General features: G+C 54.2%; 11 protein-coding genes across 12 annotated transcripts in view; 1 reads left to right on the top strand and 10 right to left on the bottom strand.

Annotated features, from left to right (window-relative positions):
• Positions 1-4,221: 4,221 nt before the first annotated feature.
• On the bottom strand, positions 4,222-29,215 carry LOC149520989 (Fc receptor-like protein 5). Its single transcript, XM_089774167.1, has 5 exons — positions 29,203-29,215; positions 28,489-28,830; positions 24,255-24,548; positions 6,713-7,003; positions 4,222-4,532 (listed from the first exon to the last, which is right to left on the bottom strand). Exons 1-5 carry the CDS (start codon positions 29,213-29,215, stop codon positions 4,222-4,224), a joined length of 1,251 nt encoding a protein of 416 aa, XP_089630293.1.
• Positions 23,865-39,208, bottom strand: LOC149520988 (uncharacterized). The gene is made up of 3 exons (XM_089774166.1): positions 39,093-39,208; positions 33,735-34,252; positions 23,865-29,799 (listed from the first exon to the last, which is right to left on the bottom strand). Exons 1-3 carry the CDS (start codon positions 39,206-39,208, stop codon positions 29,297-29,299), a joined length of 1,137 nt encoding a protein of 378 aa, XP_089630292.1. The 3' UTR covers positions 23,865-29,296.
• Positions 39,209-47,876: 8,668 nt separating this feature from the next.
• LOC142821204 (alpha-1B-glycoprotein-like) lies at positions 47,877-65,097 on the bottom strand. Its single transcript, XM_075912045.2, has 6 exons — positions 64,394-65,097; positions 64,225-64,263; positions 61,675-61,971; positions 58,867-59,172; positions 50,063-50,368; positions 47,877-48,816 (listed from the first exon to the last, which is right to left on the bottom strand). Exons 1-6 carry the CDS (start codon positions 64,422-64,424, stop codon positions 48,722-48,724), a joined length of 1,074 nt encoding a protein of 357 aa, XP_075768160.2. The 5' UTR covers positions 64,425-65,097; the 3' UTR covers positions 47,877-48,721.
• Positions 65,098-71,496: 6,399 nt separating this feature from the next.
• On the bottom strand, positions 71,497-75,475 carry LOC149520987 (uncharacterized). Its single transcript, XM_089774275.1, has 3 exons — positions 75,174-75,475; positions 73,207-73,533; positions 71,497-73,103 (listed from the first exon to the last, which is right to left on the bottom strand). Exons 1-3 carry the CDS (start codon positions 75,286-75,288, stop codon positions 73,009-73,011), a joined length of 537 nt encoding a protein of 178 aa, XP_089630401.1. The 5' UTR covers positions 75,289-75,475; the 3' UTR covers positions 71,497-73,008.
• Positions 75,476-86,404: 10,929 nt separating this feature from the next.
• LOC149520986 (Fc receptor-like protein 5) lies at positions 86,405-103,389 on the bottom strand. The gene is made up of 7 exons (XM_089774274.1): positions 102,720-103,389; positions 102,541-102,579; positions 100,407-100,709; positions 98,679-98,981; positions 90,533-90,823; positions 89,079-89,420; positions 86,405-88,739 (listed from the first exon to the last, which is right to left on the bottom strand). The coding sequence occupies exons 1-7, from the start codon at positions 102,748-102,750 to the stop codon at positions 88,645-88,647; spliced, it is 1,404 nt and encodes a 467-aa protein (XP_089630400.1). The 5' UTR covers positions 102,751-103,389; the 3' UTR covers positions 86,405-88,644.
• Positions 103,390-103,458: 69 nt separating this feature from the next.
• LOC142821383 (Fc receptor-like protein 5) lies at positions 103,459-117,580 on the bottom strand. 2 transcript variants are annotated; one of them, XM_089774273.1, is made up of 9 exons: positions 117,399-117,566; positions 117,252-117,290; positions 115,124-115,420; positions 112,945-113,247; positions 110,868-111,167; positions 108,805-109,134; positions 107,256-107,357; positions 106,383-106,504; positions 103,459-105,640 (listed from the first exon to the last, which is right to left on the bottom strand). In XM_089774273.1, the coding sequence occupies exons 1-9, from the start codon at positions 117,427-117,429 to the stop codon at positions 105,494-105,496; spliced, it is 1,671 nt and encodes a 556-aa protein (XP_089630399.1). In that variant the 5' UTR covers positions 117,430-117,566; the 3' UTR covers positions 103,459-105,493. The 2 variants fall into 2 exon arrangements, 1 of the variants encoding a protein (XP_089630399.1); XR_016348078.1 differs by lacking the exon at positions 103,459-105,640 and having other exon boundaries at positions 107,173-107,357; positions 117,399-117,580.
• A 4,177-nt stretch (positions 117,581-121,757) lies between these two features.
• LOC142821384 (Fc receptor-like protein 5) lies at positions 121,758-129,378 on the bottom strand. The gene is made up of 6 exons (XM_089774165.1): positions 129,312-129,378; positions 128,127-128,432; positions 126,509-126,838; positions 123,231-123,572; positions 122,202-122,543; positions 121,758-121,852 (listed from the first exon to the last, which is right to left on the bottom strand). Exons 1-6 carry the CDS (start codon positions 129,376-129,378, stop codon positions 121,758-121,760), a joined length of 1,482 nt encoding a protein of 493 aa, XP_089630291.1.
• A 13,298-nt stretch (positions 129,379-142,676) lies between these two features.
• Positions 142,677-166,028, bottom strand: LOC142821203 (Fc receptor-like protein 5). The gene is made up of 15 exons (XM_089774320.1): positions 165,691-166,028; positions 165,092-165,190; positions 164,331-164,352; positions 162,478-162,895; positions 154,326-161,997; positions 153,867-153,905; positions 152,580-152,876; positions 149,485-149,748; positions 147,333-147,644; positions 146,406-146,699; positions 145,129-145,425; positions 144,614-144,967; positions 144,253-144,354; positions 143,440-143,582; positions 142,677-143,274 (listed from the first exon to the last, which is right to left on the bottom strand). The coding sequence occupies exons 5-15, from the start codon at positions 154,420-154,422 to the stop codon at positions 143,197-143,199; spliced, it is 2,277 nt and encodes a 758-aa protein (XP_089630446.1). The 5' UTR covers positions 154,423-161,997; positions 162,478-162,895; positions 164,331-164,352; positions 165,092-165,190; positions 165,691-166,028; the 3' UTR covers positions 142,677-143,196.
• On the bottom strand, positions 161,893-177,237 carry LOC142821195 (Fc receptor-like protein 5). Its single transcript, XM_089774164.1, has 10 exons — positions 176,806-177,237; positions 175,546-175,584; positions 174,346-174,642; positions 172,989-173,276; positions 169,759-170,046; positions 167,215-167,793; positions 165,783-166,029; positions 165,092-165,190; positions 164,331-164,352; positions 161,893-161,997 (listed from the first exon to the last, which is right to left on the bottom strand). The coding sequence occupies exons 1-10, from the start codon at positions 176,834-176,836 to the stop codon at positions 161,893-161,895; spliced, it is 1,995 nt and encodes a 664-aa protein (XP_089630290.1). The 5' UTR covers positions 176,837-177,237.
• A 3,731-nt stretch (positions 177,238-180,968) lies between these two features.
• On the bottom strand, positions 180,969-190,072 carry LOC149520985 (leukocyte immunoglobulin-like receptor subfamily A member 3). The gene is made up of 8 exons (XM_089774163.1): positions 190,042-190,072; positions 189,834-189,872; positions 189,146-189,442; positions 187,073-187,351; positions 185,240-185,527; positions 182,628-182,924; positions 181,590-181,895; positions 180,969-181,069 (listed from the first exon to the last, which is right to left on the bottom strand). The coding sequence occupies exons 1-8, from the start codon at positions 190,070-190,072 to the stop codon at positions 180,969-180,971; spliced, it is 1,638 nt and encodes a 545-aa protein (XP_089630289.1).
• An 8,027-nt stretch (positions 190,073-198,099) lies between these two features.
• LOC142821081 (alpha-1B-glycoprotein-like) overlaps positions 198,100-213,898 on the top strand; it is a 17,194-nt gene continuing 1,395 nt past the window's right edge. Inside the window, exons 1-8 of the mRNA XM_089774162.1 lie at positions 198,100-198,582; positions 199,001-199,039; positions 199,778-200,071; positions 201,184-201,537; positions 207,283-207,570; positions 209,400-209,699; positions 210,869-211,225; positions 212,256-212,277. Of these exons, the coding sequence (XP_089630288.1) occupies positions 198,555-198,582; positions 199,001-199,039; positions 199,778-200,071; positions 201,184-201,537; positions 207,283-207,570; positions 209,400-209,699; positions 210,869-211,225; positions 212,256-212,277 (1,682 nt within the window). The 5' untranslated portion in view covers positions 198,100-198,554. The remainder of the gene's footprint in view (positions 198,583-199,000; positions 199,040-199,777; positions 200,072-201,183; positions 201,538-207,282; positions 207,571-209,399; positions 209,700-210,868; positions 211,226-212,255; positions 212,278-213,898) is intronic.

Below are 213,898 nucleotides of genomic sequence, written 5' to 3'. Positions count from 1 at the left end.
ACAGGCTGGGGGGAGGTGGACGTGCTGGGAGGGAGAGAAGTGGGGAGGGGAGATAGATGAGCCAAGTCCCTGACTCCCTCACACAAACTTCTCCAGTGTCCCTGCCCAGAACTGCCTGCCCCAGGCTGAGAGACCCAGGCTGGTTTTCCCCGCTTGGCTCTCCCAGATGGACAGGTGAATACAGCAGGGACACATGCATGACCCAGAGCGCACCCAGAGATCTGCCAGGCCCTGCGAGGGGAGGGGAAGACGATACCAGGTCAGTCAGTTTGCAAATGTCATTGTGGGCAGCAGAGATCTCCCTGCGGGAATCCAGTGGGACCAGCCTCCCCTGCTGGGTACGTGAGGAGGCAGCTCCTGCCCAGGGCAGCTCAGCCAGCATGGTCTGGGAGGTGGTTGTGCAGGTGAGGCTGGGGGTGTCAGGGGCTGCCCCCAGCAGGCACAGACCAGGCTGCCCTGCACTGAGGGCACATGCTAGTGACATGCCTCATAGCCCTCGGTCCCCAGGGAACTTCACACTTGCCAACGGTGCCATGGCCCCATGAACAGCAGCTTAGTTTCTGGCACCATTGGCTGAATGGCGCTACAGCCCACTAGCATCGCAGCGGCTGTGCCTACAGACACCGCTGTGTGGGGTCCACTGGCTGGGCTGGGCTTCCCAGGGCTCAGCCGGGAGGAGGGATGGGGGGTGCCTGTCTCAGCTGTGAGCACCAGGGGTATGTCGAGACTGGATCCCTCTGCCGGCAGAGGGATGCAGCTTAGGCTGGGTGAAATTGCTAATGAAGCCGGGATTTAAATATCCCGTGTTTCATTAGCATAAACACGGCCTGTGCTTTTTTCGCCACGGAGGTTAGGCAGCGAAAAGCGACAGTCTAGACACAGATCTATCACTAAGGAAAGCCTTTGTCAACAGATCCCTTATGGCTCGTAAAACGCGGGAAGGCAGAGAACCGGACAAGATCGTGGGATATGGCCCCATCGGACCAGGGAGGAAGAGGCCCAGAGCAGGCCCGGGAGCCGCTTCTCCCGTCCTGGGAACCTAGGCGTGTTTCAGCAGGATTTCCCCTCTGAGGGAGTGACACGCTGTCCTGCCACTCACAGGGCCCGGGGCTGGGACCTGATGAAGTAGGGTGAGCCCAGGTCCCTCTCCCATGGGTGCAGCCCCGCTGTACCCCTGATCTGCCAGCACAGGTCTTGACATAAAGGGCCATACAGAGACAGAGCTTATTGACTTGGGCCAGTGGTCCTTTTTCTAGAGGGATAGTCAGTGCCTGGGTTTGTGGACTCAGGGTCCCTCGTGGTCTGCCAGATGGGGCAGGAGGGAGCACAACACCACACCTGGTGGAGAATGTGGGTACGATCTCTCCCCTAATACGAGCAGAAAAGCGAGGGGACAGACTTGCCCCCCCCCCAGAAAAATAGGGAAGAGAGAGAAGAGGGGGTATCCCTTGTGTAGTTGTTAATGATTATACCGCCAAGGACCCTGGAGATAGGGCGGCTGCAAAGGGGACGGCCCTCTCAGAATTGTAACCATGGCTGGTCAGCAGCACATGCCCAAAGGTCGCAGATATGGGAAGAAGCCAAGATACTGGTTTCCGTGCAGGTGAATGGAACCCCCACCACTGCCCTGGTGGATTCAGGCTGCAGCCAAACCTCTGTGTGGATTGGGGTGGGGGCTCCCTTTGCCCAACGGAGACCCCCCGCTACAGATGTTGTGCATTCACGGGGATTTCAGATCCCATCCCACAGCCTGGGTGAGGTTGGAAGACAGGAAGTGTGGGGCTAGTTGTAGTGGCCCCAAAGGTACCCTCTCTGGTGGTCCTCGGGTAGGACTAGCCAGGGTTTGCCAAGTTACTTCAAGAAGGAAGCGCGCTGATGGCAAACACTGTCATAGCTTGAGAATCTCGCCGATTCCTGCTAGGAACCTCACCAGTGTGTGTGTGGGGGGGGGGATGCCTAAGAACAACAGGTGGGGAGCAGAGGGAGGGCAGACAATGGTGCTGGGGGAAGGAGCCTCTGGAGGAGAGGGGTCAGTGCAGAGGATGGAGGAGAAGGCTCAGGCTCTCCTAAAATGCCTCTGGACAGACAGTCTGGGGGCACGGATGAAACGAGGCAGGGGGCACTGGGAGCTGGATCTGGGTCGGGATGGAGAAAGGTCCCCCAGCTCGTCCCCTCATGGGAACAGGGTCTCACCCATCACTGACACCAGGACAGGGGGGCTCTTTTCCGACGGGATCTCTCGCCTGCGCTCCACTCTCCAGTACAGGCAGGTGTAGGCTTGGCTGGCGGCTGCGTAACTCGTGCTGATCTGCCAGGTGCCCTGGCTGGAGACCCCACTGGAGATCTGCTCCCCTCTCTGGTTGAAGAACCTGTATCCTGCTGCTTTCTCATTCAGTTGACCGGAGCATCTGAGTATAACTTGCTCCCCTCGGATGTAGATGGGTTGAGGAGGGTCCAGAGACAGGCTGGGGGGAGGTGGACGTTCTGGGAGGGAGAGAAATGGGGAGGGGAGATAGATGAGCCAGGTCCCTGACTCCCTCACACAAACTTCTCCAGTCTCCCTGCCCAGAGCTGCCTCCCCCAGGCTCAGAGACCCAGGCCGGTTTTCCCCACTTGGCTCTCCCAGATGGACAGGTGTGAATACAGTAGGGACACATGCATGACCCAGAGCGCACCCCAAGATCTGCTGGGCACTGGGAGGGGAGGGGAAGATGATACCAGGTCAGTCAGTTTGCAAATGTCATTGTGGGCAGCAGAGATCTCCCTGAGAGAACCCAGTGGGACCAGCCTCCCCTGCTGGGTACGTGTGGAGGCAGCTCCTGCCCAGGGCAGCTCAGCCAGCATGGTCTGGGAGGTGGTTGTGCAGCTGAGGCCGGGGGTGTCAGGGAGCTGCCCCCAGCAGGCACAGACCAGGCTGCCCTGCACTGAGGGCACATGCTAGTGACATGCCTCAGAGCCCTCGGTCCCCAGGGAACTTCACACTTGCCAACGGTGCCATGGCCCCATGAACAGCAGCTTAGTTTCTGGCACCATTGGCTGAATGGCGCTACAGCCCACTAGCATCGCAGCGGCTGTGCCTACAGACACCGCTGTGTAGGGTCCACTGGCTGGGCTGGGCTGCCCAGGGCTCAGCCGGGAGGAGGGATGGGGGGTGCCTGTCTCAGCTGTGAGCAACAGGGGTATGTCGAGACTGGATCCCTCTGCCAGCAGAGGGATGCAGCTAAGGCTGGGTGAAATTGCTAATGAAGCGGGGATTTAAATATCCCATGCTTCATTAGCATAAACACGGCCTGTGCTTTTTTCGCCACAGAGGTTAGGCAGCAAAAAGCGACAGTGTAGACACAGATCTATCGCTAAGTAAAGTCTTTGTCAAGAGATCCCTTATGGCTTGTAAAACGTGGGAAGGCAGAGAACCTGACAAGATTGTGGGAAGTGGCCCCATAGGACCAGGGAGGAAGAGGCCCAGAGCAGGCGTGGGAGCCGCTTCTCCCGTCCTGGGAACCCAGGCGTGTTTCAACAGGACTTCCCCGCCGAGGGAGTGGCATGGACGGCCCTCTCAGAATTGTAACTATGACTGGCGAGCAGCACGTGCCCAAAGGTCACAGATATGGGAAGAAGCCAAGATACTGGTGCCCGTGCAGGTGAATGGAACCCCCACCACTGCCCTGGTGGATTCAGGCTGCAGCCAAACCTCTGTGTGGACTGGTGTGGGGGCTGCCTTTGCCCAACGGAGACCCCCCGCTACAGATGTTCTGCATTCACGGGGATTTCATATCCTATCCCACAGCCTGGGTGAGGTTGGAAGACAGGAAGTGTGGGGTACACTGGCTAATTGTAGTGGCCCCAAAGGTACCCTCTCTGGTGGTCCATGGGTGGGACTAGCCAGGGTTTGTCAAATTACTTCGAGAAGGAAGCGCGCTCATGGCAAATACTGTCCTAGCTTGAGAAGCGCACCGATTCCTGCTAGGAACCTCACCAGTGTGGGGGGGGGGGGGATGACTAAGAACAACAGGTGTGGGGAGCAGAGGGAGGGCAGACAATGGTGCTGGGGGAAGGAGCCTCTGGAGGAGAGGGGTCAGTGCAGAGGATGGATGAAGAGAAGCCCCAGGCTCTGCTAAAGTGTCTCTGGACAGCCAGGCTGGGGGCACAGATGGAACGAGGCAGGGGGCACTGGAAGCTGTATATGGGTCGGGATGGAGAAAGGTCCCCCAGCTCGTCCCCTCATGGGAACAGGGTCTCACCCGTCACTGACACCGAGACAGGGGGGCTCTTTTCTGACGGGATCTCTCGCCCGCGCTCCACTCTCCAGTACAGGCAGGTGTAGGCTTGGCTGGTGGCTGCGTCCCTCGTGCTGATCTGCCAGGTGACCTGGCTGGAGACCCCGCTGGAGATCTTCTCCCCGCCCTGGTTGAAGAACCTGTATCCTGCTGCTTTCTCATTCAGTGGACCAGAGCACCTGAGTATAACCCGCTCCCCTCGGATGTAGATGGGATGAGGAGGGTCCAGAGACAGGCTGGGGCGAGGTGGACGTTCTGGGAGGGAGAGAAGTGGGGAGGGGACATAGATGAGCCAAGTCCCTGACTCCCTCACACAAACTTCTCCAGTCTCCCTGCCCAGAGCTGCCTCCCCCAGGCTGAGACCCCCAGGCTGGTTCTTCTCTGCTTGGCTCTCCCAGATGGACAGGTGTGAATAGCAGGGACACATGCATGACCCAGAGCGCACCCAGAGATCTGCCAGGCCCTGGGAGGGGAGGGGAAGACGATACCAGGTCAGTCAGTTTGCAAATGTCATTGTGGGCAGCAGAGATCTCCCTGCGGGAATCCAGTGGGACCAGCCTCCCCTGCTGGGTACGTGAGGAGGCAGCTCATGCCCAGGGCAGCTCAGCCAGCATGGTCTGGGAGGTGGTTGTGCAGGTGAGGCCGGGGGTGTCAGGGAGCTGCCCCCAGCAGGCACAGACCAGGCTGCCCTGCACTGAGGGCACATAGTAGTGACGTGCCTCATAGCCCTCGGTCCCCAGGGAACTTCACACTTGCCAACGGTGCCATGGCCCCATGAACAGCAGCTTAGTTTCTGGCACCATTGGCTGAATGGTGCTACAGCCCACTAGCATCGCAGCGGCTGTGCCTACAGACACCTCTGTGCGGGGTCCACTGGCAGGGCTGGGCTGCCCAGGGCACAGCCAGGAGGAGGGATGGGGGGTGCCTGTCTTAGCTGTGAGCACCAGGGGTATGTCGAGACTGGATCCCTCTGCCAGCAGAGGGATGCAGCTTAGGCTGGGTAATATTGCTAATGAAGAGGGGATTTAAATATCCCATGCTTCATTAGCATATACACGGCCTGTGCTATTTTCACCACGGAGGTTAGGCAGCGAAAAGCGACAGTCTAGGCACAGATCTATCGCTAAGGAAAGCCTTTGTCAACAGATCCCTTATGGCTCGTAAAACGCGGGAAGGCAGAGAACCTGACAAGATTGTGGGAAGTGGCCCCATCGGACCAGGGAGGAAGAGGCCCAGAGCAGGCCCGGGAGCCGCTTCTCCCGTTCTGGGAACCTAGGCGTGTTTCAGCAGGATTTCCCCGCCGAGGGAGTGACACGCTGTCCTGCCACTCACAGGGCCCGGGGCTGGGACCTGATGAAGTAGGGTGAGCCCAGGTCCCTCTCCCACGGGTGCAGCCCCGCTGTACCCCTGATCTGCCAGCACAGGTCTTGCCATAAAGGGCCGTACAGAGACAGAGCTTATTGACTTGGGCCAGTGGTCCTTTTTCTAGAGGGATAGTCAGTGCCTGGGTTTGTGGACTCAGGGTCCCTCGTGGTCTGCCAGATGGGGCAGGAGGGAGCACCCCACCACACATGGTGGAGAATGTGGGTACGATCTCTCCCCTAATACAAGCGGAAAAGCGAGGGGACAGACTTGCCCCCCCCCAGAAAAATAGGGAAGAGAGAGAAGAGGGGTATCCCTTGTGTAGTTGTTAATGATTATACCGCCAAGAACCCTGCAGATAGGGCGGCTGCAAAGGGGACGGCCCTCTCAGAATTGTAACTATGACTGGCCAGCAGCACGTGCCCAAAGGTCGCAGATATGGGATGAAGCCAAGATACTGGTGCCCGTGCAGGCGAATGGAACCCCCACCACTGCCCTGGTGGATTCAGGCTGCAGCCAAACCTCTGTGTGAACTGGGGTGGGGGCTGCCTTTGCCCAACGGAGACCCCCGCTACAGATGTTGTGCATTCACGGGGATTTCAGATCCCATCCCACAGCCTGGGTGAGGTTGGAAGACAGGAAGTGTGGGGCACACTGGCTAATTGTAGTGGCCCCAAAGGTACCCTCTCTGGTGGTCCATGGGTGGGACTAGCCAGGGTTTGCCAAATTACTTCAAGAAGGAAGCGCGCTGATGGCAAACACTGTCCTAGCGTGAGAAGCGCGCGGATTCCTGCTAGGAACCTCACCAGTGTGTGTGGGGGGGGGGGGGATGCCTAAGAACAACAGGTGGGGAGCAGAGGGAGGGCAGACAATGGTGCTGGTGGAAGGAGCCTCTGGAAGAGAGGGGTCAGTGCAGAGGCTGGGGGAGGAGAAGCCCCAGGCTCTGCTAAAGTGTCTCTGGACAGGCAGGCTGGGGGCATGGATGGAACGAGGCAGGGGGCACTGGGAGCTGGATCTGGGTCGGGATGGAGAAAGGTCCCCCAGCTCGTCCCCTCATGGGAACAGGGTCTCACCCGTCACTGACACCGAAACAAGGGGGCTCTTTTCCGACGGGATCTCTCGCCCGCGCTCCACTCTCCAGTACAGGCAGGTGTAGGCTTGGCTGGCGGCTGCGTCCCTCGTGCTGATCTGCCAGGTGACCTGGCTGGAGACCCCGCTGGAGATCTGCTCCCCGCTCTGGTTGAAGAACCTGTATCCTGCTGCTTTCTTCTTGAGTTGACCGGAGCACCTTAGTATAACCGGCTCCCCTCGGATGTAGATGGGATGAGGAGGGTCCAGAGACAGGCTGGGGGGAGTTGGACGTTCTGGGATAGAGAGAAATGGGGCGGGGAGATAGATGAGCCAAGTCCCTGACTCCCTCACACAAACTTCTCCAGTCTCCCTGCCCAGAGCTGCCTCCCCCAGGCTGAGAGACCCAGGCTGGTTCTTCCCTGCTTGGCTCTCCTAGCTGGGTGGGTGTGTACAGCAGGGACACATGCATGACCCAGAGCACACTCAGAGATCTGCCAGGCCCTGGGAGGGGAGGGGCAGATGATACCAGGTCAGAGTCAACTCAGGAAGAAGAGCAGGATGGAGATTTCTCTGGGAGAAACACTGAGCACCCCTCTGAACCCACCGTGCCCTGTGCCCACGTTACCCCGGAGGGGTAGGAGGGGCTAGGCCTCTGTGTGTGAGATCCACTGGCTGAACTGGGCTGCCCAGGGCTCTGCAGAAGTGGGGATGGGGGGGGGTCTCTGTCTGAGCTGTGAGCACCAGTCGGTCACTGCCCTGGGTCCAAGACCCCTTTGGAGACCAGATCCCTGCTTTCAGAGTAAGACTTGTAATTGGTGGTGCCATAAACACTAGGGTAGAATTTCTCCCTCCCCTATCTAAGGGCTGTGGGGATCCTGATGTACTGGCCCCGCTAAGGAGTCAGGGGGCATCAGACCATAGTTATGAGGTGAAAAGGCCGAGGACATAAAACAGGATTCCTGGTCAAGTTACTCCACTGCCGTGCCCTGTTGTGACAAATTTACTGGGCAGCTGGACAGCTCTCCCTGCCCTTAGTGACCAGTGATCCCCACACCCAAACCCCAGCATATCAGATATCAGGGCCTGGCACTGACCAGAGATGGGGAATTGTTTAATTAAAGGTCCTCCAGTTTACAAATATTTGAGGGCTGGGGGCCCCTAGGAGGAAAGTAACATCCATGCCCCCACCTCCGAATCCCAAAGCTAGAGACCCAGGGAGTGACACTGACCAGATACCAGTAGCCCTCTCTGGCCTTGTGCAGAGCTGACTGCTGGGCTGTGTCTCTCCACAGATGTGGAGCAGACACCCCAGAAAGGGCCAGCACAGAGCAGGGGATGGAAGGATTCACCTGTCACCCTGATGGAGTGGGATTGGCTCCTCGCGGATTTGATCTCTTGGCCAGACACATTCCTCCAGGACTCACAGCTGTACTGCCCGGCACTGAGTGCAGAGACACTCAACAGAGGGAGTGACGCAGTGTGACTGTCGTTAGACACGCTCGACAGTGGCAGGGACTCAGTGTAACTGCCATGAGACGAGGGGAGCTCCTTGGGCTGAATTTCCTGACTGTCCCTGTAGAACCGGATCCTGGACACGGTGGGTGACCCAGCAGCTGAGCATGTCAGGGTCACGGCTTCTCCCATAATGTAGACAGTCTGCTCTGGGTCCACGGTGAGCTGGGGGGCTGGGAGGGGGGCTGGAACAGAGAACAGACAGGTGACAGTTCTTATGTGGGTGTCTGGTGACCAACGGGCAGAGGAGGAGCCAGGGGAGGGCAGAGCAGGGAGGGATCCTGGGCACAGACCCAGCCAGCCCCAGCTCCGTGCCCAGGAACCACGTCTCCACCAGGCCAGGCAACCGCTGAGCAGCAGAGATCTCCCTGCCGGGATCCCAGGGGACCAGACTCCTCTGCTGGGTAACTGGGGGGCAGCTCAGCCATCAGAAGTGGGGGGGGGGTTGTGTGGCTGAGGCCGTGGATGTCAGGGGGCTGCCCCGGAGACCATCACCCTTAAACCTGCCATGTACGTGCTGCTCACTGAGGTGCCCTGGCTTGGAGGGGAGGGGGTGTAGAAACTGGTCCCTCATCTGAATGTCCTGGGAGCAGCAGCCGGGCTGCATCCTTGGCATCTGTTGCTCTTGTCTGCCTGCAGGACAGGGCTGAGATCTTCCCCCCAGCAGTGCCCAGAGCTGAGAGCTTCCCCCAACCCCCAGTGGCTGGGAACTGCAGCACTCTGAGGGTACGTCTACACTAAAGCGCTAGTTCGAACTAACGCGTCTAGAACTAAAAACTAGTTCGAACTAGCGTTTTGCTAGTTCGAACTAGCAAGTCCACATTGAGTGGACTCTGAACAGGGCTTAAGGATGGCCGGAAGCAGTGCCGGCAGGGCATAAAAGGAGGACTTAGAGCATGGAGATGCTGTCTCAGGCTAGCCGAGGGCTGCGCTTAAAGGGTCCCGACCCCCACCCAGGACACACAGTTCTAAGGGGTGCCCCGCTTGCAAAGAAGTTCTGGCTTGGAGTGCCCTGAGTGCCCACACTGGGCACATCACACCACTCGGCCATCAGCCCAGCTGCACTTGCCGCAGGCTGCCATCTGGGGAGAGGGAGTAATTGGGGGGCTGCAGGAGAGCTTCCACCCCCAGAAGCCCGCAGAGCCAGCCCAGTCCTCCCCATCGGGGGCTCGTACCCCATTCCTCCCTCACCTCCTTCCACTTACCCTTCCTTAGCCCCCCTTCTTATTGATGTACAAAATAAAGATAACGTTTCTTCCAACATTGACTCTGTCTTTATTGAAAAAAACTGGGGGAGACTGGGAAAAGGAGGTGGGAGAGGGGAAGAGAAAGGCTGGGAGAGGGGAGGGCAACTAACATGATCAGGGGTTGGGAACAGGTCCCAGATGAAGAGAGGCTACAGAGACTGGGACTGTTCAGCTTAGAAAAGAGGAGACGGAGGGGGGACAGGATAGAGGTCTCTAAAAGAAGGGGTTGGGTGGAGAGGGTGCATTCATAAAAGTTCTTCCTGAGTTCCCATAAAGAAGGACTAGAGGACACCAAAGGAAAGGAATGGGTAGCAGGCTTCAAACTAGTAAGAGAAAGTTGTTCTTCTTCACAAAGCAAATAGTTAACCTGTGGAACTCCTTGCTGCAGGAGGCTGTGAAGGCTACAACTAGAACAGAGTTTAAAGGGAAGTGAGATAAAGTCATGGAGGTTGGGTCCATGGAGTCCTATTAGCCAGAGGGTAGGAGTGGTGTCCCTGCCCAAAGTTTGTGGAAGGCTGGAGAGGGATGGCACGAGACAAATGGCTTGGTCACTGTCTTCGGTCCATCCCCTCCAGGGTCCCTAGGGTTGGCTGCTGTCGGCAGACAGGCTACTGGGCTAGATGGACCTTTGGTCTGACCCAGGACGGCCATTGTAAGCTCAGGGCTCAGGGTCGGGGGTCTCAGTGGACCCCCTTGATTTTCATGCACACCTGCTCCTGGGTGGCCAGGCTGGCAGCTCTCCTGCCCTAGACGGCCACTTTCCTGTGCCTAGTGCGGAGATCGTGGACGAGGTCCACGATGTCCGCACTAGCCCAGGAAGGTGCCCGCCTCTTGCGGTCCAGGGCAAACTCCCGGGAGCCGCCAGCCTGGTCCCGGCAAGAGGGGGTGGGCTGGGGGGCATCGGGTGGGTGGCTCTGTGCCGTGCCAGGTGCAGGGTCTGCTAGCTGGGTGCTGGCAGGCTTGCACCTGGCACGGGCACCGTAGCCAGCCCGTGCCCCTTTAAGGGGTCCGGGGCCGGGAGGGGGGCAATAGAGTTTCCCTGGTGTTGGCCAGAGTGGCCACCAGGGAAACCTGGGGAGGGCTAGCCTCCCACTAGTTCGAACTAAAGGGCTACACAGCCCTTAGTTCGAACTAGCTAGTTCGAACTAGGCGTTAGTCCTCGTAAAATGAGGTTTACCTAGTTCGAACTAAGCGCTCCGCTAGTTCGATTCAAATTCGAACTAGCGGAGCGCTAGTGTAGCACCTATTAAAGTTAGTTCGAACTAACGTCCGTTAGTTCGAACTAACTTTGTAGTGTAGACATACCCTGAGTGACAAACCTCACTGATCAGCGGGGAACCCCTGGGCCCCTCCGGGCCTCACACCAGGGCCTGCCCCTCACTGGAGAAAGGGGAGTTTTGGGGCTTGTGGAATTAACCCTCTCCTAGGTTTCCAATGATCCTGCCGGCTGGGAGCCCCCAGAGCACCACCCACACCCACCCTCCAACCCCACCCGGGAGCCCGGCATACTTGAAACTGGAATACCCACCCAGAGAAGTGAAACAACAGATCGACAGAGCCAGATGAGTGCCCAGACACAAAATACCTCAGTACAGGCCAAGAAGAGAAAACAGAACTCCCCTGGTCATCATCTACAGTCCACAACCTAACCACTTCAACGCCTCATTAACAATCCACAACCTGTCCTGGGAAATGACCCCTCCCTCTCACAGCCCTTGGGGGAAAGACCAATCCTCACCTACAGACAATCCCCTGTCTTGAAACAAACTCTTTCCAGCCACCTCACAGCACCCCTCCACGATACTCACCCAGAAACACACCCCTGTGATCAGTCCCGGTGCCAACTCTGTCCACACATTTACACAAGCAGCACCATCACAGGACCTGACCACATCAGAGGCTCACACAACTGCACATCCGCTACAGTGATATCTGCCGTCAAGTGCCAGCCATGCCCCTCGACCACGAGTATCGGACAAATTGGACAGTCTCTGCGACAAAGGTTAAATTGACCCAAAAGATATCAGCAATGGCAACATGCATAATCCTGCAGGGGAATATTTTATCCTGGCCAGGCACTCAGTTAAAAGTAGCCTCTCTCCTACAAAGGCATTTCAGAAACCAACGACAGAGAGAGAGCCCAGAATTCACCTTCATCTGCACATTTGACACCTTCTCCCTTGGTTCGAACAAAGACGTGATGTGGTTAACGTGTTATAACACCAGTTCACCGAACATTCAGTACCCTATTGATATGACAAGATAAGCACAGGACACTTCCGGACCACTCAGTTAGCCTCATTAACACAGGGACTGCAATCCTCTCTCCCTTCTTATTTGCCCCCTCCTCCGTCCCCCCATTCAAATTCATCTCATCTGAAGAAGTAGGCTGTGCACATGGAAGCTCACAATTCTCGACATTTGTTTTTGTTACACTCTAAGGCACGACAGTTCTACTCTATTTTTAAGAAGTTGGCTCTTTGTTACGCTAAATAGCTCAAGCTTCCTCTACAAGGTGGACTCATCCTTCATGAGTCTGGGCACATTTCCCACCAGGGACACAGAGCGGATCTGTGGAAGGAAAGGTCCTGCCTTGGCCGGGGGAGGTTGAGCCGACCAGCCGGCCTGCCCAGCAGTAGCTAGAAGAAACTGAGCAAAAAAGAGGAAGCTCTGGCGGATGTGTGAAGGGGAGCGATGAGGGAGTTTTTCTTCCATCACGTTTCCTCGGGGGTCTCTTCAGAACCAGATGTTAATCTGCTGCTGCCTGGGGCTGTGTCCCTGAACCCCCAGTGGGAGCCCAGAGCTGGGGCAGAGAGACCCCACACACACACACACACACTGCCCCACAGCAAAGGACCCTGCCCAGGGCACACAGTGTCATGGGGAGAGGGGATCTCGGTCTCAGTGGCCCGTCCAGTCCTCTCTGTCTCTGTTGGGGCTGCCCAAGATGGGCCGAGTAGAGCCCATGGGGATGGGTGCAGCTTCCCCCCTATAGCCTTGGCTCAGACCAACCAAGCAGCCTTCAGCCAGGGTCACTGTCCCAGCTTCTGAGATGTCTCCAGCCTGGAGCCGCAGCTGTTGGGGCAGGTTCATGGGAGATGTGAATGGGGCTGCCTGGTCCAGGGGCACCCAGGGACCCCAATTTTCAATTCTATATTCCACAGAAGATCCCCAAGGGCAGCAATCCCCCACCACCATCCTCCGCCCATACCACAAGCACCAGGATAACAATGGGAGATGCTGTTACCTTGAGGGGACACCAGTCGGGGGAGCATCTGGAGCGAGGCTGGAGGAGAAGAGAAGAGAGGGGGTGAGAGATCTGGGGAGGGGAAAGAAGATGTTGAAGGAAGGGGGTTAACAGAGACTCAAGGATCTGGCGGGGAGTGGGGGGAGGTTGCTGGATGACAGAGAGCCTGGGGGTCCAGGCAGGGCACTTACCCAGCAGAGGCAGAAGGTGAGTTAGCTCCATTCTGAGATGCTGGCTCTGGGCTGGGAGCTGGGAGCTCAGCTCAGCCGCTTGACGGATGTGAGCGCAGGGAGGGGAATGGGCCCCTCTGCTCTGACAGAGGAAGTCACAGGCTCAGACGTGGTCACCGCTCAGCTTGGGGGCTGGAGAGGCAGCAGGGCCTGGTGTGCAGGGCGGGAGGAGAGGAATTCACAATTTGCACATCTCACAGCGATGGATGGGGCTGTTTCTGCTGGTGATTGACACCTCTGTTTTGGAGAGGGGACTCCATTGGTACAATGGAACCTAGAATAAGTCACAGTGTCTGTTACACCCACTGGGGATCTGGCCCGGGGGTTGGGGTCTATTGACACCCACTGGAACGTTGCTCGTTCACGCTGCAGACTTGGGAACTGTCCCCTGGTCCCTCTGGAGTCTGCAGGCATCTCTTAAACTAATGCTTGGGGTCTCTGCTATGGCACCGGGAGCCTTAGTGCATATTGGTAGTGATTGGGCTGAGGAGGGTTTCCAGTCTTTCTGCCCTGGCCCCATGGGATGGGACTGACCCCACACTGGATAAGAGGAGCTGGAAGCCAGGCCAGGCCAGACCCTCTGGTCTCCCCCAATGAAGGCACATGGGTGGGATTCACAGCCACAGCAGAGCCACACAGACACAGAGCAGATCTGTTCTGGGCAGGCTCACTCACAGGGACTGATGCAGCCTCCAAGCGCACAGCCCCAGTGGGACCAGAACCCCACACAAATCTGTCTCACTCTGTACAGTTTATGCAGCCTGAGCTCATGAGCTGGTCGCTCCTTTGTCAATGAGAGAGAGACGCGCCCTGGGTGAGCTGGTGGAGCCTGTGGCCAGAGACAGACTCACGGGCGACGTTAAAGCTGATGTGTGAAGACGGCAACCACTCTGTGAAGGGAGATCACATTTGAACATGCCCCTTCGATCTGCCAGGAACTCAGACAGCAGAGGCGAGTGCGCGGAGATTCCTAGAAGGGATGTTCTATGTGCTGCTTACAAGAGAGAAGAGCCAGAACAGCTCCAACCCAAGAAAGAACCTCTCCGCATGGAAATCCCTGCTAGCAGGGAGACTGGGTGTGAAGGTGGGATCGCAGCCTGGCCCCGAACAGCGAGCTCCCTCTGGGAAATTCCATCCTAAATGTGGGCGAAATAAAGACTTTGCTCAAGGCTGCAGATCCCGAACACAGAAAATTCAAGGGCTCTCGGTGACAGACAAGGTGAGTGAAGGGTTTCTCAGACACACCGGGATCAAGCAGGCCAGAGATGAGGGACTGGACCCTACAGGGACTGGAACATTTATCCCACGGACACTGGGCAGGTTCACGTTCTGTCTGAGTATGACTATGGGAAAGCGAAAGTAAAACCAACACCGGGGCCAAGACACAGACAGGGACGTGGTTGTGCTGGAGAAAAGCACCGGTGAAGGGGAAGTGAGTTGTTAACTCGCAGCAGGGCTGGTCACAGACTTTGCCAGGCTGTGGGTAAAGTGGAGGAGGTGGGGCCAACCCACAGAGCTGCCCTGGCTGGGAAGTACCCCAGGGCCAGCAGCCCAAATCCCTGGCCTCCTGCTCTGCCTCCCAGCTTCGGGCAGCCAAATCCCCAGACCCTCAGCCCCGCACTCCAATTCTCCCTGAGAGGCTAAGTATCTTGCGCTAAAATGACAAAAATAAATTATGCAAATGAAGCAAGACAAAATGCTAATCAGCACTTCATTTACATACTCTCTGCCAGACAAAGCCTAAAAGTAAGGTAAAAATAGAATAAGTGAGTTCTCTGCAGGTTAATGCCAGAAAGCGACACCCCAAGTAGTGACAGAGCTCCGTCAATGGGTTTTGTAGGCCGACCCACAAGGCAGTTCTGGGGATCTCTGGTTTAGTTCACACTCTTTGGTCCTGCAGAGCTCAAACAGGCAAAAACCAGTTTCTTCTTGTCACATGCTCGTCTCCAGTCTATACATCTGGGGAGCCAACGGCCAAGTGTTTTGTGCTCTTATGGGCCACACTGGTTTGTCTGATGTCTAGGGGCCTTCTCTCACTGGGCAGGAAATAGCCCCTCCTGTGGTAAACTTGTATTTCACACTTGGTCACACTTCTCTTCAGGCTGTGTGGGTGTTCACAGTTACAGAGCAAGAAGTTACACATCAGCTCATAACATGACGTGCGGCCATGATCTGCGAGATTAACGCAGGCAGCAACGACACACAAGCATTTTATAGATTCTAAACATTTAGCACATTCTTGCAAATTTAATGTTTATATTAAGAAACGTGAAACACATTCTCACAGTCTAATTCTGATATCGAACAAAATTAACTCCCTGGTGGCTTGGCCTAGTCTCCAGTTATGATGTTGTCAAATGTTAGTTAACACCTGCAGCCTAAGGAAGAGCTGGCCTCAGACCTGCAGGAGCTCTTAAGCCACATGGTGTTTGTATGCAGGCAGTTGACTTGAGATGCACAAATATTCATAGAGTCACACTGATGGATTTAAGTTTTGCTTCTCTTTCGAGTACCTTCATAAGTATTTCCAGCTATATGGGTAACTCATTCAACACAACGCATACACACATCACACAGTGATATTCATGACCAGGGGGTCACCAGTTTTTCCATAATACCAGACAAGACTCTGTTGGCTAAATATTCCGACTGCAGTGACTTGGGTCGGCCCTTTGCCACATGGTATACAAGGGCTAGAGGTATAATAAATTGTTCAGGACATGACTGCTTGAGGAAGGGGAAAAGAGGAACAGAGAGGCTAATGTAGGCATTTGAAATTGCAAATCAAGCCCAGGATTTAAATATCCCACGCTTGATTTGCATGTTCCTGGCTGGTTGCCATTTTTTGAAATTTACAAGCCCAGACTAACTGCCCGCGTCTACACACGGCAAGGAAATGGGCGTTTGAAATAAAGCCCCTAAATCAAACTACCTGTTAAACCTCATTGCAGGAGGAATTGTTTTTCAACTGGGTCGTGTGAGCCTGTAAGGACAGGAAAACTAAGAGTGCGTAGGTGACGACTGAGCCCTGTTGGGGGAGGAAAGAGACATGGTGAGAGGAGAAAGGAGCTGATGAGAAAGAGGTTACTGGCATTCCTGGATGTCTGAACAGGAAGAGACCTCAGAGGTAACTCTCCTGCTCTGCTCTGCTCTGCTCTGCTCTGCTCTGCTCTGCAATGGGGAGGCCACAGCTGGAGAGCTGTGTCCAGTTTTGTGCATCGGACGTTAAGGAACATGTGGAAAAATTCGGGAGAGTCCATGTCAGAACATGTTTGGTCTGGAGAGGACACAGCTGACGGGGGACATGGTAGCCAACTGCTAAGCCAATACTATAAATTGGAACGTTGGTCAACTGTTCTCTATGTCCACTGACGTTAAGGCTGATTGGGTGTAGTCTGTGGCAAGGGAGATTTAGATGAGACTTTACAAGAAATGTTCTACCTCTAAGGGCACTGAAGCTCTGGAAAGGGTGACCTGGGAACATTGCAAATTCTGTCACAGGCCAAACACCCTTCCGGTGGTCCAGGTTGAAGTAACACCTGGGCGAAGCTGGTAGCCATCACACTCTGGAAGCTGTCCATACCAGATAGATATCGGTCCGTGGGAAACCAGTTCAGCGTGGGAAAGTTGACTGTCATGGCCCTCCTCATGCAGGCATGGCACTCTTGGACTGCAGTCTCTGGGGGAGAGCACTGAAAAGGGGGACCCAAGAGAAAAGGGGGTGTGAGGGTGCAGGAAAAGGGCTGTGTCTGGGGAGGCGAAGTTCTATCCCCATCCCTAGAGCAGAATCTCAGATTACTCCTCAGTACATTGTGGCCCAGGAATTGTTCTTGAAGGGTGAAAAGGGGGATAACGTAGCCATCTAGCTAAAAATGTAGCTTTATGCACGGGGCATGCGTCAGTTTATCCTGCCAGCCCCCCCGAAAGCACAAAGGGCCTTTCTCATCCCATCAGTCACGGGTCACCAGCCAAGCTGAAGCTGAAGCTGAACCTGAGGCAGGGACAGAGTCTTATCAATTGAAGTTTTGCAAGGAGTCTTGAGAAATAAGTAAAAGGTTGCGATGGTTGGGGAGGTTAATTGCAATTTGATGTCCTTGTTCAAATGTGCATCTGGCTTCTCTATAACCAAGAAATCAGCCTGGTTATGCTTGAGAGAGTGAGGAACGGGGGAGAGAGACATGTGAAGGCCAAAGGTTGCAGGAAGATGCCGGATAGAGACACAAGGACACTGAAGATGCTGTACCTCTCCATTGAGGTGGAAGCAGTGGGCAAATTGAGGGCTCTGAAAGAAGACAAGCAATTATCCATCGGGGCAAAGTACTTGTGATTGAAACCAGCTTTGCCTTGCAGAACAAACACAATAAGGAGCAAGAGAAACAACTAGAAATAAAAACCCATCAGCGCTTCTTCCCCTGCTCCCCCTGCCTTCTCCCAGCACGGCGCTGTCCAAGGTACCCAACCAGCCATGTCCCTCTCCTTCCAGGGCTGGAGCAAGAGTGATCCCCTACTGGCCAGCCACCCCTTTTATACAGCCCTGCCGAGCTCTGATTGGCTGCCATAAGCCCTCTCCTAATTGGCTGCCACCCACATCCCTCTGCTAGGGATATCAATCCCTACAAAATCTGATCAGTCCTTGTACTTGAACAAAAAGGGCCACAGTCAATTTCCAACAACGTTTTCTTCCAGTTTTCACACCTTAAGCAATGATTGAGCTGGGCCAAACCAGAGCCCTCCCCCAGTGTCTCCATTTGGCTGCTTTGCTGCCAGCTTTATGGAGACATGAACCCGTTCCAGGTTCAGCCTGTGTCTCTGGCTCGTCTTGGTTCAGTCTCTTTCAATAGTCGCCCAGTTCTGCCAGTGGTGAGAACTGTCCTCCATTGGGTGATTCCATCTCTTTCCCGGTTGGTTTTAGGAGAAGCAATCCCATTCCAGGCACGCCCCATTGCGCTCTGGTCAAAAACAGTTTCCACAGGGACTCACAGAGAACATAAGAACGGCGGCACTGGGTCAGACCAAAGGTCCTTCTAGCCCAGTAGCCTGTCTGCCGACAGTGGCCAGCACCAGGTGCCCCAGAGAGGATGGACCGAAGACAATGATCAAGCGATTTGTCTCCTGCCATCTCTCTCCAGCCTCTGACAAACAGAGGCCAAGGACACCATTTTATCCCCTGGCTAATAGCCTTTTATGGACTTAACCTCCATGAAATTATCTAGCTTCTCTTTAAACTCTGTTATAGTCCTAGCCTTCACAGCCTCCTCTGGCAAGGAGTTCCACAGGTTGACTACACGCTGTGTGAAGAAGAACTTTCTTTTATTAGTTTTAAACCTGCTACCCATTAATTTCATTTGGTGTCCTCTAGTTCTTCTATTATGAGAACTAATTTGTGACAGACCGGGCCGTGTCTGGGCACAGCTGAGGGCGTCTGCTCAGGGTGAATTGCTCAACTTCGGGGCTCCTTACAGTCCCCAGACTGGTGACCTCTCCAAACAGGCCACACACCAGTCCCACAGAGCGCTTCAGCTGCCTGCCTGAAGCCTCACGAGCAAAACGTCTCCGACACCCCAGCAATATCCATGCCCCAGACGGCCCTGGGCCTCATACACAGGTGGGGGTCCTAGCACCCAATCCCACCTACCCCGAACAAGTTCTGTCCGGTTCCAAGAAACCAGCCACAGATCCCTGGTCAATTTATCCTTTGGACCTTAACAACAAATCACGTTGGGCCAATCCTTTAGCATCTAATATCTAAAGGTTTATTATTACAATAAAGAAAAGCATGAGAGTAAGGTTGTTAAAGGAATAGTACATTACATGCATCGAATCTCCCAGTTCTCGATGCAGGCTCTAGCAGAGATGTTACAGCTGCTGGCTTAAAAGTTCTTGTTGTACATCCTAGGATCAGGATGAATCCACAGGTCTTTTGCGCTCTTCAGTCCCTGCGATCCTGCCTCTGGGATGAAGTGCTGAGCTGAAGACCAAGATGGAGTTGACCACATGGCCTATTTATCCCTCCTTCCTGGTCTCTTCTTGGCTACAGCAGGTCACCTGGTCCACGGCTCATTCCTGCTTGTTCCCTGCTGGTAGCCTTAGGTATGAGTCACCACTCATTCTTTAGGTGTGTCCTTGGCCCATTGAGTGCCATTGTCCCACAGGGCCTCACTGATTAGCATGTCCATAGGTCAGGTTCTGCCCACTTCTCAACCACATGCAGAGAAATATTCAGTATCCACACAGATTACAGATTCCTAACTACACACACAGATATTATATAATCACATGACTAGCGTACACAGGATCAGCAGATCAGTAAGCTCCTATTCAACACCCCACATGGCCCCCCTTTTATGCCATTTTTTGGGGCCAGCACCCCCATCTATGGGTGCAGCAGTAATCTGGCTGCTTCCCTCAAATTCAGTAACGTGACACTAATAAATAATTTTTCTTTATCGGCCCTCTCCACACCACTCATGATTTTATAGACCTCTATCATATCCCCCCTCAGTCTCCTCTTTTCTAAACTGAAAAGTCACAGTCGCTTTAACCTCTCCTCATATGGGACCCGTTCCAAACCCCTAATCATTTTAGTTGCCCTTTTCTGATCCCTTTCCAAGGCCAAAATATCTTTTTTGAGGTGAGGAGACCACATCTGTACACAGTATTCCAGATGTGGGCATACCATAGTTTTATACAGGGGCAGTAAGATATTCTGGGTCTTATTTTCTATCCCTTTCCTAATAATTCCTAGCATCCTATTTGCCTTTTTGACCGCCGCTGCACACTGTGTGGAAGTTTTCAGAGAACTATCCACGATAACTCCAAGATCTCTTTCCTGATTTGTCATAGACAAATTAGCCCCCATCATACTGTACGTATAGTTGGGGTTATTTTTCCCGATGTGCATTACTTTACACTTATCCACATTAAATTTCATTTGCCATTTTGCTGCCCAATCACTCAGTTTGGTGAGATCTTCTTGGAGTCCCTCACAGTCTGCTTCTGTCTTAACTATCCTAAACAGTTTTGTATCTGCAAACTTTACTATCTCACTGCTTACCCCTTTCTCCAGATCCTTTATGAATAAGTTGAAAAGGATTGGTCCCAGGATTTACCCTTGGGGGACACCACTAGTTACCCCTCTCCAATCTGAAAATTTACCATTTATTCCTACCCTTTGTTTCCTGTATTTTAACCAGTTCTCAATCCAAGAAAGGACCTTCCCTCTTATCCCATGGCCATGTCATTTACACAAGAGCCTTTGGTGAGGGACCTTGTCAAAGGCTTTCTGAAAATCCAAGTATACTATATCTACTGGATCCCCCTTATCCTCATGTTTGTTAACCCCTTCAAAGAACTCTGAGGGTATGTCTACACTACCCCCTAGTTCGAACTAGGGGGGGTAATGTAGTCATACAGAGTTGCAAATGAAGCCCGGGATTTGAATTTCCCAGGCTTCATTTGCAACTCCGTATGACTACATTACCCCCCCTAGTTCGAACTAGGGTGGTAGTGTAGACATACCCTAATAGATTAGTAAGACAGGATTTCCCTTTACAGAAACCATGTTGACTTTTGTCCAACAAATTATGTTCTTCTACACACTTCACAATTTTATTCTTTACTATTGTTTCGACTGATTTGCCCGGTACTGAAGTTAGACTTACCGGTCTGTAATTGCCAGGATCGCCTCTAGAGCCCTTTTTAAATATTGGTGTCACGCTGGCTACCTTCCAGTCATTAGGTACGGAAGCCGATTTAAAGGATAGGTTACAAACCACAGATAATAGCTAAGCAATTTCCCATTTGAGTTCTTTTAGAACCCTTGGATGAATGCCATCCGGTCCCGGAGATTTGTTAACATTAAGTTTTTCTATTTGTTCCAAAACCTCCTCTAATGACACTTCAATCCAGGACAGTTCCTCAGATTCATCACCCACAAAGGATGGTGCAGATTCGGGAATCTACCCAATGTCCTCAGCCGTGAAGCAAAGAAATCATTTAGTTTCTCCACAATGGCTTTATCGTCCTTGATTGCTCCTTTCATAGCTCGATCATCTAGGGGACCCACAGGTTTTTTAGCAGGCTTCCTGCTTCAATGTACTTTAAAAACATTTTGTTATTTCTTTTTGAGTTTTTGGCTAGCTGTTCCTCAAAATCTTTTTTTGCTTTTCTTATTACATTTTTATACTTGATTTGACAGTGTTTATGTTCCTTTCTATTTATCTCACTAGGATTGGACTTCCACTTCTTAAAAGATACCTTTTTGTCCCTCACTGCTTCTTTTACATTGTGGTTAAGCCACGGTGACACTTTTTTAGGTCTCTTGCTATGTTTTTTAATTTGGGGTATACATTTAAATTGGGCCTCTATAATGGTGTCTTTAAAAAGTTTCCATGCAGCTTTCAGGGATTTGGATCAAGTCACTGTGCCTTTTAATTTCTGTTTAACTAACCTCCTCATTTTTGTGTAATTCTCCTTTTTGAAATTAAATTACAGGGTGCTGGACTGCTGAGATGTTCTTCCCACCACAGGAATGTTGAATGTTGTTATATTATGGTCACTATTCTCAAGTGGTCCTGTAACGGTTATTTCCTGGACCTGATCCTGCGCTCCACTCAGGACTAAATCGAGAATTGCCTCTCCCCTTGTGGGTTCCTGCACCAGCTGCTCCAAGAAGCAGTCATTTAAGCCATTGAGAAATTTTATCTCTGCTTCCCTTCCTGAGGTGACATGTATCCAGTCAATATGGGGGTAATTAAAATCCCCCATTATTATAGAGTTCTCTATTTTGGTAGCCTCTCTAATCTCCCTCAGCATTTCAATGTCAGTATCGCTGTCCTGGTCAGGTGGTCGGTAATATATCCCTACTGCTAATTTCTTATTATTGGAGCATGGAATTACTATCCATAGCGATTCTATGGAACATGTGGATTCACTTAATATTTTTATTTCATTTGATTCTACAGGTCCTGATGAAATGCATCCCAGGATACTCAAGGAACTGATAGAGGAGGTATCTGAGCCTTTAGCTATGATTTTTGAAAAATCATGGCAGACAGGGGAGATTCCAGAAGACTGGAAAAGGGAAAATATTGTGCCCATCTATAAAAAGGGGAATAAGAACAACCCAGGAAACTACAGACCGGTCAGTTTAACGTCTGTCCCAGGGAAGATAATGGAGCAGGTAATTAAGGAAATTATATGCAAACACTTGGAAGGTAAGAAAGTGATAGGGAATAGCCAGCATGGGTTTGTGAAGAAAAAGTCATGCCAAACTAATCTGATAGCTTTCTTTGATAGGATAACTAGCCTTGTGGATAAGCGAGAAGCGGTGGATGTCATATACCTAGACTTTAGTAAGGCATTTGATACGGTCTCGCATGATATTCTTATTGATAAACTAGGCAAATATAACTTAGATAGGGCCACGATAAGGTGGGTGCATAATTGGCTGGATAACCGTAGTCAGAGAGTTGTTGTTAACGGTTCTAAATCCTGCTGGAAAGGGATAACGAGTGGAGTTCCTCAAGGGTCTGTTTTGGGACCCGTACTGTTCAATATCTTCATCAATGATGTAGATATTGGGATAGAGAGTACGCTTATTAAGTTTGCAGATGATACCAAACTGGGTGGGGTTGCAACTTCTTTGGAGGATAGGGACATAATTCAAAATGTCCTTAGCAAGTTAGAGAAATGGTCAGAGGTAAACAGGATGAGGTTTAATAAAGAGAAATGCAAAGTGCTCCACTTAGGAAGGAACAATCAGTTCCATACATACAAGATGGGAAGCAACTGTCTAGGAAGGAGCATGGCGGAAAGGGATCTAGGGGTCATAGTGGACCACAAGTTGAATATGAGTCAACAGTGTGATGCTGTTGCAAAAAAAGCAAATATGATTCTAGGTTGTATCAACAGGTGTGTTGTAAGCAAAACTCGTGAAGTCATTCTGCCGCTCTACTCTGCACTAGTTAGGCCTCAGCTGGAGTACTGTGTCCAGTTCTGGGTGCCACATTTCAAGAAAGATGTGGAGAAATTGGAAAGGGTCCAGAGAAGAGCGACAAGAATGATTAAAGGTCTAGAGAACATGACCTATGAAGCCAGGCTTCATGAACTGGACTTGTTTAGTTTGGAAAAAAGAAGATGAAGGGGGGACATGATAGCGGTTTTCAAATATCTAAAAGGGTGTCACAAGGAGGAAGGAGAAAATTTGTTCCTCTTGGTTTCTGAGGACAGGACAAGGAGTAATGGGCTTAAAGTGCAGCAGGGGAGGTTTAGATTGGACATTAGGAAAAAATTCCTAACTGTCAGGGTGGTCAAATATTGGAATAAATTGCCAAGAGAGGTGGTGGAATCTCCCTCTCCGGAGATATTTAAGAACAGGTTAGATAGACATCTGTCAGGGATGATGTAGACAGTATTTGGTCCTGCCTTGAGGACGGGGGGCTGGACTCGATGACCTCTCGAGGTCCCTTCCAGTCCTATTATTCTATGATTCTATGATAAACTTCTCCAGTGTCCCTGCCCAGAGCTGCCTCCCCCAGGCTGCTTCTTCCCTGCTTGGCTCTCCCAGCTGGATGGGTGTGAAAAGCAGGGACACATGCATGACCCAGCGCGCACCCAGAGCTCTGCCAGGCCCTGGGAGGGGAGGGGTAGATGATACCAGATCAGAGTCATCTCAGGAACAAGAGAGGGATGGAGAGTTCTCTGGGAGAAACACCGAGCACCCCTCTGAACCCACCCTGCCCTGTGCCCACGTTACCCCGGAGGGTCTGGGCCTCTGTGTATGAGATCCACTGGCTGAACTGGGCTGCCCAGGGCTCTGCAGAAGTGGGGATGGCGGGGTCTCTTTCTGAGCTGTGAGCATCAACTGGTCAGCCCTTGACACCAGGACCACTTTGGAGACCAGATCCCTGCTTTCAGAGTAAGACTTGTAATTGGTGGCGCCATAAACACTAGGGTAGAATCTCTCCCTCCCCTATCTAAGGACTGTGGGGATCCTGATGTACTGGCCCTGCTAAGGAGTCAGGGGGCATCAGACCAAAGTTATGAGGTGAAAAGGCCGAGGACATAAAACAGGATTCCTGGTCAAATTACTCCACTGCCGTACCCTGTAGTGACAAATTTACTGGGCAGATGGACAGCTCCCCCTGCCCTTAGTGGCCAGTGCTCCCCACACCCAACCCCCGACATATCAGACAGCCCCAGGGGGTGACACTGTGGAGCTGAGGGACCAGGCTGAGTCTCACCCTGCGCATGGGGGAGAGAGGCCCCAACACAGGGCCAAAGAGCAGCAGGGAACAGGGTCACTCACCTGTCACTTCTATGTGGATCGGTTGGCTCTTCTCCGACAGGATCTCTCGCCCAGCCTCTGTCTTCCAGGTTTCACAGCTGTACGACCCAGCCTGCGACCCAGGCTCCCCTGACAGCTGAATCGAATGGGTGTGTCTGGACTCATATGAGGAGAGTTTCTGGGAATGGATTTCTTGGTTATCCCGGAAGAACCGGATCCCAGACAGAAGAGGCGTGCTTCTAGCTGAGCATGTCAGGATCATGTCTTCTCCAGCGATGTAGACAGGCTGCTGCGGGGATACGGTGAGCTGAGGAGCTGGGAGGGAGGATGGAAAAACCAAGGGGGCCAGGAAAGGAGACAGATTCTCTATAAGATGCTGGTGACCCAGAGGCAGAGAAGGAGCTAGGAAAGGGCGGAGCAGGGAGGGATCCTGGGCACAGACCCCAGCCTGTTACCTAGAAAACTGGTGTTCAATAAACCTCCCCAAGTTTGCAAATGTCATTGTGGGCAGCAGAGACCTCCCTGCGGGACCCAGTGGGACCAGCCTTCCCTCTGGGTACCTGAGGGGGCAGCTCCTGCCAGGGCAGCTCAGAAATCAGGGATTGGGGGGTGTTTGTGCAGCTGAGGCCGGGGGTGTCAGGGAGCTGCCCCCAGCAGGCACAGACCAGGCTGCCCTGCACTGAGGGCACATGCTAGTGACGTGCCTCTGAGCCCCTTGTACCTCCAGGGAGCGTCATACTTGCCCATGGGCCACGGCTCCACACACACCAGCTTGGATTCTGGCACCATTGGCTGAATGGCACTACAGCCCGCTAGCATCGCTGTGGCTGTTCCTACAGACACTGCTGTGTGAGGTCCGCTGGCTGGGCTGGGCTGCCCAGGGTGCAACAGGGAGGAGCGATAGGGGGTGCCTGTATCAGCTTTGAGTAGGAGTCGGGCACTGCCCCAGCACCAGGGAACTCCCTGACTTTGCCAAGCAGATCCCTTTGTTTTGTGAATAAAATCTCCTTTTCTAAGGCCATGATCTGATTCCTGTGTCCTGGCAGGTACAGGAGGTCTGTGTGTGTGTGTCTAAGACTGAGAGCACAGCTACCACACATGGCTGTTTGTGTTTTCAAGCTCTCTTGTGGTAGCGGTACTTGGGGTACGCTCTGGGAGAAATTATACCAGAAACCTACCGACACTACACTTACCCGCATGCCTCTAGCTTCCAGCCCAGACACGTTTCCCAATCTATTGTTTACAGCCAAGCCCCAAGATACATCCGGCTTTGCTCTCATCCCACAGACAAACAAAAATTTGTCAGGGATGATACTTGGTCCTCCTGTGAAGGCAGGGCACTGGAGTTGATCACCTTTCAAGGTCCCTTCCAGTTGTAGGAAATAGGCAATCTCCATTAATTTAATTTAGTTTGTTTAATTAGCAAAGGAGAACAGTTTTGCCTTAAGAGCAAGGGCGTCCTGCCATGACTGGAGCATCAGTTCGGACCAATACACCCCTCGCTCCTCCGCCCTGGCTCAAACAGGCTGGCCACAGACCATGGACTGGTAAGCATAACTGTGATTGGGGGATTGTGTCTGTCTGTGTATGTTAGTGTATGCTCTCTGCTTTGGCAATGTATTCTCAATACAGGTGGTGAGTTGTCTTTTGCCCCTATAAAGACCCTGTGTGCTTCGTAGAAGTGTAACACCTCAGGGGATCTGGCCCCTTTCACACTATTTGAGCTACATCTAGGTCTGACCCATTGATACCAGCTTGTGATCTTGCCCACTCATAGAATAGTCACCGAAACAAGCCCTGGTGCAGCAGTGTCTTTAGGTGTGATTTAAACTGGTGTTTGGAGGGTCTAACGTGCCACCGGGAGTCCTTGAAAGACAGAGAACTGGTCCCTACAGTCAAAAACTCAGGCCAAACCGACAGTCGCTTACCCCAGATTAATTGGCTACAGACACATTACAAAGACCCATGAAAGCCAAGTCTGTTGTAAATGCTATGAGAGTTTATTCACGAGGAAAAAGGAAGGAGAGAGCTAGCTGCAAAATTCATCCAGGAAAGAGACACAACCCAAAGAGTTCCCATCTAAATCCAAAGAGTGACAGAGCTGCAGGGACCTGTCTATTCACAGGGTCTCTCCGGGCAAACTGAGGACACATTTCACGGGGATCTCTGGTTTCAATGCAGAGTCTCTGGCCCTTCTGAGTTCAAACAGCCAAATCGATTCAGTTTCTTTTCCTTGGGGACTTTCATTCACACGTTCGTCTCCACTTCCAAGGAGCAGGGGACACAATCCACCAAAAGTTTTGCCCTCTCCTGTTCCACAGTTGATTGTCTTGAGGCCTTCTTTGGCAGGGCAGGAAATAACCCCTCCTCTGGCAAACTCATATTCCAACCATGGTCCTGGTTCTCTCCACACTGTGTGTGTTTATCGTTTTAGTTCAAACACTGAAAGATCCCCTTGAAAAATTTGGTACGGGCGTTATCAGTGAGGTGACTGCAGGCAGATACATATCAGCATTTTGTAGTAACATCAGAACACAAGAGACACGCTTAGGAGACTAATTCCTATTTTGAGCAAAATCAACAGTCAGGTGACCTGGTCTGGTCTCCACCAATGAGGTGGCCAGTTTTAGTATGTTACCCTGGATTTAAGGTGCATGTTTGGATCTCATATTGTGTTCAAATCAACTGCCACCATGTGCATTAGACACCATGGATTAAACAAAGAGAATACGACCTCGTTAATGGTTAATTGGAAAGCAGGCACTTAGCTTAGAGATCGAAACTAGCTTTTGGTTCCTGGCAGAGTGGGAGAAAGGAAAAGAAAATCAACAAGTGAGACTGAAAATCTCGGTGGATGAGGCCCCAAGTCAGGTTGCCTTGGAAACAACAAGTTTCTGGAACCATAGGAAACGTGATGATTCCACAAAGAGCTTTAAGACTTGGCTGCTCTGCAGAAGTTAGTTATGAGATAAGAGAAGACTGATGTGGCTGTGGTAGCCATGTTAGTGGAAAGAGGCTTTGAACATTGTCCATTCTCCAGGGGAGCACGTCTCTTGATGGGCTTTGCCTTTGCTCAAGAAGCAGGCTGATCTCTTGGCTAGCCCATCTCCAGCCCCATCGATAGCTGAGTCGACACCTCCTCTCCAGGGCTTTGTTGGAAGATGTACGGAGAAGCAAACCTAATCCAGGTTCATCCTATGTCTCTGGCTCCTTTTGGGTCAATCTCTTTCCACAATCACTTGGTTCTGTCAGTGGCGAGGACTGTCCTTGATTGGGTGATTCTTTCTCTTTCCTGGTTGGCTTTAGGAGACGCAATCCCATTCCAGGAACATCCCATTGCGCTGTTTTCAAACACGGATTTCACAGAGACTCAGAGAACGGCCGTATCTCCACTTGCATTGCTCTCACATATTCCCCCTGTACTATAGTTTTCCTGTTCAGTTTGGGAAGTTATTCCTCTCAATGCAGAGCACAGACCCACATTTTCACATCTGCGTGCAGGACAGGAATACTGGGGAGCAGGGTTCACACCAAAGAAGCAATCTCTGTGCACAGGAGTTATGAAGCTGTGAACAAGTGGTCATGCCCTGCAATGGACAAAGCTGAAGTTGGATTGGTGGCTGAAATGCTCATGGTGCCCAAAGCCCTTTCAGACCCTGTGGATGTTTCCAAAGTCTCACTCTTTGCTTTTCCACTAGAACTTCTCCCAGGTTGAAATTCAAGCTGAGTGACTGCAGAAAATGGAAAACTTGTGGGGAGAATCCAAGGCTTCAGATGACGGGCCCCTCAGCAGAAAAAGCCAGGTACCTGCATCTAGAAGCAGCGGTAGGAGACTTGAAAAATGAGGCCATTGATGAGGAAGAAGGAGCCACCCACGGCCACTTCCCGGACCCAGCGGAAGCCGTGAGCTGCAGAGATGGAGAATCGTGAATGGAACCAGCCGCTTAATGTCACTACTCAGCATCCTGCCCGTGGTATCAAAGATTTTTCTGCCTCTAGGCTCTGTGATGAACTCCCCTGGATCTCAGGGACCATCAAGCTGAGATGGGAAACCCACCCCCAGCCCTTCTCTGTCTCACACATGGACCCTAATCCCGATCCTTCCTGTCTGTGTGTCTGTCCCTCTCCTAGCTGCCTGTCATATAATACCGCTGTGACCTGTGCTACCCTTGCCTATCCAGCCAGAGCGGTGGGGAAGTTTGGGGGTTTGGGAAGGGAACCTTGGGGAGATGTTAGCAGGAAGCAGCCGATTCACCTGACACTGTCACGTTTCCAGTAACATTTACAGCCCAGCTCTTCTTGGACGGGATCCACCTCCCAGACATGTTCTCCTCGTACCCACAGGTGAATTCACAAGTGATGTTGGAACCGGCCTGTGGGATGCTGAGCACAGAGCCCTTCACAGAGCTGGTACCAGGTTCTATGAGGTTAATCTCAGATCCCAGATCCCCAGGATCGAGCTCAACTCCATCCCTGTAGAAGTGAAACCTCCGCTCATGGGTATCCCCGGGGGCCGTGCAGGTGATGTTCAGGGGAAACCCTTCACTCACCACTCCAGATGGGGGATCCACACTCAGCTCCGGCTGGAGAAGGGGAACTACGTGGAGCAAGAGGGGTTATTAGGGGCCTGGGAGGGGAGAAAGCGGAGCTCAGAATTTGGTTCATGCACAGCTGAATTTTGCAATGAAACCAGAGGCTCTGGAGAGATAACAGGGTCCCCAGGGGCTCCTCACAGAAACGAGCAGGAGCCGGGCCATAGTCCTTCCCACACAATGTGGGGCTGATATATGGGGGTCAAAGGTAGACATACGCAATTTGCTCGTTTTGTGTCCCCCTCCGTGGCCAATGCTTCATTGAGCCTTCAAGAGACCGGGGAAGAGGGGACGGTGGGGCAGGGAGCCATTGACTGTGGGATCCCCTCCCCTCTTGTCAGGCTGTTTGAGACCTGAGAGCCCTGTTCAGAATCTACCATCAGGGGCCATGTTGGATTGGTGTGTCCATGGCAGCCTTGTATTGAGACCACATTTGGGGGGAGGGTCAAAGGTGGACAAAGGCAACATTGCTCATTTTGTGTGCTCCCTCCACTGCCAGTGCACCAGGGAGGGCCCAGGTACGGGCAGGTGTAGGCTGATCTGCCAGGTGTCTTGGCTGGAGACCCCGCTGGAGATCAGATCCCTCCTATGATAGAAGAACCTGTATCCTGCTGCTTTCACACACATTGGAGCCAAGGGTGACCAGCTCCCCTCAGATATAGATGGGCTGAGGAGGGTCTCACCCGTCACTGACACCGGGACAGGGGGGCTCTTTTCTGACGGGATCTCTCGCCCACTCTCCACTCTCCAGTACAGGCAGGTGTAGGCTTGGCTGGCGGCTGCGTCACTTGTGTTGATCTGCCAGGTGCCCTGGCTGGATTCCCCGCTGGAGATCTGCTCCCCGCTCTGTTTGAAGAACCTGTATCCTGCTGCTGTCTCATTCAGTTGACCGGAGCACCTGAGGGTGACCTGCTCCCCTCGGATGTAGATGGGCTGAGGAGGGTCCAGAGACAGGCTGGGGGGAGGTGGACGTGCTGGGAGGGAGAGAAGTGGGGCGGGGAGATAGATGAACCAAGTCCCTGACTCCCTCACACAAACTTCTCCAGTCTCCCTGCCCAGAGCTGCCTCCCCCAGGCTGAGAGACCCAGGCTGGTTCTTCCCTGCTTGGCTCTCCCAGCTGGACAGGTGCATACAGCAGGGACACATGCATGACCCAGAGCACACCCTGAGTCCTGGCAGGTGAGGGGCAGATGACTCCAGGTCAGAGTAATCTCAGGAAAAAGAGAGGAATTCAGAAACACCCTGCATCCTTCGAGCCCCACCCTGCCCTGTGCCCACATGTTACCCCTTAGGGCAGGGCCTCTGTGTGGGGTCCACTAGCTGGGCTGGGATGCTGTAGAAGGTCACCCCCTGGAGACCAGGAGCGCTTTGGAGACCAGATCCCTGGTGCCCTACACGCCAGAGTAAGACCTCTCCCTCCCCAATGGATGGGATTTGGGGATCCTGACCTTCTGGTTCTGGGAACGAGTCAGGGGGGCTTCAGATGATAATTATGAAGTGGAAAGGCTGAGGGCATGAAACATGATTCCTGGTCAAATTACCCCACTGCCGTGTCCTGTAGCGACAAATTTACTGAGCAGAGGGATGCAGATTAGGCTGGGTGAAATTGCTAATGAAACGGGATTTAAATATCCCGTGCTTCATTAGCATAAAAATGCCCGCTGCTTTTTTCACCACGGAGGTTTGGCAGCGAAAAGCGACAGTCTAGATGCGGATCTGTCGCTAAAGAAAGCCTTTGCCGATAGATCCCTTGTGGCTCGTAAAACACGGGAAGGCAGAGAACCTGACAAGATCGTGAGAAGTGGCCCCATCGGACCAGGTAGGAAGAGGCCCAGAGCAGGCGTGGAAGAAGCTTCTCCCTCCCTGTGAACCCAGGCGTGTTTCAGCAGGACTTCCCCGCCGAGGGAGTAACACGCTGTCCTGCCACTCACAGGGCCCGGGGCTGGGACCTGGTGGAGTAGGATGGGCCCATGTCCCTCTCCCACAGGTGTGGGCCCGCTGTACATGATCTGCCTGTGCAGGCCTTGCCTTAAAGGGTCATACAGAGACAGTGTTATTGCCTTGGGCCAGTGGGCCATGTTCTAGAGGAGTAGTCAGTGCCTGGGTTTGTGGACTCGGGGTCCCTCGTGGTCTGCAAGTGGGAGTAAGGGGGAGCACCCCACCACACGTGGTGGAGGATGTGGGTATGATCCCTCCACTGATACAAGGGGAAACGGGAAGGGACAGACTTGCCCCCCCCCAGAAAAAAAAAGGAAGAGAGAGAAGAGGGGTTTCATGTTATCGGATTGTGAGGGGGACAGAAGGGTCACTACTGAACCCATGGGGGGGTGTTCGCCCCAAAATTGATACAAAGGGGGCCATGTGAGGGGTCAAACAAAAGCTACTTTCTTCTGATTATGTATCTGATCTTCATACATCTGTGTAATGTCTGTGTGTGGAGTTAGGGGTCTGTAATCTGTATGGAGACTGGACTCTCTCTGAATGGGCTTGAGTAATGGGCTAAGAATGTTTGTCTATGGACATGCTAATGAGCAAAGCTCCAGGGGACAATGGGCCTCTGAAGGCCAAAGACACACCTGGCTACTGGCCATGTGACTCTAGCCAGCCTGGAAGAAACCAGGAAGGAGGGATAAATAGGCCATGTGGGGGACTCCATGTTGGACTCCGTTCTGCTCCTGACCCTAGATGCAGCCTCGCAGGGGATCACGAGCTGGGAAGACCTGTGGACCCATCCTGACCTAGGATGTGCAGCAAGGGCTTTTAAGCCAGCAGCTGTAACATCTCTGCTAGAGCCTTCATCGAGAACTGGGAGATTCGATGCATGTAATGTAGGATACTTTAGCAACTTCACTCTCAGGCTTTTCTTTCTCATAGTAATAAACCTTTAGATGGTAGATTCTAAAGGATTGGTTCAGCGTGATTTGTGGGTAAGGTCCAGAGGGTAAATTGACCAGGGATCTGTGGCTGGTTTCTTGGAACTGGACAGAACTTGTTCGGGGAAGGTGGGATTGGGTGCTAGGACCCCTCATCTGTATATGAGGCCCAGGACCATCTGGGTCAGGGATATTGCTGGGATGTAAGAGGGGTTTTGCTCGTGAGGCTTCAGGCAGGCTGCTGAAGCGCTCTGTGGGACTGGTGCATGGCCTGTTTGGAGAGGTCTCCAGTCTGGGGGCTGTAAGAAGCCCCGGATTTGAGCAATTCGCCCTGAGCGGACGCCCTCAGCTGTGTCCAGACACGGCCTGGTCTTTCACAGAGGGGTATCCCTTGTGTAGTTGTTAACGATTATACCGCCAAGGGCCCTGGAGATGGGGTGGTTGCAAAGGAGACGGCCCTCAGAATTGTAACCATGGCTGGTCAAAGGGCACGGATATGGGATGAAGCCAAGATACTGGTTCCCGAGGTGAATGGAACCCCCACCACTGCCTTGGTGGATTCGAGCTGCAGCCAAACCTCTGTGTGGACTGGGGTGGTGGCCGAGTTTGACCAACAGAGACCCCCACTACAGATGTTGTGCATTCACGGGGACATACGGTCCTATCTCACAGCCTGGGTGTGTTTGGAAGACAGGAAGTGTGGGGCTCACTGGCTAATTGGAGTGGCCCCAAAGGCACCCTATCCGGTGGTCCTCAGGTGGGACTAGAAAGGGTTTGCCAAATTACTTCAGGAAGGAAGTGCACTGATGGCAAAACACTGTCCTAGCTCGACAGGCTCAACGATTCCTGCTAGGTAGGGATGGAGCATGGCCCCCGTGCTCATCCCCACATGTTGGGAACAGGGTCTCACCCATCACTGACACTGGGACAGAGGGGCTCTTTTCTGATGGGATCTTACTCCCACGGTCCTCTCTCCAGTACTGGCAGGAGTAGGCTTGGCTGGCGGCTGCGTCACTGGTACTGATCTGCCAGCCAAGTCCCTGACTCCCTCACACAAACTTCTCCAGTCTCCCTGCCCAGAGCTGCCTGCCCCAGGCTGAGAGACCCAGGCTGCTTCTTCCCTGCTTGGCTCTCCCAGCTGGACGGGTGTGTACACCAGGGACACAAGCATACCCAGAGCTCTGCCAGGCCCTGGAAGGGGAAGGGGCAATGATACCAGATCAAAGTCATCTCAGGAACAAGAGCGGGATGGAGAGGTCTCTGGGAGAAACACCCTGCACCCCTCTGAGCCCCACCCTGCCCTGTGCCCACATGTTACCCCGGAGGGGCTGGGCCTCTATGTGTGGGATCCGCTGGCTCAGCTGGGCTGCCCAGGGCACAGCAGGGTAGGGATAGGGGGGGTCTCTGTCTCAGCTGTGAGCCCTTGGAACCAGGACCACACTGGAGACCAGATCCATGGTTTCAGAGTAAGACTTGTAATTGGTGGTGCCATAAACACTAGGGTAGAATTTCTCCCTCCCCTATCAATGGGCTGTGGGGATCCTGATGTACTGGCTCTGCGAAGGAGTCAGGGGGCATCAGACCATAGTTATGAGGTGAAAAGGCCATGGACGTAAAGCAGGATTCCTTGTCAAGTTACCGCACTGTTGTGTCCTGTACTGACAAATTTACTGGGCAGTTGGGCAGCTCTCCCTGCCCTTAGTGACCAGTGCTCCCCACACCCAACCCCCGGCATATCAGAGACGAGGGCCTGACACTGACCAGAGATGGGGAATTATTTAATTAAAGGTCCTCAAGTTTACAAATATTTGAGGGCTGGGGGTCCCTAGAAGGAAAGTAACATCAATGCCCCCCCACTCCCAATCCCAAAGCCAAAGACCCAGGGAGTGACACTGACCGGAGCTGGGGGCTGGATCTGACCCAGTAGCCCTGGCTGGCCCTGTGCAGAGCTGAGTGCTGGGCTGTATCTCCCCCCAGGCATGGAGCAGAGACACCCCAGCAAGGGCCAGCAAAGAGCAGGGGACCGAGGGACTCACCTGTCACCCTGATGGATCTGGGTTGGATCTTCTTGGATTTGATCTCTCGGCCAGACACTGTCTTCCAGGACTCACAGCTGTACTGCCCGGCACTGACAGCAGATACATTCGACAGTGGCAGGGACTCGGTGTGACTGTTGGTAGATGAGGGGAATTCCTTAGACTGGATTTCCCCTCTGTCCGTGTAGAACCGGATCCCAGAGAGCGTGGGTGACCCGGAAGCTGAGCACGTCAGGGTCACGGTTTCCCCAGCAATGTAGACAGGCTGCGACGGGGACACGGTGAGCTGGGGGGTTGGGAGGGGTTCTGGAAAAGACAAGGAGGTGACAGTTCTTACATGGGAAGCTGGTGACAGAGGTAAAGGAGGAGCCAGGGGAGGGGAGGGCAGAGCAGGGAGGGATCCTGGGCACAGACCCCAGCCAGCCCCAGCTCCATGCCCAGGAACCACATCCCCACTGGGCCAGGCAACCCCTGAGCAGCAGAGATCTCCCTGTGGGACCCAGTGGGAGCAGCCTCCCCTGCTGGGAACCTGGGGGGCAGCTCATGCCCAGGGCCACTCAGACAGCAGTGGGGGGGGCTTGTGCGCCTGATGCCTGGGATGTCAGGGGGCTGCCCCGGAGACCATCACCCTTACACCTGCCATGTACGTGCTGCTCACTGAGGTGACCTGCTTGGAGGTGGCAGGGGAGTTAAAAACTGAGCCCTCGTCTGGACAATATCCTGGAAGCAGCAGCCGGGCTCCATCCTTAGCATCTGTTACTCTTGTCTGCTGCACTACAGGGCTGTGATCTCTCCATCCCCCTTCCCCTCTGCAGTGTCCAGAGCTGAGAGCTTCCCCCCTTAGGGGGCCACACCCTTCCCCCCAGCAGTGCCTGGGGGCTGCGCCGTTCAGTCCCCCCAGCAGTGCATTCTGATCACCTGGGAGCCCCAGGACTCCTGAGGGCCTCACAGCAGGGCCGGCCCCTCACCAGAGAGGGGGGAGATTAGGGGTCTGTGTCATTAAACCTCTCTAAGGTTTCCAATGTTCCTGCTGGCTGGGCGCCCCCAACCCCCAGAGCACAGCAGCTTGGATTCCGGCACCATTGGCTGAATGGCGCTACAGCCCACTAGCATCGCTGTGGCTGTGCCTACAGACACCGCTGTGTGTGGTCCACTGGCTGGGCTGGCCAGGGTGCACCAGGGAGGAGGGATGGAGGGGTCCCTGTCTCAGCTATGAGCAGGAGTCGGGCACTGCCCTGGCACCAGGGACCTCTCTGGAGACCAAATCCCTGACTTTGCCAAGCAGATCTCTTCGTTTTGTGAATAAAATCTCCTTTTCTAAGGGCATGATCTGATTCCTGTGTCCTGGCAGGTACAGGAGGTCTGTGTGTGTGTGTCTAAGACCAAGAGCACAGCTACCACAGATGGCAGTTTGTGTTTTCAAGCTCTCTCATGGTAGCAGCACTTGGGGTACCCTCTGGGAGAAGTTGCTAAGTGATTCCTGCCTGGGTTGCAGAAGAAAGGGAATCTTTTCTCAGTTCCTGGAGGCAGCGACCTCCCACGGCCAGGGACTCTGCGATCTCTGGGAGCTGTTCAGCAGATGCCCTTAGAGGCAGGGTATTTGTAAGGGGTCTCGCAGCCCTCCACTTTCTGCATTTGCAGTGCCAGAGTGGGGACCAGTCGTGACGACTCCTATGAGCCAGAACAATACCAGACGGCAAAAACTGGCCTCGAGGCCACTGCTCTTCTCCAAACAAATTTGATAATTCATGGAAACCCCGTGACTGGAATCCAAGTCAGCGAAAGGCCAAACCAATACACGGGACCCAGATTTAACAGTTGACCCTGTATTAATTGGTAACACGATATTCTAAAAAAGTCGTTAGGATTGGAGTTATCAGATAACTACAAATGCTACAAAAATTCTGTTGAAGAACCCTTCTCTTCCTTGCCTTCAGCCATTCACAACTCTGCACATTTTGAATATCATCACACAAATGTCATGTGCGAGGCTTATGCACAGGCTCTTGCTCCCGTGTTCATCCACCAAAACCCGGATCCTTGGAGATGGGATGTCCCTAAATGACTCACCCATCCCCTCAGACCCCTCCCATCCACTCCTTCCTTCCCCTCCTCTTCCCTACTGACAGGCTGGGGGAGGCACATTCCTCCACCCCCCGCAGGGAGCTGCTACGGCTGGGGAGAGGTGCCCCTCCCCCAGCCAGGCAGCTCCATGCGCGGCAGCCCAGAGCCATCGGGCAGGGCGCATTAAGCAGCTGCGTGGCCGCCCTGCCATTCAGCCTGGCAGGAACCCTGGGGATCGGTCGCCCCTTCTGGCCCCAGAACGGACGTTTCCGTGTCACTGACAAATGTCACAGACCTGACCTGAAATCTGACATAATGAAACACCCCAGCTGAACAAGTCCCACTATAAACTGAATCCACTACTGTTACTTGCTGGTATCCCCGCTCTATCCCCAGCTCCCCTTTCCCTGCACCCCCAAACTGCCGGGTGCTCCAGAGACCAAAGACTGACACTGACCAAAGAGGGGGGTGAGACTCTGTGTGGAGCCGAGTGAATGGGCTGTACCACCCTCTGCATGGAGCAGACACCTCCCGCCACACCCCAGCTAACAGCAAGCGATACAGGGTCTCACCAGTCACTGGTATGTGGATGGCTCGGCTCCTCTCCGATGGGAGCTGAGCACGTCAGGGTCACATATTCCCCCCATAGGAGGACTGGGTAGGGTGAGCTCAGAGTGAGTTTAGGCTGGACTGGAAGGGAGGAGGGAGGAATGTGAGAGCTCTGTAGAAGCAGTGCCCCAAAGGAAACCTCCCCACCCCTCAGCCAGTCCTGTCCAGAGCTTCTTCCAGACCCCCCTTTATCCCTTGCAGCGCAGCCCCTCTGCACAGCTCTGGGCCCTGCCAACGCTCAGCAGCTGCACCATTGGAGGCTGGATGCATTGAGCCCTGTACAGGTGAGCAGGGACCCAGCGTGAGGAGCTGAGGGTCCTTGGGGGGGCAGGGCTGGGAGGCAGGGCTGGGAGGAACCAGGGTCTCTGATGCTCCCGCCTTGCCCAACACCTGGGTCACATGACTGGTGGGGACACACTGCTGAAGCCAGGAAATGGCCCGGCTGAGCCGCTGTGACGTTCTGCTGCTACGAGGGGCCCTGCTCTGTCCCTGGCTCCTGACATCGGCATCCAATCTGTTTCTGCCCCTCCCCACAGCCTGCACCTGCCTCGTCCTCCCTTGTTCCCACGTCTGGCCCAGCTCTCACCATCAGGCCAGGCTGCCTCCATTCCACAGCCCAGCATCCAGAACAGGGCACAGGGCTGCGCCATCACTGGCAGTTTCCCACCAGCCCTGGGAGTGTTTCTAAAGGATCTGCCCTGTGCCAGGCAGGGCTCACTCAGGGCTGGTCCCTGCGCTCGGTGGGGTCAGAGCAGACGATCACTCGGCCCCTCTGGCCTCAGAGTCGATGTTTCTGTGACACTGACGCATGTTACAGGCCTGGCCCCAAATCCGGGTTCCAATTAGACATCCCAGATCAGCAACTCCTGTTAGAAACTGAAGCTGCTTCTCTTGCTTGTCTGGGACCCTCCCATCCCCGTCTCCCTGCCAGCTCCCCTTCCCCGTAACCCCACAGAACCAGGTGCACTAGGACCCAGACATTGATGCTGAGCAGAGACAGGGGTAAAACTGACCCCATGGTGACCCTGTCTGGAGCAAAGTTACTGGGCAGTGTCGATCTGTGCATGGAAAGAGACCCGGCCATGCAGCCAGCTAACAGCAGGGAACAGGGGGTCTCACCAGTCACTGTGATGTGGATTTTTTGGCTCCTCTCTGATGAGATGTTTCGCCCAGATTCTGTCATCAAGTAATCACAGCTGTACGCTCCGGCATGTGAGTCTGACACACTGGACAGCTGAAGAGATATGGCATTGGACTGATACCACTGGAGCTTGCTGGAGTCAATTTCCTTTCCATCCCTGAAGAACCGGATCCTGGACACGGTGGCAGTGCGGGGAGCTGAGCATGTCAGGGTCACAGATTCCCCACTTAAGAAGACGCGGTGTTGTGAGCTCACAGTGAGTTGGGGGGCAGACAGCTTGGCTGGAAGGGGGGAAGGAGGAAGGAGAAAACTCTTTAAAGCCAGCACCCCACTCATGTAAACAGTAACCCCACCAGCCAATCCCACCCAGAGCTTCTCCCAGCCCTCCCCCCCTTTGCCCCTTGCTGTCCTGCCCCTCTGCACAGCTCTGGGCCCTGCCAAAGTTCGGCAGCTGCACCATTGCAGGGTGCCAGGGTGGATGCACTGAGCCCTGTGCAGGTGACCGGGGACCCAGCGTGAGGAGCTAAGGACCCTTGGGGGGGCAGGGCCGGGAGGGAACCAGGGTCTCTGATGTTCCCCCTTCACCTCCAAAGCAGAGAACAAACCAGCCCCTCAGTGATCCTGGGGGGTCAGGCCCGAAGGGACACCCAGCACTTGGGTCACATGACCGGTGGGGACAGGCTGCTGAAGCCAGGAAATGATCCCAGTCTGTCCCTGTCCCATCATTCCAGCCTGTGTCTTCCCCACCCAGCCAATCCCTGTCCCACCCTGCTCTTTCTCCCAGGTCTGGCGCTGCTCTGACCATCAGGCCAGGCTGCCTCTGTCCTGGCACCCTCCGTGTCCATTTTCCAAAGAGCACTGAAAGATCTGGGTCAGTTCAGGGCTGTGGCCTGCACTCTGTGGGGGTCAGAGCAGACAAACACTTGTCCATTCTGGCTTCAGAGTGGATGTTGCTGTGACACTGACAAATGTTACACTCCTGCCCCTAATTAAACACCCCGGCTGATCAACTCCTGCTATAAACTTTGAAGAGACTCTTGAAGAATTCCACCAAGATTTCAACAACTTACGAGCAGGAGGCTGCCAGAAAACTCCCCCACACCACAGACCACAGCCCGCTGTCCTCTGATCCCACCGCAGACACCAAAAGAAACAGCCTCTTCTGCTCATGAAACTCCCTGCTACAACTTGTAACCAAATCTCTACAAACATCCCCAGACAGGAGTGTTCCATCTGCTACCCAAGAGCCGAGAACCTGGGAATCCTGGATATCCCCTCATATCAGGAATCAGCCTCCTTAAAGCAGGATTATCCAGTTACATCCCCTCTCTCCTCAGACTCTGTGCTACTTTTCAGCCACCACCGACTTCCTGAGGGAATCACAGAGCATCAGGAACCTTCCTGAGCACACCAGCCTGCCCACTATAGAGGGAGAAGCTCTTTACCTCAACATCCCACAGGAGGAGGGATTATTAGCTGCCAGAGACAATTTCACCAATGGCGCCTGCACACCTGGTTTCTAAGGGGAGGGACTTTGTTCTCACCCAAACTCATTTCCAAATGGGGGCAAGTCAGCGATCCAGCCAAGAGCACTTGCCTGGATCTGCAATGGGATCACATCTTTATGGCTGGCCTTGAACAACGTTTCCTCAGCTCCCATCTCCGAGCACCCGAACTCTACTTATACTACACTGACGACATCTTCATCATATGGCCCCACGGGAAAAAGACCCTAGAATACCACAAGGATTTAAACCACTTCCATCCCCCCATCAACCTCAGCCTGGATCAGTCCACATGAGAGATCCACTTCCTACATTTATACAATGGACACATTTCCACCACCTTATACCAGAAACCTACCGGCACTACACTTACCCGCATGCCTCTCGCTTCCGTCCCAGACACGTTTCCCAATCTACTGTTTACAGCCCAGCCCTAAGATACAACCGGCTTTGCTCCAATCCCACAGAGACAAAAACCTACAGGACCAATATAGAGCAGGGATACTCAACAAGGCCCATATATTTGCGGCCTGCGGGTTGGAGCTAAAACAACAAGAGTCAATATAATGGTGTCCTGTCAATATTCGTTTTAGTAGTTACATTCCAGGACTGTTGTTGCTCATTAAAAGAGCTGTCTTATGCGTGGAAATCGGCTAAATGCTGCATTCTATTAGTATCAGCAGAACTGACTTAAATGGGACCTCCATGTTGTGTCATCTTGCCTTAATCTTTGTATACATGCCCGTCATGGTGAAAGAAACGATTTGCATACATTTGCATACATATTTGCATCATATACTACCACACTTAAGCTGCATCCCTCAGCATGAGTGAGTGCCCAGACAGAAACTACTTCAAAACAGGGCAAAAAGAGAAAACAGAATTCCACTGCTCATCATCTACAGCCCACAACTTAAACCCCTTCAATGCCCCATTACCAATCTACAACCTATCCTGGGAAATGACCCCTCCCTCTCACAGCCCTTGGGGAAAGGCCAATCCTCACCTACGGACAACCTCCTGACTTGAAACAAATTCTTTGCAGCCACCACACAGCACCCCTCCATCAGACCCACCCAGGAACCCACCCCTGCAATCATCCCGGTGCCAACTCTGTCCACACATCTACACAAGGATCATCGTCACAGGACCTAACCACATCAGTCAGTGCATCAGAAGCCCATACAACTGCACATCCTCTACTGTGATATCTGCCCTCAAGTGCGAGCCATGCCCCTTGGCCACGTGTATTGGCCAAACGGGACAGTCTCTGAGACAAAGTTTAAATGTACCCAAATCAGACATCAGCAATGGCAACATGCAGAATCCTGCAGGGGATCATTTTATCCTGCCCGGGTACTCAGTTAAAAGTAGCTTCTCTCCTACAAAGGAATTTCAGAAACCAAGGATAGAGAGAGAGTCCAGAATTCAATTCATCTGCACATTTGACACCTTCTCCCTTGGTTTGAACAAAGACGTGACGTGGTTAACGTGTTATAACACCAGCTCACGGAACATTCAGCACCCTATTGATGTGACAAGATAAGCACGGGACACTTCCGGACCTCTCAGTTAGCCTCATTAACACGGGGACTGCAATCCTCTCTCCCTTCATATTTGCCCCCCCCCCCCCGTCCACCCATTCACATTCATCTCATCTGAAGAAGTAGGCTGTGCACATAGAAGCTCACAATTCTCAACATTTGTTTTTGTTACACTCTAAGGCACGACAGTTCTACTCTATTTTTAAGAAGTTGGCTCTTAGTTATGCTAAATAGCTCAAACTTCCGCTACGAGGTGGACTCATCCTTCACGAGGCTGGGCACATTTCCCACCAGGGACACAGAACGAATCTGTGGGGGTAAGGTCCTGCCTTGGCCGGGGGAGGTTGAGCTGACCAGCCAGCCTGCCCAGCAGTAGCTAGAAGGAACTGAGCAAAAAAGAGGAAGCTTGGGCGGATGTGTGAAGGGGAGCGATGAGGGAGTTTTTCTTCCATCACGTTTCCTCGGGGGTCTCTTCAGAACCAGATGTTAATCTGCTGCTGCCTGGGGCTGTGTCCCTGAACCCCCAGTGGGAGCGCAGAGCTGGGGCAGAGAGACCCTCCCCCCCCACACACACACACTGCCCCACAGCAAAGGACCCTGCCCAGGGCACACAGTGTCATGGGGAGAGGGGATCTCGGTCTCAGTGGCCCGTCCAGTCCTCTCTGTCTCTGTTCGGGCTGCCCAAGATGGGCCGAGTAGAGCCCATGGGGATGGGTGCAGCTTCCCCCCTATAGCCTTGACTCAGACCAACCAAGCAGCCATCAGCCAGGGTCGCTCTCCCAGCTTCTGAGATGTCTCCAGCCTGGAGCCGCTGCTGTTGGGGCAGGTTAACGGGAGATGTGAATGGGGCTGCCTGGTCATGGGGCACCCAGGGACCCCAATTTTCAATTCTATATTCCACAGAAGATCCCCAAGGGCAGCAATCCCCCACCACCATCCTCCGCCCATGCCACAAGCACCGGGATAACAATGGGAGATGCTGTTACCTGCAGGGGACACTGGTCGGGGGAGCATCTGGAGCGAGGCTGGAGGAGAAGAGAAGAGAGGGGGTGAGAGATCTGGGGAGGGGAAAGAAGATGTTGAAGAAAGGGGGTTCACAGAGACTCAAGGATCTGGCGGGGAGTGGGGGGAGGTTGCTGGATGACAGAGAGCCTGGGGGTCCAGGCAGGGCACTTACCCAGCAGAGGCAGAAGGTGAGTTAGCTCCATTCTGAGATGCTGGCTCTGGGCTGGGAGCTGGGAGCTCAGCTCAGCCGCTTGACGGATGTGAGCGAGGCGAGGGGAATGGGCCCCTCTGCTCTGACAGAGGAAGTCACAGGCTCAGACGTGGTCACCGCTCAGCTTGGGGGCTGGAGAGGCAGCAGGGCCTGGTGTGTAGGGCGGGAGGAGAGGAACTCACAATTTGCACATCTCACAGCGATGGAAGGGGCTGTTTCTGCTGGTGATTGACACCTCTGTTTTGGAGAGGGGACTCCATTGGTACAATGGAACTAGAATAAGTCACAGTGTCTGTTACACCCACTGGGGATCTGGCCCGGGGGTTGGGGTCTATTGACACCCACTGGAACTTTGCTCGTTCACGCTGCAGACTTGGGAACTGTCCCCTGGTCCCTCTGGAGTCTGCAGGCATCTCTTAAACTAATGCTTGGGGTCTCTGCTATGGCACCGGGAGCCTTAGCGCAGATTGGCAGTGATCGGGCTGAGGAGGGTTTCCAGTCTTTCTGCCCTGACCCCATGGGATGGGACTGACCCCACACTGGATAAGAGGAGCTGGAAGCCAGGCCAGGCCAGATCCTCTGGTCTCTCCCAATGAAGGCACATGGGTGGGATTCACAGCCACAGCAGAGCCACACAGACACAGAGCAGATCTGTTCTGGGCAGGCTCACTCACAGGGTCTGATGCAGCCTCCAAGCGCACGGCCCCAGTGGGACCAGAACCCCACACAAATCTGTCTCACTCTGTGCAGTTTATGCAGCCTGAGCTCATGAGCTGGTCGCTCCTTTGTCAATGACAGAGAGAGGCGCGCCCTGCGTGAGCTAGTAGAGCCTGTGGCCAGAGACAGACTCACGGGCGATGTTAAGGCTGATGCGTGAAGACGGCAACCACGCTGTGAAGACGGAGATCACATTTGAAAATGCCCCTTTGATCTGCCAGGAACTCGGACAGCAGAGGCGAGAGCGCGAAGTTTCCTAGAAGGGATGTTCTATGTGCTGCTTACAAGAGAGAAGAGCCAGAACAGCTCCAACCCAAGAGAGAACCTCTCCGCATGATAATCCCAGCTAGCAGGGAGACAGGGTGTGAAGGTGGGATCGCAGCCTGGCCCCGAACAGCGAGCTCCCTCTGGGAAATTCCATCCTAAATGTGGGGTAAATAAAGACTTTGCTCAAGGCTGCAGATCCCGAACACAGAAAATTCAAGGGCTCTCAGTGACAGACAAGGTGAGTGAGGGGTTTCTCAGACACACCAGGATCAAACAGGCCAGAGATGAGAGACTGGACCCTACAGGGACTGGAACATTTATCCCACGGACACTGGGCAGGTTCACGTTCTGTCTGAGCACGACAATGGGAAAGCGAAAGTAAAACCAACACCGGGGCCAAGACACAGACAGGGACGTGGTTGTGCTGGAGAAAAGCACCGGTGAAGGGGAAGTGAGTTGTTAACTCGCAGCAGGGCTGGTCACAGACTTTGCCAGGCTGTGGGTAAAGTGGAGGAGGTGGGGCCAACCCACAGAGCTGCCCTGGCTGGGAAGTACCCCAGGGCCAGCAGCCCAAATCCCTGGCCTCCTGCTCTGCCTCCCAGCTTCGGGCAGCCAAATCCCCAGACCCTCAGCCCCGCACTCCAATTCTCCCTGAGAGGCTAAGTATCTTGCGCTAAAATGACAAAAATAAATTATGCAAATGAAGCAAGACAAAATGCTAATCAGCACTTCATTTACATACTCTCTGCCAGACAAAGCCTAAAAGTAAGGTAAAAATAGAATAAGTGAGTTCTCTGCAGGTTAATGCCAGAAAGCGACACCCCAAGTAGTGACAGAGCTGCGTCAATGGGTTTTGTAGGCCGACCCACAAGGCAGTTCTGGGGATCTCTGGTTTAGTTCACACTCTTTGGTCCTGCAGAGCTCAAACAGGCAAAAACCAGTTTCTTCTTGTCACATGCTCGTCTCCAGTCTATACATCTGGGGAGCCAACGGCCAAGTGTTTTGTGCTCTTATGGTCCACACTGGTTTGTCTGATGTCTAGGGGCCTTCTCTCACTGGGCAGGAAATAGCCCCTCCTGTGGTAAACTTGTATTTCACACTTGGTCACCCTTCTCTTCAGGCTGTGTGGGTGTTCACAGTTACAGAGCAAGTAGTTACACATCAGCTCATAACATGACGTGCGGCCTTGATCTGCGAGATTAACGCAGGCAGCAACGACACACGAGCATTTTATAGATTCTAAACATTTAGCACACTCTTGCAAATTTAATGTTTATATTAAGAAACATGAAACACATTCTCACAGTCTAATTCTGATATCGAACAAAACTAACACCCCGGTGGCTTGGCCTCATCTCCAGTTATGAGGTTGTTGAATCTTAGGTAACTAGCCAATTAGCCCGTCATAAGACGGGATTTTTAGGTCTCTCTTCCACGTCTGTCTTCTCTCCTGAGCCTCCGGTCTCTCGCTCCGTCTCTCTCTCTCTCTCCTCCTCCTACTGCCTCCTCCTCTCTCTCTCTCAGCTCTCCTCCGCCTCCTGCCTCTCTCTTTCTCTTCTCCTCCCCCTCCTACCTCTCACCCGGGGGAGTGTGAAGCCCAAACGGCCCAGACTCCCCGTGCTACATGGGGAGTGCGGAGCCCAAACGGTCGCTTGTGCCACATGCTCCCACGCGGTGGCCCGGCTGAGCGGTGCAGAAGTCAGCCGAGTGCCATGGCGGGAGGCGAAGGGGGGTGGGACCGTGACTTTCATGGTGAGGGAGTGGGGCCTGGAGCCACTCTCATGCCGCACGTCTCCACCTCCCTTCGTCTCCCACAGTCGCACTCGGCTGACTTCTGCAGCGCTCAGCCAGGTCGCTGCAGGGGAGTAAGCAGCGCACGTGGCTGTTTGGGCCCCGCACTCCCCATGCAGCACGGGACGCCCAGAGGGAACAGCCAGCATTTCAGCAACAGCGTCACTCAGAGGGAACAGCCAGAATTTCAGGATAACAGCACCATCCAGAGGGAACAGCCAGCATTTCAGGATAACAGCGCCACCCAGAGGGAACAGCCAGCATTTCAGGCAACAGCGCCGCCCAGAGGGAACAGCCAGCATTTCAGCATTACAGACTCTCAGACATTGGGCTACTATATATATGACACTTGCAGCCTAAGGAAGAGCTGGCCTCAGACTTACTGGAGCACTTAAGCCACATGGCGTTTGTTTGCAGGCAGTTGACTTGAGATGCACAAATATTCATAGATCCACACTGCTGGAACAAGGTGTACAGCTAGTTCGGATTAGGAAGCCTAATCCGAACTAGCTAGTCCATGCCGCGTGTAGCCGCGCGGCACGGGGTCCGAACTAGCCGGCATTTAAAAATGGCGCCGGCCGGCTTTATGCAAATGAAGCCCGGGAAATTCAAACCCCGGGCTTCATTTGCAACTCCATATGACTACATTACCCCCCCAAGTCCGAACTAGGGGGGTAGTGTAGACATACCCTAATAGATTAGTAAGACAGGATTTCCCTTTACAGAAACCATGTTGACTTTTGTCCAACAAATTATGTTCTTCTACACGCTTCACAATTTTATTCTTTACTATTGTTTCGACTAATTTTCCCAGTACTGAAGTTAGACTTACCGGTCTGTAATTGCCAGGATCGCCTCTAGAGCCCTTTTAAAATATTGGTGTCACGTTGGCTACCTTCCAGTCATTAGGTACGGAAGCTGATTTAAAGGATAGGTTACAAACCACAGATAATAGCTCAGCAATTTCCCATTTGAGTTCTTTTAGAACCCTTGGATGAATGCCATCCGGTCCCGGAGATTTGTTAACATTAAGTTTTTCTATTTGTTCCAAAACCTCCTCTAATGACACTTCAATCCAGGACAGTTTCTCAGATTCATCACCCACAAAGGACGGTGCAGATTCGGGAATCTCCCCAATGTCCTCAGCCGTGAAGACTGAAGCAAAGAAATTATTTAGTTTCTCCACAATGGCTTTATCGTCCTTGATTGCTCCTTTTATAGCTCGATCATCTAGGGGACCCACAGGTTTTTTAGCAGGCTTCCTGCTTCAATGTACTTAAAAAACATTTTGTTATTTCTTTTTGACTTTTTGGCTAGCTGTTCCTCAAAATCTTTTTTTGCTTTTCTTATTACATTTTTATACTTGATTTGACAGTGTTTATGTTCCTTTCTATTTATCTCACTAGGATTGGACTTCCACATCTTAAAAGATACCTTTTTGTCCCTCACTGCTTCTTTTACATGGTGGTTAAGCCACGGTGACACTTTTTTAGGTCTCTTGCTATGTTTTTTAATTTGGGGTATACATTTAAGTTGGGCCTCTATTATGGTGTCTTTAAAAAGTTTCCATGCAGCTTTCAGGGATTTGGCTCTAGTCACTGTGCCTTTTAATTTCTGTTTAACTAACCTCCTCATTTTTGTGTAATTCCCCTTTTTGAAATTAAATGCCAGGGTGCTGGACTGCTGAGATGTTCTTCCCACCACAGGAATGTTGAATGTTGTTATATTATGGTCACTATTCCCAAGTGGTCCTGTAACGGTTATTTCCTGGACCTGATCCTGCGCTCCACTCAGGACTAAATCGAGAATTGCCTCTCCCCTTGTGGGTTCCTGCACCAGCTGTTCCAAGAAGCAGTCATTTAAGCCATTGAGAAATTTTATCTCTGCTTCTCTTCCTGAGGTGACATGTATCCAGTCAATATGTGGGTAATTAAAATCCCCTATTATTATAGAGTTCTCTATTTTGGTAGCCTCTCTAATCTCCCTCAGCATTTCAATGTCAGTATCGCTGTCCTGGTCAGGTGGTCGGTAATATATCCCTACTGCTAATTTCTTATTATTGGAGCATGGAATTACTATCCATAGCGATTCTATGGAACATGTTGATTCACTTAATATTTTTATTTCATTTGATTCTACAGGTCCTGATGAAATGCATCCCAGGATACTCAAGGAGCTGATAGAGGAGGTATCTGAGCCTTTAGCTATGATTTTTGAAAAATCATGGCAGACAGGGGAGATTCCAGAAGACTGGAAAAGGGCAAATATTGTGCCCATCTATAAAAAGGGGAATAAGAACAACCCAGGAAACTACAGACCGGTCAGTTTAACGTCTGTCCCAGGGAAGATAATGGAGCAGGTAATTAAGGAAATCCTATGCAAACACTTGGAAGGTAATAAAGTGATAGGTAATAGCCAGCATGGGTTTGTGAAGAACAAGTCATGCCAAACTAATCTGATAGCTTTCTTTGATAGGATAACGAGCCTTGTGGATAAGGGAGAAGCAGTGGATGTCATATACCTAGACTTTAGTAAGGCATTTGATACAGTCTCGCATGATATTCTTATTGATAAAGTAGGCAATATATAACTTAGATAGGGCCACGATAAGGTGGGTGCATAATTGGCTGGATAACCGTAGTCAGAGAGTTGTTGTTAACGGTGCTAAATCCTGCTGGAAAGGGATAACGAGTGGAGTTCCTCAAGAGTCTGTTTTGGGACCCATACTGTTCAATATCTTCATCAATGATGTAGATATTGGGATAGAGAGTACGCTTATTAAGTTTGCAGATGATACCAAACTGGGTGGGGTTGCAACTTCTTTGGAGGATAGGGACATAATTCAAAATGACCTTAGCAAGTTAGAGAAATGGTCAGAGGTAAACAGGATGAGGTTTAATAAAGAGAAATGCAAAGTACTCCACTTAGGAAGGAACAATCCGTTCCATACATACAAGATGGGAAGCAACTGTCTAGGAAGGAGCATGGCGGAAAGGGATCTAGGGGTCATAGTGGACCACAAGTTGAATATGAGTCAACAGTGTGATGCTGTTGCAAAAAAAGCAAATATGATTCTAGGTTGTATCAACAGGTGTGTTGTAAGCAAAACTCGTGAAGTCATTCTGCCGCTCTACTCTGCACTAGTTAGGCCTCAGCTGGAGTACTGTGTCCAGTTCTGGGCGCCACATTTCAAGAAAGAGGTGGAGAAATTGGAAAGGGTGCAGAGAAGAGCGACAAGAATGATTAAAGGTTTAGAGAACATGACCTATGAAGCCAGGCTTCATGAACTGGGCTTGTTTAGTTTGGAAAAAAGAAGATTAAGGGGGGACATGATAGCGGTTTTCAAATATCTAAAAGGGTGTCACAAGGAGGAAGGAGAAAATTTGTTCCTCTTGGTTTCTGAGGACAGGACAAGGAGTAATGGGCTTAAAGTGCAGCAGGGGAGGTTTAGATTGGACATTAGGAAAAAATTCCTAACTGTCAGGGTGGTCAAATATTGGAATAAATTGCCAAGGGAGGTGGTGGACTCTCCCTCTCTGGAGATATTTAAGAACAGGTTAGATAGACATCTGTCAGGGATGGTGTAGACGGAGCTTGGTCCTGCCTTGAGGGCGGGGGGCTGGACTCGATGACCTCTCGAGGTCCCTTCCAGTCCTATTATTCTATGATTCTATGATACATTATCTTTCACATACAGTGCCACTCCGCCACCCACCCGGCTGTATCCACCCTTATCTCCCTCTGTGGCTTTCTCTGGTACATTCCTCTGTGAAGTGGTTCGCCAGTGTGGCTTGGGAGGTTATTCCCACATTTTCGCAGGGGTGTGAATACTGGGGAGTCACATTCAGACTAAAGAAGCAATCTCGGAGCACAGGAGTAATGCAGCTCTGAACAAGGGGTCATGCCCTGCATGGACACAGCTGTAGTTCGGTTGGTGGCTGAAATGCTCATGGTGCCCAAAGCCCTTTCAGACCCTGAGGGTGTTTCCAAGGTCTCACGCTTTGATTTTCCACCAGAACTTCCCCCTCCAGGTTGAAATTCAAGTTGAGTGATTGCAGCAAATGGGTGAACTTGTGGGGAGAATCCAAGGCAGGATGAAGGGCCCCTCGGCAGAACAAGCCAGGGAACTGGATCTAGAAGTAGCAGTGGGAGAGCAGGAAGATGAGGCCATTGATGAGGAAGAAGGAACTGCCCACTGCCAGCTCCCGGACCCAGCGGAAGCCGTGACCTGCAGAGATGGAGAATCATGAATGGAACCAGCCGGTTAATGTCACTGTTGAGCATCCTGCCCGTGGAATCAAAGATTTTTCTGCCTCTCGGATTTGTGACGAACTCTCCTGGATCTCAGGGACCATCCACCCCCAGCCCTTCTCTATCTGCCATGTGGACACTGACTCCAGATCCTTCCTGTTCACATGGGACCGCATCAGAGACCAGCTCCCCTCCTTGGCTGGGGGAGTTGTGCCAGGTTGGGATGTGGCCGGGGGAGGGGTGGCTAAGAATAACAGGTCTGGGGAGCAGAGGGAGGGCAGACGATGGTGCTGAGGGAAGGAGCCTCTAGGAGAGGGGTCAGTGCAAGGCGGGGGGAAGGAGGAAGCCCCAGGCTCTGCTAAACAGAATCCGGGCAGCCAGGCTGGGAACACGGCTGGGGAACAAGAGCAGGATGGAGAGTTCTCTGGGAGAAACACCCTGCCCCCCTATGAGCCCCACCCTGCCCTGTGCCCATGTGTTACCGCGAAGGGGCAGGGCCTCGGTGTGTAGAATTTGCTGTCTGGGCTGCCCAGGGCACAGAAGGGATGAAGGGCGGGTGGTCTCTATCCCAGCACTGAGGAACACCTGGTCACTCCCTTGGCACCAGGAGCACTTTGGAAACCAGGTCCCTGCTTTCAGAGTAAGATTTGCAATTGGTGGTGCCCAATGCACAACAGCAGGATCTCGCCCTCCCCTCTCGCTGGGCTGTGGGGATCCCGGTGAAGGTGAACTGGTAAAGGGGGGACATCAGAACGGGATCCATCCTCTGATGATCGTTATGGAGTGGAAGGGCTGAGCATGTAACACAGGATTCCTGGTCAGGTTTCCGAACAGCCATGCCCTGTAGTGACAAATTTGCTGGGCACCTCTCCCTGCCCTTAGGGTCCATTTCTACCTTCTTCCCTCCCCCCAGCATATCAGACAGGGTCTGATGCTGACCAGAGACAGGGCAGGCTGGGGAAATGTTTAATTATAGGTCCCCAATGTTACACATGGCTGAGGCTGGGAGTCCCCTAGAAGGAAAGTAGCATTAATACCCCCCCCCCCAAATCCCAAAGCCAGAGACCCAGGGAGTGACACTGACCAGTTATGGGGGCTGGATCTGACCCTGTAGCCCTGGATGGCCCTGTGCAGAGCTGAGTGCTGGGGTGTGTCTCTCCCAGGGCATGGAGCAGAGACACCCCAGAAAGGGCCAGCAAAGAGCAGGAGACGGGGGGACTCACCTGTCACATTTATGGAGCTGGTCCGGCTCCTCGTGGATTTGATCTCTCGGCCAGACACTGTCTCCCAGGACTCACAGCTGTACTCCCCGGCATTGACTGCAGACACATTCGACAGTGGCAGGGACTCGGTGTGACTGGTGCGAGACGAAGGGAGTACCTTGTAGAGGATTTCCTGACTGTCCCTGTAGAACCGGATCCCGGACACGGTGGGCGCCCCGACAGCTGAACACGTCAGATTCACGGCTTCCCCAGCGACGTAGACAGGCTGCGACGGGGACACGGTGAGCTGGGGGGCTGGGAGGGGGCCTGGAAATGACAACAGGGAGACCATTCTTATTTGGGATGCTGGTGACTGAGGCAGAGGAGGAGCCAGGGAAGGGCAGAGCAGGGAGGGATCCTAGGCCCAGGTACCATAAAATCATAGAACCCTAGAACTGGAAGGGACCTCGAGGGGTCATCAAGTTCAGTCCCCTGCCCTCATGGCAGGACCCAGTACCATCTAGACCATCCCTGACAGGTGTCTGTCCAACCTGCTCTTAAATATCCAGGGATGGAGATACCACAACCCTCTTAGGCAATTTATTCCGGTGTTTAGCCATCTTGACAGTTATAAAGTTTTTCCCAATGTCCAACCTAAACCTCCCTTGCTTCAGTTTAAGCCCATTGCTTCTTGTCCTGTCCTCAGAGGTGTGACCGACTGGGCCGTGTCTGGGCACAGCTGAGGGCGTCCGCTCAGGGCGAATTGCTCGAATCCGGGGCTTCTTATAGCTCCCGACTTGTGACCTTTCCACACAGGCCACAAACCAGTCCCACAGAGCGCTTCAGCAGCCTGCCTGAAGCCTCCCGAGCAAAACCCCTCTGACACCCCAGCAATATCCGTGCCCCAGATGGCCCCGGGCCTATACACAGGTGGGGGTCCTAGCACCCAATCCCACCTACCCCGAACAAGTTCTGTCCGGTTCCAAGAAACCAGCCACAGATCCCTGGTCAATTTACCCTCTGGACCTTACCCACAAATCACGCTGGGCCAATCCTTTAGAATCTAACATCTAAAGGTTTATTATTACAAGAAAGAAAAGCATGAGAGTAAGGTTATTAAAGTACAGTACGTTACATGCACCGAATCTCCCAGTTCTCGATGCAGGCTCTAGCAGAGATGTTGCAGCTGCTGGTTTAAAAGTCCTTATTGCACATCCTAAGATCAGGATGGGTTCACAGGTCTTCCAGGCTCTTCAATCCCTGCAGTGCTGCCTCTGGGATGAAGTGCTGAGCTGAGAACCAAAATGGCCTCGACCACATGGCCTCTTTATCTCCTTCCTGGCCTCTTCTGGTCTCAGCCGGTCACCTGGTCCTCAGCCTCTCTCTGCTGGCAGCTCTTGGGTCTCCGCCCTCCTGCTTTAGGTGTGTCTTTGGGCCATCAAGGGCCATTGTTCCACAGGGCTTTGCTACTCAGCCTGTCCATAGCCATGCTTAACCACATTCACAGAAATATTCAGCTTCCACACAGATTACAGATTCCTACCTACACACACAGACATTATACACTCACACAAATAGCGTACATAAGATCAACAAACAATAATCTCCCATTCAATCCCCCCTATACCAATTTCTGGGGCCAACACCCCCACCTAGGGGTGCAGCAGCGATCTGGCTGCTTCCCTCCAATTCAGCAACGTGACACCCCCAACGCAAAATTGATGCAGGAAGTGGTGCCAATAACATCACTGAGGGCATCACATGGGTTCCCCCGCCCTGGACAAGGCGTCCGCCACAATGTTCTCCTTCCCCCTTATGTGGACAATGTCCATGTCGTATTCCTGCAGGGCCAGGCTCCAGCGCTGCAACCTGGAGTTGGTCCCCTTGGCCTTGTGCAACCAGACCAGAGGGGCATGGTCACTCAGCACAGTGAACCTCCTGTTGTACAGATAGGGTTTGAGCTGCTTGACAGCCCACACGATGGCATAACACTCTTTCTCAATTGTAGCGTAATTCTGCTCCGCGGGGGACAGCTTTTTGCTGAGGTACGCCACAGGGTGTCTCCTGTCCCCCGCCCCGTCCTGCATCAGCACTGCCCCCAACCCAATGTTAGAGGCGTCGGTGCACAACCAAAAGGGCTTGTTGAAATCCGGGCTGGCCAGCACGGGTTCCTGGGCCAAGGCATTCTTTATGCTCTGGAACCCCTCCTCACAGGCCGCTGACCACACCACCCGGTCCAGCCTCTCCTTCTTGGTGAGGTCCGTGATCGGGGCTACAACCTCACTGAACCCCTTCACAAACCTCCTGTAGTAGTTGGCCAGGCCCACAAACGCCTGGACCTGCTTCTTTGTTTGGGGAACCGGCCAATTCTTAATGGCCTCCACCTTCAGGGGCTCGGGGCGCACCGCCCCACTGCCGACCCTGTGCCCCAGATAGGTCACTTCGGCAGCCCCCATCCTGCATTTGGACACCTTGACAGTCAGGTTGGCCTCCCCGAGTTGCCGCAGCACTGCCCCTATGTGATTGAGGTGGTCCCGCCAGGAGTCACTGAAAATGGCCAGGTCGTCAATATAGGCCATGGCGAAACCCCCCTGCCCTTGCAGGATCTCGTTGATCAGCCTCATAAAGGTGGCCCCGGAATTCCGCATGCCGAAGGGCAGCACCTTGAACTCATACAGGCCAGACTCCACTATGAATGCAGATTTCTCCTGCGCATCCGCATCCAGGGGGATCTGCCAGTACCCCCTAGTCAGGTCCAGAGTACTTATAAACCTTGCCCCCCCCAGTGTATCTAACAGATCCTCTATCCTGGGGGTGGGGAAGGGGTCAGGCTGCGTGATAGCATTTAACTTCCTGTAGTCTACGCAAAACCTCATGGTCCTGTCCTTTTTAGGTACCATCACAATAGGGGATGCCCAGGGGCTCCGGGACCTGGTGATTATGCCCATGGCCAGCATGCTCTCCACCTCCTCCTGAATCTGCCTCTGCATCTCCCCCTTGGCCCTATAAGCTCTGCTGGGTGCTGGCCGGGGCCCTGTCGTGTGGATAGAATGTGATATCCTGTCTGTGAGCCCCGGCCTGTTGGAGAACGTTCGCCGGTGGTGCTTCAGTAGCGCCAGCAACTCCCCCCTCTGCAGGGAGGTCAAACCCTCCCCCATCTCTATGCTCTCGAGGGGCGTCTCTTCCTGACTCTCCGCCACCATATCCACCAAAGGGACGGACATGGCTTCCTCCTCAGCACAACAGATCATGTTCACATTCACCCCCCTCTCCATGTACGCCTTCATCCTGTTCACGTGCACCGTTTGCACCCCACCCCGGCCACTGGCCTTCCTCACTGGTCATAGGTCACTTCGTTCACCCTCTCCACTACCTCATAGGGCCCGCTCCAAACATCCTGCGTCTTATTCCTCCTCACTGGGTCCAGCACCAACACCAAGTCCCCTATTTCGAATGCCCTCTCCACGGCATCTCTGTCATACCAGGCCTTCTGGGCCCCTTGGCTGTCACTCAAGTTCTCCCGAACTAACTCCATCATTTCCTTCAGCCTGTCCTTGAACTGAGTCACAGACTCCATCGCTGGCTGTCCTGCCACTTCTACATTGCCTTCCCAGGCATCCCGGATCAAGTCCAGGGGCCCCCGGACCTGCCTCCCATAGAGCAGCTCAAAGGGAGCAAACCCCATGGAGTCCTGGGCCACACTCCTGTAGGCATACAACAGGTAAGGCAGCAGCACATCCCAGTCGTTCTGGCGCCTGTCCACATACATCTTCAGCATGGACTTCAGAGTCCCATTGACCCTCTCTACTAGCCCATTCGTCTGTGGATGATAGGGGGCAGCCTTCAGGTGCTTGACCCCACACAATTCCCACAACTGCCTGAACACCACGGACATGAAGTTCGACCCACGGTCAGACAGGACCTCCCTGGGGAAACCCACCCTGCTGAACACAGTGAACAAGGCTGTTGCCACCGTCTCTGCCTCCACGTTGGACAGAGCCACGGCCTCTGGGTACCTCGTAGCAAAGTCTACCACTACCAGAATGTACTTCTTCCCATTCCTGGAGGGCCTCGGAAGCGGGCCCACAATATCCATTGACACTCGGGCAAAGGCTTCCCCAATAATGGGCAGAGGCTGCAGGGGCGCCTTGCGGGGCCCCCTGGATCCCTTCCGCTTCTGGCACAACTCGCAGCTTCGGCAATATTCCCTCACCGACCCGAACATGCGCGGCCAGTAGAAGTTCTGCTCCAGCCTGTCACAAGTCTTGCCCACTCCCAGATGCCCTGCGAACGGACCGTCATGGGCCACCCTCAATAATTTCTCCCCGTACGCCTCCGGCACCACCAGCTGCCTGCGCGTCGCTGCCTGGGAACCCTTCTTCCTCAGGGGGGGCTCCCTGTATAGCAGCCCCTCTTGTATGAGAAATCTGCCCCTCTCCTCCGTAGCCGGGGTCTGGTTCTGGGCCTCCTCCCTGGCTCTCTCCAGGGACTCATCGCTCTGCTGGGCCTCCTGGAACTCCTGCTGTGTGCCCCTCAGCGCTGGAGCAGCATCCGCCCCCTCGGGCGCCCTCTCAACCTCCCCCGCCTGGGGCACACTCTGGGCCTGATCTCCCTCCGCCCCGCTGCTACCTGCCGGGGCATCGGCTTCACCCCCATATTCCTTCTGTGACCTGGTCACCACGTTAACCTGGCTGGGCATATCCGCTCCCCACCAAGACATCCGCGGGAATCAAGTCCCGGACAGCCACCAACACCTGCCCCCTGAAGTTCCCCCACTCAAGATGGACTCTAGCTACAGGCAGGCTCACCGAGTACTCCGACAAGGCCACTATGGTTATACTGTCCCCGGGCACCATGTCCTCCGGTCTCACCAGGTGCCCCTTGACTATTGTGATGTCCGAGCCAGTGTCTCGCCAGCCACTGCATCTAACTCCATTGACCTTCGCCTCCCCCATAAACTTCTCACTGCCCTTCCACGCCTCCGTCCTGCCATACCGGGTGAGCTCACTGCCCCCCCTCACTCCTCCGTAGATTACATTGTTAACATTAGCTACTGCATCGCTCACATCTGGACTCAGGGCGGTGTCAGGGGCCTCGCTGGGGTCCAAGAGCCCAGCCTGCGTGCACACTGGAATTGAATTGGTGCTTATAGAACGGCTGGGAGCCCCCGGCCTGGGGCCGCTCCTTAGGTCTGGACAGTCAGGCCTTATATGGCCAGATCGGCCACAGTGATAGCACTTGGCTTGCCTATCCCTGAGGGGGGCACCCCTGCTCTCGGGGCTCCTCTGCATCCCCTCGATGGATTCTGGGCCGGGTCTGCTCCTGAACCCCTCCCTCCGTTTAGACTGGGGGGATAGGAGCCGAGTCTTCCCCCCGGGTCTGTGCCCATCCCGCGCCCTGTTCTGGGTGTGGGCATCTGCAATCTCTGCAGCCCGTAGGACCGATTCGGGCTCTCGATCACACACAGCCACCCTGACCTCGTCAGGCACCACATTCAGAAACTGCTCCAGGGTGACCAAATCCAGCAGTTTCTCATAATCCCCGTTTACTTTTGCCCCCATCACCCACCTTTTAACAAAGCCCATCAGCTTATGGGCACATTCCACATAAGAACAATCATTGGACATCCTAAAACTCCTGAACTTAACCCGGTGGGATTCAGGGGTAACCCTGAACCGCCTCAGTGCATAGTCCTTGAACCGCCAGTAGTCCAATGCTTCCTCCTCCCCCATGTCATTGAATACCTCCCTGGCCTTGCCAGTCAGTCTGGTCCTCAGGACAGGCATGCGCTGCTCGTCTGGGATCTGGTTCACGTTGCAGATGCGCTCGAAGGTGGCCAAAAACTCCTCGATATCGTCATTATCGCTGTAGACGGGACAGATCCTCTCCCAGCTCTTGTTGGCAAGCGGGGCTGGGCTCGCAGGTTGCTGGACCCTTTGTTGTGCCTCCAGTATCTGGAGTTGGCGCCGCTGGGAACTCTCCTCCGCCGCCCTCTCCTCCATGCGCCGTGCGTGGGCCTCTCTCTCCACCTTTGCACGTATCTCTGCCAGGGTCCTCTCGTGTTCTAGCTCCCTTTCTCTCGCTGCCTGTTGCCTCTTGATTTCCTCTGTAACCGCATCTGTAGCCTCGGGTGGGGGCTGCCCCTTGGCACGCAGGTCGTCCTGCAGCAGCAAAATTGTCAGCTGCTGCTTAGTAGTCTTCTGTAGGAAGCCAATGCCCCTCTGTGAGCACAAATCCTTCAGAGCCTCTGTGCTCAGGCTCTCATATGGGCGCTGCTGACTCATTTCGGCTGCCCTTTAACCAACCGCACTCTCAGTACTAAAAATCAAATTTAGACAGCGTGGGGTCTTGATCCCAAAGCTCAATTGACCAAGATCTGTGGATCCTGCCGACTACGCCACTGTGACCGACCGGGCCGTGTCTGGGCACAGCTGAGGGCATCCGCTCAGGGCGAATTGCTCGAATCCGGGGCTTCTTACAGCCCCCGACTGGTGACCTTTCCACACAGGCCACAAACCAGTCTCACAGAGCGCTTCAGCAACCTGCCTGAAGCCTCCTGAGCAAAACCCCTCCGACACCCCAGCAATATCCGTGCCCCAGATGGCCCCGGGCCTCATACACAGGTGGGGGGTCCTAGCACCCAATCCCACCTACCCCGAACAAGTTCTGTCCAGTTCCAAGAAACCAGCCACAGATCCCTGGTCAATTTACCCTCTGGACCTTGCCCACAAATCACGCTGGGCCAATCCTTTAGAATCTAACATCTAAAGGTTTATTATTACAAGAAAGAAAAGCATGAGAGTGAGGTTATTAAAGTACAGTACGTTACATGCACCGAATCTCCCAGTTCTCGATGCAGGCTCTAGCAGAGATGTTGCAGCTGCTCGTTTAAAAGTCCTTATTGCACATCCTACGATCAGGATGGGTTCACAGGTTTTCCGGGCTCTTCAATCCCTGCAGTGCTGCCTCTGGGATGAAGTGCTGAGCTGAGAACCAAAATGGCCTTGACCACATGGCCTCTTTATACTCCTTCCTGGCCTCTTCTGGTCTCAGCCGGTCACCTGGTCCTCAGCCTCTCTCTGCTGGCAGCTCTTGGGTCTCCGCCCTCCTGCTTTAGGTGTGTCTTTGGGCCATCAAGGGCCATTGTTCCACAGGGCTTTGCTACTCAGCCTGTCCATAGCCATGCTTAACCACATTCACAGAAATATTCAGCTTCCACATAGATTACAGATTCCTACCTACACACATAGACATTATACATTCACATAAATAGCGTACATAAGATCAACAAACAATAATCTCCCATTCAATCCCCCCATACCAATTTCTGGGGCCAACACCCCCACCTAGGGGTGCAGCAGCGATCTGGCTGCTTCCCTCCAATTCAGCAACGTGACAAGAGGCCAAGGAGAACAATATTTGTCCTTCCTTGTAACACCCTTTTAAGTACTTGAAAACCTCCATCATGTCCCCTCTCCTTTTCTTTTCCAGTTCTTTCAGCCTTGCCTCATAGCTCATGTTGTAGACCTTTCACCAATTTTGTTGCTCTTCTCTGGAGCTTCTCCAATTTCTCTACATCTTTTCTGAAATGTGCTGCCCAGAACTGGACACAATACTCCAAATGAGGCCTAATCCACAGAGTAGAATGGAAGAATGACTTCTCTTGTCCTCTGACCTCTAGATCCCTTTCTGCAAGACTCCTTCCTAACTGGAGCACTTTGCTTTTGTCCTTATTAAACTTTATCCTATTGACCTCCAGACATTTCTCCAGCTTGTCCAGATCATTTTGAATTATGACCCTGTCCTCCAAAGCACTCCCAGTCCCAGCTTGGTATCATCTGCGAACTTAATAATTGTACTTTCTATGCCAATATCTAAATCATTGGTGAAGATATGGAACAGAACCGGTCCCGGAACAGACCCCTGTGAAACTCCACTTGCTCCACTCTTCCAGCAGGACTGTGAACCGTTAATAGCTACTCTCTGAGAACGGTTATCCAGCTGGTTCTGCATCTGCCTTACAGTAGCTCCATCTCAGTTTTATTTGCCTAGTTTATTGATGAATGAATCATGCGCAACAGTGTCACATGGCTTCCTAAAGTCTAAGTATCCCACGTTCACCGCATGCAAAATTCATGAATTAAAAGGCAGGGGAATTTTCCATGGGAAACTCGGTGCATTGAGTCCCACCCCTCCCTGTGCCCATGTGTGACCCAGCTCTGTGAGATCCCCCGGTTGGGCTGCTCAGGCTGAAGATGGGTGGTCTCTGGCATCTTCCGGTCATTCTCTTGGGAACTGACACATCTCTGGGGATGCCATGGAAGATCACTGAGGTGCCCTGGATTAGGGTGGGGGGAGGATTGGGTACTGAGCCCTCCTCTGACAATATCCTTAGCATCTGTTGCATGACAGGGCTGTGATCTTCCCCCTGAGAAGTGCCCAGAGCTGAGAGCTTCCCCTTCAGCAGTGCCCAGGGGCTCCCCTCTCCCCCCTCAGCAGTGACAAACCTCACTGATCAGCTGGGAGCCCCTGGGACCCTGCGGGCCTCACAGCAGGGCCTGCCCCTCACCAGTGAGGGGGGATTTGGGGTTTGTGACATCAACCTTCTCCAAGGTTTCCAATGTTCCTGCCACCTGGGAGCTCCCAACTCCCAGAGCACCCCTCACACCCACCCTCCAACCCAGCCCGGGAGCCAGAGACAGGGGTTGAACAGCCCCAGTGAGTGACCGTGTGTGGAGCTGAGGGACCAGGCTGAGTCTCACCCTACCCATCGGAGAGGGAGACCCCACCACAGGGCCAAGGAGCAACAGGAGTCGGGGACTCACCTGTCACTATTATGCGGAGCCTCTGGCTCCTCTTCGACGGGATCTCTCGCCCAGACTCTATCTTCCAGAATGCACAGCTGTACAACCCCGCCTGCGACCCAGGCTCCCCTGACAGGCGAATCGAATGGGTGTCATTGGACTGAGGTGAGGAGTATTTCTGGGAGTGGATTTGCTGGTCGTCCCGGACGAACTGGATCCTGGACACAGCAGGCGTGCTGGTAGTTGAGCACGTCAGGGTCACGGTTTCCCCAGTGAGATACACAGGCTCCTGGGGGGACACGGTGAGCTGGGGGGCTGGGAGAGGGCCTGGAAAAGACAAGAGGACCAGGGGAAGAAACAGTAAGGGCAGGTGGTAGAAAAAATGCCTCACAGGCAAGGCCACAGGAGACTGAGAGGTCGGTGAATCAGAGATGGCAGTTCGTTTTTTCAAGCTCTTTTTTGGTAGAGGGGCTTGGGATACCCTCTGGAAGAAGTTGTTAAGTGATATCTCCCAGCCCCCCAGACTCCTCCCAGCCTCTCCCTCCCTCCTCCTTCTGTTCCCTACCCACAGGTTGGGAGAGGCACATTCCCCTGCCCCTCACAAGGAGCTGCTACAGCTGGGAAGAAGTGCCCCTCCCCAGTCAGGCAGCTCCATGTGCAGCAGCCCAAAGCCATTGGGCAGGGCGCATTAAGCAGCTGCGTGGCCGCCCTGCCATTCAGCCTGGCAGGAACCCTGGGGATCAGTCGCCCCTTCTGACCCCAGAACGGACGTTTCTGTGTCACTGACGAATGTCACAGACCTGACCTGAAATTTGGGTTACAATGAAACACCCCAGCTGAGCCAGTCCTGCGGTCAACTGACGCTGCTGGTTGCTTGCTGGTATCCCCCCTCCATCCCCATCCCCTGACCCTGAACTGGCTACCATGTCTGGAGCTAAGTGACTGGGCTGTATCACCCTCTGCATGGAGCAGACACCCCCCACCACAGCCAGGTTAACAGCAGGTGATAGGGGGCGTCACCAGTCACTGGTATGTGGATGGCTCGGCTCTTCTCCGATGGGATCTCTCGCCCAGACTCTGTCCTCCATGATTCACAGCTGTAATCGCCGGTGTGTATCTCAGACACACTCGACAGCACGAGGGAGGTGGTGACACCATCCCAAGATCTATGGAGCTCTCCAGAGCCGATTCTCTGGCCACCCCTGAAGAACCGGATCCCGGACACGGTGGCAGTGCTGGGAGCTGAGCACGTCAGGGTCACAGATTCCCCCCGTAGGAGGATTGGGTAGGGTGATCTCAATGTGAGTTTAGAAGGACTGGACTGGAAGGGAGGAATGTGAGAGCTCCATAGAAGCAGTGCCCCAAAGTAACCCCTCACTCCTCAGCCAGTCCTGCCCAGAACTTCTCCCAGCCCTCCCAGCCCCCCCGTTCCTCTTGCAGCCCAGCCCTACCACACAGCTCTCTGTCCCTGCCAATGCTCGGCAGCTGCACTATTGGAGGGTGCCAGGGTGGATGCCCTGAGCCCTGTACAGGTGACCAGGGACCCAGCGTGAGGAGCTGAGGGCCCTTGGGAGGGGCAGGGCTGGAAGGCACGGCCAGGAGGGAACCAGGGTCTCTGATGTTCCCCATCAACCTAAAGGCAGGGGATGAACCAGCCCCTCAGTGATCCTGGGGGGCCAGGCCCATAGGACGGCCTGTGGGGCCACCCAGTGCTTGGGGTCACATGACTGGCAGGGACGCGCTCCTGAAGCCAGGAAATGGCCCGTCTGGGACACTGATACATCCTGCTGCTGTGAGGGGCTCTGCCCCATGCCTGGTTCCTGCCATAGGCATCCAGCCTGTTCCTACCCTGTCCACTTGTCCCTGACCTGCCTTGCTCTTGTTCCCAGGTCTGGCCCAGCACTAACCATCAGGCCAGGCTGCCTCTGTCCGGGCTCTTGGCACCCTGTGTGGGGCAATTTTCCAAACAGCACTGCATGTGTTTTCTGAAAGATCTGGGTCAATTCAGCTTCTGTTGTTCACCTGGGATCCTCCCATCCCCATCTTCCTGCTACTCCCCCTTCCCCTGCATCCCCACACTGCCACTGCAGAGATTGGGGGGGGGTTAACTGACATGGGTGGACCTGTCCTGAGCTCAGGGACAGACCCTGTCCACAGTGTGGCCATACCCTGCCATGGGGCCAGCAAACAGCAGGAGAGACAGGGTCTCACCCATCACTGTGATGGGGATGGATTGGCTCCTCTCTGATTCAATCCGTCTGCCCCTCCCTTCTCTTGTTCCCAAGTCCTGCCCTGCTCTCACCATCAGGCCAAGATGCCTCAGTCTTGACCCCCAGCACCCAGAGCAGGGCACAGGGCTGCACCATCACTGGCAGTTTCCCACCAGGCCTGGGGGTGTTTCTAAAGGATCTGCCCTGTGCCAGGCAGGGCTCACTCAGGGCTGGTCCCTGCGCTCAGTGGGCTCAGAGCAGATGACCACTCGGCCCCTCTGGCCTCAGAGTCGATGTTTCTGGGACACTGACGCACGTTACAGGCCTAGCCCCAAATCTGGGTTTCAGTTAAACATCCCAGTTCATCAACTCATGCTATAAACTGAAGCTGCTTCTGTTGCTTTCCTGGAATCTCCCGCCCCCAAACTCCATCCCTGTTTCCCTGCCAGCTCCCCTTCCCCATAACCTCAAAGTGCCGGGTGCTCCAGGGACACAGGGACTGACACTGACCAGAGACAGGGGTAAAACTGACCCCTGGGAACCCTGTCTGGAGCCAAGTGACCAGGCTGTATCGCCCAGTGTAGGGGGCCAGTTAACAGCAGGCAATAGGGGGTCTCACCAGTCACTGAGATGTGGATATTCTGGCTCCTCTCTGATGAGATGTTTCGCCCAGATTCTGTCTTCCAGTAACCACAGCTGTACGCTCCGGCTTGTGCGTGAGACACACTCGACAGCTGAAGAGATGTGACATTGTCCTGAGACCGCTGGAGCTCTCTGCAGTCGATTCTCTGGCCATCCCTGAAGAAGAAGATCCCGGTGGCAGTGCTGGGAGCTGAGCACGTCAGGGTGAGAGATTCTCCAGGTAGGAAAATGCTGTATTGTGGGCTCACAGTGAGTTCGGGGGCAGGCGGTGGGGCTGGAAGGGAGACGGGAGGAAGTGTAAAACTGCTCTTTTCCTAGCTCCTGCAATCAGCATTCAGTCTGTTCCTGCCCCACCCCTAGCCTGCACCAGCCCTGCCCCCCAGCCCACGTCTGTCCCACCCCTCCAGTGTTCCTAAGTAGTTTTTTATACCGTCACTCTCCTTTTATTTGGAGGGTTCCCCTGTTTTCCCCCCACTCAATCTCATCTCATGTGAAGAAGAGGGCTCACAATACTGGACTTCATTTAATGGCACCTCCACTCATATGATCTAGGCATCAAATACCAGCAATGCCCCCCTGCAATTTGTATCGGCCAAACTGGACAGTCCATAGAGGAAAGAATGAATGGACACAGATCAGATCTTCGAAAAGACAACACACAGAAACCTGGCAGACACTTTAACCTGCCTGGACACTCGTTAATGGATCTCCAAGTCGCTGTTTTGTTTCAGACCAATTCCACAAGCCAAATACACGGAGAAGGGTTGGAGCTTAACTTCATTCACAAGTTTAATTCTTATGCTAATGGTTTGAATGAGGACATGGGATGGCTCTCACATTATCAACCAAGCAAACAATGAAGGTGCTAATGGTTCTTGATGTCTGAGTAGAATCTGGTGTTGGTCATCTCCCTTTCCAAGTGCAAACTAATGGTTTTTACCAGCCCCTGTAACTATTTAGTCTTTAAGGGCATGTCTAGACTACCCACAGCTTCCAAAAGAAGATATGCTAAATAAGGGCAAATTTGCATAACATCTTCCAACCCCCTTTTTTGGAAGTGTGTTTTTGAAGAAAAAAAAGCATTCTAGATAGAGGGATTCACATCTACCATCTACATCAGGGCTACTCAACTTTGGAAGCCCTGGAGGCCAAAATGACACATACTGAGAGCCAACTTAAGCGTGGCTGTATATAAATTGAGATATATAAGTGACTATAGGCAAAGATTAAGGCAAGACGACACAACACACGGGGCCTGTTCAAGTCAGTTCTGCTGATATGAATAAAGTGCAATAGTTACCTGACGTCCACCCATATGGCAGCACTTTCCATGAGCAATGACAGTCCAGAAATTTAACTACTAAAATGCCAGAAGACCATTACATTGACTCCTTTTGTGTTTTAGCTCCCACCCACAAGCCACGTGTTGAGCCCCACGTAAACCCAAAACTCACCACGGACAGCGTGTTGAGAAGCCCTGATCTGCATGTTCTGTTAGTTGTTGAAGTGCTACTAGACTATTTGTTGTTTTTTAAGCTAGAATTTTTTATTTTTTTAGCTTCTACAGGTCCACATAACGACTTGTTGTTTACAAAGTCATTTCTCTGCTATGCTAAACAGCTCCAGTTCCCACTATAAGATGGACTAATCCCTCATGAGGCTGGGCACATTCCATTTTCCCACCCCCCTCCAGGCAACTTCACACCCCTCTCCCCACAGCCTGCTGCCCCTAGGAGCTGCCCTACTGCCCATTTCCAGCAGACCCAAACCGTGCTGAGGAGCAATTGAGGGACCAGGCCAAGAACCCAGGACACGATCTGCCTTTGCCACCAAGGACACAGAGTGGATCTGTGGGGGGAAGGGTCCTGCCTGTGCCTGGGGAGGTTGAGCCGACCAGCCGGCCTGCCCAGCAGTAGCTAGAAGGAACCGAGCAGAAATGAGGAAGCTCTGGCGGATGTGTGTGGGGGAGGGAGGGGGGAGTTTATCAACCCATCATGTTTCCTCTGGGGTATCTGCAGAACCAGCTGTTGATCTGCTGCTGCAAGAGTCGGGCTGTGGCCCTGAGCCCTTTGTGGGAGCCCTGAGCTGGGGCAGAGAGACCTCCCATTAACACACAGCCCCACAGCCATGGGCTTTGGCCAGGGGCAGTCAGTATCATGTGGAGGGCGGAGCTCAGTCTCCATGGCCTGTCCAGCCCTTGCTCTCTCTGCTTGGAGTGCCCATGAGGGGCTGGGGAGAGCCCATGGGGACACCTTAGGCTGGTACCCACTAAATAATTATCAGGTAAGGATGGGACAGCTGCCCCTCTGTGGCCTTGGTGGTGACTCACCAAACAGCCATGGTCACTCTCCCAGGTCTCGGATGTTGCTACTAGGGCAAGTTCATGGGAGATGCCCCTGAAGGGGGCAGCCTGGCCCCAGGGACCCCAAATTATCATTCCAAACACCACAGAAGATGCTAATCCCCATGGGCAGAACTCCCCCCACCTCAGCACAAGCACCCAGATAAGGACGGGAGACGCTGTTACCTGCAGGGGACACCGGCCGGAGGAGCATCTGTAGCGAGGCTGGAGGAGAAGAGAAGAGATGGGATGAGACCTCTGGGCAGGAGAAAGGAAGGGGGGCACAGAGATTCAAGGCTCTGAGGAGGGTATTGCTGGACAACAGACGGTCTGGGGGTCCAGGCAGGGCACTTACCCAGCAGAGGCAGAAGTTGGGGTAGCTGCATTCTGAGCCGGTGTCTCTGGGCTGGGAGCTCGGTTCTTGGCTCAACTTCTTGATGAATGTGAGCGCAGGGAGGGGGACGGGCCCCTCTGCTCTGACAAAGGAAGTCACGGGCTCAGGCGTGGTCACTGCTCTGCTTGGGAGTTGGAGAGATAGCAGGGCCTGGTGCACAGGATGGGAGGAGGGGAGCTCACCATTTGCATATCTTATAGTGGTGAACGGGGCTGCTCCTGCAGGTGATTGACATCTCTGTTCTGGTGCAAAGGAACCTGGAATATGTTGATACCCAATGGGGTCTATTGACACCCACTGGGCCCTCGCTCATTCATGCTGCAGACTTAGGAACTGTCCCCTGGTTTCTCTGGAGTCCTCAGGTGTCTGTTAAACTAACGCTTGGAGGCTCTGCTATGGCACCAAGAGCCTTAGCTCAGATGGTCAGTGTCGGGGGCCCCCCCCCTCGACTGGGGTTGCCGCCCTTGTCCGGGGCATAGATCAGCCCACTTGGGCCTAGCCCAAAAGGTCAATGCCCCTCTTTTAGGGGAAATACGGCCCACTGGCCTAGTCCTCCGTACGCTGCCTCTGTGGCCTACTCCTCTAGCCGAGCTCCCCACTCACCGGGGCTCAGGGCAGCAGGGGTAGGGGGGCCCGGGCCCTCCCTCTACCCTGGGCACAGACCGAGGGCTGTGAACTCACAGCAGGGCTGGTCACGGACTTTGCCAGGCCCTGGGCAAAGTGTGTGTGGGGGCTTGGCTCTGGGCCCCCTGAAAAGGTGGGACAGATGGGGCAGCCAAGCTTCAGTGGGTTGTACCACCCCACCCTGAGCCAACCCACAGAGCTGCACTGGCAGGGAATTACCCCAATCCCCAGCTTTCTGCTCTGCCTCCCAGCCTTGGGCAGCCAAACCCCCAGCCCTTCAAACCCTCTACTCCACCTCCCAGACCTGGTATACTCCAGCCTCCCCCACCTTACAACCCGGGCAACCAGTCTCCCTAACCCTCTTCCCTGTATTCTGACCCTCCCCCTCATCCCTCACCCCCTGCTCTACCTCCTGCCCCCAGCTCTGGTGGGATGCACTGCTCCCCCTTCTGCCTCTTCCCTCACCCGCCTCCCTGCCCTTTTCCTACCCCCTCAGCCCTGTGCACAACCCCGACCACCCACAGAACTGTTGTCCCCAACCCCATAGTGAGGGATGGGGGGCACAGATGCTCAGGCACCAGAAGTCATAAGGATTGGCCTGCTCTTTGTGTCCCCCCTCCATTGGAGAGACCCTGCTGGGGACTCTTGTTATGGGAGAAGACATCCCCACAGGGCCTAGCTGCAACAAGACTGTGCCAGGTCCACTCATGAGTCCTTCACTGGTGACTTCCATCTTCCCCACCCAGCCAGGCCTTTGGTCTGGGGCCAGACCTTCCTACCCAGCGCAATTTTCACATCTCTGCAGTAAAACTGGCACCTGGTGACCAGTCTGGTACCTGCTGCCTCTTTGACCTCTACTTCTGTCCACTGAACCATGGAGTTTCAGCCTTCCCACATTGCAGAGGTTTCGATTCACCCAGCAACAAGGACCATGGAAGATTCACTTCATCTCCCCTTGCACACCCCATACACACCTGTATGGATTTACCAAACATGGTGGGTGTTTCAGAGTAGGAGGCGTCGTAAGAGATAGCAGCATCCCATCCGGTGTAGAGAGAATGTGACCCCACAATAGAGCAGCTGGGTTGATTCCCATGTTTCAACGCTGTAGCGCCCAATCCCCTCCAAGAGCTTGGAGTCAAACCAAGGTATCCTGATTTCCAGAGCACTTTGCTTAAACATGGAAGGGTGTGTCTAGACTACAGGGTTTCGTCAACAGAAGTTTTGTCGACAGATAGTGTCAACAAAGCTTCTGTCAACAAAGAGCGTCTATATTACAGCCAGTTCTGTCGACAAAGCAAGCTGCTTTGTCGACATAACAGTGTGGACACAAAGGATGGTGTAGATGCAATAATGCCTTCTATCGACAGAACTCTGTCGACAAAAGGCGTTATTTCTCGTAGAATGAGGTTTACATACGTCGACAAAACTGCTGAGTTTTGTCGACATTATGTCGACATAACTCAAAGGCAGTGTGGATGCAGGTATAGTTTTGTCGACAAAAGTCCACTTTTGTCGACAAAACTAGGTAGTCTAGACACACCCTTATTTAGAGTCCATGCTACTCCCAGAACCATGAGTAAAACCCGGGCGTCCTGGTTCCCAGACCCCCCCGGTGGCTGCCTGGAGAGAAGATCCCAGAGGAGCAGAGAGAATGCTCCATTATGACCCTTCAGACACAGGAATGTCTCAGAGGGAGGGTGTCAGATTTTCATAGTTGTCCGATAGTCCTTTAGGATGTACCCTAGCGGCCACTTGCAGAACTTGGAAGACAAAAAGCGCAATGAAGAGCCATCAGTCCTCTGGGCTCCAGTTCACCCTGTGTCCTGCCTTGTCTTGAGAGAGAAGATCCCCTGTGATTTGTAAGACTCAGCAAGGATGGGTGACCATAACCAAGTTCAGTGCACTACTCTGGGGGCACCATGCTGCAGGGAGCAAGGTGAGGGTTCAGCAGGGGTGCTCTGTTCTGGCAGGCAGTGCTCGTCACCATGTCCTGCTCACTGCTAGGGGGCGCTGTGCTCCAGGAAGCAGTGCCAGGGTCATGGAAGATGGGAAGACTGGAAAGGGGCCCAGCTCCTCCTCCACTGAGCACAGACTCTCACTGTGCTGAGCTCTTCTCTGTCATACGGCAGCTCCCGTGTTTATCCCGGGGGAGATTGGATGGCCTGCTGATGCTCGCAGATGCTTCGCAAAAGGCACTATGCCCCGCTGCAGAGGGAGCTGCATGGAAGAGGTGAGGGTCCCATTTTGGGGGCTGGTCCAAAAATCACCTTCCCCAAAATCTTTAAATGCTCAGGAGCTGTAGCTGACTGGGTGGTCCCAGCCAGCAGGGAAGCATGTGCAGACAGTCTTCTTGAGTAAAAGCCCTGAGTGAGCAACAGCAACTCCAGCAACCGTCTTGGTGCATCTCCACCAGCCTTGGTTGCTGCTAACCACGGGATCCCAACCATCCTCCCCCTCAGCCCAAAGTTCTCCCAAAGCATCCACTGTGTGCTTGAGAAATGTGTGCTGGGACACACCTACCCCGCATTGCAGGACAGGGGGCTGCCCCGGGCCCAGTTAGCTAAGAAGGCCCCTCGCCCACGACACTGCCAGGCACATAGGTATAAAAACCCAGGGAGCTGCTCAGTCAGGAGAGGAGGCCTCCAAAGAGGAAGGGGTCTGGCCAGGAGCTCCTAGACAGGAGCAACCGCAAAAGCAGACCCGGGAGTGGACCTGGGAGCAGCCATCACCAGAGCCGCAGCAGCAACAGGCTGCAGACTGCTGCCACCAAAGCCCAGTGACAGCCTAGGCTGGTGGGACACCCCGCAGGACCCCATCTCATCATACCTCACCCCGAGGACCTGGGCTCATCCACGGTGATAGGAAGGAGCCCAGGGCAGGGGATTGCCCCTCAGCGCTCGGTGCATTTTGGGAGGGACCCCACTGAGCAGGCAGTGCACCTTAACACTGCCCACAAGGCCCTGGTCTGGGACCTGGTGAAGAAGGAGGGCCCAGGTTGCCCTACCACCCTTACCTGATGGCAACCTTGCTCCCAGGCCATTGATATTCGGGGTCACAGGCCTCATAAATACTCATATCGTCATAAGGTTGCACCCCTCTCCACCCTGACAAAATGGAGAAAGTACAGAGAGTGTAACAGGACAGGACAAGGAGTAATGGGCTTAAAGTGCAGCAGGGGAGGTTTAGATTGGACATTAGGAAAAAATTCCTAACTGTCAGGGTGGTCAAATATTGGAATAAATTGCCAAGGGAGGTGGTGGAATCTCCCTCTCTGGAGATATTTAAGAACAGGTTAGATAGACATCTGTCAGGGATGGTGTAGACGGAGCTTGGTCCTGCCTTGAGGGCAGGGGGCTGGACTCGATGACCTCTTGAGGTCCCTTCCAGTCCTATTATTCTATGATTCTATGATTCTATGAAAAGTGGTGAAAGGTCTAGAAACCATGAGCTAGGAGGGAAGGCTGAAAGAATTGGGCTTGTTTAGTTTGGAAAAGAAGACAGAGAGCGGACATGAGAGAGGTGTTCAAGTATCTAAAAGGCTGTCTCCTTGGCCTCTGAAAATAGGACAAGAAGCAATGGGCTTAAATTGCAGCAAGGGAGGTTTAGGTTGGACATTAGGAAAATATTCCTAACTGTCAGGGTAGTTAAACACTGGAATAAGTTGCCTAGGGAGGTTGTGGAATCTCCATCCCTGGAGATATTTAAGAGCAGGTTGGACAGACATCTATCAGGGATGATCTGGATGATGTTTGGTCCTGCCATGGGAGCAGGGGACTGGACTTGATGACCTCTTGAGGCTGCTTCCAGTTCTAGTGTTCTAACACTTACCCTTCAGCAGTATGGTATTCACCACTGTCAAGGTTAATTCCCCATTCTGGCATGATGAATGCAGAAGTGGGGGCCCACAAAAACACCATAAAACCTGACCTCCACAGGCTGTGGTATAAAACTTCCCCCAAAACCCTAACAACCTAGATTTTGGGGATAAAAAATCCGCTGCCATCACCAAGTGCTTTTGAACCCACAAACAGGGGTGGACACTTGAAACCAACCCCAGGGCACCTTAAGCTCTCTTCCCCAAAGAGCTTGAAAAAGAAAGAGAAAATACAAGCTGGAGTCTGTGGTAGCTGTCCCCTAGTCAGAGGCATTCAGATCCCACAGACAGATTTTCCAGGACACAGAAATGAACCAATACCAGGTTAATAAAAAAAAAAGAACTTTTATCATCAAAACAATACTCCTGTTGCAAGCATAATGACTAGATGGAAACAGTCACCAATTAATATACTCATGGGGGGACCCCCATGGGCTCAGGACTTCATTACAAAAGGGAGGGAAACCCATTTCTGACAGCACAGACATGAGATCCAAATTTCCCACACAGAAAACCATAAAACTTGACAGATTTATCTAGACTTTACCCTACTTACACATAATGAAGAGTTTTTTCTCGGAGAGAGACGTGTCTTCTGCCTCCCTCACTATTTAAGAGAAAACCATCTCAGAGACAAAGGAGAGAAATGTTAACAATCCCTTGTCTCAGTTTGAAATCCCTATGTGCATTTACTATTGGCTGACTGCTACCTGGTTAGGTATAGGGGACGTAGTGAACTCCTTAGTCCCCAGGCAGCTGGCCATCCCTCAAGGGGTGTGTCTAGACTACAGGGTTTTGTTGACAAAAGTGGACTTTTGTTGACAAAACTATACCTGTGTCTGCACTACTGCCGTGTTCTGTCGATAGTAAGTAGACAGAACGTGGCAGTTCTGTCAACAGCAGTAAACCTTGTTCTATGAGGAATAACACCTTTTGTCGACAGAATTCTGTCAACAAAAGGGGTATGTCTAGATTACAGACTTTTGTCGACAGACGTTTTGTCGACAGATACTGTTGACAAACCTTCTGTCAACAAAGAGCATCTAGACAACATCCAGTTCTTTCGACAAAGCAAGCCGCTTTGTCAACATGAGAGTGTGGACGCAAAGGACAGCGTACATGCAATAACGCCTTCTGTCAACAGAACTTTTTCGACAAAAGGCGTTATTCCTCGTAGAATGAGATTTACAGCCATCCACAAAACTGCCGAGTGCTGTCGAGGTTATGTTGACAGAACTCAGCGGCAGTGTAGACGCAGGTCTAGTTTTGTCGACAAAAGTCCACTTTTGTCGACAAAACTCTGTAGTCTAGACATACCCAAGGTGCTATTGCAACCACAGTGTATTTTTTCAAAACAGAGCATCTACGCTCTCTTTCGAAAAAGCAGCTTGCTTTTTCAACAGAACCAGTTGTAGTCTAGAAGCCACTGTTGACAAAAGCCTGTCGTCTAGACGTACCCATGGTTATGACAACCACAAAGCACATCAAATGGTGGTGATACATCATTGGGTCATAGTCAGGCAGGGCTCCATGGCAGAGGACAGGAAGGTCAAAACAGGAAGTCCTGGGGGCAGCTAGAGCTCCAAATCTCAAACTGGGGAGAAGGGCATGCCCCGAGTTACAGAACTCACTTTGGCCAAGGACAATATTCTGAAGGAAGATGTAAAACCCGAGAAGCAGAAAATTCCAACCACTGAGATAATGCCAGGGTCCAACTCCAAGGAAAATGCCCAGAGACCGTGGCGAATGGCCAGTTTCCTTGGAGAGTTCATATGGGATTGCCCAAAGCAGCAGCTTTCAGCAAATATATTGAAGGTAAAAATTGATGATGTTGGGGTGCAGAAGAGGCCCTTGATCAGTGTCCCTCTTAGGTTGCTCCCCCAGAGACATTTCCTCACCCTTGCCTTAGGACCTTACCATAGTCACAACATATAATCCACCTGAGCATCCCCCATGGAGCTGTCCATGGTGCTGCTGCTCCCACAGCCAGCCACCTGGTCTTCTCTGATTCAGGGCTCCAGTGACACTGAGCTAGCTCTGGTCCTGCTGCTGCTGCTTCTAGGCCTACCTGGCCCCTGATTGGCGGGTATCTTCTGTCACCGCTCTAGCCTCCTGACCCTTTTCTGAGCCTCAGGACCTGGTCCTCCCCATCAAATGGGTTTTCTAGGCAGACTCAGGAGGCAGCCTCTTTGCCTCATTTCATACCTGTGGCGTAGCTCAATTCAGTGTTTGCCCTGCTGAATAGACATGCCTATGGAATATTAGCACAGTTTTTGCAATGACAAAAAGGATCATTGTTCAGCACAGATCGATAGGAATAGATTCAATTTGTTACTAGTATGGCTCAGCCTGACTCATTAACAGGACAGATCATTGTTGAAATTTCCTCCCCAAGAGTCTGTGGAGATAGAAATACGGAAAGTGAGCCCATGCCTGAAACTGACCATGGGATCTTTTTGGCTACTTCAGGTTATTGGTATAACTTTTTTACCAGCTGCTCCCCTACCTCAAAGGGCATACTAACTATTATGTTCCACTCAGTACTGTCATGTCTCTCTTGGATGGCAATGGGTGGTTGGAAGAAGTAAATAGTGATTAAATTCCAATCACAAGCCTAGATTGCTCCTCAGTACATTGTAGCCAACTAAGAGTCTTATGAAGTAAATGAAAGGGTGTGATGGTTGGGGGGTAAATTGTAATTTGAAATCCTTGTTCAAATGTGCATCTGGCTTCCCTGTAACCAAGAAATCGACCTGATTTATTGTGAGAGAGTGAGGAAGAGGGGAGAAAGACATGCAAAGGCCAAATATTCTAGGAAGATGCCAGGAACAAATGTAACGACACCGAAGATGCTGTACTTCCCCATTGAGGTGGAAGTAGTGGGCAAATCAAGGGCTCTGAAAGAAGACAAGCATTTATCCATCAGGAGAAAGTATTTGTGATGGAAACCAGATTAGCCTGGCAGAACAAAGACAATAAGGAGCAACAGAAACAACTGGAAATAAACACCCATCAGCCCTTGTTCAGGACTGACCTCCCTGGCTCTCCCTGCCTTCCCCCAGCATGGCACTGCCAAGGTACCCAGTGAGCGGACAGCCAGGTCCCTCTCCCTACAGAGCTGGAGCAAGAGTGAGTCCCTCCTGACCAGCCATCCCTTTTACACAGCCCTGCCGGGCTCTAACTAGCCAAAATAAGCCCTCTCCTGAGCCACTACCAGGGTTGTTTTAACCCTTTACACTCCAGTGTGGAGCAGCCTCGCATATCAATCCCTACACGATCTGATCAGTCCTTGTGTTTTAATAAAAAGGGCCACAAACAATTTCCAACATTTTCTTCCAGTTTTCACATCTTAAGCAGTGATTGAGCTGGGCCAAAACAGAACCCTCTCCCATGTCTCTGTTTGACTTCTTGTGCAAGGTGTATGGAGAAGCAAACCCATTCCAAGCTCATCCTCTGTCTCTGGCTTGTCTTGCTTCAGCCTCTTTCCACAGTCACTCAGTTCTGTCAGTTGTGAGCACTGTCCTCGATTGGATGATTCTGTCTCTTTCCTGGTTGGTGTTAGGTGAAGCAATCCCATTCCAGGCATGTCCAATTACACTCTGTTCAAATACAGATTCCACAGGGACTCAGAGAGAACAGACGTATCTCCGCCTGTGGTGCTCTAATGTATACTCCCCTGTGATACTGTTTGCCAGTGTGGTTTGCGAGGTTATCCACACAAGGCAGAGTACAGACCCACATTTGCACAGCTGTGTGTGCGGGGCTCAATACTGGGGAGCCAGGTTCACACCAGAGAAGCAATCTCATTGCATAGGAATTATGCAGCTGTGCAAAAGTGGCCGTGCCCCGCCACGGACACAGCTGTAGTTCAGTTGGGGGCTGAAATGCTCATGGTGCCCGAAGTCCTGTCAGACCCTGTGGATGTTTCCAAGGTCTCACTCTTTGATTTTTCACCAGAACTTCCCCCTCCAGGTTGAAATTCAAGCTGAGCGATTGCAGCAAATCCATCACCTTTTGGGGGGAATCCAAGGTGCAGAATGAAGGCTCCTCGGCAGAACACGCTAGGTACCTGGATTTAAAAGCAGTTGTGGGAGACGAGGAAGATGAGGCCATTGATGAGGAAGAAGGAGGCACCCACCACCAGCTCCGTGACCCAGTGGAAGCCATGAGCTGCAGAGACAGAGAACCATGAATGGAACAGCAGTAGTGCAGAAGTGTGGGGCTTTAGGAAGGGGATCTTGGGGGAGAGGTTAGCAGGCAGCAGATGACTCACCTGACATCATGACGTTCCCAGTAACATTCACAGGCCGGCTCCTGGGGGATGGGATCCACCTCCCATCCATGTTCTCCTCGTACCCACAGGCAAATTCTCCAGTGATGTTGAGACCAGCCTGTGGGATGCTAAGCACAGACACATTTGCAGAGCTGGTGCCAGATTCAGAGCCCAGATCCCCAGGAGTGATCTCATGTCCGTCCTTGTAGAAGTGAAATCTCCGCTCACGGGCATCCCTCGGCACGGTGCAGGTGATGTTGAGGGAAAACCCTTCACTCACCACTCCAGACGGGGGATCCACACTCAGCTCCGGCTGGGGAGGGGGATCTGTGGGGAACAGCAAAGGGACGGGGCAGGGGACAAAGTGAAGAGGGGGCTCTGAATTCAACTCACCCAGAGCTGATCCGGGTTCTGTCTCCAGAGCCTCTTGCTTCATCTCAGGATGTTGATGGGTTCCTCACAGAAATCAGAGCGAGCCCAGGTTGGGGGTGGCTTCCTCCAGCTACAGGGTAGGGCTGGGAGGGTAGATCAGAAGCTGCCATGGCCACCAGCACATGACTTCTTTTCTGTCACCTCTTCATTACTAATGCCTCGGATATTTGCGGAGCCCTCTGCAGACAGGTGATCCTCCCCTCTCTGGTCTGTTCCACAGAGAGCTGAGAAATGTGGGAGGTGGCCATGTTCAATTCCCAGGTCTGGTGGAAAGGGGTTGACACTTCCCATCTGGGGTCTGCTGGCTGGATGGGCACTTCCCGGACAGACAGGTGCAGGGCCCAGAGCTCCTTAGCCCTCTGATACTCAAGCGGGGAGTGAAAAGGCTCATAGATGGGACGACAGCTCTGATGCTCCATCTGTCCATCATGTTGAAACAGAGCCTGGAGACCTTTTGTTACCAGCCCCAGTGTGAGAGGAATTGACTGCAGGGAGGTGCCTGGGCTGTGCAGGGAGAGGTAGGGGGCCAGTAAGGGGCTACACACCTGAGGTTAGTATGAGATGAAAAAGAAGGTCATGCTCAGCAGGGACCCCTGGAAGGATCTGGGAAGAAAGGGCAGCTGATACCAGGACAAATTCATCTCAGGAATGAGAGGGGGATGGAGACTTCTCCGTGGAGAATTCTCCAACTAAAATGATGAGGGGTGTGGAGCGTGTGCCATATGAAGAGCGATGAAAGAAACTAGGACTTTTCAGCTTAGAAAAGAGGACACAAAGGAGGGACAGGAGGCAGGTGTATAAGATCATGGCTGGTGTGGAAAAGTGAACAAGGAAAAGTTATTTACTTGTTCCCATAACATAAGAACGAGGGGTCACCCAAGGAAATGAAGGGTCGGGAGGTTTAACACAAACCAAAGGACGTTTTTCTTCATGCAACGCACAGTCTACCTGTGGAACTCCTTGCCAGAGGACGATGTGAAGGCCAGGACTATAACAGGGCTCAAAAAAGAACTAGATAAATTCATGGCGGACAGGTCCATCAATGGCTATTGGCCAGGATGGGTAGGGATGGTGTCCCTTGCCTCTCTCAGCGGCTGGAAATGGGTGACAGAGGAGGGATCTCTTGCTGATTCCCTGGTCTGTTCACTCCCTCTGGGACACCTGGCACTGGCCACTCACTGTGGGCAGACAGGACACTAGGCTGGATGAGCCTTTGGTCTGACCCAGTCTGGCCGCTCTTATGTTCTTATGGGAAACACCCTGCACCTCACTGAGTCCCAGCCCTGCCCTGTGCCCACATGTTACCCAGCAGGAGCAAGGAACTTGCTGTGTGTTGTGCTGCGGCGGGAGCCCCCAAACCCCAAAGCAGTCCCAAAATACACTCCAGCCCACACCCAGCAGAGGAGCCAGAGAAAGAGGTTGAAACTGACCCAGTGGTCGGCTGACCCTGCCCTGTCCCTGGGCTGTCTCACACTATGCATGGCAGAGAGATACACTTTCACGGCACTTGCAAAAAGCAGGAGTCAGAGACTCACCTGCCACTGTGATGGTGACGAATCGGCTTCTCTGCGATGGGATTTCTTTCCCAGACTCAGTCCTCCAGGACTCACAGCTGTACGCTCCAGCCTGCGAGCCAGAGACGTACGACATATTAAGTGAATTGGTGAATCTGGAACGAGGGTACGGGAGCTCCGTGGACTGGATTTCCCCACTGTTCCGGAAGAACCGGATCCCGGACACAGTGGGTGCCCCAGCAGCTGAGCACGTCAGGGTCACGGCTTCTCCAGTGAGGTAGAGATGATGCTGTGGGGCCACGGTGAGCTGGGGGGCTGGGAGTGGGGCTAGAAAAGACAAAGAGGTCAGGGGGAGGAGTTGGTTCCTATGTGGGTGGCTGTTGACACAGAGGCAGACAATGAGCCAGGGAAGGGCAGAGGAAGGAGAGATCCCGGACATAGACCCCAGCCAACCCCAGCTCTGTGCCCACATCCCCGCTGGGCCAGACAAACCATGAGCAGCAGAAACCTCCCTGCTGGGAACGCAGTGGGACCCGCCTCCCCTGCTCAGAATCCGAGGGTCAGCTCCCACCTGGGATGTGCCCTCCGCTTGCCTCCATTCCCTGGGTCTTAGATTGGCACCTCAGGGCTAAATCCATTCACAACTTGGAGAGGAGCGCAGATAGGGGGGCACTGAGATCATGAAAATGCCGAATCCAGAAAAGGTGTGTGGGGAGAAGGGGGAATTTCATCTCCACTTGGTTTTCTATCTGCAGGTGGCATCTGACACCTCATCCTACCTCCTCTTCCCAGGGCAGCCGCTGAGAACGGTTCCCCTCCCTTGGGAGCCAACCAGGGAGCTGAACGAAGGAATCAGGGATGTCTCACCTGTGCTGGTATTCACGGTGACTGTCACGGCCTGGCTCGGGGGGGACAGGACCCACCTCCAGCCCACGTTCTCCTCGTAGCTGCAGGTGAATTCCCCAGTGATTTGGGGACGAATGCTGACCACAGAGTCTTTCACAGAGCCGGTGCTGGGCTCCACGGTGCTGATCTCAGAGCCTAGATCCCCAAGAGTGATCTCATGTCCGTCCTTGTAGAAGTGAAACCTCCACTCACGGGCGTCCCCAGGTGCCGTGCAGGTGATGTTCAGGGAAAACCCTTCGCTCACCACTCCAGACGGGGGATCCACACTCAGCTCCGGCTGGGGAAGGGGATCTGCGGGGAGCAGCAAAGGGGCGGGGCAGGGGACAAAGTGAAGAGGGGACCCAGAATTCAACTCATTCAGTGCTGAGCCGATCTCTGTCTCCAGAGCCTCTTGCTTCACCACAGGATGTTGATGGGTTCCCCACAGAAATCAGAGCGAGCTTGGGCAGGAGGTGGGGAGTGGCTTCCTTCAGATACAGGCTGGGGGTGGGAGGGGAGGTCAGAAGCTGCTGTGGACACCAGGACGTGACTTGTTTTCTGTCACCTCTTCATTACTAATGCCTCAGATATTTGCAGAGCTCTCTCCAGACAGGGGGGCCCAGGACATCTGGGGATCCTGCCCTCTCTAGCCAGGCTGCCAGAGAGCTTGGAGATGTGGGAAGCAGCCATGTTGGATGCCCAAGTCTGGTGAAAGGGGCTGGTGCTTCCCATCTGGGACCTGCTGGCTGGATGGGCGCCCCAAAGACAGGCAGGTTCAAGGCCGAGAGCTTCCCAGCCCTGTCTTGCTCAAGCGGGGAGTGAAGATGATCCTAGATGAGTGCACAGCTCTGATGCTCCATCTGTCCACCATGTTGAAACAGAGCCTGGAAACCTTTTGATACCAGACCCCGTGTGAGTGGAATCAGCTGCAGGGAGGCGCTTGTGGTGCTCAGGGAGAGGGAGAAGCCAGGAAGGGGCTGCAAACCAGGCGTCAGTGTGAGATGGAAAAGGTCACACCCAGCAGGGACCCCTGGAAGGATCTGGGAGGGGAGGAGCAGCTCATACCAGGGCAAATTCATCTCAGAAATGAAAGGGGAGTGGAGACTTCTCCAATGAAAACGACGAGGGGCTTGGGGCAGGTGTCAAAGGAAGAGTTAAAAAACTGGGACTTTTCAGCTTGGAAAAGAGGAGACCAAGGAGGAATGGGATTGAGGTCTATAAAATCATGTCTGGTGTGGAAAAAGTGAAGAAGGGGGTGGGTGGCATCAGACACTGGGCCCAATGGCAGAACAATGTCATGGAAGAAACATCAAGGCTGAGTTCTTGGAATCCGTTGCTCCATCTGCTGTGCAACCTCTCCCTGGCAGTGACCTGGGTGGTGAGCTTCCTCCGCAACAGTGCCCAGGGCTGTGAATTTCTCCCATAGCAGTTCCCTCGGCTGTGAGTTTCCCTCACAGCTGTGCCTTCCTATTGGCCAAGTCTGTTGTTCAACAGGAGGCCTCTCCCGCATGGCGTGTCTCATGACTCTGACCAAAGTTCCGAGGAGTTTGGGGTGTCCTCCATGAAACCTCTTCAAGTTAACAAATGTGATGCTGGGCCAGGAGCCCCAAAGCGGTCCCAATACACCCCCCAACCCACACCCAGCAGAGGAGCCAGAGAAGGGGGTTGAAGCTGTCCCAGTGGTCGGCTGACCCTGCCCTGTCCCTGGGCTGTCTCACCCTACACATCGTGGAGAGATTCCCCTGCACAGACCCAGCAAAGAGCAGGAGTCAGAGACTCACCCACCACTGCGATGGCGATGACTCGGCTTCTCTGAGATGTGATTTCTTTCCCAGACTCCTTCCTCCAGGATTCACAGCTGTACCCTCCGGCCTGTGAGGCAGAGATGTTTGACAGATCAAGTGAACTGGTGAATCTGGACTGAGGGGACGGGAGCTCCACACGTTGGATTTCCCTGCTGTTCCGGAAGAACCGGATCCCCGACACGGTGGGCACCCCAGCAGCTGAGCACATCAGGATCACGGCTTCTCCAGTGAGGTAGACAAGATGCTGCGGGGACACGGTGAGCTGGGGGGCTGGGAGGAGGCCTGGAAAAGACAAGAGGGAGGTGAGAGTTCTTACATGGGAGGCTGGTAACCGAGGGGCAGAGGAGGAGCCAGGGGAGGGCAGAGCAGGGATGGATCCTGTGCACAGACCCCAGGCAGCTCCAGCTCCATGCCAAGGAACCACGTCCCTGCCAGGACAGGTAACCCCTGAGCAGCAGAGATCTCCCTGGTGGGAACCCAGTGAGACCAGCCTCTGCAATGGGTAACTGAGGGGGCAGATCGTCCCTGTGGCAGCTCAGCCTTCAGGAGCTGGTGGGAGCTTGTGTGGCTGAGGTGGGGAGTGTTGGGGAGCTACAGCCCAGTAACATTGATCTGTCTGGAGATGCTGAAGATCCGCGCAAACTTGGGATCTCCCTGATTCATGCCAAGGACCCAGAAACCAGCCCACTACTCTTGCTGAGTGTTTCAGACTTACTTGTGGAGGGGTCACCCAATGAAATAAATAGGCAGCAGGTTAAAAACAAACCAAAGGCAGTTTTTCTTCACACAGCGCATAGTCAACCTGTGGAACTCCTTGCCAGAGGATGTGGTGAAGGCTAGGACTTTCACAGGGTCCAGAAAAGAGCTGGATAGATTCATGGCGGTTAGGTCTATTAATGGCCATTAGCCAGGCTGGGTAGGAATGGTGTCCCCAGCCTCTGTTTGTCTGGAGGTGGGCGACAGGGGAGGGATCACATGAAGATTCCCTGTTCTGATCCCTCCCTCTGGATCACCTCGTATTGGCGACTGTCGGCAGACAGGACATTGGGCTGGATGGACCTTTGGTCTGACCCCGTCTGGCCACTCCGATGTTCTCATGTTCTCTGCTGCATCATAAGGATCTTAGTCCATGAAACTGAGAGCTGCTGATTATCAAATTTCCGTTCCCCCAGTAGGAGTTCCTGGGCTGGGACCCACACCCAAGCCTCCTCTCTGTAATGCAAACACCTTGTCTGTGTGTACACTGGCTCGTTCTTGCACAAGAACATCTTGTGCAAGGGTTCTTGTGCAAGAGCTCTTGTACAAACACACATCCACACAGCCATGTGCTTTTGCACAAGAGCATCTATGGTGGTGTGGATGCTGTCTTGCGCAAGAAAGCTCTGATGGCCATTTTAGCCATAGGGCTTTTTTGCACAAGAAACTCCTGCCGCACGTCCACACTGCCCTCTTGCGGAAGAGGTCTTGCACAAGAGGGTTTACACTTTTTAGGAAAGAGCGTGGCTCTTGGGCAAGACGCCTTCTCTACCCATGCTTTACTGAAAATCTTCTTGTGAAAGAGTGGGTGGGCAGCGTGGACGTCTGCGGAAGAATGGCCGTTCTTGCGCAAGAACCCGTCAGTGCAGACATAGCCCTTGAATGCCAGGAGACTCTCACTACAAGATGGAGTCACCCTCTATGGGGCTGGGCAAATACCAGCTCCCCCCATCTGGGCAACTTCTCGTCCCTCGCCCCACACTCTGCTCCTCCTGGAGCTGCCCCACTGCCTGTGCCCAGCAGACTCAGACCGAGCTGAGGAGCAATTCAGGGAGCAGGGCATGAGCCCAGAATGCTATCTGTCCTCAAGGGATGAGGGCCATCGGGAGCTATGTGCCTAGGCAGCTCCAGCATCGTCTCCCTCTGCACTCTGGGGGAGCTCACGTTGAGTGTGGGAGGAGCTTCCACCTCCCCAGGACACCCTGAGGTCCCCACCCTTGCCCTCGGTGGGAAGTGGGGTGCAAAGAGAGGGGAGATGGCTGATGCCAATGGATCAAGCCTCATGTACATGAGAGTGTTCACACCACGGTCTCCCTCCAGGGGCTGAGGCCGAAGAGAGAGGAGAACCCGTCAGCCCTTTCCTAGAAGCTGGAAAGAGCCAAGCAGAAATGAGGAAGCTCTTTCAGATGTGAGGGGTGGAGAAGTTGTTCCACCCATCACGTTTCCTCTGGGGGCTCTGCAGAACCTGATATTGATCTGCTGCTGCATGGGGCTGAGTCTGTGGTACTGGCCCTCCATGGAAGCTCACAGCTGGGGCAGGGAGACACCCCCCCCCATACACAGGCCCATACCACGGGCCCTGCACAGGAGCACTCAGTGTCATGGGGAGGTGGAAGCTCAGTTTCCATGGACCGTCCAGCCCTCGCTCCCTCTGCTGGAACTGCCTGTGAAGGGCTGGGTAACGCCCATAGGGATGGGGGCAGCTTCACCCCCATTGCCTTGGCAGCAACTCAATAGGCAGTTATCAGCCGAGGTTGCTCTCCCAGCTTCTCAGACGTGTCTCTGACCTGGCAAACTACTGCTTGGGCAGGTTCATGGGAGATGGCTGTTAAGGGGCAGCCTGGAGCAGGGCAGGCTTTGCACAGGAGTGCCCAGGGACCCCAACTTGCAACTCCAAACTCCACAGAAGATCCTAATCCCCATGGGCAGAGCTTCCCACTCCTGCACTACGAGCACCCAGATACGGATGGGGGACACAGTTACCTGCAGGGGACACTGGCCTGGGGAGCATCTGGAGAGAGGCTGGAGAAAAAGAGAAGAGAGGGGGTGAGAGTTCTGGGGAGGGGAAAAGAAGGGGGTGCACTGAGGTTGAAGGATTTGGGGAGTTGCTGGAGAACACAGAGGGGCTGGGGGTCCAGGCAGGGCACTTACCCAGAAGAGGCAGAAGGCTAGTTGGCTCCATGCTGAGCAGGTCACTCTGGGCTGGGAACTGGGTTCTCGTGTAGCTGCTGGACGAACGTGAGCGCAGGGTGGGAATGGGCATGGTAGCAGAAATGAGGAAGATCAGGTAGCAGAAATGAGGAAGCTCATGTGGTTGTGTGTGGGGAAGGGAGGGGGCAGTTTCTCCACCCATCACGTTTCCTCTGGGGGCTCTGCAGAACCTGCTTTTATTGCCCTGCTGGGCAGAGCTGGGCCTGTACCCCTGGGACTGAGCCCTTGGAGGGAGCGTAGACCTGAAGCAGAGAGACCCCCCCACACACACACACAGCCCCACACCCATGGGCCCTGCCCAGGGGCACTCAGTGTAACAGGGAGGTGGGAGCTCAGTCTCCATGGCCCGTCCAGCCCTCACTGTCTCTGCTAGGACTTCCCGTGGGGATGGGGGCAGCTTCTCCCCTGTGGGCTGGGCTGGGCTGGGACCCACCAAGCAACCAGCAGCCGGGGTGGCTCTCCCAGCTTCTAGGACCTGGCTCTGGATCAGAGAGGTTCCTGCTGGGGCAGGTTCATGGGAGATGCCTGTGAAGGGGGCAGCCTGGCCCAGGGATGGCTCGGCACAGGGGCATCCAGGGACCCCAACTTGCAGTTCCAAATTCCACAGGGAGGACTGCAGTGACCTTCACCCCCAAGGCTATCCCCACCCCACGAGCACCCGAACGAGGAAGGGAGATGCTGTTACCTGCAGGGGATACCGGCCTGGGGAGCATCTGGAACGAGGCTGGAGGAGAATATGAGAGAGGGTGTGAGAGCTCTGGGGAGGGGAAGGGATGGGGGTGCACTGAGATTGAAGGATTCAGGGGGTGTGGTTTGGACCAAAGGAGGAACTGGGGGCCGAAGGAGGAACTTACCCAGCAGAGGCAGAAGGCGAGTAGACTCTATGCTGAGCTGGAGGGTTTGGGCTGGGAGCTGGGTTCTTGGCTCCGCCTCCAGCAGCATGGAAGCACAGGGAAGGGAACAGGATCGAACCACGCAGAACAATCACACCATAGCGCGGTAGCAGGGACGTAATGATCTTCTCCTTCTCTCAGCCTCTGAGAGACGTCCTTTATCAGGAGGGGCCGTCAGTGCTTTTGGGCTCAGATCCCAGCAAAGCGTCTCCCGAAGTGCTGAGCCAGGGGGAAGAGGAGCCCTGACCCATGAGGGTGAATCCCATTGTTTTCGCAGTGGGAATGCATGTCCCGGGGCACCGTGTGACATACGATGGGTCCTCTGTCCAGGCAGGACTCCGTTCTTTTCCAGCGTCCTCCACTGCTCACAGGCTGGGGCGAACGCTCTCAGCAAAGCTCCTGTGTTGTGGATGGACACCACGTCAGGCCCTTCATCAACTGGGTGCTGAGGTTCACACGCCCAGCCACCCTGCCCCCCTGGTACGGCAGAGCTCCCTGCTGAGGCTCCACCTCCTGCTCACGTTCTCCTTGTTCCCTCAAGTGAATTCAAGAACATTGCTGGGACCAGGCCTGAGGCCACGGATCACAGAGACAGTCACAAAGCCTGTCCTGGTCTCCGTTCCATTGATCTCAGACCCAAAGGGCAGGAAGAAGATCTTCTTGGGCAAGGTCATAAACAGGGCGGTGACGGTTTCTCTGCGTGTCCAGTGATTGTAGGACTAAACGGAAAGGAGTTAATCTGGTCCCAGACAGGTTAGATTAGAGATTGAGGAATCAGTTTCTAACTAAGGATAGCCAAGCTCCAGAATGGTTGATCTTGGATGCTTCCGTTTGGGAAGGTCCAGGTTTAAGGGATCCTAGTTTCTTGAGTCCCTTCCAGCCCTACATTTCAGTCATTCAGTGCAGTTATTGGAGGGATGGGGACAAGGGTGACCGGTTCTCAGCCCTTCCTCCTGCCAGAACAAACTTCCCTTTGTGGCTGTTCTCTGCCTGCCCCGCCCCAGAAAAAGAAACACGTAGTTCTGTAGCACCTTAGCTGCCGCTGTCGATCGTCCAGGGTTCAAATTAGCAGTCTAGATAAGACAGAAAATTCAAAGAAAGATGGGTGCTCCGGTCAATGCTGGTAACCCTGCTTTCACGAGGAGTAAAGGAAGTCGGAGGGAGAGTGCTCTTCCTTCCTCTTCCTGCTGTGCAGACGGCGCCAAAGGCCAAGATAAGTTTCTTTGGCTTCAGCTATGCAATTGGCGTCACTGAAATTGGAAAGCTTAACTCCTCACTGTCCCTCAGGGTAGACACGCCCCTTTAGAAACTAACCAATATAGAGATATAGAATCATGACTTTTCATAGGCAAAACCCACTTCCACAGCTGAGCGGAGTCTGAGGAAGTGGGCTGTGCCCACAAACACTCTCAGTACTGTATCTATATATTTGTTAGTCTCCACGGTGCTACAGGACCTCTCGGTGTTTCTTTGTAGTGACAGATTAACACAGCTCCCGCTCTGAGATTACCCCAGCCAGGCTGCTGCCTCTCAGGACTGAGCACACAACTGAGGCCTGTGGACCCATTCATGTTCCCGGGTTCATCTGCTTTGCTCCAGCTTTTGATGGCTTCTTCTCACGCCTGGGATCCATGTGTCTAGTGTGTTCTCTGGGCTCAGATTCCCCAGGGCCCGCCACTTGGTTCACAACTAAAACAGACCCAGAGAAGAGGGGGGGCTGATGTGGGGAGTGTTATGAGGATGCCAAGAAAGCAGCATGAGGATGTGTATTGGGATGGATTAGAAAGTGTTGTTTATAAGGGACCAAAGCAGACTGTGAAGAACTTCAAAAAGATCTCACAAAACTAAGTGACTGGGCAACAAAATGACAAATGAAATTTAATGTGGATGGATGCAAAGTAATGCACATCAGAAAAATTAACCCCAATTATACATACAATAATATGGGGGCTAATTTAGCTACAACCAATCAGGAAAGAGATCTTGGAGTCATCATGGATAGTTCTCTGAAGACGTCCACGCAGTGTGCAGAGGCAGTCAAAAAAGCAAACAGGATGTTAGGTTGTGAGTTCAAACCTTGCAGAGGCCATTTAGGGATTTGGGGCAAAAATTTGTCAGGGATGATACTTGGTCCTGCTGTGAAGGCAGGGGACTGGACTCGATGACCTTTCAAGGTCCCTTCCAGTTCTGGGAGATAGGCATCTCCATTAATTTAAAATTTAAATATTAATAAAGGGATAGAGAATAAAATGGAGAATATCTTATTGCCCTTATATAAATCCATGGTACGCCGATAGCTTGAATAGTACATACAGATGTGGTCTCTTCATCTCAGAAATTATATACTGGCATTGGAAAAGGTTCAGAGAATGGCAACTAAAATGATGAGGGGTTTGGAACAGGCCCCCTATGAGGAGAGATTAAAGAGACTAGGACTTTTCAGCTTGGAAAAGAAGGGTATGTCTACACTACCCCGCTAGTTCGAACTAGCGGGGTAATGTATGCATACTGAACTTGCTAATGAAGCCCGGGATTTGAATTTCCCGGGCTTCATTAGCATAAAGCCGGCTCCGCCATTTTTAAAAGCCGGCTAGTGCGAACCCCGTGCCGCGCGGCTACACGCGGCACGGGCTAGATAGTTCGAACTACGTAGCCATTCTGATCTATCTGTACACCTCATTCCACGAGGCGTACAGATAGTTCGGAATAACTACGTAGTTCGAACTATCTAGCCCATGCCGCGGGCTAGATAGTTCGAACTAGCGGGGTAGTGTAGACATACCCGAAGAGACTAAGGAGGGATAGGATAGGGGTCTATAAAAATCATGATTGGTGGGGAGAAAGTGAATAAGAAAAAATGATTTACTTGTTCTCACAATATAAGAACTAGGGGCCACCCAATGAAATTAATGGGCATCGGGTTTTAAACAAGCAAAAGGAAGTTATTCATACAGTGCCTAGTCAATCTGTGGAACTCCTTGCCGGAGGAGGTTGTGAAGGCTAGGACTGTAACAGGGTTTAAAAGAGAACTAGATAAATTCATGGAGGTTAGGTCCATCAATGGCTATTAGCCAGGATGTGTAAGGAATGATGCCCCTAGTTTCTTTTTGACAGAGGGTAGAGATGGATGGCAGGAGCGGGATGGCTTGATCCTTGCCTCTTTGGTTCACTCCCTCTGGGGCACCTGGCGTTGGCCACTGTGGGCAGACAGGACACTGGGCTGAATGGGCCTTTGGTCCGACCCCGACTGGCCATTCTTATGTCCTTAGGATGCTTAGAACTGCTCGCTGCAGTTGATAAATATGAGCAGTTATCAATATTGAGAGGCAATGGTAGCTACAACAGATGCATTCTCTAATCAGTGTAGCTACACAGCACTGAGGGATGTATTGATGAATGTCAGTCATTAAATTGTGATCACAAATGAAAATAGTCACAGGTGTCATTGGAGTGAAATTGGAATCAAAGCAATAAAGAAAAGGGGTTCCTTTGTTTCACACCGGCCTGTGAGAGATGAATTTTGGGTCATGTGGTAGAAGAGAGGAAAGCTGCCGACACTTCCCCATTCTCTGGGTGCGTCTAGACTACACCTCTCTGTCGACAGAGAGATGTAGATTAGGCACATCGAAAGTGAAAATAAAACGGGGATTTAAATATCGCATGCTTCATTTGCATAAACATGGCTGCCGCTTTTTTATTAAATGCAACTTTTTTGGGGGAAAAAGGTGGTCTAGATAAATAAACCCTTTTCTGAAAGATCCCTTATAAAAATCCTTCAGTCCTTGGGCCCCACAGTGCCTTTGAGGGGTCAGCTGGGGGTTCCCTCACTGTTATTCGGAAGAGGAGAGAGCTATAGTTGGAGCAGGGAGGCGGGTGAGCGGATGGGGGTGCGGGATGGCTAACGGGGGGTGCCCCTGTTCCCCCCACAGGGCTGGTGGGGGGGCGTGTCAGAGGGGACCCGGCTCTGGCTGCCTCTGGGGCAGCGACTGGCCCTTCCCAGGCTGTTTGGCAGGAGCCCTGAGGGGAGCGGAACTCTCGGCAAGGCGGGAAAATCCGGTTGGAACCGGTTCCCCAACGGTCGCTGCGTTTCTACTGAACCAGTGGTCCCCAACCATTTGAGGTTGCCGGGCAACAGGGAGTGTGGTCGTTCGCCCACCGGGAGCCAGAGGGCGGGGACATTTGCACACCCATGGGCGGGGCTCCCCCATAGCCACGTGCCCAGGGCTGGCGCCCCCTCCAAGCGCCGCACACCCAGGGCCAGCGCTCTCCCCCCCATGGGCCTCGCGCCTGGGGCCGGCTCCCCCTCCAAGCTCCGTGCGCCCGGGGCCAGGCCAGCACCGAGCACTTGGCAGGTGCACACAAATACCCCCACAGGTGCCATGGCAGAAGAGAGGGCCTGCAAAAACACCCCAAACCCTGATCTCCACAGGCTGTGGTATAAAACTTCCCCCCAAGATCCTAATACCCGGGCTTTGGGGGATCCACTGCCTCCATCGAGTGCTTTTGAACCCACAAACAGGGATGGACACTTGAAGCCAACCACAGGGGCATCTCAAGCTCTTTTCCCCAAAGAACTTGGAAAAGAAAGAGAAAATACAACCTGCAGTGTGGGGTTGCTGTCCCCTAGTCAGAGGCATGCAGATCCCACAGACAGATTTCCCAGGACACAGAAATGAATCAATACCAGGTTGATAAAAAAAGAGAAAGAACTTTTATTATCAAAACAATATTCCTGTTGCAAGCATAATGACTAAATGAAAAAAGTCACCAATTAATAGTCTCATGGGGGACCCATTTCTAACAGCACAGACATCAGATCCAAATTCCCAAACCATAAAACAATAAAACCTGATGGATTTATCTAGACTTTACCCTACTTGCACATGATAAAGAGTCTTTTTCTTAGAAAGAGACATGTCTTCTATCTCCCTCACTAGGTAGAGAGCAAAGCGACAAAGGAGGAAAATATTAACAATCCCTTGTCTCAGTTTGAAATCCCTACCTGCATTTCTATTGGCTGACTGCTACTTGGCTAGGTTAATCCCTCAGTCCTCAGACTGCTGCTCATCCCTTGTGGTTATGACAACCACAAAGCACATCAAATAGTGGTGATACGTTAATGGGTGATAGTCATCCGGAGTGCCATGACAGAGGACAGGAAGGTAAAAAACAGGAAGTCCTGGGTGCAGCTAGAGCTCCAAACCTCAAACTGGGGAGAAACACACAACCTGAAGTTACAGAACTCACTTTGACCGGGGACAATATTCCCAAGGAAGGTGTAAAAACCCGAGAAGCAAAAGATTCCAACCACTGAGATCACACCAGGGTCCCACTCCAAGGAAAATGCCCAGAGACCCCTGGCAAATGGCTAGTTTCCTTGGAGAGTTCATATGGGATCTACCAAAGCAGCGGCTTTGAGAATATATATTGAAGGTAAAAGTGGATGGTGTTGGGGTGCAGAAGAGGTGGCGTCGTGGGAGGGTTTCGGTGTGGGGTGTCCCTCACCTCATGCGAGTGACCACTGCTGGCCTAGGTTGTCACTTTAAGATGCCTTTTTGGTTACCCAGCCCTCAGGTAGAGTCCCATTCTGTGTCAATCTCAAACCCCTTCCAGGGCCCACCTGTAACAGGGGCCCATCCCGATGCCCTCGCTCAGTGTCCCTTTTAGGCTGCTCCCCCGGAGACATTTCCTCACCTTTGCCTTGGGACCTTACCACAGTCACAACATACAATCCACCTGAGTATCACACCTGGAGCTGTCCATGGTGCTGCCGCTCCCACAGCCAGCCAGCCACCTGGTCTTCTCTGATTCAGGGCTCCAGTGACACTGAGCTAGACCTGGTCCTGCTGCTGCTTCTTATAGGCCTACCTGGCCCCTGATCGGCTGGTTTCTTCTGTCACTGCTCTAGCCTCCTGGAGGACTTGTCTATGGCCCTTTTCTGAGCCTCAGGACCTGGTTCTCCCCATCAAACGGGTTTTCTAAGCAGACTCAGGAGGCAGCCCTGGAGATCTCTGCCTCTTTGCCTCATTTCACACCTGTGGCATAGCTCAATTCAGCATTTGCCCTGCTGTGTAAAGGAGCCCATAGAGCACACCTTTTGCAATGACAAAAAAGATCATTGTTCATCACAGATCGATGGGAATGGCATCAATTTGTCACTAGTATGGCTCAGCCTGACTCATTAACGGAAGAGATCATTGTTGAAATTTGCTCTCCAAGAGTCTGTGGAGATAGAAATATGGAAAGTGAGCCCATGGCCAAAACTGACCAGGACACTGGTATAACTTTTTTTTACCAGCTGCTCCCCTACGTCTAAGGACATACTGCCTATTATGTTCTACTATTAATTGACTCAATACTCTCATGTATCTCTTGGATGGCACTGGGTGGTTGAAAGAAGTAAATGGTGATTACCCAGAAAGCAGGCAGACAGGTCCTTTGCCTTTCAGGAACTTAAGCAAGACTGAGCCCTTGTGGCCAGCCATCCCTTTACCCAGCCCTGCTGGGCTCTGATTAGCTGCCACAGGCCCTCTTGTAATTGTTATTGATATTGTTCGCCAGTGCAGTTTAGGAGGTTATTCTTCACAAGGTAGAATGAGGACCCACATTTTCACAGCTGCATGTTGGGGATGAATAATGGGGAGCCGGGTTCACACCAAAGAAGCAATCTCTGTGCACAGGAGTTATGCAGCTGTGAAAAAGGGGCCGTGCCCCGCCACAGATGCAGCTGTAGTTCGGTTAGGGGCTGAAATGTTCATTATGCCCAAACCCCTTTCATACACTGCAGATGTTTCCAAGGTCTCACTCCTTCATTTTCCACTTGAACTTCCCCCTCCAGGTTGAAATTCAAGCTGGGTGATTGCAGTAAATGGGACAACTTGTGGGGAGAATCCAAGGCATGGGATGTAGGGCCCCTCGGCAGAACAAACCAGATGCCTGGATCTAGAAGTAGCAGTGGGAGATGTGGAAGATGAGGCCATTGATGAGGAAGAAGGAGCCGCCCACAGTCAGCTCCCGGACCCAGTGGAAGCCATGAGCTGCGGAGATGGAGAATCATGAAGGGAACCAGCCGGTTAATGTCACTGCTCAGCATCCTTCCTGTGGCATCAAAGATTTTTCTGCCTCTCAGATTTCTGATAAACTCCCCAGGATCTCAGGAACAATTGTGAAACCCACCCCAAGCCCTTCCCTGTCTGACACATGGACACTGACCCCTGATCCTTCCTGTCTGTGTGTCTGTCCCTCTCCTGCCTTCCTGTCCTGTAACACCGCTCTGACCTGCCCTGTCCCTGCTTGTCCTGCCAGAGCAGTGGGGAAGTGTATGGGTTGGGGAAGGTGACCTTGGGGGAGATATTAGCAGGCAGCAGCCAACTCACCTGACATCGTGACGTTCCCAATAATGTTCCCAGCCCATCTCCTGGGGGACGGGATCCACCTCCCAGCCACATTCTCCTCGTACCCACAGGCAAAATCCCCGGTGATGTTGGGACTGGCCTGTGGGATGCTGAGCACTGAGCCCTTCACAGAGCTGGTGCTGGGCTCCATGGTGCTGATCTCAGAGCCTAGATCCCCAGGAACGAGCTCGACTCCGTCCTTGTAGAAGTGAAACCTCCGCTCGCGGGCATCCCCAGGGGCCGTGCAGGTGATGTTCAGGGGAAACCCTTTGCTCACCGTTCCAGACGGGGAATCCACACTCAGCTCTGGCTGGGGAGGGGGATCTACAGGGAGTAGGAAAGGAGAGGGGTCAGCAGGACCCCGGGAGGGAAGAAAGTGGAGGTCAGAATTCTGTTCATTTACAGTTGAACTTTGTTCTCTCTCCAGAGCCTCTGGTCTCATTGCAGGGTCCCCAGGGGCTGCTCACAAAAATGAGCAGGAGCCGGGCTAGGGACGGCTTCCTTCCTGCCAATGTGGGGCTGAGATACGGGGTCAAAGGTGGACAAGGGCAACAGGACATCACTCGATTTGTGTCCCCCCTCCACTGCCAATGCTCCATGGAGCCTTATATAGATAGGGAAGGCCTGGGACCTGTGTGTATCCCCTCCCCTTGGCCAGGCTGTTTGGGGGCACTGCTTGGAATCCACCATCCCGGTGGGGAGCAGTATATGTCCAAGGGGGGGTTCCCAGTTCTGTGTCCCTTGGGTGGCCATGTTCTCTGCTTCGTTGCATGGCTATTTGCTGTGCTGCTCTGTCTGGATTGGTGTGTCCACAGCAGTCTTGCGTTGAGACCACCTTGAGGTCCATAGAGCAGCCCTGTTGCCCATTTGGTGGCCCTGTAGGGCTGGGGGAAACCAGTTTCTCAGCTGGGCCTGAGCGTGGTGGCGGGAGGCCAATCAGGGCAAGTGGAAGGGGAGGAGGGAACGAAGGGGGCAGATGTGAATTCACAGAGCAGAGCCCAGCACAGGGGGAGGGAGGAGAATGAGCAGAACTGGAACCAGAGGAGGCAGGAGCCATGGACAGAGGGGAGTTGGGGCTGGTTCTGTTCCATGTCTCTGCCCTGTGGGTACCAGGAGCTCAGGTGAGATGGAAAGAGGGTCCTTCCTGGCCTAGAAGGTCTGTGCCAAGTTGACATGAATGGGGGGTGGCTAAGAATAACAGGTCTTGGAAGCTGAGGGAGGGCAGACGATGGTGCTGTGGGAAGGAGCCCCTGGGAGAGAGGGGTCAGTGCAGGGAGTGGGGGAGGAGAACGTCCCAGGTTCTGCTTAAGGCTGGGGAGAGGCAGGAGCACTGGGGGTGTGGCTGGGAGCTGCAGCAGCACAGTTCCCTACTGGAGATGGGCAGGGATGGAGAAAGGCCTCTCACTTGCCCTTCCCCCATTGGAAGAGGGTCTCACCCGTGACTGACACCGGGACAGGGGGGCTCTTTTCTGACGGGATCTCTCGCCCACGCTCCACTGTCCAGTACAGGCAGGTGTAGGCTTGGCTGGTGGCTGCGTCACTAGTGTTGATCTGCCAGGTGCCCTGGCTGGATTCCCCGCTGGAGATCTGCTCCCCGCTCTGGTTGAAGAACCTGTATCCTGCTGCTTTCACACGCATTGGAGCCAAGCACCTGAGGGTGACCGGCTCCCCTCGGATATAGACGGGATTAGGAGGGTCCAGAGACAGGCTGGGGGGAGGTGGACGTGCTGGGAGGGAGAGAAGTGGGGAGGGGAGATAGATGAACCAAGTCCCTGACTCCCCCACACAAACTTCTCCAGTCTCCCTGCCCAGAGCTGCCTCCCCTAGGCTGAGAGACCCAGGCTGGTTCTTCCCTGCTTGGCTCTCCCAGCTGGATGGGTGTGTACATGCATGACCCAGAGCGCACCGAGAGTGCTGGAAGGTCCTGGGAGGGGAGGGGCAGATGATACCAGGTCAGAGCCATCGCAGGAACAAGAGCGGGATGGAGAGTTCTCTGGGAGAAACACCCTGCCCCCTCTGAGCCCTACCCTGCCCTGTGCCCACAGGTAGCCCCGCAGGGACAGGGCCTTTGTGTGGGGTCCGCTGGCTGGGCTGGGCTGGGTGTTCTCTGTCTCAGATGTGAACACCAGCTGGGCATTCTCCTGGGTCCAATACCACACTGGAGATCAGATCCCGGCTTTCAGAGTAAGTTTTGTAATTGGTGGTACCCAGCACGTCAAGGTTGGATCTTTCCCTCCCCTATCGATGAGCATTGTGGATCCTGATCTACTGGTTCTGGTAAAGGGGCAGGAGGACATCAGATGCTAGTTAGGAAATGGCTGCAAATCTAAAGCAGGATTCCTGGTCAAGTTACCCCTGGTCAAGTGACAAATTTACTCATCAGCTGGGCAGCTCTCCTTGCGCTTAGCAGCCAGGGCCCCCCACCCCCAACCTCCAGCATATCAGACACCAGGGCCTGACACTGACCAGAGACAGGGCAGGTTGGGGAAATATTTAATTAAATGTCCCCAAGTTTACAAACGTTTGAGGGCAGGTTGGCCCTGTGATGGACACACGCTCCCCCTCTCTTCCCCCCCATGCTTTATGAACTAGACTCGTGGACATAAATATACATATCTCAAAAGCGTTTTGAGTGAATCATTTTGTGTAACCCATCAATCGTCATGTCACAATCCCCTGGTTCTCTTCATCTTACTCTGTTGTATGTATCATTCGTGTGTGTAAAATTAGACACAGGGGGTGTGTCTAGACTACAGGGCTTTGTCGACAAAAGTGGACTTTTGTCAACAAAACTATACCTGCATCCACACTGCCTTTGAGTTATGTCGACATAACGTCGACAAAACTGCTGAGTTTTGTCAACGTATGTAAACCTCATTCTATGAGGAATAACGCCTTTTATCGACAGAGTTCTGTGGATAGACGGCATTATTGCATCTACACTGTCCTTTGCATCCACACTGTTATGTCGACAAAGCAGCTTGCTTTGTCAACAGAACTGGATGTAGTCTAGACGCTCTTTGTCGACAGAAGCTTTGTCGACAGTATCTGTTGACAAAACTTCTGTCGACAAAACCCTGTAGTCTAGACATACCCAGGGAGTGGGCAATAATTTGTGTGTTTCAAATGTATGAATGAGAGACATGGAAGGTGCTACCCTCAACTGTTAAACTATCACTTTTGTCCTTCAGCCTGAGCAGTGGTTGGTAGGGACAGGGCTCAATCCCTTAACAAAAAGAATAAGGGTACGTCTACACTACAGCGCTAGTTCGAACTAACTTAGTTCGAATTAGTTAATTCGAACTAAGCTAGTTCGAACTAACGCATCTAGAACTAAAAACTAGTTCGAACTAGCGTTTTGCTAGTTCGAACTAGTAAGTCCACATTGAGTGGACTCTGAACAGGGCTTAAGGATGGCCGGAAGCAGTGCCGGCAGGGCATAAAAGGAGGACTTAGAGCATGGAGATACTGTCTCAGGCTAGCCGAGGGCTGCGCTTAAAGGGTCCCGACCCCCACCCCGGACACACAGTTCTAAGGGGTGCCCCGCTTGCAAAGAAGTTCTGGCTTGGAGTGCCCTGAGTGCCCACACTGGGCACATCACACCACTCGGCCATCAGCCCGGCTGCACTTGCCGCAGGCTGCCATCTGGGGAGAGGGAGTAATTGGGGGGCTGCAGGAGAGCTTCCACCCCCAGAAGCCCGCAGAGCCAGCCCAGTCCTCCCCATCGGGGGCTCGTACCCCATTCCTCCCTCACCTCCTTCCACTTACCCTTCCCTAGCCCCCCTTCTTATTGATGTACAAAATAAAGATAACGTTTCTTCCAACATTGACTCTGTCTTTATTGAAAAAAACTGGGGGAGACTGGGAAAAGGAGGTGGGAGAGGGGAAGAGAAAGGCTGGGAGAGGGGAGGGCAACTAACATGATCAGGGGTTGGGAACAGGTCCCAGATGAAGAGAGGCTACAGAGACTGGGACTGTTCAGCTTAGAAAAGAGGAGACGGAGGGGGGACAGGATAGAGGTCTCTAAAAGCAGGGGTTGGGTGGAGAGGGTGCATTCAGAAAAGTTCTTCCTGAGTTCCCATAAAGAAGGACTAGAGGACACCAAAGGAAAGGAATGGGTAGCAGGCTTGAAACTAGTAAGAGAAAGTTGTTGTTCTTCAGAAAGCAAATAGTTAACCTGTGGAACTCCTTGCTGCAGGAGGCTGTGAAGGCTACAACTAGAACAGAGTTTAAAGGGAAGTGAGATCAAGTCATGGAGGTTGGGTCCATGGAGTCCTATTAGCCAGAGGGTAGGAGTGGTGTCCCTGCTCAAAGTTTGTGGAAGGCTGGAGAGGGATGGCACGAGACAAATGGCTTGGTCATTGTCTTCGGTCCATCCCCTCCAGGGTCCCTAGGGTTGGCCGCTGTGGGCAGACAGGCTACTGGGCTAGATGGACCTTTGGTCTGACCCAGGACGGCCATTGTAAGCTCAGGGCTCAGTGTCGGGGGTCTCAGTGGACCCCCTTGATTTTCATGCACACCTGGTCCTGGGTGGCCAGGCTGGCAGCTCTCCTGCCCTAGACGGCCACTTTCCTGTGCCTAGTGCGGAGATCGTGGACGAGGTCCACGATGTCCGCACTAGCCCAGGAAGGTGCCCGCCTCTTGCGGTCCAGGGCAAGCTCCCGGGAGCCGCCAGCCTGGTCCCGGCAAGAGGGGGTGGGCTGGGGGGCATCGGGTGGGTGGCTCTGTGCCGTGCCAGGTGCAGGGTCTGCTGGCTGGGTGCTGGCAGGCTTGCACCTGGCACGGGCACCGTAGCCAGCCTGTGCCCCTTTAAGGGGTCCGGGGCCGGGAGGGGGGCATAGAGTTTCCCTGGTGTTGGCCAGAGTGGCCACCAGGGAAACCTGGGGAGGGCTAGCCTCCCACTAGTTCGAACTAAAGGGCTACACAGCCCTTAGTTCGAACTAGCTAGTTCGAACTAGGCGTTAGTCCTCGTAAAATGAGGTTTACCTAGTTCGAACTAAGCGCTCCGCTAGTTCGATTCAAATTCGAACTAGCGAAGCGCTAGTGTAGCGCATAGGAAAGTTAGTTCGAACTAACGTCCGTTAGTTCGAACTGAGGGTATGTCTACACTACAAAGTTAGTTCGAACTAACGGACGTTAGTTCGAACTAACTTTAATAGGTGCTACACTAGCGCTCCGCTAGTTCGAATTTGAATCGAACTAGGGGAGCGCTTAGTTCGAACTAGGTAAACCTCATTTTACGAGGACTAACGCCTAGTTCGAACTAGCTAGTTCGAACTAAGGGCTGTGTAGCCCTTTAGTTCGAACTAGTGGGAGGCTAGCCCTTCCCAGGTTCCCCCTGGTGGCCTCTCTGGGCACAACCAGGAAAACTCTTCTCCTCTCCCCCAGCCCCGGGCCCTTAAAGGGGTAGACTCTGGCCAGACGGCACTTGAGACAGCCAGCCCTGCCAGGAGTCTCTGCCCCGAAGCAGTGGCCCCACCATGAGCCAGGCAGCCAGTGGGAGTGACATGTCCCCTGCCCAGTCCCCCAGCACCCAGGGGCCAGCCAGGGGCCGTAGACGGCGCGCGGCCTCCTGGACTAGTGCGGAGCTCATGGACCTCATTGAGGTTTGGGGGCAGGCCCCCAACGTCCATGATCTCCGCACTAGGAGGAGGAATGCGGCCGTCTATGGCCGCATAGCAGCCGCCATGGCCACCAGGGGACACAGGCGCACCCAGGAGCAGGTGCGCATTAAAATTAAAAAGCTGCGCCAGGCGTACGCCAGGGCCACCAGGGGTGGCGCCACAGCAGGGGCTGCCACCTGCCCCTACTTCTCTGCCCTCAACCGACTCTTGGGGGGCAGGGCGGTCCGTGCCAGCCTGGGGGACAGCGAGCCGGGACTGGAGGGCCCTGACCCGGGCACACCGGAGGGGCCACCGCAGGATGTCCCAGCACCGGAGTCGGCAGGGTCGTCCAGGGAGACCGTACCGGGTAAGTAGTTTGAATTAAGTAGTTCGGGGGGGGAGGTGGGAGGGAGACCAGGGACCGCGCGCGTGGGCCATGCCTTCCACGGATCACGCAGACACCTGTACACGTGCGAGCACGTGCCATGCCACCCTTGGGCAGGTGGCTCCAGCTGCGTGACACCCAGGGGCCATTGCCCAATAGGCACATGCTTGTGCAAAGAGACGTGACATGCTCCCGACCCCGGGGCAGGACCCAGCAGGATGATTTCCCTTCACATGTCCCCTCTACACGGAGGCAGGGGACATCTCCCCTTTCCCCCCACCGCCCCGGCCACACTATACATGGCACAGGGACATGGGTGCGGTCTTGGGGCAGCTTCCAGTCCCGGGGAGAGCCAGACATCCTGACCATGGCCTCTGTACAAGCACAGCGGCTGTGACGGTGCAGGACATGGTCACCCTCACGTTGCGGAGTTGGGGAGGGGGCTGGGCATCATCCTCTGCGTCCCCAGGGAGAACTGACCCCTTCTCTTCTTTCTCTACAGCTGCACCAGCTGCTCGTGCAGGGCGCACCACCCCGCCTGGGACATGCTCCCGCACCCGCGGCCTGCTCCGGACTGCCAGCACGGAGCAGGAGTACCGGGACCAGCACCTTGGGGCCCTGCGAGCGGTGCACCGCACACTGCAGGCCTGGATGCGGGAAGACCTGCAGGTCCGCCACGAGCTGCTGTCTGAGGTCCGAGGGCTGAGCACCAACCTGCAGCTCCTGCTGCAGAGCATGGTGCCCCGTGCTGATCCTGCACCAGCTGTCCCCCCAACTGCTGTCCCTCCTCCCACTCCTGCTCCCCCTCCCACCTCTCCCTCCTCAACCCCCACAACCTCTTCCTCAATGTCCACACCCCCCACCTCAACCTCCGCACCCTCCACCCCATCGCCCCGGGGACGCCGAGGCCCCCTCCCTCGCTGTACTGGGAGGCGGTCGGCCCGGCGAGACCCCCACCCCTGATCCTTCAGTTTCCCCACCCCCTCCTTTCCCTTGCTTCCCCCTTTCAGCTCCCTCCTCCCAGTTTTCCCCCTCCCCTCTCCCAGCCTCTCTCTTCCCCTCTCCCACCTCCTTTTCCCAGTTTCCCCGAGTTTTGTTAAATAAACAGAGTTTCTATTTTTGAACACATGTGTCCTTTATTTTGTACATCAATAAGAAGGGGGGCTAGGGAAGGGTAAGTGGAAGGAGGTGAGGGAGGAATGGGGCACGAGCCCCCGATGGGGAGGACTGGGCTGGCTCTGCGGGTTCTGGGGGTGGAAGCTCTCCTGCAGCCCCCCGATTGTCCCCTCTCCCCAGATGGCAGCCTGCGGCAAGTGCAGCCGGGCTGATGGCCGAGTGGTGTGATGTGCCCAGTGTGGGTACTTCGGGCACTCCAAGCCAGGACTGGTTTGTAAGCGGGGCACCCCTGAGAACTGTCTGTCCGGGGTGGGGGTCGGGACCCTTTAAGCACAGCCCTCGGCTAGCCTGAGACAGCATCTCCACGCTCTAAGTCCTCCTCTGATGCCCTGCCGGCACTGCTTCCGGCCATCCTTAAGCCCTGTTCAGAGTCCACTCAATGTGGACTTGCTAGTTCGAATTAGCAAAACGCTAGTTCGAACTAGTTTTTAGTTCTAGATGCGTTAGTTCGAACTAGCTTAGTTCGAATTAACTAATTCGAACTAAGTTAGTTCGAACTAGCGCTGTAGTGTAGACGTACCCTAACTTTCTAGTGTAGACATACCCTAAGAGAGGTGAAGTCTTGGCTGGGCTGGACCTGAAGGAAGGGGCCAGGGACCCCAGGGTAGGGAAGACAGCTCTGGTTTGGAGGGGAGCTGGAAAAGAGGTTTTAGGGTGAGTTTGATTAAGTTTGTACTGAGGTTTCAGTGGAGAATTAGCCAAGCGGTTTTGATTTGTAACCTACTTTGCTCTGCCGACTTTCTCTTATTGCTACTTAAATCCTACAGCTTCAACTTAATAAAACCATTTTTATTTTCTATCAAACCGAGTGTAAGCGATTGTTACCTGGGGGGGGGAGCAGCCAGTGTGCACCTTCCCCTTTTCATCAATAAAGGGGGCTCACCTAATTCTTTGGGGTTTGATCCTATCTGGGGAGTGCTCTCTCAGGAGGCAGGGCCCTAAACCGCACTCTCCTTGGACCTGAAGTGGTTCAGTGTCTGTGCTGCTTCTCAGTGGGGGCAGGGACCTCAGCTCGGGGCCTTGGCTGGGGGAGACCAGCCGAGCTGGCCCAGCAGAACCGGGCAGTGAGGAGCCCCAGAGAGAAGGAAAGTGAGTTGCAGTGGCCGTGGCAGCACCCCAGGAGTTACCCCCGAGGGGTCGTCTGTGACCTCATCCCATCACAGGCCCCTAGAAGGAAAGTAGCATCAATGCCCCCACCCCCGAATCCCAAAGCCAGAGACCCAGGGAGTGACACTGAGCAGCTTCTCCCCAGGGCACCTTAGCCGGAAGCAGCTGGGGGGAGAGGCTTGTGCAGCTGACGCTGGGGGTGTCAGGGAGCTTCCCTGCAGTAAAGGCAGGTGCCAGCGATGTCCCTCCGGGGATCCTCGCACTCGTGCTCTGCAGAGTAAATGCTCCTCAGGGAGGTGCCCCTATGCCTGAGGATCCCCTTTGACTGAGGAACCTGTATCCTGCCACCTTCTCCTGCTTGGGGCTGAGCCCCTGTGGGTGACGGGCACCCTTTAGCTACAGATGGGGCACAGAGAGCCAAGACAGGACCTCTGGGGGTGGAGGGTCTGGAGTGGACGCAGAAGTGGGAGCACCACAAAGCAGCAGGGGCCAATCCACCACATCACCAATGCTCCTCCCCATTGCCAGACCCACATTTTCTAAGGCAATGGTCTGATTCTTGCATCCAAGAAGACCACAGGAGGTCTGTGTGTGCATGTCTAAGACTAAGCGGTCAGCTACCAGAGATGGTAGTTTGTGTTTTCAAGCTCTCCCGCAGTAGAGTGGCTTGGGGCACCCCGTGGAAGAACTTGCTAAGTGATTCCTTCCAGGGTTGAAGAAAAATGGGAATCTTTTCTCAGTTGCTGGTGGCCACGGCCAGGGACTCTGTGACCCTGGGGAGCTGTTAAGCAGAAGCCCCTGGAGGCAGGGTATTTGTAAGGGGTCTTGCCGGCCTCCACCTTCCGCACTCAAAGTGCCAGAGTGGGGAACAGCCATGATGACTGTTAAGAACCAGAACGATACCAGAGAGCAAAATCTGGCCTCAATGCCAGTGACCTCCCCAAAGAAATTCGACATTTAATAGAAACCCCTTGTCTGGAACCCAATTCAGCAAAAGGCCAAACCAATCCACAGGACCCTGATTGAACAGCTGACTATGTATGAATTCATTGGTCTCACAGATTTTAAAATCGTTATTAGGATTGGCGTTTTCAGATAACTACAAATGCTCCAAAAATTCTCCCCAAAGAAATCATAAAATCATACAATACTAGGACTGGAAGGGACCTCGAGTGGTGATCGAGTCTAGTCCCCTGTCCTCATGGCAGGACCCAATACTGTCTAGACCATCCCTGATAGACATTTATCTAACATGGGAACAGACACCCCCCGCTACAGCCCAGCCAACAGCAGGATCCAGGGGGGTCTCACCAGTCACTGCGATGGAGAGGGGTCGGCTCCTCTCTGATGGGATCTCTCGCCCAGACTCTGTCTGCCATGATTCACAGCTGTACTCTCCAGCCTCTGAGTCAGACACACTCCACACCTGAAGAGATCTGACATTGTCCTGAGACCACTGGAGATCTCTGGAGCCAATTCTCTGGCCATCCTTGAAGAACTGGATCCCGGACACGGTGGCCGTGCTGGGAGCTGAGCACGTCAGGGTCACAGATTCTCCACGTAGGAAGATCGAGCGCTCTGGGCTCACAGTGAGTTTGGGGGCAGACGGTCGGACTGGAACAGGGGGAAGGAGGAAGCAGAGAACACTCTTTAGAGCCACTCACGTAAACAGTCACCCCCTCACCCCTCAGCCAGTTCCACCCAGAGCTTCTCCCAGCCCCACAAATGGAGATTCCACAATCTCCCTGGGCAATTTATTCCAGTGTTTCACCACCCTGACAGTTCGGAACTTTTTCCTACTGTCCAACCTAAACCTCCCTTGCTGCCGTTTAAGCCCTTTGCTTCTTGTTCTATCCTCAGAGGCCAAGATGAACTAGTTTTCTCCCTCCTCCTCATGACACCCTTTTAGATACCTGAAACCTGCTATCATGTCCCCCCTCAATCTTTTCTTTTCCAAACTAAACAACCCCAATTTTTTCAGCCTTCCCTCATAGGTCATGCTCTCTAGACTTTTCATCATTCTTGTTGCTCTTCTCTGGACCCTCTCCAATTTCTCCACATCTTTCTTGAAATGCGGTGCCCAGAACTGGACACAATCCTCCAACTGAGGCCTAACCAGTGCAGAGTAGAGCGGAAATTCGACATCTTAACAGAAACCTCTGGTCTGGAACCCAACTCTCAGCAAAAGGCCAAACCAATACACAGGACCCAGACTGAACAGCTGACTGCATGTTAATTCATTGCTCACATGGGATTTTTAAAAAGTCGTTAGGATTGGAGTTTTCTGGTACATACAAATGCTCCAAAAATTCTGTTGAACAATCCTTTTTTTCCTTACCTTCAGCCATTAACAACTATGCACATTTTGAATGTAATCACGCAAATGTCATGCACAAGGCTTATGCACAAGCTCTTGCTCGACTGTTCATCCACCAAAACCCGAATCCTTGGAGTTAGGATGTCCCAAATGACTCTCCCAGCCCCTGAGACTCCTTCCAACCAATCCCTCCTTCCTCCTACCAACAGGCTGGGGGAGTTAATATAGCTGGGGACAGGTGCCCCCCTGTTGCCAGGTGCCAATTCCATGCGCGGCAGCCCAGAGCCATCGGGCAGGGCGCATTAAGCAGCTGTGCGGCCGCCCTGCCATTCAGCCTGGCAGGAACCTTGAGGATCAATCCCCCCTTCTGGCCACAGGATGGATGTTTCTGTGTCACTGACGAATGTCACAGACCTGACCTGAAATCTGGGCTATAATTAAACACCCCAGCTGATCAAGTCCTGCTGTAAACTGAAGCCATTGCTGCTGCTTGCTGGTATCCCCCCTCCGTCTTCATCTCCCTGCCAGCTCCCCTTCCCCTGCCCCCCCCCCAAACTGCCGGGTGCTCCAGGGACCCAGGGGCTGACACTGATAGAGACGGGGGTGAAACTGATCCCATGGTGACCATGTCTGAAGCCGAGTGACCGGGCTGTCTCCCTCTGCGTGGAGCAGACACCCCCCGCTACAGCCCAGCCAACAGCAGGATCCAGGGGGGGTCTCACCAGTCACTGTGATGGAAAGGGGTCGGCTCCTCTCTGATGGGATCTCTCGCCCAGACTCTGTCTGCCATGATTCACAGCTGTACTCTCCAGCCTCTGAGTCAGACACACTCCACACCTGAAGAGATCTGACATTGTCCTGAGACCACTGGAGATCTCTGGAGCCAATTCTCTGGCCATCCTTGAAGAACTGGATCCCGGACACGGTGGCCGTGCTGGGAGCTGAGCACGTCAGGGTCACAGATTCCCCACGTAGGAAGATCGAGCGCTCTGGGCTCACAGTGAGTTTGGGGGCAGACGGTCGGACTGGAACAGGGGGAAGGAGGAAGCAGAGAACACTCTTTAGAGCCACTCACCCCACCCCTCAGCCCCGTCACCCCACCCCACCCCTCAGCCAGTTCCACCCAGAGCTTCTCCCAGCCCCCCTCCCTTTGCCCCCTGCAGCCCAGCCCCTCTGCACAGCTGTGCCATTGGAGGGTGCCAGGGTGGATGCACTGAGCCCTGTACAGGTGACCGGGGACACAGCGCGAGGAGCTGAGGGCCCTTGTGAGGCGCAGGCTGGAAGTCAGGGCCAGGGGGGAACCAGGGTCTCTGATGTTCCCCCTTTGCCTGAAGGCAGAGGATCAACCAGCCCCTCAGTGATCCTGGGGGGCCAGGTCCATAGGACGGCCTGTTGGGACACCCAGCACTCAGGTCACCTGACAGGTGGAGACACGCTGGTGAAGCCAGGAAATGACCCAGCAGGGCCCTGACTGAGCCGCTGTGACGTCCTGCTGCTGTGAGGGGCCCTGCTTCTGCTACCAGCATCCAGCCTGTTCCTGCCCCCAGCCTATACCTGCCCCACTCTCCCAATCTCATCCTGACCCACCACTTTCCTTGCTCCTAGGTCTGGCTGCACTCTCACCATCGGGTCAGGCTGCCCCATCCTGACTCCCAGCACCCAGAGGAGAACACAAAGCTATGCCATCACTGGCAATTTTCTGCCAGCCCTGGGGGTGTTTCTAAAGGATCTGCCCTGTGCCAGGCAGGGCTCACTCAGGGCTGGTCCCTGTGCTCAGTGGGGTCAGAGCAGACAATCACTCGACCCCTCTGGCCTCAGAGTCGAGACACTGACACATGTTACAGGCCTGGCCCAAAATCTGGGTTTCAATTAAACAGCCCGGCTGATCAACTCCTGTTATAAACTGAAGCTGCTTCTGTTGCTTGCCTGGGACCCTCCCATCCGTGTTTCTCTGCCAGCTCCCCTTCTCCATAACCCCAAAGTGCTGGTTGCTCCGGGGACACAGGGACTGACTCTGACCAAAGATGGGGGTACAACTGACCCCACAGGGACCATATTTGGAGCTGAGTGACAGGGCTGTATTGCCCAGTGCATGGAGGGGAGACCAGACAACAGCAGGCAACAGGGGGTATTACTGATCAGCTGTTTGTCGGCTCAGCGTGGCAGCCAGACTGTGCAAAGGAGCAATTCAGGGACCAGGCCAAGAACCCAGGACATGATCTGCCTTCCCCCCCAGGGACATGGAGTGGATTTGTGGGGGGGAAGGGTCCTGCCTGTGCCCAGGGAGGTTGAGCCCGGCAGTAGCTAGAAGAAACCGAGCAGAAATGAGGAAGCTCTGGCGGATGTGGGGGAGGGAGGGGGGAGTTTTACAACCCATCATGTTTCCTCTGGAATCTCTGCAGAACCAGCTGTTAATCTGCTGCTCCATGGGGCTGAGGCCCTGTGTCCTCTCTGGGAGGTCAGAACTGGGGCAGAGAGACCCCACACACAGCCCCACAGTGATGGGCCCTGCCCAGGATACTCAGTGCCATGGAAAGGGGGGAGCTTGGTCTCTATGACACATCCAGTCCTCTCTCTGCTGGGATGAGGCAGCTTCTCCCCTGGGGTCTGGGCTGGGGCCCACCAACCAGCCATCAGCCAGGATCTCAGATGTGGCTCTGACCTGGTGCTGCCGTTGGGGAAGGTTCATGGGAGATGCTCATGAAGGGGGCAGCCTAGCCCCAGAAAGCCTTGGCCCCAGGGACCCCAACTTGCAATTCCAAACTCCACAGAAGATGCTAAACCCCATGGACAGAAATCCCACCCCCCAGCCCTCCACGCCATGATTACCCAGATAAGGATGAGAGATGGCATTACCTTCAGGGGACCCTGGCCTGGGGAGCATCTGGAGAGAGGCTGCAGAAGAAGAGAAGAGAGGGGGTGAGAGCTGTGGGCAAGAGAAAGGAAGGAGGTGGAAAGAGATTCAAGGATCTGAGGAGCGGGTGGCTGGACAGACAGACAGACAGAGGAGTGGGGGGTCCAGGCAGGGCACTTACCCAGCAGAGGCAGGAGGCAAGTTGGCTTCATGCTGAGTTGGTGGCTCTCGGCTGGGAGCTGGGTTCTCAGCTCAGCTGCTTTGTGAAAGTGAGCGCAGGGAGGGGGACGGGCCCCTCTGCTCTGACAGAGGAAGTCACACGCTCAGGCGTGGTCACTGCTCAGCTCAGGGGCTGAAGAGACAGAGGGGCCTGGTGCGCATGGCAGGAGGAGGGGAGTTCACCATTTGCAAGTTTCACAGTGGTGGGAGGGACTGCTCCTGCAGGTGATTGACACCTCTGGTTGGGCGAGGACTCCACTGGTGCAAACAAACCTGGAATATATTTCAGTGGCTCTTACACCTGCTGGGGATCTGGTCCAGGGGTTGGGGTCTATTGACTCCCACTGGGCCCTCACTCGGTCATGCTGCAGACTTGGGAACAGCTCCCTGGCATCTGTTACACTAATGCTCTGAGGCTTTGCTGGAGAACCGGGAGCCTTAGCGCAGACAGGGAGTGATGGGAGCGTGGGACGGTTTCCAGTCCACAAGCTCTGACCCCATGGGATGGGACTGACCCCTCTATGGGGAGCAGGAGCTGGAGGACAGGCCAATGGGACCAGAACCCCACATTAAGCTGTTCCGCTCTTGTAAACAATTTATACAGACTGAGCTCAAAAGCTGTTCGCTCCTTCGTCAATGAGAGAGAGAGATTCACCTTGGGTGAGCTGGTGGAGCCTGTGGCCAGAGATAGACTCACGGGAGGTGTTAAGGCTGATGTGTAAAGAGGGCAACCGCTCTGTGAAGGGAGCTCACATTTGAAAATGCCCTTCCGACCTGCCGGGAACTCGGAAAGCAGAACTGAGAGCACTGAGTTTCCTATAAGGGACGTTCTGTGTGCTGCTTACAAGCGAGAAGAGCCAGAACAGCTCCAAAACAAGAGAGAACCTCTCCGCTTGGAAATCCCTGCTAGCAGGGAGACTGAGTGGATGTGAAGGTGGGATCACAGCCTGGCTCTGAACAGTGAGCTTTCTCTGGGAAATTCGGTTGTCAATGGGTGGAAATAAACATTTTGCTCAAGGCTGCAGATCCCACATGAAATTCAAGGGCTCTCAGTGACAGACAAGGTGAGGGAGGAGTTTCTCAGACACACCGGGATCAAGTGGACCGGAGGTGAGGGATCAGACCCTGCAGGGACTGGAACATTTATCCCACGAACACTGGGCCCAGCAGTGCAGGTTCACGTTCTGTCTGAGCGTGACGATGGGAAAGCGAAAGTAAAACCAACACAGGGGCCAAGAGACACACGGGGACGTGGTCATGCTGGAGAAACGCACTGGTGAAGTCACAGACTTTGCCAGGCCCTGGGTTAAGTGGGGGGGGGGGGAGACTTGGCTCTCGGACCCCTGAAAAGGTGGGGTAGGAGAGACATAGCTAGTGGCAGCCAGCCCTCACTGGATCATGCCGCACTGCCCCAAGCTGTTCGAGTCCATGCTACTCCCAGGACCATGTGTAGAAGCTGGGAGTGTTGGTTCCCAGACACTACGATGGCTGCCTGGAAAGAAGACACTGGAGGAGCAGCCGCAATGCTCCATCGGGACCCTTCAGGCAAAGGAATATCTCAGAGAGGAAGGGTGTCGGACTTCCACTGTTGTCCTGTAGCTCTTTAGAACGCACCCTGGAGGCCACTTGCAGAACATGGAAGACAAAAAACAAGGTGCAATGCAGGTCCAACTGCCCTCTGGGCTCCAGTTCACCCTGTGTCCTGCCTTGTCTTGAGAGAAATGTGAGACAGACACACACTTCCCCATGGACATGAATTTATGTAACTCAAAGGTGATTTGAGGAAATTATTTCATGTAACCCATCAACCTTCAGGTCATGATCCGCTGGTTCAGTTTTTCTTACTTTGATGTCCATATCATCTTTGCATGTAAAATGACACGTATGGAGTGGGGAATGTTTTGTGGGCTTCAAATGTGTGAATAAGGGGTGTCAAGGGTGTTACCCTCAACGTCTTGATGAGCAACTGTTAAACAATCTCTTCGGTCCTTTCATCAGAGCAGTGGTTGGTTGGGAGTGTCCTCAATTCTTTCAAAAAGAACAGGAAAGCAGGGGGCTTCGTCTTTGGGCTGGGCTCCACCTCAAGGAAGGTTGCAGAAGACACCAAGGAAAGAAGACAACCTTGGTTTGAAGGAGCATCTGGAAAAGACGTTTGAGGGTGAGTTTGAAAAAGTTTCTGCTGAGGTTTCAGAGTTGAATTAGCCAAGCAATTTTCTTTCTTTTGATTTGTAACCTACTTTGCTCTGCCTGATCTCACTTCTTACCACTTCAGTCCCACTGCTTGTACTTGACAAAAACCATTTTTATTGTCTGTCAAACCCAGCGTACGTAATTGTTACCTGGGGGAGCAACCAGTGTGCTCAGTCCCTCTTTTGTTGTTAAAGGTGATGTTCTTTAGCTGCAAGTTCACTTGAGCCACATAAACTCATAAATCCACATTCGTGCGTTTGCGGTTGGCTAGTCTTTCAAATACCTTCATAACGTCTTTCCAGCTTCATGGGTAACCATTTTGACACAACCCATACACACATCATACAGTGAAATTCATTACTGGGGGTGGCCAGTTTTTTCATGATACCTGCCAAGATGCTGGTTGGCTAAATATTCCGATAGTGGTGACTTGGGTGAGTCCTTTGCTACATGCCGTCCAAGGGCTGTTGCGGTATATAGGGTTCAGGATGTAAATGCTTGAAGTGAGGGAGAGGATACGGAGAAATGGAGAGAGCGATTCCTCTCTTATTTAGCTGCTTTCTCGGTGCAAGTTCCCACCACCTCGCTGTACAGCACATGTTCATCTTCAAAAGGCTTGGATATGTTTGTTGACTGGGTCGTGTGGGACACTGAGTTGGGGAGAACTAAGAGCGTGTACGTGACTTCTGAGCCCTGTTGGGGGAGGAAAGAGAAATGGTGAAGGGTGCAGGGATGCTGCGGGTGCGAAAGAGGCTACTGACATTCTTGGTTGTACAAACAGCAAGAGACCTGCACAGGGGAGGCTGCAGCTGGAGTGGTGTGTCCAGTTCTACACATCCCATACTTAGGAACTTGGGGACAAATTGGGGAGAGTCCACAGCAGAGCATGTTTAGTATGGAGAAAACACGGCTCACGGGGGACATGATAGCCACCTGCTAAGCCAATGTTATAGAGAATGAAGATAAATTTTCTCTATGTCCGCTGAAGTTAAGTCAGAATGGGTGTAGTCTGTGGCAAGAGAGATTTAGATGAGATGTTATGAGAAATGTTCTGCCTCTAAGGGCAGTTAAGCTCTGAAACAGGCGACGTGGAGACATAGGGAAATCTCTGTCAAAGACCAAATACCCATCGGGCTGGTCCAGGTTGAAGTAACACTACTGTAGCACAGGGGGCAGAACAGATGACCTCCTGAGATCCCCTCTCAACTCTACGTGTCTGTGATTCTGTTGCGGTTTGGGGGAAGGGAAGGCCAATTTCCTGCTGTTCCTTCTGCATGAACAAACTCTGTGCAGTATCTCCTAGCAGCTATTTCCTGACAGCTAGAGCCCAGAGAGGCAGCAATATTTAAGGCCTGGGCAAAAGATTAAGGCATAGATTCATAGAGGTTGGATTCTGCTGGCTCTTTTACTTAGCCTTTCAATGCAGTCGTGTTACCTGCTCCATCTGCTTTTCTCCAGCGCCCGTGACCTTTGATCCCTTGCTGTCATGGCCTGGATCCAAGTTCCTGGTGTGTTCTCTAGGCTCAGCTCCATCAGTGCTTGTTAGAGTCTTTGGAACTAGTGCAGAACCACAGAAGAAGGGAGCTGAGGTGGGGACATACCCTGAGGAAACAACCAGCTACAGGGCATGACCTTGAGGAAACAACACAAACTCAGCTTCATGCCCACAGTCCCTCTGTTTAAATTCTGTAACAATGTCCCTTGGTAGCTGCCGGGGGTGTTCTGCTCTTCTTGGCAGTTACTTGAGCACCTTCCAAAAACTGCCGCCCTGCTGCATGGGAGGAATTCTTTGATAGCAACCCGGAGGGCTTAATTGTCAGCAGGTGCTTAATTAACCCCAGCTGCAAGCTGCCTCCTAATTAGGCCTCTATTTTCTACCCTGGCTGCTGGGCTGCATTCAGGAGAGGCTATTTTGGAAACAAGAAAGCATTAACCCACCTCCCAATATGGCTGCCTTCTATGAGAGATTTGCAGTTTGCCGGCTGTGGTCTGTCACAATTTTCTCATTCCCAGCACTACCCTTTGTTCCTGGCACAGCCACACCCTGACCTAAGCTTTCAGTTAGGAGAAGAGGCAGCTGCATGGGAAGTTTGGAGGTCCTGGTATTCTTGAACAAAGACTGACAGACAGACTGAAAGACGTTTGTGAAATACAGGGATCGATTTGGTTTCCACACTGCACTGTGGGAGGTGCCTTTGTGGTTGTGAATACTTTAAACTCTTTACCCTGATCACCACTGAATAGTTCTGACCAGACCAGATCTCAGGCACAGGTGGTAGATCCCAGCTTCTCGTCTCCTTTCACCCACCTCTCTTCTTCCTGCGGCAGTAGCAGAGCAGAGCAACGAGGGCTGCGATCAGGAGCAAGACGCCACCAATTCCTAGCAGAATATCACGGGCACTGGGTGAGGCTGTTCATGGTGCAAAGGAAAAAGGCAAATGAGAACAGCCCGGCAGCCTTCAGAAAAGGTCTGAGCCCCACAGAGGAATCCACCACGGGAACAAAGTTGCGGTGACAACCACTCTCTACGTTGACTATGGAACATTCCATCTGTACCAGCCTGATCCTCGCTCCGAAGTGAGAAAGGGAGGCCCAGTGGTTATGGGGCTGGTGTTTGACATTGGAGGCGGGGTTTTCAATTCCCGACTCACCACACGTCACTTATGGGACTTGTCTCCTCTCAGCCTCCATTCCCCAGCTCCAAAATGGGCAGTGAGGGGCTAACTCCATTCACACCTTTGTGAATGTGACAGACCCCCCCTCCCCCCATGCTTTGTGGAATGGATTTAAGAACACAAATCGGCGTAACTCGAAGATGCTTTGGACAAATCGTCCCATGTGACCGATCTATCTTCATGTTCTCATCTGCTGGGTCTCTTGATCTTCTTTTGGTGCATGTATCACCCTTGTGTGTAGCGTTAGGCATATGGAGTGTGGACTGCCTTATGGTTTTACATGTGCAAAGGAAAGCCACCAAGGGCGTTACCCTCAATGTCTAGATGATCCACTGTAAACAATCCCCTTTGTCCTCTAAGTCTTAGCAGTGGTTGGTCTGAGGGGGTCATGTGTCCACCCCACCCGGTAGGAGCTGAGCAAGCAATGGAAGGGTGGAAACAGAATTCCCGCCCAAAGTGGCATCTTTGAAACAAGGGGAAACCAGCGGGGACTAGCCAGTGTGGCACACCCGGGGAAGGAAGCATATACCCCAGGGAGAGGGAGACCCTGGTTTCAAGGATTGGCTGGAAAAGGAACCGTTTTAGGGTGAGTTTGTGAAAAGTTCGTACTGAGGTTTCCGTAGGTTCAGGGGGTAGCTGAGTTAGTCTGTACAGGATCAACTTAAAAAAGAAGAAATGGTCTGGTAGCACTTTATAGACTAACAAACCAAGTAGATGGTAGATGGCACAGCCCACTTCTTCAGATGACTGGAGTTTTGAGTTAGACTTAGTGAAGCACTTTTGGTTCTTTTCAGTTGGTAATCTACTTTGCTCAGCCTGTTCTCACTCATTACTACGTCAGTGCTACCGTTTGCACTTAATAAAATCACTTTCACTTTCTATCAAGCCCAGTTAAATAATTCGTATGCGGGGGAGCAATTGCTAAAGGGGGCTCACCCAAAGAATTCATGTGGGGTTCTGATCCCATTTGCAGAGCGGTACCCCAGGAAACTCATCCTTAAACTAGATTTTTCTTGGACTTGAAGAGGTTCAGTGTCTCTCCTGCTTCTCACGGGGGGGGGGGGGGCAGGAAAGGGATCTCAGCCTGGGGCCTTGGCTGCAGGGGACCAGGGAGCTGGCTCAGCAGGACCTGGTGATGAGAAGCCCCAAAAGAGCTGGAGTAAGACATTAGGCACGTCTCACCTGTCAAAGTCACCGTCACTGTCCGGCTCTGGGGGGACGGGATCCACCTATTGCCGACCTTCTGCTCATACCCGCAGGTGAATTCTCCGGTGTTGTTAGGACCAGCCTGTGTGATGCTGAGCACAGAGATGTTCATAGAGCTGTTGGTGGGATCCAAGATGCTGCGCTCAGACCCCATGTTCCCAGGGTCAAATTTGGTTCCATTCCTGTAGAAGTGGAACCTCCGCTCTCTCTCACTTCCCGGGGCCACGCAGGTGAGGAGCAGGGGGAGCCTTTCGCTCAGTACTCCAGACGGGGGATCCATGCTCAGCACTGGCTGGGGAGGGGGATCTGTGGGGAGCAGCAAAGGGGAGGGGTCAGAAGGGGAAGGAGGAAGTTGAGATGGTGCCAGAATTCAGTTTATTTAGAGCAGAGTTGAGTTCTCTCTATGAGCCTCTTTCTTCCATTTGTGATGCCGAGGAGCTCCCCACCAAAATGAGCAAGAGCCGAGCTAGGGGTGCGGGTTGCTGCTTTCAGGCTGGGATGCTGAGTCAGAGGGTGGCCAAGGACACCGGGATGTGACTCCTTTTCTTTCACTCCTCCACTGCTGCTGACCCAGTCCCCCCACCCCAATATCCATGGATCCCTCTGCACACAGCGGGGGCTCAGAGCATCTGGTGAGGCCCAGACGGGCTGGCAGCTGGGAAGCCAAGTTGGGTACCTAGACCTGTGTGAGGCTGGTGGAAAGGGGCTGGCTAGTCTCTGTTTGGATGTCCTGACTAGTGGGACAGGTGTAGGACACAAAGCCACCCCCTCGAGGAGGTGAGTGAATCGGATCCGGAATGAGCCCTCCTCTGGGATGCTCCCTCCATCTACCATGTTGAATTGGATCCTGCCGCATTGTGACCCCCGGAGCAGCCAACATGTGAGGGAGGAAAGCTCTGGGGAGATCAGGATGCTGGGGGTGGGAGGGAGCATCAGAGGGACTGGAAGACATAAGGTGGGTCACATCCAGCAGGGATTTCAGGATAGATGTGGTGGGGGAGGGGCAAATGTTACCAGGTTAAATTCATCTTAGGAATTAGAGGGGGATGGAGCCTTTGCCATGGGACATTCCCTGCATCCCTGCACCTCACTGAGTCCCAACCCTGACCCGTGCCCACGTTGCACAGTAGGACAGAGGGACTGTCCCTTTCTGTCATGCTGCGGGTGGCAGGGGGAACAGGGAAGATGCCCTTAACTGCTTCATCTCCTGCCCTATGTCCACATTACAGGGATATTGAGCAAAACCAGCCAGGATTGCACAAAATCCCACAGAGAGTCCACATCTCAAACGTGTTTTTGCACACCAAAAAATACAGTAAATTGACATGGCAGAGGATTTTGGCCAGTAGCGTTATTCCTCTCCCCGCTAGGAATAACGCCTTTTTGCTCAAGAGTTCTTGCACAGAAAGGCGTGTGTGGATGCTCCGCAGGGATTTCTGGTGCAAAAAGAGCCTTGCACAAAAAGCACAGATGCTCTGATGGCCATTCTGTGAATGACCATCAGAGATTACTTGTGCATTAGGGTCCATGCATTCCGGCTTTTGTGATGCACTTTTGAGGTGTGGGCGCGCTTTTGCGCAAGAAGATCTCTTCTGCAAAAAGCTTCTTGTGCAAAAACCCTGCAATGTAGACAAAGCCCCAATGATCATATATGAAGTGGCAGGGCTGGAGACAGTGAAATGATCTAATCACGGAGCTGCTCTCTCGCTGATCAGGTGGGATCCTCTCCTCACAGTTGGGGTGCTCAACCTCCCCCTCACCCTCATGACCTGAGAAAGATCAGAGATGGGGCATATTTGGGTTTGGTTTCACAGAATGTCCCCAAATTACCATATGTAGCTGCTGGATGGGAACCCTGTTGAACCCCCAAAAGGATCAATAGAAAGCAGAGACCCAGAGAGTGACACTGACCAGAGATGGGGATTGAAACTCACACTGTCCTAACCTAGACCTGAAAAACTGGGCTGTGTCACAGCTGGTCTACGAGGCAGAGAGACCCGGCCCCGGGACAGCAAAGAAGAGCAGCCAGGGGGACTCACCAGTCACTTTTATGGGGATGTTTTGGCTCCTCTCCGATGGGATCTCTCGCCCCGACTCTGTCTGCCAGTACTCACAGCTGTACACGCCGGCATGTGATTCAGACACACTGAGCAGAAGCGATCTGGTGTCGTACTGAGGCTGATGGGACTCTCCAGAGTCAATTCTCTGGTCATCCCTGAAGAACCGGATCTTGGACACGTTGGCAGTGCGGGGAGCTGAGCATGTCAGGGTCACAGAATCATCATGTAGGAAGATGTCTTGTCGTGGGGTCACATCGAGTTGAGGGGCAGGCGGCCAGGCTGGAACAGTGGGAGGGAGGAAGGAGAGAATTCTCTTTACCAGCAGTGCCCCACCCATGAAAACAGTAATGCCTCTGCTCCCATCAGTCAGTGCCATCCAGAGCCACTCCCAGCCCCCCACTTTGCTCCTTTCAGCCCAGCCGCTCTGCACAGCTCTTCCAAAGGTCAGTAGCTGCATCATTGGAGGCTGCAAGGGTGGCTGCACTGAGACCTGCTTTAGTCAATGGGATGATGGTGCCCATTCCCCTCACAGCACCTACACTCTGGGGTTCTCCCCTCCCGGGGAGCCCAATCACCCCTAAGCCCACCTGGCCTCAGCGACCCACAGCAGCTCTGCATGGAGCCCCTCCCCTCAATGCAAATGCCACTGGCCACTGATAATTAGCAGGGGGCCCTGCTGCCCATTCCTGCCGTAGATGCCCCCTTGAGCCCTAGTATCTCCTCATGGGCCTCCAGCATGGGAGTGGGTCAGCCCAGAGCCCGCCCTGCTCCCCCTGGGCTACGCCTAGCACAGCGCTGTCCAAGGTACCGCTGCTCCCCGGCTCCCGTTCCCTGCCCCCAGCATGGCGCTGTCCAAGGTACCGCTGCTCCCTGGCTCCCCCTGCCTGCCCCCAGCACAGCGCTGTCCAAGGTACCACTGCTCCCTGGCTCCCCCTGCCTGCCCCCAGCATGGCGCTGTCCTAGGTACCGTTGCTCCCTGGCCCCCCCTCCCTGCCCCCAGCATGGCACTGTCCAAGGTACCGCTGCTCCCCGGCTCCCCCTCCCTGCCCCCAGCATGGTGCTGTCCAAGGTACTGCTCCTCCCCAGCTCCCCCTCTCTGCCTCCAGAATAGTGTTGTCCAAGGTACCACTGCTCCCCGGCCCCCCTCCCTGCCCCCAGCATGGCACTGTCCAAGGTACTGCTGCTCTCTGGCTCCCCCTTCCTGCCCCCAGCACGGCGCTGTCCAAGGTACCGCTGCTCCCCGGCTCCCCCTCCCTGCCCCCAGCATGGTGCTGTCCAAGGTACCACTACCAGCAGCCAGCTTCATCCCTCCTCCTTGAGAGCCTGAAAGAGTCTGAGGCTACCTCCAGGCTGCATCCCTCTGAGAGGGGGATGCAAAACAAGCACTTCGAAAGTGCCAATGATCCTGGCATTGAAATATCCCAGGCTTCATTTGCATACTCACATTCAGGCCCTGTGCCGAACAAGCGCCCTTTTGAAAGTGAAAGTAAGGTAGCTGTGGTTCTGCAGACAGCGGGAAGCTTTTTTGAAAGATCCTGTACTCCTAATCTTTTTTATTTAAATCCTGGGGTCATTTGTACTTTCAAAGTGCTTGATTTACATCCCTCTGTCGGCAGAGGGACACAGTCAAGTGTGTCATGTCCTGCTGTCTTTTTATACTGCCCAGCAGGGCTCTGACTGTCTGACTTTAGCCTGCTTTTGATTGGCTCCCTGCCCCAGCCCTCTCCCCTTATGGGTGTGTGTGTGTGTGTGTGTGTGTGTGTGTGTGTGTGTGTGTGTGTGTGTGTGTGTGTGTGTGTGTCTTTTAACCCCTTATATGCCAAAGCAGAACAACTCATCCCATCACAGTCATAAAGCAGAGAGTTGTGTTAGTGTGTGCGTGTGTGTGTGTGTGTGTGTGTGTGTGTGTGTGTGTATGTTTGCAGAAGAGGAGGTGACCAGCCCTGTTCTTTCTGCACAAGATTCATCCCGTGAGCTGTAGGTCCTAGGTCCCCACAGGGAAAGTGTCTCCATAGCACGGACACACCAGGGAAATCTGGGGTAGCCCAGCACTCACCTATCACAGTGATGGAGACTGGGGGACTCTTTGCAGACTGGATCTCCTGTCCAGTCGTGCCTGTCCAGTACCAGCAGGTGTACGACCCAGAGCACGCTGGCTGCTGTTCTAAGTTCCTGACATCAGCGTAGCTGCTGCCGGATGGGACAGCAGGTGGGACGATGCTCCCCTCATCCTTGGAGAATTGATAGTTTGTAATTGCATCTTCATCACTGGCTGCTGAACACGTGAGCTGAACAGGCTCCTGAGAGTGGGACTTCTGGCGTGCAAGGCTCAGGGAGAGGGTGGGGACTGCTAGGGGGTCTGGAAAAGACAACGGGTGATATTTCATTGAAGGACAAGGGATTCAGGGAGCCATTACTATATGAATGGAGTAGAGCAATAAATGCATCCTGAAATCTCACTGACTGCCCCCCCCCATCTGGCCCTGCACCATAATCTCAGGTCTCACCTGGCCCCTCCATCACACAACTCTCCAATGGTAACAGGTCCCTGGGGAGGTACTGGGATGAGCCAGACTCAGGGAGAGGAACAGGGCTGCAGGAGGGTCTGGAAACCAGGGGTCAGGGTTAGATACAGAGGAAGGGGCCCCCCTGGCAGAAATCTCTGGAGTACATGGGTTAGATGTTACCAGGCCAAATTCATCTCAGGGATTACAGGGGGTGGAGTTTCCATGGCAAAGGCCCTGCACCCCTTTTCCTCACTGAGCCCCACCCTGCCCTGTCCCACATGTTACCCCCCAGGGACAGGGCCTGTGAGGGATCTGCTGGCTGGGCTGGGCTGCCCAGGGAACCACAGGGGGCAAATGGGGGTCCCTGTCTCAGCTGTGAGCAACAGCCAGTCAATACACTGGCACCAGGGACCTCTCTGGGGATTCCTTCCCTGACTGGAGAAAAGACTCTGTGTCTGCTTGGGCTTTCACCTGAGCATGCCAGGGCAGCTCCTGCCCCTCCCAACGACATGAGGAATGGGGCATCCTGACATGTTATTGGCCAGGGTAACTCGATTGAGACCTAATCCATTTTCTGATAGCCAGCATGCTCAGACTGGACCCTCATGCTGTGAGCTTCCCCGTGTGGTAAGTTGAGGGTCATTAACATGGAGTCAGCAGGCCTAAATAGAGGCCTGTAGCATGAAAACAGCAAGAACCCTGCAATCTAGTGAGCAAGACTTTGGTTCAGGGACACAGGAGCCAAGAAACAGGCTCTACTGATAATAGTAATTGGGTACAGTGACGCATGGAAGGACACAGGGAAGCACCAAGTACACACTGTAAGCCAAAAGGGAGTAACAGCACATCTGAAGGAGTGTCCTGGTACAGGAACTCCCTAGGAGTTAGGCACATACTGACCTAGGTTCAGGACCAGGTCAGAACTGACAGGATGGCAAATAGAAGGGCCCCCCTTGCATAAGGTGAGGGGTGGTAACTAGGCAACAGAGGGTGGCAACCTAGTACGTAAAGAAGTGATGTGAGATGTTTGGACCTGTCTATAAAAGGACACCGCAAAGGGTGCTCTGTGGCCGACCTTGGCAGGGGTGCTCTAGGCGCCAGAACGGCAGGTGTCATTGCCTAAACTTACAGAATGCGCAGTAGCTTAACTCTGACTGACTGCTGTTGATATCAATAGGCCTGCCCAGTGTTGGTACCTCGTCAGCGCGGGCAATAGTGCCCAGTGGTGTAACGTTGTACTGATCTCTGTTACCAACTGGTAGAGCTTCGCATTAGACACTAAACCTGCTCAATTGATTTCAAACCTTGCCTGCATCTGTCATTTCCAGGGCCTCTCAGAGATTTCCTGTGTTGACTCAAGTGCACGGCGTCTAACACACTAGATGAAGGGAGTACCGATTGTTAAACGTGCAGCTGAAAGTTTAGCATCACTGACGGAGTAGAAGGCCTTTTAAGAGCACACCAGGATGATCCGGACCAGATGACGCTGACATTGACAGTTCAGAACACTGAAGGTACCGAGGTAGAGAACGCCGAGTTACGACACCCCACAGCAGTCCCAGTCAGTGCCCAGTCTGTGCTGAAAATCTGGGAGTCCTAGTCCCACTATGGAGCATGTGAGATGCAGGGAGCGAGGCTGGGCAGACAGGGGGTGCATCTGAGGTGCTGGGGCGGGTTTTGGATTCCCAATGACACCTCCCACCCAACAGCAGGAAAACAGGGGCTCACCTCTCACTGCGATAGAGATGGAGCTGCTGTTCTCAGAGGAGATCTCTTGATTGGATTCCCGTCTCCAGTATGCACAGGTAAACTTCTCAGCACTTTCCTTCTCAGCTGTGAGCTCCAGCCGGGCTCCTGCATTAGGGAGTGGGACTGTGCTGGGCTTCTGCTGTTCATTTTGAAAGCAGAATCTGTATCCTGAAACCGATCCATTCTGAGGAGCTGCACACGTGAGGTTCACCTGCTCCCCTGGGAGATAGACCTGGTATCTTGGCTCCAGGGAGAGTGTGGGGGCCGACAGGGGACCTGGAACAGAGACAGGGAGCCAGTGGGTAGGGAGAGGCCAGGATGGGATAAGGAGAAGGGGCAAGAGATCAGCCCTGGAGAGACGTGAATACAAACCAGCCTCACCTCACTGCCCCCCACCTATCCTCATACACATCTTTCCCTCTCTCATCTTTTCCACGGCAGGGTGTGTGTGTGTGTGTGTGTGTGTATGTGTGTGTGCGCGCGCACGCATCTTTGTACCAGGGCATGTGTCCAGCCCTCCTCTGTCTGTGCAACATTCATCCCATGGGCTGCAGATCCTGGATTCCCTACAGGGAATGTGTCTCCATAGCACAGATGCACCAGCACTCCCCTGTCACAGTGATGGGGACACAGGGACTCCCTGCACACTGGGTCTCCCATCTTGATGGGGCTGTCCAGTACTAGCAGGTGTGTGACTGGCCCCAGTTCTAAGTTCCTGACATCGGAGTAGCTGCTGCCGGGTGGGACAGCAGGTGGGAAGATGTTTCCCCCAATGTGACTCTGCATCCCAGACTCATGTCTCACCAAGACCCTCTATCACACGGCTCTCCAACAGTCACAGGGTGGTACCTGGATGAGCCAGCTCAGGGAGAGGGGCAGGGCTGTAGGAGGGTCTGGAAACGAGGTGTCTGTGGCCCTGGCGCTGAGCCCTCAGTGGGAGCCAAGAGCAAAGGCATAAAGACAATGCCCTCCACACAGCCCCACACCCATGGGCCCTGCCCTGGGGCACTCTGAGGAATCTCTGGAGGGGTCTAGAACTGGGAGTCAGATGTTACCAGGCACAAGCTGTAGCATCAGCCATTCACTGGCCCTCTCTGGGGATGAAATCCCAGCTTGGAGAGAAGAATAACTGTATCCCAAGGGCCTGTTGCCTATCCCACGGCCTGCTGCCTGTACCCCAAATCCTCCACTAACCTCACTCTGATGCTCCCCCTCCCATGCAGGCAGGAGATGGTGGGGGAGGACCCAGACTGTGCCAAGGGGCAATTCACAGAAAGCTTGGGAGAGGATCTGCCTTTCTCGCTGGGGACAAGGGGCACCAGGAGCGGAGCTGGGACACGAAGGAGCCTCCCTGTGCCTCTGAACCCCCAGATACCCCCTCGCTCCATGAAGAGGCAGTGGGTCAGCTCATTCTGAGGGTGGAAGGACCCTTTGTCCACCTGGGACCCCAAGATCCCAACACTCCCTCTTCTAGGGAAAGTGAGGTGCAAAAGAGGGGGAAGAATGTTATTGAAAATTGTTGAACTTGCTGAAGAGGAGAGGGAACCCACAATGTGACTATCAGCTCTGCCCTGCAGGCACTGAACAGAAATGAGGAAGTTCAGGCGGATGTGGGGACGGGAGGGGGGAGTTTTTCCACCTGTCACGTTTCCTCTGTGGTTTCTGCAGGACCTGCTTTTACTGCTGGCCTCAGTGGGAGCCCAGAGCTGGGGCAGAGAGAGCTCCCCACCCCCAGCGATGGAACCTGCCCAGGGGCATTCAGTGCCATGGGGAGGGGGAAGCTTGATCTCCCTGGCTCTCTCTGCTGGGGCTGCCCAGGAGTAATGCCCATGTAGATGGGGCAGCTTCTCCCCAGGGCCTGATCAGGGACCCACCAAAGCAACCCTCCCAGCAGGCTACAGATGGGGTCGATCTTCCACCACTTCCCCCCACCCCCGCCCTCCCGAAGCTGTCAGGGGATGACATGGGGGCACCAGGGGATGATTCCCCACTTACACTTCCAAATTTTATGGTGTGAGAGGAGCAGGACCCCAGCCCCACTGCCAGGATCCCTCTCCCCTCCCCCACCCACTGACATCATCTCAATGAGGCCAGGAGACCTCGTTACCTGCGGCGGACACCGGCCTGGGGAGACTCTGGAGAGAGGCTGGAAGAGAAGAGCAGAGAGGGGGTGAGAGATCTGAGGATGCATGGGGAAGATGTGGGGCAGGGAGGGGCACAAACAGAAAGGCTGGGGGCCGAGGGGGGCACTTACCCAGCAGAGACAGGAGCAGAGTTAGCTCCATGCAGAGCCGGTGGCTCTGGGCTGGGAGCTGGGTGCTCGGCTGAGCAGAAGAAATCCCAGCCTCAGACGTGGTCACCGTTCATCTCGGGCTGGAGACACGCTGATTTGCAGTGCACAGGGTGTGCAGAAGGGAACTGAGCATTTCCGGGGACTGCCAGTGAGGGGCGGGGACAGAGCAAGAACTTACACCTTGCGGGGGGAGGTGCAGGAACTCGTCCAGTACGAAGACGTTCAGATGAGTTATGCTCTTCTTCTCCTCTACGGCCTAAGGTGCAACTCTCCAAAGGGATCCACAAAGGAGCCTTCAGCCAGGGTCGATTCTTCCCCCACAGACATAGCTCCACCCTGCTACTCCTGCAGCAAGTTCCATAGGACGCCTGTTAAGGGGTGGCCTGACCCACCCTGGGTGAGAACACGGGAACCCCAGACATCCCCTCTCCCTTATAATGCCAAGTTTCAGGGTGTGCGAAGATGCCTCCTCCCCACCGGGGGCATCTCAGCTGGGACAAAAAACCTCATTGCTTGAGGGTGACACCAGCCTGGGGAGAACCTGCAGAAAGGCTGGAAGAGCACAGAAGGGGTGAGAGCTCCAGGGATGGGCTGTGGGTAGAGGCAGTGGAGGGATGGGGAGCAAAGAGAGGTCCCTAACCCAGCAGGGGCAGGAAGCGAGTTAGCACCATGCTGAGCCAGCCGCTCTGGGCTGGGAGCTGAGTTCTTGGCTGAGTCACTAGCCTCATTGGGGTACAGGGAGGGGAACAGGCCCCTCCCCTCAGCAAGAGGCAGAAGAAATCCCCTGCTCTCCTTGGTGGCTGGCCAGGCAGCAGTGTTGCAAGGTAAGGAAGGGCTGACTTTCCCATCTTCTCACAAGTTTGGTCTCAATTTTGACAGTCAATGCAGTGCCAGGGAGAGGGGCTGGTGTAAAGGAACCTCCCAGGAGTTACTCCCACAGGGGGTCTGGCCCCATTGACCCCAGTTGAGCTATGGCCCACTGTGACAGACCAGGCCAGGTCTGGGCACAGCTGAGGGCGTCCACTCAGCCACTCTCTCCAGCCCGCAGACTGGAGGCCTTCCCAACTAGGCCACAACCAGTCCCACAGAGCACTTCAGCAGCCTGCCTGAAGCCTCACGAGCAAAACCCCTCCGACACCCCAGCAATATCCGTGCCCCAGATGGCCCCGGGCCTCATATACAGGTGAGGGGTCTTAGAACCCAATCCCACCTACCCCGAACAAGTTCTGTCCGGTCCCAAGAAACCAGCCACAGATCCCGGCTAATTTACTCTCTGGATCTTACCCACAAATCACGCTGAGCCAATCCTTCAAAATCTATGATCTAAAGATTTATTACTACAATAAAGAAAAGCATGAGACTAAGGTTGTTAAAGGATAGTACGTTACATGCATCGAATCTCCCAGTCCTCGACGCAGGCTCTAGCAGAGATGTTACAGCTGCTGGCTTAAAAGTCCTTGTTGCACATCCTAGGATCAGGATGGGTCCACAGGTCTTTCCGGCTCTTCGATCCCTGCACTGCTGCCTCTGGGATGAAGTGCTGAGCTGAGTACAAAATGGAGATGGCCACATGGCCTATTTATCCTTCCTTCCTGGTCTCTCCTTGGCCGCAGCAGGTCACCTGGCCCGTGGCCTATCCCTGTGTTCCCTGCTGGTAGCCCCTAGGGATGAGTCACCATTCCTGAGGTGTGTCCTTGGCCTATGGAGGGCTACTGTTCCAGAGCTTCGCTCATCAGCATGTCCATAGGCTGAGCTGCTTGGCCCACAGTTCAACCACACCCAGAGAAACATTTGGTATCCACACAAAGTACATGCTCACAACTTCACACGCAGACATTATGCATTTACATGAATAGCATATATAAAATTAGCACACAGTAAGCTTCTATTGGACATCTCGCATGGCTCCCTTTATGCTACTTTTGGGGCCAACAACCCCCCCCCCCCCCATGGCTGCAGCAGTGATCTGGCTGCCTCACTCAAATTCAGTAATGTGACACCCACTGACCCCAGCTGGGCCTGACCCATTGATGCCAGTGAGGCCACTGCCTGTTGATACCAGCTGGAGATCTCACTCATTCATAGAGCAGACACTGTATCCAGCCCCTGGTCCTTGGGGGGTGTTTTAAATGAATGTTTGTGGGGTGCCATGCAGGGAAGGGAGTCTTTGTAATGACAGTGCTGCAGAGAGCTGGTCACAGAGACCAAACATCCCATCACATTCGGGTGGCTTCCAGGCCAAGAGACCAGTCCCCTACCCCAGGTTAATTGGCCCCACGGATGGGATCAAGGCTGCTCCCCAGTTTGGCACTTTGAGTGCAGTAGCCGAGAACCCCCAAGAGACTTTACAAATACCCTGGCTCAAGTGACTTCTGCTTAAAAACTTCCCTGGGCCACCGCAAGATTTGCTTGGGAATTTCTCCCCGAGGGGAATTTCTTCCATTTTGACAAATGGAGGAAATTAGCTGAAAGAAACAGGATGAAATTCAACAAGGTCAAATGCAAAACACTACAGTTAGGAAGGAATAATTACCTGCACAAATACAGAACAGGTAAGGACTGACTAGGAAGGAGCATGGCAGCTACAGAGCTGATGAGTCACCTCTTGCAAAAAAATCGAACCTCATTCTTTGCTGTGTTAGCAGGAGTGTTATCAGCAAAGCATGAGTATTAACTCTTCCCATAAGGGAGCTTTAAAAAACCTTATAATCACTGCTAGCTGACCTCCCAGTTTTGGGCAGGCGCACACAGCCCTCCTATTACCTGCCAGGACACGCAAATCACATCATAGCCTTAAAAAGGGGGATTTTATTAATAAAACAAAAATATCTCCTTGGGGAAGCATATTGGGTTGCCAGGCGTTACAGAGCAACTGAGAAAAGAGTGAATTAAAGCACAGAGAATTGCTTCCCTGGGAGTCAGCTTTAGTTACAGTGAAGGAGGAGGGCACACGACCCAAGCACAGAAGAATTTAACCAAAGTACAAAACAAAGAAAATTACCTGATAATGTCCAATTAAATATTCCCTATCTACTCACATATCCGTGCTTCCAAGGTGCAGTCATGTCTACGCCTAATTGTGTCTAATTAATCACTCCCGATCTACGCACATATCTCTAACTTTCAGGTCCAGTGCATTTGTAGCCCTACATACTACTTTTCTAGATGGCTATTTCTGCCTGGATCAATTCATCTTTTTCCCTCTCTCAATGTTTATTTACTAGGAAAAGGGAATTAGCATTCCCTGCAGGTTAGAGCCAAGAAAGCAACACAAACCAAAGAGTTCCCATCTAAATCCAAAGAGCGACAGAGCTGCAGGGACCTGTCTATTCACAGGGTCTCTCTGGGCAATGTCAGGAGACGGCTCATGGGGATCTTTGGTTTCAGTGCAGTCGCTGGCCCTTTTGAGTTCAAACAGCTGAAACAATTCAGTTTCTTCTTCTTCTTGCTGTGACAGACCCTCTCTGTAGTGGCCATTGCACATTTGGTCTGTACCAGCCTGATGATCTTTCTAAAATGAGGAAGAATGGCCCAGTGGTGAGGGGGCTGGTGTTTGACACGGGGGGTTGACCCCCACAGCCAGATAAACCACAAGTCACCTGTGGCACTTGGTTCCACTTTGCCTCTTTTCACACCTGTGGCATAGCTCAATCCGGCATTTTCCCTGCTCTGTAGACAAGCCCAGAGAGTATTAGCACAGCTTTTGCAACAATGAAAAAGGTCGTTTTTCATTACAGATCAATAGCTGCAATTTCTCACTAGTATGGCTCAGCCTCATTCATTAACAGGAGACATCATTAATAAATTGCTCCCCAAGAGTCTGTGGAGACGGAAATATGGAAAGTGAGCCCACTCCCAAAACTGACCTTGGGATCTTTTCGGTTACCCAGGGTTGCCGGTATAACATTTTAACGGGCTGCTGCCCTACCTCTCAGACTGCTATTATGTTCCACTGTTAATTGTCTCAGTACTGACATTGATGGTGAGGTGTTGGAAAAAGAAAATGTTCGTTAAATTTCAAACACAACCCAGATTGCTCCTCGGGTTGTTGTGCATGTGGGGGTGAATTCTTCACACCAAAGAAGCAATCTCTGCGCACAGGAGTTATGCAGCTATGAACAAGTGGCTGTTTGGTTGGGGGCTGAAATATTCATGGTGCCCAAAGTCCTTTCAGATCCTGCACGTTTTTCAAAGGTCTCACTCTTTGATTTTCTACCAGAACTTCCCCCTCTGGCAATTGAAGCAAACGGGCCACCTTGTAGGGAGAATCCAGGACACGGGATGACGGGCCCCTAGGCAGAACAAGCCTGTTATCTGGCTCTAGAAGCAGCGGTAGGAGATGAGGAAGATGAGGCCGTTGATGAGGAAGAAGGAGCCGCCCACAGCCACCTCCCGGACCCAGCGGAAGCCGTGAGCTGCAGAGACCAGAGAATCATGAATGGAACCAGCCGGTTAATGTCATTGGTCAATCTCACTGGGCATCCTGCCCACTGTACCAAAGATTTTTCTGCCTCTAGGATTTATGACAAACTCACCTAAATCTCAGGAGCCTTCATGAAACCCACCCCCAGCCCTTCCCTGTCTAACAGGTGGATGCTCCCCCCTGATCCTTCCTGTCTGTGTGTCTGTCCTCTCCTCCCTGCCTGTCCTGTAACACCGCTGTGACCTGCCCTGTCCTTACTTGTCCAGCCACAGCAGGGGGTAAGTGTGGAGGTTTGGGAAGGGGACCTTGGGGGAGATGTTAGCAGACAGCAACTGACTCACTTGACGTCGTGATGTTCCCAGTAACATTCCCAGCCCGGCTCCTAGGGGACGGGATCCACCTCCCAGCCACGTTCTCCTCATACCCGCAGGCGAATTCACCGGTGATGCTGGGATCAGCCCGTGGGATGCTGAGCACAGAGACCTTCATAGAGCTGTTACTGGGCTCCATGGTGCTGATCTCAGACCCCAAATCCCCAGGAACAAGCTCAACTCCGTCCTTGTAGAAGTGAAACCTCCGCTCACGGGCATCCCCGGGGGCTGTGCAGGTGATGTTCAGGGGAAACCCTTCGCTCACTGCTCCAGACGGGGGATCCACACTCAGCTCTGGCTGGGGAAGGGGATCTGTGGGGAGCATAGAATCATAGAATGATAGAACTGGAAGAGACCTCAGAAGGTCATCAAGTCCAGCCCCCTGCTTTGTCAAGCCGAGACTTAAACACCTCTAGGGATGGAGACTCCACCACTTCCCTAGGGAACCCATCCCAGTGCTTCACTACCCTCCTAGGGAAATAGTTTTTCCTAATATCCAACCTGGACCTCTCCCACCACAACTTGAGACCATTGCTCCTTGTTCTGCCATCTGTCACTACGGGAAAAGGGAGAGGTCAGCAGGGCTCCAGGAGGGGAGAAAGTGGAGCTAAGAATTCGGTTAATTTACAGTTGCACTTTGTTCTCTCTCCAGAGCCTCTGGTTTCACTGCAGGATCCCCAGGGGCTGCTCACAGAAATGAGCAGAAACCGGTCTAGGGATGGCTTCCTTCCCGCACAATGTGGGGCCAAGACACAGGGGTTAAAGGTGGACAAAAGCAAGAGGACATCACTTGCTTTGTGTCCCCCTCCACTGCTGACCCACCCCCAGCCCTTCCCCGTCTGACAGGTGGACACTGACCCCTGATCCTTCCTGTCTGTGTCTGTCCCTCTCCTGCCTGCCTGACCTATAATACCGCTGTGACCTGCGCTGTGTTCCTGCTTCTCCCGCCAGAGCACTGGGGAAATGGTTGGGGAAGGGAACTTTGGGGAGACAACTCACCAGACATCATGACATTCCCAGTAATTTTCACAGCCCAGCTCCTGGGGGACGGGATCCACCTCCCAGACACGTTCTCCTCGTACCCACAGGTGTAATTCCCGGTGATGCTGGGATCGGCCCGTGGGATGCTGAGCACAGAGCCCTTCACAGAGCTGGTGCCGGGCTCCATGGTGCTGATCTCAGACCCCAAATCCCCAGGAATGAGCTCGACTCCGTCCTTGTAGAAGTGAAACCTCCGCTCACGGGCGTCCCCAGGGGCCGTGCAGGTGATGTTCAGGGGGAACCCTTCACTCACCACTCCAGATGGAGGATCCACACTCAGCTCTGCCTGGGGAGGGGGATCTGTGGGGAGCAGGAAAGGGGAGGGGTCAGCAGGACTATCAGAGGAGAGAAAGTGGAGCCCAGAATTCGTTTCATTCACAGCTGAACATTGCTCTCTCTCCAGAGCCTCTGGTTTCATTGCAGGATCCCCAGAGGCTGCTCACAGAAATGAGCAGGAGCTGGACTAGGAACGTCTTCCTTCCTGCACAACGTGGGGCTGAGTTGCGGGAGTCACAGGTGGACAAGGACTACAGAACATCACTTGCTTTGTTTCCCCTTCTGCGCTGCCAATGCTCCATCCTTAGTGGTCCAAGATGGTTCTACTCACCCTGGGTCTCCAGTCTGGAAGGCCTTGGGAGTCGAGGGGCAGATGATAAAAGGTCAAAGTAATCTCAGGAACAAGAGCGGGATGGAAAGTTCTTTAGGAGAAACACTCTGCCCCCTCCTGAACCCCACCCTGCCCTGTACCCACATGTTCCCCTCAGGGGCAGGGCCTCTGCTTAGGATCCGCTGTTTGAGCTGGGCTGCCCAGGGTATTGTGAGGGAGGGATAGGGGAGAGTCTCTGTCTCTGCTTTGAGCATCCGCCAGTCACTCTCTTGTGACCAGGAGCAAGTTGGAGAGCAGATCCTTGGTTTCAGAGTAAGATCTGCAATTGGTGGTGCCCAGCACGCCAGGGTAGGATCTCTCTCTCCCCTATCTCTGGGCTGTGGGGATCCTGGTGAACTGGTAACGGGTCAGGGAAACATCAGACAATGATTATGAAGTGGAAGGGCTGTGAACATAAAACAGGATTCCTGGTCAGGTTCCATCACTGCTGTGCCCTGTAGTGACAAATGTTACTGGGCAAATCACCCAGCTACAGGACATGACCTTGAGCCAACGACGCAAACTCAGCTTCGTGCCCACAGTCACTTTGTTTAAATACATATTTCCCCATTCCCAGCACTTCCTTTTGTTCCTGGCACAGCTACAACCTGACCCTGCTTTCAGTTAGCAGAGGAGGAAGCTGCATATGAAGTTAGGAGGTCCTGGCTTTTACTGTTGAGCAAAAACACTCACAGATAGACAGACATTTGTGAAATATAGAGATCGATTTGGTTTCCACACTGCACCACGGTAGGATCCTTTGTGGTTGTGAATATTTTAAACTCTTTACCCTGATTACTACTGAATAGTTCTGCTCAGACCAGATCTGAGGCGCAGGTGGTAGATCCCAGCCTCTCGCCTCCTTTCACCCACCTCTCTTCTTCCTGTGGCAGTAGCAGAGCAGAGCAGCCAGGGCTGCGATCAGGAGCAAGACGCCACCAGTTCCCAGCAGAATATCACGGACACTGGGTGAGGCTGTACATGGTGCAAAGGAAAAAGGCAAATGAGACCAGCCCGGCAGCCTTCAGAAAAGGTCAGAGTCCCTCAGAAGAATCCACCATGGGATCAAAGTTGCTGTGACAACCCCTCCCTACATTGACTATGGAACATTCCATCTGTACCAGACTGGTCCTCAATCCGAAGGGGTTATGGGGCTGGTTTTAGACAATGGCTGTGGGGTTTCAATTCCCTGACAAACCACACGTCACCTGTGCAAATTTTTCTCCTCTTTTCCTCCATTCCCCATCTCCAAAATGGGCACTGAGGGGCTAAGTCCACTCACACCCTTAAGAGTGTGATGGACCCTCCACCCCCACCCCTCCGCCCCCCACCCCCAATTTGTGGAATGGATGTAGGAACACAAATATATGTAACTCAAACATACTTTGGACAAATTGCCTGACGTGACCGATCAATCTTCATGTCTTAATCTGCTGAGCCTGTTTATGTTATTTTGGTGCATGTATCACCCTTGTGTGTAACGTTAGACATGTGGAGTGTGGACTGCTTTACAGTTTTAAATGTGCAAGGGAAAATCACCCAGTGTGTTACCCTCCGTGTCTAGATGACCCACTGTAATTGATCCCCTTTGTCCTCTAACTCTTATAAGTAGCTGGTCTGAGGGAGTTATGTGTCCATCCCATCTAGTAGGAGCTGAGCAACCAATGGAAGGATGGAATGTTGAAACACAATTCCTGCCCAAAGTGGCAGCTTCAAAACAAGAGAAAATTAGCAGGTCTTTTCTGTGTCTGGCTAGTGTGGCACACCCAAGACAATGAAGCAAAGACCCCAAGGAGAGGGAGACCCTAGTTTCAAGGATTGGCTGGAAAAGGAAGGGTATGTCTATACTAGCTCATTAGTTCAAGCTAGGTAGGCAAATGAGGGCAACCGGAGTTGCAAATGAAGCCCGGGATTTAAATATCCCGGGCTTCATTTCCATGTTCCCGGGCGCTGCCATTTTTAAATCCCCCTTAGTCTGAACTCCGTGCCCATGGCTACACACGGCACGGAGCAGGTAGTTCGAATTAAAGATTCTAATTCGAACCACCATTACTCCTCATTCAACTCCGGTTGCCCTCATTTGCCTACCTCGCTCGAACTAACGAGCTAGTGTAGACATACCCAAACAGTTTTACGGTGAGTTTGTGATAAGTTTGTACCGAGATTTTAGTTGTAGAGTTAGCATAATATTTTCAGTTATATTCAGTTTGTAATCTACTTTGCTCTGCCTGTTCTCACTCATTACCACTTCAATGCTACTGTTTCCACTTAATATAATCACTTTCATTTTCTATCAAGAGCAGTGTAATTGTTACACGTGGGAGAAATTGGTGTGCACGTTGCTAAAGGGGGCTCACCCAGAATAATTCATGTGGGGTTCTGATCCCATCTGGGGAGTGCTACCCCAGGAAACCAGGCTTTAAACAGGATTTTCCTTGACTTGAAGAGGTTCAGTGTCTGTCCTGCTTCTCGGGGGGGGGGGATCTCAGCCCGGAGCCTTGCCTGGGGGGGGGAACGGGGAGCTGGCCCAGCAGGACCGGGTGGTGAGAAGCCCCAAAAGAGCTGGAGGAAGACATTAGACACGTCTCACCTGACAAAGTCACTGTCACAGCCTGGCTCCTGAGGGACAGGATCCACCTCTTGCCGACCTTCTGTTCATACCCGCAGGTGAATTCCCCAGTGTTGTTGGGACCAGCCCGTGTGATGCTGAGCACAGAGATGTTCCTGAAGCTGTTGGTGGGCTCCGAGGTGCTGCGCTCAGACCCCATGTCCCCAGGGTCAAATTTGTCTCCATTCTTGTAGAAGTGGAACCTCCAATCTCTCGCACTCCCGGGGACCGTGCAGGTGAAGAGCAGGGGGAGCCTTTCGCTCAGTACTCCAGATGGGGGATCCACGCTCAGCACCGGCTGGGGAGGGGGATCTGTGGGGAGCAGCAAAGGAGAGGGGTCAGTAGGGGCAGGAGGAAGAGGGGATGGTGCCCAGAATTCAGTGTATTTACAGCTGAGTTGGGTTCTCTCTATGAGCCTCTTCCTTCAATTCATGATGCCGAGGGGCTGCCCACCAAAATGAGCGAGAGCCGAGCTAGGGGTGCGGGTTGCTGCTTTCAGGCTGGGATGTCGGGTCAGAGGGTGGCCAAGGACACCAAGATGTGACTCCTTTTCTCTCACACCTCCACTGCCACTGCCCCCATCCCCCCCAATATCCATGGAGCCCTCTGCACACAGGGAGGGCTCAGAGCACCTGTGGATCCCCAGACGGGCTGGCAGCTGGGTGGCCCAGCTAGAAACCATTCTAGGTACTTAGATCTGTGCGAGGCTGGTCGAGAGGGGCTGGCTACTCCCTGCTTGGATGCCCTGACTAGTGGGGCAGGTGTAGGACAGAGGAGCCCTCAAGGAGGTGAGTGAATCAGACACCAAATGAGCTCTCCTCAGAGATGCTCCATCCATCCACCATGTTGAATTGGATTCTGCCGAGTTGTGACCTCTGGGGCAGCTGGTGTATGAGGGAGGAAAGCTGCGGGAGGAAGTATGATGGGAGATCAGGACACCGGGGGTGGGAGGGAGTGTCAGAGGGTTACATCCAGCTGGGATCTCAGGATGGATGTGGTGGGGGAGGGGCAGATGTGACCAGGTCACCTTCATCTTAGGAATTAGAGGGGGGTGGAGACTTTTTCATGGGACATTCCCTGCATCCCTGCACCTCACTGTGCCCCAACCCTGCTCCATGACCACGTGGCCCAGTAGGAAACAGGGGACGGCTCCTCTCTGTCATACTGCGAGTGGCAGGGGGAATGGGTAAGATGCCATTAAATGCTCCATCTCCTGGTGAGGATAGATTCAGTGTTAGGGCTGGAGGCAAAGAAAGGATCTAACCCCAGTGCTGCCCTCTTGCTGATTGGCTGGGAACTTCTCCCTGCAGTTGAGCTTCCCAACCCCCCATGGCCTGAGAGAGACCAGAGATGGGGCAGATTTGGGTTGGTTTAACAAAATGTCCCCAAATTGTCAAATGTAGATGCTGGAGGGGAGCCCCGATGGGCCCCCAAAAGGATCAATAGGAACCACAGACCCAGGGAGTGACACTGACCAGACGGGGATTGAAACACACAGTGACCTGACCTAGACCTGGGAAACTGGGCTGTGCCACAGCTGGTCTATGAGGCAGAGAGACCCGGCCACTGGGCAGCAAACAGCAGCACCCAGGGGACTCACCAATCACTTTTATAGTGATGTTTTTGCTCCTCTCCGATGGGATCTCTCGCTCCAACTCCATCTCCCAGTAATCACATCTGTACTCGCCAGCATGAGACTCAGACACACTCGACAGCTGAATGGAGGCGTTCACACTGTTCTGAGCCCGCTGGAGCTCTCCAGAGCTGATTCCCTGACCATCCCTGAAGAACCGGATGCCGGACACAGTGGCATTGCGGGGAGCAGAGCACGTCAAGGTCACAGATTCCCCACGTAGGAGGATGCGGTGTTGTGGGCTCAGAGTGAGTTTGGGAGCAGACGGGTGATCTGGAATGGGGGAAGGGAGGAAGCAGAGAACTCTAAGGAAGCAGCTCCCACTTGCATAAACTCTACCAGCCCGGCCCTCAGCCGGTCCCACTCAGAGGTTCTCCCAGCCCCCCCTTTTCCCCTTGCAGCCCAGCCCCTCTGCACAGCTCTGGTCCCTGCAAACCTCAGCAGCTGCGCCATTGGAGGGTGCCAGGGTGGATGCACTAAGCCCTGTACAGGTGACCCAGCGTGAGGAGCTGAGGGCCTTTGGGAGGAGAAGGGCTGGAATGCAGAGCTGGAGGGAACCAGGGTCTCTGATGTTCCCCCCTCACACCAATGCAGGGCCAGGAGGGAACCACCGCGGACTGTGTGAGATGCAGGGAGTGAAACGGGGGGTGCAGCTGAGGTGCTGGGGTGGGTTTTGGTTTCCCAAAGACACCTCCCAACCAACAGCAGGAAAACAGGGGCTCTCCTCTCAGTGTGATAGAGACGGAGCTGCTGTTTGTGGAGGAGATCTCGCGATTGGATTCCCATCTCTAGTATGCACAGATGTAGGACCCAGCCCTTCCCTTCTCAGCCCTGAGCAACAGCTGGGCTCCTGCATTGAAATGCTGCACCGTGCTGAGCTCCTGCCATTGGTTTTGAAAGTAGAATCTGTATCCTGAAGCCCAAGTGTCCCGAGGAGCTACACACGTGAGGGTCACCTGGTCCCCTGGGAGATAGACTCGGTAGCCAGGCTCCAGGGAGAGAGTGGGGGCTCCTGGGGGATCTACAACAGAGACAGGGGGTTAGCGGGGAAGGAGAGGCCAGGATGGGATGAGGAGAAGGGAAAAGGTGCAAAAGATCAGATGTGGACAGACGTGAACACAAACCAGCCTCACCTCACTGCTCTGCTCCTACCCCCACACACCACGGCAAATGAAGCACAGACCCTTCTCATTCTGGTCGCAAGGCCAGAAGGACCCATTGTGCTCATGGAGTCACCTAGTACCTGGGAAGTCCCTGAACTGGTCCCTCTAGAGAGGATCCCTGAGAAACACATTCCGGTTCATTCAGAAATCGAGAGCGCTGGAGAATCTCCCACAGCCCCAGGGGTTAGTTTCCCCACACTGAAATTCTGCCCCAAGTTTCCATCCGGAGTGTGTCTGGCTCCAGTGCCCAGTTGTTCGGGGGTGTCTGGTCTTTGTGCAATTGAGCCGTTGGTTGTGCAGGTTCTGCTCCCCAGATGGGAGCTGCTCGACTGGGGTCAAGTCTCCCTGGAACCATCTTACTATTATGCTAAACTCCTCCAGCTCCCGGACTTTCTCTCTCTAAGATGGACCCGCCCTCCATGTGGCGGGACAAATTCCAGCTCCCTCAGTCTCTGCAACCTACCCCCACCCCACAGCCTGCTCCCTACACCTCAGAGAACTGCCCTCCCTCCTGCTAACCCTCAGTCAGCCACTCCCCACCCCACGCAGGCAGGAAACGGCAGGATGGGTGGGACCCAGACTGTGCCAAGGAGCAATTCAGAGACAAGGGCAGGAGTCGCAGAGACGATCTGCCTTTTTCAGTAGGGACAAGGGTGTGACAGCGCATTGGGGGTCCCCCGTCTCCTGCACCCCCGAAATGACTCCGCCAGCCAGTAGAACAGAGGTGGTTTATTGCTTCTCCAGGATACAGCACAGCACAGATGTCATCAGGTTACAGGGCAGGCCTAGGATGCCTCAGCCCCCCTTGATATGGGGGGGTCCAGCTTCTAAACCCCCCAGCCTGTTGCTGAGGCTGCTTCCTCCATGCTCCCAGACAGAAACTAACTAACTCTCCTCCAGCCCTGCCCCCCCCACCCCCCCACCAGGACAGCCTCCCACCTTCCTTTATTCCTCTCCATGGGGGTTAGCTGGTCGGACCGGTTGAGAGATCCCTTTGCATAATGACCCATCCCTGTCCTTCTGGGCTGTGGTACCGGCGGCAGCCAGTGAGGGTTACCACAGACCCATAGAAACCAGCAAGTTCCCCCCCCCCACTATGTCACAAAGGGGCATCAGGAGCAGAACTGGGACAGGACGGATCCTTCCAGGGCAAACTGAATTGGTAAGGGGAGTTGGACATGCAGCCCTAGGATCTCCTCAGGCCCCTGTGGCTGGGCCCTCAGTCTTGGAGTGAGCCAGGCCAGAGCTCCGCCACCACCCCCCCAGCTCACCTGCCTGCCCTCAGCGTGGTGCTGTCCAAGGTACCGCTGTTCCCTGGTTCCCCTTCCCTGCCCCCAGCACGGCGCTGTCCAAGGTACTGATGTTCCCTGGCTCCCCCTGCCTGTCCCCAACATGGAGCTGTCCAAGGAACCGCTACCAGCGGCCAGCTCAACCAATCTCCCTCCAGGGCTGCAGAGAGATTGAGGGTGAGTGTGTCTAGACTACAGGGTTTTTTCCAAAAAAGTAGCCTTTTTTCGAAAAAACTTCACCTGCGTCTACACTGCAGCTGCGTTCTTTTGAAACTAAATCAAAACATCGTGATAGTTTTTTCGATCATGGCAAACCTAATTTTACAAGAAATAACGCCTTTTTTCCAAAGTACTCTTTCGAAAAAAAGCGCTATTGAATGCAAACTGTGCTTTTTTCAAAGAGAGCATCTAGACTCTCTCTCAAAAAAGTGCCTTGCTTTTTCAAAAAATCTGCTTGCAGCCTAGACTGTCTCTTTCAAAAGAGGCTTTTTCGAAAGATAATTTCAAAAAAGCCTCTTTCGAAAGAGGCTTGTAGTCTAGATGCAAGTGTCCCCTGACCAGTTGCCTTTGTATCCAGCCCATAAGGGCTCTGATTGGCTGACTCTAGCCTGCTTTTGATTGGCTCCCAGCCCCAGCCCTTTCCCCTGATGAGGGGGAGAATTTTGAAACCCCCGATGTGCCAATGCAGAACAACCCCTCCCATCACACAGTCGTTCAGCAGACAGGTGTGTTAGTGTGTGTGTGTTTGTACAAGAGCAGGTGATCAGCCCTGCTCTGTGTGCAGGTCCTAGGTCCCCACAAGGAACGTGTCCCCATAGCACAAATGCACCAGCAGAAGCAGGGACAACCCAGCACTCACCTGTCACAGTGATGGGGACAGAGGGACTCTCTTCAGTCTGGATCTTCCGCCCAGACACGTCTGTCCAGTACTGGCAGGTGTACGACCCGGAGTGCCCTGGCCTCAGTTCCAAGTTCTTCACGTTGGAGTAGCTGCTGCTGGGTAGGAATATGCTTTCCCTGTCCTTGTAGAACTGAAAACTTGTAACTGCCCCATTGTCACTGGGAGCCGAACACGTGAGCTGAACGGACTCTCCGGAGAGGTACAGCTGGTTTGAGGGGCTCAGAGAGAGAGTGGGGACTGGGGTGTCTGGAAGAGACAACGGGTGACATTACATTGACGGACAAGGGACTCAGAGAGCCAAGAGGAGCAGACGCAGGGGAGGAGGCTGTTACCGCCTGAATGCAGCAAGAGGGGGATTCCTCCAGAAAAATAAATGGTTTCTGAAATCCCACCGCCCCCATCTGGCCCTGCACCCCAATCTCATGTCTCACCTGCCCCCATATCACTCGGCTCTCCAACGGTAACAGCATCCTTGGAGAGGTAGTGGAGTGAGCCGGGCTCAGGGAGAGGGACAGGGCTGCAGGAGGGTCTGGAAACCAGGGGTCAGGGTTAGATGCAGAGGAAGGGGCCCACCCCAGAGGGATCTCTGGAGGGACCTCAGAGCAGAGGGGCAGATGTTACCAGCTCAAATTCATACCAAGAGGGTGGAGTTTCCAGGGAAAATGCCCTGCTCCTCCATTCCTCGTTTAGTCCCCACCCTGCCCTGTGCCATGTTACACCGAAGAGGGCAGGGCCTTGTGTGGGATCCACTGGCTGGGCTGCCCAGACCTCAGCACGGGTGAGGGATGGGGGGTTCTGACTCAGCTGTGAGCACCAGCCAGTCACTGCCCTGGCACCAGGGACCTCTCAGGGGGTTCAATCCCTGCCCCTCCTAAACACACGACCCATGGGGCATCCCGAGATATTAGCACTGCCGGGGGCCAGGGTAACTTGACAGAGACCAGCCCCTGTGCTGACAAGAGAGGGTGCCTTCCCGACAGTGCCCAGCCAGGATCCTGGTACTGTGAGCTTCTCCACAGCAGTGCCCTGTCAGTCTGTGCTGAGCAGCCGGGAACCTGATGCCCACCATGCACTGAGATGCAGAGAGTGGGACCGGCCAGTCAGGGGGTGAAGCTGAGGTGCTGCGGCAGGTTTCAGATTCCCAAAGACACCTCCCACCCAACAGCAGGAAAACAGGGGCTCACCTGTCACTGTGATGGAGACGGAGCTGCTGTTCTCAGAGACCTCGCCATTGGATCCCTGTCTCCAGTACGCACAGGTGTAAGTCCCAGCACTTCGCTTCTCAGCTGTGACCTCCAGCCGGGCTCTTACATTAGAGCTGAGGACCATGCTGGGCCCCTGCTCTTCATGTTGAAAGTAGAATCTGTATCCTGAAACCGATTCACTCCGAAGAGCAGCACAGGTGAGGGTCACCCGCTCCCCTGGGAAATAGACCTTGTACGTTGGCTGCAGGGAGAGCTTGGGGGCCGGCAGGGGATCTGCAACAGAGACAGGGGGTCAGTGGGGAGGGAGAGGCCACGGTGGGAGAAGAAGGGGCAAGAGATCAGATGTGGACAGACGTGAACACAAACCAGCCTCACCTCACTGCCCTGCCCCCAGCCCCTCGCGCCACGTCAAATGAGAACATAAGAATGGCTAAACTGGGTCAGACCAACAGTCCACCCAGCCCAGTGTCCTGTCTGCTGACAGTGGCCAATGACGGATGCCCAAGAAGGAGTGAACACAGCAATTAATCCTCACGTGATCCCTCCCCCGCCACCCACGCCCAGCCTCTGACCCCATTCCTACCCATCCCGGCAAGTAGCCATTGAGGAACCCAACCTCCATGAATTAATCTAGGTCTTTTTGGAACCCTGTGAAAGTCCTGTTCTTCACAACATCCTTTGGCAAGGAGTTCCACAGGTCGACTGTGCACTGTGTGAAGAAAAACTTCTTTTGGCTTGTTTTAAACCTGCTGCCTCTTCATTTCATTGGCTGACCCCTCGTTCTTATGTTCTGGAAACAAGTAAATCGCTTTTCCTTATTCACTTTTTTCACACCACTCATGATTTTATAGACCTCGATCCTGTCCCCCTTCAGCTCCTCTGTTCTAAGCTGAAAAGTCCAAGTCGTTTCAATCTCTCTTCATAGGGGACCCGTTCCAAACCCCTCATCATTTTGTGGCCCTTTTTGGAACCTTTTCCAATGCCGAGAGATCTTCCACCCATCTCATTCTTGGCCCTTTTCCTAGATCTCAAGGCCATGGAGTCCAACCTTCTGCATCACGGCTTCTCTGAATTCATCCCTCGGTAACACACTGTGGCTTGATTCAGAAATCGCCAGCACTAGAGAATCCCCCGGGGAATGTCCCTGTGGAAACCTGCCTCCCGTTACCAGACTGAGTGTGTCTGGCTCCAACCCCCACCCGTTGGGTCTTGTCTGGTCTTCGTGCCATTCAGCTGTTGGTTTTCCAAGTTCTATCCCCCAGATGGGAGCTGCCCGACTGGGGTCAAGTCCCCCCTGAACCTTCTCAGTGTTACGCCAAACAGCCCCAGCTCCTGGGCTTTCCTCTCTAGGATGAACCCACCCTCCGTGTGAAGACCTGCCCAGAGAGGTACAGCTGGTGTGTGGGGCTCAGGGAGAAGGTGGGGGCTGCTGGGGCCCCGGAAAAGACCATGGGTGATATTTCACTGAAGGACAAGGGACTCAGGGAGCCGAGAGGAGGAGATGCAGGGGAGGAGGCTGCTACTGCCTGGATGGAGCAAGAGGAGGATTCTCGCAGAGAAATAAATGCCTCCTGATATCCCACCACCCCCATGTGATCCTGCACCCCAATCTTATGTCTGACCCGACCCCTCCACCACTCCAACAGCAACAGGGTCCCTGGGGAGGTACCGGGGTGAGCCTGGCTTTGGGGGAGAGGCAGGGCTGCAGGAGGGTCTGGAAACCAGGGGTCAGGGTTAGATACAGAGGAAGGGGACCACCCGAGACGGATCTCTGGAGGGACCTGCGGTGGGGGGGCAGGTGGTCCCGGCTCAAATTCATCTCAGGAACTTCTCCATGCGAAACTTCCTGCACCTCACTCAGCCCCCACCCTACCCTGTGCCCACATGTTACACCTCAGAGGCAGGGCCTGTGTGTGGGAACCCCCAGCTGGGCTGGGCTGCCCAGGGCACAACAGGGGAAGGACAGGGGGTCTCTGGTTCAGCTGTGAGCACCAGCTGGTCACTGCTCTGGCACTAGGTACCTCTCAGGGGATTCCATGCCTGCCTGGAGAGAAGAATCCATGCCCACTGGGGCTTTCACCCCCAGGGCCGAGTATGTCAGGGCAGCTCCTGCCCCTCCCAAACACATGAGCTGTGGGGCATCCTGGCATGTTATTGACCAGGATAACTCGATCGAGACATAACCCCTTTCTGACAGCCAGCATGACGTGCTCCCCTTGACAGCGCCCAGACTGGACCCTCATGCTGTGAGCTTCCCCACAGCAGTGCCCTGTCAGTCTGCGCTGAACACCCACCATGGGTGTGTGAGATGCAGGCAGTGAGGCTGGGCAGGCAGGGGGTGAAGCTGAGGTGCAGGGGCGGGTTTCAGATTCCCAAAGACACCTCCCACCCAACAGCAGGAAAACAGGGGCTCACGTCTCACTGCGATGGAGACGGAGCTGCTGTTCCTAGAGGAGATCTCGTGACTGGATTCCCATTTCCAGTACACACAGGTGTAGGGCCCAGCCCTTCGCTTCTTAGCTGTGAGCTCCAGCTGGGCTCCTACATTAGTGCCAAGGACCGTGCTGGGCCCCTGCTCTTCATGTTGAAAGTAGAATCTGTATCCTGAAACCAATTCACCCCTAGGAGCTGCACACGTGAGGGTCACCTGCTCCCCAGGGAGATAGACCTGGTACCTTGGCTCCAGAGAGAGCGTGGGGGCCGGCAGGGGATCTGAAGCAAAGACAGAGGGTCAATGAATGTCATTCATCCCATGGGCTACAGGTCGTGGATTCCCTCAGGGAATGTGTCTCCGTAGCACAGACACACCAAGGGCTGGAAGAGCCGAGCGCTCACCTCTCACAGTGATGCGGACAGGAGGACTCTCCAGAGACTGGATCTCCTGTCCAGATGGGAGCCTCCCTGTGCCTCTGAACCCCCAGATCCCCCCTCGCTTCATGAAGTGGCAGCGGGTGAGCTCATTCTGAGGGTGGAAGGGTCTTTCATCTACGTGGGACCCCAATATCCCAACACTCTCTATTCTGGGGAAAGTGGGGTGCAAAAGAGGGGGAGGGATCTTGTCGCAAGTAGATCGAACCCAACCCCCCACCCCATTCCCATCAGGGCATTCACCCCGCAGGCTCCATCTAGGGGAAGAAGAGCGAGAACCCACCATGTGATCATCCGGCCTGCCCAGCAGTGGCGAGCAGGCACTGAGCAGAAGTGAGGAAGCTCGGGCGGATGTGGCGGAGGGAGGGGGGAGTTTTCCACCCATCACATTTCCTCTGGGGTTTCTGCAGAACCTGCTTTTACTGCCCTGCTGGGCAGAGCTGGGTTTGTGCCCCTGGCCCTGAGCCCTCAGTGGGAGCCCAGATCTGGGGCAGAGAGCCCCCCCCACTCCACACGCAGACCCACAGCAACAGGCCCTGCCCTGAGGCACTCAGTGTCATGGGGGGGGGAGCTTGGATTCCATGGCCCATCCAGCCCTCGCTCTCTCTGCTGGGACCGCCCATGAGGGGCTAGGTAGCCCCATGGGAATGGGGCAGCTTCTCCCCTATGGCCTCAGCTGGGACCCACCAAATAGACCCTCCCAGAAGGCACCAGATGGCGTCGCTCTTCCACCCGTCCCCCTCTCGAAGCTGTCAGGGGATGACACGGGGGCCCCAGGGGATGATTCCCCCCTTGCACTTCCAAATATTATAGTGTGAGAGGAGCAGGACCCCGGCCCCACTGCCAGGACCCCTCTCCCCTCCCCCACCCACTGACATCATCTCAATGAGGCCAGGAGACCTCGTTACCTGCGGGGGACACCGGCCTGGGGAGACTCTGGAGCGAGGCTGGAAGAGAAGAGCAGAGGGGGTGAGGGCTCTGGGGAGGGGATGTGGACACAGGGCAGGGCTGGGGGAGTCTCCAGACAGACAGAGACACACCGAGGGGCTGGAGGCCGAGGGGGGCACTTACCCAGCAGAGGCAGGAGCAGAGTTAGCTCCATGCTGAGCCGGTGGCTCCGGGCTGGAAGCTGGGTGCTTGGCTCAGCAGAGGAAGTCCCAGCCTCAGGTGTGGTCACCGCTCAGCTCAGGGACTGGAGAGACACTGGTGTGTGGTATCAGACCTGCCCATTTCCTGGGCCTGCCAGTGAGGGACGGGGACGGAGCAGGAACTAACACCTTGCGGGGGAGGTGCAGGAACTCGTCCAGTGCGAAGACGTTCAGATGAGTTATGCTCTTCTTCTCCTCCATGGCCTGGTGTGCAACTCTCCGACGGGGCCCACAAAGAAGCCTTCAGCCAGGGTCCCTCTTCTGCCCCCCACAGACATAGCTCCGCCCTGCTACTCCCGCAGCAAGTTCTTTAGAGCCAGCCTCCTACTCATGTAAACAGTCACCCCGCCACCCTCAGCCAGCCCCAGGCCAGGATAAGACAAGGAGAAGGAAGAAGGGGCAAGAGATCAGCCCTGGAGAGACGTGAATACAACCCAGCCTCACCTCACTGCAGCCCAGCTAACCCCATGCACATCTCTCTCTCTCTCATCTTTTCCAAGGCCACGTGTGTGTGTCTGTCTGGGCATCTTTGTACCAGGGGATATGACCAGCCCTGCTCTGTGGGTGCAACATTCATCCCATTGGCTGCAGATCCTGGATTCCCTACAGGGAATGTGTCTCCGTAGCACAGACGCACCAGGGGAAGCTGTCACGGCCTAGCACTCACCTGTCACAGACTGGATCTCTCGTCTGGCCAGGTGTGACGGAGCAAGAGAGCCCTGCACTTACCCCTGAGCCCTACTGCTGGTGAGGGGCAGCTGATGCAAATGGTTCACCCCACAGTTGCCATGGGGAGTAGCAGTGGAAGAGGGGGGAGAAGTTTGGGCAGAAGTGAGGATGGGGGAAGAGTTTCCTGGGGGGTCAGAGGGGACTCTCTTTTGAATGTGTCACTGCAAAGTGCTGGGCATGTGGGAGCCCAGAGCTGGGGTAGAGAGACGCCCCTCACACACAGCCCCACACGGATGGGCCCTGCCCAGGGTCATTCATTGTAATGGGGAGGGGGGAGCTCAGCCTCCATGGCCCATTCAGCCCTCGCTCTTCTGCTGGGGCTGCCCATGAGGGGCTGGGTAGCACCCATGGGGATGGGGCAGCTTCTCCCCCATGGCCTGGGCTGGGACCCACCACTCAGGGTCACTCTTCCTCCCCCATGGATGTGCCTCTGGACTGGAGCTGCTGCTGGGGCGGATTCACAAGAGATGTCAGGCAACAGGGCAGCCTGATCCACCAAGGGTAGCACCCAGACCCCCCTTTCCTTGCAGTGTGAGAGGATGAGAATTCCCCCTCACTTACTGCCCAAGACACCCCCATCCCCACCGGGAAGTAGAGGAGACATCGATACCTGCAGGGGACACTGGTCCGGGGAGAATGTGGAACAAGGCTGGAAGAGAAAAGAGGAGAGGGGGTGAGAGCACCAAGGAGGCGATTGGGGGTGCAGAGGGGAGGTACCCGAGGGAATCTCCAGACAGTCAGAGGGAGGGGGCACTTACCCAGCAGAGGCAGGAGCAGAGGCAGCACCATGCTGAGCCGGTCGCTCTGGGCTGGGAGGTGGCTTCTCAGCTCAGCCAGCAGCTCAGAGGGGGATGGTCCCCTCACCTCTGATGGACATAGAGGAAGTCCCAGTCTGTCTCAGACACCGCCGTGGTCTGTGACTTGCGTGACACGGGTGTCTGCCATGCAAGACACGTGAAGGGCAGCTGGCTGCTTCCCACAGCAGACATGGGCGGGAGGAGCTGCCCCATGGGACCGGCACCTCTACGCTTTGGGCCAAGGGGCTTGGCCGGGGGAAAGGAGAAGCACATGAGTTACACTGGCTTACACCAGCTGGGCGTCTGGCCCCCGCGACTCTGCAGCCTCATGAGCCCAGCTGGGCTCTCCCTCATTCACAGCCCCGACTCTGAAACCAGCCCCCGGTCCAGTTGCAGCCAGGGGGGGATTTAAGCCAATTTTTGACATTTCTGCTCTGTCCCAGGAAGCATTGAACAGGAAGTGAAGGGGCTGGGAGGGTTTCTAAGTCCCACACCCAGCCCCAGAGTGATGGGGAGACGTTCTGTACCCGAAATCAACACACACACCCCATGACCCTAGAGTTCCCAAGGCAATACAATGCTGACTTGCTTTCTGCAGAGTTGCCTTAGAAGCTGTCATTCTACAAGTCCTGATCTGCAGTGCTCGTACCCAGCTGGGCTCTGCGTGCTGTGTCCTTGTGCCTGAAGTTATCAGCATCGACTCTGCACCTGCATTTCAGTGTTTGCTCCTGGCATGACACCCACAACCAACACGGCTGTGGGAGGGCATAGGAGGGGGGCTGGAGTGTCAGTTCTGGGGTGGGATCTGGGGGGCAGTTTCATACGGGACCCACACATACTTGTGCAAAACTAACACCCCGGTGACCGGGCCTGGTCCCCAGCAGGGGTGGCAGGAGGGGTGAGGGGTGCAGTCTCTGGGTGGGAGTTCGGGGGTTCTATGGGGTGTGGGGGTTGCACAGCTTAGGAAGGAGGTGAAGGAGGTTGCAGGGTCTGGGAGGGTGAGGGGGAAGGGGTGCAGCACTTACTTGGGGCACCCCCCAGTAGATCCTAGGGGATGAGAGGCAGTGGGGTCTTGGTGCACTATCCCTGCAGCTCCCTTTGGCTGCACCGGCGAAGCTGGCGGAGCTACCCAGCCCCAAACATTGCTGGAACCAGGCTGCGGGCCAGGAATATTCCCAGTGTCCTGGCACCATGGGCCCAGAGAACTCGCCACCCACACAGGCCATGGCCCCCCTGCGATGAGGCAGTGAAGAATGCCAAGGGATGTGTCCTGCTTTGGGCAGGGGGTTAGACTCAATGACTCTTGAGGTCTCTTCCCGCCCTGGGATTCTAAGTTACCTCCAAAATCTGAAGAGTGGCAGAGTTGTAGTGATCAAAGGCCTTTCAGGGCTGATCTAGGAGGCACCCGGAGATCTTTGGTTTTACTTCACCGTCTTTGGCCCTCCAAGACCCAAAAAAACCAGGAAGTGGCATCTCAGGACTGGAAAAAAGCTCAGGCCATGCAGTTTCAAGGCAGTTGTATTCAGTTGGCGATGGAAGCTTAACCTATAAATCCATTCATGTTACCTGGTCCAGGTGGACTTTTCCAACTCCCATGGATTTCAATCCCTTAGGGTATGTCTACACTAGCCCTCTAGATCGATCGAGGGAGGCTAATGAGGGTGTGATCTGGAGAACAAAGCAGCTAAATCCTGCCTTGTACCCATCTATTTCAGCAAGCAGGTGATTCTGCGACTTCTACCAGGGTGAAAACGGAGCTTAAAGTTTCTCTGTACGTGATTAGATCTCTATTTCCCCAGCCCAGAACCATGAAAGTCTCTGCAAGCTTTGAATTATTTTACCCTTCACTTCATCTTAACCATAACCACAACCGACAATCTTAGCGCTTTCCTTTTAACCTTAGTGATATTGCTTACCCACAACCTAGTCATATCCGGAACTACCAACCCAAACAACCTGAGAAGTTTGGTCGCTGACCTGAGATATGCCAAAAGCTGGGTTGGATTCTCTGCTCTGTAAGCCACTTCCTCTGTGACATTTAACAGCTGAGGAGCTGGGCACCAAAATCCTATTAAAATTCTGCGTGTTGCCACCTTATTTTTCTGCATGTGAAATGGGGATACCTGTATTCCCTTGTCTTGCAGCAGGGCTGCAAAGAGAAACATTCAAGACTGTGAGGGTATGTCTACACTACCCCGCTAGTTCGAACTAGCGGGGTAGTGTAGACATACCCTGAGACACTCCACTACCACAGTAATGGTGATGAGATAAGTACCTTACCGGTGGAATATGTAGCCTTTGGCCACACCCTAGCTAATTAGCAACTGAGACTGGGGTTGTTTAGAACAGAAACAGGTGCCCAAATGATGATTGAGTTGGGATTGGTGCTGCTTTGGACAGGGGGTTGGACTCGATGACTCCTCGGGTCTCTTCCAACCCAAGGATTCTACGACTGAGTGCCTAATGACCCTTTGCCTCCTTTGAGAATTACAACCTACGTAAGATGGACCGCTGGAACTGAACTCTCCATTTGAATCCAAACCCTGAAGTATCACTCTACCGTTAACCCTAATTCTAAGTCCAATGGTAGGCGAACTCTCGGTCTTCATTCTAAGGGATGTGCTGTTCTTCTTAGTAAAACGTAGACCGCTGGGATCTAACAATTAAATTCTCTGATCTCCAAATACAGTAGGAAACAATGCCAGAGGAATAAAGGCTGGAAGGGCCAGAGAGACTGAGTATCCACCTCTTCATTACACTCCCAGGCTGCGTCTAAACTGGTAAGAGTTTGTGCAAATACTTTTAATGGAAAAGTTTTTCCATTAAAAGTATTTGCGCAAGAAAGTCTCTGCACTGGCATGTAGAGGCATCCATGCCAATGTAGACACTCTCTTGCACAAGAAAGCTCCGATGGCCATTTTAGCCATCAGGCTTTCTTGCACAAGAAATTAACGATGCTGTCTACACTGGCCCTCTTGCACAAGAATACTTGCGCAAGAGGACTTATCCCTGAGCGGGAGAATCAGAGTATTTGCGCAAGAAGCACTGATTTTGTACAGTACAAGATCAGTGTTCTTGCGCAAATACTCATGGCCAGTGTAGACAGGTGGCAAGATTTTGCGCAAAAGAGGCCGCTTTGGGGCAAAATCATGCCAGTCTAGAAACAGCCCCTCAGTGTGGGTCTGTTTGTAAAGGGGGATCTCTCTCCCTGAGCTTCTACAGATGGCTCAGGGCCAGACACACAGACTGAGCATCACCCAGGAGTGAGTTAAAAGTATCATCTGGGAATAGGAGCACCATTCCCGTCAAAGTAAAGGTAAGATCCTGTTTTTCTGCTGTTTGATGGGAAAGTTACTGGGAATCTAGACCCCATCCCAAAACTTCAGAGTAGTATATGGCTCGACAAGATTCGTCACCATGTATTTTTGGCAGGTTTCCATTGGTATCCAGAGGTATCCCGAAATGTATACGAGCACAGTGCTGCTGGGAGGGGCTGGAGCAGCTTTTTCTGTGGGGTTAATTTCCAGGGGTAGCCCCAGGTCTCAGTGAGTGAACCTCCCTTGAGTGACACTGGTTTACACCCACTGGGGAGCTACGGCCCGTTGATCCTGCTGGGATCTGCCCCATTGATCCCAATGGAGCTACGGCCCATTGACCCAGCTGGGATCTGCCCCATTCACTCCAGTGGAGCTACGGCCCATTGACCCAGCTGGGATCTGCCCCATTGACCCCAGTGGAGCTACGGCCCATTGACCCAGCTGGGATCTGCCCCATTGACCCCAATGGAGCTACGGCCCATCGACCCAGCTGGGATCTGCCCCATTCACTCCAGTGGAGCTACAGCCCATTGACCCAGCTGGGATCTGCCCCATTGACCCCAGTGGAGCTACGGCCCATTGACCCAGCTGGGATCTGCCCCATTGACCCCAGTGGGGCTACGGCCCATTGACCCCAGCTTTGGGTCTCAATTATTTACACCCATGAACCAGCTGTTACAACTGGAGGTTTTTTTTCATTGTTACATGTTCCTGATGTGCCAATTGTGCCCAGAACAGAAGTAGAAGCAATTTCCATCTCAGCCCTCTGAGGCAGCCTGTCTCCTGGCCCGGCACCAGCCCTCCGTACCAGGGTACAATTCACATCTCTCTCAGCCGAAAAGATCAGAGTTATGAGTTCATCAGGAAATGCTCATCCGGGGGTTGCCCGAGTGCAGCTCTGAAGCCCCGCTCCCTACGCAGCGCACTCAGCCTTGTGAGCGTAAAGGCCCAAGGAGGCAGGAAAGTCTTCAGCTGATTCCATGCAAGAGACTTTAGGGATTTCTTTTGTCTCCCTAGGAACACCCTGAAAACACCAGGGCCTCCCGCCACTCCACAGCTGACCCATGAATACAAAACACCACTGACCAAAGTGGGCCAGAAACAAGTTTAATATAGTAGAGAAGGGCGGGACAAGGGAACTTTCCCATCCTTCACCAGCAGCTCTAACCACTAGACACCAAAAGTCTGACAGAGCCGGGGAGAGAACCCAGCCCCTCTTCTAATCCCCACTCCCCTCCCAGAGCTGGATATGAAACCCAGGAGTCCTACCACCCCAGCTCTAACCATTAGACTCCATGCCTCTCCCTTAGCCGGGGACAGAACCCAGGAATCCTGGCTCTCACCCCTCATACTTTAACTACTAGACAACACTACCCCCCAAGCCAGGACAGAACCCAGGAATCCAGTCTTCCAGCCTTCCCTGTTCTAACTGCTAGACCCTACTCCCTTCCCAGAGGTGGTTTAGAGCCCAGGAGTTCTGGTGCCCCCCTCACCCCACTTCTCTACCCTAGAAGATGGATAGAACAGATCTAAGGAGTTTGCTATGACAAGTCTTTGAGGATGAGCAGGGTTCAGGGATAGTCTGAGGCAGGGTGCAGCTGGGATGTTGGGGGGCATGGATTAGAAGAGGGGTTCACTGTACACCACTTCCCCTGAGACCAGTTTCTCTCCTCGCTGCTGGAACGCCATCTCAGTCCCCTAGGAAAGTGGGGAACAGAAGAATCATGAGCACGTGTGTTATGCTCCAGGGAATGGGGCACTCGATGGGGGGACCCCACCACCCCAGGGTGAAGCTAGGGGGCACTATTCTCCAGAGACTGGGGCCTGGAAAGCAGCAGGGGGCACTCTGCTCTCGACACTTACCACAGATTTGCACCCAGCCCTGCTGCTGACATCCTCCGCCCCCTTGCCTCTCCTCTTGGATTTCCGACCGGGGATGCTGGGAAGCCGTCGGTGGTTATAGGCCCCTGGCTGATCCCACCTCTCGTGGCTCCTTTGCTGCAGAGCTAATCACATAACAGATCAGACCCCCCCTTGCCCAGTCATATGGTGTCTCTTCTCTGCTTCAGTATGTTTGGCTGAAAACAATGGGAAAACACCAACGTGGGGAATGACCTGGGAGTTAAGTTTGGGCTGTAGGAAGTGTGCTACGATTTTGTTTTCCACAAAACTATTCTCTCCCCCCCCTCCCAATATTCTTCCTTGAATCACTGGTCTTGGCTCAGAAGAAGAGGTCTGTGCCACTCAAATCACTTGTCTCTTTCCCCCTTCTAAAATTGGTCGAATAAAACCTCATCATCTTGGTCACTTTGGAGAGAAGGTTCCTCTTGATTTCCTTAGCCACAGATTTCGGGGGTGCTGAGCACAGGAAGCTGGGTGGCTGTCTTCCTTTGGGAAGAGTGGGTCTGAGATTTCTAGGTGGGTTCCATGCACCCGGGGTGAAACATTACCACGAAGAGAGAGCAAAGTTTTGCCAGAGCATGTGTCACCAGAAGCTGGTGGTATCTGGGAGTTAATCCACAGAACAATAGACAAGAATCCATATGCTAAGAGCTGGCGTCTCATAACCCTAACACCAGGGTCCTATTTTCCACCACGGTCTTGTCCACCCTGCTCTAGAATAGCCACAGAGGACACCTCAGCGCCCATTCTCCATACAGATCCCCTTCCCAGTACCTTTCTTCTTTTTCCTGCAGCAACAGCCCAGAAGAACCAGTAGCACCAGGGCAGCTCCTCCAGCTCCGCAACTGGCCACCAGTGGGAGAGGCAGATCCCAGCCTGCTTGAGAGAAGGAGGAACAGCAAAGGCAGGAATCACTCCAGGACCAGCAGTGTAAATGTTTCCCCCTGCGTGGCATTGAGGGCTCTGATATACCCGACGCAGCCTGCGGAATAGGACCAGTCTGGGTCTTGTCCTTTAAGGAGAGACTTTCTGCCTGCCAAACACACGAGGACGTGCTGCCACCTAGGGGTCCAAGATGGGAACTGCACCGTAGGGGAAAGAGTCCTCCTTCTGCTATGGGACTTTGGGGACTCACCTCTCCTGCCGTCACTCCTGGTGGCGTTCACCATGATGTTCACCACTCGGCTCCTGGGGGACAGGATCCACCTCCTGCGGATGTTCTCCTCGTACCCGCAGGTGAAGGCCCCGGTGTGGTTGGGATGGGCCCGTGGGATGCTGAGCACAGAGCCCTTCACAGAGCCTGGGTCGGGCACTGAGGGGTTGATCTGAAACCCTGCATCCCCAGGGAGGACCTGAGCCCCATCCTGGTAGAAGTGAAACCTCCTTTCACCGGTGTCCCCAGGGGCCGTGCAGGTAAGGAGCAGGGGGAATCCTTCGCTCACTGCTCCAGACGGGGGATCCATGCTCAGTGCAGGCTGGGGAGGGCGATCTGTGGGGAGCAGCCACAGAGAGAGGTCAGAAAAGGGGACCACAATATTTTGTGGGGCTGGGAGAGTTACTGTCTATAATGGACACTAGGGGGCAGCAGAGGGTGGGGTAGGAAGAAACTTCACAGGAAAATCCAAGGGGGGGGGTTGGTCAGAGCCTGACCTGACACTGGTACGATGATGCTGTTACTGTTCCCAGACACAACCTCCTGCCCGGCTTCCCATCTCCAGGACTGACAGGTGTAGGCACCATTATTCCCCGCCTGCACCGTGAGCTCCATCCAGGCCGTCCCGCTGGCTGCTGGCCTCTCTGCCAGGGTCTGGTCCCTTCTGTGCTGGTGGAACCTGAACCCCACCACCGCCTCGCCATGGGGGGCTGAGCAGGTGAGGGAGACCTTCTCGCCGGGCAGGTACACAGTCAGCTGGGGGTGCAGAGCGAGCTCGGGGGCCAGCAGAGGAACTGCAAGAGAGAGAATGATGAATGCCCTTTTTCACCTTGTGTCTTTCCACCACAAGGACACGTTTTCGCAGTGCCAGGAGCCGACAGACCAACCGATGTTTCCTACTTTCTGTTTGCCAGCCCCACTTCCAAAGATAGACCTGCCAACTCCTCGTTGGAAATTATTTCAAGATCTCCGTGTCGAACAATCCCTCACGGCTCAGGAGAGCCATTCAACAGCTTCGCTGGGCATTTCGACAGCTTTGCTGAGTACTACCAGCCGCGGGTGCCACATTTCCAGTTGTGTAGCTGCTGGCAATTTTTAACACAATTCCATTAAAGTTTTCCCATGAGTTGAGGGCCACTGCTGGCCATGTGTTGGGTGTCTGGGATGGGAGTGCGTGCACGACACGGCCCATGTCAGATGGTCTCTATCTGCAAACCCTACTGAACACCAACCACTACCATAGCCTGAATGGGAAAAATAAATGTTTAGTTTAATGGTTGAGTCTTAATTGTTCATGACAATTTACGTGGAAGGGTCAAAGACCCATGGAGGTACATTGACGTAATGCCAACAATGTGTTACGGACCGCAATGGAGAGTGAAAATCACTCATGAGAGTTTGGGTTGATGGATAACTGGAGGTGTGGGATGAGAGAAGATATAAAAGGGCAAATTAACGTGTAAAAACCACGAGACTGAAGGCCCACGTTGGCAAATATTGGTCCAGAGATTGAGGCAAAAATTGATAATTGGGCCCTCCCGGTTCAGTCTTATCTGTACTGTCTGTCCCATGTGTATGATCAGAATCTACAAGTGACCATTATTTGGTCCGACAATTCAAGTGAAAAACTTGATTAAACCTAAATTGGGTGAGCTCATGTGATATTGGGATTCAACAGGGAGGCAAGCACAGATCAAGCAGAACCTGGAGTCCATGGGAGGAGCAGAAGACACACACGGGAGCAAAGGGAGGTTGGAGATGGGGCTGAACTCACCTGTCACCGGGATGGAGAGCGACTTGCTCCTCTCTGACATGATCGCTTGTTCAGAACGGACAATCCAATACGCACAGGTGTACACCGCAGTCTGCCCAGTCTCAGCCGTACGCCCCAAGAAAGCCCCCTCGTCCAGCTCAGAGATCCGCTCCCCTCTTTGCTCGTAGAATCTGTAACCCCTCACCTCCTCACCACCAGGAGCTGAGCAGGTGAGCGAGACACGTTCTCCCTGAACATAGATGTGTTTGGGAGGGTCCAGAATGATTTGGGGAGCCGGTGGAGGAAGGAGGACATCTGACAAGAACAAGGCACCAGGAGAGAATGAAAAGCAGAGGGTGGGAAGGAGAGAAACGGGAGAGTTCTGAGAAAATTGACATTGGTCATGTCTCCCCTAAAAGGAGCTGCACCTCCTCTTCCACCCTTTGGCAGAGCATTTCTCCATGCTATCCATCCCCTGGGGCCACCCACAGCACCCCAACAGCAAAGAGCCGATTGGAGCGTTGCTCGGCAGAAAACCCTGCTGCACATGTACAGATCAGGCCCGGAGACCAGTAATCCAGACCCCTGAGGTTAGTCATCCCGGCTACCTCGCCATGGGGTGCTGTTCTGGCCACAAGCAAGCCTGGGTTCCCAAAAGTACTGGATCTCTCCATGGAGGACAGGTCCATCCATGGTGATTAGCCAAGATGGTCAAGGATGCAACCGCCATGCTCTGGATGACCCTCGCTGACCATCAGAAGCCAAGATTGAAAGACAAGATGGGATCCCTCCACAACTGCCCTGTTCCTTGGTATTCTCCCCCCCCCCCAAAAAAAGCTCTGGCACAGGCCACCCTCAGAGACAGGCTACAGGACTCGATGGACCAGGGACAGCTCTTAGGTTCCAAGGGTGGTCCCCCCATCACATGCTGAGAGAAAGGGGCCTCACCTGTCACAGTGAAGGATCTGGGCTGGCTCTCTGGGGAGGGGATTTCTTGCCCATGCTCGGCTACCCAATACATACAGGTATACGAGCCAGAATCCGCCAAGCTGAGCCTGCCCATCTGGTAACTCTGAGAGTCCCGCAGGGCCAGCCCTGTGCACGTCACTTTTTCCCCGGCCTTGAGGAAGCAGAATTTCATCGTCTTCTCCCAGCTGGGAGCTGAGCATGTCAGGGTAACAGAATCTCTGGTGGTGAACCTGGGACCCGGTGGGGACAGCCGCAGCGTTGGCCGAAAGGTTTCCGGGAGCACAGAAGGGCCTGAATGAAGATGGGGGGGGAGACTTAGCCTTCTGATGACCCACAAACACACACACACTATTACAGGGCTCCCCATCCCCAATCCCAACAGAGGGGCTGATGCATTGAAATGGAGATAAAGCCCACGTTCATTTGCTCCCACACCAGATCCCCCTCCCGGGGTACAAATGCTCCTTCCCCACTCAGAGATGGTTTTCTCTGAGGCAGGTCCGCTCTAGGTTCCCTCCTCCCCCTTTCCATTTGTGCCTTTCCTCGACCACATCAGGGAAGCAAAAGACAGGACTATGCAGCACTTTAAAGACTAACAAGATGGTTTATTAGGTGATGAGCTTTCCTGGGCCAGGCCCACTTCCTCAGATCAAATTGTGGAAGAAAATTGACACGACCATATAGACCAAAGAGATGCAATCAAAAAAAGTGAACACACATAAAAAGAACAAATTAAATTTCAGAACAGAGAGGAGATGAGGGGGGGAGGTAAATGTCTGTGAGCTAATGATATTCGAGGTGATAATTGGGGAAGCGATCTTTGTAATGGGTAGGGTAATTTGCATCTTTGTTAAGGCCTAGTCGTAAAGTGTCCAATGTAAGCATGAATGACAGGTCAGAGGTTTCTCTTTGAAGTCTTGTGTTAAAATGTTTTTGAAGCAGGATGCAGGTAGTCAGGTGGTTAAGACAATGTCCTTTCTGGCTGAAATGGCAAGAAACTGTCTTTTCTTTGTGACACTGTCTAATATCTGTGTTGTGGGCATTGATCCTTTGGCGAAGTGTCTGAGACGTTTGTCCAATGTACATAGCAGATGGACACTGTCGGCAATTCAGTTATAAGATCACGAACACATATTCCTGCTCATCCAGAAATATAATTTATGCCATCATGTGCCGACAGTGTCCGTCGAAACACTGAACTTAATGATTCCCGTGAGTCTCCGGGGAGTGGGACTGGGAGCTGTCAGGCGACATCTCTGGGGACTCTGATTGGGCCCTGCAAGGCCAGGTTTGGGCTGACGCATCTCAAGGCCGAGAGATGGGAGCATCCGAGAGGGGAAAGACATGTTGGCAGTGCCAAAGATCTCCCTGGCTGAGGAGTGCATCAAGGTCACTCGGTTGCCAATGTGGCCACCCTTGAACCACCAACTGTCCCAGACAGGAGTCCTCAGATGGTTCCGAGCAATCACGTTGCAACGGCCAAGCGTTTTAACCCCATGACCCTTTGTCGCTATTCCGGGCCCGCTTTCTTTTGCCATTTGAGCTGCATCTGGAGATCAACAGACCACAGGGGAGGCAAAGAATCCCCCATGCAACATTGGGTTGGCAGCCTGGCCCAGATACAAAGCCACCCCCCAATATTGGACTGGATTTATCAGCTGTATAGCTCAGCTCATCACAGAGGTACCCAGCGCCGGCCCATAACATTTTGGCACCTGAGGCGGGGAGCTGAAAGGACGCCCCCATGCCCCCTCTCTTGGTCCAAAACTTTGAAAGGCCTCAATTCTGCCTCCTTCCTGTTCTACTCCAATCGTGGTCCTGCTCTTCTCCCTACCCCCAATAAAGAGAGCTAACAACTTAAAATGCCTTGTTCAAAAATTGTAAGTAACACTTAACATTCAGAGCAGAGAGAATACATCTGCACCAGAGGCAGATACCTTTTTCTACACTCTGGGTCCTAGTGGCACCCTCCCCTCCCCCCAGTCTGGTACTTGGTACCGCCTCAGTTCCCCTCATGGTAAGGGCAGCCCTGGACGTACCAGTCAGCAGCCCACAACTCTTTTGGTCTCCAGGACAAACCTCTGAGCAGCCGTCACCTGGCCTCAGAGGTGCAGACGGAAGCATGGCTCACCTGGCTGCTGGACTGAGAGGGAGATGCTCTGCAGTGACAGGATGGTTGTCCCCGAGACATCGACCTCGTACATGCAGGTGTACGGGCCGGGAGAGGCCCCATTGAGCTTGAGACGGGCACCAGGCTGCGAGGCAATGACAGTCCCTTGCCTCAGGAACCGGTACCTTGCAGGGGCAAATCCCTGAGGGGCCGAACACACGAGGGTAACTGGGCTCCGCCCGGGAGGATCCGAAATGGCAGAGAGGGCTGGAGCCAGAGGGAAATCTGAGAAAAGCAATAATAGGGGAGTGTTAACTGACTGAGCGAGTGGGGAAATAAAACAGAGCCATCACTCATGGTGGGGTTGGACCTAGAGGACAAATCGAGGCATGGGCTTTGGAGTCATAGAATCATAGGACTGGAAGGGACCTCGAGAGGTCATCGAGTCCAGCCCCCCGCCCTCAAGGCAGGACCAAGCTCCGTCTACACCATCCCTGACAGATGTCTATCCAACCTGTTCTTAAATATCTCCAGAGAGGGAGATTCCACCACCTCCCTTGGCAATTTATTCCAATATTTGACCACCCTGACAGGCAGGAATTTTTTCCTAATGTCCAATCTAAACCTCCCCTGCTGCACTTTAAGCCCATTACTCCTTGTCCTGTCCTCAGAAACCAAGAGGAACAAATTTTCTCCTTCCTCCTGGTGACACCCTTTTAGATATTTGAAAACCGCTATCATGTCCCCCCTTAATCTTCTTTTTTCCAAACTAAACAAGCCCAGTTCATGAAGCCTGGCTTCATAGGTCATGTTCTCTAGACCTTTAATCATTCTTGTCGCTCTTCTCTGTACCCTTTCCAATTTCTCCACATCTTTCTTGAAATGTGGCGCCCAGAACTGGACACAGTACTCCAGCTGAGGCCTAACTAGTGCAGAGTAGAGCGGCAGAATGACTTCACGAGTTTTGCTTACAACACACCTGTTGATACAACCTAGAATCATATTTTCTTTTTTTGCAACAGCATCACACTGTTGACTCATATTCAACTTGTGGTCCACTCTGACCCCTAGATCCCTTTCCGCCATGCTCCTTCCTAGACAGTCGCTTCCCATCTTGTATGTATGGAACTGATTGTTCCTTCCTAAGTGGAGCACTTTGCATTTCTCTTTATTAAACCTCATCCTGTTTACCTCTGATCATTTCTCTAACTTGCTAAGGTCATTTTGAATTATGTCCCTATCCTCCAAAGAAGTCGCAACCCCACCCGGTTTGGTATCATCTGCAAACTTAATAAGCGTACTCTCCGGGTTACTGAGTTCTGTTCCCAGCTCCAGCATGGGAGCAGGGGCTGGGAGCCATGGCTCTTGAGTTCTCTCTCCAGCTCTGAGACAGGAGTAAATTTCAATTCTCAAAAAGCTGATACAACTAGGAGGAGGGATCAAGGGATCGAAACTGAGGTGCTGCCCTTGACACCGGCTAGATCGCTGGAGTGTCTTAGCCACTGTGGAGCAAGAAATGCCAGCGGCTCTCACTCAACCAGCCCTAGCAAAAAGATGCACCACCCCACGGACCAAGCAAAGTTGCTCTCCCAGACTCTGCTCCCCAGTAAGATCTCAGGGTCCCCGTCGCAGCTATACGCTGCAGCTGAGCACCCCTGTTCTGAACAGAGAGATCTGCACCCCACTTTCATCACAGAATGGATATCGCTAGCACAGGAACCTAACACGCTCCGCAGGGGCATAGACAGAAGGCTAGAGAGGGCTGGGGGGGACCTTACACCCCTGGATGATGGGGAAAACATCCTCCGAGGGGCTGGTTGAAACCTGCCTCCTTTAGAACCCAGCAGGGTGAAAAGGAAGAGGCCGCCAGCTTGCAGTTTGGAGGCTGTGCTCACACAACGTAGCCAGCTCAGTGCTTGTGGTCAGACCACACGGACACAACCTACAAAGTAAATTGACCAAAATAGATCTCAGGCTTTTATTCTGCCTCGTGGTCAATTACACTTGTGCAGGTTGCAAATAGATGCATCTGTAACGAAATCAGCATTTACCAGCAAAAACCTCATTGTTCCAAGTTTATATGGAGGTATATGGACTGGACTCCCTTTATTTGACACTGTTTTATTTGGACTACTGCAGTGCACCCTGGAGGGCTTAGCTCTAAGAGGAGAGCAGGCTGAGAAAGAACAAGACCCCAAAACAGAGAACTAAAACTCCCATGAAGCACCTCAGCAGTTCCAGGAAGATACAGGCTACAAACTGAGCCAAACCCAAGGAGAAAGACATTTCATTCCAATCCACAACATTTACACAAAACGTTTTGATGTCACCACAAAAAATTTCAACCCGACCCTCCCATTCCTGGGAGAATGGAGACTTCAAAGTGCCACCCGCATTACCAGACAAGGTGTCGCAATAGCAGTCAGACCAGAAGGAACTACCATGAAGTGCCTTCAAGCCAAAACCCAACCAGTCAGCAAACACTTCCTCAATGTTCCTGAAATCTACGCCGCCACCTCTCCTACAGCTCAAGTACTGTAGGAATCTCTAGAGCTCAAAATGTTTAGCTTCACCAAGGACGTGGCATGGCTTGGTTGCTGTCTATATGTTCCTACCACAACCGCAGAACGTTGATACCGTTCAGTAGCCAAAGATCTACCAGGACCCAACAGCTGGGCATTGAAGCTGGACAAATACAGACTGGGGCTAAGGTGGAAGTTTTTAACAGGGAGGGGAATTCACCACTGGAACATTGTACCCAGAGCAGTGATGGGTTCTCTGTCACCGGTTGTTTGTGACTCAAGTTCAGGTGTCTGTCTAGAAGCCCTGCTCTAGCTCAGGGAATGACGTTGGGGTCGTCCGATGGAGACGGGACGAGGTGATCACAGGGGCTCTTCCCGGTTTGAGTCACTATGAAACGTTGATTTGTTTGGGAGTTTTCTTGATTCGAGGGGGTGGGTGGAACAGAGACAACAGGACCAGCCAACAAGGGCGGGAGAATGTAGAGGGTATAACCGAGCCATTTGGAGACCTTCCCCACAGCAGAGAGGGTGAGGTGTCAGACATAGTGGGGGTAGGGCAGGGAATCTCCCAGGACCAGGAGAAAGGGGACTCACCCATCACTTGTACCTGCATGGGCTGGCTGCGTGAGGAGTACAGATTCTTCCCGTCTCTCACTGCCCAGTACTCACAGCTGTACGCCCCGGTCTTCCCCGGTGCAGCCGTCAGCACCAGCCAGGGCCCCATGGATGGGCCGTCGCTTTCACTGAAGACCCGCTCCCCTCGCTGATTGTAGAACTGGTAGCTGCTCACTGCCAGCCCCTGGGGGGCCGAGCATCTGAGGGTGAGACGCCCCCCTGGGACATACAAGGGTAGCTGGGGGTCCACAGTGATGGTGGGGGCTGGCAGGGGGCCTGAGGAAGGGAAGAGAGATGCAGGAGAAGTTATGCTCCCCCACTGGGTGATGCTTCCAATTTCTGCCCCTTAGCTAGAACCAGCAGCCCCCTCATGGCTCCCCAGTCCTGCCCCACTAGATGCCTGGTGTCTGCCCCACCACTCTGGCTGCATTCCCCCGCCCCACGGCCTCACGCCCACCCTGTGCTCCATGGCACAGAGGCAGGAGGCACTGTCACCTCTAGGGGGTGCTGCTTCCCACACCACCATGCCATCCATAATCCCGTAATGGGCGGGATGCACTTTGGGCACCTTTGGGGAGGTGCCGAGGCCAGACAGATATGTGGGAGCAGAGAAACGAGAGGACAGGAGAGGGATGGCAGCTAAGGAGAGAGACGTCCCCTCAGGGAAGCCCCCTGGCTCAAATCCCACCTCACCCCCTGGTTTCCAGCTGGCACGTGGCCCAAGGGGGCTAGGTTACCATTCATTTTCCGGGGGCTGCATTTTCAGCTGTTTACTGGAGCCTAGTTTTAACGGGGTGGGGGAGGCTCCACTCAGCCATATCAGAGAATCCAGCCCAGTGGAAGCCTCCAGGGGACCCCAGGAAACTAAGAGCCCCACAAATCATCAGTCATGTTGCCCCGGGGCTCCTACAAGTCCTGAATCTAGGAGCAGAAATAGAGGGAGACACGCAGAGGCCACGGTAGGGGGGCCCCCCCACATGGTGCCTGGGACTCTGATAGATTGAATCCAGTTACACAAGGGCAAGCTGGGACCAGTGTCACCCGTCCGGTCCCTGCCCCACTGACCCCCCCCAGATCCTCTGCACTGGTGCGGCATCAGAGCCAGCATCCCTGGACCCAGTCTCTGACCCAACTTTGACCCTCTCACACATGCCCCTGGGATTAGACTGGAAATTGAAGGGTGCCAGATGGTGTGAGCCCCTTTCATGGAGGGGACCTACCGGGACAAAGAGCCAGAATGCATATGTGGATTGAGTCCTTCCTTACCTGCGGGGGACACCGGCCGGGGCAGGCTCTGGAGAGAAGCTGACGGAGAGAAGAGAAGAGACGGGGAGTGAGCGCTCTGGGGAGGCCATGGGAGGGACGGAGCTGGGGACCAGGGAATGGAGTATAGGGCCACTCAGGGACGGGTGGTCGAAGTTCATCATCTGTTTCCCTAGTGTTGAGTGACAGACAGACAGTAGATGGAAAGAAAAGACCAGGACATTGATACACGAGCAAAGCCCCAGAAACGGGGCTATTGACAGTCAATAGATTCTTGCTCCCTGCAGAGAAAGGTCCCAATACCTGAACCTCAAAGGCTGGGAAGTGCTGGGGTTGGAGAGAGGTAGGAGATGGAACCTGGGGAGAACTGGCCCCATGGAGCTGGAGGAGGAAAAGAGCGGGACACATGCAGGGAAGGGGGGAAGAAGACGGAGGCTGTGGGAGAAGTGCAGGGTCGCTCACCCAGCACACAGAGGAGGACTCGGAGCTCCATGCCGGGTTTAGCAGGATGCTGCTGCCGGGTGACTCTCCTCCTTCCCTGGGTCCCGTAAACAGCCATTGAGTTCTTACAAATATCTGTGGTCGTCCATCCTACGCATCCTTCCCCGAAGCCTGCACATTCGAGAGAGGAACCAGCTCCTAGTACGGGCCAGCCAGAGCAGAGATGGGCGGTGATGACGCAGCCTCAAGACTTGCTGGCTGCAGAAACCTGGAGTAACGAGGGACAGAGAGGAGGAAAGAGGGACCAGGACAGAGAGGAGGAAAGAGCCTGGAAGCTGCCCTCCAAACTTCTGGCTCCTATGAGTTGCCTTCTCCCCTCTGCTCGCCGCCAGAGGAAGTGCTGCTGAAAGGACACAGCTACCTCCCCGCCCCATTACTGAGACATCCCACGCTGTGGGCTGACCACAGCCAGGCCCGGAGGCTCCCAGCATGCCTTGCAGCTCCTACCCGCTCTGCGGGACCTGGGTCAATCATAGCAGAGAAGATCAGTGGAGGACATCTGTAACGCTGGCTTGGTACCGGGATGGGCAATCCCCCAATACTAACATTCCATCCCTAGCCAGGATGGGCCATGGGGCCAGCACTGGAGTATGTGGGTCAGCCCCCACTGGGAGAGGGGAGTGCCTGCTACTGAGCCCCCACCAGGACAGCATCCCCTGTAGCTGCATTGGCATCAGCGCGGACTCAGATACTGTCGCTGGGCGGAGCTGAATGAGACCTGGAGGTCTCCCCCCAGCCCAGTGGCCACCGCTCTCAGGAGAACACCGGGTGGGGGCGGGGGAGAGGGACGTGTCCAGGCATCAGCATCACCCAACTGCCGACGTGTGTAACTTTTGACAGGAACAGAGACGGGGGCCAAGCTGAAAGAAGAAGCTCCAGTCAAAGCCGGTTCAAGGTGACGCAGAGGTGGAGTGTGGTCTGATTCAGAGGGAGTCGCCGCCGCGTTCTCCCTGTCTCTTCTGTCCTTCAACCTCTTCCTCTGCAATACAATGGTCTCTCTTCCCAGATCCTCTGCCCCATATGGAGCCCTCCTAACCCCCCACCCCTATACACCCCATCTGTTGTGCTGGGTGAGAGGCCAGGCCAGGGCCTGTAACAAACAGGAAACTACAGCACAACAGAGTCTGGAGAGAAAGTTAAGAGAGTTTCCTTGGGTCTGGGAAATCCCCCTCATGAGCCACGCCGGAGAACAGCTGCTGGAGAGAAAGGAAAACCATGGAGGGGCCCTGACCTCCTGGGATAAGCCGGGATGCTAACACACTGCTCCCCTAAACACCCCCTCTGTGCTCATTAGCACTGGCTCCCCCTTGGCACCCGGTGTGCCCCAAATGCCCCAGCTCCCATCACCGCCTGTCCTCATCCTCCCAAGTTTTCCAACAACCCCGCGGTGTGCCAGGTAGGCTCCTGCCCCTGGCCAGTTTCTCAATATCGCACCCACGGGGGGGAACGCGTGAGCTGAAAGCTGCTGGCTACCTTGTCATGGCCTCTTCCAGGATTCTGGCCAGGCTATATGATCCCTGGAGTCATGGCGGGTGCAGTGCAGAGTGGAAGCCAGGGTACGAATGAGCTCCCTGCAACCTGTGATGAATCTTTGGGAGCAGCTACTTTGCCACACCAATAAGCAGAGTTGTTGACTCGAATCCCACAACTTGAACTCAAGTCCGACTTAAGTCACCTCGGTGACTCAACTTGAGACTCATCTGGGGTTCATTGTTTGGGACTTGAGACTTGCTAATTTTGTTAAATCGACTTGGTGAAAAAATTGTCCGAAAATGCCGATATCGACGGCTTGTACAAAAATGACTTGGCATTTTTTAAATTACGACTTGAGACTCGACTTGCGACTTGACTCGAAAGTGACTTTAGGGACTCGAGACTCGACTTGGGACTTGAACTGTAGTGACATGAGACTCGACTTGGACTTGACAATGACGACTGGAAGACAACACCGCTGGTTAGTTGGAGCTGTCCTAGCATGAAATTGAGACCATTAGAATGGCCAGACCGCGTCAGACCAAAGGTCCATGCAGCCCAGTGTCCTGTCTGCCCACAGTGGCCAAATCCAGGTGCCCCAGAGGGAGTGAACAGAAACAGGGAATCCTCAGGTGATCCCTCCCCTGTCAGCCATTTCCAGCCTCTGACAAACAGAGCCCAGAGACACCTTCCCTACCCATCTTGGCTAACAGCCATTGATGCACCAAATCTCTGTGACTCTATCTAGCTCTTTTTTGAACCCTGTTACAGTCCTAGCCTTCAAACCATCCTCTGGCAAGGAGTTCCACAGGTTGGCTGGGAATTGCATGAGCATTGTGCTCGTTTATGATGTGGAGTAAAACAAAAACTAAGAGTCACCAAATTCCCTTTAGGATTGAACGCCAAGGTAACGAAATGTCGTGTCCTTAACGACATAAGCAAAGTGCAGCAGAACCTGACTGGGGGCATCACCAGTTTTCATGGTGGGTTATCCATCACTGATGATGTTTAAATTGTGATTGGAGAGATCTCTAGGAGTTCTGCTCTAGGGATTCCTCTGGGGAGGGGTGACCCAGGGGCTGAGACAGGATTATAAAGCCAGAAGGGACCACTCTGAGCAGCCCCATGATATGACACTTATCTAGGGGTGTGTCTAGACTACAGGGTTTTGTCGACAAAAGTGGACTTCTGTCGACAAAACTATACCTGCGTCCACACTGCCTTGGAGTTATGTCGACATAACGTTGACAAAACTCAGCAGTTTTGTCGACATATGTAAACCTCATTCTACGAGGAATAACGCCTTTTGTTGACAGAGTTCTGTCGATAGAAGGCGTTATTGCATCTACACTGTCCTTTGCATCCACACTGTTATGTCGACAAAGCGACTTGCTCTGTCGACAGAACTGAATGTCGTCTAGATGCTCTTTGTCGACAGAAGCTTTGTCGACAGTATGTCGATAAAACTTCTGTCGACAAAACCCTGTCGTCTAGACACACCCTAGGATGGAGAAGACACAGGGTCCAAAGCTTCATGTAGACCAGAGACCTGAAACTAGATTTGGCACCTCCCAGAACAGGCCTGTGAAGAAAAATTTGTGGGTCCTATATTTCATGTTCACTTAGACCTCACTCTCCCCTGTTACAGAGATCTGTGGGGGGAAACCATTCAAAACTGTCTGCAAATGTTTCAACCCCATGTGGCAAAAAAAAAAATCTAGAATCGCAGACTACTTCCTAGAGCAGGACAGCTCTTTGTCACCTGGCTCGAGAGGTGGGGTCAATTCATGGCTTGGGGAAACAGAGTCAAGGGACAGGAAAGTAAAAGAGCTGGGAATGTTCAACAAAAGTATTTTCAAGGGGGCTGAGGATTTATAATCCATAAACACACACACACACACACACACACCCCGAGGTGTATCACCAAGTCCAGAAAGGACAGCAATAGGGTGTCACTAAATGTCGTTTAGTTCATAGCGTGTCTCAAATTGGAACTATTGCTCCTCAGCTCAAGGAGAACCTTAGTGAGGGGGCAGGGACCAAGCTAGGTTCTAAGGGGGCAAATAAATCTACAGTTGATGTTGTGGGAGGGTGAGGCTGGAGAGAGACCGGAAGCGAGAGGAGATGAGCACTCTGAAGACACTAAAAAAAGAAAAAGGCGGGGAGAGGGGGGACACACAGAACAATGAGAGTTCATTCAGTCCCCACATCCGCTCGAACGATCTGTGGTTTGAGGCTGATCTATCTGCCCCGCCTCTGCGCTCATAAAAAGCAACAGCTGCTTCCCGTCAGGCTGCATGGAGAGGAGGTGACCCCAGTCCCAGTGACCACAGACACGAGCTCCGGGTGAGCACGGCCCACCTAGATGCAGCAGAGACACAAAACAGCGCTTCCTCTAAATGCAATGTACGGCGACGACCGGAAACCACAACACTGCAGTGACCTAAACTACTATGTTTTGCATGGCAGGCTACCTTGCAGATTAAAGGAGCAGTCTCGGTGCTGGCTCCAGCATCCCACCACAACGCTAGAAGATAATGTGTTGCAAAGGATAGAAATTAACTACATAGGGGGTGTGCTCGTCTCATGCCCAGTCTAGCCCCGGTGTCCTCACTCAGAGCTAGGAGTGCTTAGGCCTTTAGGAGCAATGATCCATGCTAATCTTTTCCATCCACGAATGGATTTTTTTCCATCCACGTGTAGAATAAATTTTGTTGTGCACACCTAGGTCTGTGTGAATGTGCACCACCAGGAATAACAAAAAAATTAGCTTTGGGGGCTCTGCTAATCAGCTGGATAACATTTGAATCTCTCCTGCTCAGCTGCATAAGCGCACCACTTACAGGGAATACTGGATAGGGGATGCAATACGGGGTGCTTAGCCGTCACGCCACATTTGATACAAACAAGTACGTAAATGCGCTGCTTCCTAATTTTATCAGGTCACCCCTGGTTTGTGTGCTATGGAAAAGGGTAAATAACACTTCCCTGTTCCCCTTCTCTACATCTTCCCTGATTTCAGAGACCTAGGTCATATCCCCCTTCGACAGCTCTTCATCTCTTTCCTAAGATGTACATCCCTAATCTGGAATCTTGTCTACACCCTTCATTGTCATTTTTGCCCTTCTCTGGTTCCACCTTGAGACGGGGCAACCAGGACTGGATGCAGCATTCAAGGTGGGAGTGTGTCATGGGTTGATATAGCACCATCATCCTATTTCCTATTCTTATCCTTTTCCTAATAGTTCCTAATGTGCTACCATATGGGGAACTGTTCAAAGCAGGACTGAGGAAGGCCTCTAGGGAGGCCAAGGAATAACAGAGGCAGAGACATGGGCTGCAAATACCTGAAAAGGCAGACGAGGGTGTGGAGTGGGAATGGCATGTATGCAGCCCTCGGTAAGGAGCAGTTTGATTACAGGTTTCATCCAGGGTGCCCTGCATGGTGGTAGTTTTCTCCAAAACACACTGGCTACGTCTACACTGGCATGATTTTTCCGGAAATGCTTTTAACGGAAAAGTTTTCCGTTAAACGCATTTTCGGAAAAGCACGTCTAGATTGGCAGGACGCTTTTCCACGAAAGCACTTTTTCCAGAAAAGCGTCCATGGCCAATCTAGACGCGCTTTTCCACAAAAAAGCCCCGATCGCCATTTTCACGATCAGGGCTTTTTTGCGGAAAACAAATCTGAGCTGTCTACACTGGCCCTTTTGCGCAAAAGTCTTTCAGAAAAAGACTTTTGCCCGAACGGGAGCAGCATAGTATTTCCAGAAAATCATTGACGATCTTACATGAGATCGTCAGTGCTTTTCCAGAAATTCAAGTGGCCAGTGTAGACACAGCCACTGAGTGATAAGAAGCAAATGCTGGCTGATTGTGGCCAGAAACCAGGACATTACGCTGCAATGCTTTGTGCTGCAAGGAAGCCAGACCACTTGGCATGGAAAGGTGTCATACCACAGAGGATGGATTAAGGCAGGGCTCCCCAGGAACCTTGGGGGAAGGATGGAAGAGTTCCTCTGTGAGAGCATCATGGAGATGTGTAGGGAGAATTCATAGAATCAGAGAACACTAGAACTAGAAGTGACCTTGCAAGGTCATCGAGTTCAGTCCCCTGCCCTCACAACAGGACTAAGCCCCGCCTAGACCAGGGTTATGCAACTTTGGAAGCCCTGAGGGCCACAAGGACATTCACAGCACATGCAACTTAAGTATGGTTGCATGTACACGCAAATGTATATATGAATAGCTTCTTTCCCACGGATACATGAATACAACCATTAAGGCAAGACTACACAACACACAGGCCTCATTAAATCAGTTCAGCTGATATTAATAAAATGCAATAATGACCCAATTTCCACCCATATGACAGCACTTTGAATGAGCAATGACAGTCCAGGAATTTAACTACTAGAACACATATCAGCAGACCACCTTTATATTGACTCGCCGTTGCGGGGCATGTTCCTAGTGGAGGCCATCTTCAAAGGATCCCACCCATGGTCCACGTGTTGAGCCTAAACTGCACTGTGGGCTGCAAATGAACAGGCTGTGGGCCACGTGCGACCCACATGTTGAGTAGCCCTGGTTTAAACCACCCCTGAGAGGTGTCTGTCCAACCTTCTCTTCAATATCTCCAGGGATGGAGATTCCACAACCTCCCTGGGCAATTTATTCCAGTGTTTCACTGCCTGGGCAGCTAGGAAGTGTTCCCTAATGTCCAAGCTAAATTTCCCTGGCTGCAATTTAAGCCCGTGGCTTCTTGTGCAATCAACAGTGTTCAAGGAGAACGATTTTCCTCCTTCCTCCTTGTGACACCTTTTCCAGTACTTGATTGATTCCTGCTCCATCTCCAGACACGTTAACAAGCTTTTCCGGGGAGCCTCCACTGAGTAGGCACCTCAGATCACACCCAATTGCTTTAACCCACATGTAGCATGACAAAAAATGTGAACTCAGCAGGAGTGCATCCCCAGCGTCAGGGCCCGGCCACGAGATGTCCGGGGAGGAGGGGGATTATGAGTTATAAAAAGGTCCTGGCTGTTGGCGAGATCCTCTCACTGGCTGACCATTCTGCTCATCATCATCCACGTGATCCTCCATGCCGCAGCTCTTGGGAGGAATGGATGGACTGGCTTGGGGGACTGGCCGGGTCTCCCCCAGGATCCCATGCAGCTGCTCATAGAATCAGCATGTTTGTGGCAACACCCCAGCCCGTCTGTTTGCCTCATTTGTCTTCTGGTACACCTGTCCCAGCTACTTTATTTTCACATGTATCAGAGGGGTAGCCGTGTTCGTCTGAATCTGCATAAACGAGTCCTGTGGCACCTTATAGCCTAACAGACTTATTGGAGCATAAGCTTTGGTGGGCATTTATTTTCACATGGCATCCTTGGTGCATCATCTCTCCTCCATGCCCTGTGCGATCGTGAGACAGCTATCAGTATCTCTTTTGCTGCTTTGTAGCTCTCCCTGGACCGGTTCCTCTCCACACTACAGCATTCAGGTCTAGGATCTCCCACATGCTCCATTTGTGACCCTGGGCATTCATGGCCAGGTGTCCTGCCTGCTCTGATGTCTGCTCGCCCACACTGGCCACACAAGAAATGAACTTCGCATTTTCCTGGGACTTTTCCTGTGCGCCTGGGGAGCAGCCATGTTGAAAGTCCTGGCCCGAGCGGTCACAGTGGGGCCAAGAAAGTCAACTTTCACAACACTGCACCTGCCTTGAGCTGAATTCGACCACGCAAGGTCGAATTTCCTGTCACTCCTCGTGAAAAGCAGGAATTCCGGAATCAAATATGAAGGCCCTTGAAGCTGGTGGAATGGCCGTGGGGAGTGCCAGCTCATTGTTCAGAAAATCGAGCCAATGCAGTTAGGTTCGAGCTACACCCCCAAGGTCGACCCAGCCTCCCATTCTAAGTGCAGCAGGAAGAGATTGGTGGTCGTTAGCAAGTTTTGCGAAGAAAGGAAAGTTGGGGGATGGGGCATTATGAGGGCTGTTCTCGGTGTGCGGGTGGGAAGGGGACAGATTGGCCACGGAGTCTGATCCTTAGGGGATTTCGCTGTACACCACGTCCTCCAGGATAGAATTGCCTCCTCTCTGCTGGGCGAAGGTGCTGTGGGGGGTCGGTGTGGAATAGATGGGGTTGATCACCTAGGAAAGAGAATATGGGGCCACATGTTAGCTAGGGGGCACTGCACTGCAGGGAGCAGGCTCCATAGGGGGTGCTCTCTGCTCCATGCTGATCGCAGCACTAGGGGGCACTGGGCTGTGGGGAGTGGGATAGAGGAACTCAGTAGGGGGCAGGATCCCCTTCTCTTTGGGCTCTGTTCTGGGAGGGGGGGTTGACCCCCTCCAGGTTTGTGGGGCTGGGCCAGCTGGTTGTGGGTCACGGCTCCGTTGCTGCAGGGTTGCATCATGGCTCCATTGCTGCAGAGTTGTCTGGTAGGAGCCCATTCTGAGCCCTAAGCAGCAAAAGCAGAGCTGTTCTGTGGGGAGGAGGGTGGAGCAGGCAACAGAGGTGGCAGCCCCATGCCCCAGCCCAGTGCTGGGGGTCCACATGCTGCAGGGAGCAGAATGTGGGGCTCAGAAAGGGGGAGGGTCTCCTGATCTTACTGCAAACTTGCACCCCACCCTTGTGTCTACGTCCTCTTCTCTTTTGGCCCTGTCCTGGAGGGGTTGACCCACTCCAGGCTTGTGGGGCCATGTTGGCTGGTTGTGGGTCACCAGCTGGTCCTTCCCATCATGGCTCCATTCCTGCAGGGCTAATCACACAACAGATCAGCTGCCCGGCCCCCCTGAGGATGTGCCATGGATCCCACCTTTCACCACTAGGTGGCACCCTCCCCATAGAATTACCAGTGAGGAAGCCAGAATGTGGCAGTCAGAAATTCCCCACTTAAAGGGGAGGTGTCCCAGCACCTCCACCACTCAATTCCAGACCCCATGGCCCTCTCCAGAGGGGTATGTGTGTCTGTCATGGTGGGTGGGGCCCATGGGAGGAGGTTGCTCACCTGTGCCAACCCCAAAGGGTCTGTTCCCATACACGGTCCTGAAAGAGGGAAAAGCAATCAGGGGTGGAGCAGGGACCAATGACCAGGGCTGGAAGGGGGGAGTTCCCAGGGCAGGAAGATTAAGGTCAGCGGGGGTATGGCAGTGGGCAGTCAAGTCAAGGCTTTTTATCTCATTCATCTGTTCTCTTCTTTTTTCCTCTCTTCACATGCTCCTTCACTCCGTGTCTGTCTCTCAGTCGCTTCTCTAGTCTATTTTTGATGCCTTCTTTCACTCACACCTCCTTCCTTTGTCACCTCCCCTACTTCCTTCCTTCCTTGACTCATGCACCTCTTTACGTTCTTGCTCCTTCATCCTCCGCCTCCCATTCTTCTCTGCCCTCACATCTTGCTTCATTCATGGGCACGCGTGGACTGCATCTCCCTCTGGGTACAACTAGATGGCAGGCTTCTTTCAAAAGAAGCTTTTCTGGAAGAGATCTTCCAGGAAAAACCTTCTTCCGAAAGAGAATGTCTACCCTGCCAAAGTGCATCGAAAAAGCAATCTGTTTTTGCGACAGACAGCATCACACTGAATGGGTGCTATCTCGCATATAAGCTGTGATTACTGTGGATGGAATGGTTACCAGGGCACCTGTGCATTTTCCTCTTTCCTCTTCTTCCAAAAGAACTCCCTCTTCCCATTCACACATGCCTTTTTCCAAAAGGGCTCTATCAGAAAAGGCGTTCTTCCTCATAGAATGAGGTTTACCAGTGTAGGGAAAACTCTTGCATTCTTTCAATTTTCTTTCGAAAGAATGCAAGAGCAGTGTGGATGTAGCAACTTGTTTCAGAAAAATGGCCATTTTTCAAATAACCGTGCAGTCTAGATGCATCCTCAGTGAGTATCAGCCACCATCGATTTGGCCGCATGCAGACAAACTGCCCAAAGAAGTATTTCCACCGAGGTTAATAAGCAAAATACGAAACATGGTGCTTGAGAACTGATACATTTGCCTTAAGGGCATTTACTGTGCTAATCTCCCTCAATAAGCAACTTGTCTTGGTAGTGAGCAAGCTGTGATTCCTTTCTGCGGTTCTCAAAGGCTCCTACATAATTGGAGCGGAAGTCCAGCTCAGAATTTCCCGCAATGGTGAAATTTTAAAGAGGAAAAAACTGGGGGGGGACACTTAAAAATCACTAAACATTTGCATTCAAGAAAAGTGAAAATCAAATCCTTACGAGCCATGGTCTCCATGCTGGTCAGATCAGCTTAGAGCAGTGAGCAGGAAGAGCAGCATGGTCGATTAGATTAGAAGTTGGAGACCTAGGGTCTTAACCCAGGTTAGATGCCTGGGAACAGCCATCCCAGCCTTCCTCCCTTCCCCGCCCACCAGTTACAAGGTTCTTATGGGATTGGCCAGTCGGCTGGGTGAGGGCAAACCCATTTCCCATGTGGCAGGAGCGTAGTGGCCTCTGAAATTGGAGCAACTTACCGCGTTGGTGCCATGACACCACCTGTGAAGAGAAGGGAAAATAGAGCCACTAAGCAGGAGGCAGCATGGTTTAGTGGACCTTTGGGGCCTTGGCTAAAAGCAAGGGTCTGGCAGAGTGCCGTGAAAAGAGGGAACAATGTTAGAGCCATGTAGGATGCTGTGCACTGAGATGAATGAAGGGAAAGGGGGAATCTCACGAGGCATCAATTTTCACTGGTGGGAGTGAGATGTGCTAGAAGAGACAGGGAAGAACCCTATTTTCAAGCCGCAGTTCTTGATTACGTCTCACGAGGTCTTCCCACCTGTCACCTTGTTTCCAAGTCCCCATTCCTGTTGGTCTCTGCCCCTTCACCTCTAGCCCCGAGAAATAACTATCCCTTCGGCATCCCTGGAGATACGTCTGAGCACCCCTTGGGTGGGAGAACGCGGCTCCAAGGTGCAGGCAGTAACCCAGGCCCAGCCTGGCCTCGTGGAAGTCGAGGGACTCGGCAGGTGAGAGCGACTGAACTGGGGGACCAGGCTGCTTTCAGAAGAGGGGGGCTTGGAGTCAGGCACTGGGGAGAATTTCCTGTTGTGGGCACCCTCCAGATTTCCCCCCTACTGATTGACCCCCAAAAATGAAACCCCACCATGTCTGTTAGATTCCCCTTTTGCAGCCTCCCATGCTCCCATATCTGGGGACTGGAAGCAGTTCAGGGTCCCTAACCCAGAGACCCCCCCAGTGTTCACCCCTCCCCCTACTCTCTCCCCACCAGCGGTACCTTTCCTCCTCCTCCGGCACAGGCAGATGAGAAGCAGCAAGGAGAGCAGCAACACGGCCCCGGCACATCCAGCCACCAGGGGCAGCCACAGGGGCCAGTCTGGAGAGGAGAAGGGGCTGGGTGAATGGCTCACCCATGAGCAATATTTTGTGCCCACTGCTAGAACACAGGAGCTGTCTTCTCTGGTCAGAAGTGGGAGCCACACTCTGAGACAGAAGTCCCACCAGACTATCTCTGACAAGGCAGGATCTGTCCCTGACCCCTCCATGTCCCATGCTCTGTCTCCCTGGCTGTGGTTTCTTGCCTAGCCAGTGGTTTGGTAGCATTTGTCCCTGCAGCAGGGTAAAGCCAGATGGGTGGGATCCAGGCAGGCACAGCTGATGTGTATCAGCCTGGGTTTAGATAGTGGTGGTGGTTCCCACCCAGCTTGAACCCACATCACAGCCACACTTGGGCTCTGACTCACCCTCCTGTAAGGGTACCCAACACCGAAGTGCTCGCTGACCCAAGTTAGATGGGTTTCTGTGGGGATGGCAGGAGGGGGCAGGACTTGGGTGGAAACTGGAGGGAGTGGCACTTAGTTGCCCGTGTAGACGTACCCTGAATGGAGCCTGGAGAAATGGTCACAGGGAAGATCAGATCCTGGCTCCTGCAGGACGGGATCCACCTCCCGCTCATGTTCACCTCGTACCCACATGTGAAAACCCCAGTGCTGTTCAGACTGGCCCATGGGAGGCTGAGCACAGAGCCGGAGCCGGGTTCCGTGCGGTTGATCTCAGACCCCAGATCCCCAGGAACGAACTCGACTCCATCCTTGTAGAAGTGAAACCTCCATTCACGGGCATCCCCGGGGGCCGTGCAGGTGAGAAGCAGGGGAAGCCCTTCTCCCACCACTGTAGATGGGGGAACCACACTCAGCACTGGCTGGGGAAGGGGATCTGTGGGGAACAGGAAAGAACAGAGACCAGCAGGAGATCCACAGTCCTCAGTGTGACAAGTAGCGGATATGCAAGAGGGTGATGTAGAGGGTGGGTGTGGGGAAGGGGCGGCTATACTGTATAATGGGCACTAGGGGGCGGCAGAGGGTGGGGCGGGGGAGGGGCGGCTATACTGTATAATGGGCACTAGGGGGCAGCAGAGGGTGGGAGGGGAAGGGCTGGCTATACTGTATAATGGGCACTAGGGGGCAGCAGAGGGTGGGAGGGGAAGGGGTGCCTATACTGTATAATGGGCACTAGGGGGCAGCAGAGGGTGGGGGTGGGGAAGGGGCGGCTATACTGTATAATGGGCACAAGGGGGCAGCAGAGGGTGGGGTGGGGGAGGGGCGGCTATACTGTATAATGGGCACTAGGGGGCAGCAGAGGGTGGGCGGGGAAGGGGCGGCTATACTGTATAATGGGCACTAGGGGGCAGCAGAGGGCGGGGCGGGGGAAGGGGCGGCTATACTGTATAATGGGCACTAGGGGGCAGCAGAGAGTGGGTGGGGGAAGGGGCGACTATACTGTATAATGGGCACTAGGGGGCAGCAGAGGGTGGGAGGGGAAGGGGCGGCTATACTGTATAATGGGCACTAGGGGGCAGCAGAGGGTGGGGCGGGGAAGGGGCGGCTAAACTGTATAATGGGCACTAGGGGGCAGCAGAGGGTGGGCGGGGAAGGGGCGGCTATACTGTATAATGGGCACTAGGGGGCAGCAGAGGGTGGGCGGGGAAGGGGCGGCTATACTGTATAATGGGCACTAGGGGCAGCAGAGGGTGGGAGGGGAAGGGGCGGCTATACTGTATAATGGGCACTAGGGGGCAGCAGAGGGTGGGGAAGGGGCGGCTATACTGTATAATGGGCACTAGGGGGCAGCAGAGGGTGGGCGGGGAAGGGGCGGCTATACTGTATAATGGGCACTAGGGGGCGGCAGAGGGTGGGGTGGGGGAGGGGCGGCTATACTGTATAATGGGCACTAGGGGGCAGCAGAGGGGGGTTGGGAAGGGGCGGCTATACTGTATAATGGGCACTAGGGGGCAGCAGAGGGGGGTTGGGAAGGGGCGGCTATACTGTATAATGGGCAGGGAATGCAGGGGTGGGGGAGGGGCTGACAATCAAACCCGATGGGCACCGGTGGTTTCCCTACCTGTTACATCTACTGGAACCGGGGGGCTGGGGGGTGACTGGAGGCGGCGCCCGTGGAGCTCTGTGCTGTACTCGCACCGGTAGCGCCCGCGTGTGCTGGGCGTGATAGTCAAGTTGCGCCGGGCCCCCAGCATCTCTGCACCCAGCTCCTCATCTCTCTGCAGCCAGTGGACCCGGGGCTCGTAGGGCCCAGCAGGGATGACACACTTGGCCGTCACCGTCTCCCCCGTCACGTAGTGCAGGTGGGGTGGGATGAGCTGCAGGGACGGGGCAGCCAGTGCCGGGAACACGGGGATGGAGGCGGGGTCGCTGGTGTAGGAGGGCACCGGCCGCCCCTGGATCTGCTGCTCGTAGATGCAGAAGAATGACCGGGTGGCGTTTCTGGTGCCATTGGCTTGGAGATCCAGCTGCCACGTCGAGGTGTTTCCCGGCTGGTGTCCAATCACCGTCCCGCTCTGGTAAAACCCGAACCGCTCCGGGGAGGCCGTGGGGGGAGCCGAGCAGCGAATCTCCACCCTCTCCCCAGCCACGTAGGCTGGATAGTCTGGATACAGCGACACCGAGGGCTTCGGTGGATAATCTGGGGGGGGGGGAGGAGTCTCATTCTCAACCTCTTGCTCAAAGGTCTGCAAACAGCTAGTGGGGACATGGGGCCAGTTGTGTCTGTGACCCTCCCAACTCTTGCCAGAGGCCAGTCCAGGGCATCCCCCATTCTCCCCACTGGTCAGAAGCCTTCTCCTCATGGGCAGCCTCCAATGAGCCCAGCCCAGCACACACCCGCTTTGTTCCCCTGCCTCCCCTGGGCTCCATCGCTGGCCCCCTCCCTGCCCACCTCCATCAGACCCTGCTTGGCCAGCGATTTTGGCTGAACAGCCCAGCTCCCCCAGTCTCCTCTCCTGGGACCGGCTCTCCGTGCCCAACCCCAGCTGCAGGAAGGATCTGGCGTCTCCCACAGGGGCTTTGGCTTTCCCAGGGGAGAAGCAGTTGGGTTGTCTTTCCCCTCCCAGACCTGGTCACATTGTACTTCTGGGAGGGCTCACTGGGGAGGTAGAAGAAGCAGTGGTGTAGAAGATGGGGCAGGCAATGGGGCTCCAAGTGATGGGTTTCAGGGGATGCAGTAGGACAGGACACAGGGTGACTTGGGGATGGGGTGCAGGAGCACAGGGATGTGGGGGTTATGGGCAGGGTGCAGGGAGATGGGTGTACAGGACCCAGGAGATGAGGGGGTGATGGACAGGATGTGGGGAGATGGGGTGTAGGATCATGGGCATGTGGGGGGATGGGCAGGATGAGGGGAGATGGGGTGTAGAGGACCCAGGAGATGAGGGGGTGATGGACAGGATGTGGGGAGATGGGGTGAAGAGGACCCAGGAGATGAGGGGGTGATGGACAGGATGTGGGGAGATGGGGTGAAGAGGACCCAGGAGATGAGGGGGTGATGGACAGGATGAGGGGAGATGGGGTGTAGAGGACCCAGGAGATGAGGGGGTGATGGACAGGATGTGGGGAGATGGGGTGTAGAGGACCCAGGAGATGAGGGGGTGATGGACAGGATGAGGGGAGATGGGGTGTAGAGGACCCAGGAGATGAGGGGGTGATGGACAGGATGTGGGGAGATGGGGTGTAGAGGACCCAGGAGATGAGGGGGTGATGGACAGGATGAGGGGAGATGGGGTGTAGAGGACCCAGGAGATGAGGGGGTGATGGACAGGATGTGGGGAGATGGGGTGTAGAGGACCCAGGAGATGAGGGGGTGATGGACAGGATGTGGGGAGATGGGATGTAGAGGACCCAGGAGATGAGGGGGTGATGGACAGGATGAGGGGAGATGGGGTGTAGAGGACCCAGGAGATGAGGGGGTGATGGACAGGATGTGGGGAGATGGGGTGTAGAGGACCCAGGAGATGGGGTTCAGGATGTTGGGGGGTACGGATATAAGCCAAGTGAGTCAGACTAATCAGAACACCCGGGGCCAATGAAGAACCAGCTGAGACTGCTCAGAAGGCTCCCTTTCTGGTAGCTCAGTGTGGCAAGATGTTTGAGGGGAGGAGAAGCCGTGGTGAATCTGGGAGGACCAAGCACAAGCAGGTACCAAGAGGAAGAACCTGTGGTAAGGAAGGTGGTGGAGAAGTAGCCCAGGGATTCATAGCTGTCACACAGCTATCACCAGAGACATTACAGGCAGGTGTTATCACGGGATCCTGAGGCTGGAACCTAGCGTAGCGTGTGGACTCGGGGTCCTCCCCACCATTCCACTACTGAAAAGAGACTGGCTTTGGTACATGGGTTTGTCCTGCCCTTTACGCCTAGATGGGACCACACTTTGGTTTCCTCTCTTTTTCTTGTGCTGGCCAATGAGGAGAGCCGCTCAACAACCAGCAAGCCAGGGTCTAAACTGAGGGCTGATGTGAGCCTGGGAGGCAAGTCATCTGCCAGAAAGCGTGTGACCCACCCAGGTTACGGAGAGCGGAACAGAACCATACGTGGGGTCTCTTTGGAACACGCCCAGCTGTGTCCGGAGGGTTGGTGCCAGCTCACAACTCACCCATGACCGAGATGGAGACCGGCTGGCTCTCCCGGGATCGGACCCCCCATTGGGACGGCTGTATCCAGTAGGCGCAGGTGTACGAGCCGGAGTCCTCCGGACCCGCGAGGCGCAGGGCAAGCGTGTTGCTGCTTCCAGGCAAGATCGTCTTTCCGCCATCCCTGAAGAACTGGAATCCAACTGCCCGGTGAGCGCCAAGAGGCTCCAAACACGTGAGGCTGACCGTCTCTCCCCGGAGGTACACAGTATACTGTTGATGCAGGGAGAGGGTCGGGGCTCCAGGGGGTTCTGAAAAAGACAAGCCACGTCCATGGTTCAGGGAAAAGAGGATCAGATCCAGAGACACCGGACGGGCTGTGACATCCCCGAGAGCCCCCAGCCCTCTGGCTGCAGCCCCCAGCTGAGATGCCAAAGCTGCCCATGGGGGCCTTGAGGCAGTGAGCAGGGGCCCCTGGCAGGCGACTTGTTCACTCAGCCCTGGTGACAAAACAAATGCCAAGGTGAAATACAAACCCTGCTCAGTGGGGCGGTGCAGGAACAAACACCACAGCTGCCATGGGGTGCTGGAGCTGAGCTTTTCAAGGGCCACCATGGGCCAAATGCTGCCATCACTGGCTTGGCTCTCAGGAATTATTATCCCCACACCTTCCATGGCTTGGCCAGTCCCAGTCACTGTATTCAGTTAAAGGGAGTCTGCGGTGGGTGGGAGGCTGTGTGGCCCCGTCACAGGTGCATGCCTGGGCCTTGCCTGGTTCCTGCCCTTTGGATACTGCCATCCATAGAAGGGGGACTGTGTGGAGGGAGAGTTAGCTAGGGAGAAGGGAGTGTATGGAGAGAGATACAGGGATGGATGGATGGATGGATGGATGGATGGATGGATGGATGGAGTGGGCAGAGTGGGTTGGTTGGTTGGATGGATAGTGTGGGTAGAGAGGGATGAATGGTTGGTTGGAGAGTCAGAGAGGGTTGGTTGGATGGATGGAGTGGGCAGAGAGGGTTGATTGGCTGGTTGGATGGATGGATGGATGGATGGATGGAGTGGGCAGAGAGGGTGGGTTGGTTGGATGGATGGATGGAGTGGGCAGAGAGGGTTGATTGGTTGGATGGAGGGATGGATGCAGTGGGCAGAGAGGGTTGGTTGGTTGGATGGATGGATGGAGTGGGCAGAGAGGGTTGATTGGTTGGTTGGTTGGATGGTGGGATGGATGGATGGAGTGGGCAGAGAGGGTTGGTTGGATGGATGGAGTGGGCAGAGAGGGTTGATTGGTTGGATGGAGGGATGGATGGAGTGGGCAGAGAGGGCTGGTTGGTTGGATGGAGGGATGGATGGAGTGGGCAGAGAGGGCTGGTTGGTTGGTTGGATGGATGGAGTGGGCAGAGAGGGTTGGTTGGTTGGATGGATGGAGTGGGCAGAGAGGGTTGGTTGGTTGGATGGAGTGGGCAGAGAGGGTTGATTGGAGGGATGGATGGATGGAGTGGGCAGAGAGGGTTGGTTGGTTGGATGGATGGTATGGGTAGAGAGGGTTGGTTGGTTGGATGGAGTGGGCAGAGAGGGTTGGTTGGTTGGTTGGATGGATGGAGTGGGCAGAGAGTGTTGGTTGGATGGATGGAGGGATGGATGGATGGATGAAGTGGTCAGAGAGGGTTGGTTGGATGGATGGATGGTGTGGGTAGAGAGGGTTGGTTGGTTGGATGGATGGTGTGGGTAGAGAGGGATGGATGGATGGTCAGGCAGATGAATGGATGCATGAGCAGGAGGATGGATGGACGGACGGACAGGCAGGTAGGCAGGCGGATGGATGGGTAGCTGTAGATTTACATTATTTTGCTTCAAAATGTTTTGTTGAATCTACATTTCTGGGTGGGGAAAAAACTCTTGTTAATAAATTCCCAGCCAGCTCTAACTTCTTCCATCCTTAGTCCCAACTCCATGGGATCAGCTGCTTCAATCCTTCTCTATTCCAGGCTGTCTTGTGGCAGTTCCTCAGAAACACCACAGCTAACCAAACCCTTTCCTATAGCGTCCTTCCATCTAGCTTGGGTCTTCTCTGCCTTCTACTCCTCTTTCCTAAATATTCTCCCGATCTTCGTTTTGCCCACCCAAACCACCCAACCCATGCATCCCTCAGTTTTTACATAGTTGCTACCATCGGCACACTTCTCCTAATCTGCTCGTTCCAAGCGCGACCCAGTCTCCCAATTCCAAGCGTCCCTCTTAACATCTTCATTTCCACTGCGTTCAAGATCTGCCTGTTTAGTCCATACCTCCAGCATTGGGAGCTACAAAATTACCTGCCTGTTTCTTACCTCGTCAATCTTACTGTTCAACTTGAGAGGAGTTCTTCTCACGCCAGGCACACTGGTTATTTCTCTCCATTTAGCCCGGGCCTTTCCTGTTCCCTTTTGTCATTAAGTTCACCCCCCTCCTACCATGCCTACCTGCCCTACGGCAATACAAATAATCAATAGTAGCAGGCCAAGAGAGGCATATTTTTAAATGGCCCAGGCACCAATAGCATTACAAAATGAAGCAAGACCAGGAGCTTTCATAATTCAGAACAGTGATACTCAGACCTCAGTGGTTTAAGAACCAAATTAGCACCCAATATCTCCCGAGTCATCTGAATTCATTGTTCCATTGAGTCTCACCACAAAATGACTGAGCAAGTATCATTGCTGTAGCTACTACAGTGGCTAATAGCATAGTAGAAGCTTCCTGACTGGTTAAGAATTGAGACTGAGACTGAATTATTCACCGAAGTATTTTAAGATCACATCCTGCCAGAAGACACATTAAAGAGCCGTTTGTGGCTCCTGAGCCTCTGTCGGAGTATTGCTGATTTAGATGAATCCTGGTAGAAAAACGTTCCTCCAGCTATTTACATGAAAATGGCTGTTGACCCAAATTAACCTTTTCACACACAGAGTCATTGTGACCCAACTGTTGTTCGATGAAACCAAACTTTGAACTTGTTTGGCAAAAAAATCCAGCAAAGTAACTGAAGGTTTTTTGGACACCAGTCGTTTGAACTGAGAACGTTGACACGGGGCGGGAGGGGTCAGATTTAAGTAGAAAAAGAGCAACATTGTGGCTGGAACTTTTGGGGGGATGACAAAGGGAATTGGTGTCAACATTTCACATCAGATCCACTTGGCGTTTCCCAAACAGCCCCGGTGGTGACCCCAGGAGAAAGAGCCCAAGACCACAACAGTGGAATACACTGAATCACCTGGCAAGTGGATGGAGAGGGGAGAACTCAGTCTGGACTCCACCTTCCTCCCGGAGACGTCTATCTGGTAGCTACAGGTGTAGGAGCCGGCAGAGCGGGGGTCGGACGTGTGGAGCTGGAACTGGGCCCCCTGCGAGGAGGGGGTGTATTCCAACTGTACCAGCTTTCCATTCTTGAAGATTTGGAAGGTGGGCGATATGTAGCTCCCACGGGGTGAGCACACGACGGTGACAGAGTCATACCAGAGGCCGTTGGCAGTGGCAGAGAGGGACGGGGCTACCGGATGATCTGTGAGGAAGAATGAAAGGGGAGAAAGCAGGATGTGCCTGAGTGAAGGCAGAAATAGCAGAGGTGGTGACAGGGCCAATGGTAAAGGCATTGAGCAGGGTTAGGCTGGGAAGCAAGATTCTTGGGTTCCATATGTGGCTTTAGGAGGGAAGAGCAGAGGTGGCTGGGGGTCAGGACTCCTGGGTCCTTTCTCCAGTTCTGGGAAGGCAATGAGGTGTTGTGATTGTGGTGGGGGCTAGGAACCTGGACTTTGGGGAACTATTCCTACTCCTAGAACACCCCCTGCAGGTCTTAGATCCACAATTCGAGAAGGATGGGGAGTACTTGGAGGTGGTTCATGGAAGAGCCAGGAGACAGATCAGGGGACCAGAAAATGGGCCTTGTTCACTGAGTCTAAGGCCAGATGGGACCCCTGTGACCTCTGGCCTCAGCCTCTGTAAAGCTCCTTCAACCTGGAACCAAACCAGCCACCGACGGCTCAGCCAGGCTCAGGCAATCTACAGACCACCTCAGCACCAGCTCCGGTACGGAAGGAATCTCTAGAGCGGAAGCAAGTTCAGACTTTCCAAGGCTGAGGGGCGACTGGACCCCACCTAGAAGCATCTCCTGTGACCACAGAGATTTGGTACCAACGGGCACTTCAGTGTAGTAGGCAAAGTTCCACCAGGACATGGTGGACGGAGGCTGCAGCTGGATAAATACAGACCGGGAAGGAGGTGGGACGTTTTTACCAAGAAGGCTGGAACAATGAGCCCCCTTTTGCAGTGGGTTCCCCATCCCTGTCTCTTTGCAAATCAGGCTGGCTCCCTAGAAGTCCTGTCCTAGCTCACAGGGGATGCCGGTAGGGACAGTCAATGGAGCAGGGACGAGAGGATCACGGGGTCCCTTCCCCATGTGCTTCTGGGAAATGGATTTCATTGGTTCAAGGGGGTGGCTGGTTTTGAGGAGCAGGTGGAGACAAGTGTAGGAGCCCCAAGGTGAAAGGGAGCAGGGTGGTGACCCTCCACTCAGCTGAGAGGCTAAGGTCTTGGGCAGGGAATCCCCTAGGAGCAGGAGAAAGGGGACTCACCCATCATTGGTACCGGCACAGGCTGGCTGCGTGCAGAGTAGAGGTTCTTCCCATCTTTCACGGCCCAGTACTCACAGCTGTACGCCCCGGCCTTCCCCGGTGCCGCCGTCAGCACCAGCCAGGGCCCCATGGATGGGCCGGTGCTTTCACTAAAGACCCGCTCTGCTCGCTGATTGTAGAACTGGTAGCTGCTCACCGCCAGCCCCTGGGGGGCCGAGCATCTGAGGGTGACACGCTCCCCTGGGACATACACAGGGTACTGGGGGTCCACACTGACTGTGGGGACCGGCAGGGGTGCTGAGGAAGGGAAGAGAGATGCAGGAGAAGTTACACTCCCCCAGCTAGGGGCTACACCCCAATTCCTGCCCCTTAGCTAAAGCCAGAGCCCTCTTGACTCCCTAACCCTGCCCCACAAGACATCGGTTGACTGCCCCACAGCTCTGGCTGAACTCTCAGCCCCAGAGTTAGAGCAGGTGCCAAGATCAGCTCTGGAGGGCACCATGTCCCATCTGGCCACGCTCTGTGTATCTGGCTCTGTGGGGACCAGTTCACCTGGGATGGCCCCAGGGAGGCGCTGAGACTGGACAGAGGAGCCAAGTGCGGGTGGGGAGACCGTGGCTAGGAAGAGAGATTTTCCTTGGTGCGCCCCCCACCCAAGGCATCTCCCACCCTGGCCTGCAGGCAGCGCTGCCCGGCATCTGGAGTAGGGGGGTCAGGGTTAGGCTCATGTCTGTCTCTATTGTTGGGGTGCTTGCAAAGCGGTCTCTGAAAGGGGCCTGGTTTTAACAGGAGTTCAGCTCTATCCAGGAATCCAGCCCCTCTCTAGGAGTCCAGGGGACCCCAGAGAACTGAAGCCTCCCCCCACCCATCACCCTCAATTCAGGGAGTATTCTGGGAGCTGAGCGGAGAGGCAGGGCCAGGGGGGTCCCTTCACATAGTGCCGGGGACCCCAATTGTGAGAAGCCAGGCACACAAGATGCTGGAACCAGTGTCCCCAGTCTGGTCCCATTCACAACCCTACGGACCCTCCAGCCCCTCTGCACTGGGGTGGATTTAGAGACAGCACCCCCAAGAGCCATTCTCTGACCCAACCAGACAGGGACACACCCTCGACCACAAGGCCAGGCTAGAAAATGAACTAGAGGGGGACCCACCTCCACAGACAGCTGGGGCCTGTGTGGGGACTGGGTCCCTCCTTACCTGCGGGGAACACCGGCTGGGGCAGGATCTGGAGAGCAGCTGATGAAGAGAAGAGACGGGGTGTGAGGAAGTGGGGAGTTTGGGGGGTTCAAAGAGGGGTGTTGTGTACAGGGGGGCGCTCAGTGCCTGGTAGTTTCTGGTTGAATGTGACAAAGGTGGGGAGTTTGTGGTGTCAGAGAACAGCCCAGAACTGGAGCTGTGGGGTCTGGGACCCTGGTGACCTCAGCCCTACTCAGAGGACACGGCCGGTTCTGACCAGATGACAGACAACGGGCTGAGAAAGGGACCCCAGCAACCGGCCCAGCTGATCCCAGCGAGGGGAGAACATTGGACGGGGAGGGAGGAGGAGAAGAGGGGCCAGGTGACCCTCTTATCTGGGGAGAAGACAATGGCCGGGGAGGGGCTGTTGCTGGGGGTATTGGAGGCTGTGCTGGGAGACGGGGGTGTTTTGGAGGGGACCGAGAGGAGCAGGCAGAGCTCAGCTAGCTACAGGGGAGACTAATGTGTGGGCTGAAGGACCAGGCCTACAAGCCTGATAGACCCGGTGCTGTGTTCAGCGCTCAATAAAACCTTCTGTTTTGTGCTGGCTGATAGTCGCTGTGGTCTAGAGAACAGGGTCCTTCTGGGAGGGGAGGCCCCAGGGGTCCAGAGGGAGGGGGCTCACGATGGAGACAGGTGGCTGAAAGCCCCGAGAGTTGCCATCCTGGAGGGGTGGATCCCCGGGTAAGGGTTGCTGGACTGGAGTGGACTCCCTGAGAAGGGGCTGCCGCACTGGAGAGGGGGGTTCTGCCCGGGAGCCGAGGGGCCAAGTGTGGATACGTGTGAGCTGTGACATGGGGAGTGAGCGTTCTGGGGAGTCCGTGGGAGGGACGGAGCTGGGGACCAGGGAATGGAGTTTAGGGCCACACAGGGACGGGTGGTCGAAGTTCATCATCTGTTTCCCTCACGGTGAGTGACAGACAGACAGAAAACGGAAAGAAAAGACCAGGTGACTGATAGGCAAGCAAGGCCCCTGGCAAGTGGCCATTGAGAATCTACTAGCTGAAGCCTGAGACTCCGCATTCTTACCCTCAACCGAGAAAGGTCCCAAAACTGAACCCCAAAGGCTGGGAAGTGCTGGACGCCCCACCAGGCCGGGGCTGAACGGAGACTGGAGATGGACCCCGGAGAGAAGTGGCCCCATGGAGCTGGAGGAGGAAGAGAGGGGGACACACGCGGGGAAGGAGACAGAGGCGGCGGGAGAAGTGCAGGGTCGCTCACCCAGTAGACAGAGGAGGACTCGGAGCTCCATGCCGGGTTTAGCAGGATGCAGCTGCCGGGTGAATCTGTTCCTTCCACGGGATCTGTAAATAGCCACCGAGCTCTATGAATATCTGAGGTCGTCTCCCCTGGCGTATGAAGTGAGACACTTCCCCAAACTCTGCATGTTCAAAAGAGGAACCAGCCCCGGGGGCGGGCCAGCCTGAGAGGAGCAGAGATTGGTGGCGATGAAGGACACTCAAGACCTTCTGATCCCTGGGGGGCCCTGGCATCCGGGCCGGAGAAACCTGGTGGGTGGAAACAGGAATGAGAGAGGAAAGAGGGGACTGAGAAGCAAAGAGGAGGGTGAAGAGCCAGGCTGCCCCACAAATAGAGATGAAGGGGACAGAGAAAAACCCAGACAAGGGGGTGAGCGAGTGGGTGACGGAGCTGGAGAAAGGGGGACGCAAGGGGGAAGGAAGATGGAGAAGAAGAGGTGATGCCTGCAGAAGAGGAGAGATGCAGATGGAGAGAGCGAAAGAGGTGCAGGGGGAGTTACTCACCTCATACAGGGAGACACATTTAGCCCTGTGCTGGTGGGACCAGTCTGAGCTTAAGAGATGCTCCACCAACCCCTGGCTCCCTATTCCCCTCTGATCACAGCCAGAGGAAGTGCCACCTATGGGACACAATCAGGTCCCCGCCCCAACATAAAGGCACCACACCTTGAGCACCACGGCCAGACCTAAAGGCTCCCAGCATGCATTGCAATCACTCTGCAGGGCCCCAGCCAATAGCAGCAAAGGAGGTCAGCAAAGGAGCCCTGGCGATATGGGGTAACCAGGTAACACTTCTTCACACAGCGTGTAGTCAACCTGTGGAACTCCTTGCCAGAGGAGGCGGTGAAGGCTAGGACTATAATAGAGTTTAAAGAGAAGCTGGATAAATTCCTGGAGGTTAGGTCCATAAAAGGCTATTAGCCAGGGGATAAAATGGTGTCCTTGGCCTCTGTTTGTCAGAGGCTGGAGAGGGATGGCAGGAGACAAATCGCTTGATCATTGTCTTTGGTCCACCCTCTCTGGGGCACCTGGTGCTGGCCACTGTTGGCAGACAGGATACTGGGCTAGATGGACCTTTGGTCTGACCCAGTACGGCCGTTCTTATGTTCTTAGCTCCACACTCCATCCACAAACATGCCGGGGACCCGGCCCGTCACTGACAGAGAGGACAGTGCCCCCCATGAGTCCTCCCTGTGATCCCCACAGCACAGGGCCCCACTGGCACATGGGGTCAGCGCTGACTCAGAACAGAGCGGAAGAGACCCAGAGCTCTCAGGCGGACACCGTGTGGGCAGGGGCCAGACGTGACCCAGCCTCCAGCACTGCAGAGCTGCAGAGCCCTGTGGCCATCTTGGGGCCATTGCATCCTCTCTCAGTCCCCCAGAGAGGTGACCGTATCTTTGTTCTTCGACCTTTGCAGAGAGATGGACGAGGTGTCTCTCCTCCCCGGTCCTCTGCCCCACACACCCTCCCCTTTCCTACCACCCCCTGCAATCTAGCTGAGAAATATCCCCCAAGCAACCCCAGAGAGAAAGGGCAGCCACCGAAGGGCCCTGATGTCCGGGGATAGCTGCCAAGACTCCGCTACCAGACTGCTCCCCTAAACACCCCTCTGTGCTCAACATCCCTGACCCTCCCCCTTTAGACTCCGACAGGCCTCAAATTCCTCAACTTCCATCAGCCCCTCTTCCAGTCCTCTCCAAAGCTCAAGCGAGCCCCTTGGTGTCCCGGCAGGGCTGTTATATCTGCCACTGGCTGATTCTTAATATAGCACCCAACGGGGATGCATGTGCTGAAAGCCATTGGACGTATGCCTGACACAAAGGGCACAGCTCAGTGCACGGTGGGATGTTCTGCTCCCGCCTCAGCCAGACAAAGAAACACACCCAGGGACCCCTCTTGTAAACACGGATACACGCCAGTTACATATTCTGCCTCCCCCCTTTTACCTTGTATCTGTTGGTTCCATCCAGTTATGTCCATCCATTTCGCTGTTGTGTGACCTCATCTTTCGGTGTGTCCTTAGCACATCTTTGGGGAGTGTGTTTACCCCATAACCCTGCACTGAGCTGATCTGGCCTGTGTTTGTATGCGTCTTCTGTGCCTAGCAGCTCTTAGCAATGTTTGTGCTTTTGCAAACCTAGCACCGTTCTTACCCTCTTCCTGCTTTGACTTTTTCTCACCTAGGTTGGACTTTAGCTCATGTCTTAAGCCTTATACCAGGACCCATCTTTTAGTGTGTCAGCTTATCCTGTGTGATTAGAGAGACCCCAGCACATTCCCGATAAAATGTGCCCTCTCCTAGGCTACATCTAGACTGCATGGCTTTTTGGGGGTACCAGAGGTATCCCCAAAGTGCAATGCTGCATCTAAAGAATGTGTCCACTTCTTTGAAAAAATTTCAAAAGAATGGATGCACTCTTTTGCCATCCCTGTACATCTCATTCTACGAGGTATTTGGCTGTGTAGAAGTGCCAAATTTCAAAAGACCGTCTTCTGAAAGTAAATCGAAAAAAAGATATGCAATTTGCATACCACAAATTATGTATCTTTTTCCGATGTAATGTGTAGACGTAGCCTTCCACAGTACGAGAAGATGAAGTTTGTTACTCCTTTAAGGGACTACTATGCACACAACTTCCTACCCCAGACGGAGTAGCTGAGACAGTTCAACAGGACTTGGACTAAAAGTTTATTAAGGGCAAAGACAGCGATGTGACAAGAGTACGAGTCATGCAGAGCCCAGCCCAGACATGGTTACATGAAAAAATTACACAAAAAAATGTTGACTAGCATCTAACTTAGCAACATACATGTACTGATCACACGTCCTCTCACTGCGGGCTTTCAGAAGTCTGGTGGAGCAACTTGCTGAGGACTGGAGACCTCTCTAACACACCGACATCTGCTTCCTTAGTCTCTTCAGATTCTCTCTCTGCCCTTTGGCTTCAGTGTAAGACGTACTTTGGGGTGTCTGTCCCCAATTTGTAAGATTTTTCCATCCCTCTCTTAAAAGACGTGTCTAGCTGATATCCAAGAGCTAAAGAGTCTACGGGGAAGATGTTTCTTGTTGTTTTTTCACCTCTTTGGTCTCCCTTTGCCCTCTCTTCCTGTTGAACGACTCTGTTTGCCGCTCCAATGGAAATTAAGAAAACCCCTTTATTCCAAACAGACCTGTTTGTGAACTTCTCTCTGGGCATGGCTGGGAAGTTTGGCACAGGTGTTAGTAGCATCAGTTCAGGAAATCTTATAACTCTGCATTAGATGGAAGCAAATAGGTGTGCCAGATCATGGAATCGTAGAGCTGGAAAAGAGCCCTCAGGAGTCATCAAGTCCAGCTCTCTGCCCAAGGAAGAACCAATCCCAACTCAATCAACCCAGCCAGGGGTTGGTCAGGCTGAGACTTACACACCTCTAGGGATGGAGATTCCACCCCCTTCCTAGGGAACCCATCCCAGTGCTTCCCCACCCGCCTAGGGAAAGGTCGATGGGCATTCTGAGTATCAAAAGTGACTGGGCAGTCAAGTATAACTGAGGGAAGGGTGGTCTGCCTTGAGAAAGGAAAGGGACCGTGGACATCAGAGCAGTGTTTCTTAAACTTTTTAAGACCAAGGAACACCAAACAGTATTTTTTTTAAATGAGGAACGGCTTCGGCCGTTATTTCAAAATTATTTCGAAATAACAGAATTGCTGTGTAGATGCTCACATAGTTATTTCGGAATAACGGCCGTTATTCTGAAATAACTTTGCTCTGTAGACGCACCCTCTGTGGGTACCGGCAGGCCTCTGACTCCGGGGTCAGCTACGAGAGACTGCAGCTTGTTTTTCTCTTTTCTTTTTCAAGCTCGTTTGGGGCAAAAGAACTTGGGGTACCCCTGGGGGCAGATTCAAGTGTTCACCCCTGGTTTTTTAGGGATCAAAAAGCACTTGGTGGTGGCAGAAAATGCCCCAACATCTGTGTATTAGGATTCTGGGGGGAAGTTTTTATAACCAGCGCCTGTAGAGGCAAGAGTTTGAAGCTCACTTGTGGGCCCCACTTTCACTGAAGGTGGGGAACAGCCATGACAACACCTCAGACAGCTCCCCAACATGTCCTCAGTCTGGATGAGATTGTTGCCTGCACTCTACAGCCAGCAGTGGTAGAGGAGGAAGATGAGGCTGTTGATGAGGAAGAAGGATCCACCAATTGCCAGCTTTAGGGTCAATGGGAAAGAGATCCCTGGGGCTGTGGAAAAAGGAGAATCACCCATGAATTCTCAAGTAGCCTAGAAGTCCTCTAAACCAGGAGAGAGAGAGAGAGAGAGAGAGAGAGATTCCACCCTGACACTTCACCCTACAGCTCAGTGTTTCTTAAACTTTTTAAGACCAAGGAACACCAAACAATAATTTTTTATGAGGAAATTAATGGATTTTTTGTTGAGCAGAAAAAAAAACAGGTCGGGGGGAAAAAAGGTCAGGGGAAAGTTATTGTGGAAAAAAGTCACCTACCCCTTTAAGGGCGGCCATTTTGAATTCTGTTGTTCTCCATGGCACACCTCCAACTGCCTTGCAGCACACCAGTGTGCCGCGGAGCACGGTTTAAGAAACACTGCTATAGCTGGACTTTTTATGCCCATTGGATACTCAAAACACATGCATATACATTAGGTTCTACATGGGGTGTTGGTCTCCCCACCAGGAGATCAGTGGTGTGAGGGTGGCTGGTTATAGATAGGAAAGCAGATTGGAAGTCAGGAAAGACTCACCCGATATCTGGACATTCCTGGGGCCCGTCACAGCCTGGCCCTTGGACGACGGGACCCATTTCCTGCTCATGTTCTCCTTGAATGCAGAAGTGAATTTCCCAGGGCTGTTTGCAGACGTGGTACGGGGCTCCGGGGTGCTGATCTCAGACACTGTGTCCGCAGTGCTGAGTTCAGCTCTGCCCTGATAGAAGTGAACTGGCTGCTCACCGGGACGCTCAGGTGCTACGTAGGTGATGAGCCGAGGGAGCTCTTTTCTAAAATGGTGGGAAGGACGGGTTATCCGAACCAACGGCGACAGAGTGGGAGCTGCAAAGAGGAGGTAGGAGACAGCTTAAGTCATTGACTCAGTCCCCTGCCCTCATGGTGGGACCAAGCACCCTCTAGATCAGTATTTTTAAGACCGTGGAACACAAAACAATCTTTTATGCAGAACACTGGGGAAAGCTGTTGAGCAAAAAAGAAAAAATGGTCATGGCCCCTTTAATTGTCATATACGTTGTCCCAACTGAGCTTCCGTCCCCGCCAGGGAAGAAAAAAAATTTAAAACAGGCCGCAGTGCACCTCCGACTGTCTCGCGGCACACTGGTGTGCTGCAGCACACAGTTTAAGAAACACTGGTCTAGATCAGTGGTCCCCAGCACAGTGCCCACGGGCACCATGGTGCCCGACAGGGCATTTATGTGCATCTGCCTAGTCGGGGCCGTGGCATGGGATAGTCGGAGGAGGACGGGCCGCATGCACTGTGGGGCCGAACTCGTGCCGTGACGAAGCGTGGGAAGGCGCCAGCAGAGGGAGAACCTGCTGGGGAGCGCAGTGGGGAAGCCGCGGGAGCAGGTCAGCTGGTCAGAAGTGGTGAAATGGTTGCAGTGGGGGGTGCAGGTGCACTTGGCATGGGGTCGGCCAGCCGGGCGATGCAACGGGATGAAGTCACCCACCGGTGCGGCGCCCGCCACCCAAAAAGTTTGGGGACCACTGCTTTAGATCATCCCTGATAGATGCCTGCAATGTGGGGAGAGAATCCAGGGGTCAGAGCCTCACCTGACACTGGTATGGTGATGGCGTTACTCTCCCCCGACACAACCTCCTGTCCGGCCTCCCACCTCCAGGACTGACAGGTGTAGGTGCCGTCATTCCCCGCCTGCACGGTGAGCTCCATCTGGGCAGTCCCACTGGCTGCTGGCCTCTCTGCCAGGGTCTGGTCCCTTCTGTGCTGGTGGAACCTGAACCCCGCCACCGCCTCGCCATGGGGGGCTGAGCAGGTGAGGGAGACCTTCTCTCCGGGCAGATACGCAGGCAGCTGGGGGTGCAGAGTGAGCGTGGGGGCCAGCAGAGGAGCTGCAAGAGAGAGAAAGAGGTCAGTGCAGGCGGGCAGCCTCCTGAGAAAGAAGAGAGGTGGATATGGGGAGTTTAATCATCCTCTGGGATGGGGTGCACTATACACAAAGCCCTGTACTGGAGACTTCAGTGCCCGTCCCACAAAAGGAGCAGTGGAGAGGTCCTCCAATGACGCTAAAGTGGCTGCAGGAGAAGCAACCAATCTGAGCCCAGGACTGCCATAAAAAAGGAGCTGGCTCCTAAGACCAAGTAGGGACTGAGCCACGGGGGAGGAGCCCTAAGGATGCAGTCCCATACCAGGGCTGGACTACTAAAAGACCGAAGCCCAGAGAGGGCTAGAGGCACATCACTAGAAGAGTACTGAGAGAGGCCGCAGGGGACTGTACACCCCGGAAGGGTCCTTTCTGGTTAACAAGCAGACAGTGTGGGATTTGGCCGGAGCACTGAGTTACTAGGAAAACCATCTGAGAATCACCTTGATGAAGCAAAACCTCATCTTCCTCTCCCAGCTGGGAGCTGAGCACCTCAGGGTGATGGAAGTTCCAGGGGTGAACTTGGGGATAGCCGCAAAGTTGGCCAAAATGTTTCAAGGAGCACTGAAGCTCCTAAAGAAAGACAGTAGGGGGTTATCCCTTCGATGACCCCACACACACACTGCTACAGAGCTGCCCCCACCTGATTGCAGGAGTTGGCTGATACGTCCAAAGGACGACAAAGCGCAAGTTGATTAGCTGTCACACCATGCTTCCCACCATGGTCACAGACGATCTTTTCCCATCCAAATAGATTTCCTCTGGGGAACATCAGCTCTAGAGTCACCCACTTTTCCTGGACTGATGTCTCCCCCCTTTTTTCTTGACAGGAGCAGAAAAACCATCCGTGAACCCAACAGGCCGATGTGAGCTCAGCCTCTTTGGAGGTAGTGAACTTAAAAATCCCTGCAGCACCTTCCAGACCAACAACGGTGCTGCAGGACCATTCGTAAGTTTTTCCAGTTACAGACTAAACTCAGCTGCCCCTGTGAAGCTTTTAAAAATTCCTGGGCATCTCCAGGGAGCGGGACTGGGAGCTGCTGGGTGACATGTCTAGGGACTCCAGATGGGGCCTACCAGGCCAGGTTTGGTCTGACAAAGCTCAAGGAGTTTGCCAGCAAGGCCAAGAGATTGGAACGTCAGAAGGGGGCAAGACGCATTTCAGCAATGCCAAAGATCTACCTTGATAAGGAGAGCATCAAGGTCACTTAGTGCATAGAATCCCAGGGCTGGAAGAGCCCTCAAGAGTCATCAAGTCCAGCCCCCTGCCCAAAACAGAACCAATCCCAGCCAAGGCTTGGTCAAGTCAAACCCCCTAGAGACGGAGATTCCACCTCCTCCCTAGAGAACCCATCCCAGTGCTTCCCCACCCGCCTAGGGAAAGAGTGGGCCCTCCCTTGAAAAAATCAGCTGTCCTGGACAGAAGCTCTGGGATGGTCCAGAGTGATCACACTGCAATGACTGAGCATGTTACCTCAACTACCCCATGTTCACTATTCTGCTCCCACCTTCCTTTGGCACAATGTTTCTTCAACTTTTTAAGACCGAGGAACACCAAACAATAATTGTTTTTAATGAGGAATACCAAAGGTTTTTTGTTGAGCAAAAAAAAAAGTTGAGGGAGGGAAAGGGTTAAGGGAAAGTTATTGGGGGGAAAAAAAAGGTCACCTGCCCCTTTAAGTTCCCTGCAGCACAATGTCCGACTGCCTCCCGGTGGCACCAGTGTGAACACAGGTTAAGAAACACTGCTTTGGGTTTCAGCCAAACATGGAGCTCAAGAGACCACAGCAAAGGCAGGGAATACTCAATCCAACAAGGAATTTGCAAACGGGACCAGATACCAACACCCACCCACCATGACACACAGGATTCATCACCTCTACAAACAGATTTCTCACTCCATCACAGACATACCCGTTTGTGGCCCACAAGCCCTCCAGTCTACACCCCAGACATCTGAGCAGCCGTCACCTGCACCAAGAGGTGTAGATGGAAGCATGAATCACCTGGCTGGTGGATTGAAAGGGGGTGGTAGTTCTGGAATGGATGGAAGAGAGGAAGGGGAGGAAAGGAGAAAAGCAGAATGAGGCCAATCCACTTGTTTGACTGCCTGCAACAATGGCCAGTATCAGAGGGAAGTGAACAAAAGAAGCCAATTTGGAGAGATCCACCAATCATGATCCAACATGGATCTGTGGGAGGCTACTCTGACTTATCCATGGGGCTGGGGACAGCTCACAGCCAGGGCTAGAGTCCCCCAATGTACATGGGCCCACTACTCACCCGTGACCAAGACGGAGATCGGCTGGCTCTCCCGGGATCGGAGCCCCCATCGGGACGGCTGTATCCAGTAGGAGCAGGTGTACGAGCCAGAGTCCCCCAGCCCCGTGAGGTGCAGGGTCTGCGTGTTGCTGCTTCCAGGCAAGACCCTCTGTCCGCCGTCCCTGGAGAACTGGAATCCGACCGTCCGGTGAGCACCAGGGGGGTCCAAACACGTGAGAACAACTGTCTCTCCTGGGAGGTACATGCTATCCATGGGGTGCAGGGAGAGGGTCGGGGCTCCGGGGGGGGCTGGAAAAGACAAGCCACGTTTGTTACTAGGGAAAAGAGGATCGGATCCAGAGGCACTGGAAGGGTTGTGACATCCACGAGAGTCCCCAGCTTCCTGAGATGCCAAAGCTGCTCCCCAGCGGTGGTGTGAGGCACCAGTGGGGGTCTGGGGCAGGTGACTCCGTCACTTGGTCCGGGTGACAAAACAAAAGCCAGTGGGACATGCAAACCCTGCCTAGTGGGGTGATGCAGGGCCAAATGCTGCCACTGCTGGCCTGCCTTCAGCAGCTTGCAAGTCCCAGCCACTGTGCTGAAAAGCCAGTGTGACTGCGGTGGTGCAGCATAGCTGGGCTTGGGCTGGCCTTGCTGCTTTCCTTTGCATACTGAAGTCTGTGTCTGAGTGTCTAGGGGGAGGGTTGTCTAGACAGAAGGGGAAATGTGGTGATAAATAAATACAGGGAGATAGAGGGATAGATGGATGGATGCATGGATAGATGGACAGACAGATGGATGGATGAGCAGGGTGAGCAGTGGATGGTCAGGAAGATGGTAGTAGGGTAGAAGGATTATGGAATAGATGCATGGATGGTTGGGCATGTTTGGGGATGGACGGACAGATGGATGGATGGACGGGTAGGTGGATGGATGGATAGATGAACAGACGGATGGATGAGCAGGGTGAGCAGTGGATGGACAGGAAGATGGTAGTAGGATAGAGGGATTATTGAATAGATGCATGGATGGTTGGGCATGTTTCGGGTTGGACAGACAGGCAGATGGATAGATGCGTGGATAGATGGACAGACGGACGGACGGACGGACGGACGGACGGACGGATGGATGGATGGATGGATGGATGAACACAGTGAGCAGTGGATGGTCAAGAAGATGGTAGTAGGGTAGAAGGATTATTGAATAGATGCATGGATGGATGGGCATGTTTGGGGATGGATGAATATATGGTAATATTTTCCGTTTTCGTGTAGCTGTGTTAGACCCAGGATATTAGGGAGACCAAGTGAGGGAGGTGAGATCCTTCAACAAACCAACTTCTATTGGTGAAGGACAAGCTGTGAAGCTCTTCTTCAGCTCTGGAAACAGGAACCAGAATGGCTGAGATACAAACCAGGTGGAACAGTTCAAGCATACCGGGCTCGCCCATGCTGAAGGACACCATGAAGTGGGCAGTTGAGGCTTCGCAGGTAGTAAGGGGTCTTACAAAGTGTTACAATTGGCTATAAAACCAGTGTGTCTATGCTGCTTTGCAGTGTGCAGCTGGTTAGGAACAGAGTTCTGAAGCGCCTCTTTGACAGTGCTGGACAGGGTCCCTTAAAGGATACATAAAGGTTGTTCATTTGGAGAATGGCGATTTGAACTGAGAACATTGGAGGAGTGTTCAGACTTTCCTAGAAAAGGAGCAACCTTGTTGCTGGAATTTGCAGAGGAAGGCTGAAAAAATGAATTGTCAAATTTTGACATCAGTTCTACTCAGCGTTTCCCAAACAGCCCCTCACTGACCCCAAGAGAAATAGCCCAAGGCCGTGATGGTGAAATGCACTAACTCACCTGGCAAGTGGATGGAGAGGGGAGAACTCAGTCCGGACTCCACCTTCCTCCCGGAGACGTCTATCTGGTAGCTACAGGTGTAGGAGCCAGTGGTGCGGGGGTCGGATGTGTGGAGCTGAAGCCAGGCCCCATGCATGGATTCCAATGGTACCAGGTGCCCATTCTTGAAGATCTGGAAGGTGGTCGGCATGTAGCTTCCATGGAGCGAGCACATGATGGTGACAGAGTCGTTCCAGGGGCCGCCAGCAATGGCAGAGATGGACGGGGCTAGCAGACTATCTGGGAGCAGAAATGAATAAGAACAAGAGGGATGTGCTTGAGTAAAGGCAGAAATAGCAGAGGCGGTGACAGGTCTGGGGAGGGTCTATGGTTAAGGCATTGAGCAGGGTTAGGCTGGGAAGCAGGACACTTTGGTTCTAACCCAGGATCTGGGAGGGAAGCAGGGTCTAGTGGTTAAAGAACAGGTGGCTGAGTGCCAGGACTCCTGGGGTACATCTAGACTACAGGCTTTTGTCGACAGAAGTTTTGTCAACAGATACTGTCGACAAAGCTTCTGTCAACAAAGAGCATCTAGACGACACCCAGTTCTGTCGACAAAGCAAGCCGCTTTGTCGACATGACAGTGTAGATGCAAAGGACAGTGTAGATCCGTGGTCACCAACCAGTCGATCGCGATCTACTGGTAGATCATGGAGGCTCTAAGAGTAGCTCTTGAGCCCTCTCTGAACTGCGCACCTGCGCAGTACATTTACATTAGATTTCCTCATTTAAGGAGCAGCTACTCACCGAGCAACAGCACAGGTGAGTAGCTGCGAGGAATGGTGGGAATTTTTTTTTAAAGTAGCTGTATAAGGATTGGGGATAGCAAGTGATGGAGAGGAGGAGAATAGAGAGGGTGGGGCTTCAAGGAAGGGGCGGGGCAGTAGATCTTGGCTTGGTCTGTCATTTAAAAAGTGATCTTGGATGTAAAAAGGTTGGAGACCACTGGTATAGATGCAATAACGCCTTCTGTCGATAGAACTCTGTCGACAAAAGGCGTTATTCCTCGCAGAATGAGGTTTACCGCCGTTGACAAAATGGCTGAGTTCTGTCGATGTGATGTCGATAGAACTCAGCGGCAGTGTAGACGCAGGTATAGTTTTGTTGACAAAAGTCTAGACACGCCCCTGGGTTCTCCCTCCAGCTCTGGGAAGGCAATGGGGTTTTGCAATGAGGGGCGGGGCTAGGAATCTGGACTCTGGGGAACTATTCCTGCTCCTAGAACACAGCCTGCAGTTCTTAGATCCACAATTCAAGGAGGATGGGGAGGAACTGGAGGTGGCTCATAAAGACAGGAAGCAGATCAGAGGACCAGAAAATGGACCTTGTTCTTGGAGTCTAAGGCCAGATGGAACCACTGTGACCTCTAGCCTCAGTCTCTGTGAAGCCGTTTCAACCTGGAACCAAACCAGCCACTGACGGCTCAGCCAGGCTCAGGCAATCTACAGTGTGCATTAGCACCAGCTCCGGTATGGAAAGTATCTCTAGAGCTGAAGCACGTTCAGATTCCCCAAGGCCAAGGGGTGACTGGATCACCATCTAGAAGCACCCTGTGTGACCACAGAGATTTGATACCAAATCAAATGTAGAAGGCAAAGTTGCACCAGGATGCACTGGCTGGAGACTGCAGCTGGATAAATACAGACTGGGAAGGAGGTGGACATTTTTACCAAGAAGGGCAATCCACCCCTGGAACAATGAGCCCCAGTTTGCGGGGAGTTCATCCCTGGCTGTTTGTGAATCAAGCTGGCTCCCTAGAAGCCCTGCTGTAACTCACAGGGAATGCCATTGGGGGCGTCCAATGGAGCAGTGACAAGGCGATCATGGGGTCCCCTCCTGGTGTGTGTCTCTGGGAAATGGATTTCATTTGTTATGGGGTGAGGTTGCTTTTTGGGGGCAGGTGGAGACAAGTATAGGAGCCCTGGGGTGGAAGAGAGCAGGGTGGTGACCTTCCCTGCAGCTGTGTGCCTGGTGTCTGAGACATAATTGGGATGGGGCAGGGAATCCCCTAGGAGCAGGAGAAAGGGGACTCACCCATCACAGGTACCCGCACAGGCTGGCTGCGTGCGGAGTCAACATTCTGCCCGTCTCTCACGGCCCAGTACTCACAGCTGTACGCCCCGGCCTTCCCCACCGCAGCCGTCAGCACCAGCCAGGGCCCCCCAGCCGGCCCGGCGCTTTCACTGAAGACCCGCTCCCCTCGCTGATTGTAGAACTGGTAGCTGCTCACCGCCAGCCCCTGGGGGGCCGAGCATCTGAGGGTGAGACGTTCTCCTGGGACATACACGGGGAGCTGGGGGTCCATGCTGACTGTGGGGGCTGGCAAGGGTGCTGAGGAAGGGAAGAGAGATGCAGGAGAAGTTACGCTCCCCCAGCTAGGGGCTGCCCCCCCAAATCCTGCCCCTTGGCTAGAGCCAGCAGCACCTCTTGGTTCTCTGTTCCTGCCCCACAAGATGCCTGGGGTTTGCACCCCGCACATTCTGGAACCAAGCACAGACTGGCACCAGTGTTACTTGTCCGGTCCCATTCCCCACCCCTCTCACCAGGCAGATCCTCTGCATTGGAGCGGGATCAGAGCCAGTGCTTCCCAGACTCGTTCTCTGACCCAATCCCGCAGATCTCTCAACCAGGGGCCAAACTGGATGGGGTGAACCCCTTTCACAGAGGGGAGCCACCTCCGTGTAGAGCTGGGGCATGTCAGGGGGCTGGGTCGGCTCCTTACCTGCAGGGGACACGAGCCGGGGCAGGATCTGGAGAGAAGCTGAAGGAGAGAAGAGACGGGGAGTGAGTGCTCCGGGGAGGCCGTGGGAGGGACGGGGGCTGGGGACCAGGGAATGGAGTTTAGGGCCATGCAGGGCCAGGTGCTCAAAGTTCGTTTTCAGGAAGGGGGAAGGAGACAGAGGCTGCGGGAGAAGTGCAGGGTCGCTCACCCAGTAGACAGAGGAGGACTCGGAGCTCCATGCCGGGTTGAGCAGGATGCGGCTGCCGGGTGAATCTGCTCCTTCCGCGGGCTCCGTAAACAGCCACCGAGCTCTATGAATATCTGTGGTCGTCTCCTCTGACGTCTGGACTGAGACACTTCCCCAAACTCTGCGTGTTCAAGAGAAGATGGGGACGGACCAGCCGGAGCCTGAGAGGAGCAGAGATTGGTGGCGATGAGGGACTTTCAAGACCCTGGCAAGACCCTTGGGGGCCCTGGCATCCGGGCCGGAGAAACCTGATGGATGGACACAGGAATGAAGGAGTGAGAGAGGAAAGGGGGGACAGTGAAGGAAAGAGGAGGGTGAAGAGCCAGGCTGCCCCACAAATAGAGATGAAGGGGACAGAGAAAACCCCAGACAAGGGGGTAAGCGGGTGGGTGACGGCGCTGGAGAAAGGGGGACACAGGGGGGAAGGAAGATGGAGAAGAAGAGTTGGTGCCTGCAGAAGAGGAGAGATGCAGATGGAGCGAGCAAAAGAGAAAGGCAGAGCAAGAGGTCCCTGACCGAGAGGAGGGAGGCCAACCAGTGATACATCGAGCAAGACCCGATCACAGGAGGAGGGCAGAGGCCGAGGAGGAGCAGACCGAAGGTGAACGAAAGCCAAATATGCAAACCTAACATGCATGAGGTAGAGACACAGAAGAGGTGCAGAGAGAGTTACTCACCTCATTCAGGGAGACACACGCTAGGGGGACCAATCTGAGCCAGAAAGATGCTCCTCCAGTCTTTGGCTCCCTTCTCCCCTCTGGTCACCGCCAGAGGAAGTGCTGCCTAAAGGACACAGTCACCTCCCCGCCCCAACATGGAGGCGCCACATGCTGACGTCTGACCACAGCCTGACCAAAGAGCTCCCAGCATGCCTTGCAATCACTCTGCAGGGCCCCAGCCAATAGCAGCAAAGGAGCCCTGGAGATATGGGGTAACCAGGTAACAGCTCCTCACTCCATCCACGACCATGGCTGGGGACCCGGCACATCACTGACAGAGAGGACAGTGCCCCCAATGGAGCCCCGCCTGTGATCCCCACAGCACAGGGCCCCACTGGGACATGGGGGTCAGCACTGACTCAGAACAATGACACCTGGAGATCTCCCCTCAGCCTCATGGGAAGGAGCCCTGGTCTCGTTCAGGGTCCCACCACGGCCCTTAAATCTGCAGGATCACCCTAAGAACTCCGGGGTGATGCTTTCACCCAGCCCCTGAGAATTGATTCCCCATGCCTCTCGATAGGCAAATCCCAGTTGCAAACCTTGTAACTCCTTAGCACCATCCCCTGAAGTCTGCATCCGGGCTGTTCCCACTCCACGCCCTCGCCTGCCTTTTGGGGTATTTGTAGCCCATGTCTCCTTCCTCCGTTACTCCCTTACCTCTCGACTTACTGCCTCATCTCCATCAGTCCCTCCCTGAGCAGCCTCCCATATGGGGTGTCCAAAAGGCTGATGGTATCTTAGGGTTTATTATGAAAAGGAAAAGAAAAGGAGACAGGAAGATCGCACTGTATAAATCCATGGCATGCCCACACCTTGAATGTTGCATCCAGTCCTGGTCGCTCCCATCTCAAGAAAGCACCAGGGAAGGTTCAGAAAAGTGCAAGAAAGATAATTAAGGGCGTAGTACAGCATCCATATGTGGACAGATTAGGGCTGTGCTGCTTAGATAAGAGAAGATGATTGAAAAGGTTCCTGAAATCAGGAATGGTGGAGAGAAGGGGAACAGGGAAGTGTTATGGACCAATTCCCAGATCCCAAAACCAGGCGTGACCCAATGGAATTACGAGGCCGCAGGTTTAAGTCATAATTTATATTAAAATGGGCAGGAGGGTCAAGACAAGAGCGACCTCTATTGAGCCTCCTAGCCACTCTCTGCAGGAAAGCGCCCCCAAGTGCTGAATAGGGGGAGGGATAGCTCAGTGGTTTGAGCATTGGCTTGCTAAACCTAGGGTTGTGACTTCAATCCTTAAGGAGGCGATTTGGGGAAAATATCTGGCAAGGATGGTACCTGGTCCTGCTGGCAAGGCAAGGGACTGGACTTGATGACTTTTCAAGGTCCCTTCTAGCTCTAGGAGATAGGCAATCTGCATTCATATTTTAAGACGGACACGGGGCCAGGATTGGGCATGAAAGGAGAGCGCCCCCTTGTGACAGACTGCGCCGGGTCTGGGCACTGCTGAAGGCGTTGACTCAGGGCGAGTTGCTCAGCTTCAGGGCTCCTTACAGCTCCTGACTGGAGACCATTCCCAAATAGGCCACAAACCAGTCACACCGAGCGCTTCAGCTCCCAATCCAGCCAGCAGGAAGCCTCCCGCGCAAAACCCCTCTGACACCCCAACTCTCCCTGTGCCACAATCAGCTCCGGGCCTGCACACAGGTGAGGGGTTATAGAACCCGATTTCACCTACCCCGAACGCGTCCTCCTGGTCCCAAAGAACCAGCCACAAATCCCCGGTCAATTTACACTCTGGATCCAACACACAAGATCACGCTGGGCCAGTCCTTTAGAATCTAAAATCTAAAGGTTTATTACTAAAAGAAAGAAAAGCCTGAGAGTCAGGTTGTTAAGGAGGATACGTTACATACACCAATCACCAAATTCTTGACGCAAGCTCTTAGCAGAAATGTTACAAACTGCTGGCTTAAAAGTCTCTGGTGTACACCCTACGTCAGGATGGGTCGACGGTTCTTTCTGGCTCGCTGTCCTTGCAAAGCTGCATCTGGAATCAGTAGCAGAATTGAAGGCAAGATGGAGTCCGCTTCATGGCCTTATATCTCTCTCCTGGCCAGAGCAGGTCACACGGTCGAGTGACCTATCTCTGTTTCACATGCTGGCAGCCATTATGTCCTGGCTAGTTTGCAGGTATCCAGATGCATTCCTCAGGTGTGTATTGGACACCTTGGGTACATCTAGACTACAGGCTTGTGTCAACAGAGGCTTTGTCGACAGATACTGTCAACAGAGAGCATCTAGACTACATCCAGTTCTGTCGACAAAGAGTGTAGACGCAAAGGACAATATAGATGCAATAGCGCCTTCTGTCAATAGAACTCTGTCGACGAATGGCGTCATTCCTCGTAGAATGAGGTTTTACCACCGTCAACAAAACTGCTGAGTTCTGTCAATGTTATGTCGACAGAACTCGGTGGTAGTGTAGACGCAGGTATAGTTTTGTTGACAAAGTCCACTTTTGTCGACAAAACCCTGTCGTCTAGACACACCCCTTGAGAGCCATTGTCCCTGAAGCCTCGTTAATTAGCATAGTCAAACTGAATAATTGTTCTTTGCAACAGGCTGTCCAAGCCGGTATCAGCACTAAGTCCACATTCATAACTCCACGTACAGACATCATGCAAGTACATGAATAGCATATATCGAATCAGTAAAACAGAAGCTTTCATTTGACACCTCACATGGCACCCTTTGTACTGACTTTGGGGCAAACACACACACACACACTCATCCCGTGGGCACAGCAATGATCTGGCTGCTCCCTTTCAAATTCAGTAACGTGACACCCCTACAGAATTAATTTCCACCCCTGGAACTCAATACCCTCCAGTGTTGCAGTGGGATGCTGGAGCCAGCATAGAGACCCCCTCCTCCCAACTGCAGAGTAGCTTGTCATGCAAACTATCCCCGTTTAGGTCACCGCAGTGTTGTGGTTGCGCATCTCAGCCGTACGTCACCCCTGGAGAAAGCGCTGTTGTGTGTCTCTGCTGCGTCTAGGTGGGCCGTGCTCACCCGGAGCTCGTGTCTGCGGTCCTTGAGGCTGGGGTCACCTCATCTCCACGCGGCCCGACAGGGGAAGCAGCTGTTGCTTTTTATGAGAGCAGAGGCGGGGCAGATAGATCAACCTCAAACCACAGATCATTCGAGCGGATGTGAGGACGAAACGGGTTCTCATTGTTCCGGGAGAACGCCTGCTTCTTTGTGTGTCCCCCACATTTCTCTCTGTTTAGTGTCCTCCAAGTTCTCCTCTCCTCTCACTTCCGGACTTTCTCCAGCCTCACCCTCTCACAACACAACTCTAGAATTGCTTGCCCCCTTGGAGCCCAACTCAGTCCCTGCCCCGTCACTAGGGTTCTCCCCGAGCGGAGGAGCAATAGATCCAATTTGAGACACGCTATGAACTATACGACATTTAGGCTACGTCTACCCTGGCATGATTTTCCGGAAATGCTTTTAACGGAAAAGTTTTCCATTAAAAGCATTTTCGGAAAAGCACGTCTAGATTGGCAGGATGCTTTTCCGCAAAAAAGCCCCGATCTCCATTTTTGCGATCGGGGCTTTTTTGCAGAAAATAAATCTCAGCCGTCTACACCGGCCCTTTTGCGCAAAAGTTTTTCAGAAAAAGACTTTTGCCCCAACGGGAGCAGCATAGTATTTCCGCAAGAACACTGACAATCTTACATGAGATCGTCAGTGCTTTTGTGGAAATTCAAGCGGACAGTGTAGACAGCTGGCAAGTTTTTCCAGCAAAAGCAGATAATTTTGCAAAAAAACGTGCCAGTCTAGACACAGCCTTAATGACACCCGTTTGCTGTCGTTTCTGTACTTGGCGATACGCCCCCGGGAGGGGGAGTCTATGGATTATAAATCCTCAGCCCTCCTCGAAAATACTTTCGTTGATTGTTCCCTGTCCTTTCACTTCCCTGTTCCTTGCTTCCATGTCCACCAGCCATGAATTGACCCCCGCCTCTCAAGCCAGGTGGGAATAAGTTGTCCTGCTCTAGGAAGTAGTCTGAGATTCCAGATTTCTTTTGCCACTTGGGAATGAAACATTTGGGGACAGTTCTGAATGGTTTCTGGAACATTCAAAGATGTCTGTAACAGGGAAGAGTGAGGCCCAAGTGAACGTGATATATGGGGCCTCCAAATTTCTCTTCGCAGGCCTGTTCTGGGATGTAGCAAATCTAGTTTCCGGTCTCTGGTCTGCATGCGGCATTGGACTTTGTCTTCTCCATCCCAGATGAGTTTCATTCCATGGGGCTGCTCAGAATGGCCTCTTCTGGCTTTATAATCTGTGATCGTCCTGTCTCAGCCCCGGATCACCCCTCCTCAGAAGAATCCCTAGAGCAGAACTCCCCAGTCCCAATTTAAACGTTGTGAGTGATGGAAAACCCACCACGAAAACTGGTGATGCCCCCAATCAGAGCCTGCTAAGGCCCTTTCAGCTGACCTTTGTTACCTACCGCTAAGGACACGATCTTTCTTTACCCTGGCGTTGAATCCTGAAGGGAAATTGGTGACCCTCACTTCTTCTGGGATTCCTTCTCCTAACACCAGAACTAAGGGAGATGCAATGAAATTCCTAGGCAGCAGGTTTAACACAAAGAAGAGTTCACGGCGGCGACGGCCAGGGACGGAGACCCCACCGCAAAGCGGGGCTCATTGTTCCAGGGGGAGATGGGGAGGATTTTTCTTCAAAGAATGCACAGACAACCTGTGGAACTCCTTGCTGGAGGGTGTCCTGAAGGCCAAGACTAACAGGGTTCAAAAAGGAGCTCGATAAATCCATGGAGGATAAAGAGGATGGGTAGGGATGGTGTCCCTGGCTTCGATTTGTCGGAAACTGGGAACTGGCAACAGGGGAGGGATCGCATGAGGATTCCCGGTTCGGTTCCCTCCTTCTGGGGCATCTGATATTGGCCACTGTCAGCCAATAGGACACTGGGCTGGCTGGATCTTTGGTCTGACCCAGTCTGGCTGTTCTGAATTTCATGCTAAAAGAGCTCCAACTGATAAGCGTGGCAAAGTAGCTGCTCCCAAAGATTCATCACAGTCCGGGGGGGTGGAGCTGATTGGTACCCTGGTATCCACTTTGCACCGCACCCCTCATGACTTTGGGGGTCCTGCAGCCCGGCTGGGACCCTGGAAGAGGCCGTGACAAGGTAGCCAGCGGCTTTCAGCTCACATGTTGGGTGTGATATTGAGAAACCGGCCAGAGGCAGGAGCCTATCTGGGACATGGTGGGGTTGTTGGAAAATCTGGGAGGATGAGGAGAGGCGGTGATGGGAGCTGGGGGATTTGGGGCACAGCGGGTGCCAAGGGGGAGCCAGTGCTAATGAGCACAGGGGGTGTTTAGGGGAGCAGTGTGTTAGCATCCTGGCTAGCCCAAGGTGGATTGGGCCTCTCACGGCTCTCCTTTCTCTCCAGCGTGGCTCATGAGTGGGGATTTCCTGCCCCAAAGAAACCCTCTTAACTCTCTCCCCAGACCCGGTGTTGCTGCCGCTGTTTGCCCTTGGTTCCAGGCCCCATCGCGCCTGGCAGAACAGCCTGCATGGCCCACGTGTGACGCGTCCAGACAACCCCCCCCTTTGTGCTTTCTCCAGCCAGGTGCCCCCCAGACCCGGCAGGAAATCCCCCAAACCGGCTGCCGGGATGAGGTCAGCGGCCATGCAACAGTGGCAGATGTAGCAGGGACACCCAGGGGTTTGCTTGGACTTTGGGGAGGACCGGAAGAGGGGCAGATGGAAGCTGGAGAATTTGAGGCCCGTCAGAGTCTAAAGGGAGGTCAGGGCTGTTGAGCACAGATGGGGGTGTGCCGTAGTGGGGGTACCTTGCTGGTTGCTGGGCTTGGGCTGTGGGTGACCCCTACTGGTTACTGTCTGTACCACGGCCCAGCCGAGTAGCTGATGGGACAGGGAGGGAACCTGTTCGACCGGTTACCCCCCAGGGAGAGGAACAAAGGAAGGGGAATGCTGCCCCTGGCTGGGGGGCAGGGCTGGAAGTGAGGGAGTTAGTTTCTGTCTGGGATCATAGAGGAAACAGCCTAGGGAAAGGGGATGGAATTTAGGGGCCCAGGCTCCCCCATCTCAAGGGGGGCTGAGGCATCCTAGGCCTGCCCTGGAACCAGATTACATCTGTGCTGTGCTGTATCCTGGAGAAGCAATAAACTCCCTCTGTTCTACTGGCTGGGGGAGTCTGTTTGTGCCACTACAGGGGTGCAGGAGGCGGGAGACCCCGACGCGCTACCACAGGGTGTTTAGGGGAGCAGTCTGGTAGTGGGGTCTCGGCAGCCATCCCCGGACATCAGGGCCCTTCGGTGGCTGCCCCTTCTCTCTGGGGTCGCTCAGGGGGCTATTTCTCAGCTAGAGCGCCAGATGGGGACTCAGGAGAGGGCAGGAGGAAAGGGGAGGGTGTGTGGGGCAGAGAAGCCAGGAGGAGAGACACCTCGTCCATTTCGCTGCAGAGGAAGGAAGAGGTCGCGGGACAGAGAGAGGGATAAATAAAGAGGCAGCCACTCGCCCTGAATTAGCCTAACCCGCACCTCCGCGTCGCCTCGGACGGTCTCTGGCTCAGGGCTCTTCCTTCGGCTGGGCCACCGGCCCTGTCGCTGCAAAGAGACGGCCGCTTCTCCCTGCCAGCACAGTGTCTGCCTGAGCAGCCGCAGCCGTGGGGCTGAGGTAAGAACTCCGGGTGTAATTCAGGGCTCTAGGGTCGGCCCCCCCAGTGGGGCACTGTGCTGCAGGGGATCAGAGGGGAGGTTAATAGGGGGCACCGTCCCCTCTCAGGCAGGGCTGGTCCCCACAGCCTGTCACACCCAGGAGCAGGGATTTGTTGCGCTGGCATTGTGGTCCCCAGACAGGGCAAGGGATGGAGGGAGGCACTGGACCCAGGTCTGGGGAGCTGCAAGGCATGCTGGGAGCTCCCCAGCTGTGGCCAGCCCAGAGCGTGCGGTGTCTCTGCAGTGGGGCAGGGAGGGGGCTGCACCTCTTAGGCAGCACTTCCTCTGGCTCTGGTCAGAAGGGAGCCGGTGGCTCAGAGGAGCCAGGGGCTGGTCCTTCCGGGCTTCCCCCCACGCAGAGCTTAACGTCGGTCTCCTGGCACCAGGTGCACAACTCCCCCAGCACCTTCCTTTCCTTGCTCCTCCCTCATTCCTTTCTCTGCCCCACTCCTCCTCCCTTCTCTGCCTCAGCCTCGCCCCCTCCAGTCTGTCCCCCCTTTCGCTCGGTGACCCTCTGTCTGCCTCCCTCCTCCATTCTCCCTTCCCCGTCCACCCGTTCCCTCGACACGTCGGACTTTCGGCCCTCCGCTCTCCCTGCCGGGTTCTCTGCTCCTCCTCCGGATCGGGTCTATTTCTGAGTGTCCACTTTGCACTCTGCTGGCGATCTCCTATTCTCCCCCCACGGTGCCTTGCTCTCTCGCCTGTGTCTCTCCTCTTCTTCGCTCATCCGTTCACTCGCTCGGTCATTCCCCTCTAGCTCCGTCCCCCTTTCCCCCTCTCCCGTGTTCCTCTGCCAGGTTTCTCCAGCCCGGACACCGGGCCCCCCCAGGGATCCGCTGGTCTTGGGATTCCGCTGTCACCACCAATCCCGGCTCCTGGCCCATCCTAGGGGCTGGTTCCTCTCTCGCCCACACGCACGTTGGGGAAGCGTCTCTCCGTGACTCAGACGAGACAGCCACAGACGTGTGTAAGGGCTTGGCGGCTCTGCTTGCGGCCCGTTGAAGGAGAAGATTCATCCGGCATGGAGCTCAGCATCTTCCATCTCCTAGGTGAGCGACCCTGCGTCTCCTTCCACCTTTCCCCGTGTGGCTCCCTTCTTCCTCCTCCGGCTCCATGGGGTCACTTCTCGCCCCGTTCCCTCTCCAGCCGGGTGGGGCCTCCGGCACTTCTCTGCCCTGCAGGGTCTGCCCACAGAACCGTTCTGTGCAGGAAGCAACAGCCCCGAGGGTTGAGCTTCTTCCAACAGACTCCCGACCGGCTGCTTTGCTCGTACGTTGAGCTCCTTGTCTTTCCACGATGGACGTTTCCTTCCACCTGCTGCCTTTGAGTCACTCTCCCCTAGGAAAACAGAAGATGAACTTCAACCACTCAGCCCTGCATGGCCCTAAACTCCATTCCCTGGTCCCCAGCTCCGTCCCTCCCACGGCCTCCCCGGAGCGCTCACTCCCCGTCTCTTCTCCCCTTCAGCTGCTCTCCAGATCCTGCCCCGGCCAGTGTCCCCTGCAGGTAAGGAGGGACCCAGTCCCCACCCAGCCTCTAGCCCTCCGTGGAGGTGGGCCCCCCTCCCAGCCAGCCAACATTGAGTGCCAGTCTGGCCCCAAGCTGGTTGGGTCGCAGAATGGGCCTTTCGCCTCCAGGGGTCGCTGGTTCTGATCCTGCCCCAGTGGGGAGGGACTGGCTCTCTCAGTGGGGTGGGAATGGGACTGGGTAGGGACTTCCCACAGGTGGGGTACCAGGCTCTTTGTGCAGCACATGCTGTGTGGGCTCCTCCAAGATTCGGGACCCACTGGGAGGCCTTCCTGACATGACTGGGGAGTGGAGGGAGGCTCCGTTTTCTGGGGTCCCCTCCAGGCTGGGGGGGGGGCTGGATTCCCCGGGGAAAGTCTCTCTCCCTAGCCACCATCTTCCCACCCCCAGTTCCATCTGGTCTCAGCACCCACCTGGAGCCAGCCCAGCTGCCCCGGTCCCTGGGGAGCCAGACAAATCTGGCACCTCTAGATTTCCTATTGGTACTGGCGCTAGAGCCATGGAGCACAAGGTGGGCGTGAGGCTGGGGGGAAGCAGACAGAGCAGTGAGGCAGACACCAGGCATCTACTGGGGCAGGAATTGGGAGCTAAGAGGGGCTGATGGCTCTAGCAAAGGGGCAGGAATTGGGGGCAGGAGGCTGTAGCCAACGGGCCTGAATTGGGGGGCAGCCCCTAGCTGGGGGACCATAACTTCTGCATCTCTCTTCCCTTCCTCAGCCCCCCTGCCAGCCCCCATGGTCAGCGTGGACCCCCAGCTCCCCATGTATGTCCCAGGGGAGCGTCTCACCCTCAGATGCTCGGCCCCCCAGGGGCTGGCGGTGAGCAGCTACCAGTTCTACAATCGAGGGGAGCGGGTCTTCAGTGAAAGCGACGGCCCAGCCGGGGGCCCCTGGCTGGTGCTGACGGCTGCGCTGGAGAAAGCTGGGGCATACAGCTGTGAATACAGGGCAGTGAAACACAGGAAGCCCATCTACTCCTCACGCAGCCAGCCCGTGTGGGTACCCGTGATGGGTGAGTCCCCTTTCTCCTCTCCTAAGGGGTTCCCTGCCCCATCCCCATTGTGTCTGAGACCCACGGCAGCATGGAAGGTCACCATCCTGCTCCCTTCCACCCCCACGGATCCTACACTTGTCTCCACCTGCCCTCCAAAACCAGCCACCCCTTTGAGCCAATGAAATCCATTTCCCAGAGACTCAGACCGGGAAGGGACCCTGTGAACACATTGTCCCTGCTCCATTGGACGCCTCCACCGGCATCCACCTGGGATCTAGAGCGAGGCTTCTAGGGAACCAGCTTGATTTGCAAATGGCCAGGGACGGAGACCCCACCGCAAAACGGGGCTCATAGTTCCAGGGGGAATTCCCCTTCTTGGGAAAAACATCCCCCTCTTTCCCGGTCTGTAGACCACTGTGACCTCTAGCTGCAGCCTCCAGCCACCACGTCCTCATGGAACTTTGCCCGGTACGCTGAAGGGCTCATTGGTGCCAAATCTCTGTGGTCGCAGGAGATGCTTCTAGGTGGGGTCCAGTCACCCCTCAGCCTTGGAAAATCTGAATGTGCTTCCACGCTAGAGATTCCTTCCATTCCAGAGCTGGTGGTGAGGCCGTCAGTAGATTTCCTGAGTCTGCCTGAGCCGTCGGTGGCTGGTTTGGTTCCAGGTTGAAAGGACTTCACAGAGGCTGACGCTAGAGGTCACAGGGGTCCCATCTGGCCTTAGACTCAGTGAACAAGGCTCATTTTCTGGTCCCCTGATCTTCCATGCACCACCTCCAGGTCCACCCCATCCTTCTCGAATTGTGGATAAGAACTGCAAGCCGAATTATAAGAGCAGGAATAGTTCCCCAGAGTCCAGGTTCCTAGCCCCCCACCCCTCAGCACAAGACCGCATTGCCTTCCTACAGCTGGAGGGAGAACCCAAGAGTCCTGGCCCCCAGCCACCCCTACTTTCACCACTAGACCCTGCTTCCCTCCCAGAGCCTGTGTTAGAACCCAGGTGTCCTGCTTCGCAGCCTAGCCATGCTCAATGCCTGAACCATAGACCCTGCCCAGACCTGTCACCGGCTCTGCAATTTCTGCCTTTACTCAAGCACATCCCTCTTGTTCTTATTCATTTCTGTTCCCAGATCGTCCGCTAGCCCCGTCCATCTCTGCCACTGCCGGCGGCCCCTGGAACGACTCTGTCACCGTCATGTGTTTGCTCCATGGGAGATACATGTTGCCCGCCTTCCAGATCTTCAAGAATGGGCATCTGGTACTGTCGGAATCCACCCCAGAGTCCACGCACGGGGCCCAGCTCCAGCTCCCCACGTCCGACCCCCGCTCCGCCGGCTCCTACACCTGTAGCTACCAGATAGACGTCTCTGGGAGGAAGGTGGAGTCTGGACTGAGTTCTCCCCTCTCCATCCACTTGCCAGGTGAGTTAGTGCATTCCACCGTCGCGGCCTTGGGCTATTTCTCCGGGGGTCACCGACAGGGCTGTTTGGGAAATTGAGTACATCTGCTGTCCAATTTTTAACAAATTCTCTTTTCACACCCTCAAAAAAGTCCAGCTAAAACGTTGCTCTTTCTAGGAAACTCTGAACACACACACACACACACACACACACACACACACAGCGTCGATATTCCCAGCTCAAATTTCACTTACTTTGCTGGGGGGTTTTTGCCAAACCATTTCAAGGTTTGGTTTCGTCAGAGCAAGTCCCTTCACCAGCTGGGCCACAATGAACGTGTCTGTGTGAAAAGGTTGGGGTTAAAAAGCCATTTTTATGCAAAAAGATGGAGGAACATTCCCCCTCTCCCCCCAGATTTATCTCCTAAATCAGCAATATTACAACGGATGCTCACGAGCCACAAAAGCCTCTAATGTGTCTCCTGGCAGGACGTGATCTTAAAATACCGTGGGATTGAATTGTTCGTCAGTTTCAGTTCTTAACCAGTCGGGAAGCTTCTACTATGCTATTAGCCACTGTAGTAGCTACAGCAATTGATACTTGCTCAGTCGTTTTGCTGTGAGAATCAACGGAACAACGAATTTGCTCGCCTGGGGCTGGCTTGGGTGATGCTGGTTGCTAGTTTGGCGATATCTTCCAATGGACCGGGCGTAATCTGTTCCGCCTCGTTTGGAGCTCAGCTATTTGAGTTCCCCTCTGCCGACCTGAGGAGTTGCATGGAGCTTGACCGCTCATCCTTCACCCACAGAGTCCGTTGAAAGGGCTGACCTCCCTCACCTTGTCTGGCCAATGTCCTGGGTCCAACACAGCAACGTGAAAACGGCAAACCACGTAAATCCATCCAGCCCCAACCCACCTCTCTAGTGTGCAGCTATTCATTCAGCCAGCCACATCCATGCACACACCTCCAGCCAGCCGTGTATCGGTCTTCCCGTTCATCCCCATGCGTACCTCTCCAGCCATCTATTGCACTCCACATCCATCCATGTACAATCTACACATCCATCCATCCATCCCCACATACACCCCTCCATCCTTCCACACCCACATACACCCCTCCATCCTTCCACACCCACCCCCACGTACACCCTTCCATCCTTCCACCCCCACATACACCCCTCCATCCTTCCACACCCACCCCCACGTACACCCTTCCATCCTTCTACCCCCACATACACCCTTCCATCCTTCCACACCCACCCCCACGTACACCCCTCCATCCTTCTACCCCCACATACACCCCTCCATCCTTCCACACCCACCCCCACGTACACCCTTCCATCCTTCCACACCCACCCCCACGTACACCCCTCCATCCTTCTACCCCCACATACACCCCTCCATCCTTCCACACCCACCCCCACGTACACCCTTCCATCCTTCCACCCCCACGTACACCCCTCCATCCTTCCACACCCACCCCCACGTACACCCTTCCATCCTTCCACACCCACCCCCACGTACACCCCTCCATCCTTCTACCCCCACATACACCCCTCCATCCTTCCACACCCACCCCCACGTACACCCCTCCATCCTTCCACCCCCACGTACACCCCTCCATCCTTCCACACCCACCCCCACGTACACCCCTCCATCCTTCTACCCCCACATACACCCCTCCATCCTTCCACACCCACCCCCACGTACACCCTTCCATCCTTCCACCCCCACATACACCCCTCCATCCTTCCACACCCACCCCCACGTACACCCTTCCATCCTTCCACCCCCACATACACCCCTCCATCTTTCCACACCCACCCCCACGTACACCCTTCCATCCTTCCACCCCCACATACTCCCCTCCATCCTTCCACCCCCACATACACCCCTCCATCTTTCCACACCCACCCCCACGTACACCCTTCCATCCTTCCACCCCCACATACACCCCTCCATCCTTCCACACCCACCCCCACGTACACCCTTCCATCCTTCCACCCCCACATACACCCCTCCATCCTTCCACACCCACCCCCACGTACACCCTTCCATCCTTCTACCCCCACATACACCCTTCCATCCTTCCACACCCACCCCCACGTACACCCTTCCATCCTTCCACCCCCACATACACCCCTCCATCCTTCCACACCCACACCCACGTACACCCTTCCATCCTTCCACCCCCACGTACACCCCTCCATCCTTCCACACCCACCCCCACGTACACCCTTCCATCCTTCCACCCCCACATACACCCCTCCATCCTTCCACACCCACCCCCACGTACACCCTTCCATCCTTCTACCCCCACATACACCCTTCCATCCTTCCACACCCACCCCCACGTACACCCTTCCATCCTTCCACCCCCACATACACCCCTCCATCCTTCCACACCCACACCCACGTACACCCTTCCATCCTTCTACCCCCACATACACCCTTCCATCCTTCCACACCCACCCCCACGTACACCCTTCCATCCTTCTACCCCCACATACACCCCTCCATCCTTCCACACCCACCCCCACGTACACCCTTCCATCCTTCTACCCCCACATACACCCTTCCATCCTTCCACCCCCACGTACACCCTTCCATCCATCCATCCCCACATACTCCCCTCCATCCTTCCACCCCCACGTGCACCCCTCCATCCTTCCACACCCACCCCCACGTACACCCTTCCATCCTTCTACCCCCACATACACCCCTCCATCCTTCCACCCCCACATACACCCCTCCATCCTTCCACACCCACACCCACGTACACCCTTCCATCCTTCCACCCCCACGTACACCCCTCCATCCTTCCACACCCACCCCCACGTACACCCTTCCATCCTTCTACCCCCACATACACCCCTCCATCCTTCCACACCCACACCCACATACACCCTTCCATCCTTCCATCCTTCTACCCCCACATACACCCCTCCATCCTTCCACACCCACACCCACGTACACCCTTCCATCCTTCCACACCCACCCCCACGTACACCCTTCCATCCTTCCACCCCCACATACACCCCTCCATCCTTCCACACCCACACCCACGTACACCCTTCCATCCTTCTACCCCCACATACACCCTTCCATCCTTCCACACCCACCCCCACGTACACCCTTCCATCCTTCCACCCCCACATACACCCCTCCATCCTTCCACACCCACCCCCACGTACACCCTTCCATCCTTCTACCCCCACATACACTCCTCCATCCTTCCACACCCACACCCACGTACACCCTTCCATCCTTCCACCCCCACGTACACCCTTCCATCCATCCATCCCCACATACTCCCCTCCATCCTTCCACCCCCACGTGCACCCCTCCATCCTTCCACACCCACCCCCACGTACACCCTTCCATCCTTCCACCCCCACGTACACCCTTCCATCCTTCCACCCCCACGTACACCCTTCCATCCTTCCACACCCACATACACCCCTCCATCCTTCCACACCCACACCCACGTACACCCCTCCATCCTTCCACACCCACCCCCACGTACACCCTTCCATCCTTCTACCCCCACATACACCCCTCCATCCTTCCACCCCCACGTACACCCTTCCATCCTTCCACACCCACCCCCACGTACACCCCTCCATCCTTCCACCCCCACGTACACCCCTCCATCCTTCCACACCCACCCCCACGTACACCCTTCCATCCTTCCACACCCACCCCCACGTACACCCCTCCATCCTTCCACCCCCACGTACACCCCTCCATCCTTCCACACCCACCCCCACGTACACCCCTCCATCCTTCCACCCCCACGTACACCCCTCCATCCTTCCACACCCACCCCCACGTACACCCTTCCATCCTTCCACACCCACCCCCACGTACACCCCTCCATCCTTCCACCCCCACGTACACCCCTCCATCCTTCCACACCCACCCCCACGTACACCCTTCCATCCTTCTACCCCCACATACACCCTTCCATCCTTCCACACCCACCCCCACGTACACCCTTCCATCCTTCTACCCCCACGTACACCCCTCCATCCTTCCACACCCACCCCCACGTACACCCTTCCATCCTTCCACACCCACCCCCACGTACACCCCTCCATCCTTCCACCCCCACGTACACCCCTCCATCCTTCCACACCCACACCCACGTACACCCTTCCATCCTTCTACCCCCACATACACCCCTCCATCCTTCCACACCCACACCCACGTACACCCTTCCATCCTTCTACCCCCACGTACACCCCTCCATCCTTCCACACCCACCCCCACGTACACCCTTCCATCCTTCCACACCCACACCCACGTACACCCTTCCATCCTTCTACCCCCACGTACACCCTTCCATCCTTCCACACCCACCCCCACATACACCCTTCCATCCTTCCACACCCACACCCACGTACACCCTTCCATCCTTCTACCCCCACGTACACCCTTCCATCCTTCCACACCCACCCCCACATACACCCCTCCATCCTTCTACCCCCACATACACCCTTCCATCCTTCCACACCCACCCCCACGTACACCCTTCCATCCTTCCACCCCCACATACACCCCTCCATCCTTCCACACCCACCCCCACGTACACCCTTCCATCCTTCTACCCCCACGTACACCCCTCCATCCTTCCACACCCACTCCCACGTACACCCTTCCATCCTTCCACACCCACCCCCACGTACACCCTTCCATCCTTCCACACCCACCCCCACGTACACCCTTCCATCCTTCTACCCCCACATACACCCCTCCATCCTTCCACACCCACCCCCACGTACACCCCTCCATCCTTCCACACCCACCCCCACGTACACCCTTCCATCCTTCTACCCCCACGTACACCCCTCCATCCTTCCACACCCACCCCCACATACACCCCTCCATCCTTCCATCCTTCTACCCCCACATACACCCCTCCATCCTTCCACCCCCACATACACCCCTCCATCCTTCTACCCCCACATACACCCCTCCATCCTTCCATCCTTCTACCCCCACATACACCCTTCCATCCTTCTACCCCCACATACACCCCTCCATCCTTCTACCCCCACATACACCCCTCCATCTTTCCACACCCACCCCCACGTACACCCTTCCATCCTTCTACCCCCACATACACCCTTCCATCCTTCCACCCATCCCCACACACTCTCCTCCACATATCAATGTACACATGTATCCATCTACCCATCCATCCATCTACCCCTCCATCCATTCATGTCAACTTCTACCCATTCACCCATTGCACTCCACATCCAGCCATCCACCCATCCACCCCCATTCGTACCTCTCCATCCATGCATGGAAACTGCTACTCATTCATCCATTGCACTACACATCCATCCATGTCGACATCTAACCACTTACCCATCTATCCAGCCCCATACACTCTTCCATCCATCCACCTACCTGTCCCTCCCCCTCTAGGTATCCATCCCCATACACCCCCTTCTCCTTAACTAACCCTCCCCCACCACAGCCCCTCCCCATGCATGACAGGATCCGAAGGCCAGGTCGGCCCAGCCATGCACCCTTGTGGGGCCGCACGGCCTCCCACCCACCACAGCCACCCTGTAACCGAACACAGTGGCTAGGACTGGCCAAGGCACTGGGGATAATCGCTCCCGGGAGCCAGGCCGGCTGCGGCAGCATTAAGCTCGTGGTGGCCCCTGCGAAGCGAGGCTCCAGCACCCCTGGCAGCTGGGGGGTTGTGCCCTTGCACCGCCCTGCCCGGCGGAGTTTGCATGTCGCCTTGGTTTTTGCTTTGTCCTCTGGGTCCGGCCTCTTTTCCCTGGGTGAGACATTGTTTGTCTTTGCCAGCGCCCCCTGGAGCCCCGACCCTCTTCCTGCACCCCCTGGAGCCCGTGTACTTCCCGGGAGAGACGGTCGCCCTCCTGTGTTTGGACCCCCCTGGCGCTCACCGGGCGGTCGGATTCCAGTTCTCCAGGGACGGCGGAAAGACGTTCTTGCCTGGAAGCAACAACACGCTTGCCCTGCGCCTCACGGGGCCGGGGGACTCCGGCTCGTACACCTGCGCCTACTGGATACAGCCGTCCCGATGGGGGGTCCGATCCCGGGAGAGCCAGCCGGTCTCCATCTCGGTCACGGGTGAGTAGCGGGCCGGTGCCGACCCTCCTGGGATGGCTGGGGGGTGAAGAGACCCCACGGGTGTTTTGCTCACCGGCTCTGCTCCTGACCGGACGGACCCTGGTTTGAGCCAGCAGGGCCATTTCACGAGCCCTTTGCTGACGGCGAACTCCAGTTCCAGAAGGGACCCTGGTTCTCCTCCGTCCCCCACACCACAGTCCTGCCCCACAATAATTGCTAGGGCAGAGTTTCTCAGAAAACGTCCCACCTTGACTGAGCAGTTGCCAGTGACGGAGCATCCGCCGAGATCCCCCAGAAACCGTTCCACCAGGTCGTTCAAGGTTGGAAACAGGACCCTTCCTTCCAGTCTGTCTTTGCCCAGATTCAGCTGCTGGTCAGGGCATCACGTTAGACCTCAGGGTGCCCGACGTGAGAGCCGGTCATTACACATCAGATCCCCGGGGACCAAGCCATCCTTCCACTTCCTTTGTTGAGCTAAGTAGGCAAGAAGCAATGGGCTTAAACTGCAGCCAGGAAGGTTGAGGTTGGACATGAGGAAAAACTTCCTACCTGTCCGGGGGGTGAAACACTGGAATAAGTTGCCTAGGGGGGTTGTGGAATCTCCGTCCCTGGAGATATTGAAGAGCAGGTTGGACAGACACCTGGCAGGGACGGCCTAGATCGGGGGTCTCCAACCTTTTTAAGCACGAGATCACTTCTTGAGTTGAAGTGAAATCCAGGATCGGCCTCAGCCCCAAATTCCCAGGCCCCGCCTCCTTCACGCCTCTTCTACAAGGCTCCTCCCCTACTCACTCTGTCCCCCTCCCTTTCACCAGGGAGGGACAGAGGCTCTGGTCTTGGGATAAGAGATTTGGAGTGTGAGAGGGGCTCTGAGCCGAGCCTGGGGCAGGGAGTTGGGGTCCAGGGCACGGGCTCTGCAAGGGAGTTTGGGGCCAGGGGGCTCCAGGCTGGGGTAGGGGCTTGGGGTGCAGGGGAAGGTTCATAACTGAGCTGGGGGTTGAAAACTGGCTCCATCTGGACATTGCTTACCAGCGGGGGCTCCGGGGGGGGTGCAGTGGGGCTAAGGCAAGCTCTCCCCCGCCCTGGCCCTGCACCGCTCCCAAACGCAGCCAGCAAACCCCCTCCAAGTTCTGTCGTGCCCCCTCTTGGCCAAACCAGTCACAATCCCCTGCTAGAGGCTCCAAGATCTACCAGGAGATCCCACCGACCGGTTGGTGAGCACTGGTCTAGACGGTGCCACGAGGCCAGAGGACTGGACTCAATGACCCCGCGAGGTCCCTCCAGGTCTAGGGAGCTGTGACTGACTGAGCTCTTGTAAGGCCGGTTTTCGAATCCTTTCATGATCCTCACAACTGGCCCCAGGCCAATTTACCCGCCGGCACGGTGTTGCCAATTTTGCCGTCATGCCAGCAGGACCTCTCCTGCCCCGCAGACCGCGACCCTGCCCCGGGATCCTGCCCCTGCCCCTCCATTCGCTCCACATCCCTCCCTCCCCCCAGCCCACTGCTTGCTCCCTCCCCAGCACCCCCACGTCCTGAGGGTCACCCCTGCCAAGATAGGTCTGGGTGCTACTGCTCCCCAATGCAGGGAGGGGGCGGTCCTAGCTGAGTCGGGACCAGTGGGGGTGAGGTCTCGGCGTCCCTCCGCCCTCAGGAACCGCGCTGTGTGTGTCGGCTCTGTGGATCCGACCCGCCACCATCACGTCCCCCTTTCCACTGGACTTTCTGGTCAATCACCGGACACCTGGCCACCCCCTGTGGGCATCACACAGACACCAGCCTGGGACAGTCGGTTATGGGGCCGTTCTTCTGATCTCTCCTCCACCGCAGAGCCCCCTCCGGCCCCGGCGTTAGCCCTGCAGCCCCCACGGCCCGTGTACCTCCGAGGGGAGCAGGTGGCCCTGCGGTGCACGGCCCCCAAGGCGGGCGGGGAGAGAAGATACAGATTCTTCAAGCACGGCGAGGGGCAGAACCCGGACGTGCTTCCTGCGGCCGCCCAGGGGGGCTCCCGCCTGGAGCTCGACACTCAGCACGGGACCGGCGGGACGTACACCTGCAAGTATTGGTCACTGCGGGTTGGGCGATGGATCCCCTCTGGCCGGAGCGCACCCGCCTCGGTGGCGCTGACGGGTGAGACTTCCCTCTGGGGGGGTCCGATACCCCGGGGTGGCGTGGGGCAGTGTCTGCTCCTTCCAGCCTCTTCGCCCCCCACCCTCTGCTGCCCCCTAGTGCCCATTATACAGTATAGCTGCCCCTCCCCCACCCACCCTCTGCTGCCCCCTAGTGCCCATTATACAGTATAGCCGCCCCTTCCCCACCCACCCTCTGCTGCCCCCTAGTGCCCATTATACAGTATAGCCGCCCCTTCCCCCCACCCTCTGCTGCCCCCTAGTGCCCATTATACAGTGTAGCCGCCCCTCCCCCAGCCACCCTCTGCTGCCCCCTAGTGCCCATTATACAGTATAGCCGCCCCTCCCCCACCCACCCTCTGCTGCCCCCAGTGCCCGTTATACAGTATAGCCGCCCCTCCCCCACCCACCCTCTGCTGCCCCCTAGTGCCCATTATACAGTATAGCTGCGCCTCCCCCACCCCACCCTCTGCTGCCCCCTAGTGCCCATTATACAGTATAGCCGCCCCTTCCCCCACCCTCTGCTGCCCCCTAGTGCCCATTATACAGTATAGCCGCCCCTTCCCCACCCACCCTCTGCTGCCCCCTAGTGCCCATTGTACAGTATAGCCGCCCCTTCCCACCCCACCCTCTGCTGCCCCCTAGTGCCCATTGTACAGTATAGCCGCCCCTTCCCCACCCACCCTCTGCTGCCCCCTAGTGCCCATTATACAGTATAGCGGCCCCTTCCCCACCCACCCTCTGCTGCCCCCTAGTGCCCATTGTACAGTATAGCCGCCCCTTCCCACCCCACCCTCTGCTGCCCCCTAGTGCCCATTATACAGTATAGCGGCCCCTTCCCCACCCACCCTCTGCTGCCCCCTAGTGCCCATTATACAGTATAGCCGCCCTTTCCCACCCCACCCTCTGCTGCCCTAGTGCCCATTATACAGTATAGCCACCCCTTCCCAGCCCCACCCTCTGCTGCCCCCTAGTGCCCATTATACAGTATAGCCGCCCCTCCCCCACTCCACCCTCTGCTGCCCCCTAGTGCCCATTATACAGTATAGCCGCCCCTTCCCCACCCCCACCCTCTGCTGCCCCCTAGTGCCCATTATACAGTATAGCCGCCCCTTCCCCACACTTTCCAGCATCACTCTTCTGACCCCTCCCCTTTCCTTCTCCCCACAGATTCCCCTCCCCCACCGGTGCTGAGTGTGGATCCCCCAACTGGAGCAGTGAAAGAAGGACCCCCCCTACTCCTCACCTGCACGGCCCCCAAGGACTCCAGCCAGCTGAGGTTTCATTTCTACAAGGACGGAGCTGAGCTCAGCCCTGGGGACTTGGGGTCTGAGCTCAGCCCCACAGATCCCGGCACTGGCTCTCGGGATGTTTCCATTCTCCACATCCCGCAGGCCAGTCCCCACGTCACTGGGGAATTTGCCTGTGGGTACGAGGAGAACGTGGACGGGAGGTGGGTCCCATCCCCCAGGAGCCAGGTCGTGAACGTCACCAGGATGACGAAGGATTCCGCAAGCTCCACTCAGGGTACGTCCACACTGCCCCCCGAGCCTCGGGTCTCACTCTGGTTTCCACCCAAGCCCCGCCCTTCCTGCCAGCTCGGGTCAGCCAGCACAAGGGTAGCAGGGTGGGTCGGAGCCCATGTCCTGCTGTGACGCAGGCCCAGTCCTGAGCCGTGTGGACCCAGAGTCCCAGTCTAGCAGTGGGTGCAAATCACCCCTCCCGTCCCCATGGCTCACCCAGCCCCTTCTCCTTCCCAGCCTGGCCCCCGTGGCTGCCCCTGGTGGCCGGATGCGCCGGGGCCGCGGCGCTGCTCTCCTTGCTGCTTCTCATCTGCCTCTGCCGGAGGAGGAGGAAAGGTACCGCTGGTGGGGAGAGACTAGGAGTGGGGTGAATGCTGGGTGTCTGGAGTAGGGGGAGATTTGGGGGTGGGGGGACTGGGATAGGGGGGCGATCGGCCACTTTGTGACTTATAACCCATGGGTATCGCCTAGCACGGAGCTCACAGCCCTGGCTCGAGGAGACCACTCGCAGATCCTCAGACAGGGTGGGGTTTCGTTTGGAGGGGAGGACATTGCGGGGGGGTCTGCTCCAGGAAATGCTCCCCAGCTCTGCTCTTCCAAAACCAGCCTGGCCCCCAAACTCACCCAGCCCCACCCCTCAACATCCCAGTTTGCTGGGCTCACCAAGAGCAGCGTTCTCCCGCCCGAGGGTTTCAGCTGCATCTCCAGGGATGCCGAAGGGAACGTTATTTCCCAGGGCGAGAGGTGAAGGGGCAGAGACCAGCAGGAAACAGGATCTGGAGAGAAGGGAGCAGGCGAGAAGGCCATCAAGAGCCCCAGCTGAGGAACTCAGTTCTTCTCGCCCTCGCTGTGCGTCTCCCTCCCAGCGGCCCTCCTCTCAGCCTCGTCCCACCCAAAGAGCAGCGAGATTCCCCCTTCTAGGCCGTGCGTTTCTCTCCCGACATCCCCCGTCTCTTGAGAACGGTTCCCTGAGTCACATTCGCTTTTGTCCAAGGCCCACAGCTTCACGCCTCGATTTCCCCTTCTCTTCACAGGTGGTATCCGGGTTCCAACACAGTAAGTTGCTCCAATTTCAGAGGCCGACACGCCCTCACCCCTTGGGGATCAGGCCTGTCCCATGTGGGGCAGTCCACGCCCAACAGGCCAGTCAGTCCCATGAGAACCTCATTAGAACCTAGAACCTCATTAGAACCCAGGATCTAGAATGCCAGCCCTAGGGTTCTGTGAGAGACCTCAGGAATCATCAAATGCAGCCCCCTACCCAACGCAGACCAACCCCAACTCAGTCATCCCAGCCAGGGCTTGGCCAAGCCGGGACCCCTAACCCGGGTCAATTTCTTTAGTTCCCGACTTCTAGTGTAATCGATCAAACTACACTGCCACCTAGTGGGACTGGCTGTGGATTGCTCCTGGCCAAGTCGGTAGGATGTCGCTTGGGAGAATTTGATTTTTTTTTCTGTCATGGACATGGGTACGAGCGAGGGTTGTTTTGAACCATTTTACCCCGGTTTTTCCTCTTTGGATTTTCACAGTTGCAGGAAATCCTGAGCAGGACTGACACTAATTATTTTAAGGACAAGAGACTCGGACTATGGGGGGGGGGGGAAAAAACACAACTTGCTACCAACCCAAAAAAATGTCCCTTGTCCAAACAGGCCAAGAAAATAGCCGTAAAGCAAACTAATCAAGTCTTGAGTGGCATTTCTCTTACTTTGATGAGCAGCAACAGAAATGTTTCTTCGGTCAGGCTATGTCTACGCTACAGAGTTTTCGGGAAAAGTGACCATTTTCCCAAAAAAGCTTCAATTACGTCCAGACTGCAATCGCAGTCTTTCAAAAGAAAATCAAAACAGAGGGGGTTTTCCGGCATTGATAATCCTCATTCTACAAGGAAGAAGTCTTTTTGCGAAAGCTCTTTTGGAAAAGGGCATGTGTGGATGGGGAAGCGGGAGTTTTCAAAAGAAGAGGAACAAGGAAAAAGTACAGGTGCCCTGGTGGCCACTCCGTCCCTAGCAATCACAGCTTACATGCAACTGAGCATCTATTCAGTGCGGGTGCTATCTTTCAAAAAAAGCTGATCGCTTTTTCGAGGTGCTGTGGCAATGTGGACGCTCTTTCAGAAGAAGCTGTTTTGGAAGGTCTCTTCCGGAAACGCTTCTTCTGAAAGAAGCCTACAGTCTAGACATAGCCCAGGTTTGTCTGTGTGTGGCGAAACTGAGGTTCGCCAACATTTACCAGTGTAGATCTGACCCTCCCCGGCCTGTGAAGGAACAAATGAACGAGAGAGAGCACGGAAGGAAGGAATGAGATTGAGAGGAGGTGACAGAGCAGGGAAAAATGGGAGATGGAGAATGACGAGAGGTGCAGGGATCAATGAAGGAAGGCAGTAGGTGACAGACAGAGGAGGGAGCCGTGTGCGAAAGAGGGAATGAAAAAGAGAACAGAGAAGTGACTCTGAGAAAGACAGGCATGGAGTAAAGGAGCGTATGAAGAGGAAACAGAGAAAGGACAGAGCAGATGAATGAATAAACAAACAGAAAAATGAATGAATGAGAAAAGGAAGGAAAGAAGGAATGAATGAACAGGAAAATGAACAAATGAATGAATGAACTGGAAAATGAACGAATGGGAAAAGGAAGGAAGGAATGAACAGGAAAATGAAGGAAGGAACAAATGG

This window comes from Pelodiscus sinensis, chromosome 30, assembly GCF_052426305.1.
Source record: "Pelodiscus sinensis isolate ZL-2025 chromosome 30, ASM5242630v1, whole genome shotgun sequence".
Taxonomy (NCBI): Eukaryota; Metazoa; Chordata; order Testudines; family Trionychidae; genus Pelodiscus; species Pelodiscus sinensis.
Note: the sequence above shows the minus strand (reverse complement) of the source record. Positions and strands in the feature narration are given on the sequence as shown.

Bases quoted from the DNA above. Each gene is read 5' to 3' on its own strand.
- LOC149520989 (XM_089774167.1), bottom strand. The intron at 7,004-24,254 runs GTGAGTGACCCT...TCTCTATCCCAG, and splicing joins GATCCACATAGAAGTGACAG to AACGTCCAACTCCCCCCAGC. The intron at 4,533-6,712 runs GTGAGACCCTGT...TCTCCCTCCCAG, and splicing joins TGTTTCGGTGTCAGTGACGG to AACGTCCACCTCGCCCCAGC.
- LOC149520988 (XM_089774166.1), bottom strand. From the start codon at position 39,208: ATGGGAGCTGAGGAAACGTTGTTCAAGGCCAGCCATAAAGATGTGATC. The intron at 34,253-39,092 runs GTGAGAACAAAG...GGTTCCCAGCAG, and splicing joins CCATTTGGAAATGAGTTTGG to GGGAGGCTGCTCCCACTGGG. The intron at 29,800-33,734 runs GTGAGTCCCTCG...TCTCCCTCCCAG, and splicing joins CAGATCCATCAGGGTGACAG to CACGTCCACCTCCCCCCAGC.
- LOC142821204 (XM_075912045.2), bottom strand. From the start codon at position 64,424: ATGCAGCTACCCCAACTTCTGCCTCTGCTGG. The intron at 50,369-58,866 runs GTGAGTCCCCGA...TGTCATTTCCAG, and splicing joins GCTCCGCATAATAGTGACAG to GCCCCCTCCCAGCCCCCCAG. The intron at 48,817-50,062 runs GTGAGTCCCCCC...CCATCTCTGCAG, and splicing joins CAGCTCCATAAATGTGACAG to GTCACGGCTTCCGCTGGGTC.
- LOC149520987 (XM_089774275.1), bottom strand. From the start codon at position 75,288: ATGTCGTACGTCTCTGGCTCGCAGGCTGGAGCGTACAGCTGTGAGTCC. The intron at 73,534-75,173 runs GTGAGTCTCTGA...TGTTCCCCACAG, and splicing joins CGTCACCATCACAGTGGCAG to ATCCCCCTCCCCAGCCGGAG. The intron at 73,104-73,206 runs GTGAGTCATCTG...CTGTCTCTGCAG, and splicing joins TGGGAACGTCATGATGTCAG to CTCATGGCTTCCACTGGGTC.
- LOC149520986 (XM_089774274.1), bottom strand. From the start codon at position 102,750: ATGAAGCCAACTTGCCTCCTGCCTCTGCTGG. The intron at 100,710-102,540 runs GTAATGCCATCT...CCCCTGTTCCAG, and splicing joins CAGGCCAGGGTCCCCTGAAG to TCCGACCGTCTGCCCCCAAA. The intron at 98,982-100,406 runs GTGAGACCCCCC...CCCCTGTTCCAG, and splicing joins CCTTTCCATCACAGTGACTG to TCCGACCGTCTGCCCCCAAA.
- LOC142821383 (XM_089774273.1), bottom strand. From the start codon at position 117,429: ATGGAGCTAACTCTGCTCCTGTCTCTGCTGG. The intron at 113,248-115,123 runs GTGAGCCCCTGT...TGTCTTTTCCAG, and splicing joins CATCTCTATCGCAGTGAGAG to ACCCCCTAGCAGTCCCCACC. The intron at 106,505-107,255 runs GTGGGTGAAAGG...GTTCTGCACTAG, and splicing joins CTGCCGCAGGAAGAAGAGAG to TTCCAAAGACTCTAACAAGC.
- LOC142821384 (XM_089774165.1), bottom strand. From the start codon at position 129,378: ATGGGTCCTTCTGGCCTTGCGACCAGAATGAGAAGGGTCTGTGCTTCA. The intron at 123,573-126,508 runs GTGAGACGTGTC...TGCTCCCCACAG, and splicing joins TGTGACAGTGACTTTGTCAG to ATCCCCCTCCCCAGGCAGAG. The intron at 121,853-122,201 runs GTGAGTCAGTTG...TGGTCTCTGCAG, and splicing joins TGGGAACATCACGACGTCAA to CTCACGGCTTCCGCTGGGTC.
- LOC142821203 (XM_089774320.1), bottom strand. From the start codon at position 154,422: ATGGCTGTTTACGGGACCCAGGGAAGGAGGAGAGTCACCCGGCAGCAG. The intron at 149,749-152,579 runs GTGAGTCCCCTT...TGCTTTTCTCAG, and splicing joins CATGCAGGTACAAGTGATGG to ATTTCCCTCTGGCTCCAGCC. The intron at 146,700-147,332 runs GTGAGGCCCCTT...TGTTCTTGTCAG, and splicing joins CAGATCCTTCACTGTGACAG to ATGTCCTCCTTCCTCCACCG.
- LOC142821195 (XM_089774164.1), bottom strand. From the start codon at position 176,836: ATGGAGCTCCGAGTCCTCCTCTGTCTACTGG. The intron at 170,047-172,988 runs GTGATTCAGTGT...TGTCTTTTTCAG, and splicing joins CCTCTCCATCCACTTGCCAG to AACCCCCTGGAGCCCCGACC. The intron at 164,353-165,091 runs GTACCGCTGGTG...TTCTCTTCACAG, and splicing joins GTGCCGGAGGAGGAGGAAAG to GTGGTGTCATGGCACCAACG.
- LOC149520985 (XM_089774163.1), bottom strand. From the start codon at position 190,072: ATGGAGCTCCGAGTCCTCCTCTGTCTACTGG. The intron at 189,873-190,041 runs GTGAGCGACCCT...TCTCTCCTTCAG, and splicing joins AGTCCTCCTCTGTCTACTGG to CTTCTCTCCAGATCCTGCCC. The intron at 187,352-189,145 runs GTGAGTCCCCTT...TTCTGCTCCCAG, and splicing joins TGTGCGGGTACCTGTGATGG to ATAGTCTGCTAGCCCCGTCC.